The sequence below is a fragment of the Neofelis nebulosa genome, chromosome 9 (genome assembly GCF_028018385.1).
Source record: "Neofelis nebulosa isolate mNeoNeb1 chromosome 9, mNeoNeb1.pri, whole genome shotgun sequence".
Taxonomy (NCBI): domain Eukaryota; kingdom Metazoa; phylum Chordata; class Mammalia; order Carnivora; family Felidae; genus Neofelis; species Neofelis nebulosa.
The window spans coordinates 15,381,224-15,668,921 of record NC_080790.1 but is presented as its reverse complement, the minus strand read 5'-3'; the positions used below and the strand labels follow the sequence as shown (position 1 = coordinate 15,668,921).

General features: G+C 43.6%; 4 protein-coding genes, 5 long non-coding RNA genes and 1 pseudogene across 15 annotated transcripts; 7 read left to right on the top strand and 3 right to left on the bottom strand.

Moving 5' to 3' along the window:
* The first annotated feature begins 13,182 nt into the window (after positions 1-13,182).
* Positions 13,183-23,412, top strand: LOC131484426 (uncharacterized). 2 transcript variants are annotated; one of them, XR_009248241.1, is made up of 4 exons: positions 13,183-13,439; positions 16,323-16,484; positions 17,219-19,331; positions 22,955-23,412. It is a non-coding gene; the product is annotated as an uncharacterized LOC131484426 (long non-coding RNA). The 2 variants fall into 2 exon arrangements; XR_009248242.1 differs by lacking the exon at positions 22,955-23,412 and having other exon boundaries at positions 17,219-17,397; positions 19,028-20,243.
* Positions 13,525-15,008, top strand: LOC131484427 (uncharacterized). Its single transcript, XR_009248243.1, has 2 exons — positions 13,525-14,295; positions 14,622-15,008. It is a non-coding gene; the product is annotated as an uncharacterized LOC131484427 (long non-coding RNA).
* Positions 23,413-58,799: 35,387 nt separating the features above from the next.
* On the top strand, positions 58,800-76,915 carry LAPTM4A (lysosomal protein transmembrane 4 alpha). The gene is made up of 7 exons (XM_058682604.1): positions 58,800-59,082; positions 67,274-67,394; positions 71,295-71,371; positions 71,471-71,593; positions 74,576-74,671; positions 75,198-75,296; positions 76,283-76,915. Exons 1-7 carry the CDS (start codon positions 58,972-58,974, stop codon positions 76,355-76,357), a joined length of 702 nt encoding a protein of 233 aa, XP_058538587.1. The 5' UTR covers positions 58,800-58,971; the 3' UTR covers positions 76,358-76,915.
* Positions 76,916-79,482: 2,567 nt separating this feature from the next.
* Positions 79,483-80,400, bottom strand: LOC131484424 (uncharacterized). The gene is made up of 2 exons (XR_009248240.1): positions 80,337-80,400; positions 79,483-79,565 (listed from the first exon to the last, which is right to left on the bottom strand). It is a non-coding gene; the product is annotated as an uncharacterized LOC131484424 (long non-coding RNA).
* A 7,953-nt stretch (positions 80,401-88,353) lies between these two features.
* MATN3 (matrilin 3) lies at positions 88,354-109,562 on the top strand. Its single transcript, XM_058682602.1, has 8 exons — positions 88,354-88,646; positions 93,664-94,230; positions 97,261-97,386; positions 98,158-98,283; positions 98,947-99,072; positions 102,717-102,842; positions 106,431-106,541; positions 108,689-109,562. The coding sequence occupies exons 1-8, from the start codon at positions 88,430-88,432 to the stop codon at positions 108,742-108,744; spliced, it is 1,455 nt and encodes a 484-aa protein (XP_058538585.1). The 5' UTR covers positions 88,354-88,429; the 3' UTR covers positions 108,745-109,562.
* LOC131484421 (uncharacterized) lies at positions 95,743-111,638 on the bottom strand. 2 transcript variants are annotated; one of them, XR_009248238.1, is made up of 3 exons: positions 111,433-111,638; positions 110,262-110,384; positions 95,743-96,521 (listed from the first exon to the last, which is right to left on the bottom strand). It is a non-coding gene; the product is annotated as an uncharacterized LOC131484421 (long non-coding RNA). The 2 variants fall into 2 exon arrangements; XR_009248237.1 differs by lacking the exon at positions 95,743-96,521 and adding an exon at positions 101,423-105,191.
* A 38-nt stretch (positions 111,639-111,676) lies between these two features.
* Positions 111,677-172,964, top strand: WDR35 (WD repeat domain 35). Of its 5 annotated transcripts, XM_058682597.1 has the most exons (28): positions 111,677-111,830; positions 112,538-112,655; positions 114,119-114,190; positions 115,213-115,305; positions 117,031-117,159; positions 120,293-120,426; positions 122,052-122,217; positions 122,349-122,494; positions 127,324-127,449; positions 129,997-130,182; positions 134,307-134,339; positions 134,703-134,763; positions 141,961-142,105; positions 145,936-146,005; positions 147,549-147,602; positions 151,520-151,629; positions 152,360-152,570; positions 157,730-157,810; positions 160,288-160,424; positions 161,211-161,414; positions 162,757-162,903; positions 163,528-163,660; positions 166,171-166,281; positions 167,240-167,404; positions 168,509-168,649; positions 169,308-169,464; positions 171,522-171,762; positions 172,064-172,964. In XM_058682597.1, the coding sequence occupies exons 1-28, from the start codon at positions 111,807-111,809 to the stop codon at positions 172,212-172,214; spliced, it is 3,546 nt and encodes a 1,181-aa protein (XP_058538580.1). In that variant the 5' UTR covers positions 111,677-111,806; the 3' UTR covers positions 172,215-172,964. The 5 variants fall into 5 exon arrangements, with proteins under 5 accessions (XP_058538580.1, XP_058538581.1, XP_058538582.1 ...); XM_058682598.1 differs by lacking the exon at positions 134,307-134,339; XM_058682599.1 differs by lacking the exon at positions 157,730-157,810.
* Positions 130,200-134,314, top strand: LOC131484420 (ATP synthase subunit e, mitochondrial-like; annotated as a pseudogene).
* A 3,273-nt stretch (positions 172,965-176,237) lies between the features above and the next one.
* TTC32 (tetratricopeptide repeat domain 32) lies at positions 176,238-182,080 on the top strand. Its single transcript, XM_058682603.1, has 3 exons — positions 176,238-177,184; positions 180,604-180,770; positions 181,722-182,080. The coding sequence occupies exons 1-3, from the start codon at positions 177,033-177,035 to the stop codon at positions 181,859-181,861; spliced, it is 459 nt and encodes a 152-aa protein (XP_058538586.1). The 5' UTR covers positions 176,238-177,032; the 3' UTR covers positions 181,862-182,080.
* An 859-nt stretch (positions 182,081-182,939) lies between these two features.
* LOC131484422 (uncharacterized) lies at positions 182,940-184,648 on the bottom strand. The gene is made up of 2 exons (XR_009248239.1): positions 184,133-184,648; positions 182,940-183,333 (listed from the first exon to the last, which is right to left on the bottom strand). It is a non-coding gene; the product is annotated as an uncharacterized LOC131484422 (long non-coding RNA).
* Between the last annotated feature and the right edge of the window lie 103,050 nt (positions 184,649-287,698).

Below are 287,698 nucleotides of genomic sequence, written 5' to 3'. Positions count from 1 at the left end.
GGCAGTTTTAGTGGAGTGTTGATAATGGAAGCCCAACGTGGGGTGCGGGGGGCAGGGGGTATGGAGAGAATGAGGGTGAAGAAGTAAGAGCACTGGATAGGGAGATCTTCCTAAAGAAATTTTGCTGTGCTGGAGAGCAAGCAATTGGAGCAGTAGCTACTGGAGAGAAGGGGCATCAAGGAGAAAAAATTTTAAATTTATTTTTGTTTTGATTTTTGCTTTTAAAGAGATGGGAGCTCCTAGAGCATTTATGTGTGCTGATGGGAAAGATCCTGTGGAGAGGGAAAATTATGATGGAGAGGGGACGATCATAAGAAAATTTCATGAGCAAAGATCTTGAGAAAGAAAGATGGGATCTATAGCTCAAGACAGAGTTGGCTTTAGACCGGAATTGGGGTGGGTTCAGATGCAAGTAGGCTTATAGTTTTAATGATGGGAGAATGAAGAGATTCCTTCTAGCATTTTATACTTTCTCAGTGTAATACAGGACAGAGTGATCAGCTGAGGACTAAGTGGCATTTGAAGACAGAGGAGGTAGAGTGAAAATGGCAGAGAGGTACAGGGAGGATGCCATGTTGGGCACCCACTTGAGAATTCTGTTAGCTGAGTGTGATCAGTCACCATGGTGCATGTTTCTCTCAGCCACACTCAGCCCCACAGGTGCAGGCATAGAGGAAGCAGAAGTTAAAATGCATGGCTTTTGGACAACCCAGGGTTTGGGCCTGACCGAGCGGATGAAGTCTCTTCAATGTTCCCGCTAATCTTGGCCTCACTGACAAAGAAGCCTATGCCGTCACTGCCAGCCCCCACCATGTTCAGCACTCAAAAGAATGTCAGCCCTTCCAATGACTGGGGGAACTACCTGGGGGCGGGATAGAAGGGTGAGATCACTGTATGGAATGCTCATTCCTGCGCCCCCAACCTCCTCACCTCCCTGCTCCGACATGACATAGACGAATCACACCCATGTGGTGGACCCAGGAACACAAAGATAACACAGTGTGGGGCTGGGTCCTGGCCCCTGACAAACAGGCTGCCCTGGGACCCAGCCCAGCCACAAAGAACTTCTCAGAGGAGTTTTATTGGGGTGCATGTGTGTGTCTCTCTTCTTCACTGTCAGGCACCCACTTGCCTCTGGAGAAAGGGCTCCTTCATTCCTGGGGTTAGTCATCCACCCCTGCACAAACAACGGGCCCTTTCCACAGCTTTCTCACCCACCCTGGGCCAGGGCCTAGCACAGTCGCTGGCACAGAAAGGTGCTTCATAAATTCTTATTGGATACGTGAATGAACGGACACATCAAAGCAAGCATCCATCCAAGGCAGGAAAACCCTTGCCTTTCGCCTGGTCAGATTGAGCAGCCCCTCTGTCATCTCTTCCCGGCAGTGCTGCCTGGATGAACAAGACCAGCTCTGGCAGAGCAGGAAGGTCTCCAGGTTCAAAGGAAGCGCCCCCTGAGAGGGGAGGGCAGAGAGAGTTCTCAGGGGCTGAGGAAAGAAAGAAAGCCTGTCCCTTCCCTGAGTCTAGTACAAAAGGGCCTGGTGTCACTTCAGTTCTGGACACTATGGTGGGCATCAGCTTGACTGCCTTCTCCTGTGACCTTCTAGTCATAACCCCTTGGAGGCCAGAGCAGCCTCTGGTACACAGGCCCTGGCTCCACACCAGCCATAGGGAGGCTCTCGACCTCAGGCTGAGGGCCCTTTGAGCAGAATGACCGCCTCAGCGACTACAGGGCCAGGAGGTCAGCCAGTCAGGGATCGTACCAAGAAGGAATTGTCATTTCCAGCAGGGCTCCCAGGCCTCGATCCAGCTGAAAGAATTGCTGAAGATGACCTACCCCTGGGGGTCCGAGCCTGAGGGGAGACGGGCCGTCATGACCATTCTCCTGCTCCTCTATCCGTTCCCTCCTCTCCTTTGTTGCCAGGATTCTCCTGAACACCCTGGTCACCTACGTGAGAAATGGAAACCGCCAGTGGCTTTCTGGAGAAATTCCGAGCAGTCAACCTCAGGGAATACTCACCAAGGCCTCTGGGAGGGGTTCTCGACCTGGCTGGGAGCCAGGAGAAAGAGTGAAGCCAAGAGGACTGAGGGCCCAGAAGTGGTGCAGGTGAGGGGTGTCCTCACCTGGCTCTGGGCTCCTGCTGAGGTGCTGGGCAGGAGCAGGCCTCAGCTGCTAGGACCAGGCCCAGGGATGCTTGAGAGAGCTGGTGGCCTGGCTGTGGCTGGTGAGAAAGGAGCCACTGCAGACGTGAGGGCTGAGAGTAGAGCACACCCTGCCTAGCAGCACCCCTGCCAGGGAAATATCACTCATGAGAAGGCCTTCGAGGAGCTTCCAGGACAAGCAAGGAGGTCCTATGGGTGAGCCTGGCGATCCCTTCAGTAACCGTATTAGTATCCTGGGGGCAGCCGTAACAAGGCACCACAGATTCAGGCTTAAACAACAGAAATTCGTTCTCTCACACCTTTTAACCCCATAGGAAGATAAAGGTGTTGGCAACATAGGTTTCTCCTGAGGCCTCTCTCCTTGGTTTGCAGATGGTTGCCTTCTCACTGTGTCCTCACATGGCCTTTCCTGGTATGTCTCTCTCTTCTCACAAGCGCACCAGTCAGATTGGCTGAGGGCCCACCCTTATGACCTTACTTAACCTTCATCACCTCCTTAAAGGCCCTCTCTCCAAATATAGTCACGTTCTAAGGTACTGGGGGGTGAGAGCTTCAGCATATGAATTTGGGGGATACATAGTGACTATGGGAAGGCTATCCTGACTGTGACTGTGCATGTCATGGAACAATTGACTGCTGGGCCAGTTCCACATATACAGCAGGCCCACTTCCTTTGACTCACCTCATTTTTCCCAGAACCTTGGAGAAGAACAGCCATTATTGGCCCATTTGATGGATAGGCTGAAGCAGAGCAGTAAAGGGGCAGCCCTGGAGCCTCCGTGTCCTGGGTGCTCCTCGTCTACTGTCCCGTGCTTTCCAGCAAGGTCATGTCTGAAGATCTCACACCACCCAGCTGGAGGAGCCTCCAGCAACCTGCATGCTCTCTATCTGTATGATGTAGGAGGAAACTGAGGTGGCAGCCTGCTCTCTAGAGGTGAAGTGATTCATGAGGCCCGTAAGATTACTAGCTGATGCCATGTCTTATCTCCTTGACTCACTTCACTCAGGCTCTGACAAGCTCAGTGATTTGCTAAGGGTCAGACAGGTCCTGGCACCCAGAGGGCAGAGCTTATCCCCAGTCCCCCTAGAGGTTCTTTGCAGGCTTCTGGAAACTCTCCTGAGTAGGTCTCTCTGGGGTGGACCATCCTACCAAAGCTCCATCCTGACAGCCTCTGCCCCTGCTCTCCGGGGGTCTTTGTACCTCCCATGCCTGAGAACTCTGTATCCCTGGGCCTCACCCTCATCCCTCCACGTGGGTGTGAAGGGGCTCAGCTCACCGGGGGCAGGTGGCGGGGGGGCTCCTGTGGAGGGATGAGGGCTGTGGCAGGCAAGGTCAGGTGTGAAAGGCAGCCGGGAGGCCAGAATGCCCAGTCTCCAGGACACTAGCCAGTTTGTCAGGGAAGCCATAAGAAGTGCTTCTTTGAGTTGGCCCTGCCTGGTCCCACTTAGTAAGGAAGCTTGACCAGCTGCCCTCTGTTCACGGGCTAAGGCCTTGCTTTGGTTTCCTGTTGGAAAGCTTCATCTAGATACTTCCAAGGAGCTCAAGCTCTCTGGTGTCTTCCTCTGTGGCCATGGCAGATGAAAGGCCAGAAGGCAGATCTTTCCCTAACCTGGCCATGGCAGGTGAGGGGTCCCTGGGAGGAGCACCATGGCCTAGAGAGCTGCTGGGTTTTGACTGTCAGCTTCTTCCAGCCAAGCAAGCACTAGAAGGTCCCCATCCGCCACTTTGGGTTTAATGGTGGCTCCAGAGGTCTTCCTGCCCGACCGTAGCAGCCTGTGAGTCCATCCACAACCGCCAGGTGGCTTGGGCTACTTAGGATCTCTTCTAATCAGCACCAGCATTAAGGCCCATCCTCACTGAGGCCAGCACATAGTGACCAAGAACGGTCCCTTAAAGATCCTTTCATTGACTGTGGAAAATGGAGCCAGAGAACCCACTTGCTCATGTCACGGTGCCACTGGGTTTGTCTTAATCGCTGCTGCATCCCAAGCTGACCATAGAACCTGGAAGGTGGTGGAGTTGAATCAATAAACAGATTCCCCAGACAGTTCAAATCCCCTTCTCCTGGCCCCACCCACCAGGGGTCACTGTCAAGGACTTAAGATTCAGTCCATTCATTGGGGCAGGCACGTGGGGGACACCTCTCCATTATCACCAGGAGCCCACAGTGGGTTGCCTGCATGGGAAGAGACTGTAGGTCTGACCAGGGGCATTGCTGTGAGCGTCAGGCTTTTCAGGAAATAAAGAGGCATTGATTGTGTGAGACCTCTTGGCAGGTAATTGAAACTGCCTGATTCCCCTCAGACCAAACCCTGGGGTGCCCCGGGCTGTGAGCTGGCACGGTGGTTAAAGGCACTGACTGGGGCCTGGCTGGACTCCAGCAGGAGCAGCGTGGGAACGTGGCCTTCAGCCCCTGCTGGGCCCCATGTGGGGGAAGTTGGCCACCAGGTGGGGGAAGTCATCCAGGCCCGAATACCAGGGCCGCCTCTGATGGGCACTTCTGGGCAAACCAGGCTTCAGAGAGCCCCACAGCAGCCACTGTTCCTGTGCCACTTGTCCCTCCACGTGGCTTCCTAGGACTGCCTTTTGGTGGCCTTGGGGACTCACGGGAATTCCCTCACTCCCACACGGGGATGTGGCCATGGCAGCAGGGCTGAGCAGGGTGTACCCCTCACAGGGACGACACCTGGCCCACCTGGAGGAGGCGGGGTTAGAGCAGAGCGAGTCCTGTGATGGGTCGTCTGAGGACCCTGGCTGCACCAGCCCGTCCTGTGTTTCTCCACACCGTTGACCCACCAGTGACTATAAGGTGGGTACAGGGGGCCGGGGGGTGCTCACGTCTAGGGGTAATGAGTGGCTGGCCTGGCAGGCAGCGGTGGCCACAGATGGGCTTGTTCTGCCGCATATTCTTGGTCTAGCCTGGCTGCTCCAGAGCCTGAGGCCGAGGCCGCAGGAAACCTGCCTTTCCTGTCCAGCCCTCCTGGCCCCTGTCAGGCACCCTGGATGAAGGCAAGGCGCTCTCACCAGCTCTCACATGAACCTCTCTTGGGTTGGGTTCCCAACAAACAAGATCTTGCCCAACGGGGCCCACTCACTTTTTCCTTCTTCTCTGCCTGGTTCCAAGGAAAATGGTAGACAGTCTCGGGTTTGCATTCTGGCTCTGGCTCTCCCTAACTGAGGCTTGGGGCAAAGCCATTTATTTTCTCTGAGCCTGATTTTCTCATCTGTAAAACAGAGTGGTGGTTGTGAGAATAATTTGAGAAGATATAGACAAAAACACCTGGCACATTGGGGGCTGTTCGTGGTTGATAGTTCCCACCCCCCACCTTCCAGTCCCCAGAGTCCTGAGCCCTGAGTTTGCCTGTGCCCCCTGGCCTGATCCTGCTAGATGTCACCTTGCCCAAAACCAGGCCAGACTTCTGAAGCCCTTGCTCTTGGCCCTTTCCGTCCCCAGCGAGCTGCTCCTGTGCGCTCCTTGGGACTTACCGGGCTAAGTCTCACCTCCCAGCCTCATGCTGGCGTTGAACCTGCTTGAACGGGGCGGCCCTTCCCCTGGGCACATCTTTCTTGTTCCTGCAGGCGCCTCTCCTCCTGGCTGAACCAAACCTTATCAGGGCACCCTTCTGAGATGGCGGCTCCCTGCTACTGACTGGGGAGTGTCTGTCCTGTGCACCAGCCAGTCCCTGGGGCTTATGGGGGTGCCCCATCCACACCTGTGCTGGAAATCCTGCTGCTTCTCCACACCTGACCTGGCTTTGATCAACCCGACCGCAATGTCCTGCCCTCTGAGGGCTTCAGGACAATAATGCCAGCATGGTCATGCCTCCTATCAGCTGGGGTCTGAAGGGTTTCATGCCCAAGATTGCCAATAAACCCTCCCAACAACATCCAGATAAGTATTACTATTCTCACTCACAGAGGAGGAAACGGAGGCCCAGAGAGGTTAAGTGACTTTCCTGAGGTCACTCAGCTAGAAAGTGGTCAGTCAGGGATTTGACCCTAAAGTCCATGCACTTTCCACTGAAGGGAGTGCTTCCTGGCAGGGGGAAGGAAAGGGTGTGGAGCTATCTCAGGGGCAGTCATGGGCAGGGGCTCTTCCCCTGGGGTCTGGCTATGCTGTCAAAAATAGACGGCAGCACCTCCAGCCTTGGAGGTTCATCTTCAGAAGTCCCCTCATCTTTGGGGCTTTAGTGTCTGAGGGAGACTTCCCTCCACAACTTCCCATGGTGAGGAGCCCCTCCTCCCACCCGCCAAAGCCTATCAGCCTGCCTGCCTCTCTGCCTGATTCCCCTTGCCCCAGCCCCCTGTTCTGGTTCCACCCCATGCAAAGGGGACTAAAGGTGGGATGGGAGGCTCCCAAGTCAGGTTATTTTATGGGCTCAGGGGCTGCCTGCCAAGACCCAGGATGTGGCAGAAATACTTCATGGCTTCTATCTAGGACTTTGCAAACAGATAGATCTGGATTCATATAGTGGCTCCAACATTTCTTAGCACGACGCAGTGAGAAATTTATTTTGCCTCTCTGAGCCTCTGTTTTCTCATCTGCAAAATGGGTGAATGCAAGGATTAAATACTGAAAAGAAAAGAATAGGATTAAATACTGAGGAGAGAAGATGGCATTTGGTATTGTGCTCGGCATACAGTAAACGCTCAATAAATGGTGGTAGTTATTATTAACATTCCTCTGGATTTGGATATTCTGGGTGAAGTCATCTACTTGGCACTTCAAGAAACTTCTGGATTTCCTCTCTGTATGGAGATTTCACAGTTGGGGGAGCTGAGATCAAGGGCCATTCACTAGACAGGGGAAACTGCTGTGGGATCAGAAAAGCCCTCAGTGGGTTGAGCATCTGTAGGGACAAGAGAGACAGTGAAATCATAGTCAGTGGCAGTAGCCCATCTCCTCCAGGGGCCTGAGCCCTGCCCCTTCCTCCATCCGTCTGCTCACTTGCAGCCTTACCCCCTGGCTCCAGTGAGCAGGACGGTCTCAGCAGCATGAGCCTTGAGGATGTGATGAAGGCAGTCTCTGCTCTGCGGTGGTTGTGGAAGGCCTCCCTGCCTCTCATTGCTCAGACCAGAAGGGGCAGGGCCCAAGACACAGCAAGACCGGGAGGGAGGAGGGCCTTGGATGCTAGGGTTGGGAGGAGGCTGGGCTTTATGCAGTAGGGTTTGGGAGCTAAGGTGAGAGACCAGAAGGAAGCCAGCAGCTGGCTGGGTGAGGGAGCCATGGGGTAGGAGGTCTTTCCCCAGTCCTACAGCTTGTGCTCCATATCTTAGGAGCCACCATAACAGGGCTGCCAGACAGGATTGTGGCTGATTACCAAGCCCGCCTGGAGGTTGGACATAGGTCCCCTGGGAGCCAGGCCCCAGCACAATTGTGCTCTCCAGCAGGAAAGCTCTCAACTGGTTTGACTTGATTTCCAGAGCTCCCTGGCTTGTGGCTGGCACCTCAGAGAGAGGGGCTGGGGAAGACAGAGCTTTTGTCTGCATAAAAAAAGCTGGTAAGGGGAGGATTTAAGAGCTGTCTACTGGTGGACAAAGTCAAGGGCCTGCAAGATTTCCAGCAAATGGGCCCATCCCAGAGGTGGCCAGGCATTCCCACTCACATGCCCTGGCGGCTGTGCTGGTCACAGCATGGATACAAATTACATGTTATTAGAACAGTCCGGATGATGAAGTCACTGCAGCTCTAATCCTATTTATTTCAATGACAGCTTTGGCAGAGCAGTAAATCTTGCTGCCAACCCTGTCTCTTGTGGCCGGTTCCCCGAAGGAGCTACTGTCAGACGTGACTACAGGGAGGGGTCCTTGTTGGAGCCATAATTCATATTACCTTTTTCCTTCAAATGGAAAATTCTTCCAGGAAAGGCTGCCATGAGGTGTACTGTATTTTTAAAAGATGGCCCCTATGATATATGCCATCTTACATGCTCATTTTGACACTCCTCCTGACAAATAGAGGTATATGTCCCCTTTCCTTGAATTTGGTTGGGATTCGATGACTGCTTTGATGGGCAGAAGTCACTATGTGACTTCCAAAGCTAGGTCAGAAAAATGCCATACACTTCCACCCTATTTTCTTGGAGCTCTTGCTCTTGGAACCCAGAAGTCATGCTGTAGGCAGCCCAGGTCACCTGGAGAGGCCACATGTGGGTGTTCTGGCCAGCAGCTCCCACTAGGTCCTAGCTGACCACCAGCATCAGCCAGACCAGCCATGTGAGCGAAGAGATGGTCCAGATGACTGGCCCAGCCAACATCTGACTGCAATTTCATGAAGGACCCTAAGTGAGAACCACCAGGATGAGCCCAGCCAGCCCCCAGAATTGGGACACATGATAATAAAATGATTGTACAGTTCACTCTCAAATAAAGCTGGGATTAGAGGCGCTGACACCCTGTGCAGTTGAAAATATGTAGGGGCGCCTGGGTGGCTCAGTCGGTTGAGTGTCCAACTTTGGCTCAGGTCATGATCTCGTGGTCTGTGAGTTCAAGCCCCGCGTCGGGCTCTGTGCTGACAGTTCAGAGCCTGGAGCTTGCTTCAGATTCTGTGTCCACCTCTCTCTCTGCCCTTCCCCCACTCATGCCCTTTGTCTGTCTCTGTCAAAAATAAGACAAACATTAAAAAAAAAATTTTTTTTAAAGAAAGTATATAAAGGTTTGACTCCCCCCAAACTTAACTACTAATAGCTTACTGTTGACCAATACCATATAACCAATAACATAAAGGGTTGATTAACACATATTACGTGTTACCACTACCACTATCCCTTACCAATAACATAAAGGGTTGATTAACACATATTGCGTATGTTGTATGTATCATACAAGGAAGGAAGCTAGAGAAAAGGAAATGTTATTGAGAAAATCATAAGAAAGAGAAAATACATGAACAGTATTGTACTATATTTATTGGAAAAATCGGTATATAAGTGGACCCATGCTATTCAAGTCTGTGTTGTTCAAAGGTCAAGTGTTTTAAGCCACTAAGATTTGAGGGGATTGGTTACAGAGCAATAGGTCACCAGAACACTCACGGGTGATGATAAGGGACAACCTTTGCCTCTCAGGCTTCTCTGCTATGGGAAAACGCAAGTACACTCCTCCCTCCCAAACTTTCCTTCTTAGATTCTGGAACTTTGTCATATCTGGGTGATTCAATCTTTCAAAGCAGGACTTGAGAGCGGGAATTCCAGTTTTCAAAAGCAGGAAGACTACTCTCTTACTCACTTTCCCAAGGAAGTTATTCTCTCGGGCATTTCGACTAAGAGAGGCAGTTACGATGTCCTGGAAAGATCATGACTCAAATGTCAGGTAGACCCAGTCTTCGTCTGTTCAGGATGATAGAACAAAATACCAGAGGCTGGGTGCTATAAACAATAAACATGTATTTCTCACAGCTCTGAAGGCTGGAAGTCCCAGATCATGATGCAGGTAGATCTGGTATCTGATGAGAGCCCACCTTCTGGTTCATAGCCAGTGCCTTCTGGCTGTAACCTCACGTGGCAGCAGGGAGACTGGTTCTCTGGGGTCTCTTGCATAAGGGCACCAATCCCAATCGTGTGGGCTCTGCCCTCATGACCTAAGAATTTCCTCCAAGGTCCCACCTCCTAATATCCTACACTGGGGGGCACACAAACATTCAGACCATAGCACCCAGGTACAAATTCCAATTCTGCCACCTCCTGGCACTCTGTCCTCAAGTCAGTCACTTTACTTTGTGCTTCAGGATCCTCAGCTGCAAAATAGGAAGGCCGATACCTACCTTACTGGATCAGTATGTCAATTTGAGATTCTTTATAACCAGTCTTGCTCTGAAAAAGGATTTGAGACAGACGATGGAGATGATGTACGTAAACTGTCTTGCATTAGCAATAACTCATATTTGTCAAATGCTAAGTGCCGGGCACAGTTTTAAGCACTTTGCCCATATCGACTTATTTGATAGTTATAACAATCCAGTGAGTGAAATATTACTGTTATGTGCATTTTACAGATGGGGAGCCCCAGGCACAGAGAGACTAAGTAACTCTCCCAAGGATGCAGTTAGTAGGTAGTGGAGTTGGACTTTGTACCCAGGAAATTTGACCTTAGGGCCCACTATGCCATACTGTCTCTTGGTAAATGGTTAACTCTGGGTCAGAGGCCCTGCTGGCATGAATGTCTGGCACATCCCCTTCCTGAAAGACCCTTCTGAAGAGGTCCAGGGCTTGGACCAAAGTGATACCAGTGGTGGGATGCCTGATCCCAAGATGTGCTTGCGTGGGAGACACAGTAAGGGTGAAAATCACGTCGAGGGCCCCCCAACTGCTGTGGGGGAGAGTGACAACCAGAACACAAAGAAACAGCTAAGAGGACATTTTGCAACATCAGGACAGTAACATCCGTCTAGAGACCTCGGGGGCTGAGTCATCCGGGAGAGAGGCAGCCACGGGGAAGCCACTGAGACTTGCCCTTTTACTTCAGCCCTGGGACCCTCGAGTGAGTCACCTACCCTCGCCCCTCAAGTGGTGATACATTGTGCACTGTCCTAAATGAGAGTAGGTGCACAAAGTGCCCCATCACCAGAAATGGAAGCTGCCACTTTGCTTTCTAGCTAGCAGGGGATGGAATCCTTTAAGCTTCCTTACAAAAAATATAACTGTTTTGCAGGGAAACGAACTAAAAACGAATAAGGTGCTTCCTGAACTTCTTAAACAGTCATTTGAGCACCATTTAACTTTTATTCGTGATTCAGAGTTAATCATTACAAACATCATTTCTATACTGAGATGTAACGTGACACTGGGTCAGAGGGCACTGCTTTGCCTAGGTGTGCCTCTGTGCCTTGAGCCGGATGGCCCCAGGCTGCGGGGCTTGAGTATAGTTGATCAGTCTCATCCCTCACTAAGGCTGCCAGCTGTCACTTCTCAGTGCCATCAGGATGTCAGCCCAGAGCAGTTTAACGATACTTTGATTTGTTACTCCTAATCTGTTGTGCATTTACTAACCAGATGCCTGCATTAGTTAGAAATGTTCATAAAAGCAGGGATTCCTGAGTATGAATCATGGATTTCAACAGCTCCAGGTGGGGGAGGTGTTACTGTCGCTGGTGACCTGTCACTGACCCTCTTTTATTTAGTTATTTAAAATTCTTGTTTTTTCCATAGAACTGTTTCTCTTCCTTCTAGCAATGGGTGTTTATTGTCACTCACAGTAACTTCAGGGCCACTACTGCTTCTATAATACCCTGCCCCCATGCAACCTTGACTCGCCTCCTGAAAGCATTTTCTAAGTGCCCCTGGATGGTCAGTGCCTGGGCAGGCACTCCGCGGGGGCACCGCTAGGGCAGCCCAAGCCATGGCCCTACCTTCTGGGAGCTCACAGTCTGACTCAGGAGGCCAGGTCAACACACAGGAGCCGTTAGGGAACACACAGGAAGGCCAGAAGCAGGGTAGAGGCTGGCAGGCTGTGGCCCCATGTGGCCAGTATGTTAGTGCGATAGGTAGTCAGGAAGTCTGCCAGGAGTTTCAGGAAAGGCTATGGGGAGACCAGCGGTGACACATGCTGGATGGCTAATGCTAATTCTCAGGTTCCAAAGAATGCTGGCGGGTAGGAGGTGCAGGCCTCCCAGGATCCCCAAAGAGAAATGAGGCATGGCTAGTTTGGGAAGTGTGGTTGGAGCCCTTCAGGATTATTGGCCGATGGAAAAACTGTGGGCCTTCCTTCAAAAGATTTGGGGTTGGGGCTGGAGTGAGGAGAACATCAGGAAACAAAGAGCAAGAAGGGAGAGTGCAGACGGGAGGTCAGAGTCCAGGCTGGGAGAGCCCCAGTGTGAAGGTGGCATAGGGGCTAGGAGGGGGGCAGGCGGTATCTGCCCACTGGGGAAGGGTGCCTGAGCTCTCCAGCATCCCTGGGAGGCGGGCCAGGCAGAGCTCAGACAGAGCTAGTTCAAAGCCCAAGGAAGCCTGCCGACTGGTTCTCGGGGTTCTGGCTATGGTGCTGCGTCTCTCCAGCCTGTTGTAATAGGCGATTATCAAAGTGAAATGGAGACAGGAAGCCTCACATTTGACTCCCTTGAAGTTGGTTTCAGGCGATATTAACTGAGAACGCACAAAATTTCTCCCCCACACACTCCTTGCACACACAAAACAAAAGAAGGTTTTCAGATTTACTACGGGTCGGAGCTCACTTGCACATGCGCAGGAAGGGCCTGCAGGCCGTTTTTCCCCACTCCCCGCACCAGCAAAGCAGGCTGGTTTGAGGGCAGAGATGTCCCAGGAAATACGGTACGAAACGTCCCAAGAAAGGCCCTGGAAGGATTTCAGAGGTGCAGAGGTGCCTTGTGGGCCCCCTGACTTTGTTGGCAGTCAGATAATCATGCCCATCCCGAGGCTGGCCTTGCCCGGACATGCCCGGCTCCCAGCCCCGCAGAGCTCTGAGGGCCTACCAGACACATACCACACTTGCGGGCAGGGTCCCAGCAGGGGTTCGGCCCTTTGCTCCAGAGACCTTAGGAGTGGAAGCAGGGGCGGCTGTGCCGGCACTGCATCCCTCACGCCCTTCACCTTCTCCTAAATCCTCTGGGTAGACCGTCGCACTTCCACTTTGTTCGGATGAGGCCACCCAGGCCCCGAATGGTGCAGCCATTCCTCCAGGGTCACACGGCTGCTAAGTGGCTAAGCACCGACCCACTGCTGCTTTCAGGCCCACATGACACGGAGAGGCGGCCCGGGGTGGCATGGGGGGGGGGGGGGGGGACACGAATCTCACCAGTTTGGAAATACACAGAAACTCCTGTGTTCCACGAGGCGACAAGATATAAAGGCCTCTGGTCATCCCACGCGTCCCCAGCTGGGCGCCATACAGGGAAGGCCCCTTCCCCAGGGTCCCTGCCGGCCAAGCCGGCCCCTTCCCAGAGGGAGGCGCCCCGGTGGCGGAAGCGCCGAGAATTCCGCGGGCGCGGGTGCGCGGCCGGCCGGGGACCCCACCGCGCGGCCGGAACGGGAACTGCGGCGGCGCGTCGCTCGCCCGCCCGCCCGCCCCCTACCCGGTCCTGCGAGGCCTTTCCACCTCGGCACAGGCCTGGCCTTCGCGGAGCATCACCGGCTGCAGCGAATCCGGTTTCCTTCCCGCGGCAGCCCGCAGTCAAGTGTCAGAATGGGCAGCACAGTGACGGATGCCAAATAGGAGCAGTGACAGGAGAGGAATGTTTGGAGAATGACCAGAGATCCGGAAAGATCCATCCCTCTGGGACAGGAGCCTTACACAGAGAGAGAAGAGAAGAATTCGGGCAAAGGTTGGAGGAGTGAGGCCCCAGGATCCAAGGCAGGGACACCTGCGGGGGAGTTGGGCGGGGTTGGGGGGGGGTATGGAGGGGACTTCAGCACCCCACTGAGGAACTGGGACTTTTCTTGGAGATTGTTGTTTCTCAAGGGAAAGTGGGGTGGCACCCCTGCTTCCAGAGGCATTTGATGATGCACAAGGAAATCCAGAAGTCATGAAATAAACGTGACTTAGCTTTCTTGAGTTTGCAGGAGAGCACATAAATAATGGATATTTTACGGAACCTGTAATGCAAAATCCCCATACACTTAAAGCTGAAATAGATTTCCATTCTGTTTGACTGTGGCGGGCTACTTCAAGATGTGTTCTCAGGCCCGGGGACACCATTCTGCCCACTGTGCCCTGACAGCGTGTCTGTGCAAGTGCAGGCAAAGCCCTGGGAAGTCTTGGGGGGAGAGGGGGTTGGGAAGGCTTTCTCCGAGCGAGAGGAGGTCACGTGGCATTTCACAAAGCTCACTCCTGCTGCGCCAGTAGGGGGAATGGTTGGCCGCAGGGGCCTGGGGCCAGAGAGAAGGAGTCCTCAGGTCTGATTCCCTGGAGAGCATCTCAGTGCTTTGCAAAAATTATCTCTAAGTCCTACCACAACTGAAAAGGGGGATTCTATTCGTTTTACAGCTTTACGGAGGAAGAAACTAAAGTTGAGAAGGACAAAGAGACCTTCCCAAGATAATGCAGCTAGTAAGTGGCTGTCTCAGAACCACACCAGCCAGACTCCAGAAATCCCGTTGCCCAGGCCCAAAGTATCAGTACTGACCATCTCCTCCTCCCTGTAAATCTCAATCAACACTGTCATGGGGTCAACCTCAGAGGTGAGGAATGCTGTGAACACACCCCAAAATCTTGTGCCTAATGTGTCCCCTTTGGTAGTTCTTCTAGTTTTCTGAAGTCCCCATCACTAGAGATTTCTCTGAGAAGGAAGGTATGGCAGGCCACTGTCTACTATGTGGAAAGAGTGATCATTAAATCTGGGGAAGCTCAGGGTTTGAGGAGGTGGCCAGGAACTTCAGAGGGAGCAGAGAGCAGAGTGCCCGTGTCCGAGCCCTCTGAGCAATGCTTCTGGGTGGCAAGGGTTGGCTCAGGGACAGTTCTGTTTCTAGGAATAAGCAAGAAATCCTTCTCAACTTTCTTGTTTTAGAGAAAAGAGTGTCCCCTGCTTCTGCTCAGTGTCCAGGAGTATCCCGAACAGAAGGTAGGGCCCTCTGACAATGTCAGCCACCAGACCAGGCTCCAAGAAGTGGCCAAGCTCCAAGAGGATGGGTGAGAAACACTCTGAAAAGTGCTCAACCAACCGCTGATGACTCCCCGGAAGGCTTGCCTTCCTGCCTGGGTTGGGCCTTTGGGTCAGGATCTCACCAGGCACAGTGACCATTTGGGGACATTTCCTCTTGTCTCCTGTATACAGATCATCGTGGGAGCATGCACCCCACCCATCTCAGGGCTATGTGTTCTTTGGCTAGCAAAGAAAGGGGAACCCAAACATCAAAGCTGGCCATTAACAAAAATGTTATGTTGTAGACTTGTACCAAGGCCCTAGCTCAAGTGTTCATATTCTTTTTTTCCAATGTTTATCTATTTTGAGAGAGAGAGAGAGCACGTGTGCACATGACCATGCACCCACTCAAGGGAGGGGCAGAAGGAGAGGGAAAGAGAGAATTCCAAGCAGGGTCCCTGCCGCCAGGATGGAGCCTGACATGGGGCTGGATCCCACGAACCGTGAGATCATGACCTCAGCTGAAGTCAGGAATCTGACGCTTAACCGACTGAGCCACCCAGGCTCCCCTCATGTGTCCATATTCTTAATTCAGCAGTTCTCATAGCTCTCTGGGGCCCATTGGGAATCCCTAAGACCCTTTCAGGGGGTCCTGAGGTCAAACATATTTTCACAAAAACACTAAGATGTTATTTGTCTTTTTCAGTCTCATCCTTGCACAAGTGTGCAGGGGAGTTCTCCAGAGCCCGTATGACATGTGACATAGCAAACCAAACGCACAAGCAAATATAAGAACCTAGCTCTCTTCTATTGAGCCATTGTTTGCAAAAGTGCAAAACACCCTTTTTACGAACTTTTTTGTTTTAAAAAATCTAGTTTTCATTAAAATGTGTTAATATGGGTTTATTGTTGCTATTTAAAAAAAATTTTTTTTAATGTTTATTTATTTTTGAGAGAGGGAGACAGAGCATGAGCGGGGGAGGGGCAGAGAGAGAGGGAGACAGAATCCAAAGCAGGCTCCAGGCCCTGAGCTGTCAGCACAGAGTCTGTCACGGGGCTTGAACTCACAAGCTGTGAGATCATGACCTGAGCTGAAATTGGATGCTCAACTGACTGAGCCACCCAGGCGCCCCTATTGTCGCCATTTTAAGTGAAGTAATGCATAGTTTTAAAATTCTCAGCTTTACTTTCTAATACAGTATAGATCAAGAGATACAACCCACGCCAACACCCTGGATCCTTAATCATTTCTAAGAGCATAAAGTTGTATAGAGTGTAAAGGGACAAAACGTTCAGTCTGGCTGGAGACACTCTCACACAAGCCTGGCTGCTGCTGCCTCCACCCGCAGGGGCCAGCCACAGCCTGGCGTTTCTCCTCAGGGCACACAAGGTGGACCCACTGGCCAGAAACAAGGAGAAAACCCAGGCGGGAGACCGTTGCAGGGATGATGTTGCTGCCTCCAAGAGCCAGTTGACGTTACACTGTAGTAACACAGGGGGGCGCCCTTACCAATCAGCAGAGCTGGATGCCAAGATTACCAATAGGAGTTTTACTGACCAATTTAAACAAATTTAGTCTGTCAGCGATGATGTAATGTTTACCTCTCTTGTGTTTCCCTTGCTCAGTGTGTGCTCCAATAAATTTGCACGGCCTTCTTGTTTATCAGCTCTGCACTGGTAAATGGTGCTCTGGCCCCTCACGAGAGCCTCAGGAAGGAATGACGTCATGCATGGGACGATGAGCCTCCTGAAGCGGCCACTGAAACTCCAGCCTCCCGTGGAGTCCTGGTGAGGATAGAGGGATACTTTTACTATACAGAGCTCCCATAGAAGCCACAGTGCTATGGCAGCCACCACCAGTCAGGACTGACGTTGGACACAGCTGAGGTCATCCCAGTTACCACAGTCTGTGGATCAGTGCATGAGGTTGCCTCCTCACCAGGCCATGGGATCCTGAGATCCTGATCCTTGTCAAGCTCTCCTACAGGACCGGCACCACTGTGCCTCGCCCCCACTGGACTTGTTGAAACTCAGCTTTTGGCATCAGGGCCAATGTGGAATTGTCCCAAGAGATCCAGAAATCCAAACCCTGGCCTGAGGGTTAGGACTCAGTGAGGATAACTGAATATGACTTTCTCCTGCCCTCAGGACCAAGATGATCCTCCTTCCCCTGCCGGACAGGCCAACAAGCTTCCCCGAAGATGCTTCCCACTGACTGGCCAATCCCAACATCCCCCTCACAACTCTGTCCCTCTGCCTCTAGGTGCTTACCCTCATTACATGGCAAGATGAGTCAGATTTCTTAGGAAGAATTGAGGGGAAAATTCACTGAGATATTAACATGCATTCTCCCAGTGCTTTCTTCTCCCCCTTGAAGGTACCCAAGCCCTTGGTAGAGTCTTGCCTGAGGTAACTTTGCAAAGCAGGCCTGATGGGTCTTTAATAAAAGCTCAAACTCACAGATGTCCTGCAGGGGGCATCTTTGAGAGTAGCACTGAAGAGAGATTTTTTTTTCCCCCTAGGTTTGAGGGAGACCACCATGAGACATGTGAACAAAGGACAGGCTCCATGGTGCACCTGGACCTTCTGGACCCTCCACTCTGGGACTTCCAGCTGTGCCAGATATCGCTGCACCAGGAATGTTGCACAGAAAGCACAGAGCCACCTGATTCTAAGGGTCCACGCCAGGCTGCTTCAGTCAGTAGGTGTCCAAGTGGTAAAGAGGCGGGCCTAGTGACTACGTCAGAAGGAAGCTCCAGAAGTTTCCACACGGTTCTAGCAGGGGTGTGAGAGCACTTGGGGTAGATTAAAGTTGATTTGGAAGAATTAAAGGTCTATGAGTCAGTAGAGCCATTCAAACCAATGTATGTCTCAGGGCTTACTGGAGTTGAGTATACATGGGTTGGGCTCTGGGTGGAGAGGACCTTTGTTCCTCGAGTGGCCATGTCCAAGAGGATGGCCAGGCCAGACCAGATGCTGGGTGCCCAGAGGTGGAAAGGGAAAGAAATTACCATGAATGGTTTAAACTAATGAGATTCATCTCTTGAGGATGGGAAGGGGTCCTTGTGTTCATGACTGCCTGATATCTGATCAAGAAAGGTGGACAGAGAAGGCTGTTGGGTAGGAAGCTACTAGTGTCTGCTCATACCCGCTTCCATGTGTTCTACCTTGAGTATTTCTGAAGCCTGTTGTATATTGCCGTTTAATCTGAAAAGGAGAGAGAAAGCAAAGACCCACCTGATGTTTCTGAGTATCAAAGTTACCTCAGGAGGAGGGAGGTGCATGGCTATCCTTAAGCCAGGGGCTGATGTGTGTTGTGGCCTGCCTGCATCACTGGTGAGAAGGGCCCAGAAATCTTTCTGCCTGGGGGGCAGAGAAGGCTTCTGGAAAGCATTCAAACTTAAGCCAAAGTATGTCCTTGAGAAGAGATCACAGACACAAGTTTGAACCAGTTAGAATGCCCCAGCCCTCAGACGGGAGCAACAACAGGTCAGCAGAGTGCCATCACTCCGTTTTATCCCCTTCCCAGCACCCCCATGTCCTCAACAGTTAAATTAACCCCATCGTTAAAATAGAGTGAGATTATAAAATATGGCTTCACCTTAGTTCTGAGTGACTGAGGCTCCCGCTGGGAAACCATGGGGCAAAATGAGGCACTTTTCCTGGAATCTTGTGCTTTTGAGGATCCCAGAGAACACAGCGCACTGGGACCCCTCATGGAGAGCCCTGCTTACCATCGACGGTGTCCTGCAGCGATGGCCATCCATCCAGCAATGTCAGGGGCCCCTGGCAACTGTGGCTGAGCCCACTGGGGTCTGACAACATAGCCCGAGTGGGTAATGGTGGTCACTCCAAGTACCTTTGTCTAGACTCGCTCCCCAGGTAATTTCAGCCTGTTCTTGGCTCGCACATACAGCATCTTTGTGAGAATTAGAAATAGGAGCCCTGTCTGGATGGAAGAATTATGAAAAGGCAGCTCTCCCCTGGTGTGTAGCAAGACTTGACAAGTGGGTCTAAGGCTGCATTTCAGCCTTTCTCCAAAGCCAGGCATTTCTGGACATTTTAAACATTTTTAAAATCCAGAAAAGTATAAAGAGGAAAATAGAAATCACCCATAATCTCAATATTTCAACCCTCGGAAAACTTAATGTGGAGAGAAGTTGGATCCAGAGGGTCCTTTAAGGCCCTTCCTTTGGACGATGACGTTGAGTCTTGCTGGCCAAACCAGGGCCTGTGCTGGATGCCAGGTCTCGCTGCTCCCTCGCCAGCCTGGGGCCCTGGCCATGGTGATATACAGGCTGTGCTGAACAACACTCTTGTTTTCTCCACAGCCTTGACCCGGGAATTCGGTTTCTCTTCATAGGATTCCAGGTGTTGCGTTCCTGGGACTCACGGCCCTCTGGAAAACCATTCATTGACTCGTTCTCATTTGAGAATATTTCTGGAGCATCTTCTCTGCCTCATTCTTACCGTGGAGAAAAAAAAAAAGTCACAGTTGAGTCTCTCCCCCTCTGCCCCTGTGGGCCAGCTGCTCTGACTCTTGGCAGCTGTCAGCTGTCCCTGTGCTCAGAGCCTTGTCTCCCTTTGACCTCTCATCCCAAGATACTCAGCTGCATGCCAAAGATCTGCTCTCTGGTGAGTCCCTCTAGTAGCCATTCTCGGTACAGGGCCCCGAACATTCCTTCACTTGTGTCGACCTTTGGCAACATCCTTTATACTGTCTCAGGACCAGGCCCTGCCATGATCTGAAAGGTCCCAGCAGAGGTGCGTTTGGGTGGTTGAGTCAGCTGAGCTTCCAACTCTAGATTTCTGCTCAGGTCATGATTTCACGGTCGTGGGATCGAGCCCCAAGTCATACGCTGACAGTGTGGTGCCTACTTTGGATTCTCTCTCTCTTTGCCCCTCCCCCCACTCATTCTCTCTCTCCCTCCCTCTCTCTCTCTGTCTCAAAATAAAGGAATAAACATTAAAAAAAAAAGTCCCAGCGGATGGCAGAAAGATCACAGTGGAAAGAAGGGAAGTGTCAGACAAAACTCCAAGGAGGAGGTAGATTTGAAGGTCTGAGGTTCTCAAGAGGTAGAAACTGCAGGCAGATATTTTAGGTACAGGTGGCAGCTGAGCAGAGCAGATGGACCCTCAGGACATGCCAGGGTAGCTTGTCACCATGTTTCTACACATGTAAACTTCACGTGCATGCTAATGTCATACACCTGCATGCTCACATCTGTGTACAAGGGTTCTTCCTGAGGCTGAGCCCGAAGAGCTTTAACAGGCAAGTGGTTCTGACACCAGAGGTGAGAGCTTCAATTAGCCTTTAGGGCAGACCCTTTCTTCTCTCCTTCCTTCCTCCCTTCCTTCCTTTTTTCCTTCCTTCCTTCTCTCCCTCCCTTTTTCCCTTCACCATCAAAAAGGACCCTTGAGTCCCATGAATATAAGATGACATTATTCTTGGGGAAAACCATCAAGTTATTAACTCATAAGGGATTGTATATGGATGTGTCTGAACTTTGTCACCAAGGCTGCTGGCAGTGTGTGCGGGTGGGGCGGGGGGGGCACAGAAGGAATGGAGGGGACAACAGAAGTGCATAGGATTTGTGACAGCATTATCCCTCCACTGGTGTTCATTCCCGAGGAGATGGGTGATTGATGACATAGAAAATAGGAGGATGCTGCACCAGATGTTCTATGAGTTTTTAAAAAAGATTTTCCTTCAGGAATGTGAACATTATTTTTTTAATGTTTATTGATTTATTTAGAGAGAGAGAGAGAGTGCACAAGCAGGGGAGGGGCAGAGAGAGAGAGAGGGAGAGAGAGAATCCCAAGCAGGCTCTGCATTGTCAGTGCAGAGCCCGATGCGGGGGATCAATCCCATGAACCCTGAGATCATGACCTGAGCCAAAATCAAGAGTCGGATGCTTGGGGCACCTGGGTGGCTCAGTTGGTTAAGCATCTGACTTCGGCTCAGGTCACGATCTTGAGGTCCATGAGTTCGAGCCCCACATTGGGTTCTGTGCTGACAGCTGGGAGCCTGGAGCCTGCTTCAGATTGTGCCTCCGTGTCTCTGCCCCTCCTCTGCTCACTCTCTCTCTCTCTCTCTCTCTGTCTCTGTCTCTCTCTCTCTCTCTCTCTTCCTGAAAAATAAATAAATGTTAAAAAAAAATAAAAAATAAAAAGAGTCGGATGCTTAACCGACTGAGTCACTCAGGCGTCCCAGGAGTATGAAAATTCTGAATGCATTAACACTGCATACATGTTAACAGATCATTACATAGCATTGTGGGTCTTTTGCTTTAAAAAAATTTTTTTTTAGTTTGTTTATTTACTTTAAGAGAAAGTGAGCACAAGCAGGGGAGGAACAGAAAGAAGGAGAGACAGAATCCCAAGCAGGCTTCACGCCATCAGCACACAGCCTGATGCGGAGCTCAAACTAGCGAACTGTGAGATCATGACCTAAGCTGAAATCAGGAGTCACTTAATTGACTGAGCCTCCCAGGCGCCCCTATGTAGAGCTGTTGTGAAGCAAAAGGACTGTTTCTTAAAAATAAGAATATTATAATAGTGGCATCATCAGCAAGCCTAAATTAATAGTTGATGTGTTTAAATATATATTGTCAGTAAATGATCTACACTTCGTGCCTCCCCGGGCTGTTCCTCTGGCATGTGCGTGTGGTCACATCTGATAACCCCAAGTGGAGACGGGCTCTCAGGGTGCACACCATGAGCAGAGGGGGCTGCAGTGAACACCAAAACACAACGTTCCCTATACTACGTAAAAGACTTCACAGACTCCTTAAAACTCATCCAGGGACACCAAGTTCAGAACAGCAAAAACTAGAGGAAACTCTCTCCCATGGAAGACACGCCACAAATCATTTGAATCAAGTCCTTACAAGACAAACATGAAAAAGATGTTTGGCGATCTTGATTTTAATTTAAAAATTAAACTTTATATTAAAAAGGCAATCTTATTTGACTGCTATTGTGTGTGTCCTAGGGGAAGTGGTACACAGAGCAGGGGTTTAAACAGCCATCAGAAAAGTCCTGACTCTACCAGGATGGGACCCGTGTGACACTTTCAGCTTCCCTGACCCCATGTGACACTTCCAGTTGCAGTAAGAATTTCTGTCACCAGAGTCAATGCGGCAAAGATTTGCTGAAGGAAAAAATGTAAACAAACCCAGATCATCTGATTCCAAAGCCTGTGTTTTGGGTTGTTATTGTTGTGTGTGTGTGTGTGTGTGTGTGTGTGTGTGTGTGTATGTTTTCATTATACCACAAGTACCAAAGTAGGCAGATCTTTAGTTATTTAATAACTATAATTAAATTGTTGAATTATAATAAAAGGATGTAATTTTAAAAGAAAATCATTGTGTTTGCATTCCCAGCACTGTGCTGAAGGGAAAGCTTAGAAAAAGAACCCTGTACTCTGCTCGGGGAAACGAGAGACAGAGGCAAGACAGCAAGTGGGAACAAGGACAAGGCTGCCGGTCATGAGAAAGAACCCTCTCTGCACGTCCAAGTCCTGGCCAGGAGCCCTTGATGACTTCCTGGCACAGACCGTGGTTGGGCACCAAGTGTGTCCTTTCCCCTTACCAGGCCTGAGGGTTCTTGTTGTGCCCACCAGGGGATGAGAACAGATTCCCCAAGAGCACTTTCCAGGGCTAAATGTTGCAGGATTTTTTTTTTACCTCAACACCCGGATTCGTCCTCTTGCCGCTGGAAGAATGAGGAGGGGGACACACAGTGAGCAGCAGGCAAAGTTTATTAGAGTATAAGAAGGGAAGAATAGTAGGAAAACTCTCTTTACCTAGAGGGGACGTTTGAAGGTGAATACTGGGGACTATAGGCAAGGGTCCTTGTTTTATAAGGTTCTGGTGGACTCCCCTTCCCTTCCCCCTCTTTCCTTTTCAGGTCCTACGCTCATTGGCTGGATAACTCTAGATGCTGGGTTGTCTATTCCTGATTGGCCGGTTTCCATTGTATGAAGGGTGGTCTATGGCCATATCATTCCTTGTGGATTATACATTTTATGGTCTACTATTTACTTTTAGTCAGGTAGACAAATTCCTGAGGGGAACCTGAGGGGGAGTAGGTGGTGTCTCTTACATTCCTAAGAGGGGCCTTCCGCCCGAGGGGGTTTGCTGTCGTTAAAGGCTCCCAGCATTATTTCAAAATATGTTTTTTTCCCCCACCCAGAGACCTCAGGTCCTAATCTTTCCCTCTCTGCCTGTTTTATCCTATCTTTCCCTATCATATAGATTGCATGACTACCCAAGGGAATAGCATAAGCAAGAGCCCTGAGGCTGGATCGAGCCACAGTGAATTTCTTGTTCACCCAGGAGCCCTGCCTACTGGGAGGATCAGATGGCAAAGACTTCTTGGAAGGAGTTTGAACTTGGCCCTGTAGACAGTCGGAGTCGTTGTAGGTCCAATACGAAGCAGGTAGTAATACATTTAATCCAAACCATTGAAGTCTCAGTGAGGAGAGGGGAGCCTTCCTCCATCTTCCATCTTCTCAGCCTCTGCCCTGGCCCAGCACAGGGCAGGGCTCACAAATGTCCACGGAGTGTGAGTTCAGCTGCAAGAACATGTGACAAAGTTCACAGACCTGGCAATGCGAGGGCTTCTGTGCACTGAGTTTCTCAGAAGGGAGAGCTTGTTGAGGGGCCGGGTTTGGGCCTCTGATGGCCCCCAGGGGCTGAGTGTAAAATACAGCAGAGTTGGGGTGCCTGGGTGGCTCAGTCAGTTGAGCGTCCGACTTCGGCTCAGGTCACGATCTCGCGGTCCATGAGTTCGAGCCCCGCGTCGGGCTCTGGGCTGATGGCTCAGAGCCTGGAGCCTGCTTCCGATTCTGTGTCTCCCTCTCTCTCTGCCCCTCCCCCGTTCATGCTGTGTCTCTCTCTGTCTCAAAAATAAATAAACGTTAAAAAAAATTAAAAAAAAAAATACAGCAGAGTTAACGGGATCATTTGATGGTATTTCTCCGCTGTCGATACCCCTCCCATCCTCTGGTGCGTGTGTGGCGGGAGATCCAGCTTTGCTGATGCACTCAACACAAGCTTTATCTGTTCCTTATGGGACCCAGCACTGGGAGGTGGGGCAGGCCCAGGGGCTTCCCACCAGATGGCAGACAGGCCCACCCACAGCCCTGAGGCACCTTCTACTAGGGAGGGCTAGGATTTGTCCCCAGGGCCACAGTCTGGCAGACCAGTCTGATCTTGGCTGGTTTCTCCTGGGCCACAGCCCACTCACCAGCTCCAGGGTTTTGAGGCGGACTGTAGAAGGGGTGGGGGTGAAGGAGCCCTCTTAGGAAGCTCAGAAGTACAGCTCAGGCACCCTTATCCCTAGGTGGGAGTGGGGCTTCTGAGGACCCTGGGTCTGCTGCTGGGATCGGCCGACTTCTGGTTTGACGTCAGACTGGGTGTGGGCTCCAGTCACAGACCACCCAGCACAGGCCTCATCTGGGCTTTGCAAAATAAACACAGTTTGCAACACCTGGCCACACAGAGGCCGGACCCCCTCCCGGACTCAGGCCTCCAGGGGTCCCACGACTGAAATCCAGTGCTTGGAGCCAGGCCAGGCCAGGCCAGGCCAGAGGTAAACCAGACAAGGGAGGATCAGAGCCACCGCACAGATCTAACAGCCTGTTGCTCTGCCATGGGGACACAGGCCACAGACCCACCCCACCCACATCCCAGATGCCATTCTGCAGAGAGGCAGGAGGAGGGGAGAGGAAGCCTGGGTAACATCATCTGGAGGAATAATCGAAGCTACTGTACCAGAAGAAGTCTCTGGAATGGACTAAAGGCATTTTGCTTCTATTTCTGCTCAGTGGACAGTAAAGATTGGATCTACCCTTTACAAAGTTGAAACAGCTGTTTTCTTTGAAGGCTCGGTTGTGGTGTAGACCAACTCTGGACCCTAGGCCAAATGGAGAAAGTACTGCACTAAAGTGAAGACTTAAAGTGTCAAAGGGCCTGTTGAAGCAGCCAACGGTGCTTCGAGGACAGTCTTGAGGCTGACATCCAGCGCCGCCTGCTTCTCCATCTGTCATGAAGCAGACATGAACCGCGACGTGGAGACCTTCGGAGTTTCCCTGTTCCATTGTTTTAACGATAAGCTATCTCCCTATGGCCACAGGTCAGGGGCTGAGGACCTGGGCTCAGGACGTGCTTGGAGGTGGCGATAGCTCTGGGGACAAGGCAGTTGCGTGTCTCTATGGAGCTGCTGGAGAGCTGGAGAGGTTCCCACTGACCACGGCCGAAACCCTCCCACTCCCAAACCTCTCCCTGAGTGCATGATCCTGGACCCATTTAGGTGTCGGGCAGAATCTCTGAGAGGCGCATTTCGTCTCTTTTTCAAGGATGGAGGGCCCCTCACACAGCCACCTGGGCCTGTTTTAGGGAGGACCTTGGAGATCATGGGGTGTATCCCTCCTCCCATCAGCTGGTGAGCTCCCCCACTCAGCAGTGGCTTCTCCTCCAAACCTCCATTCGCTTGCACTTGCAGTGCTGGTTCTATTCCATTTGCCTCCCCTTCTTAGCCCTGACTGCCCTGAGGGGCTGACATATGGACTGCATCGCTCTTGTGATGCTTTCTGGCTTCCATTTGGGTTTGGCCAATGGGAGGCCCCAGAAAAGATGGGAGGGCAGGAAAGAGAGAGGGCTAGGTTTCCACCCCCATCTCTACACACACTCACAAACACACACGCACACACACACACACCCGCCACCCACAAACATCCTCCCCTGGTAACACAGTTCCCTCCCCTTGGTCCCTTCAACCTGGCACCTCACACTTCCTCTGATGCGGTTTCCAGGGTGCTGGGACGTCTCTCTGGCCCCCTTAACTCTGCTCACACCTCTGACCACAGTCCAGTCCTTTAATCTTTTCAGTGAAACCTTGTGAGCTCCTGCCAGGAAGACAGCCCCAGAGAGTTCCTCACTGCTCAGCCAACACACTAGATTCCCCAGGGCCTCTGATGGTTCTGGGAAAGTCCTGGGCTAAAAACTGGGTCTCAGCTCTTGGGCAATGATGATGCTTTCTGTTGCATTTCTCAGATACCACTCCTTCCCCCAGCCCCTCACCTCAGGTGGTTTGGAGTAGTCTGATTATCCGAGAAGAATTGGGGGTTGCTGCCTGGGCCTGTCTGGGCCTAGCGGTCACCTTTACTTTAGAACAAGACTCTGCTAGTCACTGGGTGCCTCGGCAATACCATGGCAACCTTTCTAGGAGACAGACCCACTGGACCTATCCTAGGACCCTGGAGAGACATGGCACCACCGTGACCACCATCAGCACCGCTACCTCGGGGATGTGACTAGAACAGCATGGGGTCAAATCTGGGTCACATGTTGCAGAGGCTGGGGTGAACTGGGCCCCAGAACAACCAAGGGAACCCTACACCCCAGGCTCCTGCAAACTGGAAGCTGAGAGTTTGCTCACTTTCCATCTGACAAGGTTATTCTAGACCCAGCTCACTTCTCAGACGTCTGTGAGGTCTTAGTCCCTTAGCAGAATGAATCATGGATCATGCTCCCTAGGGGTTAGGGGACATCACAGTGTGTGAACTAGTGAGCTGATTCTCGTCCTCCCACCCACTGCCATTTCCAACAAGAATGGGAGCTCTTCAAGGACAGACCTGGTCTCATTCACTGCTCCATGCCAGTCAAATGAAAGAATGAGGGAATGAATAGTTTCCTCTTACTAGACTAGAAGTTAAACCATGTATTTTACTAGCCTTGTAAGGTGACAGAAGGTAGTCATTCTAGTCGTGAGCACAGCACAACATACAGAGCTGTTGAATCGCTGTGCTGCACCCAAGACTAACATTGTGTACCAACTACACTTCATTTGGAAAAAAACCAACTAAATCATGAATAGGTCGGATCAGGCAAGTCAACATTTTATAGGTAGTCACTGAGTATGGATTACAAAACATGTCTCAGTGGCTCCATTGGTTAAGTGTCTGACCCTTGGTTTTGGCTCAGGTCATGATCTCACAGTCTGTGGGATAGAGCCCCACGTCTTGTTCCGTGTTGACAGCGTGGAGCCTGCTTGGGATTCTCTCTCTTCCTCTCTCCCTCTCTCTCTTTCTGCCCCTACCCTGCTTGCTCTCTCTCTCTCTCTCTCTCAAAATAAACAAACTTAAAAAAAAAAAAAAACATGTTTCAAATTTAATTTGCCTGGGGTGAGGGAACCAGAAACATCCTAGGATTTTCAGTGATTGGGAAATATGCTCACTTCACAGCATCTCCTTTGCTGAGTCTAATTAAATAGGCGGAGGAAGCCCTTAGCCTCAAGTCAGGAAGCCTCGGCTGTGAGCCAGGCTTCACGGCTTCAGCACTTGGCTCTCCCCATCTGCGGGAAATAAATGCAATCATGATGTACAGAACCCGTGAAGCTGGAGCGCCTGCCCCCATGGGGAACCTTGGCGAGGACAGCGGTCCAACTCTGTGAGTCCTAATGTCGCAAACCCCACAGGGGCTGCATGCTGGAAAGGAGTGGGGGGTCCCCCAGGAACGCCTTTGACGAAACAGCAGATGGACTGCTTGGACTTGCTTAGTGGAGTCATGAGCAGCTCTGAATTTGGAGAGGGAGGATTTGGGGAGGGTGCTGGAGCTATCTGGTTTGCGAAACAAAAAGAGGGGGTTCTGGAGTCAGAGAGGGAGAAGGAAAGAGGAGCTGTTCTAGGGACAAGAACTCAGGGCAAGAACAGATTTATCTTTTCTGAGAGAGTGCAGAATATCATCTCCTCTTCCCCAGGAGACCCTCAGCACATCTACCCTGCACACCAGTGCCTTGAAACCGGATATGTGACCCAAGGGACTCTGGGGATAAGCTGAGACTGGTCACTGGGCAGATGAAGAACATGGTTGTCCCCGAAGGCCTAGTCACACTGGACTGCCCAGGGCCGGGCTGATTTGGCAAGGAGTGGAGCAGACAGGTACAGCCCTCCCTCCACATATTCAAAGCTTGGCCCACTGGCCTCCTCCTCTCTGGAGTGTGGCTACAGGGTAGGGGGTCAGATCTTGAGTTTCCTTGTAGACACCTGGACTGGAGTTCTGCTCCAGGAACAGGAATGAGGTGCAGGATTGAGACCTAACACGTATTATTCCTCCCTGGGTGCATATAGGTGGTAGAAGTTGCTATAGAAACAGAAGCCAGGGGCGCCTGGGTGGCTCAGTCGGTTAAGCGTCCGACTTCAGCTCAGGTCACGATCTCGCGGTCCGCGAGTTGGAGCCCCGCGTCGGGCTCTGGGCTCACAGCTCAGAGCCTGGAGCCTGCTTCCGATTCTGTGTCTCACTCTCTCTCTCCCCCTCCCCCGTTCATGCTGTGTCTCTCTCTGTCTCAAAAATAAATAAACGTTAAAAAAAATTAAAAAAAAAAAAAGAAACAGAAGCCAGTTTCAGAAAAAAAAAATAGAGGTAATCCAAGGTTAAGTTTTGTGGCTCTAGGAGAAGGGAGGATGAAGAAATGGGCTCATAATGGTTTAGTAAGCCAGACTATTGCTGATCTGAGCTGTAAGAAAATGGTTAATAGTATAGACTTAACTTCCGTAGGACCTGAGGAAAGACTCCTGACACTTGAATATATATCTACAATATTTGCTCTCCTGGGAATGGTCTTACCTCAAATCAAACAATGAAGTCACACAGCGTGGGGCCAACACAGAAGGGGTTATTCTGTATCACTATCACTCTCTGTGCTCCCATTTTCTGCTAGGGATGGACAGAACCACCTCTCCGACTGTTTAACGTGCCTTTGTGATTTCTGTTCATCTGGATTATTCCTTCCCTGTGAGTGCTAAATGCTCAAGGAATTAAGAGGAGCCAGTGTGCCAGGGAAACGTGAGAACTGACATTTACTGAATGCCTTCTGTGTGGCAGGAACCTTGCTGGGTAATTTGCACACACTCCATGTATTGCTTGAGAAGATGGTGTCTTGTCTACTGTTGAGTGCAAGGTTCTATGTATCAAGAACTGTAAAAGTTCTGATGTTTTATCCTACTTACAGCATAGTGACTTAGCCTGGTACAGTTTCAGAGCTGCTGACAGAAGACATGAGCCTTTGGGATCAGAAGCAATGGACTTTATCACCATGCAGCATGTAGTATGAGCTCCCTGGCTCCTTGCCCCTCATGCCCCACAAGGGTGATATGGAGGGGCCCAGGTGGATGCTGGGCATGCAGTGGGTTTCTTTCACAGCCAAGGATCCCCAGACTTAGGAAGCCCCAGTGTTTTACAATGGGCTGCAAGTACCAAGTACCAAACCTGCTCAAATTTTGCTCTGAAGGGAAAAAGGTATCTATACTATACTGGACAACGAACAAATTTCTCTTCTATTCCAGAGGGAGACACAGTCTGGATATTCCAAGGCTGTTCACTACACAAGCATCCTCGAACAGATATCCAGAGCAAAAGCTGAACTCACAAGATCTGCAGAAGCAAGAGAGACCAATGGAGAATTGTCTCCTAATACTATGTGTATTAAATCACACTGGTTATTTTTTTCAAATCTTTCTAATTTTGTGTATGTGTGTGCTTGACATATCAACGCTACTTGATGGAGGTATGTCAAATTTGTTAATTTCTCCTTGTAAGTCTTTCATTTTTACTATATATATTTTGAAAATATATAATTTTTTTTCACTATTTAAATAAGTGCTCTACAGGTTAAGAATTGTTATAATTTCCTGGGAGAATTGACCCTTTTGCCTTTATTTTGTGATCCTCCTTCCTCTTAGTGACGTTTTTGTCTTAAAAATATAGCTTGTCTGTCATCGACTTTCTTTTGGTTACTATTCCCCTGATCTATCCATTTCCTATTCTCTGATTTTCAATGTTTTCATTCCCTTATTTCTAGGTGTAGCTCATGGAAAGAGCACATAGCCAAATTTTTTACCCAAGCTGATAATCACGATCTTTTAAATGAAAAATCAGGAGCAATTAAATCTATTGCACATTGGATACATTTGGACCTGTGTTTAACTCTCTTACTTTGTGCTATATGCCCCATTGTTCTGTTTTTCTCCCTGTCTCCTGTCTTACCTCTGATGGGATTTTTACATGTGCAGTACAGAGATTAGAAAGAAAATTCCGGGGTGCCTGGGTGGCTCAGTCAGTTATGCGTCTGACTTTAGCTCATGTCATGATCTTGTGAGATTCTCGTGGTTTCAAGCCCCACATCGGGCTCTGTGCTGACAGCTCAGAGCCTGGAGCCTGCTTCAGATTCTGTCTCTGTTTCTCTCACTCTGCCCCTCCCATGCTCTCACACTATCGCTCTCTCTTTCTCTTTCAAATATAAACTAACAGTTAAAAAAAAAAAAAAAGAAAAGAAAATGCCAAAGGATTGCAGTAGAGGGAACTAGGCTAGAATGTTTGTCAAGAAGAAGAAAACAATACTTATTTCAATGAAACCAACACTAAGCAGGCTAAATGACTGGCTTCCATTTGATCTATCAAAATGAGTGTTAGTCTCAAAAAATGTAATCTGTGTATTCACTGTTTTTCTTTGTAAACTAAGAAAAAGAAAAGGGAAAATTAAGGTTACAAAAACTTAGCCAGTCAGGCAACAGCTCTTTATTGAGCTTTCTGTAAAGCTCTGAGCCAAAATCTGGGAACTTCCATGTGAAAGGGGAGACAGGTGATAGACAAGGCCACCGACATGGTAATTTCTGCATGTGATAAATACAGCAGCAAATTAAAGAGAATGATATTAGAGAGAGGGACTGGGGTCAGAGTAGAGGAAGCTACTTCAAGGGGATGGTGCCAGATGGTTTTTCTGAGCTGGGATCTGGGGGAGGGTGGAGGCGGCCTTGGGAAGGCTCAGGAGACAGTGGTAAAGTCCAGGCGCAGGAACAAGAGGAAACAGGTTGAGACTTAGGAATAAAGCTGGCCTGTTGATGGCAGAATGGTGACAGGGTGGCTAATGGAAGGGATGAGGCCAAAAGTGGTCCCAGGGCAGAACGGGATGAAGAGGGAGGGAGGTGAGATCCAGGTTATGAGGGGCTTGGAGGCCTTGGTAAGGAATTTGGATTTGAATAAGGGATATAACATGATTTGACTTTTTTTTTTTTTATGTTTATTTATTTTGAGAGGGGGGTGGGGTAGGGGCAGAGAGAAGGAGAGAGATATTCCCAAGTAGACTCCATGCTGTCAGCACAGAGCCTGACAAGAGGCTCAGTCTTACAAACTGTAAGATCATGACCTGAGCCAAAATCAAGAGTCAGACACTTACCTGACTAAGCCACCCAGGCACTCCTGATTTTTTTTTTTTTAATTTACCATTTTGTAGAAGCAATTTTGAATAGGGTGAACAACTCATCCCAGATTGCCTTTCAGTACCCAAAGTCCCACATTCTGGGAGACCCCTCTGGCCTGAGCAAACTGGGACGACCCTAAGTGTATCATGGGTATGAATCTTGATCCACGTTCAGGTCTTCGGGAAACACTACTGTATTTCGAATAGCTCAGCCTAAATCTGCTGGAAGCCCCTTCCTTCCTGACAGGGTCATTATTGAGACTCCTTCCCCTTTCAGGAGCACAAGGGAATCACTGGGCACTCAGAAAACTGGCCAAGGACCTCTAGTTGACTTGGTTACAGCAGATACCCTAACTGTTCAAGACAAGGATGGTCCCCTCGATGACTCTGTGCCCCAGCCATGGGTAAAGATTCCCTTCATTGGCACCCCAGGCTGCTAAGCTGTCTGATCTAGTTCCTTCCTTCCCTAGAGTCTTGGCTGGGCTCCTCACTTCTCTCAGGAACCATACACCTCTCTCCCTTCCCGCTCTGGAAAAGTCTCATGTGTGTGGCTCTGCTCCTGGATCCAGACACACTCTCTCTCCCCACAGCCTCCAGGGCATCTAGCAAAAAGCCATCTCTGATCCAGGCTCCTGCAAATACAGACACTGGCTGCTTTACAGCCTTTCTGTACTTCCAGAATCATGGAATTATAAAGTCTGCCTGCCTGCTTGAAAAATGAAATGGCGGTTGGGGGTGGCGAGAGAGTGAAACAAAGAAAAGAAATTTATAGAGAGAACTTTTCAATCCATTTTCTGCCACAGGGGAAAGCAGAGAGACTAGTGAGGACGTTATTGCATATTCCAGCTGACAGAAGATGGCAGCTTGACCGGCGTGATAGCAGTGGAGGCGGAGAGAAGGGGACACTTGGAAAACCTATCTTGGAGGTGGGATCCAGAGCACGTGCTAGTGGAGGTGGGAGATGAGCAGACCAGGCGCGCAGGACCACGTGCTGAGTAGTCACTTGGGCTTGAGCGTTTGGTGTAAATAACTTCTGTCCAATTTGGAGACGAGGGGCACGTGCCCACACACCAGACAAGAATGTCTGGCAGGCACTGTGTTTCTGCCTCCAGTGGGGAAGCTCTGGCAGAAGGTATATTGGGCTGTCCATCCGAGGGACAGCTCTGTCACATGAGCTGCCACCGGCAGTTTCATATCTTGGATACTCTAAGAGGCCCTGGTTATATTTGTCCTTTAGAATGAGGCACCAGACACATATAATGCAAAACTGTGAAGATACAAGCTGTACGTTTCTCAAAAATGCACAAAAATGTGCTTAAACCTCTTGAAAGAGTTCAAGAAATAGACAGGATTTGGGGCACCTGGGTGGCTCAGTCTGTTGAGCGTTTGACTTCGGCTTAGGTCAGAATCTCACGGTCTGTGAGTTTGAGCCCCGTGTCGGGCTCTGTGCTGACAGCTCAGAGCCTGGAGCCTGCTTTGGATTCTGTGTCTCCCTCTCTCTCTGCCCCTCCCCTGCTCATGCTCTGTCTCTCTCTCTGTCAAAAATATATAAAAATTAAAAAAAAAAAAAAAGACCTTGAAGAAAAGCTGGGAAGCATCATTTAAAAAAAAAAAAAAGAAAGAAAAGAAATAGACAAATTTTGGTTATAATTTATATCGAAAAATACCCTTACATTTTTAAAAACCAGCTAGAGCACTGGGACAAGCTCCTTTTTTAACTTTTTTCCTTTGATTTTATTGGGACTTAGCAGCTGATTCTTCACCGGGGCCTGAGCCAGGAAATTCTGGTTTAAAAGAAACTGCAACAAAGCAAACAAAAAACTCCAAAGATGTGTTTGAAAACGTGCCCATGGGTTGACGAAGTGAGTGGCGTTTGGGGCTGAGACTCTGTTCACTGCTTGGAAAACCTCCCTCTAGGAGTTGGGGGGGGAGGTCAGGGCGAGGTGGAGAAGTGGGGAACCAAGTCAGCCTAGAGTTTGGGGGAAGATGAGAGGGCGTGGAGAAGGGGACTAGGGAGGGAGAAACATGGGAAAGAGGCAGGAGGCTGGAGGAATTTGGAATCACACAGCAAACAACAGCGTGCTATTAACTACTACCATATGTTGATCATGAATTTGCAACACATGCTGGCTTTTTTTTTCTTTTCCTTTGAAGCAAAGCCCTGTTATTATGGAGTCCAAATCTTTAAGAGCTGGAAAGGCAGAGGGTTTAGCAGTCCAGCCCGTGCAGGGATTTCCTCTGCAGGCCCCTTGTGAGGAGGGGGTATCTTTACACAGATTTGTAAGACTAAAACGGCAGGGCAGAGTCCATTCTGTAAGCAGAAAGAGATTTCCTCTGGGTGGGGTTAAAGGCTCCTGGGACCTATGTCATCTTGCCTGTCCTCAGACCAAGGAGTGAGCAGGTCAGACTTCACTGCAAAGCAAAAAGCACTGCTCGATGCTCCTTGGCCGACCAGCCTCATCCTGGCTCCACAAGCCTTTCCAAGCTCCAGCTACAACTTCCCAGTCCCTGGCCTGAGCCTCCACCCTGCACACTCGCACCCTGTCCATGCCACTCTGGAGCACACTCTGGCCTCCATCCCTGCCCCTCCCCCTTGTCATCACTTCTACCCTAACGTGGCTACCCCTGCATCTACGGCCCTCGAGGGGAAAGGCTGGGACATATCTCTAATCCATGCAGCTGGGATCTGAAGCTGAAGTCAAGGCTTCTTCTGCGTATACGGTAGAATTTCAAAAAACACAAAAGGCCATAGAGTGAAATGAAAACTAAGTTTCTTTCTCTTCCCTGTTCCCTGACCACACGGTGCCCTTCTTTAGAGGCCACTCCCTCCTTCCCAACACCAACGTCTTGCTTGTCCTTTAGGATATATACCAATAAATATATTGTGGGACATCCATACAATGGAATAGTACTCAGCAGCAAAAAGGAATGACCCACTGATTCAAGCAGCTACAAGGGTGAGCCATGTAAATATGCAGATAAAGCATGTGTAAATATTGTCTGATTCCATGTATATAAAATTCTAGAAAACACAAATTAATCTGTAGTGATGGAAAGCAAATTGGTGGTTGCCTGGGAACTGAGTTGGGGGAGCAAGGAAACATTTGGGGGTGATGAATATGTTCACTGTCTTGATTGTGATGACGGTTTCACAGATGTATACATGCATATGTCAAAACTCATCAAGTAGTACACTTTGAATATGTACAGTTACTGTATTTCTCTCTCTCTCTCTGTAGTGTTTCAATATAAAGCTATAAAATCTTATCTTGGATGTCAAAAGGTATATATTAATGCTTTCTTCTTTCTCGCATTTTTTCTAGAAAAATCTTAATCTTCTTCATGTAAATGAATGCTTCGGGGCGATTAGAGCACGTCACATATTCAGAAAAGCAACAGGGAAAAGCACATTAATATTCTTCCAAACCATCACCCCAAATTTATGTGGTGAAATATAACATGTAGTCCCCACACAGCTCTCCTGCTTCGTCTCCCATCTCCCAAAGGCCAGGTGAGCTACATCATACTCAACTGTCAGTTCCCCGGATACGCCAGCTGTGGTCCCTGGGACCTGCAGAGTGGGCAAAGCTGGGCCAGCTGCAGAGTCTCCAGGGCAGGACCTCACTGCCAGCCTTAAGGGCAGAGCCTGAGGATGTCCAAGGGTGATGCCCTTCCTTGCTCTGGGCTGAGCTCTCCTTGCCCGGTTCCACGCTATGCGGGGAGAAAGGTGAGTCAACGCCACAGAACAGCCTGCAAGAGACCAGGGCACTCCTCCCTGCTTGGCAGCTTGTGTCGATGCCCTTCTGCCAGGCCCAGAGAGGCCCTCGGCAGCTGCCCCAGGATAGGACTGGACACTGGGCGAGCAATCAGAAACTCCTTTTAGGAAGCAGCCGGTCCCTCTTATATGTCACCACAGGCCAGAAGCAAGAAGAATATAGCTGCCTGCTGAAGGTGAGATTTGAAGGATTCAGCACAAGCTAGCTGGTCTGGCTTCCCTTCGAGGCTGCACAGCAGAGGGCCAGGAGCCTTTTCAAAGTCTCATATTCACTGTGCTTCAGTGAGCCCTGAATACCCAAGGCCCGGGATGGTCTCAAGCAGAAGACTCCAGCAAACTTTGCTTGTCTTCTATGTAATTTTCACTGGCATCCATTGTTGCTGCAAGGGACCCCACCCCCACCCCCAACCCTGCCATTCCCCAGCCTGGCCCAGTCTTGTTTTCCCAACCCAATAGAAGGATCTTCTGGCCTCATTATGCTTCTCTTGGACTTCAGAGGGCAATATTCTCAATTTTATGAACCGTACAAAAAAGATCAACACATCCTGCCCGTCCCCTGCTCATCCAGGGACAATGTTAATGGAATCTGCATTGTTTATTACTTTTAAAAATTATAGTCCAGGTGTTTGGCAAGTTCATATTCACAGGATGAAGAGAGAGATGCCTAAAAGCTCAGATACTGAAAACAAAAAGGCAAAGGACTCTGGGTTCTTTGGTTTCACTTGCCTAAGACCCACAATTATGTAGACTCTCCTAATTTACAGGATTACTGTAGCTCACAGGCACAGGATCTTTGTATTCCCTGGAGACTCTCATGCTTGGTTATGCTCAGCTATTTGTCTTTATTTTGGATGTTTCAGAATAGCTCTAAAATTGAATGGTGAAGTTGGAGTATTCTATTCTCAGGAAGACGTATTTAGAAGATTCTGCCATTAATAACAACATTAGGTAAACAACATGTACAAAGAATCCCAAGATCAAGTACATATGAGGCATCAAAGGCATCATTTTATCTTGGCCAGAACGTACCTGCGAGTAGGGGCAAATGTATTCTGCACAGGTAGGAGCTGTTTGATATGCATTGTCAAAGTTATGAGGGCCTGTACGAGAGAAACAGAGGGACCAGATTCATATTTTTCAGAAATAATCTGGAGACTACAGACCAGACCAGAGGTGACATAGGACAGTATATTAAGTCAGGGCCCAGCCAGAAAAACAGAGTAAGAAGGAAGTATATATTAAGTGATTTATTTTAAGGCATTGGCTTATGTGATTGTAGGGCCTGGCTGGGCAAATCTGAAATCTGTAGGAAAGGCCACCAGGAAGAGCAGACTAGAACTCTGGGGATGAACGGGTGATGCCATCCATAGGTAGAATTTCTTCCTTAGGGAAGCTGTGGCTTGGCTTTTAACGCTCTCCAACTGATTAAATCAGGCCCACCAGATTATCTAGGATAATCTATTTTATGTAAGGTCAACTGATTATGGACTTTAATCACAGCTATTAAATACCTTCACTGCAACACCTAGAGTGGTGTTTGAATACGTAGAAACTGTTAATCAAGCTGACACAGAAAACAGCCACCACAACAGCTTCTGCCTGTTGGCCTCAGGCTAAGCCATGTCCATGGAATCCTGAGAAGTCTGGAGAACCAGTAGGCCAGTGGTGGCTGGAGCATTTGAGGGACAGTCCCCCTATGGTGGGTGAATGGAGGTGCCCCAGCCTGCATGGGACTTTATACCATGGGGTCCCAGGAAGACCAGAGCCTCAGGGCTGAGCGAGCTCTTAAACACCCTCATTCGAACACAGTCCTTTTGTCCATTGAGAAAACCGTGACTCAGTTCAGCAAAATAGCCCAAACCAGCTAGGAAAAGAATAGAGGTCTCCCATGTGCAAGGACAGGGAATGAATGAGAAAACAGAGAAGAGGCAGGAAGGAAGATGGCCTGACAGAGAAGGAAAGGCAAACAAGTCCTCACAGCTCAGAGCCGAGAGGGACCCTGGGGTTCCCTCATTGCACCTGTGGGGAAACTGAGGCCCAGCAGAAGGCCTAAGGTCACTCTGTGAGTTGAGGGTAGAACTGGAACTGAAGCCAGGCCTCCCCGGCCGATGCTCGTCCCCTGCCCCCCACCCCCCTACTGCCCTCCCAGGAAGCTGGGGGCGCTAACAGCAGCCCTAGTCACCTTCAGGCATTTGGGGTTTGCCGTTCCAGGAAGAGAAGAATCAGTTCATTAATCTGGACAATTAGTTTCAGAATCAGAGGGTGTCATGGGAACAACCCCAAACTCAGCCTCCACCCTGAAAAAACATAACCACCTCTGTTCTGTGTCCACAGGTGACTCCCAGCCTCAACTATCCAGGCTGAGGGCATCAGCGAAGGGCTGGTGGCTCCGTGCAGGCCTCCCCCATCCTGGATCTCCGGTTCTCACCCCCAAAGGGACACATGGCTCAGGACATGTGTCCCCTGGATGGCGGGGCAGGGCACCATCTTCTTGTTTCTCTCCTGCATCTTGGAGTGCAGAGAGATAACTGGCTCAAAGCCACCCAACAAACTACTGACTGAAATCTCCAGTCCTCCGGATCTCCATTCAGCATCCTGCTTGTGGGTTTCTCCCACTCTTTCTCATTCATTTCCGGCAGGCAGCCCAGCACATAGACAACGCCACAGAAGTGCCTGGAAGTGTTCTCACTGGGTGTTAGCGGGCAGATGAAAGTAGGCAGGCTTGAGAGGGCTCAGTAAGGTATAATTTAGTTTCTCAAACTCTTACATTAGGGGAGAGGTATTCAAGTATGGTTTTGAGGCCTCATGCTTCAAAAAAGTCACCCAAAGAAATGCTGTGGGCCTCTGGGAGAAATGTGAGCCTTGGCTGTGCTGTGACTGCATAAACAGTGGTTATGACCATGACTAATCCAAACCCCACTCTGGGATCTGCAGAGCGTGTCAGCTCTCCCTGTGGCTCGTGAAGTCCCTGCTCAAAATGGAACCCTTTTAGAAAGGAGGAAGCTGACGCTTGCAGCAGGGGCAGAAAGCCACTGTGGGTCACATCACACTGCTGCTCGGAGACGCCCTGTGTCACAAAAGGTCACATTTCTAAATGACTAATGTTAGCACCAGATGCCAAAGCCGGGCAGAATCAGGTTTGTGGAGTTCTAAAATAGAGGCTCTTGCCAGATTAAATAGTCCTTTTATCTGTGATTCAGGGTCGATGACCCCATTTCTGGATTGTCCATCCATCAGCAAATATTTACCAAGCTGGGTTTAGCGCTAGGTGGTTTGGTATATAAAAAGATTTATAAACATGTCCCGGCCCACGAGGAGTAGTCTAGCCGAGCTAGTAAGACAAATCACATACAGATACTGAACAGAGCCAGCCTGGGTGTGCATACAGAATGGTGCACATGAATGGTGCCCCGTGGAATTGTGTGTTGTGATGGCCCCAGCCACTGTGGTCCAGGCCGGAGATCTCAAAGGAGGGGCAGATTCCATTGGGCTGGGCTGGTCAGGGAAGATGGCTGTTCAATGACAATATCCCTCCTCTTCCTTTCTTCTGCTGGCAGTCTCTGGCTGGGGCTTTTGCCAATGAGGGCGGGAGGCCGGTGACAGTCTGGCGAAGCGATGGATAAAGGAGGGCATCGGCATGACAGGCAGAGGCCCCCTGGCAAGCCATATTCTGCATTCATGCAGATTGCCTTGGGCTCTTCCACAGCATCGAGGCCAGCCAGCTTTCAGTCTCCTCCCCTGCGGCCCCCGGCAATGCCCACCCACAGGTTTACCAGAGCCAGCTGTCCACCATGCTTATGGAGGCCACTCGCTATTTCCCTTCTCTAATCAAGCATGTGATATAAGGGGGCAAAAGTTAGGCATGAGCGTTCCTGAGCACCCCACCTCGTGCATTTTCAGACGGAAAGTTTCACCTAAAATTTTTATTGCAATTTTCCTATTACAGCTTGATTCTGATGGAGTTAAGTGGGACCCTTCCCCATCCCCATCCTCCTTTTTTGAAACACCAACAGGGAAGTGGAAAAGATTAAGCTGCTCTGGATCTCACTGGAAGGGGCCCTACTGAGAGACGATGACCCATTGCCTCCAAAAGAGAGAAAAAAGCAGGACGTGGCGAGACTTGAAATCCCATCCTTTGAGGACAAGCTAAGGGAAATGTGTTTTATTTTCAAACCATGTGAATATATTTCCTGGTAAAATAATTACATTTGAAATTGTTCTAAGAAAAAGGGTGGTGTTATCATCACAATGATGTTGTGATGACCGGAACCGTAAGACCGAATCAGGCACCTCACAGGGCTGGTGGACACAGGGCCATGGAGGTGCACAGCAGGACCAGCACATGACCACATCCTCTCATCAGGCTTCCAGGGACATTTACACGGGGAAGTAAGGACGATGAAGGGAAAGGCACCACTCTTTCAGAAAGCCACTCTGAACATTCATTTCCCCTTTTTTGGCCCTGCTTGGGTCTGATTGCACTCTGGTTCCCTCAGCGTTCTGTGCATCTCAGTCCATTCTGCCCCCGGGTGGACGCCACCCCTTCCTCATGGTGGCAGATGATGTGTGTGTGGGTAGACTCAGCTCCACTTCTCTAGCTGATTGGTCTCCCCAAGGTCACCTCTGACCTCATACGATGGCACTATCACAGCTCAGAGGAATCTGATTCCACTCCCATGATGCAAGTTTCACAACACTGAACTTTTATGACATTACATCCACTTCTTGGATGAACCTAGAAGCAGCCAGATCACGCCCAGTTGTGTGCTCTTATTCTACAGAAAGTCTAAGATCAAATGCTAACAAATACATTGATGAAATAAGCTTCCAGGCCTTTTGTTTTCACATTTTTGATTAGGTAATACATTCACATGATTCAACAATCAAAATAATGCTCAGTGCTCAGTTAAAAGTCTTCCTCCCACCCTTGACCCCTACGCTCCACCCCCTCCCAGGTTCCTACTTATTAGTTTTATATGTTTTTCCAGAATATATTTATAAAGATATACATAAACATGAATATATATTTTATCCCCCCTTAGTTAAAAAGAATGTTTTTAATGTTTATTTATTTTTTTTGAGAGAGAGAAACAGACAAAGTGTGAGTGGGGAAGGGGCAGAGAGACAGGGAGACACAGAATCTGAAGCAGGCTCCGGGCTCTGAGCTGTCAGCACAGAGCCCGACGCAGGGATCAAACCCGCGGATGGTGAGATCATGACCTGAGCTGGAGTCAGATGCTTAACAGACTCCGGATGGGGCACCCCATCCCCCACTTAGTTTTTTGTTTACAAAAATGATATATATACATTGTTCCATATCTTTTTTCTAATATCTTAGAGATCTTACTGTTTCTGTTTATGTAGAGAGCTTCTTCATCCTTTCCATTAAAAGGGCAAAGAGGGGCGCCTGGGTGGCTTGGTTGGTTGAGCGTCCGACTTGGGCTCAGGTCATGATCTCACGGTCTGTGAGTTTGAGCCCCGCGTCGGGCTATGTGCTGACAGCTCAAAGCCTGGGGCCTGTTTCAGATTCTGTGTCTCCCTCTCTCTCTGCCCCTCCCCTGTTCATGCTCTGTCTCCCTCTGTCTCAAAAATAAATAAACGTTAAAAAATTTAAAAAAAATAAAAATAAATAAAAGGGCGCAGATTGTTTCTTAAACCAGTTTATATTGCTGACAATCTAAACTAGTTTGGATGGCCTCTAAACTTCTCCTATCACAAATACCACCACCACAATGAATAACATTGTTCATGCATCATTTCACACAGGTGCAAATGCATTTGTACTATAAATTCCTGGAAGTTGGGTTGCTGGGCCAAAAGGTGTGAAGACATTTGAAATTTGATGTCAAATTGCCTTCCACGAGGGTTGTATTAGTTTATATTCCCACTAGCAACATATGAGAGGGACTAGCTTCCCATAACCTTGTCAAAAGTGTGTATTACCAGGGGCACCTGGGTGGCTCAGTAGGTAAGTGTGCAACTTTGGCTCAGGTCATGATCTCATGGCTCGTGGGTTTGAACCCCACATTGGGCTCTGTGCTGACAGCACAGAGCCTGCTTTGGATTCTCTCTCTCTTTGCCCCCCCCCCAAATAAACTAAAAAAAATAGTGTGTATTACCAAACTTTCAGATTTTTGTCAAACTATTAACTCAAAAATAGATTTTAGTTCAGTTTTTTGGGTAATTTTTAAAAAGATTTTACTTTTAAAAAATCTCTATACCCAATGTGGGGCTCAAACTCACAACCCTGGGATCAAGAGTCATGTGTTCTACTGACTGAACCAGTCAATAGCTCAGTTGGCTAAGTGTTGGGCTCTTGATCTTGGCTTAGGTCATGACCTCATGGTTCATGGGGTCAAGCCCCTAGTCTGGCTCTGCGCTGACAGCATAGAGCCTGTTTGGAATTCTCTCTCTTCTCTCTCTCTGCCTCTCCCCCCACTCTTGCTCCCTCCCCCCAAATAAATAAACTTTTTTTAAAAAAGGAAAAAAAATTGTAAGAATATACAAAGACTTCCTATATATTCTTGGTTTGGCTTTTTGGCTTTAATTTGCATTTCTTCTCCTCCTCCTTCTCTTCCTCCTCCTCCTCCTCCTCCTCCTCCTCCTTCTTCTTAGAGAGAGAGAGCAGGGGAGGAGCAGAGGGAGAGAGAGAATCCCAAGCAGGCTTTGCATGGAGCTCAATCTCAGTAACTGTGAGATCATGACCTGAGCAGAAATCAAGAGTCACACATTTAACCAACTGAGCCCCCAAGGTGCCCCAGTTTGCATTTCTTCTAATTAAGAGTGAAGTTGTAAGTAAAGCCAAAGAACTGACCAATGGCATCACCAACAAAACTAGGTGCAAGGTGTTCCTATGGATGTCAAAATACCAGCAGGTGGAACAAATCTGCAAGACCAGCTGTAAGACCTGCTGGTACCCATTTCCATGCAGGGGTGGGGGGGGGGAGCAGCGTGAAGATGAGATTCTGCTGGGGCCTCTGCAAGCTGGAGGAGCCGCACTCACCAACAGACACTCACAGAAGCTCAGCAGGCCACTCAGAGGGTAGCGCCCATACTGGGAGGGTGCTCTGCTGGCTCCAGTTTGTGGGGAAGGTTACCTATGTGTGGCTGGTAAGGTTGGATGGTGTGGCCCTATCAACCCTCAAAATTAACCAACCCAAGATCTCTCCCAAGACAAAGCCCCATGTTAAAGAGAACTGCTGGGGGACCCCTGGGGGGCTCAGTTGGTTAAGTGTCTGACTTCGGCTTAGGTCATGATCTCATGGTTTGTGAGTTCAAGCCCCACATCAGGCTCTGTGCTGACAGCTCAGAGCCTGGAGCCTGCTTCCGATTCTGTGTCTCCCTCTCACTCTGCCCCTCCTCCACTCACACTGTCTCTCTGTCTCTCTTTCTGTCTCTCTCAAAAATAAATAAATGTTAAAAAAATTTTTTTTAAAGAGAACTGCTGGGATACTATGCAACTTGAACAGAATGGGGACAATGGGACAGAGGAAGCAGGAGGTCTGTGGAGGGGGAAACAGAGCCAGCAGGAAAGTACGAGGCCATATTTTTCAACACTTGTGATAAAAGCAAGCCCAAAGACACTGGCAAAGCACAAAAAGGAGAATGCAACAATATTTACTGTAGCACTATTGGCAACAGCAAAAAACTGGAACTAAATCCAAGAGGATCAACCATGGCACACGCACACAATGGACTGCAGGGCAGTTATAAAATGGAATGGGCAATATGTGTTTGCCCCCAGGGTGTGGTGTCCAGAAGACATGATTAACTGAAAATTTGGAGGTTGGAGGAGAGTTGCCACTATTTCGCAAATAAGTGGGGGTGATGGAAACATGTACACGTGTGTGCTCAGATTAAGTTCTTTTTTAATTAAAATATCTATGGCAGACGGTAGAGAGTAGATGGGGACAGACATAAAAACTGGCTACCTATGAATATATTTTGTTTTGTAGATTTGACCTTGGAAACATGTCAGTTTTACTTAACTAAGAAAAAGTAAACCAAAATGAAAACACAGTCCTTAAAAGTTGGAAAAAAAAAAAAGTCGTATGTAGTTGTGTATCCTTTGATGAGATAGTCACACAGAGAGGAATTACTTCAAGTTACTATATTATTTTTTCGAGTTTATTTATTTTTGGAGAGAGAGGGAAGGGCAATTCCCAGCAGGCTCCATGCTGTCAGAGCAGAGCCCAATGCGGGTCTTGAACTCACGAACTGTGAGATCACGACCTGAGCCAAGATCAAGAGTTGGATACTTAACCTACTGAGCCACCCAGGTGTCCCAGGTGCCCCACTTTAGGTTACTTTAATGCACAGTCATTAGACTTGTGGGGAGAGGGTAACATCCTTCAGGTTTTACTACCTGAAGGCTCTCTCTTGTGTAGCAGAAACAGAGTGCTTCTTGGATATATGATGTTGTGGGGTGAAATGTGTACCCACCAAACTTATTTACTGAAGTCCTAGCTCCCACTCTCTTAGAATGACCTGGTTTGAAAATACAGTCATTGCAGATGTAACCAGCTAAGCTAAGATTCATTCGCTCATTAGGATGGGTCCTAATCCAAAGGACCCAGCGTCCTTACAAAAGGAAGTTTGGACACAGAGACACTCCTGTAGTGAGAACACCCTGTGAAGGTGAAGGCAGGGATCAGGGTGATGCTTCTCCAGGCCAAGAAATGCCAAAGCTTGCCAGCAGATCACTAGAAGCTAGGGGAGAGGATGGAGCAGCTTCTCCTTCGCAGCCCCAGAAGGAAGCAGCCCCCTGACATCTCCATCTCGGACTTCCAGCTTCCAGAACAGTGACGATAAACTCTGTTGGTTAAGCCGCCCTGTCTGTGTGCCTCGTTACAGCAGCCCTAGCAGAGTAACGCCTGTGGCTCCTCTGCTTACTTGTGTAGGCCACTTACTCGGCTAGTTTAAAATAAATCCTATCCCAAGAGAACGAGTAGCAGCAGCCCTGCTCCCCGAAATCCATCCACAAGGAGATGCGCACCTCCCCTCACAGATGAGTCCCTCACCGTAGGAAGGTCTATTTGCTCGCGCTTTCTGGACTCTCTTGCGCCCCACGTCTTTTCATTTCCGCCTCTGTGGCTTCTGTCTACGCTCAGCAGCTCACAGCAGCCCTGATTCATATTTTGAAGGCTATGGATGTCGGCTCTTAATTTTGCTGAACACCGAGTTCGTTGATTGGGTCATCTTTCCTGATGTTTTTTGTGATTTAATAGAGAAGAAACAGAAAGGCACTAAACCTATATTAGCATGTTCGTACCAGAAGTCCTTAAGGTTAAAATTTAATTCCACAAGCCCAAGTAGTGATTTTAGCCAAGTACATGGAAAGTAATTTTCCCATGGTGATAATTACATAGTGCTTTTCATCTTCAGGGTACATGGGCAACACTTACCAATTACTCCTTCCTATACTCTGGAGCAATTAAAAATAGAAACCGCATATTGAATTTGGCTAACGGAGATAATTGCCGATATTAGCATACAAGAAAGACCTTGAGGGCCTGGAGATGAATAATTAAATTACGGTAGAAATGTTTCAAGGAATGACTGCCTTCCGCTTTCATCAGAGTGAAGCAATTATGGCTTCCTTAGGAAGCAAATCTTATTTCCATTTTATAAATGAAGAAACATATTCAGACAAGAAGCTTCTTGCTCAGGCAAACACCAATTAGCCAATAATCTAAACTGATGTTAATGTGAGAACTGTATAAGTCCACAGTATTACAAGTTTTGAAAATCCTGAATCCATTTTCTCCTCTGTTTAAAGAAAAAAAAAATGCTGATGACAGTCCTTAGTATCCCAAAGTCTCCATTCTGAACATCAGTAGCCATTGTCCACTGTGGTGGTTAGAAGGCTTAGGTCAGTGGTTCTCAAACTTTTTTATCTCAAAACACTTTGTATTTTTTTTTAAGTTTATCCATTTATTTTGAGAGATAGAGACAGTGCAAGCACGGGAGGGGCAGACAAAGAGGTAGACAGAGGATCTAAAGCTGGCTCCACACCATCAGTGCAAAGCCAGATGTGGGGCTCAAACCCATGAACTGTGAGATCAATACCTGGGCTGAAATCAAGAGTCAGATGCTCAACCGACTGAGCCACCCAGGAACCCCAAAACCCTTTGTATTCTTAAAAATTACTGAGGGCACAAAGAGCTTTTGTTTATATGTATTATAGCTATTGACAGCTACTGTATTAGAAATTAAAGTTCAGAAAATTTCAAAATATTTATATATTCATTTTAAAATAACAATAAGTCGATTAATATGTTAACACAGACAACATTATTTTATGATAAGTATATTTTCCAAAATTTAAAAAAAGTCATGAGGAGAGTGGCATTGTTTTATATTGTGAAAGTCTCTTTAATATTTGGCTGGAATCTCACATCTGTTTCTGATTCAGTCTTTTGTGATATGTCCTTTTGGTTGAAATATATGAAGAAAATCTAGCTGCACACGGATATGTAGTTGGAAAAAGGGCTGTATTTTAATAGCCTTTTAAATAATTGTGGCTATTCTTTTATTCTACCCCCAAAATTAGAAAGTGGTTAATTCCTTAAAGGTCAGTTGCAATGTAGGGTAGGAAACCACATCAGTAAATTTTCAAACTGCTACATTAAAAATGATTAGTCTTCCTTGTATTTTGATTGGTTCTTTTACTGTGCATGACTTTGTAACATTGTGCATTGGTTATCTGGGAAATGCTGGGTCACTGAGTCATGCAGATATTCAAATATTGACAACATAAAGCAACATAAAAAAATCACATTTGTGTATTTCACCTCAAATCTCATCAGAAAACTCTTTAATTACTGTTAAGCTCACAGTGGTGGATACCAGTTTTCCAAAATTCTGATTTTAAGCCTGAAACCTCTAATTTTATCCTTGGCGACAAATACTCTAGTTAGGACAGGCTCACTTCATTCATTTCAGGAAAATGACTCTGAAATACCTACATCTGAATCTTAATATCTTCATGTCAGTCATTCTTTCAGGTAAAAATGGTCCTCCGTGGAAAAATGAGTTCTGTTCTGAAATCCAACAGCTGCAGAAGTGCTTATGTGTTCTTCCCATTTTGTTGCACAGAATTTAAAAACAAATTTTTTTTTTTTTTTACATTTATTCATTTTTGAGAGACAGAGACAGAGCACAAGTGGGGGAAGGGCAGAGAGAGAGAGGGACACACAGAATCTGAAGCAGGCTCCAGGCTCTGGGCTGTCAGCACAGAGCCCCACGCGGGGCTCGAACTCATAAACTGTGAGATCATGACCTGAGCTGAAGTCGGATGCTTAACTGACTGAGCCACCCAGGGGCCCCATTGTTACACAGAATATTTTTAAAATGTGGCCTGGAGGGTCAACGTGACCCAGTAACTTTTTGTTCATTGTGAACATTCTGAACCCAAGCCAGCAGTTTTAAACTGCCACGGTGCAGTAGTGAGGAGCACTTTGATGACCCAGCTCAGGTCAGTACTGGTGATGCTGTCTTGATTTGTGCTAAAGCTCCAGCGGGTTCCTCTACCATCGCTTGTGTACCATCAGTACAGATGTTGGCACAGCGAAAAAGGCAAATGATATTACTATGAAATTAGTTTTGAACTCAGGTCCTCTGAAAGGTTCTTGCAGGCCCCTAGGGGTCAGCGAACCACACTTTGAGAACCACTGGCTTGGAGAATTTCCCTGCGTGAACACTGAGCCCAGTCAGTATTTAAGAAATGGACATTTTGAAACAATTCCTGACATAATAATTAGGAGGACAAAGTGAGGGAGACAGAAGCAAAGGCAGATGACAGATGGACGGGTGGATGGTTGGACAGATTTCAGTCTGGTTTGGTGGTTTGACATGTTTGACATAAAACCAGTACTTCCCTATACCCAGTACCCTATCTTTCTCCCTCACTTTATGATCTTGCTTCTTGTAAATTACAGTTTATCTTTAGTGCTTCTCCTTCTCATTTTTCACTTCCGTCTATGTCCCATCACCACCGCTACATTGAACCTACTCTCATAGGTCTCAGTAAATCCCCCCAAGGTCGGGGGTTTCTAAATCCAACCTTTTTCTTACTTGATACTCTGAGGGATTTGACACTATTGACTACTCCCTCCCTTTTATGTAAATTAACTCTATCTTGGGGCGCCTGGGTGGCTCAGTCGGTTAAGCGTCTGACTTCAGCTCAGGTCACGATCTCGCGGTCCGTGAGATCGAGCCCCGCGTCGGGCTCTGGGCTGATGGCTCAGAGTCTGGAGCCTGCTTTCGATTCTGTGTCTCCCTCTCTCTCTGCCCCTCCCCCATTCATGCTCTGTCTGTCTCAAAAATAAATAAACGTTAAAAAAGTTTTTTTAATTAAAAAAAATAAATTAACTCTATCAACTTAATAATACATATAGTTATAAAAAATGAAATAGTAGACTTGTTACATCCATACACACAAATGTAATGCTGGCAAGAACGTGGTGTGACTGGTTATTAGAATATACTTCTAATGGTAAAGTGATACAAATTTTCTGAAAAATAACATATATATATATATATATATATATATACTAAATGTAAATAGATATTTTTCAAAAAGCATTAAAATGTTTATACTTTCTTATCTAAGAAACCCACTCCTGGGGCACCCGGGTGGCTCATCTGTTGCATTGGACTTCGGCTCAGGTCATGATCTCGCGGTTTGTGAGTTGGAGCCTTGCATCAGGCTCTGTGTTGACAGCTCGGAGCCTGGAGCCTGCTTCAGATTCTGTGTCTCCCTCTCTCTCTGCCCCCTTCCCTCCTCTCAAAAATAAACATTAAAAAATTAAAAAAAGAAGAGAAACCCATTCCTAAGACTCTATCCTAAGAATACAATAATTTTTTAAATGGCTTTAATGTAAAAAAAGGTGCTTGTTGAAAAGCTATTTGTAGTAGTAAAATACTAGAATGGTTAGTAAATTATGGCTTGTCTACCTGATAAAATATTATATAGCTATCATAATAGATTCCCATAAGGCTTATGTAAGCACAAAGAAAACCATTTTTGTTTTTAGTATAGTTAACACACAATGTTACTGTAGTTTCAGGTGTACAACATGGTGATTTGATAAGTTTACACATTATGCTGTATTCACCTCCTGTCACCATACAACCTTATTATGATATCACTGACTGTCTTCCTTGTGCTGTACCTCTTATTCCTGTGACTCGCTCATTCTGTAACTGGAAGCCTGTATCTCTCATTCTCCGTCACTCATTTTGCACATCCCCTCCCTCTGGCAATCATCAATTTGTTCTCTATTTATAGGTCTGATTCTGCTTTTAGTTTATTTATTAATTTATGTTTTTAGATTCCACATGAGGGAAATCATATGGTATTCGTCTTCCTCGGTCTGACTTATTTCACTTGGCATAATGCCTTCTAGGTCCATATATGTTGTCACAAATGGCACAATTTCATTTTGTGTGGCTGCATAATATTCCATTGTGTGTGTGTGTGTGTGTGTGTGTGTGTGTGAGAGAGAGAGAGAGAGAGAGTGTGTGTGTGTGTGCATGCTCGCACACGTGTATCACATCTTCCTTATCCATTCATTTATCAATGGATACTTGGGTTGTTTCCATATCTTGCCTATTGTAAATAATACTGAAGTAAGCATAGGGGTGCATATACCTTTTTGAACTAGTGTTTTTGAAAGAAAACAAGTTATAAACTTGTATATATGCTGTTACAAATGTTATTTAAAAGGTCTTTAGAGGCAATTGCAAAAATATATATACAAAACTAAAACTGACTTTGCCAAACAATACAATAAAATAGTCCTAAAGCGTTTATTATAAAGTACCTCCCAGGTCCCCTCAATCCCCTTACCCATGTCCCCTGTCCCATCCTCCCTTCCTCAGATCCTCTCTGTAGAGACAACTACTTTTGAAGCTTATGCCGTATATCCTTTCCATCCCTGTATTTACATCCTTCTGCAATGTGACCTTGCAGCTCTTAACCATCACGACATAGTTTTCCATCCCTTGAATCTGGGCTTAGCTATGTGATTTGTTTGGGCCAGTGGAACTTTAGCACATGTAAAAGAAGCCATGCAAAACTGCATGTGCCTTGGGTTTGCCCTTTCACAGTGCTCTTACAAACCCTGTAAGGACTATATGAAAGAGCCTGGGCCAGCTGCCTGGATGATGAGACACAGATGGCTAAATCATCACCATAACCCCAGCTGACCCGGAACCAACCACCAGATGGGTGAGAACATTCTGGGACATCCAGACTCAGCTAAGTTCAACAGCTGACCACAGGGTTCAGCTGAGCTGGCCCAAACCAGAAGAAATGCCCAGCTTATCTACAGAGTTATGACAAATAAAAAGATGTTTGTTTGAAACCACTAAGTTTTGTGGTGGTTTATTACATAGCAGAAGTTTACATGTACATGCTTTCGGCTTTTCTTTTTTCCTGGCACACACCTACTTCCATATTTGTAAATAATAGGTACCTATGCTGTATTTTCACAAATCAACTTTTGATACTATCTATTGGCTTCTATTTTGATAAAGATTTATTACTCTTGCCCTGTCATCTACCCTTCTCCCAAATATACATATTTCAATGCTTTGTGAAATCAATAGTCAGTGTTTACTTGGTTATGCCATGTAATCCTTATCCACATCTAAACATTGTGGTATACTCTGGCTAAATTTCTTTTTCAACTTTGTTTTTCCTGGACTTACAATAATTGCCTTGTTTATTCATGTGCTTGGTTTTCTTTGTGCTTATTGTCTGCTAGGTCTTGCCACACTTTCCCAGGGTCTTTCATAACAACTTAGGCGGTGCGTCAGTTCTGACTCTTTTCTTCCTGATTTACCTTCTGGAGACCTTTCTCTTCCATCTGCGCTGGCTGCTTCCCAGGCCTCCTAAGCAACTGTCATCCTGAGACTTCTCTTTGCTCTCAGCCTTTGAAATTCCTTTTGCTTTTCTCCTAGATTTGATTCCCTATTTCCTGGTTCTCATGTCTTCCTCTTTTTTGGTTTTCTCCTCTGTTTTGGTGGAGAACATCTTCAGGTAGCTTCCTCGGGATGAAAACTCAGCAGAACTGCAGAATGCAGACATGATGATAGCCCCCCATGTATTCTCTGGACTCGCAGTGCTCCGGTCAGGATGGGTTGACCTCTGCACCTGACACAGTTTTCACACTGAGCCCTTTATCACCTTCGGGAGTCTTCATCCACATCTCACCTGTGTCGGATCTCTTGTTTTCTGTATCTCACACCTTACTCTTTCATGGCTTCATTTCATTTTGATGTGCCACATCCTCTGGTGGCTTTCTGAAGTGGGAAGTAAAAATTTTGAGACTTGTCTAAAAATACAGTTATTCTACCCCCATACTTGACTGCTAGTTTGATCGTGCGTACAAATAAATTGGAAATCATTTTTTGCTCAGACTTCTGAAGGAAAACCAATATTGTGTTCTAGGTTCTAGCATTTTGTTGAGAATTTCAAGGCTATTTCATTCAGATTCTTTCCATGTGGTTTGTTTTTCTTCCCTCTCTCTGGAAGCTTCTAGAAACTTTTGTTTCCAGTGTCTTGACATTTCACTCTGATGTGCCTTTACCTGGATCTGTTTTACTCTAAAAGGATGGTCATTCAGTGAACCCTTTCAGTCTTGGAAACCCATTCCTGTAGTTTTGAGAAATGTTTTTATAGTAATGATTTCCTCACTTCTATTTCCTCTTTCTTCTGGGAATTTCTATGATTTCCATTTGGATATCTTTGACTAATCCTCTCATTTTCTTTTCTTTTTTTTCTTATTGTATATATCTTTGTCTTTTGCCCTGCTTTCTGAGAGATTTTCTCAACCTTCTTTTCCTACCTATTGAGTTTGTCATTTCTGTTCTCATGTTTTTAATTTCTAAGAACTTTTTTGTGCAGTGAATGTCCATGTTATGGCATCTTATTCTTGTTGTATGGATACTGTAGCTTCTCTTTTTTCTCTCAGGACATTTTCTCTCCTGTCATGGTTGCCATTTCCTCCTCCTCCCTATTTCTGATGGTTTGACCTCTGTCTTGCCTGCTAGAGGATTTCCTTAGAGCCTGGTATGCTTCTGTTCTGTGTTCTACAAAAAGAGTGGGAAATTACAAGGTTGATTTTAAAATCTGAACACATTGGTGGGATTTGTTAGCTTTGAGCTTCACTATTTGTTGATGTAGGTGGGCCATTAACTGGGAACCTACCTTTCCTCTTGGGCTAGTCATGGGGTGGATTTGGGTTTCTTGGGGTTATAAACTTCTGCAGGAGAGAACTTTTTAAGCAAAACAATTCAAAATCACAACGTCAAAATTAAGTATGAAAGTTAATACTTATTTAGAATTAGATAAAATCACAATGATGTACAAATGTTTAAAAGCAGGTAACTACATTGAGAAAAATTAAAAAACCCATAACTTTTAGATGAGTTACTTGACACACAGCTATATACTTTTTTCTTCTAAACTCTTCTATTGCCGCTGCATTTGACAATGATTTTGTAATATCCAAAAATAAAGGAGAAATCATTTGGCCTTTCATATAGCATCATTGATCAAAATTGTTTTTTTGGTTTTTTTTTTTTTGGTTTTTTTTTTTACGTTTATTTATTTATTTATTTATTATTTTTTTTTTTTTTTTTTAATTTCTTTTTGGGACAGAGAGAGAGACAGAGCATGAATGGGGGAGGGGCAGAGAGAGAGGGAGACACAGAACCGGAAACAGGCTCCAGGCTCCGAGCCGTCAGCCCAGAGCCTGACACGGGGCTCGAACTCACGGACCGCGAGATCGTGACCTGGCTGAAGTCGGCCACTTAACCGACTGCGCCACCCAGGCGCCCCTACGTTTATTTATTTTTGAGACAGAGAGAGACAGAGCATGAACGGGGGAGGGTCAGAGAGAGGGAGACACAGAATCTGAAACAGGCTCCGGGCTCTGAGCTGTCAGCACAGAGCCCGACGCGGGGCTTGAACTCACAGACTGTGAGATCATGACCTGAGCTGAAGTCGGATGCTCAACCGACTGAGCCACCCAGGCGCCCCAAAATGGTTGTTTTTTTATTGATGCTTTAGGAAGGGTTTTTTTTTTTTTTTAATCAACTGCATAACTCTATTGGTAACTGTCATGGAAGTTTGTAGGATTGTTGTCAAATTTGGGAAAACTGTCAAGTGAGTATATTAGTGGTTGCCTAGAGATGGGGGGATGGGGATTAGAGAATGATAGATAAAGGGAAAGGGTTTTTTTTGGGGGGGGGGAGATAAATATTCTAAAACAGATTTGGTGATGTTTGTACAACTCTGTGCATATACTAAGAAACCACTGGACTGTATACTTTAAATGGGTGAATTGTTTGGTATGTGATTGTATCTCAGTTAAACTCAATTTAAAAAAAAACAAAAAAAAACCTCCGTCCATACAGTTTCTATCAAAGCTGGAAGATTTGGAAATATTCTGCACAGACCAGTTTCTGGCTCTGAGCATTTCAAACCTTGCTTCTCCTCCATGACCCAGGTACTTCCAGAGCCAGTTGTTAAAGGACATGCTTATACGTAGTGAGATCCCTGCTTTGCCTTTCATGGCACAGCACCATGTAAGTCAGCACAGTGGGAATGAAAGCAATCCTGGAAGCCCTTCCTGTGCAGGGAAATGCAACTAAGGCACATGAATTTCCACTACACCCAAAATAATGAAACTTCAATTCAACTTCTCCTTACTTGAATGCCCTATATCCCCACAGCCACTAAAACACCACCTGATACAAGAGGAAATGTTGTAAAGGAAATGGGGAGGTGGAAACAGCCAATTGTCTTAACCAGTGGGGGGGGGGGGGGTCAAAATCTTTTTTTTTTTTTTTCAAATTAAATAAAAACATATGATCTTTTTTTAACACACAGAAAGAGGCTTTTCCAGGCCCAAACAAGAGAAGGGTCCTGAAGCTGAAGCTTGTTAGATCAAAGTCTTAAATAATTTGAGAATTAGTAGGCTTAAAGCATTTTGAAAGTCTTAATTTAGAATCAGAATTATAGATCTGGAACTAGACATCATTTACTTTAACTGCTAGTTTTGCACATGAAGAAAATAAACCCAGCTGAACTACTGAGGTTTTGCCCCGGAAAGTGGCAAAATGTAAAACCCTTGAAAGTAATAATAAGGAAATTTAAGCAATTAAGAGAGTTCTTCAGAATACTCAGATAGGGGCTGAGCCAGGACCACAACGTTCCCTACTTATCAAGCTCAGAGTCTGGACAAGGAAAACCTTACTCCCATTATAAAAACGATCATAGGCAACTAACATGCTGACCACAATCAAGCTTATCTATTTATCAATTATGTACCAGAAAGGAATAAAGTTAGATTTCTTTTAAAATATTCTAGAACTTGTTCTTTTCACTAATTTAGACCTTGGCTAATAATTTAGTGTGTTTTAAGGTTGCCTGATAATTTATTATAAAATGAAATTTTGGGGGGGCACCTGGGTGGCTCAGTTGGTTAAGTGTCCGACCCTTGATCTTGGCTCAGGTCATGATCTCATGGTTTGTGAATTTGAGTCCTGCATGGGGCTCTGCGCTGACAGCACGGCCTGCTTGGAATTCTCTCTCCCTCTCTCTCGGCCTCTACCCCGTACATTCTCTCTCTCCCTCTCTCTCTCTCAAAATAAACTTAAAAAAATATTTAAAAAATAATAATGAAATGAACTTTTTTAACAACTAAACACACACATACTCATTCACTGGAAATAGATAAAAGGAGTATCATAAACCCATAATTTCTACCAGTTTAACAACCACTGGTTTTCATTTTGATATATTTACTTCTGGTTTTGTGGGGAACAAGCTTAGGAATTCCCTGAGCCTGCATTGATAGTTTAACAAGGCTTAAAGAATTAGAAAGCCATAGGATGTACACACCCAAGTTTGGGTAAGCAAGATTAGGTAAATAAGAATAGGTAAAGTGGGGCAAAGGTCCCAGTATAGGACAAAGGTATAGGAATAGGGAATCTCAGGATGAAAACATCCAAGTTGAGGTAAACGAGATTAAGTATTCAGGGCAGAAGCCCCCCCCCCCCCCCCCCAACTTCCTACTATAGCAGAAAGCTGCTTTCATAGGAAGGAAGGGCCAAACTAGGTAAACAGGTAAACAGGGCTATAGACCGCTACAGGGTGAAGTTGCCCAGAGTGCAGCTAATTAGCAAAAGAAAGGTACCTTGTTGATCCTGAGGTAGCATGCTCGGTCTTTCTTGTTCCCTAGGCTAGTTTAGGTAAACAGAGGTGGGGCTTCAGGTCTGCTGTAAACAGCCTTCCAAGGCCAGGATTTTGTTTTGTATTAACCCAAACCCCTAACACCACATATCTTCAAAACCCCCTTTCCCTTATGCCCATGAGTTAATAATGTTCATGATTTCACTGTCTCTTTGTGCATGCCCATCACCACATTTGTAAGCCTTCTGATCCTAATAAAAACGGAGCAAGGACCCTTACTCAGGCTCTTGTCTTCTCCAGTACATTAGCCTCTCTTGCATTTAATCCTGCATCCCGATTTCTTGCTGGACAAGAAAGAACTCCAGACCCAGAGTCTAAGACACGGCCTATGTTTAGTATTACTGTAAACATAGTCTAAAGAATTTTGTATTCTCTTTTCACTTAACATTATTTCATAAATATTTTATCTTGTTTTACAATTTTAATGACATTAGAGTATCTCATCATAAGGTATACCATAATTTACTAAATTATTACTGGTCATTTAGGTTGTTTCTAATTTTTTTCTATTATAAATAATGCTGAGATAAAGGATATCTTTGTGCAGATCACTTTCTCAGTTTCTAGACTTTAAGAACAGATTTTTAGAAATGGCATTACTAGGTTAGAGAATGTGAATTTATTGTGGCTTTAATACATACTATCAAAGAGTTGTCCAAAATGGTTGTGCCAATTTACAATCCCACCAGTTATATACAAAAGTATTAATTTCATGATATCCTTTCCAAGTTATATTCATTTAATAAAGGGAGGGGAATAATCATTTATATTTAATTTCGATTCTTCAATTTATCATTTTCATGTGTGCTTCTTATTCTTAGGAAGCTTTGTCACTGGTTGTGAATTGTTTGTTCATATCCTTCATCCATTTATCTGTTTCTGATGTGATGTTTTACTTATAAATTTCTATATGTTTAGATAGCAAAGATATTCAATTTGCTATAGATTACTTTCACTGCTGCCCTTTGCATAGTCATTTCCTTTGGTACTATTCTTTATTCTGAAGCTCGGTTTTGGGGTAGGAAAGAAATCAGTTGATTTATAATACAGTTTAAATATTCTATTGACTTCTACTAATACACTACTACTCTATGAAGCAGAATACAAAATTCCAGATTTCTTTTCCCTGTTAGGCTTTTTTTCAGGAATATAAGAAATTCATTGAGGCATGCCTGGCTTGCTCAGTCAGTAGAGCATGCAACTCTTGATTTCATGGTTGTAAATTCAAGCCCCACATTGGGTGTAGAGATTACTTAAAAATAAAATCTTAAAAAAAAAAATCATTGAGTACTATATTAACTTATAGGAAAATAACAACTCTATGAAACCACAGACTTTGGGCAGGCTGCTAAATTGTTTCTATAAAGGTACTTGTGTTGTTTTGGAGTTACCATCCTGTGTGATTAAAAGGCAAACGTTTCAACACAACCATGAAATGTGCCAAGTCAGACTTTTTAAAAATTGACAGGACACCAAGAATTCAAAGGAAGGAACCACTTGAGAAGATGGCTAAGGGTGTCTTTTGAACAAGTGAAATGAAGTTCTTTTTGAAATATTTCAATAGAACATTAAAGGAAAGCAACTGGGTTCTATTTTGTCAAGGAGCATTTTTCAATCAAAACAATTTTTGCTTCATGAAGAGGTATGGGGGAAAGATTAACTTGAATATTCCATCCATATTTTCCAGGTGCCTCACAACTGATGAAACAATCTAATGAGGAGTAATGGGGATTTAAATTGATTTTTAACTAATCCTCTTATTTCTTGGAAGTAATGAATAGATTTTTTATAGGTGAATTCATCTATAAATGCTTTATTATTATTATTTTTAATTTTTTAACGTTTTATTTATTTTTGAGAAACAGAGAGAGACAGACTGTGGGCAGGAGAGGGGCAGAGAGAGAGAGAGACACACACACAGAATCCGAAGCAGGCTTCAGGCTCTGAGCTGTCAGCACAGAGCCTGATGCAGGGCTTGAACCCACGAACTGTGAGATCATGACCTGAGCCGAAGTCAGAGGCTCAACCGACTGAGCCACCCAGGCACCCCTGCTATAAATGCTTTTATTGGCAGTTAGCTTTTCCTTGGTGGAAGCCTTTAAAAATTGTCTTCCCCAAGAGTGCTATGATGAAAGTTGATAGGGAAGAATAATATAGAAGAGGACTTTTTAACCATAAATTATGGCATGAAAGGTCAAATTAAAATAACATGTTATCAGTTGGGGTGGGAATTTCACAGCTGAGGAATTGGAATCTGCTCTTATATTTTGATTGATCTTCCATGTCATCACTGCTCATACTTTACCTCTTTGTCTCTGTGCCAAGTTCTGGATCGGTTCATCAGTGCAATCTTCTAATTCACTAATTTTCTCTCAAAATGACTCAATCAAGAGTTTATCCAATCTATTGAGATTTTCATTGTCTGTTTCATACTTTTCCATTTCAATGGGGTTCCTCTTCCTCTTAAGGCTGACCCTTCCATTTGGGCTCAGCAACCAGTCCCTTCTCTCATCCCCCTCCTTTAGTAGTTTATTGAGATATAATTCACATTCACACACATTTCACCTAATGTGTACAGTTTAATGGGTTTTTGTATATTCATAGTTGTGCCACCATCACTACAACCTGTTGTAGAACATTTTCATCATTAAAAAAAGAACGTTTTCATCACTGAAACTACATTAAAAAGAAAAGAGAAGAAACTCCTCCCCCACTGACTCCAGCCACTGGCAACCACTAATGTACTTTCTGTGTCTATATTTTGACTATTCTGGACATTTCATAAAAATGGTCTATACAACAAAACATTGTGGTCTGTGATTGCCTTCTTTCACTTAGCATGTTTTTGAGGTGGATTATGTATTCATTTTTATTGCTAAGTTATATCCCATTAGTATGGATACGTTACATTTTACTTTTCCATTCATTGGCTAATGGACATTTGGATTGTTTCCATTTTTCTTTCCATATAAGTAATGCCACTATGAACATTTGTTACAAGGTTTTGTGTGAACTTGATTCTCTTTATATACGTAGGAGTGGAATTGCTGGATCTTACGGCAACTCCGTGTTTAACTTCTCGAGAAACTGTCAAACTTTTTCACAACATGTGCACCATTTTACATTCTCACCAGCAATTTATGAAGGTTCCAATTTCTCCACATACTGGCTTTGTAACCTTGGATGTGAAATTTAACTTTTCTGTGGAGTTAAATAATATAAAATCACCTTCCCTGTAGTTATTGTTGAAAGGATGAATGATTCAAAATAGTGATTGAACCCCTGCACAGAACACAGTAAGGGCTATGTAATTTCGAAGGGGAGAGGGGAGTGTTGGTATGGACTAAAGTGGAGATATGTCAATTCATTATGAGTCAAATTGCTTCCACCCCACTCCATCCTTCAGTGTAGCCTGACCTAACTATGGCCTCCCATATTGCAAGTATTATCCAAACCAGGATAATTGTCCATGGACAATTTCTTCCATGTTGCAGAAGTAAACAAAGTCTCCGCTCTTCTAGAATTTACATTTTAGTGGGGAGAGATAATCAAGAAATCAATGTATAACTTCAAGCGGTGTTCACTGAATAACCTTTACTCTGAATTCACTGTGGTCTCCAGCTAAGAATACACTTGGCAGGGCTGGGGGAGGCCTTTCTCTTCCCTAAAAGGGAGTGTACTTTCCCAAAAGTTGAACCATGTATTTTTTTTTTTTTTAAGTAAAAGCCTTAAGTCTCACACAAATACAAAATAAACAAGTGGCAAAGATTTTATTTATTCAGTGAGGAAACCAGTTAACATGATAGTACCAGTTTAAAGGAGAATTTAAAGTACTCACTTATATTGTTGAATTGTGAATGGGAGATGAATTTACAAATAGATGCAAAATGGCTTTCTCCCAGGAGCATTAGGATTCATTGTCAAGTTCAATGGACAGGAGTATTTCCTTTTGCTATTAGCTATCTACAACAGAGAGTTGTACAGAGTTCCTCAAAGAAAGATGGAAAGCCCACATAGAGTCAGGGTACCCAGAAAGGTGTGTCAGACTATGGCTGGTTTTTCACTTTAGGAACCCAGTAATCTCTTGGTCCATTTCAACGTGTTTCACAATTTTTCCCAATAAAAATCACTTATCTGTAAAGACCCAGCAACTAAACAGTTCTTCTACTTTATCTTGTTTTTATTTTTCTCAATCCTCTTGCTTCTTAGTTGCTTAAGAGTTAGGTGGTCTTTTCTTTGCTCCCAAAAAGAAGTCTTCAAAGTGAGGGAGCGTGGAAACCTACAACTGTACTCTTCCAAGAAGTCCCCAATTCCCACCTCTGCATCGAGGAAGGCTCCAGAACGGGGATTAGCCCCACCCCTTTCCCAGTGGCACCGCCCCCGGCCAGCCAAATAATCAAGCTGCGCGCAAAGGTCACGTGAGCAGCCTCGGTCTCGTGACGCCTCCGAAGCCGTTCGTGGCGGAGACACAGGAAAGTCCTTCGTGCCCGCTTTCTCCCACCAACCCATCTTGTCTCTGCTTCTCCCCATGAAATGCTTCTTTTATTGTCGCTCTCGTCTCGGGTATGGTAAACCACCAACCACTCCCAAGCTATTCTAGGCCTACGAGCCAGTCCCGGCCCTCTAGTAAGAGGCGGGGATTCATTAGCTCTAAGGCGAGTTGCACTTCTGATTGGGCGTGACGTCTTGTCAATCTCCATGTTTGTCCAATCAGGGGCCGAGTCCACCCAGCTTTCCGCTCTTCCATTGGCCTGTGTGCGGGGAAGGTGGAGGAAGAGGGGTAAACCGAGGTCGCGCGAGAGCGGCGCTCGGCACTTAGTGCGCAGGTGCGAAGGAGCTGGCTGGGGCCCGGGCCAGGGGCGGGCTTGAAGACGCGTCGTTTGGATTTGGAGACTGTGGCAAAGCTATCTGGGTTCGACCTCTGGGCGAAAAGCGTTTGTCAGGGGCCCATCCTAGAACGAAGATTCCCGATGGTGTCCATGACTTTCAAGCGGAGCCGCAGTGACCGGTTCTACAGCACCCGTTGCTGCGGCTGTTGCCATGTCCGCACCGGGACGATCATCCTGGGGACCTGGTATATGGTAAGGGCGGGCGGGTTGGGAGGATTGGGGCCCTGCGGGAATGCGCATGAGCGGGAAGTGGGGGAGCCGGGTCTGAAATGTAGGGAGTGTTCACTGGGAGGGGGTGGGACTGAAAGGGGGGGGTGTTGGGTGGGGCGAGAAGGCATAGGGGAGACTCTTCTTAGGGTGTTGTAACTTTGAGAGAGGAGACTGTGGCCTTGAATCAGAGTGGGGTGGGTAGGAATGGGGAGATTGTTCCTTGGCACGAATTACAGGAGAAAGTCGGGGTGGGGAGAAGCGGAGGCGTTGTGGGCTGGGGGTGGGGAGGATGGAGAGTAGGGATGGTGGGTGGGAGGGATAATGATACTAGGATTTGGTAAGGAGTTCTGGAAAGTACCCGGTTTAGGCCCTTTTTGTACTTCCGTGATCAGAAAGAACCCTCTTCCACGTACACTCCCTGGAATTTTGTTCCCTACAAAACAATTAAGAGTGGATCCTGAGAAACGTAGCCCAGTTTCGACATTGTCTTACCGGAAAGGAAAACGAAAGATCCAGCTATAACTCAGTTGCCTGTGGTTCTTGGACCTTATTTTGTTATAATATGTGTGTGTGTGATGTAGGCAGAAAGGCCTCTGTTGTGAATCTGGAGGTTCTCTTAGAGGCAATACCTTTTGCCAGGATTTACACTCGATCTGATTTTTCCTGATTCAACTACCCCTTGCCCATTAGACACTTTTTATTTCAAACCCATTCCGGTTTTTGAGACCTTTATTGAGAGCCTCCTTTATTCTGGCCACATATGGTAGCATTTCGTGGATCCCAAGATCTATGTAAGTCTGTATCATAACCAAGTTGACAGTGTTATTGATTGGTGGTTCACCAGTAATACTTTTGTGATTTCTTAACCACCATCTCCAGTATTCCTACACTTTGAAGGTAATTATGACCCTTTTGGGATAGCTTTAGGCTATAATGACTTCACTGAAGCTTTGACAAACTTTTCATATTGTTGACTTGATTGGCGGTTCTCACTAATGACTGTGATTTGTTGTTGTTTGAGGGTTTTTTTGTTGGTTTGGTTTGGTACGGAGGATTGTGGTATTAGTGATACTGTATTGTTTCAGTTAACTTCTGTGAACTGTAAGAAAAAAAAAAAAACCTCACACATTCTTTTTTGCCTTTCTGTGTGTTATCATTACTTCCCTACCCAGTGCCTTGAAACCATTAGTATTTGGAGAAACACCAGATGACAATAATCTTAGGTAGATACTGTTTCATAGCCCACCTCCAGGGGACTACTGGACCCTCGTATTATTCCTGACTGCCCTGTTTTTTGTTTGTTTTTTTACAGTTTTGCTTTATTGATGTACATTTAAAAAAACAAAACTTCAATGTGTAGGCTTATTTGCTAGTTTCTAGGTTTGTTTTAATGTTTCCTATACTTCCATATTCAGAAATCTCATCTTTCTGGCGTAAAATTATATCAAATTTCCCCTCAGAAACTCTGTTTTATATTTTAACTGATTTGTAATATTGGACATTAATCACCTAATGGACGGTAATAGCACTGTATTCCTAACTTCCTTTTATTTATTCTCCATTTTGCCAGGGGTCTGGGTCTTCCATTTCTTTTGTTCTTAGCTCTGCCTTCCATTCCCCTAAATGAATCATACAAGGGTCCTCAAGCCTCTTACTCTACCCTGTCTCCCTTGTCCCTAGAAGATAACCCTTCCTCCTACTAAACTGAGGTGTGTCCACCAGCTGGGACTCTTCCTGAAAACCTAATCGTCCTGTTTCTTCTCAGATCCTTCCCTCCATTCACAGAACAAAGGATTTCTAACTCCTCCTCAAGAAGGAAATAACCACCATCCCAATTTCAACCATCTGAATGTAATTGGCGGTATTTCTTTCCAGTCTTTTCTAGGCAGATTTTTTTTTAATGCTATGGGATCAGCTCATAAAAGTGAAAGGAATTGCAGGGGAAATTATGAGTTACAAACAGCAAACCAAAAATGCAGGGAGTAAAACATTAGTAAGGGTAGTTGCTCTCCCAAAATAGGGAGTGAGGAGTTTAAATTTACTCCCCACTGTGGAGGCACTTGATGTGAAAACAGTTTACATCTCCTTATTTTCCATGCTTTAGTTTTCACAATTTTAGAAGGATGCCGTAGCTGTTTTTCATTGCATGGGCTTTTAGGTTAATAGAACATTATAAGCTTCTAAAATCAATTAATCTGTCTTAAAATAAGGGATTTATTGGTCATCTGCAATGTAGAAGGCTTTGGTAGACACAGAAAAAGAATAAATCACAGGGACCATATGCCATTGTCTATTCTGTTTCTATTATCTGCCACACAGAGGCACTCAAATGTTCTGTCTTGAAAATTGTATCTGCACTTATTTTATGGTATTACAGAGATTTTTGGAGCACATATACAAAAATGAGACTTAACAGTACAGTGACAAAGGAGAGGGGAAGATGATCGGTAACATCAAATTTTAATTGGATAAAGGACTGGACAAAGGACATTGGTTTTGTTGGTGACTTTCAAAAGTGTAGCTTCCGTACCATGGCAGTATTAAAAAACACAATTTCTGTCTAGTTGGGAAGGTGTGTAACCTTTTAGAAAACAAGACCACCCAGGTAAAGTGTAGGGTAATATCTCTAAACAAAAAGGACTTATCCAAACAGTGCATTTTGTTGCTAGAAGCTTCTTTACTAAAATAGAAGTAATATGGGATTGAGTGAGGTAGAATGTCCCTTCCTCCTCCAGTACCTTGTCAGGATACTCCCTTCCTAAGTTTCAGGTAGGAGAATATCTATGATGATGGCCTCTGTGCTGTTTGGAATTTGGGGGTGGGGGGTGCAGTTCTCTCCCTCCTGCTGGGCCTAGAGGCTGTATCAGTGAATGTATCGGATACTGTGTCATTGCTTTCCGGCAACTGGTCTGGTGTTCAGGCCATTCCAACACGGTGTACTAAAGTATTAATTCTGTGGTATTAAATAGGACATAGAGAAGTCAGAGCCAGTTCTGTGTACCAGAGGTACCAGCCCTGAAGTGTTAGCTTTTGGCATTTTAGATTTGAAAGAAGCATGGGTGGCTTAATCCCTGGTCAAGTAATACAAAGTTTCAGAATGAGCTCTAGTTTAAATTCTGGCATTCCTAAAATTGTTTTCTCTGTTATTTATTGAAGAATCTGAAGCCAGATGATTTCAAACCAATTTGTTACATGGAAGTTCAAATGTTCATTGAATAATTGAAAATAGTCTTAATGAGTAGGTGTCCTCCTTCATGGTTGATGGTGTGTTACAAGAATACGTTTTGAGTGGTCACCTGGGTGGCTCAGTTGGTTAAGCGGCCGACTTCTGCTCAGGTCATGATCTCGCAGTTTGTGAGTTTGAGCCGCCCTGCGTCAGGCTCTGTGCTGACGGCTCAGACCCTGGAGACTGCTTCGGATTCTGTGTCTCCCCCTCTCTCTGCCCCTCCCCTGCTCATGCTCTGTGTCTGTCTGTCTCTCAATAATAAATAAACGTTAAATAAAAAGAATACATTTTGAGCATTTGTAATAATTTTGTTTTGGAAAGATTTAATATATTGCTAATTTTTCATGAATGTCTCAGCCATAAATAATCTAAAGCTAGGTGACTGGGAGAGAGGTGAAGACAGGTGTCCTCAAACTGTATTCTTTTCCAACCCTCACCCCTGACTCCTTTAAATAAGAGTATAACCTATTTATATTTTGAAGTTAATATCTTTCCTCAAACACACTTTTTTTGTGCCTCAGTACTTTAACATGTGCTTTTTTTTTTTCTCCCCCCAAGTCACATTTTAAAAACAACATATTAAGGAAAATTTCAAATCTAAAGAATAATGAGATAGTATTAACATCTCCCATTTACTCATCACCCAGCTTCCACTGTTAATACCATTTTGCCAGTTCCATTTCATTTTTTAATGGTTAGCCCAGATGTTTTCTTGGTGGAGCTTTTCTTATTTCTCAGCTAGAGTTTCCTGGTTTCCTCACTGTGTATCTGGAAAAGTTTCTTTATACTATTTGTATGTACTTATTAAATACTACTTATTACATGATTACTAATGATTATCTTTTCATTTTTCTCCCCCACAAGATGTTCTTGAGGGAGAAAGATGATAGTCTTTCTCTATAAAAGGTGTATAGTAGCTAGCTTGTTAATTAGAACATTTGAAGTATTCATTAGACATTTGTTAAATTAATTGCCTCCTCTTAAATATAGTAGGAATAACTCATTTGTACTGCACATTTGTAACTACCAGTAAACAACAGGAGGCTTATATATATGTGAAACATGTAACAGAATTTTTGGAGGTTGGCCATTTTGATCTTTATCTGCTGGCAGTGCTTTGCTGACTGGCTCCCAGTGGAGACTCTCTCTGCCTGTGAGACCCTTATCAGGATGCCCTGAAGCACACACTTTGTTTTACAGTCTCAGCAGATACTGGGTCGTGGCAGAATGTGCTTTGCAGACCTAAAGAATAATGATTTAAAACAAAAACCAGCCCCCAAAGAATCATCTGGGATGGGTGTGGCAGCAAGAGGAGAAAGCAAAGAGGAATTCCTCTTCTGAGGCCCAGTGCTTCCATGGGCCTGGGCCTGGTAGCCTGGTAACCGTATCTCTGTAACAAGTAAAATCCAACACATCTGGCTTTTGTTATTCTTTGTTTACTTATACAAGGTGTGCAGAAGGCTTGCAAAAACCATGTAAACCACATAATTTAACCCAATAAATGTACAGGACTGCTTCTACATTGAATGGTATGTTTGTAGCTCGTGCTGTTAACATGTTTGCTGTTTAGAAATTAATCATTATTTAAATTACATTTTTGGTTTTTTTCCTGAATATAGTAAAAGGAAAAAATTGGGAATAAATATTAAGAAATTGTACATACTTGCTGTTATTCAGAGAAATTTTATATCAAATTTTATATATTTTTTTAAAAAATGCTACATGGAATTTAGAAGTATCAAGGAACTATAGTTAAAAGTAAATAGCACAGGGCCTAAATATGAGCACAGGGTGGGTGCTCAGTGGTAAGTCTTTTAAGATCACAAGGATGGATTTTCCAGGTTAATATTTAAAATGAAAGTTGAGATTTTAATGAAATATACTGACATAATGGAATATAATTTTTTTTTTAATTTTTTTAATGTTTATTTTATTTTTGAGAGAGAGAGCATGAGCAAGCAAGGGAGGGGCAGGGAGAGAGGGAGACACAGAATCTGAAGCAGGCTCCGAGCTCTGAGCTGTCAGCACAGAGCCTGATGCGGGGCTCGAACCCACGAACCGCGAGATCATGACCTGAGCCAAAGTCAGATGCCCAACTGACTGAGCCACCCAGGAGCCCCTAGAATATATTAACTCCGTGAAGATTTGAAGAACTGAGCTTTTAAAGAAGTAGCACTACAATTTATTTTATTTATCCTTTCTTGGTCCTTTTGATTAGATCTTTGACTTTTGTTTAATACTCAGAGCTGTGACAGTGAAATGAGATTTGAAGTGTCACTACGAGTCTGTGGCTGATCTATGAGAAAAATCGATTTTTAAAAAGTTGTTTTGTAAGTTTTTCTGTTAGCACGAGAGGGGGAGGGCCATACAGAGGGGAAGAGCGAATCCCAAGCATGCTCCGCAGCTGCCAGCACAGAGCCCAACACAGTGCTGCATCCCACAACCATGAAATCATGACCTGAGCTGAAACCGAGAGTTGGACACACAACTGACTGAACCACTCAGGTGCTCCAGAAAAATACATTTTTATAAGTCCTACGTGCAGTAAAACTATTTAAGAAGGGAAAATTAAACTCCTAAATATTTTGGTTGTGTCATTTCCTTCATCTAGTAATTGAGTTTGCATAGTTTTCTTGACATGAGACTGTTTTTCTGTACTATGCAGAGCTACTCTTTTTTTTAAGTTTATTTATTTTGAAAGAGAGAGCTCACAGGGGAGGGGCAGAGACAGAAGTATAGAGAGAATCCCAAGCAGGCACCTTGCTGTCTGCATGGAGCTGGATATGGGACTCAAACTCATGCATGAACTGTGAGATCTTGACCTGAGCCAAAAGCAAGAGTCAGATGCTTAACTGACTGAGCCACCCAGGTGTCCCTGTGCAGAGCTATTTAACTATGACTGTATAGTGTTTAGCAAAGAATAATTTGCTGGATTGATTTCAAACTGATTTCTATAAGACTTCAGTAGATACATCTGATTGTTCAATAATTAATTCACCTAGTTGTATTAGCTCCTACTCCTATACCACACACTAGCCAAAACCCAATTGCAGTAAAAATGCACCCCCCCCCCCCCCCGCAAAGAAAATCAGCCTTCAACTGGGGAGCCACCTTGCAAATATGATTGTCCTATGTAAGACCTTTCAAGAGTTGAAGGATTAAAGTACCTTGCTTTTGAGCAATGCAAGGGAAAAGGTATGTTACTGAACATATTTATTTGGACAGTAAAGTATAAACATAGCCTTAGATAATAGCGTCTTCTGGAAAGGCCTCAAAACAGGAGTTGCTTAGGAATTGGTATAAGTAATCCTGTGGTGCTAAGAAGCTGGTTGTCTTAAATGGAACCAGGTTTGTGTCCTAGCTCTAACCTTTGTCTTCTGTAACACAAGTTATTTCGCATGCTGAAACTTAGTTTCCTCATCTGCAAGTTGACTTTAGTAATATTTACTTCAGCAGGTGGTTGGGAGGAATAAGTGAAATAATATACTGTATGTGAATATGCCTAGTATACAGTATATTCTCAATAAATGTCAGTTGATTCTGAATTTGGTATTGTTTAGATCCCCTAACCTTTTTGAATGGTTAAAATTGGTTTGCATGTCATAGAGAATGTGCAGTGCCTCCAGCTGATAAAATCATTTATCATTCATGGTGGATAGGAGAGAGCTATGTAATAGAGTTTGTTTAAAGTACAGATCAAGGCTCTAACATACCTTAAAAGCATCAAATGTTCAGATTTTTACAAAGGGAGGAGGATAGGTTTCTGCGCACTTTAGATAGGGAAGCCTAACTCCAAGCCTAGGTGGTTTTCTCTATTGAATCATTAACAGGACTGTTTTTGACCACTGCAAGAAGCGGTGCCTCCTGGCATACTGCAGGGATTCTTTAACCACTGGAGGCATAAATAATCACCGCTTCAAATGGAGTTACAGCCCTGGTAAACTAGAAAAACTCACCAGATACTATGATGGAATTGCAGCAGGAAATTTGACAAAGTCTCAAGATGTTTCTCTGAACGAGATAAAGAATTTTGTTCAAAGATTGCTGATTAATGGGAAGAGGACGCCTCCTGTGCTTGGCCCGGTTCTCTTTTCTAGTGACTGAGGTGGAGATACTGATTACATGCTGATCATATTTTTAAATGCTGGAAGCTAAAAAACAAGATAGTAAACCTGTGGGGTGTCCGCCAGAAAATCTTGACAGGCAAGAATATAAGATGAAATTCCATTGCAAATGTATCAAGCCCTTATACTAACTGTACACATTAGAATCCAACTAACTGTACAGGTTCAGGTGGTAGCTTAACAGGATCAAGTGTGAAAAAGAATGAAGGGTTTTAGGGAGTTGCTCTCATGTAACATTCCAAAAATTTATGAAGCCAGTGTGAATTGGGCTGCATTAATTGAAATTTGTTAGCTTAGGCTCTAGCGGCTGAGATCCTGCTGTGCTCTGACCAAGCTGATCTTAACCTCATTTTAATGGTATGTCCAACAAACTGGAGCATGTGTATAGAGGAGAGCAGAGAGGAGGTAGTGAGGTAAGCCTGCTGGATCACGATGTTCTTAACTGATGGGACTACATAAGTAATGTTGGATGAACTGTGGCTTCTTCAAACTCAGAAATTCTGAGATCAGTGTATGAATAAACATGTGATTCTGAACAGGAACAATTTGTAATGATTCCTTTTAATCATTTTGCCATTTTGTTGATATTAACGCAAGTTCAGGCAATACATCTTTTCTCTGAAACAATTAAGTTTATACTTTAGGAAATAATTATTTTTCAACTGTTCTTCTATGGTATTGCATACTGTTTTATCTACAGGTTAATCTGTTATTTTCTGTCTTTGCAAGTAAAACAGTTTAAATATGGAAAGACATCCAAAGATTGTGAAGACTGTTTCCTGATTAATAATATAACAGATACCAAACATCTTATCTTTCACAGGTGGTAAACCTATTGATGGCAATTTTGCTGACTGTGGAAGTAACTCATCCAAACTCAATGCCAGCTGTCAACATTCAGTATGAAGTCATTGGCAATTACTATTCATCTGAGAGAATGGCTGGTATGTTTTTAGGTGAAAATATATCTCCTTTAATCACACACACAGACACACACATACACACACACTATTCAGAGAATTGATTAAATTATATTTAAGTTATTTTACTTGCTGAGGCATAAAAGTGTTTTTGTGGGTTTTTCAAATTATTCAGTGAGAATTATAATTGAGCACTTTTGCCCAGAAAATGCTATGGACTACTAGATTTTTGAGAAATACACATTGTATACCTTTGATTCCTATCTGGTGCTGTGGAGATGATAAGAAATTACAAAAAGACTTGTGAGTCTCTGAAGGTCCGCTAGCAAGTGTAGTAGAGGATGGGAGCAAATAGGCTTACGGGAACATGTGAAATATGAATTATTGGAATATTTGGTGATATCTTTTGCTCAGGGTCACAGTTCTAAATATATATCTATCATTTAGATGAAGAAAGACACTGTTGGAGTTAGAAATAGAAGACATTCATGTAAATTACCTTTTTAAACCTGTTTACTCTCCAGTAACATTTTCATTATTTATCTTTCTCTAAAACACAGGAGCAGAGGTGCCTGGGTGGCTTAGTTGGTTAAGTGTCAGACTTCGGCTCTGGTCATGATCTTGCAGTTTGTGGGTTCGAGCCCCGTGTGGGACTCTGTGCTGACAGCTCACAGCCTGGAGCCTGCTTCAGATTCTGTGTCTCCCTCGCTCTCTCTCTCTCTGCCCTTCCCTGCTCTCACTCTGTCTCTCTCTCCTCTCAAAAATAAATAAACATTAATGGGGCACTTGGGTGTCTCAGTTGGTTAAGCGGCCGACTTGGGCTCAGGTCATGATCTCATGGTTCAGGAGTTTGAGCCCCGCGTTGGGTTCTGTGCTGACAGCTCAGAACCTTGAGCCTGCTTCAGATTCTATGTCTCCCTCTCTCTCTTCCCCTCTCGTGCTCTGTCTCTCAAAACTGAATAAATGTTAAAAAAAATTTTTTTTAATAAATAAGCATTAAAATTTAAAATACAGGTTCAGAAATATTTTAGTTAAGATTGTATATTATGAATAGAAATTTAATGTTTGAACAGAAAATTATGCCTCAAACTTTGCAGTATGAACAGCTTTTTTGCATGTTGATTTTTTTAAATTTCACTTCAGAAAAATGTTCTGAGTTCTCATGTGTAAGTTGTATTTATAATACTATAGGATTTAAGTTACCATATATTTAGTTTTATTAGCATTTATTGTAAGTTCTTGAGCTTCATTAAATTTATGGTCTTCCCATAAGCTTATGAAGTTGTTTTTTAAAAAAATTTGGTTGTCGGGGCACCTAGTTGGCTCAGTTGTTAGAGCACGTGACTCTTGATCTCAGGGTTGTCGTTCAAGCTCCATGTTGGGTGTGGAGCCTACTTAAAAATAAATAAATAAAAATTGGTTGTTAATTTAAATAATTCACTGTCTACAGGGCCAGCTGCCTTTTCTAGGATTCAAGTAGAGTTTTGTGGGCATCTGTTGACATTACAGTATGAAATCACTAACAGTTTTTTACACTGTGCTTTAAAAAAATTTTTTTTAAGTTTATTTATTTTGAGGGAGAGTGTGAGTGTAGGGAGGGGGGTGGCCAGAAAGAGCAGGGGAGAGAGAGTCCTAAGCAGGCTCCACACTGCCAGCACAGAGCCTGACACGGGGCTCAAACTCACGAAACTGCAAGATCATGACCTGAGCCGAGACAAAAAGTTGGATGCTTAACCGACTGAGCTACCCAGGCTCCCCTTTAACTGCTTTGTAAAAATGTGTCTACTAAAAAAAATAAATAAATAAATAAAAATGTGTCTACTGAGTGTCCATTCAGATCTTAATAATCCTTTAATTATGTTGTCAAGTGTGGTAAAAGAAATACCAAGAGCATATTAGAAACCTCCCTTCTGGAGTTTGTTTTTTCTTAAGTAGTCTGTTTCTCTATTTAAAATAAAAACCAAAATACAACGATGAATAAAACTTTAGTTTTTAATGCCTGTTTCTGGTATTTTAGGCTGTAAAATTATATAAAACCTGCTAATGTTGGGATTTTTCAGCATGCAGTGTCAGCTTGTGTTTCTCTTTAAATCAAGGTGTAGAAAAAGATTTATGGCTGTTGACATTCTTATGCTGTGGCTGGAGCTGCAGGGATGAAGCCACAGGTTTTACTGCATGCTGCATGGCTGCCGTGGCCACCGTAGTGGGGATCAGATACAGAGTTAGCATACTTTTGTTGATTCTAGTTCTGCCAAAACCTTTATTGAGAGAACATAAAAATGTGTAGTTCTTGGTCATACAGTAGTTTGTGTCTCTAACGGAAGTGGAACGTTGACCCTCCCACAGGCGCAGTGTTAAAATGGCAAGTTAATTTCTGATCATTGGCCTGCGGCTGATTGTAAATAATGAGGTTTGCAGTTAGTCAGCTAAACAGAATATGACCCTCAATATATATGAAATGCTTCTGCAACATTTACAAGCTGCTTTTCAAATAGGAATTTAACCTTAATTTTATTCACTTTGGTAATGGGTGAACACTTGGGGCCCCCTGGAGGAGGTTCTTGAATGTGGTGGTGGATGGAAACCTGAGGTTCATATCTGCGTTTAGCCCTCCTATTTTGTTTGCTTTATTGAGTCACAAATATTGGAGTGTCTCGTTCTAGGTATTGTGTATGTATTTTTCACCTATTATTCCATTTCTCCCCTTTTTTGCTACAGGGTATCTAAAGGATATCCTATATCCTCTAGAAAAATCTAAAGACGCCCCTTAGCACCAAATACTGATGATGTTTATACTTACTTCCAAGTGACAAGATGATACATGATATCATGTGTGATATCCAGCAGTTATTCTAATCATCCATCATCATTAGTGCCTTTCTGGTTCTTAATATCTATCCAGAGTTAAAGAATTAACTTTAGATCTGCTAAAAAAAAAACTCTCAAGTGTGGCTTAGTATTGTTGAGATTACTCAGGTGTTTTGTGAGGTAATTAATGAATTTGGATAGCCTTGAGGAAGGAGACAACCTGATACAGGTGAAGAACAAAGAAGAAAATGGGCTTGTTAAAGCAGTGGAGAAATGAATGGCAAGGAGTGGGGAGCAGGGAGTTCCCATGTTGGTGTAAGAGAGAAGGAGGTTAATGGGGAACCTTGAATCTCTATACTTTCTCTTGAGGCCAGAGAGGGCAGCTGTAGTGCTCTGAGTTTATGTGTCTTTTAAGCAGATACCAGCCTTTCCCTCCTGTTGAACCCTGCTCATTTCACAAGACCCAACATGTGTCATTTCTTCCATATTTTTTCCCTGATTCCCCAAGGACAGCTAATCCAATGTAGCACTTGCCACGTTGGATTATCATTATCTGCATGCCTTCAGACTCTTAGGCTCTGGGCAGAGACCTGTCTCCCTAGCAGAGTGACTGGTTGATGATAAGAGTCAATGAGTTGTAGCAATTTAATAAACAAAAACAAAGGGTGAATTCCTCAAAACTTCATTACTTAATGCTGAGATGGACTTTTTTTTTTTTTTAAACTCTCTTGGCTTTAGGTTTTTTTCGGAGGCATTCTGGAAAATACTCATTTTTTTTAAGCTAGCTTTAACACGTAATTTTGTTGGGGTGCCTGAGTGGTTCAGTTGGTTGAGCCTCTGACTCTTGACTTTGGCTCAGGTCATGATCTCATGGTTTCGTGAGTTCCAGCCCCACATCAGACTCTGTGCTGATAGTGAGAAGCCTGCTTGGGAATCTGTCTCCCTCTCTCTCTCTGCCCCTCTCCCCCTTGCTCTCTATGTCTCTTCTCTCTCTCAAAATAAATAAAAATAAACTTTAAAAGAAACCCCCAAAAAACATTTTGTCATGAAGAGTTTTGGGGTTTTTTTGTTGCATAAGTAGCTTAATTAGATTTTTTTGTTTGTTTGTTTTCTTAGATAATGCCTGTGTTCTTTTTGCTGTCTCTGTTCTTATGTTTATCATCAGTTCAATGCTGGTCTATGGAGCAATTTCTGTAAGTACCCTATATTTTTGACTTTGAGTTTGACCTTTACTGAGTGCACTTAACATTTCATATTTGTGTTGTGATGTTGTGGTTATTTTTTTTCTTCAGTATCAAGTGGGTTGGCTGATTCCCTTCTTCTGCTACCGGCTTTTTGACTTCGTTCTCAGTTGCCTGGTTGCTATCAGTTCTCTCACTTACTTGCCAAGAATCAAAGAATATCTGGATCAATTAGTAAGTGTGTATACTAATTAAACTTTTTCTCTTCATTTTAAGTACAGTATTTAAATCAAAACTTTGAGTCAGCTTTTGGTGCTATTTTTATTTTAATCTACGCTGTTTATTTTTAAAAGTGTTTCAAAATAATTATTGCTCCTCTTAACTACCTTGTTAAAGCCAGTAATATATATAGGATATTTTCTTATATACCTAGGATATTTTCTTACCGTACCATTTGGATATTCTAGTATTAAAAATCTCTAAATATGGGGCACCTGGGTGGCTCATTCAGTTGAGCTTCTGACTCTTGATTTTGGCTCAGGTTGTGGTCTCATGGTTCATGAGATCAAGCCTTACGTTGGGCTTGATATCTGTGCTGATAGTGGGGCCTGCTTGGGATTGTCTCTCTGCCCCTCCACCCCTCCCCCAAAATAAATAAATATTTTTTTGAAAAGCCTCTAAAGGTGGGTATCATAGAACTTAAGGAGTAGTTCAACTTTTGTTTTGAGTATACCGGTACTATAATCACTTGGCTATACAGGTTTCCCCTTCTATCCAAAAGCGCATTCCTTTAAAATCTTCTGTAAGCTGAAATGTTGTAAATGTTTGTTCCCAGACCCCAAAAATAATCTTAGTCTTTTCTGACACCCAAGGGCACATCTTGCTAACAGATGCCCAAAATAAATAGAGGTAAAGCACAAAGGCTCACACACCCAGTTCAGAGCTGTGCAGGCTGGATGCTGAGCTGCTGAATGTAGTTCCCAGGGGAGGAGCTTGGTAAGGCCCCTCCCGCTGCTTGGGGTGTGCTCTGCCTCTACAACAGCTTGCTGCAATGCAAACACTGGATGCCATTTTTGCTTCTCCCCTTTTTAATTTGCCGGCATCAATAGCAAATATTTGAGTGCTTACTGTATCCTTCCCTCTATTCAAGGCAAATTATTGGTGAATGGTGTAGATACAAACATAAACATAACTTCCTCTCTCTCTCGAGGAGCAGACGTGAATTGGGGGAGTTAAGACATGAAGATGTTATCTGTGTTAATGAACTATAACTGTTACACAGCATTCAGTGAGGAGCTTAGATTAGTGCCCTGTGATGGAGGGGTAGGGAATCCTCTGGGTTGGAGTAAGGTCTGCAAGGAAGTGTGAAGTCCAGATAAATGGAAGTTCATTTCAAAAATGCTGTCATTAGGAATTTTCTCCCGACTTGGCAGATATCCTGCCTATTGTATCTCGTGTACCACCAAATTTATTCATTCAGAAAACATTTGGTGGTTGCTGCTTCTGTGCAAGGCATTCTGCTAGGTTCTTGGGATACATCAGTAGAACTCATTTGCTAGTAAAGGGATTGGAAAATTAATTGACAATTACTGCAGTAAAACTGTGAAGGAAAAGTATTGGCTGCGTGAGTGGATATCATACCGATGTCAGACCTGGGCTGGGAAGCGAGACTTGAATTGCGCTCAGGAGTCTAGTAGGAATTAAGATAGGGAAAGTACAGGAGCAAATGTCCCAGGTCAGAGACCCCTTGAGGCAGGAAGGAACATGGTATAGTCAGAGGACTAAAAGGGGACCATGGTGGCTGCCACAGAGAGAAAGGGAGGGAAGCAGCACGTGATGAGCTAGAGAGAAGGGGTTGGGGGCAGGGCCTGGTGTCCTGGTTGGCCGTGGTCAGAAACTTCCTCATTCTAGATCTCTTGTCATGTCCTGTCTGGCTGAAAGATTTCAAGCTTTCTGAAAAAAATCTGTAGCGTTCCCCATGAGCTAGTCTCATTCAATTTTTGTCCTTTTATTTATAATAAAGGTTTAAAGAACAGTTTTGTCCCAAGGAGACAGCTGTGTTTGGAGTTGTTGTGTGTGGATGCTTTTTTCTTTTTCAGTCCTTTGGGATTTTTACATGCTGCTTATTTTTGAAAATTATTTGGGCCTTTGTATTTACATTTCTGTTAAAAACAGATATGTTTTTAAAAATTAAATGAGTTTTATAGGAAAACTTCAGGGTGAATTTTTTTTTTACTATTCCTTTTATAGACCCCAGTGGTTTCTCCATTCTGTCGTTATATTCACTTGGTCTCTCAGAGTGGCAATACTTTTTTTTTGGCCAGCTTATAAATCCTAAATTATTCCTTTGTAGTACCCTTTTCCTGGAACCTAGCTTAATGAGTAAATAAAGTTGAACCCTTCACAATGGAACATAGTAAGTCTGCAGTAAGCCACAGAATCTTACCTGCCTTTATAACCAGGGGCATGCCTTCTTTTTGCCCCTTTCTGATGAGCATTGAGACTGACAGTTGGCTCTTAGAAAAATTAATTTCCCCACGTAGGACTAAATGACTCCTGAAACTTAGGTAAGCCTTAGCACTTCGTAACTTAGCAACTCAGGGACAAGTCTGCAGTCGCATACAGGAGATCATCTTTTTCCAAAGGCCAGAAAAATGTAAAACAGGGAAGAGGAAAGATGAGCTCAGCTCATACAGCAGAATTCAAATGCATTTTAGGTGTTCAGTAGCATGCATTCATGATGATGAGGCTTAAAGGTACAGTGAGTTCAATTCTGTTTACTAGTTTTTATTAGAATATCAGTTCTGACTTTGGTGCCTTTCTGTTTGTATTTTTAAGATGCTCTCTAGACTGTCACAACGTGCAGCTGCCATAGCTGAATTATGAGTGAATGTGTATGTGTTTGGTTAATAAACTTAATGGTTTTGAGCAGTTTTAGGTTAACAGCAAAATCGAATAGAAAGCGCGCCCTTCCCTCCCTCACTGTCCACATCCCAGACCGTAGTGGTGCATTTGTTACAATTGATGGACCTACACTGACACATCATTATCACCGAGAGTTCCTAGTTTACACTGGGTTCACTTCTTACATTCTGCAGATTTGGAAAAGTGTGTAATGATGTGTATTCATCACTGTGCTATCCTAGAGGGTAGTGTCCCTGCCCTAAATATCTTCTTTCCTCTGCCTGTTCACCTCTCCACCCCCTTTTTTTATAGCCTGATTTTCCCTACAAAGATGACCTCTTGGCATTGGACTCCAGCTGCCTCCTCTTCATTGTTCTTGTGTTCTTTGCCTTATTCATCATTTTTAAGGTGAGTTGCTGACTAAATATTTGGGCTTTGACACTGTTCATCTAAACCTTTTTGTTGTCTTTTCTCCTCATAGTTCCAACAGTTAAGTGATAGTGTTTATTCGGACATAGTAGTAAAGATAACACCTAGGTGATGTCCTTCTCATTTCCAGAGAGTGATTGGAAATACCAGGATCCTTCCTAAGTGTAAAGAACATCATTATGTTTTTAGAAGTAGCTCATGATTTAATTGAAAATCTGTTCACATTCCAAAGGTTCAGAGACAGAATTTCCTTGGCAGCACAATGGTTATCAGACCTGAATTGAAACCCCAGTTCTGGTTTCTCTGTAAAATGATATTAATAAAACTTGGGATATTTAAGTGGGGGCAAGTAGGCAGAGGGCCTGGCTTGTGCTAGGTCCAAATGGATATCCATTCCCTTTTCCAGGGAGAAAGTACACGGAAAAGCATTAGCAGTCACCTTAATTTTAGAGCAGGTAGTCTGCTGAGTTTCTGGCATGTGTAAATTTTGTTTGTGTTCTTTTAGGCATATCTAATCAACTGTGTTTGGAACTGCTATAAATACATCAACAACAGGAACATGCCGGAGATTGCTGTGTACCCTGCCTTCGAAGCACCTCCACAGGTGAATGATCTTTTAATACATTAAATCTTCAGTAGTTGTTATTGATCATTCTTAATGAGCCTAGGTCTTGACTGCCTCTTCAATGCCATGTATGTGGTTTAGGACACAAATAGCTTAAATCCACAAGATGTAACATTTCCCAGTTGGAAACCTGGCTACATGGGTGAGAGACAACCTGCACTGCTCATTCAATTTGACTGTTAGGTTGGACTCGTAGGTAGTCTTGAAAAGGGTTGCATTTTGCAGAGGAGATCAGACAGGAAACAGCCGTGTGAGCCATGCCAGGCTTGTGGCTTCTGGAACCTCTAAGGATGGGGTACTGTCATTTACAGCTTGTGTTGCTTTTAAAAAACACCCACACGATCAAAAGGGGGAGCTGAATTTTCTGTGGGGAGATGAATGCAATGGGTTCCAGGAATCTGTGGGGAGGCCTCCTTCCTGGGACCCTTTAGTTGCTGCTGTATTATCTTTCCAGGTTTTCAACATGTGGAATACATGTGGCCCGTGTAGGGCCCGCCTCTCAACACTTGAGTCACTTAGGTTGGAATGCCACTCTTACATAGATGTGCCCTTTACCCTAGAAGAAATGATATAAAAGTACCTGGCCCTTGAATTACAGATTCTGATGAAATTCAGGATCCAGCATCTTAATGGAGGCTTCCTTTAGCATGGGTCAGTGGTGCCCTTAACTTGGATTTGCAGCCCCTGAGGCACTGGTTCTGTCAGTCACACTGTAGGGAAGAGGGGAGAACGGTGCGACCTACTTCCTGTCAAGATGCCCTGGTGGCCTCCGGTCAGTTCAGAAGCAAAACTCCATCTTCCCTTCCTTTGCCCCTCCCTCTTTAGCAGTCTTGGATCACCTCAGTTACGCTCAGGAACTTTTTAGCTAATAGTTTCTTCAGCTAAACTCGGAAAGCATTTGAATTATTCCAGACAGGAATTTTTCAAGGTGATTTAAGTCTGATACAATTTTTTTCTCTCTTCAGTATGTTTTGCCAACCTATGAAATGGCAGTGAAGATGCCTGAGAAAGAGCCACCGCCTCCTTACATACCTGCCTGAAGAAGTTCTGCCTTTGTCAATAAACCCTATACCAGCTTTTCGTCTTGTTTATTTTACAGAATGCTGCAATACAGGGCTCTTCAAACTTGTTTGATATAAAATACACTTTCCTTTGTTTCAGCATTTATTTTCAAACACTAAAAAGCTTTTTTGACATCTATTCAAAGTCGGTTTTATTTTGTTTTTTTTTTTATCGTTATGTCTATTACATTTTAATAGTGTTTTTGAAGACAATCTAGGTTAAGCAAGAGCAAAGTGCCATTGTTTGCCTTGAATGGGGGGAGGGATGGGGCTGTTCTCTACACATTTTCTTTTGTAACTTTGCACTTTCTTTATATAATAGTTTGCATTTTGGTTATTTGCTGCCCTGGATACTTTCAGGAAGAATGACTAAAATATTCAGGGTAAGTTGGGTATAAGATCTGAAGTTTTCGGTTATGAAAACAGGAAAAATCTATACCATTTTAACTTGACTGTGGAAGATGACGGTTGCACGTTTCTAATTTGTATGTGTTTCCATCTTTGTGATAAGATGCTTTAATAAATCTCTTAAATATTTACTGTTGTCATTTAAAAAAAAAAGATTTGTTACCCTGTTTTGGTAGCTAGAACCTCACATTTTCCTTTACAATAAAGTCAAGACTATTGGGATCTTTTGGTACTTTGAGAACACAATGCTAGATTTCACTTGAAAGCATTTCTTTAGTTCAGTAACACAAATATTATTTAAAGTTAATATATTACTGGACTCACTGGCCAGGAATTAATATTATGGTTTGTTAGAAAAGTTATATGATGAGGGTAGCAAGCTGTGGGGTTTTTTTTAATGTTAAGAATTTTTTTCATTTTGGTGTATTTTTGAGAGAAAGCGTGAGTGGGGGAAGGGCAGAGAGGGAGACACAGAATCCAAAGCAGGTTCCTGACTCTTGAGTTGTCAGCACAGAGTCAGACGCATAGGCCTTGAACCCACCAACTGCGAGATCATGACCTGAGCCAAAGTCGGACGCTTAACCGACTGAGCCACCCAGGTGCCCTGCAAGCTCTGTTTTTTTTTTGTTTGTTTGTTTGTTTTTAATTTTTTTTCTTTTTAACGTTTATTTTTGAGACAGAGACAGAGCATGAACGGGGGAGGGGCAGAGAGAGAGGGAGACACAGAATCGGAAGCAGGCTCCAGGCTCTGAGCCATCAGCCCAGAGCCCGATGCGGGGCTCGAACTCATGGATGGCAAGATCGTGACCTGAGCTGAAGTCGAACGCTTAACCGACTGCGCCACCCAGGCGCCCCCCTGCAAGCTCTGTTTTTATGTAAAGATCATTTAGTAGTTCAGTAATGAGTTCATCAAGAATAATTCATAGGGGAGGGGGAGAAAAAGAATAATTCAAGGTAAGATGTGTCTGTTGACCTTCGGAGGGGAACCAAAGAGAAAGCACATAAACCACATGACTAAAAATTTTCTCCTGAAAATACACCACTCTGCATCTTGCTGAGAATGTAGCAGTAGTGACCATGTACACATACATCATATAGACCTAACGACCAAAAAACATACTTTACACGTTTTTTAAAGGGAGAACAATTGTTTGGTTGCAATCTCACTTATAAACACCCACCACCAAAATAAAGCGTAAACTAGGAAAGTACAGTTGTGTTTGGGGTATGCCCAGTTTGGGGTAGTAGAGGGTATTTTACTGATATCTTTATCGTTTTAGAAGACTTCCAAATCAAGGATAACTTCTCTGAGCTAGGCCTCACTTTGTTTCTGTATAAAAACTGAAATAGAGGGCCACCTGGGTGGCTCAGTTAAGCATCCGACTTCAACTCAGGTCGTGATCTTGCGTTTGTGAGTTCTAGCCCTGCGCCAGGCTCCGTGCTGACAGCTCAGAGCTGGAGCCTACTTCAGTTTCTGCGACTCCCTCTCTCTGCCTCTGCCCTGCTCACACTCTGTCTCTCTCTCTGTCTCTCAAAAAATAAATGTTAAAAAATAAATAAATAGAGGGGTGCCTGGGTGGCCCAGTTGGTTAAGCATCCAACTCCTGATTTTGGCTCAGGTCATGATCTCATGGTTCCTGGGATCAAGCTTCGTGTCAGGCTCTGTGACAGCATGGAGGCTGCTGGGGATTCTCTTTGCCTCTCCCCTAGCTTGTGTGCGCACTTGCCTGCGCTCTCTCTCTCTCTCTCTCTCAAACTTAAAAAAAAAATTGAACTTTTGCAAGAGAGCCGTTGTTTCCTTAGTTGGTTTAATTCTGTTCTCTGTTGAAGGTCATGCTAAGGTGTATTTAGATATTAACCAAACTTAATAGCTATTTTTCAGTAGTGAGATTACATCAAAATGTGAACACATTAGGTCCCTGACTTGGTGGGGCCCATTTTAGGGGTGGGGGTGGTGTTTGCCTGCAATCCACAGCCAAGCTTTGTGGGCCCAACTGGGCATTGTTCCTCCTGGAGTGGAAATGGGCCATCATGACCTTTAATCACAACTTCATTTGAAGCAGCTTTATCTTGTGGAAAAGGACACTGGCCTTGGAGTTTATAGAGAATAGTAACAATGTGTTAATCCCAATCATTTCCCCTAAGGAAGGGGAAAAAACTTAAGATTGTTAAGGGGTCATGTTTCCAGTAAAGGGAAATCTGTTGTCACAGAACAGTTAAATATCCTAGTGAATATATGCCAAAATTGTTTGCCTTAAAAGGTAATTTTTTTTTTTTCTTCTGTCTGCTAGTTCTGGAGAAAAACAGTAGTAGTTTAGTATATTTGATTCTAAAATTCAGGTAGAGATAACATTGAAGACAAACGTTTAAACATTTGGCCTTGTTTTTTTTTTTTTCTAAATAGGAAGCAACTTTGCCTTAATTAAGTAGCTCATAAATGTCAGCATTCTGACTTCTAAGTTTGGCACTCCCTCTGAAATTCCCACAAAAAAGTCTCTTGAGATCCCGATGCTGGCCTAAGTCCCAAAGTCCTGTTATGCTTTTTAACTTCAGTTTTGGTTTTTATCATCCAACATTGTTGCCTACCCAACCTCTTGGCTTTCACAACTTTTTGTGGGGGTTCACCTGTCTTCATCATCTGCAATTTGCTTCTGTCGCTTTTCCACTTCCATCTGCTTCTGTCCACTCTGCTCTGGTTTTGGCCTTCTACACATTCTCAGCACTTACTGCTATGAATGTGGCTGTAGAAGCTCCATAAAGTTCCAAGTGTTTCTGAGGCCTATCAAACAAAATTCGGGTCCTGTGAGGCCCTTGTTCCCAAAACCGAGCTCACTGGAACATGTGTTTTCCTGGCATCATTAGCACGTTTTATGCAATGGAAAGAGCATGGTCTTAGGGATCATCTGCTGAGTTCAGTACCCAGTTCACACTCTGTGGCCTTGAGCAAATGTTTAATTCAACCGATAAATTTTGAGTGTATATTTTGTCCCAGGTACAAGAGACCTAGAGATGGGCATAGTAGTAAAAATTCCCTGGTCTCCTTTGAGTGGGGAAAAGCAATTTAAAACTACATAGTAAATTAGTGATAGAACTATAGAAAAAAAGAATGGGGTGGGTACAATTTTTGTGGATGTCATGAAAGGCCACACTTAGAATAATGTGATATGTGAATGAAACCTGAAGGAGGAACAACATCTTAGAGGGACCTGCAGGAGAACCCTTGGAGTGTTCAAGGAATAGCCAGCTTGAGTGAAGAGAGTAGAAAGGGAGCAGCACGGAGAGCAGTGGGCCGTGAGCTCAGGGAGGTTTTGGGTTGGCCGCTGTATGTAGTTCATCATGAAGACTTAGTAGGAGGGGAGCCTACTGGAGGGTTCCAAACAGATGAGAGTCCTAAAATGACTTGTGGTATAGCTTCTCTGAATCTTCTCTAGGAAAAGTCTCTGATGGCTCAGATTTGTAAATAATAAGTGATACAATTCATGTGCAGAATCTAGAGTGCCTGGCACATAAAAAAATCAGTAGTTCTTATAAAACAGGTTGGGTTACATACAGGAGTTGTTGAGAAATCAGATACTGGATTCAGACAGGCTTGGTTTTCAATTTCAGTTCTGCCACTGATACACCGTGAGTCTGGCCAAGTCACTTAGCCTCTGTGAGCTTGAGTAGCACCATATGACTTCATAAGAGAAGGCAGTGTGTACAGTGCTTAGCACAACAGCAGACTTACAGCAAGTCCTCAATACATCCATATATGTTGAAAATTTTTTAAATATTAGACGGTTTTAGTAAATTAGGTAGATTTTGTAAATTGGCCATTCTCTCTTCCAATCATTTGGCAAATGGGCTACCAATGAATTAGCTTTGAAAAATGATTTGTTGCGGAGCCCCACAGTGGGAGGTTCGTTCAATCCCACAACCCTGGGATCATAACCTGAGCTGAAATGAGGAGTCAGACCCTCAACTGACTGAGCCACCCTGGAGCCCCATAAAGAAGAAGATAATTTTTAAAATTACAAGTATACCCATTCAGTTACCATTTCTGGTACTTTTCATTCTTTTTGTAGATCTACATTTCCATCTGGTATCATTTTTTCACACTGAGTGGAGCCTGCTTAAGATTCTCTCTCTCTAGGGAAAATGGGTGATGGGCATTGAGAAGGGCACTTGTTGCGATGAGCCCTGGGTGTTGTATGTAAGTAATGAATCACGGGAATCTACCCCCAAGACCAAGAGCACACTGTACTTACTGTATGTTAGTCAACTTGACAATAAATTATATATATATTTAAAAAAAAAAAAAAAAAGGATTCTCTCTCTCCTGCTCCATGCTCTGCGTAGAGACTTCTTGAGATTCTCTCTCTAAAACAACATTGAAAAACATTATCTTTTTTAAAAGATAATTAACTGTTAACCAAAAATAAGTGTCACAGAGAGTCGACACAAGGAATCTAGTCAGCCACTTACGTGCAAGTGAGTTACTTAACCGTCATTCAGCTGGCAGGAGGGCCAGGGAATATAAATCAGGTTTCCTGATGCCTTGTCCAGATTTTGCGCTACCTAACTGAATGACAACAGACACAAAACTCCGTTCAAACAGACCGGAAACTCTTACTCTTTCTGGTTTCCAGGTCAGAAACTCTTCTTCCTTTTCAGTCCTTCCTCTCCCCGTTCCTTGCTCACACACCCCCTCGTGACAATATTTACACAGCGCTCTATAGCTGCCAACTCTTCCGTGTCTGTTACCTCACTTGATCCTAAGAACAACTCCAAGAAATGCCTAGGTCAGGGGTTTGCATCTTCTTGATTTTATGGATGCAGAAACTGAATCTCGGACCGGAGTTAAATTCCCCGGGATGAGGGATTCATAGCTTGGTGAAGGCAGGGCTGAAATTTCAATCTTCTGACTCTAGCATGTGTGCTCATTCCATCAGCCCTAAGTTGCATCTCTCGTGTGCCTGAATCCCATGTTGCTTGGGCATTCATTTACTTCTCAATTATTTTCTCACACAGGTCGATTTTGTCCCTCAATATAGAATTCTAGATTGTCAGGTTTTTGTTTTTCATTCAGTACCTTGAAGATGTTGCTGCACTGTCTTTTTGTACACATTGTCTCTACTGAGAAATTTTCTGTCACCCTTAACTTTGTTTTTTTTTTTTTTTTTTTTTTTTTTTGAGGGGTGGGGAGGGTCAGAGGAAGAGAGTGAATCTTAAGTAGGCTCCACACCCAGCATGGAGCCCAACATCAACACGGGGCTCAAATTCACAAACCATGAGATCATGACCTGAGCCGAAATCAAGAGTTGGATGCTTAACCGACTGAGCCGGTTCATTTTTTTAAAAAGATACCCCTTGTTCATTTTTTTTCTTTTTTAAACTTTTGGTGATTAAAAGTTTTGCTCTGTCACTGGTTTCAAGCAATTTTTAAATAATGTTCCTTGATTTTTTAAAAATGTACAATGTACATTAAAAAATGTAAGGTTTTACGTGTGTGTGTTTCTTGTGCTTGAAGCTCATTGGGCTTATAGGTCTCATCAAGTTTCAATTTTTTTTCGGTCATTATTTCTTCACATATTACTTCTGTCTTCTCCTTCTCCTTCAGGGATTATGTACAGCTGGAAAGATAAGGATAAGCTTCCTATAATGAAGTGATTTGAGATAGGCTTTGAGAATTGGCCAGGATTTGAACTGGTGGAGATGTGGGTAGAACACTTGATAACTTATTATTTTGAGAGACAGCAGAGCAAGCACGAAGTGGGGAGAGGAAGAGATTCCCAAGCAGGCTCTGCACTGCCCCATGTGGAGCTTGAACCCAGGAACCATAAGATTGTGACCTGAGCTGAAGTCAAGAGTCAGACACTTAACCGACTGAGCCAGCCAGGTGCCCCTTGATAACGCATTTAATACAAGGGGATCAAGAGAGGAAAGAGGACACCAATCTCAGCCCGTGTGGCTGGGAGAATACTGTTTCCACAGGCAGAAATGAGGACTAACGGAGTTTATTAAAGAGGAAGATGTTGAGGGGCGCCTGGCTGGCTCGGTCGGTAGAGCATGTGACTCTTAATCTCAGGGTTATCAGTTCAACCCCCATGTTGGGTGTAGAGATTACTTAAAAATAATTATTTTTTAAAAAGGAGGAAGTTGAGTTCATTCTATGGTTGAGCCTGAGGTGCTTTTGTGACCTGTGACTAGAGAGTACAGCAGGCAGAGTTATTAATGTAAGTCTATTGCTCAGGAACAGGATTGGGATAAGAGACCCGGATTTGGGAATTACCAGTAGAGACGTGGCAGCTGAAACCACAATGGGTGGAATTCTTAACATGATGGCCAAAGAAGAGGCCAAAGAAGGCCTGGTCATTGAGACATTCTACTTCTAGCAATTTATTATAGGAAAAGATTAATAGTTCACAACAATTCATAAAAGGAGATTCATTGAAGCACTCCTTATAATCAAAAACAAACTAGAAATGACATGTCCCACAACGGAGAATTGCTTAAATAAGTGGAATATACGATAGGATACAATATACCCATTAAAAATGATGCATTAGAAGAATATAACAAAAAAAGTTCACTTTACAAACAAAAAGCAAGTAAGAAGATCACAATATACAGTGTGATGCCATTTTTAATAAAAAATATATGGCTATACAAGCAGAGAAAAAGAGATAATACCACATAGCTTATCTTTGGATGGTAGTGTTACCTATGGTCTTTATTTTCTTTTTGCTTATCTACATTTGCTAAACTCTCCACAGTAAGTAGCATGACTTCTACAGCTAGGAAAAAAATCTATGACAATTTCTTAAAAACTGACCTAGAAGAACTCTTGTGGATTTCGAGACTGTGTGGAGGATGGCCAGCAGGAAAGGGAGCGGGAAAGGAAGCAGACAATTCATGGAGAATCAGGATTACATACCAGCTTGGCCAGAGGGGCTGACGCTGGATCACTTACCAAAGTAGAGCTGTCTGAACTCCTGGAAGAGGCTTTGGATTTGGTGCTCTGAGTTTTTGTGACTGCTCTTAAGAAGTGTGATGGAGAGAGTGGTCACTCCCTGGCCCAAGAGGTCTTATGATCATACAGTCAGTCCCTCAGAGGCCTGTCTTGCATGGGGATCCGGCCTCACCGTGCACCTTCTGGGCTGGGTGACCACTTCCTTGCACTTGGCCTTGCATCGGATCCCTGTCCAGGCCTGTTGTCGAGAACCAGGATGTTGCAAAGCCCCTCAGGTAGCAGTTTCCTACAGAGCTTGTTAGATGCATATTCCTAGGCCCAGTCCCAAACCATCTGAATAAGAGTATCTGGCCAGCTGCCTTGTGAATCCTGAGTATTAGGAATCTGCCTTTTAATAAGCCTCCTTAGGGATTCAAGTTGCAGAACCTCTGCATTCAGGCCTGTGCAATAAACTTCCTTCCCTTAGGTTTCTGGCACACAGAGTCAGAGAGAACTGAATCTGGATGTTTCTGTAAATTAGCACAACTAAGTCTTTTGGTCACGCATCAGAAATTCCAGGATATGAGAAAATATCTTTCTGAATTCAACAGACACCATGGCCTTGCATATGTCCTAGGAGCCTTTTGGAGCTGGGCCTCAGTACACAACCGGAAGGGAAGAATGGGTGTGGCTCTCCCTGGTGACAACTTGTCAGGAGAGGCTTTCAGAGACTTTTCCCAATCGGTCTGAGCTGAGAGCTAGTGCAGCTCCGTTCTCAAAGGCCCAAGCAACCAGAACGCAGAAATCAATCCACTGAGGCACTCCACCTGTGAAGCTGGAAAGCTGTTAGATAGTGGTCAGGAGTAGGGGTGCCTGGCTGTCCCAGTCGGTGGAGCGTGTGCCTCTTGATCTTGGGGTTGAGTGTAGAGATTACCTAAAAATAAAATCTTAAAAAAAAAAAAAAAAAAGGTCAGAGTTAGATGGGCCAAAGGGAGGGGCCTCTGACGAAAAGCGGATCAGGATTCAGAGGCCAAAGATTATTCCCGAATCTAGACAGGAGACCTCAGGGGGCACCCATCCATCCCATTATAAAAGGTATATGCTAGATTGTATTACAGTTTCCAAGGATTTGATGTAAAATCCTATTCCTCACACGCTGACACTGGCTTGCCCACATGACTTGCTTTGGCCAAGCACATGTGAGCGGGATTGATGTAAGCCACTTACTTGCAGCAACATTAAGATCTGTCATCTGGTTCTGCCATCTCTCATTTCCTTCCTTTGCCGCAAGACCAGCATGTTTCAGATCGGGTCTGCCTCTTGTCTGGGTGCCAGAATGAAGAAGAAATGGAGAGGGTGCCTGGGTGGCTCAGTCAGTTAAACCAGCCAACTCTTGATTTTGGCTCAGGTCATGATCCCAGGGTGGTGGGATCATGCCCCAGGTAGGGCTCTGTGCTGAGCGTGGAGCCGGCTTAAGATTCTCTCTCTCTATCTCTCTCTCTCTCTCTCTCTCTCTCTCTCTTTCTCTCTCTCTCTCTCTCTCTCCCTCTTTCTCTCTCTCTCTCTCTCCCACTTGCATGTGATCTCTCTCTAAAAAAAAAAGAAAGAAAGAAAAGAAAAGAGGTGGAGAAGAATTGCAGTCAACCTCTGAAGGACACATAACAGAGCAAGAAATGAACCCCTGAGATTTTGGGGTCATTATTACCATAGCCCAACCTAGTCAGAGTTGACCAGTAAAGAAATAGTTTTTTTAGGATTGTGAAAACAAAACAGTAGTATTCCAATGAATTTTTAAGGAAAACTACCCATATTTATTCCTTAGCCTAACCAAATAGTTTTAATGTTTACATATGCCTACATGGAAATGTGCTGAAACAGACCATTGCACTTATGTTGCTTGTACACTTGGATTTCTTCAGAGAAGGAGCCTGGTGGTGGAGGAGGATCAACTCCCCACTAGAGGAGGCCAGAGGAAAGGGCTGTCCGTGGAGCCAGTGACCAGCACAGAGCCATCTGTTGTGAGGCAGGGAAGTGAAACTGAGCAAATCTATTTCCTTGGCATCGTTAGACCGCTGGAGAAAGTAATGCCAAGTTCTTTCTTTTCTTACAGTCTGTCGTGCCTGTTTACTGTCCTGCCAAGGCAGGGGTGGATTTCAGCCCTGTTCTCTGATCTTCCATTTCCTAAAGCCTCAGTCCCACCACAGGCTGGGACCCTGCAGGCCGTAAGGTGGAGTTTACAGAATTCAGCACCGAACAATGCGGGCATCAGCTCTGCCCTCCTGGGGCCTACAGTCTGATGGCGTAGAGAAATAAACTTTTTTTTTAAAGTTTATTTATTTATTTTGAGAGAGACAGAGACAGCCTGAGGGGAGGGGCAGAGATAGAGGGAGACAGAAAGTCCCCAGCAGGCTCCGCACTGCCAGCACAGACCCTGACAAGGGGCTTGAACTCACGAAACCGTGAGATCATGACCTGAGCTGAAACCGAGAGTCGGATGCTTAATCGACTGAGCCACCCAGATACCCCTAGAAATAAATAAATTTATTATGTATCGAATAATTACAAATTGGGTAAGTCCTCCAAATGAGACACACAGGATGCTGTGATGGATTGGAAAAGCAGTGATGGTAAGCAAGAATCTATTTAAAACAGAATTTTAAAACTGCCAACTGGGGAACATTAGTCAATCACAAACTCTATTTAGATGTTCATGATCACATCTTTAAAAAAAATGAGACAGAACTGAATGTGGAGGTGAATAAAATAGCATCACATGTGGTAAGTGTAAATATTGTTTCATGCAACTGTCATTTTTATTGTGTGTATGTTATCTATGTAGTTCTTGGCTCATAATCTAAAATGTAGTTGTTACAATGGATGGTGGTAAAAATAAATTTGAAAAACTAATTAAGATATGGCCTCAGGGAAGGCTGCTTTGAGGAAGACATCGTGCTGATAAGCAGGGTGGGAACATGCTTGGCGTCCTCCAGGACAGGGGGAAGGCTGGCTTGTTTGAAGCATGGAGAACAGGAATACAGTTCTGGATATGGTCAGTGCTGCAGAGGAGGAGGGACTGAATCCCTCTTTTTGCCATGAAAAAGAATTTGGATTTTTCTTTTCATAAGTTCATTTATTTGAGAGGTGAGGGAGGGGCAGAGAGAGAGAGAGGGAGAGAGAGAATCCTAAGTGCTATCATTGCAGAGCCCTACTGCGTGCGTGCGTGTGTGTGTGTGTGTGTGTGTGTGTGAGTGTGCACTCCATCTCACCAACCCAAACCATGAGATCTGACCTGAGCTAAAACCAAGGGTCCAGCACTTAAGGGACTAAGTCACCAAGGCACCAGCCACCCCCACCCCACCCCACTCCCAATTTGGATTTTTCTAGAAGCAAAGTTGCAAGGTTTAAGAAAAGAAGTGATTTAGGGGCACCTGGATGGCTCCCACTTTGGCTCAGGTCATGACCTCACAGTTAGTGAGTTCGTGCCCCACATCAGGCTCTGTGCTGACAGCTTAGAGCCTGGGACCTGCTTGGGATTCTGTGTCTCCCTCTCCTCCCCCCTACTCCCTCCCTCTCTCTTTCAAAAATAAATAAATAATAAAAATTACAAAAAGAAAAGAAGTGATTTTAAGGTTACTGCGCAGAGTGTGGATTTTAGAGGGCTAATAGTTTGGAAGCAGGAAGACCAGATAGGATCTGCTGGAATTCATGTTCATTGTTTCATTTTAGCTTCCAGCTCAAATCTCACCTGTTTTTAGAAGCCTGTCTGGTTCCTTCAGGGATATTCAGTCTCTTTTTCCTAAATTCACCATGTTCCTTTAGACAGGTAGACCATTTATGCCTTTTTTCTTCCAGGAGACTGAGTTCCTGGAGGGTCCCCTGGGTGGCCTCCAGCCCTGCACCGCCACCATCTCCCTTCCGGAGAGGAAATGCGATATAGGAGCGCCTTCGAAGCTTCTGTAGGTAGAGGCGGTCCTTCCAAACGCGCAGGGGGCTCCCTGGGGAATGTATGTTTGACTTTCTATTCCTGGTAATATAAGTTCAAATGTTTATGGATGTTTGAAGCTGGGATGAAAGCATTTCTATTCATGCTGCTAGAATCTGAGGCTTTTTTTTTTTTTCTTTTTACCGGGAGTCCATAGCAAAACCTTGGGTTACTTGGCTGGGGAAAGGAATGCAGTGTGAGGAGCGAGATGAAACCTCGCCGCAGGCACCCCTGGCCGGAGCGGGAAGGCAGAGCCCTGGGCCTCCTGGGCTGGGGCCGAGGGTCAGGCCTTGCAGGGGCGGGAGGAGGGCGCAGGGCAGCGGGGCTGCGGCCGGGAGGGGGTTCGCAGGCCAGGACCCAGGTTTCGGGAGAGGCGGGGCGCGGGCAGGAGGCGCCCGGATGAGCCCACCCAGACGAGGCCCGGCGGGGGCCTCCGCGGGCCGGGCTCCGGGCACCGCGCCGCCGCCGGCTCGCCCAGACATTCCGTTTCTGCCGCCGGAATGCGCGCACAGGCTCCCGCGGCGCCCGGCCGCTCCTCCCGGGCGCGGCGCCCGGCCGCTCCTCCCGCGCTGTGGCGGCCCGGCAGGCGGAGTGGGCGGGGCCGCGGGGTGGGCGGGGCGCGGGGCGGCGGGACCTTTAAATTGGCCTCCTTGGCGCGGGGCTCAGGCCCGCAGCTGCAGGAACGAGCGAGCCCTCGACGACAGACCCCTGCAGGAGTACAGAGCCCGTCATGCTGCGCCACCTCCCGGGACTGCTCCTGCTGCTCTGGCCGCTGCTGCTGCTGCCGCCGCCGACCCCCGCCGCCCCCGGCCCCCTGGCCCGCCCGGGCTCGCGGAGGCTGGGGATGCGCGGCCCAGAGGGCAGCCCCGGGCGCCGCCCTGCCCCCGCTGCCCCCACCGGCGCGCCCTATTCCGGGACCGGCCAGCCCGGCGGGGCCCGCGGCGCAGGTACGGGGGCGGCAGTGGGACCCCGGCTCGGGAGGGACGCGAGTGGCCACCAGGGAGGGACAGCCGGCAGAAGGGAGGTAGGGAAGGAGGGAGGCCCAGGCGGGAAGGATGAGTGGTAAGGGAAGCGGAGCATCGACGTGGAGAAGCCCCGTGCAGCCGCCAAGTGTTCCGTCCATCCCAGCCTGAGTCAGACTGCGATGCGAGACAGAGAATCCCGTTTCCCGATGAAGCCTGTGGGGAAACCGGTCCAGAAAGGGGAAGGGCGATGCCCAAAGTCACTCCTAGTGGGGACTAGAATTTGGGTCACCTGAAGCTCAAAGTCCAGGCACTTCCGTCTGCAATTTGGGCCTGGAGGATGGGGCAGCGCGGGAACGCCTCTCAGCGTTCTGGTGCCAGCCCCTACCTCTGAACAAACCTTTTCTTCCTGAGATTCTGCCTTTAGTTCTCTGGAAATCACTTCATCGATAGCCCCACTTCTGTGTGTGTGACCCTTCCTCCCCTGGCCACAGCCTTCAGGCTGTCTTGGTCCAGTCTAGGATCTGGACCAGAATTCAAACTGGACTTCACAAGGGGTGGAGGCAGGGGAGGGGGGGATATCGGGGGTGGGGGTGGGGTGGGGGTGTGAGTCTAAGAAAGAAACCTGAGAGGCCCCCTGGATGGCCCCAGACCTGTCTTGTAACCATCCTGGTCTCCATGTCTTCTGCCAAGACCAGGTGTTATGCTCCAACTGACTGGGTTGGATCCCAACCTTTACTCACTTAGATCCTCAAACACCAGGACACTGGGTCTTTGGCAAACAATTTCGTTTCCCTGATTGGTCAGTAGTTGGTTCCTCTGGCAGAGGTTCCTAGTACAGCAGAGCTGGAAGAGCATCTGACACAACCTCTAAAAGCACATAAACAGAGGTTTATCAAATGGCTGAGCAAATCAGTGTCAGAGCCCAGAATAAAACTCCTGAGGGCTCTAAAATCCTACACAAGGGTCTTTCCACTGCTACAGCCTACCAAGCTCTTAAAATGGTTTACATACAACTTTATCTTCATTACCAAAATGTCCAGTTTCAGTCTTGCTGAAGATGGGCTGCATCAAACCATTTTCTGGGTCTCCAGTCTCATTCACCCAGTGACGCTTTATGCCTCAGGTTGATTTGTTTTGTCTCTCCCCTTCTGCACCTTTCTGGATAATGTTGAGAAGGAGCCAAAGGACTCATTCCTGCATCAGCCCCAGTGGGCTGGATTTGAAATAGTGACAGCATTGGAACCAGGGAGTACCAGGATTCACAAAGGTTAATTTCAGTGGTAACCTACTGGTTGCTCCAGGATGGGAGGAAGGGTGGGGTTGGGAGTGTAGGGAAGCCTTTCTTCTAAAAGGTAACCTTACCTCTTGGTCCTGACCCACCTCCCTTGGGGATGGGACTGGGAGAGGGAGGAGGGATTCTGCATGGGGTGTTCATGTTCCTCCAAAGCAGCACTGGTCCTGCATTACTTGAAATCCAAACTGATCTTGAATGCTAAGCCTTTAATAAACATTACATGTCACCCTTTTTCAAATTGCCTTCTTTCTGCACCCAGAAATTGCTACGCTTTGCTATAGGCTTTTATTTCTAGCAGGACTATCAGAAATCAGCAAAATTGGAAGTATGGAAATCTTTTAGGAAATTTGGATTCTCACTTTCTTGGTTTCTGAGAATCAAAGCGCTGCCATCTATCTAGTAAAGGGGAGTGAGATTCAAAACCAGTGATATTGCAGAGGGCGTCTAATCAGGAAGTAACCAGATGTTCACAGAATGTCTTGCCATCGACGTTGAGTCTCCCTGTATTAGTTTTCTATTGATACTGTTATGAATTAGCACAAACTTAGTGACTTAAAAACAGCACATATGTATTAAGTAAGTGTTCTGTAGATCAGAAGTCTCACACTAGTCTCAAAGGGCTAAAATTGTGTCAGCAGGGCTGTTTCCCTTGGGGGAAGGTCTAGGGGAGACTGTTTCCTTGCCCGGTTCAGCATGTAGAGGCTGCCTTCACTCTTTGGCTCATGGCCTTTTCCCTATTTTCAAAGCCACCAAAGGCAGGCTGAGTCTCCTCTCCTGCCTCTCTTCCACTTTTAGGGGCCTCTGTAATTACATCAGACCCATCCCAATAGTCCAGGATGAACTCCCTTCTTAAGGTCATTAACTTAATCACATCTGCAAAGTCTTTCTCCCAGATAAAGTAACATACTTATAGGTTCCGGGGATTAGGGCATAGACATCTTTGGGGGGAGGGAGCATGATTCTGTCCACCATATCCCTCTGACACAGGATTCCATGTGAGAAGGAAGGAATCATGCATATTTACTAAAAGAACACAACCTTGGCGTTAGTAAGGACACCATCTGGGTGTTCGTGAAATCATTGTCAAATATGGGCTCACCATGTATTTATCCTTTTACTCCAGTTATGCAGAAATACCTATATCTATGTCCATGGAGGATTTTCAGTATGATTCTTCTTCCTTGTTCCTGATGCATGGTAATCAAGGGATGAAATGAAATTCTGGGTTTTTTTTTTTTTTTTTAAAAGACTTAATTCCTTTTGACTTAACTAAATATATGACATACAGCATATTTCAGGGTGGTGACTCAGAGACAACAAGCAGGATGTTTACTAGGTACATGAGATAATGTTGATTTTTTTGTGGTGGAAAATACTACCTCAGAAAGAGAAAGCCATGCAGTGAAAAGCCCCTTTAGGCTGGGAGTCAGGAAACTTGGAATCTAGTCCATGATCTGCTGTTTTCTGACTCCTACACCTCCCTGAACCTCAGTCGTCTCACCTGTAAAATGGGTATAAAAACAACTTCTGCGCCTCTGAAGGTTGTTCACAGAGTTACTGTGTTGGTACAATAACTGTGATCTCTAAGATGTTATTGAAAATAAGGTATGGTTTATTTTTTTAATTGAATACCTCCAGGAAGCTGGATAAAACCAAGAGGATAATTTTCAGTTTTTATTTATTTATTTAAAAAAATTTTTTTTAACGTTTATTTATTTTTGAGATAGAGAGACAGAGCATGAATGGGGGAGGGTCAGAGAGAGGGAGACACAGAATCTGAAACAGGCTCCAGGCTCTGAGCTGTCAGCACAGAGCCCAACGCGGGGCTCGAACTCACAGACCGCGAGACCATGACCTGAGCCGAAGTCGGCCCCCCAACCGACTGAGCCACCCAAGAGCCCCGATAATTTTCAGTTTTTAAAGAAAACTATATAAAGGCATCAATCCTGTTCCAGATTGGGCTTTTTCTGTTACAACCCGTCTTGCCTAGGAGTTTGTTTTGAATCCATCTTTTCCCCTGGATCACTGTGTAAATTGCCTTCTTTTTTTTTTTTTTTTTAAATTTTTTTTTTTTAACGTTTATTTATTTTTGAGACAGAGAGAGACAGAGCATGAACAGGGGAGGGGCAGAGAGAGAGGGAGACAGAGAATCCGAAACAGGCTCCAGGCTCTGAGCTGTCAGCACAGAGCCCGACACGGGGCTCGAACTCACAGACCGCGAGATCATGACCTGAGCCGAAGTCGGACACTTAACCGACCGAGCCACCCAGGCGCCCCTAAATTGCCTTCTTACAGTAGCATCACCTTCCAGCCCCCTGCTAAGAAAGGCAAGAACCCTGGTTGATGCTTCATGCTCAAGCATCAGTTACATTTCCATCTAGGACTTGGTGTGTATGATGAGTGGTGTGTGTGTGTGTGTGTGTGTGTGTGTGTGTGTGTGTGTAGAGGAGGAGGAGGAGGAATGAATTGAAAAAGATGTTTAATACCTGGCTTTTCTCTCAGCCAGTCCTGACTTTATGACTTGATTTTGGTGGCTGGGAGAAGGAGGAGTGTAGAATGAGATTGGGGGAGAAAGAGAAGAAGGCAGAGACGGAAACAAAGCTTTGCGGTGTTACTGCAACTTGCTTGGTACTTTTAAGTAGGAAAGATACAAGCTCCTTTGCTTCTGTAGCCCCAGGGCTTAATATGTGGGAGGCCCTCAAGAAAGTATCTGGTGGATGAAAAAAGTGAAAAGGGGGTGACCATGAAAGGTTGGTGGGGGCAGAGGGTGGGCACCAGTGGACGTCTCTGCTTCTGAAAACCAGACACACGCACAGAGTTGGAAGCACAGCGGACATGGGTCAGATTTAAAAAAAATTTTTTTATGTTTATTTATTTTTGAGAGAGAGAGAGAGAGAGACCGAGCGAGCAGGGGAAGGGCAGAGAGGGAGGGAGACAGAATCCCAAGTAGGCTCTGTACCATCAGCACAGAGCCCAATGCAGGGCTTGAACCCATGAACTGTGAGATCATGACCCGAGCTGAAACCAAGAGTTGGACACTTACCTGACTGAGCCACCCAGGCATCCCACATGGGTCAGATTAAGTTGTTGTCATTCTTCTTCCCACTCTCAGGCTTGTGGGGCCCCAGAGTTCACTAAACCTGATGAATGATGAGAAGGAGGGGGCATTTAGGGCTTCCCTTGGGTCAGTTTTTCCTTAGCACTGGAGTAGGAGAAGGAAATCTCCAGAAAAGCAGTAGTGTGCTCGCCTTGAACTGCAACATTGCCTGAGGTGTCTGTGAGGCCTGGACAGTGTGCAGGTAGGCTGTCCTGAGCTCACCTTTCACACCATTTGGGGACACTGTCCCATTGGCTCATGGCCAAGGTGCCTGAGAAACATCTGGAATCCTTTCATTCCTGGGAGTCAAGAGGAATCTTGGGAACAAAACTTGAAGCAGAGGGATGAGGTTCTAGGTGAAATTTTGGGGTTCAGCCAGCCTGTAGGTGAGATATTTGGAGAAACTTCACCCCCCGATGTGAATTCTTAGTAAGGAATTTGGACGGCCTTGGAGTTTTCAACATCTAAAGGGAGGATGGTCTTGGGGGAAGATAACAGACAGTGGGGTCTCCAACACCAGGGCTCTCTGGGTGTGAGGATGACTCCATTGCTGATTGGGATCAGATTATTGGTTAGTCATGCCTGTTTTCCCACACCCTCCTTTGCAGGTGTTTGCAAGAGCAAGCCCTTGGACTTGGTGTTTATCATTGATAGCTCTCGCAGTGTGCGGCCCCTGGAGTTCACCAAGGTGAAAACCTTTGTCTCCCAGATAATCGACACTCTGGACATTGGGGCAGCAGACACACGGGTGGCGGTGGTGAACTATGCTAGCACTGTGAAGATTGAGTTCCATCTCCAGACCCACTCGGATAAGCAGTCGCTGAAGCGGGCTGTGGCCAGGATCTCACCCTTGTCTACAGGCACCATGTCGGGTCTGGCTATCCAGACAGCGATGGATGAGGCCTTCACGGTGGAGGCAGGAGCGCGGGGGCCCACATCCAACATCCCTAAGGTGGCCATCATTGTGACAGACGGAAGACCTCAGGACCAGGTGAATGAGGTGGCCGCTCGGGCCCGGGCATCTGGTATTGAGCTCTATGCCGTGGGCGTGGACCGGGCAGACATGGAGTCCCTCAAGATGATCGCCAGTGAGCCCCTAGATGAGCATGTTTTCTATGTGGAGACCTATGGGGTCATCGAGAAACTTTCCTCTAGATTCCAGGAGACCTTTTGTGGTAAGTCTTTGCTCCCAAATAGAAAAGATGTTGTATTCAGACACTGTGTATCCAAAGAAAAAGAAATAAAAGATTTATTCTTTTTTTTTTGGGGGGGGGGTGGAAACTCTATGGAAAACCAAAATATAAGCAGTGCTTTTCTTGTTTTTTTTTTTTTTTTACCAACATAAACACACTTTGTTGGTTTAGGAATATAGAGTTGCTTTATATGTAACTTGGTTCGCTCATAAAATCTTCATGTTTGCATTAGAAAAGTGAAGGTCTAGAAATATCCAGGATAAATGATCCTGCTGTTCCCTGACTGGGTCAGAGAAAAATAAAAATAAAAAACTCAAGACACCTCTTTTCTCCCCTCTGCCCACAACTCCATTTTCCCCAGATATTTTCTTTAGCTTTACCATCTCTGAATGTCACAGAATTCTACCTGTTTTCCTGCAGAAAACAAGGAGCAGCAGCTGTCTGTCTGTCCATGGAAGGATCAGCTGGCCTGTTTTCCAGTGTAACTGGCAGTCAGGGTTCTGCTTATTCCCTAGATACACTAGTTTTCAGATTTTGTCCTTCATGGAGGGATGGGATTAGGAATTAGGGAGGTTGGGATTTCAGCTCACTTGTGAGGTAGCAAGAAGCAGATTAAAAAAAATCATTGTTACTGTCCTTCTGTCTTTTTCCCTTTAGGATGGAGTTTGAATATGAGTATGTTAATTAAAAAAAATTTTTTTTAATGTTTATTTATTTATTTTTGAGAGAGAGACACAGAGACAGAGCATGAGCAGGGGAGGGGCAGTGAGAGACGAAGACACAGAATCTGAAGCAGGCTACAGGCTCCGAGCTGTCAGCACAGAGCCTGCCTGACCCAGGGCTCAAACTCACGAACCGGGAGATCATGACCTGAGCCAAAGTTGGATGCTCAACAGACTGAGCCACCCAGGCACCCCTGAGCATGCTAATTTAACTGGAACTTTTAGCAGTCAAATCCATGAATATGAATTTACTTAAGGCTGGGCTTTATTTTTAGTCACTGATCAGAGTTATGGATGTGTGAGACTCATACTTTTTTAAGTTTCTTTTTTCTACTATCTATCCATCTGTCTGTCTGTCTATCTTTCTCTATCTATATTCATGCTTTAGTTTTTAAAATCATTTAGAGGTATAGTCTTTCAAAGCCCTCCATGGAGTTATCCAAACAGGTATGGGCAAATTTTTAGTTCAGGTGAATTTTATTATTTTTATTTTTTATTTTTAGTTTTTTAATTTATTTTGAGAGAGCGAGTGCATGCATGTATGTGTGTGCGTGCGTGCACATGAACAGAGGGGGTGGTGGAGAGAGAGGGAGAGAGAGAATCCCAAGCAGACTCCGTGCTGTCAGAACAGAGCCCCACATGGGACTCGATCTCACAAACCATGAGATCATGACCTGAGCCGAAATCAAGAGTTGAATGTTTAACCAACTGAGCCACCCAGGTGCCCCTGGTTCAGGTGAATTTTAAAATGTAGATACCGTTTGCTATGTAATCTATTCCCCATCTCTTTATTTGATGTATATTAATTAATCACTGATGATATGAAGATAAAGATATTCCTTCCCTACTATCAAGCAATAAAAATAGTTTGGGGGTGGTGATGAGACAAACAAGTGAATCAATAATTACAATTGCAAATTTCAAGGAGTCTTTATATCAGAATTAATGTGGAACTCAGCAATCACCAGTTTGTCAGGAAATGGGAGATGAAGTCTTGGTCTGGAGCTAAGTTTGGCCTCATCTCAACCAGACCTGGCTGGTGGCCCCTTGTCTTTCCTGTCCCAAGACACTGGGCCTTCACAAGCTATCCTTGGCTTTGGTGGCATCTACTTAGTATTCATTGGTTTCTCAAAAGAACATGGCTTTCTTTCTCCCAGGAAAACCCCTTATGCTTGTGGGTGAGAGCTTTTCCATAAAGATGCTGGTCTGTGGCAGAGTTGGGTCTCACAGCTAGCACCTGGGTTTGGGCTTGAAGGCCATAAAGTAGCAAGTGGTGAGTGGCAATCTTTTCCTTCTGGTACAAAAGGCCTGCTTGTTCTGGGGGAAAAAATCCCCTCTCTATGGAAAAAAGACTGAGGGCCAGCTTGTTGTAGTCAACGGGTTGGAAATATCATCCCATGAAAAGGCCCTTCTTGGGCAAATATTAGCCTTGACCTGTTGCCAAAGCAGTCGAGGCTGGGTTACCTGCCCAGGGATGCCAGCCTCCTCCAACAGTCCTCCTTGGTTTCTCAGAAATGACTAAATTCATTGATTCTTCTTCAAGGCGTGTCACTAGGGGAAAAAAAAAATCCAATGAGATATTAACAACTCCAGGAGCGAAACGATGGGTATGCAGTTTAGCTAACATAATCTCATTTATTCTGGTCTTCCTTTTCTTTTCACCTGCTTGCATCAAGCATGTGAGTTTATTCTCCTTGCAGATATTAGAGGCCCTGAAGTTTCATACATAAACATTTGGGCTCAAGCGCCATGCTGCACATTCAGGCATTGCCCTCCACCATTTGCGTGTTCAAATATGTATTGCCGCCCAAGAGTGAGAGAGTTCCAGGCCCAGAGGGATGCCTGCCTGTGACTTCTGTTTTGACACAAATGATAGAGCCCTTGGAAACCAGATCTCTGGCTGCAATAGGCCAGCTAGCTCGTAGACCTTCAAGAAGTACATTGTAGTTCTCCCCATGTCTTGCAGTTGGGAAGTAAAAAATCTTTTTTCCTGAACAGGTGGATAAATTGAAGACCTGACCCATGTAAGTGCTTGGCTTTGGCTCCCAATTCAAAATTTCCTTTCTCTTTGAGAGAGTTGACAATAAAATCTGTAATTTTAAATTCATAACATTATTAGTTGAAGAGTGGTATTTCTAATAAGCCAGAGGCCAAAAACAAATACCCAGTGTTTATAGTGAACTATAATTGGAGAGGAACCCAGAGAGTGATGTCTCTCTGACATGGAAGAGAGTTATCTGGAATGTGTCTTACGTGTCGATACTGACTATTGTAAACTTCCTGTGCACAGCCCTGGACCCGTGTGCACTTGGCACACACCAGTGCCAGCACGTGTGCATCAGTGATGGGGAAGGCAGATACCACTGTGAGTGTAGCCAAGGATATTCCCTGAACGCCGATATGAAGACATGCTCAGGTGAGGCTTGCTCAGGGATGGTGTCTGACTGCTACTTACCTGGGGACCTACTCTCTAGGGTTTGGACTGGCCGTATGCTTTTCTCCTGACTGCCTTTTGGTTGGCTTACTCTTGCTTATCCACGTTTTTCCTCCAAAATTGTTGCAGAAAAGTGAGAGGACAAAAGTGAGGTAATATCTAAATCAGCTTATTTATAGTACTTATTATTAGTTTTAGAGAAAAGGGTTAGTAAGGAAATGGGTTAGGAAGGAAGGGGGCCAACACTTTTGGTCCTTTTGAGGATTTGGAACTTTTCCTGGATTTTACTTAATTAAATACAAGCTTCCCCTTTGTCCCTGTGACCAAAGCTGCTTATTGAATTTAGACACAGAAGAAAGTTTAGGGAGCTTCTCACTCATCTAGTATATGAATACTCACATATAATCAATAAAGATGGGAATTAGGTGTATTTTTTTTTAATCCTAGAAAAAAGTTTTGAGAGGAAGGAAACTTAGAGATTATTTAATTCAACATACTCATTTTATAGATGATGAAATGGAGACACAACAGAGGAAGAAGACTTACCCATGTCATAGGGTCTGTTAGTGAAAGAGCTAACACAGGACTTTAGTTCCCAACCTCCTGTCCTGTAGTCTTCCTGTTGTGCTGAGCTGCCTTGTTTCAGTAGCAGTGTGTGTGTGTGTGTGTGTGTGTGTGTGTGTGTGTGTAGTGGCTCAATTAATTTACCACGTTTTCTGTGTGTTTACATTTGTCCCGATCATCTTTTGATAGCTATCAATAAGTGTGCTCTTAACACTCATGGATGTGAACACATCTGTGTGAACGATAGAACTGGCTCTTATCACTGTGAGTGCTATGAAGGTTACACCTTGAATGAAGACAAGAAAACATGTTCAGGTAAGTGGGAGAGGAGGGTTTACTTTTGCTACCTCCCTATCTATATGCCTCCCTAGCTGGTGTTGGAGGCGTAGGTCATGCTGACAAGGCACTTGGTTGGTTTTTCTCTCTTGGGGTTTTCCCATTTCTGACTTGTCTAGTAAGTCAGACCAGTCTTATTAGACAAGTCAGAAATGGCAGGATGTATGTATCATGGGCCACACGCAGACGCTTAACTGACTGAGCCACCCAGGCGCCCCTCAGCTTCCTCACTTATAACAGGAGAGGGCTGAATTACAGTTTCTTCAGATTCAAATTTGATGTCTTTCTAAATCTAGTGTAATTAGCCACATATTTGCTGGTATCCCTCTGATTCAGCGTAAATACAATAAGTCCTGAAGGAATGCTTTAGAAAGTATTTATGAGATACTTAGATTATAAAAACTCCTTCTTGGTGATTTTGAAGATCAGTTGGGGAAAGATGAAGAATAAGCACTGTGTGTGCAGGATTTTGTTTAACTCAGCCAACGTCCAGTATGGGCCAATAGTACGGATGGCTGTGGAAAGTTTGTAATAGGTTTGCCTCTTATATATTTCTAGCTGCAAGTAAGAAGATTGTTATATACGGGTAATACAAAAATCTTCTACTTTTCATTTCTCTTCTCCTGGACTTCTGTTTGGCAGCTCAAGATCAATGTGCTTTTGGTACACATGGCTGTCAGCACATTTGTGTGAATGACAGAGGTGGGTCTCATCACTGTGAATGCTACGAAGGCTACACTCTGAACACAGATAATAAAACGTGTTCCGGTAAGGTCCACTGAACAAATTCTTTCGTTGTTGGCTCTTTGTATGGCAGGGAAACCAAGTTCCAATTCACGTAGTGAGCGATTCTTAAAGGCAGTTTAAAGAGTCGGACTTTAGACCGTCCACGGTACTTATAGACAAAGACACACATAGCTCAGACAGCAGTGAGCTCGCTTCATTTTGCAAATACAGCTCACTTCAGAAATGGGTAGTGAGTGGGGGAGATGAGAAGAGCTAATTGAATGTAGGGTCTTGATCCAGGAAAATTTTATAGCTCTGTGTACTGGGGACTTGTAAAGCAAATGGGAACTTTAAAGGAAGTCAGTTGGACAGTAACTATTTGGTGTGATAGGCTGAACTGATCTTTTTCCAATTAAAACTTGGCCAGGAACTTTTCTGTAGCGTTAATCTTAAAGCTGGATCCTTTTAGTAAAGGAGACTTTGTCAATGACTAAATTAGACCCACACAGATCTTCCAGTAAGTTTGAAGTAAGTTGTTCCCTGACAGTTTCTAGATGATCAATCTTCAGTGAATCTGAGCCTTATGACTTGGCCAATCCTCATTAATTTGATTTAAACTCACTGGCAGAACAGGGTGGCATTTATAATGTAAAAACACTTTCTAAGAGAAATTTGTGCCTCTCAAGGCGGTGTTTAATTTTGGCATATTCAAACTTTTAAATAAGATTTTTATGTATATGTTCCTATCCCTTGAGGAGAGATATTATGTGACCTTTTGAAGAGAGAATAAGGAAAATGGCAAATCACCAATTCCCTTTAAAAAAAAAAAAAAAGAGGGGCGCCTGGGTGGCTGAGTTGGTTAAGCATTCGACTTCAGCTCAGGTCATAATCTCCCTGCTCGTGAGTTCGAGCTCCGCATCGGGCTCTTTGCTGTCAGCCTGGAGCCTGCTTCGGATCTTCTGTCCCCCTCTCTCTGCCCCTCTCTGGTTCTCTCTCTTTCTCTCTCTCAAAATAAATAAATAAACTTAAAAAAAATAAGAAAAATAGGGGTGCCTGGGTGGCTCAGTCAGTTAAGCGTCTGATTCTTGATCTCCGCTCAGGTCTTGAGATCAGGGTCCTGAGTTCAAGCCCCATGTTGGTCTCCACACTGGGCATCCAGCCTACTTAAAAAAAAAAAAAGAAAAGAAAAAGAAAACAAAACAAATCAATTAAAGAATACTGAGTACTTATTTTTTTTCCAGGACTGTGCAAAATGCTGTGGGGATGTAAAGAAATGCATTTTGTGTCTCTGAGCAACTTCTAGACTGGGTGCAAAGAGAACCAACACCTTGAGAAAGCAGAGACTAGCCAGGAAGAGGGGTAGACAATAACCGAGGCTGTGGATGCTGGGGAGGTGGGCTGCCTGGAGAAGGGTATGGAGTGGGTAGGGCAGGAGGTGAGCCGTGAGGATGGTGAGGTTTAGACAGAGGACTGGAGAGCCAGATGGCCAAGGGGAGTGGCTTGTGTTGGTTTGCTCAGTGATAGGACTAAGTCCATTGGGGTGGAGAAGCCTCATGGCTGTACTTCTCAAACTGGTTACAAATATCCCACTTGGTACCTTAAGCCACCAGGAACACTGAAGACCTCGAAAAAGGAAACTAAAACAAATGTACACTTAAATTAACAGATATTATGGAATAAAGTAGAACATTTTATTTTGAAAAAATCAAAGAAAGTGTTCAGTTAGGGCAGACTACCCCAGGCAATACTCCCAGGTCACAATATCCAACATTCTTCAGTGCCTGCTGTATGCTGTGCATGGTTCTAGGCATTTGCCATGAGCAACTTTATGAGGAAACAAGGCACAGACAGGTTGAATAACTTGGCCCTGGTCACTCAGCTAGTGAGTAGCAGAGTGAGGATTTGAACCCAGGCCCTTACTCTGGTGGTTACACATGCTCTCAAACACCAAGCCATACTGTTTCATGGTTGCAAAGGTAGCTAGAAGAGCAAGGCCAGGTTGTGGAAAGTTAGTGTTTATATATTTTAAAGTAATGATGGATACTATTCTAAAGCTGGGGTACGTAACCTGGGTCACATCCCCTCCAATGGCCTGCTTTCCCCTGCTGGCCGGTAGCAAGGCTTGTAGATTAAATGTGGAGCCCCAGATTGGGGGGGTTGGGGGTGGAGGCATGGCCCGTTGTTGTCGGTAGAGCCGCTGGTAGCCTGGGATGAGGGGAAAAACGAAACATTCTGCTATTTGGCATTTTGCTAGAAAAATCTGAAGTAATAAAGGGGAATATCAATGTTAAAGCTGGAAAGATGATCTATGAATAAATTATGTAGAGACTTGCATTTCACTCAAAGCTCTTTTATTAAAAAAATTGTTTTTAATGTTCATTTATTTTTGAGAGAGAGAGAGAGACAGAGACAGAGTGTGAGTGGGGGAGGAGCAGAGAGAAAGGGAGGAAGACACAGAATCCGAAGCAGGCTCCAGGCTCTGAGCTGTCAGCACAGAGCCGGATGCAGGGCTTGAACTCATGAACGGTGAGATCATGATCTGAGCTGAAGTCGGACGCTTAACCAACTGAGCCACCCAGGTGCCCCAAAGCTCTTTTATAGGCAATAGTGAGCCGTGGAAGTTTCCTGAGTGTGGAGGAACACTTACGAGTTAGAGGGGGACAAACCAGTTAGGTTGGTCTCCTGTGATGTTGGATGAAGAACCTGTGTTTCCATGAAAGACTTTCTGGGTTTATTAAGGGAGACCTGCTGTTTTCATTTGTCCTGGGCCAGTGTGGACATGGGACCAGACAAGCACAGCACTTTTGTCTGCTCTCCACTCAAATCTGGGCAAACCATCTACCTCCTTGTAATATATTTACTGTGACAGATAATAAACGCCTCACTATCCAAACGTACACATCTCCTCACCATCATCACTGTTATTGCTATCTTTTTGTGTATGTATGCATATGTGCTCAGGCTCGTGTTTTCTCTCCCACTTTGTACACTTTTTTTTTTTAATGTTTATTTTTTGAAAGAGAGAGTGCAAGCCAGGGAGAGGCAGAGAGAGGGAGAGAGAGAGGGAGAGAGAAATCGCAGGCAGATTCCATACTGTCCATGCAGAGCCTGTCGCGGGGCTCGAACACACAAACTATGAGATCATGACCTGAGCCGAAACCCAGAATTGGACGCTTAACTGACTGAGCCACCCAGGCACCCTTTTCCCACTTTGTACACTCTTAAGGCCAGGCCATTGGTCAACACAGCATCAAATTTAGCTCCATGCGCAAGTGGGTCTCTAATACATTATTTTTGGTGATGGTGATGATGATCCACGTGTGGCTGGAGATGTTGGAGGCATTCGTGGTCATCATGAAAAGCCAAAGGTAAGGTCTGATCCATATAATCAAAGTCAGAACTGGCCAGGAGCAAGGCAGGAAAGAAAGAGAAGGCACCCCCTAGATATCTGCAAGAAATGAAAGGGAAAAGGGGGGGGCCAGGAAAAGGCGAGGCTAGAGGCATGTGAGATGTAGAACAAGAAAACAGGCTTTCTCCTGAAAAGTGGGAGATTTGTTGCTGACAACTGAAGAGTTCATCCTCAGCATCTGTTGCCTCCATACCGAAGCTTTTCTCACCCAGAAATCTGCATTTGGTTTCCTGCTGTAACTTGGGAATATTTTCTTTCCTGCCGCGCTCCCGGCCAGTTCTCAGCAAGTGTGCTCTGGGCTCTCACGGCTGCCAGCACATCTGTGTGGACGACGGGGCAGCGGCCTATCACTGCGAGTGTTATGCCGGCTACACCTTGAATGAAGACAGGAAGACGTGCTCAGGTAAAGACTGGACTTCAAGCCTATGTCATTTGGAAGGACAATCTTCCAGGAGGAAGCCTTCCTCTCCAAGTCTGAAGCACAGTCCTGATTGTTCCTCCCAGTCCGAATCCTCCAGTGGCTCTCAGTTGTCTTCAGAATGAAACCATTCTGCCCATGGCCATTCATCCCTCGTGGGTCCTTCCTCTGTCTTTGTTTCTCTTTCTAATCAAAGTCCCGTCCTAAGTTAGAGTTTCTGTTGTGGTGGTGGTAAGACACATAACGTACAACTTCACATTTTAAACATTTTTAAGATGTTTTAAAAGTATAGTTAAGTGGAGTGCATCCCTATTGTGCAACCATCCCACACTCCATCCATAGCATTTGATCATTGCAAACTGAAGCTCTGTACCTGTCCCCTCTCTCCCTGCCCCTGGTGACCTCTCTTCTTCACCCGGTCACTCCCTTTATCCCCAGAATCGTTCCTTTCCACGTCCTGTGCTCCACCACGTGGATGTTCCGGAAACATGCCCTGCCCGTTTCCACCCTCTGCTGGGATCCCCTTCCCTTGCCACTTGTGCTCGTCAAAATCCAAGAACTGCATCCTTGCCAACATTTGGTTTTGTTGCATTAATTTTTTGCCAGTCTCATCGATGCAAAAAAGTATCTCCCCGTGGTCTTTATTTCTTTCATTTCCTGGTTGCTAGAGAGGTTAAGCACCTCTTCCTGTATTTTTTGGTCATTTCAGTTTCTTATTGGGAAATGCTATTTATGCCCTTATTTTTCTATCTGGTTATTTGTATTTTTCTTACTGACTCAAAGGAACTTTTCACATCTCTGGATATAAATTTTTGTGTGTGTGTGTGTTGGAAATATCTTCTAGACTGTGTTTATATTTTTACTAAAGGATGTGTCTACAGCAGTATTCATAATATTTTCATTAGTGCAGTAACTTTATTAGTGTTTATTTTCAATATGCTTCATTACCTGCATAAGTGTTCTCTAAATTACCTTGTGTGAATCGAATACTGCAAAAGAGTTTGTTTGTTTCTTTAATTTCCAGGCCTAGTTTTAATTTTATCCCCTCTACCAGGGTTCCCCTTCTACTTCTGTTGAGCTCCGCCCTCTTTCAACGCAGGATGCCTTGTGTTGTGGTTACTTGTGTGTTCCTTCAACCATTCCTTCATCCATTCGGCAAATAGAGCGCCTACTATGTGCTAGGCACTAGGTATATAATTGTGAACAAAATAAGTATGGTCTTCGATAATAGTCTAAGGGGAAAAGACAAGGAAGTGACAATTTATAAATGAAATAAGAGCCAGGGGTAAAGAACAGGGTCCTCAGACAGTGTGGGTTGGGGGAGTGCCTGGATGAGGAAGTGACATCTGAGACCCGAGCATCAGCCATAGTTAGGTTGGGATTGGGGGGCTGGCAGATGGAGGGAGAGCAATGCCACAGTCTGTGCTTGTGCGGTGATGGCTTTGGTGGGAGAGGAGGGGAGAAAAGCCAGTGTGAGGGAAGCATGACCAGCCAGAAGAAGCGTGGTATTAGATAGCTGGGAGAGTGAGGCAGGGGCCAAGTCCTGCTGATCTACTGGGGTGAGGGCAAGGAGTTTATATTTTATTCTATGGGAAATGGGAAGTCACTGGAGAGTTTTAAGCAGCAGAGGCATTCTGTTTATATTTTCACAAGTCACCCTACCTGCTGTGTGGATTGCAGGGGATGAAAAGCAGAAGACGGGACCAGTCGGAGGCTGTTGCAGTGGTCCCAGTTTGGGCAAGGAGGGTGGCAGTGGTGACAGAAGCAAGATGATTTCAGATACTTTTCAGAGGCAGAATGAACAGGAACCAGGGAATAGGGCAGGAGAGGAATAAGGATGATTTTCCTATTTCAGCCTTGAGCAGCTGGGAGGAGGATGAGGTTATCTCTGTTGAGGTGAGGAAGACTGAGGCTGAAGCAGGTTTCGGGAGTAAAGTCAGAGTTTGGGACTTGTATGTTTATGCTCCTATAGACTGTGAATTCCAATCCCTGAAGGTAGTAGATGTCTGTATTCCTAGCCTCCTCCACGGCCCCTGACAGTTACTTGGTAATTACTTCTTCATTTGAAGTACGGATGGATCAGCTTCTTGAGGAGGGTGAGGGTAATAGGGAGCAGCTTGCTTCTAGAATTTGAATATGTCAGGGTACTGTCACCCTATCTAGGTGTTTAATCCTCAGAAACATCAGTCTTGGGCATTTTTTCTTCTCCTGGAAAATGGGGATTCCAGTATAATTTATGACAGGTTAGGTAACGACCTCACTTGTCTAGCCATTCACTTATTTTCTCAGCAAGTGTTCGTGGAGCTACTCATATATCTAGTACCCTGTCAGGTCCTGAGGAAGGAATGGGAGACAAATCAATGTTTTTGTAGTTTGCAGTGTATAAGTCTTGTACTTCTTTTGTTAATTTTTTCCTAAAGATTTTATTCTTTTTGATGATATTGTGAATGGATCTATCTCTCAACTTTCAATTGTGCTATATCCTAGTTTTAAATTTTCTGTGGAGTGTTTTAATTAGAATACCCCGCTAAGCCCTTGCTCTCATAGAGCTTATAGTCTATCAGGCGAGATAACACTGGAAAAGTATTCTAAGTGCCAACTATATGCTCTGTACAGGGATGATGGGCATGTACTTAATTTCAGTAGCTACTTTCTGGCTTACTGACTGACTGGTTTGGACTGGCTATCCCTAAAAGTCAGCAGGATTTGGACAGGTAGGTAGATTATATTTAATCAAGTGAATTTATGGTCCCCTCAATAGCCTATGTTTGTAGAATGTAGGAGAAAATGTGGGAGCAAAGGACCACTCCCTGTCCTCAGACGGTGGTACCACCCGACTGCAAGATTGTATACCAGTCTTCAGACCTGGGAAGTTACTCTTACTTCTGTTAGGCAACTTTGGGGGCTGTGATACTGAGTAGGAATAGCTGCCTCACTGTATTTCAGAAAGAACTAGAAGTTAGCATTATCATTCTCCCAGGTTCTTTGCTTAAATGTTGATACCAACCTGAATTTTTTAGTTCCAAAGTATTTATGGGTAAGAACTAGAACTCTCAATTCAGACCATCCAATAGAATAAGAGTCTGTATAGGACATCAGGAATTATCCTTGAATGTAATCCCTTTATTTCATTTTATTCATTTAATCCTTGAATATTTTGGCCAAAGAGAGAACGGTTTTCCTCATTTTCATGTCTTAATAAGGACACAGTATCATAATAAGATTAATTATCTTAGCTCTGTATGTTTGGCTTGCGCCTACATCAACTTTTTAAAATTTTCCTTCATATCACAGAAAGTTTCCAATGATCACAAAAGTATAGAGAATATAGTGAACTCTCATATAACCAACACCCAGCTTTGGCAACTGTAAGCACTTCCCAACATCTAATTCAATTTCTTCTGTGACATTAGCATTCCAAAATATTTTCTCCTCTTTCTGTGTGCTTATAACCTTTTACCTCCTGGAAAATGCATTTAGGTAAGTCTTAAAAATGGAAGTATTGAATTATAGATTTCTTGACTTGTTATGATTTCTAATTAGCTGTAACATTTTGTATACTGTCATCATCAGCCATTCAAGAAGCACGAAGACTCATCTCCACAGAAGATGCTTGTGGATGTGAAGCCACTCTGGCATTCCAGGATAAGGTCAACTCCTATCTGCAGAGACTGAACGCCAAACATATCCTTTCTGGAAGGTTTTCTGCTTCTGCTTTAAGCCACCCTCGGTAGTACAACTGAGCCAAACATTTTAGGACATTCCATGGGATAAGGGCCCTATTCATTACATTTTAAGATGAGCAATAGTAATACAGTGTTTATTTTTTTAGAGTTCTTTTAAAATATTTTAATAGACTGTTTTCCCCAGTTAGTATTTACATGTTAAAAGCTGCCTATTTGTTTCTCTAGTGCTTTTCCAGTAGTATATGCTAATTGAGTTCTTATTAACAGATGGAGCTATTATGCTAGGATCCCTTAATATGGCTCAGTTCAGAATCTGTGCATGTACAGAATGAGTTAGCTGACTAGTGAGGCAATAGCTCAGATAGCACATATACTGGCTAGCCAAGTGGTCAAAAGCAGATTTCAAAATGTAACATGTAAGAAATGTGTAAGATTTCAAAATGTACCATCTAAGAAACTGTAAAAATCAGTTATTTTTAATTTTTTTAAATATTTATTTATTTTTGACAGAGACAGAGACAGAGAGAGAGACAGAGCATGAGTGGGGGAGGAGCAAGAGAGAGAGGGAGACACAGAATCCAAAGCAGGCCCCAGGCTCTGAGCTGTCAGCACAGAGCCCAACACGGGGCTTGAACTCACAAACCTTGAGATCATGACCTGAGCCGAAGTCGGACGCTCAACCGACTGAGCCACCCAGGTACCCCTAAAAAATCAGTTCTTTAACCAAAGGAGTAATTCAGGAAAAGTACTTTTTCTTAGACAGCTCAAGTTAACAACACTGTCCCTAGGGATCTTAGAGGAATGGTATTCAAATGGTGATAGGGACATGGGGGTGGTGCACAGAAAGTTGTACCAAATTCATTTGCAAATCCTTAAGTTGACCTGCCTAAAATGCTACAGGGACTCAGTTGGCATTCTCTGTTCCCATTTCTCACTTCGCATCGCTGTTCTCCTGACTTTACACCAGGAAGGCATATCTCTTACCCAGCCTCAATCTTCTAAGGTGAACTTCTTGGAAAAGTAAAATCTCCAGAGAGCCAAACAAAGGGATGGATGGTTCAACAGTTTTTAAATCAAGGCCTCATAAACACCACTCCCCCAATTTATTCCATTAAGAGATACTTTTCCAATTAAAGTTTGCCTTTCATCTTTCATTTTTAGTAATTTTATGCCAAAATTTGTAATTTATTTGTTGTTTGATCAATTACATGCTTATATTAGTTGTAATGATAACTCAATCCAGATGATTAAAAATACTGGAGGCCTTATGGTCAAAGAAAATTAATTTAAAGGTAATTTCAATATCAATGTTTATGTGCTTGTTGTTTGTGTTAAGTTTATTTCAAAGAAGTGTTAATAGAGATCAAGAAAAGATTTCCAAGATTCAAAGTAGAATAAAATTCTGTGGAGAAAGTAGAAAGTAAATATAAAGTCAAGGAAATACAAATTCCTTTATTTTAAATATTTTATTTTGGAAGAATGATAGTAGGTATTGATTCAGTATGGTATTAATATTACATAGGACATTTGGAAAACTAATTTAGATTTTATTTTAAAAAATCAGTATTTTTAATATGGCAGAAATTACATATTTTGTAACTAAAATTTATGATGAAAATTTTCATCTAATTTAAATATGCACAAGGCAGCATTTATTTGTCAAAATTATTTTAGGGGATCGGAGCAAAAAGTTTGAAGACAAGGGCTCTGTATCATCTCTGAAGACCACTGCTTTGTAACAGGACCCTAAAGAACAGAACTTAGGAGTTTTAGGTTAAATTAGATTTTGCTGAGAAAATAATTTCACTCTTTTTCTTCTTTATTTACAATAGAATGTAATTATTCTCATTTATCTTGTATTTAAGTGTATGAAACTGTGTTTCTGTTTTCTGATGTTTAAAAATGAGGGTACCTTGGCTCAGTTGGTTGAATGTCAGACTTCAGCTCAGGTCACGATCTCATGGTTTGTGGGTTCAAGCCCCGTGTTGGGCTCTGTGCTGACAGCTCAGAGCCCAGAGCCTGCTTCGGATCCTGTGTCTCCCTCTCTCTGTGTCCCTCCCCTGCTCATGCTCTGTCTCTCTCTCTCTCAAAAATAAATAAAAAACATTAAAAAAAAAAAAGACATTGGCCTTAACAACTAGTCACTTGATGACATTTTAGGGAAGCTGCAAGAAAATGAATCTGGACAAATACATCATTAAATTACTCAAAATTTTCACCTGGAAATATGGAGAGCTTGGTGTGTTTGATACTTTTGCATACTTCCATGTTCCTGCTAATATCTGCCCTTGCAATTGCCTGAATATTACTGGATAAACAGTATGAGGATCTTCTAGAGAATCGGTGTCATTTTTTAAAGGAAATAAACATTCACATCCTTAAGAGCAAACTTTAGTGTCTCTAAGCTATGACTGTGAAACTATTGGTAGGAAATAGAATGAAAAGTTTAATATTTCTTTATTTACCAATTGAGCCATTTAATTTTTAAATGTTTATATTAGTAAGATAACCATACTTACAATGGGAACTTTTGACCTATTTTCTCTTGATAGTATTTATAGTATAAACCAGACTTACTACTCAGAGTGTAAATTGTATGGAGTATTTACACATAAAAAAGTTCATAAAGCTAAATTGAGGTGAATATAATTTAGCACTGTTTAACACTTTATTTTTTGCTCTTTTTTGCTAGAGTATTACTGAAGCTGTGATCAGGGGATTGTAATACACATCTCTAAAAATAGATCAAGTGAACATTACATGAAACATTATAAGAAACATGTAACTAAAGATTTTAGTTTTGAATTAAGAGTGTTATAACTTTATACCAAGGAAAAACTATCCTACTTTATCTTTACTGTTTTACCTTAGGATCCAATCAATAAAATTATATTTTTATAAATATCACTCTAACAAGTAACAAAAGTAATGTTGTCTTTTTAAATTTTAGTGATAAGCGTAACCATTCTTCACTTATACATTTGATATATGTATTTTATTTTTCAGCTTGAAAGCTTATAGTTTTTAGAGAAACTCCTTTAAATTGTGTATTACTGAATTTTTTTTTTTTTGGTTTGTATTGTCTTTAGTATAATAAAACGTTAATATCTTTACATATTATTGTCATGACTTTTTCTGGCGACCCATATCAATTTTGTCTATTAACATATTTCCTTAAACTGAATTAACAATTATTTTGAATATATAACAGTTTCTTATCAAAGGACACAATGTGGTAACTCTTCCTATAATCTCATAACTTTTAAGGTTAAAAACGTAAATTCAGGTTAAATAAGCTTTAATTGAGAATATTTTGGGAGAGGGAATAGAACAAAATTACCTAAATTTGGATAAAATAATGAAGGTATATTGACATAAGCACCTGAAAAATAAATATCACCTACAGATGTAAGCCCAAAATCAGTCAAAAATCTAAAACAGAAACTTTAAAAGGAAGAAATGAAAAATAAATACATCAAGGCAGTATACAGTATATGAAACATACATGGTTGTTTCTCAACATTTTTGAAAGGAGATGACTTAGAGCAGTATTATTTTCCAAACTTATTTCAACACAGAATCCATAATATCTATTAATATATCATAGAGAAAAGGTGCTATAGAAGGAATAAATGAGAAGTCACGTGCAAGCACTAGGGGAAAGTATTTAAAGAGATGATTTTTCGAGTGTGACCACCAACAACCAGTTTCAACTTACCATCTCTTAAACTTGACCAGTTGATTGGAATCCCCTGACTTAGATAGTTCTGGTTTGTTTCATGAGTTCAGTATAGGGAGCTTGTGCATAGGTGCCAACATATCTTCAGAAGTCAGCTTGATGCTGAAAAAACAGATACACACATTTGAAAGTAAATATATTGTCTGAATGGGATGGGGGTTACGTTTGGAAAGAATTTCTCAGGGAGACCTGATTTGTACATTCGGCTAGGCACAATTGGCAGAGAGGACAGGAACATCAGGGGATATGTAAGATGGCCTTGGAGGCAGAAAGCATATGGACTTGCTTAGAAAGGGGGCACGATAGTAGACATTTCGGTATCCAAGGAAAATCTAATTTTAGCTGGGATTTAGATTTGATAGGAAAGGCACTGTGACCATTGTCAATTCTTGAATGTGCTGGGTGAGGCAACAGACTCCCTTCAAAGGATCTGAACATTATTTGCCTGAAATTGGGAAAGACTAGGTGGGGAAATTAGCTGCTGCTGCTACTGCTGCTGCTGCATAAAGTACATTCTAGATTATACAACTCAACAGCAGTGGCCGCAGAATATGGTAAAAGGGAAAAAAGGAAAAAAGATATAAATTAGAAAATGGGTTAGACTAAGTAATTTCGTGGGATTTTCTACCCCGTGCCCAAATTGCTGTGCTTTGTAACTCTCCAAGCATTCAAAAAGGACAAGGGAGATTGAAGAATTAAGGTAGAAAAAGAAGAGAATACACAATAGTCGTTCTCAGGCCAGGGATCAAACACCAACTTTAATTACTCAAAAACGGAAGGCTATGCCCAAATGGCAATTACATGCTGCAATGGCCCAAAGCTCATATATATACTCCTTGACGTACCATTGGGCTGCAGTAACACCTGAAATAAGCTGTTAAAAAGTTCTAAAACAAACAGAATAAACGCAATCTCCTAAAAACTGCTCCAGAGGGTTCTACAATCCTCAAAGGAATAAGGGAAGGTTTACAGACTTCAAAAATGTACGTTGGCGCTTCCTTGTGGCCCACGGCGCCAGCCGGCCAAACACAGTAAATGACTTTCCACAATGCTGGATCTCTGGGGCTTACAAAATACCCAATCACCGTGACCTCAGGCGCCTTTGCTTGAGTTGATTTTAACACCCCAGGCAAGTTCCACCGCGACCTACTGAGGTTTAGCCTGCTCTTCGAGCCGCTCGAAAAGCAGACAGCTGAGGTGAAGGCAAGGCGCTGAGGGACACCGAGCTGGCCCCCCAAGCGTAGGGCAAAGAGGCCCGGAAACAAAGCAACCAGCCCCAACCACAAGTGCCGTCTGCTGTCTGCTGCTACTCCAACACCCCGATCTCCGCGCAGGCGCACGATACCCGGCGGTGCGACGCCGCCGCCGGAAGTGTCTCTCAGCGCCCCGGATGCGCCTGGGCGGCGGTGGTTGCCAGGGCGACAGGCGCTTCCAAGAGCTTCTGGTACTCGCGACTGGAGACTTAGAAAAAGGTTTCCTTTGGCGGGCCTGGACGGCTGGGGTCGTCTTCTCGGGGTTCCCAGGATGTTCTTTTACCTGAGCAAGAAAGTGAGTTTTCCCGCTGACGCCCTAGCTCCTCCTCTGTTCTCGCGTCCTGCAGGCGAATCCCGCATCCTGTCCCGCATCCTTCGCCTTCCCACCTCGCACCTTCCTGCCTCGTCCAGCCTCGGACCTCCTCCTTCGGGTCCCGAGCCCCAGATAATTCTCGGCGGAGCCAACAGCCCTTTCGCACGACTCTCTCCCATTCCTGCCCCCTGCCTGAGTCTTTTTGGGGACCTCAGCAGGACAGATCACTGCGTGCTTCCCTACCGCTCCTTCTCCACCTGTTGATCCAGGTGACTTCAATTCACTGGATCGTCATGGGCTGGCGGGCGAGAGAAAAGTAATAACAAAAGGGTATCCTAAGTGTTATGTGTGGAAAGGGAATATGGATCAATGGTATGGATTTATACTTCTTTTCCCCGTTTCCTTCCTTTAAAATTTCTCAGGTGACTCTCTTATTGGGTTCCTCTGCAGTCAGTGCCCTTCTTGTGTGCCCCCCTCCCCCCCCCCCCCCCCCCCCCCCGCCGTCCTTTCGAAAATGGTAGGGCGCGGGGCAGTTCAGGGGATCGTGCCATGCCCATTTTCCTAACAGTACACTCTCTGCAAGGCTGACCATTTTTTATTTCTTGGGGGGATTTCTTCAGCCTGCATCTGTAACTCACTTTCCAACTCCTCCATGAAAAGCTGCGAGAGTGGCTGTGGTGGTTTTTCAGGTCGCCATTCCCGATAACGTAAAGCTGAAATGTGTATCTTGGAACAAGGACCAAGGATTCATAGCATGTGGTGGTGAAGACGGATTACTGAAAGTTTTGAAATTAGAGACACAGACAGGTAAATGAAAGCAAGCCCAAGTGTTTGAACTGGATGGAAAATAGCCTAGTATCGTTTGTTCGGTGAGATTTGCTCTTGGTATTTGTCACTATGCAGTTCTAATTCTTTTAAAATGAAAAACAAACAAGACTCCAAACATTCAGTGCTGTTTTTATAGAGTATTTTTGCAGTAAAGTTCAGAGAACATCGAATGTAAATATCAAATGGCTTTTACTCAAGTTATTGATGGAAAATGAAAAAGAATGAAGAATGCAAACTAAGTCACTACATTGCCGTGTGCTATGTCTATTTATTCTGCTCTATTATTTAGAGTTTAAGAAAAATGACAATTTGAGTTTTAATAAGGTCACAAAATCTCACATTTTGTCACATTTGGAGGCTGGTGTCATCTTTTCTGCTTATCAGATATGTTAATAATTATTCACCTAGTTCCGGAGAACAGAAAATGAGATGTTTAAAAACATTTTTGTTTATAAGTTCCTTGTGTTTACAGCTTGATTTGTCTTTTTTTAGTTCTCTGGAATCATAGCAGCTTCACATTTCTTTAGCATCCCTAGTGTTGCTGTAGAATGGAGAGCTAGACAGTCCCCCAATCTAAGTTGGAGATGTAGGTAAGGTGATTGGAGTTGGAACCTCAGCCCTATCTTTGGGCTTTAGTTCACTCTTCTGTAAGATAAAGGGCTGAAGCAAATTACATTTTGGATTCAGAGCCTCTACACTTGACCCGTGGGGTCTTTGCACTTGGTATTTCTGAGTCTGGACTCCTCCTCCTCCTTTCTCCAGAAAGCCTTCCCTGGCTCTTCCTTCCTCCAATCTAAATCAGTCTCCCTCTGTTACTGTCTCTTCTTATGGCTTTATTTTCTCAATTTATGATTTTACATATATGCATATATATTTATGTGGGTGGGTGAGTGTGTGTTTAATATCTGTCCCTTCAGTAGACTACAAACTCTCTTAGGGGAGAAGCCTTAACTATTTTATCATTTTATATTCGGAAGCTTCCACAGTGCGTAACACAATGTAGACATTTATTGAATGAATAAATGAATGAATGAATGAATATAAGATTCTGCAAAATGTAGTAAAAACCAGTTTCCAAAGTCTTTACTTTCTGAGCCCTCTTATGCTTTAGAGTTTTCATTCTATATATCGTAAATATTTCTGTTTGTGATCTTCTGGGAAGGAATAGCAGTAATAATAATTACCAGTATATTTCATATACTGGGTAAACAATGTTTTTAAAATACATTTTGCTTTATTTTGTCAGAATAATATCTCTGCAAGGGGGTATATATTACTGTCCATGTTTCCACTATGAGAAAAATAGATCAGAATGAGGCATTCTTAAAAAATTTTTTCTAAAATCATCCAGGAATAGTAACCCCTTTCAAAATAAGCAAGAAATGTCAAAGTCATATAATCTATTACTTTAATGTATTTGCCATGATGTCTTTTTTTCCTAGATGATGCAAAATTGAGAGGTCTTGCAGTCCCTAGTAACCTTTCTATGAATCAGAATCTAGAAGGTCATAGTGGTGAGTCATGTAATTTTTAAAATCCTGTCTGAATGGTCTTATTTTTAGACATTGAGAAACCATCTACTTATTGCAGAAATGATATCATTTTTTATAATGATAATATTAAAAGTAACCATTTCTGTTGAGCCATAGTTAATTGAGCTTAGAGTCCTTCAACAACTTTTACATGATCAAACAACATCTTCGATAAATCTAAAACTGAGTAGTTCTTTTATATATTAAAAAATACTGCTGTCTATGGGTAGGACATAATCCTTTTTAGAATCTATCCCATGTTTCCAGATTAAAGTAGACTAAAGAGACACGACAACTGAATGCACTCTATGATCCTAGATCTTGGAATGAGAAAAACAAGTATCTATAAAGGACAATATTTGGACAGTTGATAAAATTTGAATGTAGACCGGGGTTAGATAATATTATATCAGTGTTAAATTTCCTAATTTGTAATATGGTTATGAAAGAGAATGTCTTCTTATGAAATATATACTAAAGCATTTAGAGATTAAAAAAACTAAAAGAATCAGTTGTTCATATAACCCAGAGGCTTAAGATATGTTCAAGAGTGTGTTACTAATAGAATGGAAAACAAGAGGGGGAAAGAAGAGAAATTAGGGCATATATCAACCACAGACAACCTCTACACCCCTGGAAAGAAACCCCAAGTTCGTAGTATATTGTCCTTTGGGAATTATAATCCTTGGGAATCAGGCCAGTTGGGTAAATCTTACTTATATTTGTTTCTGTCATCAGATATATGGCAGCTTTTGCATTTGACCATAATAGGTGCCTTTGCTGGCCTGAAATAGGAACAAACATGAAAATTAGTATCACACATTGTTGTAGAAAATGAGTGATAATAGTGACTGCATCCTGTGAATATTTTGGAATGATATTAAATCCTGTTTAGTTGCACAGGAGCCACATTGATTTTAACATGCTGTTGGTGTTTATTATAAAAATACAAATTTGAAATTGTAGCCTTTTTTTAGTTTCTGAATTGTTTTATGGTTTTTTAGGTTCGGTTCAAGTTGTAACATGGAATGAACAATATCAGAAGTTGACTACCAGTGATCAAAATGGGCTTATCATTGTTTGGATGTTATATAAAGGTACACTAGGAGAGTTTATGTAATCTTTCACAGATTAGAGTCCGGATTATAGTATTTGAATGGGGAAACAATATATTTGAAATAGACTCCTTTTAACCAGCAGCAGGAATTCATCCTGACCTCACAGGGGTAATATTTCTGGATTTATTGCTGCCTACTTTTCCTTTTAACTTTGTTTTTTTTTTTTTTGTTTTTTTTTGTTTTTTTTTTTTTTTTTAGCTGTGACCTTGCATGAAGAAAGTAAATTAGATGACTGTTGGTTATCTCCACAATGAATTTACGCCCTTAGCTGGATAGTTTCTACTTGAGATCTTTTTTTGCCAGGTTTCCGATAAGAATTGTTTTCTGTGTGATCAGTGGCTAGAGTTGGTCCAGTACATAAAAACATTAAGAAGTCAGAGGCAATAATTCATTCCCCTTATTGAGCCATTTAGCATCCTTTCTTTCATGGATACAGATTTTATCTCTGCTCTACTGGCTCATGATTTGTGCCTTTTGCCTACAAGACAGAGCGAGAGAAGGATTAATTTAGGCACATCACCATTATCAGAAAAATAACTCACAATACATGATCTCTTGGGGTCTCATATTTAAATGAGAAGAGTACCTTAGTTCATGTGTGGTGTTTTGAAAACATTCAGGGTATACCATTTAAAAATTCTTAATTGAAAAATTTGGTACCTGAGTTTTATTTATGTTTCTCAAGGTTTATGTGTGTTTATGTGTGTGTAGGGATGGAAGGTGAGAGTATAGGAGATGAGGATAAGCTGTATTTTTACTCTGTGGGTCTTCTCAGGTCCTGAGTTCAGACTCTGATAATGCCTGCTCGACTAGTTCTTCCAAATTACGTGGTTATTTGCTTGGCTGCAGGCCAGAGTTCCTGATACCAAAATGGCCTTGTGTTTTGCCTCACATTTGGTTGTACCTTGAGACCTGTCACCCCAGCCCTGTGTACATGAATGTTTTGTCTTTCAGCATTAATGATGTGAAATCACTAAAGTGATTTGAACTGTTGAAAATTTTTGTCAAGCAGGCTTAGAGTTTTTACCTAATATGCTGATATTCAATATACTTGTAATTAATCACTGGAGAGTTTATGCATACATATAAAATTATTGTGGTTATTTTGGTTTTTTCTTTGGTTATCATCTGAAGTTTTTCAAGTGGGAAAAGTTAGGCTTTGAGAAAAGTCAGTTGTTTTGGCCCTTCAAAAGCAAATAAAGTTTAATTTATTTAAAAAAAATTTTTTTTAATGTTTATTTATTTTTGAGAGAGAGACAGAGCATGAGCAGAGGAGGGGAAGAGAGAGAGGGAGACACAGAATCTGAAGCAGGCTCCAGGCTCTGAGCTGCCAGCACAGAGCCCCATCCGGGTCTCGAACCTGCGAACCGTGAGATCATGACCCAGCCGAAGTTGGACGGTCAGCTGACTGAGCCACCCAGGCGTCCTGAGTTTTATTTTTTAATGGACAGAAAGGAAGAAAGAGAGAAAAGATGGGCATTTATTGTGTTTTCTGTGATAATCTTTGAAGCAATTGTTGGTCAAGGCCTCAGCTAATTTTTTTGTTTGTTTGTTTATGTTGGATTTGAAGGTTTTATTGTTTAACGTCTCATGTTGTAGAAAATTTTGCACTCATTTATCCCACAGTGTATTTTGTGGAATGTTTTCAACTCAAATGTGAAAGTTTTGACTTGTAATTTTTTTTGTGTGTGTATGTGCAAATAGGCTCTTGGTACGAGGAGATGATCAACAACAGAAATAAATCAGTGGTTCGAAGTATGAGCTGGAATGCTGACGGACAGAAGATCTGCATTGTGTATGAAGACGGGGCTGTGATAGTTGGTTCAGTGGATGGTAATACTTTGTTGCACGCAGAACTGAGATCAGGATTTGGCTGGCATTTTTATCTTTAGAGGTTTAATTAATTATCATATGTTAGTCTTCTGACAGAAAAACACAGAGAAAATGGTTGATATACAATTTAATAACATTCAAGAAACATTTACTTTTAAGTATACTCAAGTAAAAAAAACCCTGTTTTTTATTTTATTTTTATTATTTGTTTAATGTTTTATTTGTTTATTTTGAGAGAGAGAATGCGTGCACGCCGGGAGTGGGGCAGAAAGAGATGGAGGAAGAGAATCCTAAGTAGGCTCGTGCTGTCTGCACAGGGCCTGATGCAGGGGTGGGGGTTGCCGCTTGATCTCATGCACTGTGAGATCATGACCTGAGTCGAAATTAAGAGTTGGATGCTGGGGTACCTGTGTGACTCAGTCCGTTAATAATGGTTCGGCTTTGGTTCAGGTCATGATCTCATGGTTTGTGGGTTTGAGCCCTGCATCAGGCTGTTTGCTGACAGCTCAGAGACTGGAGCCTGCTTCAGATTCTGTGTCTCCCTCTTTTTCTGCCCCTCCCTTGCTCGCACTGTGTCTATCTCTCTCAAAAATAAATAAACATTAAAAACAATTAAAAAAAAAAGTTGGATGTTTAGCTGACTGAGCCACCCAGGTGTTCCAAGTAAAAATTCTATTTTTAAAAAATTTCCTACAGTGACACAGGAAAAAGGTAAATTAATTTTTCAGGATTATTTTAAATATGTCTGCCTAATTATGTAACTTATTTTGTATGTATTAGACTGTATTATAAATACATAGATTTACTTTCAAGTATATAGAGATATAACAATCTATGGTTATTTTGAAAAAATTGAACTGTTAAGTATAATTGACATATAACAGTTTTAGGTGTACAGCATAATTATTTGATATTTTTATATGTTGCGAAATGATCATCTGGTCATTTTTTAATAGAATTGAATCTGTTATTGCTACATGTGTTTTGTAGCTTTAAAACTTAGGTCTTTCAAATTTTAATTCATAGCTAACACTGGGGCTTCCGAGGGTCTGTACCTTTGTTTTAATGTGAAATTTTCTCTATAGAGAAATAATTTATTTCAAAATGATTTTCATTTTTCCATTTTTTTTTTTTCAGTTGTAACTTCATTTATTCCCCAAATGTTTCTGAGAATTCATAAAGTGACAGCTGTAGTTCTAGGCACTAGGTATGATAAAAAGTATTTCAGATCTAGAGCAGGAGAGGTGGATTAGTAACCAAGCAGTTACAGTGCCTTGTGATAAGTGCTGAGATGGGAAAATACAGCAAACATGTAGTAGAAGTATCTAAGCCAGACTTGGAGGGATCAGGGAAGGCATCCTGGAGGAAGTGATGTCTGCTGAGGCATTAGCCACCAGGAATGTGGGTTTGTAGAATGTCCTAGGCCTAAGGAATAGCACTTGAGGAGGTCCACAGGGGTTGAACTTAGCCATGTTTAGGGTATTGAAAAAAATTTGAGAGTCAGTGTACTATAATACTAAAAGGAAAAGAGTTGTATGTGATGAAATTAGAGACATTAATAAAGACAGATCATGTAGATTGTAAGTTATCTAAGAAGTTTGAACTTAACTTTAAGGGCGTAATGAAAGGTTTTAAGAATGGGAGCAGGGTGATCAGGTTTGTTCTTTGGAAGCATCTCTATGATTGCAGAGGAAGGAAAGAAAGATGGGGCAGGTGTACCACTTAGGAAATTGATATGGTAATTCAGGTGAGAGGTGATGGTGGATGGTAGCTGAACCAGGGAAATGACAAAGAGGATGGAAGTAAGTGGACATATGCTAGAGATATTTAGGAGGTAAAATAGATGGGGTCTCATTATTGATGAGTTTGGGGCTGAGGGGATGGAAGTGTCCAGAGGAATAGCCAGGTTTTTAACTTTGACAGCTGGGTGGATGGTGATGCCATTGAAATAAGGGATGTGGGAGAAAGACTGGTTTTGAAGGAAGATTTCAGTTATGGACATGTTGACTTTGTTATGCTGTAGGACAGCCAAGTAGTTAGATATATACATTTGTGGCTCAGAAACATCTGGACTGGAGTCATAATTTTGGGAATCACCAGCATGTAGATGGTAATTTAAACCATTGGAATAGCTGGAAAACTGGGCCATCTTGGAATAAGAACCTGCAACATTTAATGGGTTGGCAGAAGAGAATTCTGTAAAGGATACTGAATTACAAGCATTGGAGATAAAAGAGTAAACAGATTCACAGAAACCAAGAAGGAAGGAAGGGGTGGTTGAAAAGAAAAGAAAAGAAAAGAAAAGAAAGAAAAGAAAAGCAACAGGTCATTAACAACCTCATGAAGGCCATTTCAGTGCAGGTGTGGGGCAGAAGCCAGATCAGGTTGGACTGAGGGTTGAATGGGAGGGGAGGAAGTGATGATTGCCTGCATAAGCTCTTTTAAGAAGTGAGGCTGGTAGAGGAATGGTGGAAATAGGATGGTGACTAGAGGGGAACTTGGGGTAGAGGGAGGTGTTCTTTATTTTGTTTGTTTTTTATTTGAGGTGCTGGTTTTCAAGGATGGATCTGAGTATGTTTAAATACTTGTAAGAAAGGGCTTAGAAGAGTTTAAAGAGAAAGAGAAAATGTGCATAATCAGTAGAGGGAGATCTTTGCAAAGCTGGGAAGGGCTTAGACCAAAAAATAGGTGGAGGGATTAGCCCTAGATTGGTGCCTGGTTGGGGACAAAACTCTTCCTTTGTAATGGGGGGGCTAAGCAGAAAGGGTCGGTGTGGATTCACTTAATATTCTGAATGTTTGAAAGTGGGAATGAGGGATTTCTTCTTTGAAAGCGTTTATTTAATTTTACAAAGTTGAAGATGAATTTATCTGCTAATTGGGAGTGAGGTCTTGGGTCAGAGTTTTGAAGAGAAGGGAGAAAGTTGGAAACAGCTGCTATTGCAAATATTTAGTAGGGTGTTTGACACATAGTAAGTGCTTAGCAGATATTTATTGACTGAATAAATTGAACAAACACATGGTTCTGTGAAGAATGTGAGAACTCTTTAGAGAAACACAGTTTTAGAGCAGTTGTTGGAGAATCGTGACCTTGAACTTTTAATGAAATAATTTTGTTTTATGTTTTACTTTAGGGAATCGCATTTGGGGAAAAGACTTGAAGGGTGTACAGTTATGCCATGTAGCATGGTCTGCAGATAGTAAAATCCTACTTTTTGGAATGACAAGTGGAGAAATACACATTTATGATAATCAAGGGAATTTTATAGTAAGTATATATGTATTCGTAGTTTTAGTTACCCAACTTTATATGGTTATGTTATATATTATATGTGTATATGTACATTTATTTATTATGATGGTTTGTGTAATCAAGAAAGTTTCAATTCATGTTTTTTCCCAATTATTTAGATTTTTTTTAATTAAAAAAAATACTGGGTCTCTTCAAGGTAAATTAATGCTTTTAGTTCTGAATTCCTGGTAACTGGGAAGGACAAGATTTCAGTGTATTGAAGCTGAGGGATAATGAGTCAGATGATATGCAATTTAATCTTTGTGTTGTCGTTGTTGTCTTCTTCTTCTTCTTCTTCTTCTTCTTTTTAAAGTTTATTTATTTATTTTGAGAGAGAACACAAGCAGGGGAGGGGCAGAGAGAGAGGGAGACAGGGAATCCCAAGCAGGCTCTGTGCTGTCAATGCAGAGCCAGACGCAGGGTTCCAACCCATGAACCGTGAGATCATGGCCTAAGCCAAAATCCAGAATCGAATGCTGAACTGACAGAGCCACGCAGGCACCCCAAATCTTTGTGTCTTCTGATAGCAGAAGCCAAAGTTTATATGAGATACCAATGCTATATTTTTTTTTCCAATGATATTTTTATAGCAAGTTACTCAAGATTGTAAAAGGAATGGAAGACTTAAACAGTAGGGGATAAGAGTCAGGTCCTGGAAAGAAGGCAAAATAGAATAGGCTCAGATAGCATGATCTCAAGGAAAACTCTAGCTTTGTGAGACTGAGCTATGTCAGATCTCTGATCTTACTTATGGGGCAGTTTTGTTTGTAGTGAGGTTGAGGGCATTATACAAGTGCACTTAACCGGTGTAAGTAGCTGACTTCTCCTTGACACCGCTGTTCTTGAGGTTCTTTCATTTACCTCTTGTCATTTGAGTCTCATAAATTCTCTGTGAGTTTTTTTTTTTTTTTTTTTTAATCCCTATTTTGCAAATAAAGAAAACTGAAACTCTGCTTGAAGTGGTTTGTCCAGGGCTGGTAAACCAGTAAGTGATGGAACTTGCATCTGAAACCAGATTTTTTTTTTTTTTTTTTTTTTTTTTTTATTTTTATTTTTGGGACAGAGAGAGACAGAGCATGAACGGGGGAGGGACAGAGAGAGAGGGAGACACAGAATCGGAAACAGGCTCCAGGCTCTGAGCCATCAGCCCAGAGCCTGACGCGGGGCTCGAACTCACGGACCGCGAGATCGTGACCTGGCTGAAGTCGGACGCTTAACCGACTGCGCCACCCAGGCGCCCCTGAAACCAGATTTTTATTCAACGTTTTTTTTTTTTTTTTTTTTTTTTTTTTTTTTTTTTTTTTAATTTTTATTTTTGGGACAGAGAGAGACAGAGCATGAACGGGGGAGGGGGAGAGAGAGAGGGAGACACAATCGGAAACAGGCTCCAGGCTCCGAGCCATCAGCCCAGAGCCTGACGCGGGGCTCGAACTCACGGACCGCGAGATCGTGACCTGGCTGAAGTCGGACGCTTAACCGACTGCGCCACCCAGGCGCCCCTGAAACCAGATTTTTAAATCTCATTTTCAGTGTTCTTTCTATAACAGTCTATACGGATCTGTTTTAAAATATGAAGTATTAACTTAACTGATTTTGTTTAGATGAAAATGAAACTGAACTGTTTGGTGAACGTCACCGGAGCAATCAGTATTGCTGGAATTCACTGGTACCATGGCACAGAAGGCTATGTGGAGCCAGACTGCCCCTGCCTTGCTATTTGTTTTGACAATGGGAGGTGCCAAATCATGAGACATGAGAACGACCGGAGTATGTCATTTTTCTTTCTCTCTTTCTTTTTTAATGTGGAGAATTAAAAAAAAATATTTTAAAATTGTTCTTTATAAAGTTCTTAAGGCTAAGTATTTTACCACGGTTACTTCATTTTTCTTTTTGAGTAGATCCCGTTTTAATTGATACTGGCATGTTTGTAGTAAGTATCCAGTGGAACCACACTGGCAGCGTGTTGGCTGTGGCAGGCTCCCAGAAGGTTGTCACTCAGGATAAAGATGTAAACACTGTGCAGTTTTACACTCCATTTGGTGAGGTAAATGTCTTTTTTTCTTTCCATTTAAATATGTAGTGAGTGTGGTAGGGGAAAAAAGAATGGGGGAAAATGTATAAACTTCTCACATTGTTGAAAAGGGACATTTTGAGTAAAAATGATGAAAAATATCAGGCATCTTGCTTTAAATAACATTCTCACTTATAAGTCTTAATAGTTGTATTTTATCATGGAATTTAGTTTATACTCTGAACATTTAGAAAATCAGCTGTTGGGGCGCCTGGGTGGCGCAGTCGGTTAAGCGTCCGACTTCAGCCAGGTCACGATCTCACGGCCAGTGAGTTCGAGCCCCGCGTCAGGCTCTGGGCTGATGGCTCAGAGCCTGGAGCCTGTTTCCGATTCTGTGTCTCCCTCTCTCTCTGTCCCTCCCCCGTTCATGCTCTGTCTCTCTCTGTCCCAAAAATAAATAAATGTTGAAAAAAAAAATTTAGGGGCGCCTGGGTGGCGCAGTCGGTTAAGCGTCCGACTTCAGCCAGGTCACGATCTCGCGGTCCGTGAGTTCGAGCCCCGCGTCAGGCTCTGGGCTGACAGCTCAGAGCCTGGAGCCTGTTTCCGATTCTGTGTCTCCCTCTCTCTCTGCCCCTCCCCCGTTCATGCTCTGTCTCTCTCTGTCCCAAAAATAAATAAAAAACGTTGAAAAAAAAATTTAAAAAAAAAAAAAAAAGAAAAAAAAAATTAAAAAAAAAAAAAAAAAAAAGAAAATCAGCTGTTTCACATAAGAAATCACTATGCAGTACCTATTTAGGGTATTTTTTCTGTGATCTGAATGCGTATCTTTTCCCAGCTGTTTTCTTGAGTTGTTTTTAATGTGACTTAGTTGTTTCAGATTAATATTTTGGATTTTTAATGTGACCTATTAAACATACATAGATATCAAACACCCATAACTGTCTCTCCTTACCACGAACTTCTAACAGTTTTAATTTGTGCAGTAATCAACTATTTTAAGAAAATCTATCTTGGGGCACCTGGGTGGCTCAGTCGGTTGAGCGTCCAACTTCAGCTTGGGTCATGATCTCACGGCTGGTGAGTTCGAGCCCCACATCAGGCGCTGTGCTGACAGCTCAGAGCCTAGAGCCTGCTTCGGATTCTGTGTCTCCCTCTCTCTCTGCCCCTAACCCACTTGCATTCTGTCTCTGTCTCTCTCAAAAATAAATAAACACTAAAAAAAAATTTAAGAAAATCTATTTTAATAACTAATCTTAGGTGATGCTACATTAAAATACAAGCATTGGGGCGCCTGGGTGGCGCAGTCGGTTAAGCGTCCGACTTCAGCCAGGTCACGATCTCGCGGTCCGTGAGTTCGAGCCCCGCGTCAGGCTCTGGGCTGATGGCTCGGAGCCTGGAGCCTGTTTCCGATTCTGTGTCTCCCTCTCTCTCTGCCCCTCCCCCGTTCATGCTCTGTCTCTCTCTCTGTCCCAAAAATAAATAAAAAAAAAAAAAAAAAAAAAACGTTGAAAAAAATAAAATACAAGCATTGTTTTCATAAATGCATGAGTTATCCTTCTCAATAGTGTTATTAATAAATTTTAATTTTTAAGGAGAATTTTGTTGAAGTCATAATGGAAAATATCAAAAGGAGAATTAGTATATTGTGAATTTTTTTTTAATGTTTTATTTATTTTTGAGACAGAGACAGAGAATGAGCAGGAGAGGGGCAGAGAGAGAGGGAGACACAGAATCCGAAGCAGGCTCCAGGCTCTGAGCTGTCAGCACAGAGCCCGACGCGGGGCTTGAACTCACCAACCGTGAGATCATGACCTGAGCCAAAGTCAGACGCCTAACTGACTGAGCCACCCAGGCTCCCCAATATATTGTGAATTTTAAAGAATTTAGGAAATGAAAACTTAATATTAACTAAGCTTAATAACTTTATACTTGTTTTATTTTCTAACTCTAGGTTCCATTTAGTCCCTGTTGGATTTTATAAATTCACCATAGATTTCAATAATATGTGTTTTTGTTGTACAAAAGCCTTCCCCAGTTGTTTTAATATTTTTATGTAATATTTAAAAATATATTTTAATAATTTCTGTGAAAGAAAAAAATGGTGTCAGCTCATGCTTTTGTATCAGTATCTCAAAATACGCAGTAGAGTGTGATGTAGAGAGTAGGTACTCTCCGTACATTGCTACCTGATAATATTTCTGGTAGATGTTAAAAGCTAAGGAAAACAGAAGTATAGTTCTCAAGGTTCCTAACTATTAAAAATCTGAATTCCAGTTATTTCAATGGTTGCAGCCTCCTTTTTAATTGATGTTCTTTATTGGTTGTTTTTGTCTCATTGGCTTATTGTTATATTGTTTCATCTGCTTATTTTTGTTAGCTCGGCCTTCTCTAAGTCGAAAAACATGGATCCTAAGGCCTGTTTGTTTTACCTTGCAAAACAGTGTGCTATGTGTTCATGTGAAAAGTGTAAGTTGGTTTGGTATGGTTGTAATTAAAAGTATCTAGCATAGTTCCTCGAGGTATATTAGTCACTTAGTATTTTTTTTGAATGAGTGAATATATGGGGGACTTATTGTGGATTTATGTTATGAAGATAACTTGGAAGGAGGTTATCTAAAGATTTAAACTTAAGGAAACTTCAAGAAGCAATTTGCTTTTGATCCTGAAGGCCACAGTCTTCTGGTTTTTATACTGTGGTCTCAGCCGTGGAAAGGGCTAATAGAGCATGCGATTTGTAGTCAGGTTGGCCTGGCTTTGGCTTTGAATTCCATTTCCGCAGTGTAGTTTTACTTAGCGAACTTATTTAACCTCTGAGACTCAATTTACTTATGTTCTGAAATAAAGGTAATACTTCATGGCACTGTTGCAAAAATTAAAGGAGGTAACAACGAGAAAATGCCTAGCACTGTGCTTACTACAAGTCAGCTTATCTCTCCTTGCTGCTGCCATCACCTGGCTGGTTTGCAGAGTGGGGAGATAGCCTTATTCTTCCAGTGCAGGCTGTCAGTACAAAGAGTGCTGTCATGAGAGCCTGCTTGCTCCCTTTGGTTTCCTACAGGCAGCAGGACAGATAGAGTGGATCTTTCTAGGTTAAAGCATCTTTACCCTTATCCGTTTTCCTGACAAAATGGAGTTTAATACATTAAATTTGACTTTCGAGCATATCTGCTTAAGAACAAAGGATACCGTTGGGGCACCCTGGGTGACTCAGTTGGTTAAGTGTCCGGCTTCAGCTTGGGTCATAATCTCACAGTTCGTGAGTTTGAGCCCTGCATCGGGCTCTGTGCTGACAGCTCAGAGCCTGGAGCCTGCCTCACATTCTGTGTCTCCTTCTTTCTCTGCCCCTCCCCTGCTCATGCTCTGTCTCTCTCTCAAAAATAAATAAACATTAAGAAAAATTTTTTTTAAAAAAAGAACAGAAGATACTGGTACAACTTATTAAAATTCTTAGGTCAAAAAAGCATAGATTTAAAATATTTTCTTTTTTTATGACCACCTGAAAATGTCTTTGTATTCATTTATTCACTGTTAACTTAGCCATAAAATGTGCTATGTTAAATTGAAAACTGTAAGTTTGGTATAGTTGTAATTAAAAGTATCAACCATGTTGTCATATTTGAAGACATTAATTTGGATGCATGATACATTTATATACTTAACAGATATTTATTGAGTACCTGTTTACCAACCAGTCCATTAAGGGGTAGGGACATAGATATAAGCATGATGAAGTTAGGGCTCTCAGGTCGCTCACTATCTGAATTCTCTGGGCCCACAGAAGGAGGGAGAAGGCAGGAAGCAGTATTAAAGTTGTGTCTTGGAGGATGGAGAGCGGTGCTCCAGTAGGGCAAGGGAGAGTAAGGATGGGGGAGGAAAGGGAGATTTCAGGCAGAAGAGATATTATCTGGGCCAAAGGTCTGGAGGCATGGTGGTCCTCTCATGAGTGAGAACACAAGCATTATGACCAGATAGTGGGGTACTGAACCCAAGAGTATGGTTGGGCCAGATGGGAAGAGGCATTGCATACTCTGCTAAAGAATGTGATGGTGGGGAGCTATTGATTTTTAAAAATTATTAAACATTTTTTAAAGCAGGGTAGGACATGATTGGATATGTGTCCCAGAAAGGTAATTATGACAGTAAAATGAAGAATTGAATTTGGGGGATGGAGGCTGGGAATGAGGAAAGAGGTGAGAGGTAAAAATTGCAGTTCGACCGTTACCATCATTCACTCAGGAAAAGAGGCCGTGGCAGTGGAGGATGGATGTGAGCGGAAGCGATGGGACTGCTGACCCACTGGCTGTGGGGGGTAAAAGAGAGCCCAGCCTTAAGCATTGTGTTTACTGCCACAATTCATTGATTCCAAGAAGCACAGTTTTTTAAAAAATATTTTATTTTTAAGTATCTCTACACCCAATGTGGGGCTCGAAGCACGACCCTGAGATCGAGTCGCGTGTTCCACTGACTGAGCCAGCCAGGCACCCCCAGGAGGCGCAGTTTTTTTTTTAACAACTTCAAAATTGGGGTGCTTCGTATAGTCAGAGTTTCTATTTTAATTAACAATGTATTTTTTTCTTTCCTGAGTTGTACATAAAAGTAAAGATGCATATTTAAATCTCTGGATTTCAAATCTTAGATTTGATGAAATTTGATACTGAATTCTTTGGTTATTGTTCATAAATTTCTCCTATCGTATGTATGTTTTTCATTATAAAAATTCAAGGAAAATGATTATGAAGTGAGTGGTAACCTTTCACAAAATAATTTTTATGCCACTCTTGATGTCTGTGAAGTGGTGTGGGTGGTAATTTATATTTTATTTAATTGCAATACTTTAGGTTAAATATAATCATTTTTTTCAGCATTTGGGTACTTTGAAGGTTCCTGGAAAGCAGATGTCTGCACTATCTTGGGAAGGAGGAGGACTGAAAATTGCACTAGCTGTTGATTCTTTTATATATTTTGCAAACATTCGACCTGATTATAAGGTGAGTATTATGAGCAGTTGTAAAAAAAAAAAAAAAAAAAAGGCTGTTTTTACTAGATAGTTTTGTTGTAGCTTGAAGTATAATATGTTTCTTGCATGTATTCACAGCCACTTTATTTTAGAAACCAGATGAAAGGAGGTGTTTTTAGTGTGGAGACTTTAGAACCAGAAAGCTTTTCTAGAATACTATATATAATTAATAAAATACTCCCAACAGTCAGGGTCTCAGCAGGAAACGCATGGCACACACAAAAGAATAATTGAAAACAGATTGATGAAGGGTTTATTACAGAGGTGTGGGTAAGGTTAAGGGGTTCAGTAAGGGTTGACAAGGCAAGCATCCAGGTATTAGCAATGGTGGGCAAGATAGGGAAGTATTATAGTTTCTGGAACCCACTGGGGCTGTGGTTATACAAGACAGACTGTCCTGTGGGAGCGCAGCTTCTGCTGACTGGCTGGACAGAGACAGCTTTGGGAAGGGAGTACTTCAGCCATCTCTCCACCTGCTGGTGCCTTCTATTGGCCAGACCCAGCTGGAAACTAGAAGGCAAGGTAGCCCACATGATGGAGTTCATAGAAGTTAGTTTCCAGGGCATAGTGTAGGGTAAAGAAGGGGAGAGGATGGATCGGAAGAGGAAAATGAAAATAAGCAGCATGATACTAACCAGTACTTTATCTTAAATTTAACATTTGACCCAAAACAAATTCAGAAGTATGAGATTAATTGAGCTGCAAAATGCTAAGAATATTTGTTATGTGTGAAAAACTTAATTCATTTTTTAGAAGACAAAGCGCCTTGGAGAGCTGTCTGATTCTAGGACTAGGGTGGGAAAAATGCAAGATGAACCTGGAGCCTCTGATAGTGGCAGAAAGTAAGGGAGTCTCAAACAAAAGGATGGGGGCATGCCAAAGAGACAAAGGAGCCAACCTGAAAGAGCTCCCAATGGCCAAAACTGGAACAATTTGAGCAACAAAATAAATGATGTAACATTGGGTTGTAACCCAAATTATAAAAATAAGTGTCCACAAGCAAAACCTGATCTAAAATAGATTATTTAAATACATAAATGGGGGAGAAGAAACAAAGCTTCCTTACAGAAGTATTTGAATTACTTAGACACTACCCCGGCTGGTCCCCCGCCCCCCTAACTTGAATGTGAGTTGCATTTAGTGACTCACTTCCAAAGAGTAGAGTATGGAAAGGGTGAAAAGCAAAGTCACTTTACAGTGGAGGAACCTGGCAGACACCACATTGTCTAGGTGATCAAGGCTAGCATCATCACCGGTGTCACATAGATATCACGTACCCCTAATGTGGCACATGAGAAGAGGTCATCACTTCTCTGATGGTCTTTCTGAAAATCCCAGTCTGAGCAGGAGAAAAACATCACACAAACCCACATTGAAGGACATTCTGCAAAATACCTGACCAGTACTCCTCAAAACTGTCTAGGTCATTAAAATGGGGAAAGACTGAGAAATCATCACAGACCAGAGGAAACAAGATGACTAAACATAATGTATTCCAAGTAGGATTCTGAGATAGAAAAAGAACATTGGAGAAAAACTCATGAAATCTAAATAAGGTGTGGAGTTTAGTTAATAGTACTGGATCCGTGCTGGCTTCTTAGTTGCGATGAATGTACCACAGCAATGTAAGGTACTCACAGCAGGGGGAAATGGAGAGGACTATAGGGAACTCTGTATTATCCTTGTGACTTCTATATAAATCTAAAATTATTTTAAAGTAAAAAGCTTATTTTAAAAACTAACCATCCTATAAAAAGTAAATATGCCTTAATTTTGAATAGTAAACATAGTCGTAATATTAACTTTGAATATTGCTTTATTCAAAATTACATTATGAATATATTGGGAGAGTTAGCCCAAGAGAAAGACATTCCATAAGCCATAATCAATACATACGTGATATGGAGGTAGATAACAAGAGTCAAAGCTCAGAGTTACAAATGGCTACCACTGGGAGGAAATTAGTGGGGTCTGCATTCTATTTTTGTTTTAAATTAGCTATGTAGAATTATTTGACTCTACACTATGTGCATATGTTACTCTGGTAAAAACAAATGTAGAAAATGTAGATAGGGGAGAAAAAGCAAAGCATCTGTTTTTGAAATTTGGCTTGGGGACCCAGAAGTTAAGCTTTTGACAGGGGTCACTCCTCCTGTTGTCCCTCATGCAGCTGTTACGGACTACTGAAAAATCCGAGATTTTCACCACTGAAGCGTGAATCTTACAAATGGAAATAAGGAAAGTTAAACTAAACTTATTTTTGCAGTACATTCTTTGTTTGATAACTGTGTTTCTCTTAGATTTTTTGTTATTTTAGTGAGAAAAGGTATTGTGCTGAATGTCCAGTCTTTCTGTCTTTTATTCCTGAAGAATATATTTTGTCAGCACCAAAAAACCACGTATCTGCAGTACATAATAAGATTTTTTGTTCCCAGTGTTAAATGTTCTTTTCCTCTTTCTCTCTCTCCCTCTCTTCTTCCCTCCTGTTCTGGCCCTTTGCTCCTTCCTTTCTTCCTAGTGGGGTTATTGCTCCAATACTGTAGTATATGCTTATACCAGACCTGATCGTCCAGAGTATTGTGTTATCTTTTGGGATACAAAAAACAACGAGAAATATGTTAAATATGTGAAGAGTCTCATTTCTATTACTACCTGTGGAGATTTCTGCATTTTGGCTACGAAAGCTGATGAAAATCATCCTCAGGTAAGTGTTCCTTCATATGTTAAAGCTAAGATGGGTATGGGTTAACCTCTCCTTCTCAGGTATAGCCTCTCTGCTGGCAGTACAGCAAAGTGTTGGGTCTATTGGCCATGTCTGTCTGGACCTCTGTTTTGGAAAATTACGTGATTCCATTGTGACTCTATTTTTTTTTTCCAATTAGCTAATCCATTAGCATTTCATACTCACCAGTTCAGTATGGAAGCTTTTTGTCTCTGAAACATATTTAAAATACTACCGTCTTTTTCCAAGTTAAAATTCCACAAGGAAAAATGAATATCCAGATGTCTAGTATAAATGCTCAAGAAGTTATGTAACTATGATCATTATAACACTTTGGGTAGTTTTGACATTGAGAAGTATACTTTTATTTGGAGTTACATTGCTTTAAAAATAACCGTCTCATAGTGTAAAATAAATAATATAAATAATGCCTTAAAAAGTATGAAACAATTTAAATATTTGCAGAAGCATATACATTTTTCAAAAAAGGATTATCATTATCTTTGGCTGTGTTATAAATTATTTTATTCCATTAAAAAGCATAAAGTTTTTGGTTTAAGGTGGCCATTTGAACAGCCACCTTTGGCTCTGTTCTCTCTTGAAACTTACTAAAATAACAGTAAAGGTATTTTTTAAAAAGTCATAAGCCCATAGGGACCAGAAAGAGAAAGGAAATGGTAACATAGTTTTGGGGGTTAAAGAGTGGGTGGATTAGTGGTAATTACCTTAGCAGACCTAAGAAAGCTGAATCCTAAGTCATCAATGGAGAAAGCAAAGAAGTAACCAGTTTTCATCCCAGAATCCTGAAGAGACACAGGACTTAATGGTACCTGGTAGGAGAAAGAAACAAATGGAAAAACAATTTGGAAGTACCAGAGATTATGCAGGAAGGAGAAAATTTAAAAAGGCATATAAAGAGTCCTGTCTGGAGAATCTGACCAGTTCAAGAGAAAAGACCTCTAAAAGTTCTCCTATGGGGAGTTCCCAAGGAAATATCCCTGCCTCGTCACCTTACTGTGAAGACCAGTCATGAGGCTCACCCATAAACCAATAGATTACAAGCAGCTTTCAGTGTCATACTCTGAAATAGAAGCAGATAGACAAGGATTGTCAGACGTTTGAGGAAAGCATCTCATTTAACAGACACACACAAAAATAAACACAAGGAGAAAAGAATGGGGAGGAAGCAGAGATTCGGCAGGGAGAAGAACAATTCAGAAGAGTCATTTCAAATTATTAGAGTTAAGGGATACTACATCCATAAAACAAGGAAGGGATACTATAGAAAAAGTTTTTGGAAATTACAAATATGATAATAGCAATGAAAAATTTGGTAGAAGAGTTAGAAGATAAAATCAAGGAAAACTCCTATAAAGTGGAGCAGAAAGACAAGGAAATGGAAAACAGGAGTGAATAAGAAAATCAGAGGACCAGCCCTGGAAGTTCAGTGAATAGGTAGGCAAAGAGGAGGGAAGTAATCCAAAGAGAGAAGAGACTATTCAAGAAAATTTCCCTTCGGTTTTGAGATTGAAAGTGTCTACCTCAGTGAATAAAAATATTTCCAAATCAAAACACATCATTGTGAAGTTTCAGAACACGGGATAAAAAGAAGATCCTATAAGCTTTCAGAAAGACTTCATTCGGTCAGGCATCATAACGGCATTCATCTTGTCAACAGCAATACTTTGGAGAATTGCTTTCAGAATTTTGAGGGAAAATGATTTCCCGTCTTGAATTCCATATCTGAAGCAGACTAATTAAAATGAAGGAAGGAGACTGATTGCACAGTGCTTCCAGCGTGAAGGTTATGGACGAGATTGTGCTGCTGGTGCAGGTCTGACTGCTCCTCGAGCTCGGCTGCTCCTCGGCCCTGCTCCTTGGTGTGGCCTACAGAACCAAGTGCTATAGGTACCTGAAACCTTGGGCAGAAGGGGAAAGGAGGATAGCAGCCGAGGAGAAAAAGAAGCAGGTTGAGCGGAAATGGATGGAGAGAGAACCGGCAGGAAACCAAGACAACAGCATACTAAACAGCATACCTGCCTTTCTCTGGACTAGTGTGGATGAATAGAGCTTTCTGTGTTGTGTGGAAAAAAGATAAAATGAAGGTAGGACAAAGACATTTTTAGATGTACAAGGTCACCAAAAACTTACCTCCCAAGCTTTCTTAGTTACTTCAGAATATGGCCTACCAAAACGAGGAAAAGACCAAGAGGAAGAAACTGGATAACCTGACAGCAGTGGTGCATAGTGGTACCAGTTGACAGTGTGCGGCATGCCTAGGGAGTCATCAGATGACAGCAGATCATGTGGCTCCAGAGGAAACTCAAGATGAAATTAATAGAACGCTTAATGTGGTTGAACTCTTGAGAGAAGATGTACATAACTGGGAGGTAATTGGGGACTATACCCAATTGGGTAATTGGGTATAGAGAAACCAAGCAAAGAGAAAAAAGAAAGGCAGTTACCAACTACAGGGAAAGCAAAATGCGCTTGAGAATAAATCGTGACGTACTTACAGCTCAGCCGTGGATAGCGTTTACATAATCAAAATGATGCTTTTTAAATTAATTTTGTAATTAAATGGATATTGTAATTAAAAAACTTTTAATTAAAGTATAATCATATTAACCCCTAAAATCCCGATCTAATAAAATTGTAAGTGGAAAGCCGGAATGGTGGAAGTGTACCCCTGTGTGATGGGAGGCTGGAAAGGGGACTGAAAGATAGTGGGAAGTGATAGTGACAAGTCAGTAGATACTGCTCCAGATCGAAACAGAACAAAATAAGAAGTAGCATTATCAACGTGTTACTTAGGTTTGTGGAGGTAAATATCAAAAGGATGAATTAAAGGAGCTGAAAGTCATTACTCCAGGGAGCAGAAAATGGGAAGTTTTAGGAGAGGACTTCTTCTTACTCTTCAGTAAGAAGAGTTCTTAGGAACTCTTCCAATTCTTTAAGCTATGAGCATGTAGATGATATGTGGATTAACAAATACAAGTTACTTGTGGTATTTTGTGGCAGTAAATCAGCTTATTTTAAGTAGTGGAAAAGTAAATTATATTTTAGTATGATTTTTGTCATTTAGTTTCTTTTTTTAAAAATTAAATTTTTTCTTTTTTAAATTAAATTTTTATTTTAATTCCAGCATTATTAACATACAGTGTTATGTTAGTTTCAGGTGTACAATATAGTGATTCAACACTTCCATACATTTCTCAGTGCTCATTCTGATGTGTATTCTTGATGTGTAATTCCTGTCACCTGTTTCCCCCATCCCCACTCCTTTTCCCTCTGGTAACCATCAATTTGTTTTCTATAGTTAAGAGCCTGTTTCTTGGTTTGTATCTCTCTCTCTCTGCCTTTTTTTTCTTTGCTCATTTGTTTTGTTTCTTAAATTCCACATATGAGTGAAATCATGGTATTTGTCTTTGTCTGACTTATTTCACTTAGCATCATACTCTCTAGCTCCATCCATGTTGTTGCAAATGGCAAGATTTAATTTTTTTATGACTGAATAGTGTGTGTGTGTGTGTGTGTGTGTGTGTGTGTATAACACATCTTCTTTATCCATTCATCTATTGATGGACACTTGGGCTGCTTCCATAGCTTGGCTATTGTAAATGATGCTGCAGTAAATATAGGAGTGCATGTATCCCTTTGAATTAGTGTTTTTGTGTTTTTTGGGTACTCAGTAATGTGATTCCTGCATCATAGTGTGGTTCTATTTTTAACTTTTTGAGAAACCTCCATACTGTTTTCCACAATGGCAGCATCAGTTTACATTCCCACCAACAGTGCACAAGGGTTCATTTAATTTACATTTATGAAATTAAAGAAGTTTTTCTTGAGAAGCTGAAAAAAGAAAGAGAAAGTCTGCATGTAAGTAGTATGTAGAGAATTGGTTTATTTGAAGTTGTTATTCCAATCGGGAGAATATCTAAGTAAAATAGTATTCTTAGCACAAGATATAGAAAAGGTGATTAACAATAGAAGAATGAAATTATCACTTTAGTATGGTGTAAAGTGTGCATTATGCTTGATTATTTTACTGAATATTAATTATTGATAATTAATTGTGTACATGTCATTTTTATATTGCTTCAAAGGAGGAGAACGAGATGGAAACATTTGGTGCAATGGTAACAAATTAGTTCTTATATAGCTGATTATAAGATAAAAATGAATTTTGAGGTTAGAGTGATCAGGAATTTTAGAAGTGTAAATAATGAAACGTAGCCAGTGTACTTGTGTTTCTTAGGTGAACTCTTAAAAATGACAGTGTTCCATTATATTGAGAAATCAGCCTTGGTTTAATTTTAATTCGTATATCTTTATGTTTAATGCTGTAGATTATATTTGTCTGCTATTCTTTGCACTTAACAATTTTGTCAGTTATTTCCCAGTTGTGATACTTTACAGAGATAAGCATGATATGTTAAGCATTATTTCTTTTATTGTACAGAACCAGGAATTCTGATACTCTTTGTTTTATTTGTTCACAGTTTGTGCTAGTTCTTTGTAATTCTATTGGCACACCTTTGGATCCCAAATATATTGATATTGGTAAGGAAATGTTAATGTCTATTCCCTCTTTAATCAAGTTTTATTTGTACAACTAATTTAAAAACCTAGCTATGGCATTATTAATTAAAATGGTCTTCTAAACAAGAATGACCATTTTTCCGGGTTTGCCAAGTCCAGCACCAGTTTATGCCAATTATCGTAGTCAAATTATCAATAATGCTCCACTTCACTGTATAAATATCCTGTTTAATACAATAAATTATAAGTTTACTTTAAAAGCCACAGTAATCTCATGACTGTTATACTGCCATTATTTGCTTTCAATGGGAAATATACTTGTGTAGGAATTGGTATGCAATGTAATGATTAGCATGTAATAAATGGGATTATAGAAACAATTTTGCTGTTAAACCACTTTTATTATTAATAAGCTTCTTGCAAATACCTCTCTTCTATAAAAACACTTTAGCTGCTTGTAAAAGTGCATTTTCTCTTTCCAGATTTTTCTAATGAAATCAATCTATTAATAGAGACAGCTTTCAAAAATTCCTGATTTTTTTTTTGTTTGTTTGTTTTCAGGAGACATTTGTTACTTTAGAGTTACCATTCCCTCTATCCAATTATGAAAGTAACCATTAAAAAATTTCTTATCTAACTCTTAAGTTTTTTTGTTAAAAATCATTACCAAATATTTTGCGGCGATTTCACTATAACCTCCAAAAGTAATGTGTTTTAAGTGTGGTAGTTTATTGGATATGGTATTAGAAAAATTATTAGACTTCAGAAATTGAAAACCCACTGAATTTTCTGAATCTGAGAGCTAGTCATTTTTTTTTTTTTTTCAGATTTCATATTTAACCTTCATCAAATGTTAGTGTCTCCCTTCTAAATATATTTTGCTAAACTGTTTGGGTGATACAAGCAAATGTGAGAAATACTTAATGGGCTTTCAAGGTTTTATGCTGTCTGTTTAGAGTTTTGGTAACTCAGTTTTATATATTGACACTTTTCAACTTCATATCTTACGTTCATTGTTATAGAGGTATGTTTATATTTGTACCTGCATATATATGTATATATGTTAGTGTTCCTTGTTAAAAGGCTTAGCTCAAAATTATTACAGACTCTTATCACAGGAATATCTTGTATTGGAAACATAACAGTCTTTAAGGGATGAATTATGTCAGTCTTTAGATTATATGTTTTTTCTTTTGATATCAAAAGTTTTAACAGAATAGTGATGGTAGGGTTAGCCTCAAAGTAATTTTAATCATAGGTAGTCTTTTTTTTTTTTTTTTTTCATAAAGCCAGATGTAAATCCTTCACCTTCATAAAATGGCAAATACTTGAGGGCATGATTATTTGTATTTTTGAGTCTTGAAACTTTTTTTTTTTTTTTTTGCAGTCTCACTGGCTGAAATTTTAACAAACAGTTCTTTCATTGGTTTGCAGTAAACCAAGCCAAGGACTCAACATTTTTGTTTCATACATATCCTGTAAAATTCCTTTTTTAAGTTTGTATGCCAAATTTTTGTGAGGACTGGAGGGTAAAATGAAAAAAGTGTGTAACTGATGTTGCTCTGGAAAGTGTAATTTTTGTGCTGCTCTTCCTCCTGCCAATCTCTGTAGAAACTTTTTAAAAGAACTTTATGCATTATTATACAAGTTTAGTCTGTGGGGCTTTTGTACTATGCATGGAGGAGTTATGTGCCCTTTTCCGGTGCTCTTCCTTTGAGCTCTTAAAATACCTTTAAGAGGTATTTTAAAGGTGCACTTCTGTTCAGAGTACTACTTTTTACTCTGCGCTACAATTACTGATTTTCTCGTTTGCCTTCCCCACAAGATTTTGGACTCCTTAGAGATCTATGTCTTATTAATTTCTGTATTCCTCTAACACTGTGCCTGACCTATAACAAATGCTTATTGAGCATATGGAAAGTACTTATTTCTATCATGAAAATGGAAAATGACACATTTATTTAACAAACCTTCAGTGAGTTTCTGGTACTGTACTGGGTATCTGGAGTTATAAAAAATTGACTATGAAACTTCCTGTAGGATATCTAAACAAATAATGAAATGTAGTTAATCCGTTCGACACTGGTGTACTGTTCGCCCGCTGTGTGCTAGGTTGGTATCGTGCTAGGTGTTGGATAAGTGGATATTAGTGAGTAAGGACATCAGACGTATCTTTGCTACTTAGAGATGGTTTCATTTGAGCTGAATTTTGAAGGATAAGTGTTTATTCAGGTGACATTTTAAGGAGAGAAAGAAAGCAGCATTTGCAGAGAAACAAAGGCATGGAAAGTGCCTGGAAAGTACCAGGTGCCTGTGCTTTAGCCATTTTGGTGGGAGCTGGTGGGTGGCTTTCCAATGATGGTCTCTACCACATGCCTGGAATCATGCATAGATTCTAGAGAAAGGCAGTTTGATGAAAACACGTCAGTGCAATTTCATTTTACCAGATTTTTTAAGAGGCTGAGAAATTAGTAAGTAGGAAAGTAAGGGAACATTACAGATGTAGACATTTATTTCAGGCCTCAGCATTAAAATATTACAAGCAAGTTTTACTTATATATGAATTCCTAGGTTGTTTTAGGTTATTTTACATCCTTTGCCTGCCTAGTGACTTCTACCTATAAGTGTTAACAAAGTTCAGCTAATGGAAGCGTAATTATTTCCTTAAAAATTTTTGTTTCCAATAATCATTCTAAATATTTGAAATTTTTCTTTCCAAATAATGAGTAGTTGAGAGGAACATGGAATGCTTTTATCCTGGTTGTGTTCTTTTTCTAAAACGTTCTGTCTGTTAAAATTTGGATTCCTAACTTATTCCTGGGGGCTTAGTTCGAGGAAACTAAGAACTAATCCACCAGGATGGGATGGATCTTTTAATGAAAATCTAGCATAGTTTTTGTAGATAGGATTATCTACCCATATGAATTTGCTGAATTTACTCCCATACTGATCCAAAGAATGTATGTTTTAGATCTATTTGTATTTGTATTTTTTTTTTTTTGTATTGACTGATGGGTTTATATGTGACTTTATTATAAAAACCTATATAGGGGCGCCGGGGTGGCTCAGTCAGTTAAGCGGCCGACTTCGGCTCAGGTCATGATCTCGCGGTCCGTGAGTTCGAGCCCCGCGTCGGGCTCTGTGCTGACAGCTCAGAGCCTGGAGCCTGTTTCAGATTCTGTGTCTCCCTCTCTCTGACCCTCCCCTGTTCATGCTCTGTCTCTCCCTGTCTCAAAAATAAATAAAATGTTAAAAAAAATAAAAAAAATAATAAAAACCTATATAGGTAATAAAAATAAAAACAATACTAGTATCCACATCTAATACTATTATTAACCCTTAATTAGAAGCAATATGCCATCGTGGTTAAGAGCACAGATTATGGAGCCAGATTAACTGGGCTTTTGTTTCACCTCCGGCTTTCTAGCCATGCACATCAGCAAGTTATTTAACCCCCCGCTCTTTCAGTTTCTTCATCTGCCCAGTGGGGTAATAATGCTTATCTCATAGAATAGTTGTGAGTGTGAGTGAGAATATATACTATGTGATATTTTCATTATATATTAACACAATTATATATTATATAGAACAAAATAATTATAGTTAATGTATTTATAGTATATGGTATATGTACCTGATGTATATATTTATTAACTTAAATATATAAATAATATATATAATCTATGTATATAATATATTATATATAAGTTAATAAATATTGGCTTTGAAATTATTATTAAGTGTTTATTCTATTCCAGAGATTTTGCCATGCTTTGTTATCTCTTTTAATTTTTAAAGCAGCTGTATAAGATATTATCATTTCCAACTGCAGTAAGTAAACTGAGGTTCAGAGAGAATAAGTGATTTATCTAAGGCCACAGAGTTAAGCAAGTACCTGTAGTTTGAATCCAAAAGTCTGACTCTTTCCATGAACCATTAACATTTTAATTTAACCAGGCTAATGATAAGGTATTGTGATTATTTAGGATGTATCAGAGAGGAACATGAGTATAATTTATAGTTGTATGTAAATGTTGGTTAGAGGAATGCTTTCATATATGCTTAGAAAAAATTGTATTTTATTAGAAAATATTTTTTTTAATGTTTATTTTTGAGAGAGAGAGATTGAGAGAGAGAGCGGGAGAGAGGCAGACAGGTAGAGAGACAGGGAGACAGAGGATCCTAGGCGGGCTCCGTGCTGACAGCAGAGAGAGCCCAATGCGGGGCTGGAGCTCATGGAACCACTAGATCATGACCTAAGCCAAAGTCAGACACTAAACCCACTGAGCCACACAGGTGCCCCATATTAGAAAATAGTTTAAAGTTGTGAACTTATTTCAAATCCCACTAAAGGCATTATACTCATCAGCATTAGAGTGTCTGTGGTAGAATTTACTAAACGTTTAGCAAATGTCTTATGATTTAGTGAGAGTGGGGTCAGAGAAAGCTGAGTAAAGCCTGGGCCTGGCATGCTCATTCTTCTCACTCAGCGCTCCCCAGGCCCTTGCTACTTTTCTAGGATCGCCTTTTGGCCACTTGTTCCCTACAGGAAAGGCTTCTGGCTCCCTCTAGAGTTCAACAATAGTACGTGTTTCAAATAGAAAAACCTTGACAATTGTAATGAAAAAATGTTTTTAGCATGATTCAACTATACTGAATTACTTTGTATATAAAAATTCTTGAATTTGAATCACAAAGTTGGTAATCTACTCAATTATTATTTTATCATTAGCCTGGTTTCTGATTCTTTGTCCATTTTCTCAGTCTTTTAATGCCTTAAATGTTTACTTGAACCATGGCAAGAACTCCATAAATGGTAGCTGCTGTTAACACCATTCCTTTATTCTGGCCATATGAATAATTATTTAGCTTAATATTTAATAAGACACAAGTTTTATACTATTCTAATTATTCATGAGTTTAGAAAATAGGTACTAAAATGATCTTTTATGATGAAGTTTTGTTTTGCTTTTACATAGTTTGTGTGAATGTGTTTGCTTAGTTTTATGGTATTTAGTTTGTGTTTTGTGACCTTGGACAAGTTATTTTACTTCTTTCTCTATTTTTTAATCTTTAAGCTAGATTTTATAAGGCTATGTCATCAAAGGGTACACAGGTCCTACAAAGGGTAGGAGCTTAAATGTTCTCTAAGAAAAGGAATAGATGAACAAAGTTATATGGTTAGGAGAATATTTTCCTAAATTAGGAACGAACTTTGGAGAATTTTCTTTTCTTTTTTTTTAAACAGACAAAAATTAATTTTAATGATACAGCTGACTCTTGAACAACACAGGTTTGAACTGCATGGGTCCACTTGTACACAGATTTTACCATACAGTACTCTAAATCTAGCTTCTCTTCCTCATGATTTTATTTTTTTTTTAATCTCTAATAGTTCTTTTTTTTTAATCAAATTTATTTATTTAAATTCAAGTTAGTTAACATACAGGGTAGTATTGGTTTCAGGTGTAGAACCCAGTGATTCGTCACTTACATGTAACGCTCCATACGCATCCCAACAAGTGCCCTCCTTAATGCCCATCATCCATTTAGCCCATCCCTCCACCCACCTCCCCTCCAGCAACCCTCAGTTTGATCTCTGTGTTTAAGAGTCTCTTATGGTTTGCCTCCCTCTCTGTTTTTAATCTTATTTTTCCTTCCCTTCCTCTATGTTCGTCTGTTTTGTTTCTTAAATTCTATATATGAGTGAAATCATAGGATATTTGTCTTTTTCTGACTAACGTATTTCACGTAGCATAATACACTCCAGTTCCATTCATTTTGTTGCAAATGGCAAGATTTCATTCTTTTTGATCGCTGGGTAGTATTCCACTGTGTATATAATTTGGCTATTGTGATAGTGTTGCTATAAACACTGGGGTGCGTGTACCCCTTCAAATCAGCCTTTTTGTATACTTTGGATAAATACCTAGTAGTGTAATTCTATTTTTAATTTTTTAAGGAGCCTCCACATTGTTTTCCAGAGTGGCTGAACCAGTTTGCATTCCCACCAGCAGTGTATCTGTTGTTTCCTGAGTTGTTAATTTTAGCCATTCTGACAGGTGTGAGGTGGTATCTCACTGTGGTTTTGATTTGTATTTTCCTGATGATGAGTGATGTTGAGCATTTTTTCCTGTGTTTGTTAGCCATCTAGAATTTTCTTTTATAACTTAATGAGGAATTATAAGATGTGAGGTCAGAGGGAAGGATAAAGGCCCAAACCAAGCAGTAATAATAATGGGGATGGGAGGAGGTAGTGGGATTTGATTTATCTCTTCATCAGTTAATTGGACATTTGGGCTGTTTCAACTCTTTGGCTATTATGAACAATGCTGTTCTGAACATTGGTGTGTGAGCTTCTGTGTGGACATTTGTTTTCATTTCTCTTGGGTATATACCTAGGAGTGGAGTTGGTGGGGCCTGTGGTAACTCTATATTTAGCAAATGGAGAAACTGCCAAACTATTTTTCAAAGTGGATGCACCACTATTTCCCTACCATTTCTTACATCCTTGGCAATACTTGTTATTGGCTGACTTTTTGATTGTAGCCATTATAGTGGGTTTGAAGTGGTATGTCACTGTGGTTTTGATTTGCATTTGCTTGATGGCTAATGATATTGGACATCTTTTTCCTTTGCTTAGTGACTGTATATCTTCATTGGAAAAATGTTTATTCAGATCCTTTGACCATTTTTTAATTGGGTTTTTTGTCTTTTTATTATTGAGTTGTAAGAGATCTTTATATATTCTAGAAATAATTCCTTATCACATATATGATTTACAAACATTTTCTTCCATTCTGTGGGTTGTCTTTTCACTTTTTTGATGGTGTCCTTTGAAGCACAAATGTTTTAAATTTGATGAAGTCCAGTTTATCTACTTTTTCTTTTGTTGCTTGTGCTTTTGGTGTCATATCTAAGAAACTCTTGCCTAATCCAAGGTCACAAATATTTATTTCTAAGGTTCCCCCCACCGCCCCCCTAAGATTTCTACAGTAATTTTAGTTCTTACATTTAGGTCTTTGATCCATTTTCATGTAATATTTTTGTATGGTCCTACAAGCTTTTGATTATGTTTTTTGCTTTTAGAGACTGCATGTTGGGTATATTGTCTGAAATGAGGAGTTGAATACAGTGGTCACTGAATTCCTTTGCAGCACAAACATTCTGTGATTCTGTGTAACTGTAACCTAATTGTTTTAATGCTCTTTTAAATAGTACCATTATTTGTTGCAATGACCAAAACCCATGTGATAGCAGCTTCAAAAGAAGCATTTTATACCTGGCAATATCGTGTGGCAAAGAAGCTCACAGCATTGGAAATTAATCAGATCACGCGGTCTCGGAAAGAAGGGAGAGAAAGGTATATCTTTTGATACATGGTTTTTAGTAGCTCAGCCGTATCACATTTAAACCAGACATAGTTAATTCTAAATTGTCATGCTTGAGAACTGTAAATTGTTTTGATTACTAGAAATAATACTTTCCCATTCAAAATCTTTCAAATTATTTGTTTAAATTGATCAAAATAAATAAGAAGGTGTGTGGTATAATAAAAGAAAGCCCTTAGAGATTAAAACTGGACGTCTGTGGTTTTTTTTTTTATAATTTTTTTTTTTAACGTTTTATTTATTTTTGAGACAGAGAGAGACAGAGTATGAATGGGGAAGAGTCAGAGAGAGAGGGAGACACAGAATCTGAAACAGGCTCCAGGCTCTGAGCTGTCAGCACAGAGCCCGACGCGGGGCTCGAACTCACGGACCGCGAGATCATGACCTGAGCCGAAGTCGGCCGCCCAACTGACTGAGCCACCCAGCCGCCCCAGAAGTCTGTGTTTTTATAAGGAAATAGCTATTCTCCCGCACCTACTCTCACCATGTTAGGGTTATTATGCTATACTTGAAATATGATTATTCAACTGAATGTCTGACCAAAGCTTCATTCTTATGGGTTAGTGGCACAGGTTGTTCTGGGAGAGTGGGGGTGATCCTAGTATCAGCCACCATAGGATAGGCAGGTTCTTAGACACAGATAAGGAGGAGGTCTTCAGGTAGGGTGAACTGGTTACTTGGGCTTCTTTTTCTTGCCCTGGATTCCAGGGAGTTGGGTTAAGTGATAGAGAGGGCTCTACTACATAGAGAAGTTAGGACTAGGATGGGGGGATTCCTGTGATAAGTTTCAAGGTGTAGATGTGTTTACTGAGTTTTTGTAAGTTATATTATCTCTGTTGGTGATATTCTGTATTTTACCCACTTGTTGTTACCCTAAGCCTGCCTGTATGTATGTATGTATGTATGTATGTATGTATGTATGTATTTTAAAGTTTATTTATTTTGAGAGAGAGAGAGTACGAGCAGGGGAGAGGCAGAGAGGGAGAGGGAGAGAGAGAGAATCCCAAGCAGGCTATGCACTGCCAACACAGAGCCCTACACAAGCTGGAACCATGACCCTTGAGATCACAACCTGAGCCAAAGTCAGAGGCTTAACTGACTGAGCCACCCAGATGCCCCACCCTAAACCTTTAAATAAAGCATTTTGTTGAGTGCTTTAACCTAATAATTCTTAATCAGGGCTTAGACCTCTGTTGGGAGTGGGCACTGGGGGTTACGTCAGAAACCCTGGGTTGCTTTTTCAGATCATCTTCCCTCACACATGCTTGTTGTCTTAATGCAATCTTCCCTTTCCTTTAAGATTCACTCAGGTACTAAGATAGGAGAAATGTCCCTAGTAAAAATATTCTGGATGCATGAATTCATGTGGAAGCAAAACAAATAAAAAAAAATTGAAAAATACTATATCTTCTCAGGAGTTCTGAAAGTCTAGATAGGAAGAATCTTTGGTCTTTTTCAGGACAGCATGTGGCAGTGGTAGCAATAATAAGAGAACTGCCATCTGCAGGGAGAAGGTAGATCTAAGGACAAAGTTGGGACAGAAAAGTCTAGCCTCTCCATAGAGTGAGTGTCCTGGGAGCCAGCTGAAGATATTCTGGCTTTAAGATGGCAGCATTTCCTTGTATTTCTATGTGGGATATGACTGGGCAGGTTCTCTCTGGACCTCACTTTCCTCATCTGTAAAATATCTTTGATGATAGTGATAACAGCCAACACTGAATACTTCTTACCTGCCAGATACTCCAGTAAGCCTAGTGAGTACTCTCATTAATCCTGTTTCACAGAGAAGAGACTAAGACTCGTGAGCTTAAATTATTTGCCAAAGGTCACTAGCTGATAAGTAGAGATGGGACATAAAGCCAGGTTGATCTGGCTCTGAAGCACTTCACTCAGATTGGCCTTTCTTGTAGTACCCTACTTGTTTTAAGAGGGGGAAGGGGGTCACGTGATCTCTTGAGAGCCCTCCTATTCTAACCGTTGACTTTTATTTTGTGATAACTAGTAGAAATAGTGGCTGGATATACTTAATAGAAATGTAGTAAAATACAGAAGCACAGCACCTCTAAATTATTTCTTTTTAAAATATATTTTCTTTCTGTCTTTAATACATTTCTGTTAAATTTAACATTTAATCTCCTTATTGATCAAAGTACAATTATGATTTCAGTTTAACAATGATAAAATCTCATGATATTTTCGAGATAGAAAATGGCTTGATTTTCTTATGATTATATTACATTTATGATTTCTTGATGATCAGGCTTTGTGCATATGTACTTTACAAACATCATTTTATTTATGCCTCTTAAAAAAACCCTGCAAAAGGTTGCCCTTATTTCCACATGGAGAAATTGAGGATCAGAGAAGTTAAGTGACTTGCCCAGGGCCTCATAGCTACTCTATGTTGTATCTTCCCTATTCACCTCCACTTGTTTTAATATTTTTCCAGCAGACATAGAGCACCTGGCAGTATATGGCACTGTGCTAGGCACTAGAGATACAGCCTTTGCTTCCGGGAAACCCACCAACTAGAGAGAGAGGTAAACTAGTGGAGATACTATGGTGTGAATAGTATTATAATGAAGGTATCAGAGAGATGGGCAGAGTCTAAAAGTAGTCATCATCATCACACAGGGAACATAGGGAACAATTCTTTGGTTCAGAACAAAAATTCCATTAATTAGAGCTTCCCAAATACATTTAGGCTTTACCTTTATGTATTTTTAAAAAATTTTATTAATTTTTTTAATGTTTTATTTTATTTTTTGAGAGATGGAGAGAGAGAGCACGAGCAGGGGGGGGCAGACAGAGAGGGAGACCTATAATCCGAAGCAGACTCCAAGCTCTGAGCTGTTAGCACAGAGCCCGATGGGGGCTTGAACCCACGAATGCGAGATCATGACCTGAGCCTAAGTTGGACACTCAGCCAGCTAAGCCACCCAGGCAGCCCTAATTTTTTTTTAACATTTATTTATTTTTGAGAGACAGAGACAGAGCAAGCAGGGGAAGGGCAGAGAGACAGAGACAGAATCCGAAGCAGGCTCCAGGCTCTGTGCTGATAGCTCAGAGCCTGATGCAGAGCTTGAACCCATGGCATTGTGAGGTCATGACCTGAGCCGAAGTCAGACACTTAACTGACTGAACCACCCAGACGCCCCTAGGCTTCACCTTTATTGAGCACATTAGACAGGAAATTACGGAGAAACAACAGAGAAACTTACTTAGTGTATCAGAAGTTATTCCTGACATTCATTTGGAGAATAAGGTAAAATAGCTGTTGGGTCTTAATGAAATTCATTGAAAATATGTGATTCAATGTTCAAAGATATTTTCGACCTAGCTTTCAGGAACATATTACTTGCATAACTAGGAAACACCTGGTAGGTAGTTTCTACCTTTATATGATTGAGTTGTGTCAAGAACTCTTTTTAAAAAAAAAATTTTTTTTTAATGTTTTTATTTATTTTTGAAGGAGAGAGAGACAGGATGAGACGGGGAGGAGCAGAGAGAGAGGGAGACATAGAATTTGAAGACTGGAGCAGGCTCTAAGCTGTCAGCACAGAGCCCTATGCGGGGCTCGAACTCACGAACTGTGAGATCATGACCTGAGCCGAAGTCAGACGCTTAACTGACTGAGTCACCCAGGCGCCCCAAATTGTGTCAAGAACTCTTTAAAATAATCAGAACATTTATGTTACATAACAGTATTCATTGGTGACATTCAACCTAATTATTCTAGAGATTATGAAATGGTATAACCTGTACTTAGACTATCCTTGAAATTCTGACTTTTTTTTTCCAGAATTTATCATGTGGATGATACTCCTTCTGGATCAGTGGATGGGGTGCTTGACTATAGTAAAGCCATTCAAGTAAGTGATCTTATTGCCAGCAAATGTTAATATCTGTAGATTTGGAAGTACTGTAATTTTAGTTTAAGATCTGAAAAATAATTTGTTTTTAGTGAATAGCATCATATTCTGGTAATTCTTAAAAAAAATTTCTGTTCTGAAAACCTTTTTCTAGGTGTGCTGTGATTTTTCCTTCTTTTGATTTTTAAAAACATTTTTGTTTTTTTTCTTACTCTTTTTTAAAATTTTAGAGAGAGAGAGCATGAGAGGGGCAGAGGGGCAGAGGGAGAGAGACAGAGAATCTTAAGCAGGCTCCACGCTGAGTGTGGAGCTCCAATCCATGATGCTGGGCTCAATCCCATAACCATGAGATCATGACCTGAGCTAAAATCAAGAGTCGGACACTCAACTGACTTGAGCCACCAGAGGCCCCTAAAAACATTTTTGAAATAATTATAGGCTCATGGGAGGTTGTACAGATAGCTTAGAACATTTTTATCCCACTTCCCAATGGTGACATCTTCTATAATTGTAGTATAATATCAAAAACAGGAAATTGACATTGATAATGACACCATTAACTGGACTCCCACCGGATTCCTTACTCAATTTTCACTAGTTTATACATGTACATGTGTGCGTGTGGTTTTATGGAATCTTACCATCATGAAAGAACTTGCCTCATGCTATTTCTTCATTTTCACACTTGTTCTCCACCCCATCCCTGCTCCACTGGCAACCACTCATCTGTTTCCATTTCTGGTTTTGTCACTCTGAGAATTCTTTAAATGAATGGAATCATGTGGCATGATTTTGAGATTGGCTTTTTCTTTTGAGATTGGCTTTTTCTTTTTGAGATTGGCTTTTTCTCACTAAGCATAGGCTCTTGAGACTCGTCCAGCTTGTTGCTGTGCCATGCTGTTTCCTCTTCCTCATTCTGGCACGGTCTGGCCCTTCTGTCATCTGTTCATCTTTTATGACTGAGCTCAGGTTTCCATCTCCCTGCGTACCTCTGTGTAAATGAGATGTTGCTTCCTCTGTTGCTCTCCTAGATCCTGAGCGTACCGCTACTTTTATTAATTAGGTGTTCAGCTCGCTTTCTTCCCCAGTAGGCTTTTGAGTAATCCCTGAGGGGAAAGATTTTATTCGAGTGTCTTCGGTGCTTAGTTCAGCATCTTGCACGTACTAGGTGCTCAGTAAGTGAATATTTAAGTTAATAAATATATTGAAGTATTCTTCTTAGTGAATTGCATACTACCTTATACCAGGTTAGTCACTCAATAAATATTTGTTAAAGAATAATAATTGAGGGGCGCCTGGGTGGCGCAGTCAGTTGGGCGTCCGACTTCAGCCAGGTCACGATCTCGCAGTCCGTGAGTTCGAGCCCCGCGTCAGGCTCTGGGCTGATGGCTCAGAGCCTGGAGCCTGTTTCCGATTCTGTGTCTCCCTCTCTCTCTGCCCCTCCCCCTTTCATGCTCTGTCTCTCTCTGTCCCAAAAATAAATAAATGTTGAAAAAAAAAAAAAAATTAAAAAAAAAAAAGAATAATAATTGATTTATTTTAGGGCACCCGGGATCCAATTTGTGCCATAACTGCATCTGATAAGACACTGATCGTGGTAAGTTCTTAAAAAACTGATTTTATTAATAATAATTGTTTAAATTACAAAAATAGAGTAAAGTAATATGTTTTGGATTTGAATATCATCTTGTGGGCACCAAGTTTTCTAAGCCCAAAGTAGTAAATAAATTTTTAAAGACTGCCTCACAAATTGTTAATTATTTGCAAAAATAACTATTAATAAATGCAGTAGAATAGTGGCCAACTGGGGAGAGTTTGACACCGGCTTGCATGAGCCACACAAGGGTTGGCAGGTGTCGAGTGGATTGGATAGCAATAGTAGGTCTTAGAAAGCTTCCTTCTGTATGTGGCCCACTATTTGGTGTTGGAGAAAGTGCTTTGGCTCATCTATTTTCATAAGACTTAAAATGAAGAGGTGGTGTGTTTGCTAACCAGTAAAAAAAAAAAAAAAAGTCTAGGGCAAATTTTTGCTGAATTTTTCAAATAAAATGAATGTAATGGTGGCTTTTCTTGAGCTCTGGCATTTGAAAATACTAATTTTAGAACTAAATGTTTACTTTAATATAATGGTGGTGGAGTCATTGAATTTCAGTTGTGTAAACATAGCCTTAGTGGTGTATATTTACAGTTCTAGTTATGTTCTTTAGCCATTAGATAATTTTTTGGGGGACAAAATCTTAAGAATGTATTATTGTTTTTCCTCATCAAGTGAATTTGGTGTATTTTTGAAGCAGTTTGTCTTATGGAGCCTCTTTTTTCTTTTTAGAGTCTTTGCTCAGTGGCAGGGGTTTTTGGTTATGCTAGTGGTGTTTCTGACATTAGCAAAAATAAAATAACATGCAACTCATATCAATCACGAAAATTGTCATAATTCCCAAATGACAGTCTACCTATAACATACACACTTGAATGGTTTTAATACCAGCCAGAAAGTTTAATGGAGAAAATATCTTCTGCATTTAAAATTTCACTGTTGAAATGTAAAAGGTTTTAGAATCATTACTTTTTCAAACCTTTAAAGCCAAAGGACCCCTTTTTCAAAAACAAAATCTTATTTCTTACCCCAATATGGTAAATCTTCCAAAACCCATACCTCCCTTTTATACACTAAACAATATTCTCCCCCTCCTCCTTCCACCCTTTCTGATAGGCCCCTCTTGAGAATCCACTAAGTGGTGGTGCTCCACTGATTAAAAAAGGGAGAGGGAAAGATGGCCTGAGACGAGCCTTCCGCTTTGTCCCATTGCCATGGCCAGAGGAACAGAAGGGTTTGGAAACCAGAGTTCACTCTTGTCTGTTATACCAACTATTGATCTGTCAGCATTAAGGTTTGCACAGAGTTACACTGAAACTTCTATTCTTTTATTTTTTATTTTTATTGTTTTTGAGTATTTTTTTAAATTTTTATTTTTTATTTTTTAAAAATTTACATCCAAATTAGTTAGCATATAGTGCAACAATGATTTCAGGAGTAGATTCTTTAGTGCCCCTTACCCATTTAGCCCATATCCCCTCCCCCAACCCCTCCAGTGACCCTTAGTTTGTTCTCCATATTTATGAGTCTCTTCTGTTTTGTCCCCCTCCCTGTTTTTATATTATTTTTGTTTCCCTTCCCTTAGGTTCATCTGTTTTGTCTCTTAAAGTCCTCATATGAGTGAAGTCATATGATTTTTGTCTTTCTCTGACTAAGTTCACTTAGCATAATACCCTCCAGTTCCATCCACATAGTTGCAAATGGCAAGATTTCATTCTTTTTGATTGCCAAGCAATACTCCGGTGTATATATACACCACATCTTCTTTATCCATTCATCCATCGATGGACATTTGGGCTCTTTCCATAATTTGGCTATTGTTGATAGTGCTGCTGTAAACATGGGGGTGCATGTGTCCCTTTGAAACAGCACACCTGTATCCCGTGGATAAATGGCTAGTAGTGCAATTGCTGGGTCATAGGGTAGTTCTATTTTTAGTTTTTTTGAGGAACCTCCATACTGTTTTCCAGAGTGGCTGCACCAGCTTGCATTCCCGACTGTTTTATTTTTAAACGTATTTTTTGGAATCTTTAATCAGCTTTTAATGTAATATTTTATGTCTTGAGACTTCCTTACGTATTCTAGAGAGATGCCCACTTTGTTAGGTACATGATTTGCAAATATTCTTCCAATTTGTACTTTGTCTTTTTTCTTCTCCTAACAAGGTCATTTACAGAGAAAAAATTTTGATTTTTGTGAATTCCGGTGTATCAGTTTTCTCTTTTAAGGATCATGCTTTTGGTGTGTCAGTTCTAATCTTCTGCCTAGCCTCATTTATATTCTTTTTTAAAAAATTTTTATTTAGGGGAACCTGGGTGGCTTAGTCTGTTGAGTGTCTGACTTCGGCTCAGGTCATGATCTCACTGTTCATGGGTTCGAGCTTCGCGTTGGGCTCTGTGCTGACAGCTCGGAACCTGGAGCCTGCTTCAGATTCTGTGTCTCCTTGTCCCTCTGCCCTCCCCCACTCATACTCTGTCTCTCTTTCTCTCTTTCTCTCTTTCAAAAATAAATATCAAAAAAATTTTTTTTTAATTTTAATTAAATCCAGGTCAGTTAACATAATTGTAATAGTGGTTTTGGGAGTAGAACCCAGTGATTCATCACTTACATATAACACCCAGTGCTCATTCCAACAAGTGTCCTCTTTAATGGCCATCACCCACTTAGCCTACCTCCCACCAACCTCCTCCATCAACCCTGTTTGTTCTTTGTATTTAAGAGTCTCTTATGGTTTTTCTCCCTCTCTGTTTTTATCTTATTTTCCTTCCCTACCCTTATGTATATCTGTTGTGTTTCTTGAATTCCACATATGAATCAAATCATGCAATGTCTTTCTCTCACTGACTTATTTCGCTTAGCTTTATACATTCTAGTTACCTCCACATTGTTGCAAATGGCAAGATTTTAGTCTTTCTGATCACCAGGTAATATTCCGTTGTATATATATACACCACATCTTTTTTTTTTTTTTTTTTCCTCCACTATTCATAGAACAGTTTATTGACCTACCTCATCTGGCAGGCCGTGGGCCCCTTCTGACCAGAAGTGTCAGTCTTATAACACATCTACTTTACCCATTCATCAGTAGATGGACATTTGGGCTCTTTCCATAATTGGCTATTGTTGATAGCGCTGCTATAAACATTGGGGTGCGTGTGCCCCTTAAAATCAGTCTTTTTGTATCCTTTGGATAAATACCTAGTAGTGCAATTGGTGGGTTGTAAGGTAGCTCTATTTTTAATCTTTAAAACATTTTTGAGGAACCTCCATACTGTTTTCCAGAGTGGCTGCACCAGTTTGCATTCCCACCAGCAGCACAAAAGAGTTCCCCTTTCTCTGCAGCCTCACCACATCTGGTTTTTCCTGAGTTAATTTTAGCCATTCTAACACATTTAAACTAATACTCATTGTATCACTGCTTCTGATCATCTCCATTTGCCACTAACTAGTATCAGGTAGATGGCTATAGGATAAAAATGTGGACTTTCAGAAACCACTGTTTCATATGGTGATCTTATATTGATTTTTCATTCATGGTGAAATTTAATGCAATAAGTGCTTTATATTTTAGCTTTTAATGTACCTTAAATATTAACCTAGACAACAACTGTAAGTCACCCTTGTTATTTCTTCCTTGGGATATAAGGAGTTATGTATTACTGAACAGCTAAGTTTCTGACTTCTTTCTTGAATGCTGCATGAAAAAAAATTACATCACCTTCAACCACTTTTAAAGGGGTTTAATTAAATTAGGAGATAAATATGTACTCGGTAACGTGATTTAGTATCAGAATTGGGAATTAGTTATGACACATTCACTTTGGTTTGGAAACAAATGTATGAACATATAGAGAGACCTGTAGTTGTAATTTAATGTTATTTTGTAAATATGCTTTAGTAATCAAAAGTAATTTCCACAGGGTCGTGAATCTGGCACCATTCAGAGATACAGTCTTCCTAATGTTGGTTTGATTCAAAAGTATTCCCTTAACTGTCGAGCCTACCAGTTATCCTTGAATTGCAATTCTAGGTAAGTCTGAAAATTCTCTTCATATAGATGGTGGGCTTAGAAGTTATCAATTCGGATTGTTGGATTTATGTAATAAATACAAAGATGTGTATTTGTTTTAAACTTGTCTTATGGTTCAGTGTGGTTTTACTGTACTATATTTATATTTAAATGTTTATTTATTATACGGTATTTAGATGTTTTTCTCTAATTGGCAAAATATAGAAATTCAAATGTAATACTTTAAATTGTTTGCATGCCAGTTGCTTTAATTCCTTTGGATACTTTTTCCTCACAAGGAAGCAAAATGGAGAGTAGTCTATGTCTTCTATCAAATTTAAGAAATTTTTAAAACCAGTTATTTTTTTAAAGCCATTTCTTTTTTCTTTTTATTTTTTTATTAATTTTTAAAAAATGTTTACTTATTTTTGAGAGAGAGAGACAGACAGACAGAGAATGAGCAGGGGAGGGTCAGAGAGAGAGGGAGACACAGAATTTGAAGCAGGCTCCAGGCTCTGAGCTGTCAGCACAGAGCCCGATGTGGGACTCACGAACCATGAGATCATGACGTGAGCCGAAGTCGGACGCTTAACCGACTGAGCCACCCAGGTGCCCCTTAAAGTCATTTCTGCCTTCTTCCCAGATTTGGATGAACTGATTTTGCACAAGAAGGGTAATAGGTAATTATATTCGTGATTGCTGATTGTCATTTTACCATCTTGTTTCCTTTCTCCAATTTCAATATTTGTAGTCGTCTTGCTATCATAGATATCTCAGGAGTTCTAACTTTCTTCGACTTGGACGCTCGGGTAACAGACAGCACAGGACAGCAGGTCATTGGCGAGTTGTTAACATTGGAGCGTAAAGATGTCTGGGATATGAAGTGGGCCAAGGATAATCCAGATTTGTTTGCGATGATGGAGAAGACAAGAATGTATGTTTTCAGAAACTTGGATCCTGAGGTAAACACAAGAAATGAGCATTAGCAGTACATAAATAATGAGCCAGATGTGAAAACCTGGCTATTTCCCTTTTGTTTCCTTAACAGGTTTGTTGGTGTTGGAGGCGTAAATTTCTGAAAATAAATAGAAACATATCTGTGGATTTGTAAAATATTTGGTCATAAGTGGGAATAATACTCATCCTTTAAAAAGTCTCTGCTTTCTCTGAAAGGCACTTCCTAAGCATTTATCTGTACTTTTTAAAAGACGGAACCATGGTCTCTAATACATAGTCTTTATTTTTTCCTTGTCAAAGTTAAGAAAAAAAGAAAATCAGTAGTAATATTTACCAAAATTGCTTAAAACAACCTAACCAAAAAAGTGTAGGCTTTTATTCTCCTTTGCCTCCCTGTCCACCTTAATCTGTGCTTCCTTATTTATGTTCACATGACCTCTATCAGCCACTAATCCTGGTCTTTCTCACTCTGATGATTTTATGAATATGTAAGTGTGGACTGATTAATCTGCCCTCTCTGGAGTATCAGGAAGCCACTTGCTCACTAATTTTAAAGTTATATTTTGATTTTCTACTTGTAGCTCACATCAGCTAATTGTTTTTTTTTTTTAAGTTTATTTATTTTGACAGAGAGAGCAGGGGAGGGGCAGAGAGAGAATCCCAAGCAGGCTCCACACTGCCAGTGCAGATCCCGATACAGGGCTCGAACCTACAAACTGTGAGATCATGACTTGAGCTGAAGTCAAGAGTCGGACACTCAGCCGACTGAGCCACTGGGGTGCCCCACATCAGCTAATTTTTAAGTTTGGAACTTCCCTGTCAGTCTGCTCTGGACCAACTGTTAGCATTTGTGTTTAGGAAATTCAATGTAATTTTAGTGGTAGCCTAATCAAAGCATCATTGAGATAAATTTTTATGTAATTTTTGAATAATTAATGGTTTCCAGTTGGGAATTTTCTGTATGGTTGTTGCACCCAACAAATGTAAATAATAATAAATAAGTTGATAGATATCATTAATTGATGTATGGGTTTGCGGTTTCCTTTTTGGAAAGAAATTGAATGCTTGGACCACTGAGCTGCCAAAAATCTTCTAGAGTGATTTATTTAGTGGTGAACTATTAAACTGTCCCTTTAATATCTTAAATTATTTTCACATTTCCCCATTTTAGTGCTACTCAGGATCTTTGGGCTGGGAAATGACCTCATGTGAATTGTTCTCAAAGGCTTTGTCAGGAATTTTAAGGATCTTTGTAATTTTTAGCCCTTGAGTAGGGTTTAAAGGAAAGGCATTCAGGGCTGCTGCATTTAACTTGTAAGCAGGGGCTTCTTTCAAGGCTCCAAGGGAAATTTGACACTTGCCACAAAGTAAGTGTAAAAATTTGACAGGTAACCACAGGCTAACCTTGAGGATGGGAGAATACTTTTTGAATGTTAGGGCCCTTTTTCCATCCGTGTCCCCATGCGTACTAAGTCAGAAATCATATGCCTGGGCGAGTGTTGTTCCTGGCTGTTTGTAATGTGTGTGTAGCACACATGCTCAGTCTAGCACCAGGGGACGTCTTGGCCTGGTGCAAAGTGCTTCTTAAGTAGTTTTAACAGAATAGCCTTCCCCTCTCCTCCTTTTTTAGAGTCATTTTCAGGCTTGGCAAGTAGTTCAATTTCTATTGGATTTAAAAAGCTAGATGGATTTCTTTCAACCTCACCACTGACTGGATTTCTTTATAAGTCATGCTGTGCTGTTCTGTTCATTCATGAGGACACTGGCTGGCTGTTGTCCCTGCTTGGTTAGTTATTGGTTAGTTACTCTGCTGTTCATTTCTTTGGCTGCTCATTGACTGATTATGTAAGGACGTACTCTTTAAAACAGGATTTACTGGAGCTCCTTTAGGGCATAGTATTCTTTTACTATTCAGGAGATAAGCTGTTATTTGACAGTTAATACTGAATCCATTTTTGTCCATTTGAGTGTTAGGAATTCTAGATTCATACCTTCCTTTAAGTTGTAAACCTTTCTTCAGATTATAGATGAAAAACGGGTGCCATTTGTGTGTGAAGTTGTAGTTCACTGATAAAGCACACTTTCTGAGAATTTGGAAATGAGTATTTAATGTTGATATTCCCTGCTTGGTCATTTTTATTTCCAGTGACCCTCCAAAGGTACCAATTCAGCTTTTCTAGTCTTTTTCTTGGATCTTCCCTTTCATTGGTACTACTTCATATTCATATTCCTTTCATATCTCATATTTTTATCACTCAGCTCATTTTTATACACTTCTTTACCAAACAAGAAGTTTCCAAATTTTTGAATCCATATCTTCATCTATGCATAATTATTCATTTAGAAATGATATATGTGACTTACCATTATTAATACAAGTACTTTATGAATCATGTCCCTAAAATAGAAATTCTGAAAGAATGAGGAAAAAAATACATTTAACAGGCTGAAGTGAACTTTATTTTGAAATGTCAGGGTGCTGTAGTTCTCACTGCCATTAGCTAGTGTCTGAGCATCGTGCACACTTGAATTATTAACTTCGTAAAGTCTTGTGTTTCAAATAGTCTTCTTGATAATTTTCAATTGTTTAGCTGACTTTCTGTCAGATCTGATTCGAATGTGATTGTTTTCACTTTCTAATGTGGCTAACCCCAGAGTTTGTGCCAGGAGTAAAGGGGGTGACTGTTCTGCCTCGTCTTGTTTGCTTGTGCTTGCATTCCAATATTCCACTTCATTCACGTATTCTTTCCAGGGAGATTTTTAAACCACTTGTCCAATTTATGAGAGTTAGCTCAAAATTAGAGACTGTAATCCCCGAATCCGCTTAACTAGGTATATACAAACTTTGGTATGTCACAATATGCTGCAATTAAATGGATAAGCACTCAAGATACCTGTTATACTGTACATGTTCTGAGACCTTCTGATGTATGTACTGGGTAAGAGTACTTAATACAGTATAGATTAGTGAAGTTTAAAATAGTTTCTTAATAAAAATAAATTTCTTATGTACTGAGTAAGAGAGTGTATCCTGCTTTTGTTGACTACTGGTCTAAAACTTCATATTCAATGGAAATATGGATGGATATCTAGTGAGTTTTGGAAAATAATGAGAATTAGATGAGATAATTCAAGTAGAAGTTGACTTTTTAAAATCCGAATAATATAAATATATTTGCATATTTACTTGTGTGCCAATAATCATAGATTATTTTGGAAACTCTTAGTTTTTAACCTTCCTTCCAATCTTTATTTTCTCCCTTTCTCTTTATTTTTGGTATAACTTTTTATCCACACATCATCTTTTATGACTTTATTTTTTGGCTACCTTGCTTTGTTTTTTGTCTAGTCAAAAATAAAGCAATTTTCTAATGATAAACATTTTTATACAGGTATATTTGGATACATATTGTATCCAAATAATTAAAATATATGAAAGGCCTCTATAATTTATAAGAAGTATGTTATTATATACTTAATTCTTGAATTAAATTTTATCCTTGATTCTTTCTGTGTGATCATTGCTCATACTTGCCTTTACATAATACAACTTTTTTTGAGGAAATAAAGAAATTTGGTAAAATTTTCTCGTATAATCAACAATTTTTACTTAAAAAAATTTATTTTATGTTTACTTATCTTTGAGAGACAGAGACAGAGCGTGAACAGGGGAGGCAGCAGAGAGAGAGGGAGACACAGAATCTGAAGCAGGGTCCACGCTGAGCTGTCAGCACAGAGCTGGACGTAGTGCTTGTACTCATGAATGGTGAGATCATGACCTGAGCTAAAGTTGGATGCTTAACCGACTGAACCACCCAGGTGCCCCAACAATTTTTACTTTTTAAGAGAAAATGTCACTTTAAGACTCAAATGCATATAATGTGCACACAGAGCCCCATTCTTAAACTTTGACATACTAAAACTAAATATGATTCAATTTTTAAAAATCTGATTCAATTTTTACCTCTAATTTCCATGTTTTTAAGTATCTTCCTGTAGTTTCTATCACATGAAGAACTAAGTATCAGAGTTATAAATTTGATACATTATTTCCTTTGAATTTTGCTTACTTTCTATTTCATGATACACACACACACACACACACACACACACACACATATTAAAAACACATTCCAGGGGTGCCTGGGTGGCTCAGTCAGTTGAACGTTCGACTTTGGCTTATGTCATGATCTTGCGGTTCATGGGCTCGAGTCCCGTGTCGGGCTCTCTGCTGACAGCTCAGAGCCTGGAGCCTGTTTCGGATTCTGTGTCTCCCTCTCTCTCTGCCCCTTCCTGACTCAGCTTGGTCTTTCTCTCTCTCAAAAAACAAATAAACATTAAAAATTACATTCTGGTATTATTTCCATTACCAGACATTATCTTATCCTTTTCATAGTGCTCTTGGAGGTAGTAAGTATAGTGAGAGTTTATTTCTTGTTATTTATATAATATTTATATCTCCTTTTTCTACTAGAGATTTAGGGCAGCTACTTTACATTATAATATGCATTTGCTACACTTTATTTCTATAAGCTTGCGTAATACTAAGAAAAGAGACAGACCTGTAACAGACTTGTGTATTTACATCTTGGCAAATTAAATCTTATGTAGAAAATCTATCAGGAATGCTCTCTGGCTAATTTTATAGAGGATGGACTTTGCAGTATGGGGTAAGATTTCTTTGATATATGTACTTACATACGACTATAGTGTTTGTTGGTTTTATTAAGAATTAAATTTAATGTTGCATTGCATGAGTAAGAATTATCAAGTGGTATAAGGCATTTTTGGATTGAGAAAAATTGGACTGATATTAGATGCTATTAGGGAATTAATATTAATTATATGAGGTGTAATAATAGTAATGAGGCCATTTAAAGAACATCCTTATCTTTTAGAGATATGTACTGAAATATTTAGGGGTGAAATGTCATGATGTCTATACATTTTACTTGATTTACTTTAAAAGACTTCATCCAAAAAATCGACTGAAGCATATTTAGCAAAATGTTAATAATATTTAGGTGATGGACATATGGATGTTAATGACATTCTGTCTAATTTTCTGTTGGTTTGAAAATGTTGAAAATAAAATACAAAGTCATATGTTAAAGGAAGGAAAATTTTGTACAATTAAGCATAACATTTGTCTTTATCTTTAAAGGAGCCCATTCAGACTTCTGGATATATTTGTATCTTTGAGGATTTAGAAATTAAATCTGTTCTTTTGGATGAGATATTGAAGGTAATTCTTAAAAAACAATTGTATTTTTGTTGCTGGCTTGACTGGGATTTGTTTTATTTTATGCCCAGGCAGTGTGGTGTTCCTGTTAGGAATGTGGATTGACCCTCCTTGGTCACTTGTACCGCTTTTAGACAGGTTCCTTCATCTTTTTTGAACTTCATTTTCCTTTCTTGTTTATAAGCCTCAATTATTTTTTTCAATTTTTTCCTCTATAAAATGTGGATAATAATGGCTCCTATCTCACAGGATTGTTATTGTATAAAGTAATCTGTGAAAAGCACTTACCACAGTGTTTGGATCAAGAGCTCAAAAAATGGTGGCTAGTTGTGGTTGTCATTGTTTTTATGTTAATAACAAAGAGAAGAAATATTTGACAATTTACTTTGTTCTTTTGAGCTCTAAGACAGGTAACTTTTTGTTTGCAGGGCCACTATCCTATTTTTTTTTCAGGCTTTATAAAATAATCCAGTTCTGATTCCAGCTATCTTTTTGAACCCCTACTTTGGCCTTCATTGACTATCTTTTGAGAATTTCTTTCTCTAAGAATATATTAAAAACATTTTTACTTTCATTTTATACAAAGCATTTACTTTTTTCTGTATACTTCATATATTTTTTGGAATTGGGTTAATAGAGTTTTACATTTCTGAAGTTAGTTGCAATTTGTAGCATGGTTTCATGTTTTGGTTTGATATGTAAATTGTAGCCCTTTAAAGCCCTTTGTTTGTGAGCCTGTTTTTTTTTCCCCCATGAGAAATTTATTGGAGCACTAGAGCTGAAGGAATACGAAAGGAAAAGGAAGGGAATTTACTAAATTTACATTCACTAAAGTGCCTTCATAGGAGGTGTTCAATTGTCATTTGTCATTGCATGTCACTCTTCATTTGTCATTACAACTGTGCCCGGTAGATAATACACAGACCTCATTTTTAGTGGAGAAAGCTCTTCGTGAGTAAAATGATTTACCAAAAGTCTGTCTGTTCACTGACTCAGCAGATGTTTATTGGCAGTCAGTAAGGCAAGTTCCTGGCCTCAAGTAGAGGGGTTGGGGAGATAGACAAGAAATTCAGCAACCAGCAAAGGGGCGGGGCTGGCGCAGTTCAGTGGGCAGGTGTGTCTGTCAGAGGTCTGTGGGGAGAGAGCGCTGGTACAGTTCTGAGACTGTGAACCACGTGAGTAGTACAAGGCTGGCATTGTGCTAAACGTTTGATACGTGTTATCTCATTTAATCCTCACAATTCTAGGAAGTCAGTCTGATTATTATCTTCATTTGTTCAGATGAAGAATCTGAGGCTTGGAGAGAGAAACTCATTTGCCAGTGACACCCAGTTGGCAGTAGGCAGAGACGTGAATGATTTCACTCCAAGCCGTCTGGCTTCAAAGCTGGTGTATGTAATTGGTAGCACTGGCGGAACTGAAGGGGAACAGTCGTGGGGGAGGTTGGCCCCAGTCATACGAGGCCTTGTGTGCCTTCTGTGGAGTTTGGACTGCCTCCTGGAGTCACTGGGGGAGTAAAGCAGGAGAGTGATGTGATTGGGTTTATATTTGGGGAAGATGGCCTTGGCTTCCTGGGTGGGCACAGGACGGGGGTACAGCAGTTTTTAGAAAGAGTTGTTACATAGCCAGTAGGCTGAGGAATTAGGATCTAAGCTTAGATCTGTTTGAATACAAACCTCATGCATTTTCCATACTACTTTCTACTTTGAGCCAGGGATTTCTGGGAGAACTTTTCAGTTTCTAAGTATAGTGGTTTAGTTGCAGGTGGGGAGGGCCAGATGCAGCTTAGTTCTGGGAGCCATTGCTGTTTTCTGTATGTGGGGGCGGGGGGCTCTAATTTTCTCCTGGGCTTCACTTTTTCTTTACTTGGAATATGTAGGATATTGGTGAGTTCATTATAACTGTTTTCTTTTCTTGGCCATTAGCTAGCTATTTCCTGCAAGACTGGCCTTCAGAAAAAAAAATTTTGGAGGGGTCATCTAGCTAAATTAACAAAAGGAAAGAGATAATGAAAACTAGCTCTTTCTTTTATTTGCTTGCCTGCTGCCCAACAGCACAGGGGACAACTGTCTCATTCCCCCCCCCCCCCCCCCCCCGGCAAGGAGAGAGTAGATTAAGGAGTGAGCTGGTAGAGGCCCCTGCACATGTCTTTTCTCAGCACTTTGGGCGAGAAGAGAATAGTAGCTCCTGGGAACATGAGAGTTAAGCTGAGGGAAACAAGGCTGTATGATTGTAAGACAACCCTTCTTCCACTGTCCTCTTTTCCCTGTGGGCAGCCTAGTAACCTCAGGAGGAACTTCACCTGTGGATTGTGGCTGTTTTCCAGATAACTCAAAGACCCACACATTGGAATATCTTTTCTTCCCATTTTGGTTTACAACATGATACAGTTGTTTGTGTGTGTGCATGTGTTTTACTGTAAAAAAGAAACACATACTCTAACGGCAGGTATTTGCATTTCTTTTCATCTTTACTTTTAGAATCCAGAACACCCAAACAAGGATTATATAATTAACTTTGAGATCCGGTCCTTGCGAGATAGTCGAGCATTGATTGAGAAGGTTGGAATTGAAGATGCATCTCAATTCATCGAGGACAATCCACACCCCCGACTTTGGTATTTAAAAATAAAAAATCCAGGGGCGCCTGGGTGGCGCAGTCGGTTAAGCGTCCGACTTCAACCAGGTCACGATCTCGCGGTCCGTGAGTTCGAGCCCCGCGTCAGGCTCTGGGTTGATGGCTCGGAGCCTGGAGCCTGTTTCCGATTCTGTGTCTCCCTCTCTCTCTGCCCCTTCCCCGTTCATGCTCTGTCTCTCTCTGTCCCAAAAATAAATAAAGAACGTTGAAAAAAAAAAAAATTTAAAAATAAAAAATCCTCCCAAAATGTCTGGTGTATGCATTTAAAGTCTCAGCTCTATTGTCTCCCACTCTCATGGTAGCCTTCATGGGGGTAGACTTGCATTCTTGTTCTTTTTATTTAAAAAAAAATTTTATTGTTTTTTATTTATTTTTTGAGAGAGAGACAGAGAGTGAGTGGGGAAGAGGCAGAAAGAGAGGGAGACACAGAATCCGAAGCATGCCCCAGGCTCTGAGCTGTGAGCACAGAGCCAAACGCAGGGATGGAATCCATGAACCGTGAGATCATGACCTGAGGCGAAGTGATGCTTAAGTGACTGAGCCACCCAGGCGCCCCTTTGCTCTTCTTTTTAAAATACAGAAATTAAATTCAGATTTGGAAGTACTCAAAATAAGCATAATATTAAGTAAAAAATACATAAATATGTTAAAGTAATCCCTTCCCACCATGTTTAACTAGAAACAACAGGTATAATAATTAAATTCGGGTTCAAGACTTGTTTATCAGTAATGGCAATAAGCTTTTCTGTTTCTTGTTTTAATAAAGGCGCCTACTGGCTGAAGCAGCTCTTCAGAAACTCGATCTGCACACGGCAGAGCAAGCGTTTGTGCGCTGCAGAGATTACCAAGGCATTAAGTTCGTGAAGCGCCTGGGCAATCTACAGAGTGAGTCCATGAAGCAGGCTGAAGTTGCTGCCTACTTCAGCAGGTTTGAAGAGGCAGAAAGAATGTATCTTGATATGGACAGAAGGTGAGTAATGAAGGTACAGGCATTCTGGAGTACTTCTGGCATTCATGCTTTTCTTCTGTACAAATGAGGAATGTACAGTAGACTAAATGTGTCATACCACTTCTTTCAGAAAATAATCTCAGTTTAGTTACAACCTGGATATTCCACGTGGCCCTTACATTAATTTATGTATTGAAGTTTGGAGGCAGTTTCCTTTTTCTTTTTTTTTTTTTTTTTGCATATATTAATGGCTGGCCATGGGAGGTTTTCTATTTGGTAGAAAAAAAAACATAAGACTGCAGAGACTGGGGGCTTTTATCATTTATTATGCAGCTCAACGTTTGGGTTTTCTTTTTTGATTTAGACCTTTATTTAAATTTTTTTTTTTTTTCAACGTTTTTTATTTATTTTTGGGACAGAGAGAGACAGAGCATGAACGGGGGAGGGGCAGAGAGAGAGGGAGACACAGAATCGGAAACAGGCTCCAGGCTCCGAGCCGTCAGCCCAGAGCCTGACGCGGGGCTCGAACTCACGGACCGCGAGATCGTGACCTGGCTGAAGTCGGACGCTCAACCGACTGCGCCACCCAGGCGCCCCTAGACCTTTATTTAATTTTTTGTCGTCAAGGACCATGAAATAAAAATGAACAGTATATAGGGATTGAGTTTTATTCTTTATGTTCATTTTAGATTTGCATAAAATAATGTATGTATTTCAGCTATAAACATTATGTCTAAATTTTGTTAATATTATTTGTACTTCAAGGAGATCCCTAATACTGCTTAAGTCCTGAAAAGAAAGATAAAACCAAATATGTGTTTATATGAATGGGTTTTTTTTTTTTTTTAAATGTTTATTTATTTTTCAGACAGAGAGAAACAGAGCATGAACGGGGGGAGGGCCAGAGAGAGGGAGACACAGAATCTGAAACAGGCTCCAGACTCTGAGCGGTCAGCACAGAGCCTGACACGGGGCTCGAACTCGCGACCACAAGATCGTGACCTGAGCTGAAGTCGGGCGCCTAACCGACTGAGCCACCCAGGTGCCCCAGTATATGTATGATTTTTAAATAAGCCTGATCATGTCTCAATAATTGATGAAAAGAAGTTATTATTATTTAAATCATTATTTTGCTAGGAAAATTGGAAGGCTAGGAAAATAAAAGGCAGGAAGTTATTTCCTTTTCCTGATTTCAAGTTCTCCCCATTGCCTCTTTCCTGGTCAAATTTCTAAAATGTTTGGGGAGGTAACTTGTCCGTCTGTTCACTGCTGGGTATTCTCAGTACCCCGGAATTGACCCTAGCATGGGGTAGGCACTTCACAAGTATTTGTCAGGTGAATGAATGTATGCTGCTGTTTACAGAGATCTTGCTATTGGCCTCCGGCTGAAATTGGGAGATTGGTTTAGAGTACTCCAGCTCTTGAAAACTGGATCTGGTGATGCAGATGACAGTCTCCTTGAACAAGCCCACAATGCCATCGGAGACTACTTCGCTGATCGGCAAAAGTGGTAGGCGACCTATGTGAACCTCTTCATCTGTTCATGTAGCACTTGATATGCTGCCTGAGTACTTCCCATTGGGACAAAGCTGGGGACATTGAAGGCCGTCCCCCTGGATTCTTAAATTCAAGCAGATTTAAATTCACAATGGGGAGCAAGAGAACCTTGATAAGTGTTATAAAACTTCAGAGTTTCCAAACTCACAAATGTGTGCTTAGTTTCAGGCAGGTTTCTACTGTTTAAGACCACAGTGTGCATTTCAAAGACATATGATTTATTTCTGAAAAAAGGAAAAGTATTTTATGTTTTCTTGTAGATTATTTTCAGAAGTCATTGGCTTTTATTCTTAGGTTTTCATTTGATCAATACACTTATTTATGTCCGTGTTTGGAAGCACAACTGTATATCCAATTACAACAATTTTTCTTAATAGCCAAAGAATGTTGCAACTAAAATGTGCTTCAGAGTCTTTAGATTTTATCCCCCCGGTTTATACACTTCAAAGACATGCTGTAACTGAAGATGGTAACTAGAGTAATACTAGTAATTCTAATGAGCATTTTTAATGAGAGTGTTTATTTATCAGGAGATTCACATTAGTTTTAGAAATTGTTCTTTTTTTTTCCCCCATAGGTTGAATGCTGTACAATATTATGTACAAGGCCGGAACCAGGAACGCTTAGCTGAATGCTATTATATGTTGGAAGATTATGAGGGATTGGAGAATCTTGCCAGTTCACTTCCAGAAAACCACAAGTTGCTTCCAGTGGGTATTAAAAATTTTAGTTTTTAGATTTGTTAGGTTATTTTTATTAGGTTTTGTGTTATAGTCAGGAAATATCTTCTGTCAGAAAGAAAATTTAAAATCTATAATCTCATAGTTTCTTAAATGTGGAATGATACTTTTAATTGTTAAAACAATATATCAATATTACAGACTGCTTGAAAATAGAGGGAAAATTAGTCATATTCCCACTACTTTAACATGTTCACAATCTCCTATAGTATTGTCAGTTTTATAAAATTGCTTTTAAAAGTTAGCTGACACATGAAATATTTACAGTTAAAATCTCTTGTCAGAGGTTTGCTTCAAAATTATCTGAGCTGGGTCTGGGGATTAGTGTGTGTGTATGTATGTTTGAAATTTGCTGTAATAAAGGTTTAAAAAGATAGCTTGACTTTTATTAGGTTATGTTAACAAAGTATTTAGTGTTAAAAAAGAAAAAACAGTTCTCTGGAAATTTGTTTTGAATGTCCTTTTTAAGCCTCTTAATTCTTGAATGACGTTAATGAGTTTATATTTTATTTGTTTTATGTAAAATGTAAGTCATTGAGCTGTATAGTACCTGTAGAGTTAGCATCTCTCAACTGCAGGGTCGGGACATGTTATCGGTTGTGAGTTCTACCACAAAATTTTTGTTTGTTAATTAGTAGATGATAGAATTCTGATAATTCAGTTTTGTCTCTTGTGAATTAGAGCCATTATCCCTGTTATAATGGCATTTTCATGTACTTTATTCTCAGTCCTGTGTTTTCTTGAGTAGGAAAGAAACTGAAATTAGTTACAACCTTGGATATCGGGACAGTGTGTCCTGCATTAATGTCATCTGTTCGGTGTGTCTGATGATGCAGAAAAGAGTATTGCTGTAGGATATCCAGAATAGTATTATTACTGAGTAAATATTAAGTTATTATAGCTATAGTAATAATTAAATAATTAAAATGCTTAAAGATTTTTAGTAGTGCAAATGTTTTTTTTAGTATTGCAAATTTTAAATCAAGTTTTTGAAGGAGTTTTTAATAATACGGTAAAATTTACATAATGTTTAATTGAAAAATACAGAGAACGGAACTATATATAGTATGAACACAATACATACACCAACTCACACATACATATAGATTCCTAAGACACAGATGTTAGGAAATGACATCAGACTATTGAGAGAGATTTCCTATGGGTAGTAAGATTGTAAGTAACTTTACATTTTTTGTGCTTTCTAATTTTTATTTACCATTACAGTCTATTACTTTGTAACCAGAAAAATATAAACATTACTTTAATTAATTAAATGCTTAGTTTTATTTTAGAGAGAGAGAGAGAGAGAATGTGAATGGGGAGGGGCAGAGAGGAGGGGGGTACAGAGGATCCAAAGCAGGCTCTGTGCTGAGAGCAGAGAGCCTGATATTGGGCTCAAACCCATGAACTATGAGATCATAACCTGAGCCAAAGTTAGACACTCACTGAGCCATCTAGGTGCCCCTAAACATTACTTTTAAAAAGATGGTTGGATCTAAAACATACTTTTATGATTTTCCCAAAATATTTTATTATTTTTTTTTAATGTTTATTTATTTGAGAGAGAGAGAGAGAGAGAGAGAGAGAGACAGCACAAACAGAGGAGGGGCAGAAACAGAGGGGGAGACACAGAATCAGAAGCAGGCTTCAGGCTCTGAGCTGTCAGCACAGAGCCCGACATGGGGTTTGAACCCACAAACTGTGAGATTATGACCTGATCACAGGCTCTGTGCTGATAGCTCAGAGCCTGGAGCCTGCTTCCGATTCTATGTCTCCCTCTCTCTCTACCCCTCCCCTGCTTGTGCTCTGTCTTTCTCTCTCTCTAAAAAAATAAATAAATGTTTAAAAAATTTAAAAAAAAAAAAAGTAAGGGTAGGGAGAGGAAAACTCTTGCCAATTAGATATCCAGAAGGAAAAAAAAAATTGATTTTCTGAAAATGGAGAGTGAGCCAGATGGGTATGGTGGGTGTGTGTTGTGGTTCTCCTTCCTTCCCACCACCCTTGGAGGGAGCTCTGTTTGGGATCTGGCTTCCTGAATTAATGAATGGCCTATCTGGGGCATTTCTTCAGAGAGGTATTAGAGAGCTCTGTGAGTGTGAGATTTTCCTTAAGCCTCTAACATTACCATTGTTATACCATCAGTTGCCTTAAATGTTTTTTTCACACACTAGTATGGGGTTTGTTTCCCAGCTTGACGTTTCTGTGCCCTAGCTACTAGAGGAGCAGAGTGCAGGACGTTCCGGACCTGGTTAAAAAGTAGATCTGCAGCCGGAGCCAGTGAAGCCCCGGTTTCGTAGACGGTGATGCCTTAGCCTCCTTTCTGGTTTGTAGCCTGTGCCCCTGTGTATGTTGCAACGAAAAATTACTGTAACCACCAGTAAATTTAATATTCGTATGTCCCTATGGAGTTTTGTAAATTAAACTATAAGTGATTTCCTTGGTCTGTGAGATCTGATAATATTGTTCTGTCCTTACAGGAAATAGCACAAATGTTTGTGAGGGTTGGAATGTGTGAACAAGCAGTGACCGCATTTTTGAAATGTAATCAGCCAAAGGCAGCAGTAGATACCTGTGTACATCTCAACCAAGTAAGGAACTGAAAATTAAGGTCCCTAGTCATCCTTTTAGACTGTTGCCACTGTAGGGTTGAGGTGGATTTTGTGAAAGGAGCTAGATGCTTTCTTACTTTGTTGAGGACCTAGAAAATACTGGGGTTTGCATTTACCTCTTGAAGTGCTACCGTTAAGGGTGACCCACTCGTAACTAAGTCAATATGGGGACAAACCCTGTGCTTTTTAGTCAGGCAACTTGTTGTCTGGAAGTAATTTCATGATTTTCTGCATTTTATTAGGGTTTTGTTTCCAAAGAAGGACTAGTTAATGGTCATTGCAAGAGGAAGGAATTGAGTTACCTTATCAATATTTATTTTGGCAATCTATTTTCCTGTCTCTTTAGAGAAAACATATATTTGATATTCTTGGGAGCTGGAATTTAACTAAAATTAAAGTGCAGAATTGTGGAAATTGTTCAATATCAGTATATTCCTTTAAGTGTTTTCTTGAAGTATTTTATAAAGCTCCATTTGCTTTTTAAAAATAACTTTTAAATGTTAAATCTGATAGGACATTTTCTTAACCGAAATGGCATATTTTGTTCTACTATAAGCAAGTATAGCTTTTCCTCACTTCTAGCTGGTGCAAAATTGAATTATAATATTGTAATTATAAACTTTGAAGCTTTCCTTTTCTGATGTCCTTCTTAAGCAAATCACAGTCTTGGGCCATTTAATCATTTTGACATGTTTGACTTATAGAACTTATAATTGCTCTGATTTTAATTAAAGTTACTGTAAACTGCCTGGCAGGCTCAGTCGGTAGAGCATGAGACTCTTAATTAAAGTTACTGTATTAAAAAATATATATACTGGTTTTTAATTTTAATATAGTGTTATTTATTACTATAAACTTAAATATTTATTGTGTGAATTTTATGACATGTATGACTATAAATGCTTCAGTAGCTGAATGGCATATTTTTCCCCCTCAGTGGAACAAAGCTGTTGAGTTGGCTAAAAATCACAGTATGAAAGAAATTGGATCCCTGTTAGCGAGGTATGCATCTCATTTATTGGAAAAGAATAAAACTCTTGATGCCATAGAACTCTATCGGAAAGCCAATTACTTTTATGATGCTGCTAAACTGATGTTTAAGGTAATACAATAATCTTGGTGAGTATTTGCTATGTTCTAGTTACCAATGTTTTCTTATGTACTGAAGAACACATTTTCCATTTTCTTTGAGAACAAGTACTTGCTATAGCAAAAGCCCTCTTGTTTTATTACTGCTATAACTATGCATTATCTTAGTATTATTACCTTTTACTAAAAAAGCTATTCATTAGTGTTAGCACCTTACTGATCCCTAAACAATTGAATATTTACTTAATACTGAAGTTAACAAAGAGTTATAGAATTTTCAGGGACCATAAAATACAAATTCCCTTAATCATGGGAATTAAATCCTGTTGATAATAGAATTTTGTCCTTTTAAATGTATACATTTTAAGGGGCATCTGGGTGGCTTAGTTAAGTGTCTGACTCTTGGTTTTGGTTCAGGTCATGATCTTGTGTTTCATGAGTTCAGGCCCCACGTGGAGCTCTTGCGCTGACAGAGCAAAGCCTGCTTAGGATTCTGTCTCCCTAGCTCTCTCTCTCTGCCCCTCCTTCACATATGCATGTGTGCACGCGAGTTCTCTCTCCTTCTCTCTCAAAATGAATAAAAAAACTTAAAAAAAATAAATGTACACATTTTAAATACATTACTGTTTCATAATATGCATTTGGAAGGGAAAGGACTAATACAGTATTAATGTATATACATTTTATATTCTATTTTTTTCCCGTTGATTTAATAAAAAAGGGAATATTCCCCTCAATCATTTAGATAAATCCTTCTTTCTGAAGTCTGTACCATGTTAAAGTCCTCTTATCTCAGTATACTTGGAACACTGTTTTTTAAAATCTCCTTATGGAAAATGCTACCTCTTCCACGAAAACTTTCTTCATTTTGACTTACTTATTTAAGAGCATTTGTTATGAGTTGCAACTCCAAGGGCTGATGCCAAGGAAAGAACTGAGTACTTATAAGCTAAGGAAAAGGAAATGGGCTTAAAAATATTTATCATAAATGGGTGGTATTTATGTTCCATCCTACTGGTTTTTTTCTTTTTATTAAAGAATCAAATTTTAGAGATGATTGTATGTGTACAAATAGAGATTAAGAAATATCTTCGCCAAGTTCTTTAAATGTTTAAAGATTGCAGATGAAGAGGCAAAGAAAAGAACCAAACCTTTACGTGTCAAGAAGCTGTACGTACTGTCCGCTTTGCTTATTGAGCAGTACCATGAGCAAGTGAGAAACGCCCAAAGAGGAAAAGTGAAAGGAAAGAGCTCAGAGGTAAGGTAGAACATTACAGAACATGAAGTCATCTCAGGTGTTTAAGGAAAAAAGACTATCAAACTTCTCTTTAGGGACAGGCCATTTAATTTGCTTGTCTGCATTTATTTTCTTAAATGATATGAGGAAAAGGAGTCACTGACTTGGAATTAGTACTCAAATTTAGAAATTTCTGCTGAAGAATATTGGAAACTTTTCCTGCAAGACTAATTTGTAGACTTTGCTTTAATTTTTTTTACTTGGTAAACCCTTTCTAACCAGTGAGTTTTAAAAACCTTGCTAGAATATGTATATTACTTTATGTGTAAATGAATCTCTTACTAACTTAAAGTTTATAATGAGTTCTATTAAAAAATTTGACCACACCATGGGGAGAATTGTTTCACAGCGTGTATGTTTGTCAGATCACATCAAGGTGCACTTGAAATAATTTACAGTTTTATTGGTCAATTATAGTTTAATAAAGCGGAAAGAAATTTTTGATTACAGCAGCTTAACAAAATACGAATTCTAATGGAGAAATGAAGTCCGTAATGACAGTTTTGTAATGATCAAATCTCCTTTCCTTAGTTTAATGTATAAACCGTCTCAGAAGTTGTCTTCGTTAGGGTGACTCATGGTTGCACTGACAGAAAACGTGGCTCTGCTTGACTCATAGGCCACATCTGCTTTGGCTGGTTTGCTGGAAGAGGAAGTTCTGTCTACAACTAGTCGTTTCACAGATAATGCTTGGAGAGGGGCTGAGGCTTACCACTTCTTCACACTTGCCCAGAGGCAGCTCTATGAGGGATATGTTGACACTGCATTGAAGACAGGTGGGCCTTTGACCCAACGGGTACAAGTGTGTTTAAATTGAATGTGAAGAGCCAGCTCCTTCAGATTGCCCATATATTAATTTCAGTAACACTTTTATCCATGGGTTTATTTTCATGTTTGAGATTTGCTGTCTATAGTCTATTTTGCACATTCTCCTTTGTTTTGAAGTTCTTTTGATTTTTTTAAGTACATACGGTTCACATTAAAGTCAGAGGTTTGAGATAAGCAAAAAGAATGTCTATAGCATTCACTATTCTTTTCATTAAAAGTTAAAGTTTTGAATATGTATAAAAGTTTGTGTTTTTTATAATATCAGGAGTATAATATATGTCCTTTTTAAAAAACATAATATGTTGTAAAATATTTCCATATTAATAGATTTCTATAGTATTTAACTTGTTTTTTTGTTAAAATGACACTGTAAAAAATAAAATGTCACTTCTGTAATGATTACAGTCAAAACAAAAAAGTAAAATAATCTAATAACTTGTAAAATAATCTTATAACTCAGAAGTAATGATTACTAACATTTGGGCGAACTTCATTTTAGACATTTCTCCATGCCTATAAAATTGTGGACAGTTTTCCTTAAGGTGGTATCATACAATATATGTTGTTCAGGGGCTTGCTTGCTTTATGCCCTCCGTTGTATATTGCAGTCATGTTTCCATGTTGGTAAACATAGATCCATGTTATCCCTTGTATTAGCAAGGGGACTGTAACAGTTTTTTTTCTAATTGGTTATTATACATAAGAATTATTTTTATTTTTACATGTTTACAACTGACCTTTATTTAATTTTAATTGATTAATATGTGGTATAAATTATGCAGTTAGGTTTAAGATAGTTCTATTTCATATAACTTATACACAGTTTCTAAACTTGAAAGATAAATTAGAATTTTAACTTGAGAATTTTCATCTACTGGGTGAAGAAATCCAATATACAATCTATTAATTCTACAGTACATTTTAAAGAAAGATTATAGGGGCGCCTGGGTGGCTCAGTCGGTTAAGCGTCCGACTTCAGCTCAGGTCACGATCTCACAGTCTGTGAGTTTGAGCCCCGCGTCGGGCTCTGGGCTGATGGCTCAGAGCCCAGAGCCTGTTTCCGATTCTGTGTCTCCCTCTCTCTCTGCCCCTCCCCCGTTCATGCTCTGTCTCTCTCTGTCTCAAAAATAAAATAAACGTTAAAAAAAAAATTAAAAAATAAAGAAAGATTATATCTCTAGTATAGAAAAAGTAAAAATAAGATATGGCAGCTATCAAACTAAATGTCTGAACTGACAACTTAAGAGGCACATTGTCACTTCTCTTTTCTCAAAGTTCTGTTTCATTCAGTAAGACAAAAAAATCTCTTCAAAGAGATGCAAAGAAAAAACACGATTTCGTACTGCTTTGCTTTTTTATCAAAAAGAAACCTGATGTTATTTTGAGTATTATGACTAACAGTATAATATTAATTTACTTTTTTCTGGAATGCCACAGAAATTTTTAATATATTAACATGAAACAAAAGATGTGGGTTTTGATACCAGTTTTTATTTTTATTTTGTCTTTGTCTTTTTTTTTTTTTAATTTTTTTTCAACGTTTTTTATTTATTTTTGGGACAGAGAGAGACAGAGCATGAACGGGGGAGGGGCAGAGAGAGAGGGAGACACAGAATCAGAAACAGGCTCCAGGCTCCGAGCCATCAGTCCAGAGCCCGACGCGGGGCTCGAACTCACAGACCGCAAGATCGTGACCTGGCTGAAGTCGGACGCTTAACCGACTGCGCCACCCAGGCGCCCCAACTTTGTGTGTGTTTCTGAATGGAAGAGCGTGCACATCATTCGATGGTGGTTGTTTTGTAGGACCTGAGCTGTTAGCTAGCGTTACAGAACTGGGAACTCATGTAACCTGCTTCCTTCTACCAGTGCTTCTATCTCCCACCGTTATTTTAAGTTTGTAAGAGTTCATGTAGGTTAAACTAAAGCAGCTTAACATAGACTCTTTTCCATGCACGATCATACTAATGATTTCTTTTCAAAATCTAAGTTGTCCTCTTTTCTCTAGCTCTTCACCTGAGAGACTATGAAGACATCATCCCTGCCGTCGAGATCTACTCTCTGCTAGCACTCTGTGCGTGTGCCGGTAGAGCTTTTGGTACTTGTTCAAAAGCTTTTATTAAACTTGAATCTTTAGAGACCCTCAGTTCAGAGCAGAAACAGCAATATGAAGATCTCGCTTTGGAAATCTTCACCAAACATACTCCAAAAGATAATAGAAAATCTGAATTGGACAGCCTTCTTGAAGGGTAGGCTAATTGTCATTAGTATATGTTATACACCCTATTAGAAGCTGAGATTTCTGTAAGTGTAGTAGTGTGATATAATAATTTAAGCACTAAATTTTGAAGTAATTTACCTTAATATTACAACCTATTTTATTTAGTCTTGTGAGTATATTAATGCTTTATTTTCTTATTGTAAGAAAAGTTTTTAATCGAAAGTTGCCTTGAGATGTTTTTCATTCCTTAATTTTTTAATTGTGATAAGTAGTTTAAGTAATTAGAAGTTTTAAAGTATAATTCATTGTTTTTCCTCTTGTTTTTACAGAGGGGAAGGGAAATTGCCAACATGTGTTGCCACGGGAAGCCCAATCACAGAATATCAGTTCTGGGTGTGCAGTGTGTGCAAGCACTGTGTTCTGGCTCAGGAAATCAGTAACTACAACTTCTGTCCCTTATGCCATAGTTCAGTGGGATGAAGAAATGACAGATTGTATCTAACTGTAACATACATGTAGCATGTATACATAGCTGTAACTGGATATACAATAAAGTTGACTTTCATACATTTTATGTAAAAATCAGCACCATTATTTCATAGTTGTATATTTACACAAAGTTACAAATTATGTGTATATAACATCTATATTATATATACATATATGTATTATGTATACATACAATTTTGTGTAAAAAGACAACTATGAAATAATGATGCTGATTTTCATATAAAATGTATGGAAATCAGCCTTATTTCCTACCTGCCTATATCTATCTCTCTGTCTATAAATTATGGTTACATAATACTATGAAAAAATTCCAAATAAGAAATTTTTCTCACAGTTTCAAGGTTACTAATTCATTAAGAAACCTTGGCAGGGGGCAGGTGGGGGAAGCATGGGAGTGGGGCAAAGTTGAATTTAGGGAGTTGACATAACTTGTATTAGAAGAATGTTAAACAATTGTGATACTAAAATTAGCTCTATTGCTAGCTGTATTTAATTAAATAAGTATTGAATGTCTTCTGTATTTTATTTTCAGAAATGAGAAGACACTTAAAGATATTTTTTATAATTTGAATTGTTTCTAATAGCCTTATTTTTTATATAGCTTTTCCTTTTTTGTCTACCCTTTTAGCCTCATCTGAAAGATGGCATTTGGCATTACTCTTTATATTGTGGAGAAAAATTGGCTGTATTTATAATGATATAAATTTATACAAAAACATCCATTTTATAGTTATAGTTTTATTTGAAACATTGTCTCCAAGCAGGGCCCTTCATTTAAACAGCTCTGGGGCTGTGGGGAATGATCCTTTCTTAATAATGTGTCTGTTTTATCATTAATTTAAAAAGAAAAAATTGCAAGCATTACAATGGGTAATTGCTTACCTGTTTTATATAGCTAGAAGTGTTCTCCACTTCTTTCTCATGAATTTATGTTCTTTCATTTTGTGGCTGCAGGCCAGACTCTAGCACTGTTTCATCACAGTTATCTGCTCAAGTTTGGCTGATGTTTAGTAGAGGCAATAAATAAAGAGAAATATGCCACGCTACTATTGCAGCTATAATACTTAGGTTAGTTACCACAATGTCTGAAAACAACCATTATACCTTGTAGACCTAGTTATCACATATGTCTACATGTGTAAACATACATATATAGAGAGAGAGAGACATATCTTTTCTACTATTGTAAAATCTTATGCCTGTTTGGGATTTATATCTCAGAAAGTTTTAGTGATCTTCCATAATGTCTTAAGGACCTTTGTTTTGCATAAAATAGTACTAGAGACTAAAGACCCACAGTATGAATTGACTTAATTTGGTTTATTCAGCATGAAGGAAATTTCAGAATAACACCAAAAAACTCTCCCCTGATGAAAGGAGCAAAGAGAAGCAAAATTGTCTATATGTAACAAGTACTTGGAGAGAAGTTGGACAGAATGAAGCATATAATGAAAACAGTATAATGAAGCAGTTATGTTTCTCTACCTGTAATAAGCATGTGCTGACTCCACTTAATTAATGCTGAGTTGTTCTTTATCATAAAACTTGGCCTGAATTATGTGAGGTTTCAAAGTATAATTGTATTACATTTCAAAGTTTGAAAATACTTTGGTAGGCCAAAGTATTGAGATGATGGGACCAACTGATAAAATTTATGGTGATAAGCAATGTGCTTAACAAGCAACAAAGATTGTTGACCTGCTATCATGCCACAAATGCTAATTTTATTACACACGTTGTTTTTTGTTTTTGTTTTTGTTTTGCTAAATACACTTTGAAATGATCTTTTGTATTCCAAGAGCTGAGATTTTAGGTTTTACATGGCATTAAAAAAAAAAAAAAAGGAAAGACTAAATATTGACTTGTATTTATTCCTAGTTTCCTCTATGTATAACTTAAGGGTAACGTGGTATTTGTTTTGTTTTGATTTAAATTTTTCAGTGGGGGTTGTTTAGGAGGGTGTTGGGCTCCAGAGTGGATAAGAGGAGAAAGGGACAGGAGGTACAATAGATGTAGAATATCATTTTTACTACCAAACAGAAAAAACAACTTTGACAGGTACTAGGCGAATGTCCGATGATTGGAGGTTGCAGTGAATTACTCTAGAGGTCATATAGAGTTCTCATTTAGAAATGGGGGAAATTTTTACCAGATTTTTAAGAGAAAATCAGAAGTACTTATTTGATAATTTATAGCTCTAAGATAGTGCTACTGAGTTTCTAAAATGAAAATGACATTATGTTGCCCCCTACTGTCTATTCTTAGGATTAATTCATTTTTAAAAATAATGCTTTTTTTTTTAAATAAACATATTTTTAGAAAAGTAACATATATCCCTGGTAGAAAACTACAAAAATACATAAAGGGTATTTATGAGAGATGGGAAATGAAAATGGTCTTAATAACCTTTTTAAAATTAGAGACATTAATTTATATTTTAGTTGAATTTAGAAGAAAAAACGGGTGAAACTGAAGAAATCACTATTGTAAGTTCTCTTCATAAGAACTACTTGTTCTTAAGAAATTTCTCTAAAATTAAGAGAAAAAGTAGACATTAAGAGGCTTGGAGTTAATATTTTATTTAACTACTAATTATTTGGCATAGCTTATATTTCTAGTAAGTAAAATTTAGAGAAAAAATGAGATACCACTCACAGATACCATAATAGCCAAAATTAAAACTGCCAAGTATTGGTCAGGATATGGAACAACTGAAACCCCTATATATTGCTGGTGCAAATGCAAAATAGTACACTCATTTGGGAAGAGTTGAGTTTCCTAAGTTCTCTATATATTTTGGGGGGGAAATATGTATGTGTATGTGTGTATGCATGTATACATATGTATTTGTGTGTATGTATATATATTTTTAACTGCTCCAGTCAATGAAAGTGAAGCTTTACTGAGGCCCCAGGATCATAGGGTCAGGCAAGAGGCTGCCCTGTAGGGGAAGGAGGAGCCCATTGAGGGACCTTATTTGACTTTTCTTCTCAGGGCTTGGGTTGTTGGTGTGGCCATACTTTTTTCAACAGTTGACAGTATGAAGTTGCAGGGGAACATAACACATTCAGCAGATTATCGTGTTGCAGTTGTATTTTTGGGTGAGGAGGCTCGTTGATGCCACCCCACAGGCAAAGCACCGCATGCAGGTGGACTCTGTGGAAGACGGACTTGACAGCAACTGAGCCTAGTGCCAGCAATGAAATTACAGGGCAGGCCCTCCAGTGTCATGTAGACCAGAGCTTCTCAAGTGTGACAGAGACACCAACTCAGAATCTTGTGTGTCCTTCAGTAGATGGACACATCAGCCCAGCATCTCTCACAGAACATGATTTGCAGATATTTTCTCCCATTCTCTGGGTTGTCTTTTTATTCTGTATAGTCTTTTAATGCACAAAAGTTTTAAATTTTCATGAAGTCCAATTTATGTTTTGTCTTTGGGGTCACATCCAAGAAGTTGCCAAATCCAATGTCACAAAGCTTTTGCTTTATATTTTCTTCTAAACATTTTATATTTTAGCTCTTACGTTTAGGTTTTTAATCCATTTGGAGTTAATTTTTTTATATGGTGTTTCAGTCCAACTTCATTCTTTTGCATGTGGATATCCAGTTTTTTCAGCAACATTTATTGAAAAGGCTGTCTTTATGCTAATACCACAGTGTTTTGATTACTATAACTTTGTAGTTGAGTTTTGAAAACAGGAAGTGAGTACTCCGACTTTGTTATTTTCAAGATTGTTTTTGGCTATTTGGGATCCCTTGAAATCCCGTTATTAATCTTAGGATGGATTTTTTCTATTTCTACAAAAGTATCATCGGCATTTTGAAATGAATTCCATTGTATCTGTAGGTCCTTTTAACTTGAACATGGGATGTCCTTCCATTTATTTATGTGAAATTTCTTTCAGCAGTGTTTTATAGTTTACATTGGACAAGTCTTTAACTTCTTGGTTAATTCCTAAATATTTTATCCATTTTTGATGCCATTATAAATGGAACTGTTTTCTTAGTCTCCTCTCTGGAGTGTTCACTTTACATAATTCTTACTTGAACTAAACATCTACTGTACTTAATCAATTAAAATCTGGGTTTCCCTTTGGCATTAACAGCCAAAGAATGTAAACTAACATAACAGACCAAATTTTTAGCACAACATATTACTTAATGAATTCTTACACTATTCCACAGATATGAGAAGTTTGCAATCTAGGATCTTGGAGCTAATAAATGGTACTTTGAATTCGGACACCTTCTCGACAGTGTCTCCGAATGGCCGCAGCCTATTCAGATCATCCTCTACCGGGTGTTTGGCTAAGAGTGGTCGCTGGAACCCCAAAGGCGTGCTACAATAAATCTGCTGGCCAGTTAGCCATTCGTAAAGCAAACCAAGGTTTCTTCTGCTTCCGGCACAGTGAGGCTCTCTCCCCCCATAACTCGCTGTAACAAAGGACAAGCTCCTCGCAACATAAGTCCACGGATTTGGAAACCAGTTTGGAACCATCTGTCTACTGCTTTCTAGAAAAAAAGGCAGGCAGGACCAGCAGTAACAGCAGAACCGCACTTCACCGTAGTCGGTCCAAACTTTACCGGTACGACTGAGCTCCCCGCCAGCACCGGGTCATCGATCTCGCGAGATGATGGGTCCTCGAAAGGCACAAACTTCCCCCTTTGCGAGCACCGAGGTTTTGCTGTCAAATTCCGGGAGTGCGGAAGTGGCCCCGTGGTGTTGCCTCTAATCGTTCAGAAGTCAACTCCTTTTCTACACGAAAAGCTAGGCCTCAGACCGCTATGGATGGGCAGCAAGGGCAACCAAGCCAAGCATCGCTGGCACTCGCCCAAGCTCACTTCAACAAGGGCGAATACGCGGAAGCCGAGACGCTATACTCCGCTTACATTCGCCAGTGCGCCTGTGCAGGCTCCGAGGGAGCTGCGCCCGGGAGGTAACTATCGCGAGAGGTGGGGTAGCTGCACCTCGGGGAGGTGCGAAGCAGGGGTCGTCAAAGCCCGGCGCTCAGCCGCCTGAGTTTGGGGTACCGAGGATGCTGGGGGCGGATGCTTGCCTTTTCAGAAGGGCAGCAAGGGGCGCGTTCTTCTGGGACACCCGGGGCACCCGCTGCCTTCTCCCCCCGCCCCTGGGAGTTCTGTGTTACTCACTCTGACCCAGAGCGGCAGCTACGCTTTTCCGCCTGTCATTTTAACAGGCGGATATCGGAGACCTTGTGATGGCGATTGGACACGACTGGGTAGTGCCACGCGAGTACGTGGGACTGCGACTCCAACCGCCACATCCCAGCGAGGGTGTTTCCTTTTTCACGTGTGTGTGTGTGTTGCGTGGGGGGGGGGGGGGGTTGGAGATCACTCGGCCTAAATATTATTTCATCCACACATCATTCATCCATCGATATTTCAAAATGCATTTCTAAATATTAAGGATTCTTAAACAACCATAATATCATTATTGTCACAAAATTCCTTAATGTGAAATACACAATTAGTGTTGTGTCCTGATTAATAACGTCTGTTGTTGTTTGTTTGTTTGTTTGATTTCTTGGTTTGTTTTTTATAGCATTTGGTTCAAGTCAGGATGCACCAGGTCTCAATCTATAAGGCTCCCCTTCTTTTTTTCCCTCAAAGTCTGTCGAGGAAGCCATTGTGTGTTTTGAGTGTTTACTGAATTCATCTCCCTGATGTCTCCCGCACTGTTTGTGAGTTGGCATTTAAATCCCGAGGCTCGATCCAATTCAGATCCTGTATTATGGCAAGACTATGTCACAGGTGGTGGTGTGGACTTCTGTCAGAAAGCATATAATGTTTTTCTTTTTGTGATGTTAGCATCCTCACCTGCTAATACCTGCTTGCCTGAAGTACTTTGGGTTTATACCTGGATGTGTAGCTTTTGTTGTTATTCCAAATTTTGTCTGTGTTCTTATTGATGGAGTGGGGTGGACGAGGATGAGAAAAGAAAGAACAGAGACGGGTGGAATGAACAGCTTTTTGCCAGTTTTGTGTCTTCTGCACCATCACTCTTCTCTCCCTTCAGGGATTTGGTTTTTCTTGACAGGATGCCAGTTTGTTTTTTGAATGAGCCTTATGATTCTTCTCCAGGTTGTTAAACTCATATGGAATGAAACCAGAAAAAATAAATTTGCTTTCTTGTTAACACACCAAGGTAATAGTTAATAGAAATTTCTGAACAGGCAGGAAGACAGTAGCACCATTCCCTGAGCTCCCCCGGCCCCGCCAGCCAAGGAGAAAAAAAAAAAAAAAATTAGTAAACATAGAAAATGTAGTTTTCTATCATTGTTTCAAGCTCGAAGAATAGACTTACCTAGTAGGTTTCAAAAAGTATTCATCAGCAACATAAATATTGGGCCATCTAGTCTCCTTTGCACATCCAGCCTGAAAGCACTGACTATGTTTGTAGCAAATGTAGTATCTGCGTCTTAACGAAGGCAGGACAGAACATCTGCCAACATTTGGTAGAAGGTGGTCAGCGTGCCTGAATGAACCTTACTTCCTTACAGTTCTGAAAATCTTCTAGGATCTCATGAATTTACAATGAATTCTGTCATTTCAGATTTTTTCCATCAAATATATCTTTTAGCTTCAATTTATTTTTTAAAATAATAGGTCACTGAACCATTTTGAAAAAGTATTTGCAATTTTTGCATTCCTATCACTGAATGGTTTACAACATTTTGTTTTCATATCCCAAAGTGCAGTGTTAGCCATAAACCTAACTTCCAAATGTATTATTATTATTTTTTTATTTTTTGCTAAAGTGTGCAAATGCAAAAAATCCACATTTGTGTTAGGTAATTAAATTCTAGTATGATAAATACTATCATTACTAAAATCTCAATATTATGAAAATAAATTTCGGCTTCAACTGTTAGCCCGTGTGTTTAAAATATGAAGCGATTTCCACATGAAAAGTACATTTTTAGAATTTGTTGTAATGAGATCTAATTCTGAACCAAACATTTTACGGACCTCTCAATATAAGAAATTTGTAACAAAGTTTTAAAGCTTAAAAATGGAATGACTAAAACCTTCCTGGAGTCCTGAGGCTGCATTTTTAAAAAGAAACCCTTTACTGGACGGCAGTTCACTGAGTATCGTAACAGAGATAGTTGGAGGGAGCGTGCCCTCCTGTTCCCCAGGTTTCAGCGATGGTGCTGGTGGCATCCAGAGTATTCTCGCACTCAGTCTCTGTCATAGTTCAAGGAAACAGAAGTTTTCTCATGTTGCAGTGTTTCTGTCCATAGTTAGTGAACTTAGACTTTGAAGGAGACCCCCGTGAGGACCTCTGGTGGAAGCCGTGGTTGCAGTGCTTGTCAGATCTCAAGGATCTCGATATTAAGAGAATGTCACTTTTAATATCACTGACTGCAGTCACAGTGTTTTCTGAGGACTGTACTTTGCACCGTGGGGCATCACAAAGAAATGAGAGCTGAGTGTAGCCTGTGCCTTTTCTATTTGGCTCAAATTTGAGAATTCCCTTGGAAAAAAAGAAAGGAAAACAGAATTGTCTCGGACACGGAGCAGTGTCCATTAATGTTCTCTGTGCAAGTGACTCCTCTGGCAGGGGTGGGGTGACCCGCTGAGTTGGTGGCTGGTCTGGCTGCCTCGGCTAAGCCCTTAAAGAAAGTCTGCTCACTCAGAGCCCCTTGGGCAGCCTCTGGAGGCTTCAGAAGCAGAGCCGATTCTGCACACAGGACCCCCAGAGCCCTGGGGGCTGATGCCCTCCTAGCAGAAGGCCCGTGTGGCCTTGGGGGCGATCCCACCTAAGATGGGAGGGAAGGCAGTTTTGTCCTGAGAAGCCCTCCCTGGGGGACAGCATACTGAATTTCCAGTCAGGGTCAACTTGTATTTCTTATTGGTGAAAAATGATTAGAAATCTCATTTTTGGGGGGATCACTTAAAAATTTGAGAGTAACACTGATGATTCAATCTGCCGTATGTCTGTTGCAGACTGGAACTTTAGGCTGGCTTTTCCTCCTTGCTCAGCATGTCGTCTTTGCCCTGCTGGTATGTGCTGAGAAAATGAACAACAATTTTAATATTACATTCTGCAAAACAAGTAGTCAGTGAACAGGGTCTCTGAACATACTATGAAATTAACGTGTTTTTTCAGACTGACCAGGTAGCGCTACCTCCCTACAACGTAGATAACGGGATTAAACAAAAACTGATTCCACTGCTTTATTTCTTCGCATTTCCTTTCTTCAGCGTGGTGTTCCAGTGTAGATACTGCATGTTATAGGCGATGAAGTTTGACAATACCCAAAAGAGAGTGAAAGTGGAAGCGGGAGGCATTTGCTAACACACGTTTTTAATGTGAACTTTTTGTTTAAAGCAAATGCAGCCCCGAGGATTTGGCTACTGCTTATAACAACAGGGGGCAAATCAAGTACTTGAGGGTTGATTTTTATGAAGCCATGGATGACTACACATCTGCCATACGAGTCCAGCCCACGTTCGAAGTTCCGTATTACAACAGAGGGTTGATACTGTATAGGCTGGGTAAGAATTTTTTCCCCCTTTTGTCTTTGACTATATTCTGTGAATTCAGAGCTCTCAGATGCTGTGAAACTAATGTAGTAATCACCAAGTCTCCAATTTATGTTAAAATTGAGGCTTAGAGCCTGGAACAAAGAAAGCATTTATTCTGGGCTTTTGGTGGGCTTTACAGACCGCAGTGGAGCCCTGTGGTGGGGATTGGACCTAGCGCCGGGTGAGGGTGAGCCTGTCACTGGGCGCCTGTGCCTTCCCAACTGCTACTTGAGGGCAGTGCTGACGGCCACCTGGGAAACTTGTCTGAGTTAAAATCTATTTTTTTTTTAATGTTTATTTATTTTTGAGAGAGAGAGAGAGTGCAAGTGGCGCAGGGGCAGAGAGGAGGGGACAGAGGATCCAAAGCAGGCTGTGCACCACGGACAGCAGAGCCCGATGTGGGGCTCAAACTGGTGAACTTCGAGATCATGACCTGAGGTGACACTCAATCGACTGAGCCTCTGAGTTAAAGTCTTTAAAGGCACCTGAGACAATATAAAGTGAAAGGGTTTTAGATCCTTGCATTAATGGGACTGTAGGTACTGTTTCTCTTTTAAAGTGTTAAAAAGAATACGAATTTCCTGTTTTTAATTTTACTGTCATTGTGTAAAATCGGTGTTAGGATTTTGTTGAGATTTTATGATGATTTATGCTATAAATAAATAAACCCAGAGCTAATTTTAAGTGTTAATTTAAATTGAATTTAAAATTTTAATTTTAATGATGGCATAAGCACATGCAAAATTACTTTGATATACACATGTGTATGTCATTACTAAGAGAAAAACAATCCTTTACTAGGAGTGGTTGAAAGCTCGTAGATATAAAAGCCAAAGTGTGTGTTATCTGAACTCTGCTATGAATAATGTATAGAAATACTCAGTTTTATTACTCTTTTTCATTTTTTGCGTTCTGGTACAGGATACTTTGATGATGCTTTGGAAGATTTCAAGAAGGTATTAGACTTAAATCCTGGATTCCAAGATGCTACTTTGAGCTTAAAACAGACTATTCTAGACAAAGAAGAAAAACAAAGAAGAATTAATGAAAAAAATTATTGAAAGTTTTAGCATAATTGAAATATTAACTCATGATCCTTATACCTGGCATCTCGTTGCTTGTAATGTCAAGTTAGGTGTTGAGCTATTTCGATTTATATTTAAGGTAGAGATTCATTATTAGCACTGAAAGTTAAGTGATGCATTTAAAGTAGTTAATTTCAGATTGAGTAACTGTTGAATAAGTTGCTTTTTATAAAGTGTAAATAAATAATACCAAGGTATAGTGTGTTATTACAGTAAAATATTTAAAGAAGAGTGTGGCATTTTCTTCAGTAAAACTATATTTTTTGTTGTTTTCTATTCCCAACTTTGTATTTAAAAAAATTTGGCATCTACAGAAAAGTTGAAGTACAATACAATGAACATCTATAAACTCTTCACTTGGATTCGCTAGTTGTTACCATCGGACCACATTTGCTTTCTCTCTGCATTTAAATATATAAATTTTGCTGGACCATTTGAAAAGAAGTTGCAGATATCCCAATACTTTACCCCTAAATGTTTCAGTCTGCAGCTTCTAAGAATCGAGATATCCTCCACTGCAGCTGCAATACCATTATAGTACCTCATAAAATTAATCATTCTATAATATCGTCCATACCCAGCCCATGTTCGAATTTCCCTGATTGCTTCCACCGTGTCTCACGTAGCTTTTTATTTCTGGACCTGGAATGAATAAAGTTACGTTGCCTTTTGTTGTTGTATCTCTTTGAGTTCTTCTAATCTAGAATAGTTCCCTGCCATTTTCTCCCCGTGGCATTCACCTGGCGAGCAAAGCTTTTTATACAGCTAAGCTAAAGAGATGCCACATTGGATCTTAAAAACAAACACATGTTCTACATGCGAACGATTTGAAACCAGTCTAGATTTTCTCCAGAAATCATTGATAAGATAGGTTGATATTTAAATACGTAAATCTTCTGTCTCTGGATAATGACAGGAGTTATCGTCATCAACATTTATTGACTACTCACTACAAGCCAAGTACTCTTCAGACTCTGTGTAATGAATTAGGAATTGGAAGGGGGTGGATAGAGAGGTGAGGAACTGAGAAAAGCACTTCATAAACATAAGGCTTAAAAAAAATCTGATTTATTTGGGTGCTGTCAATAAACAGGCTGATAAAGCTGTCTAGAATGGGCAAGAAGGGGGAGACAAGACAATGCCGTATCTCCTCTACGTTTTTTGTTTGCTTTTATTGTTGAGGTTTGACTTTCAAAGATACATATCCTCCATCTTGGGATCGCCCACACCATTTTACTGTTGCCATGGGAAAAACTGTTTTGGGGTGGCAGTGACCCTCGGGAGGAGAAAGGCCAGGGCATTTGCCCGGTGGCTTTCGAGGAAGATGTGCTGTTAGTTCTCTGGCCGGCCCAGAGGCAAGCACCGGATCGGCCTTAAAGGGTTGTTTCGAGTTCAAGAGGTCTCGTGAAGCAGAAGTAATTGCCCAGCTTGTAGTTCATAAACAATATCTGGCAAAATACATGGAGAATTTGGGCTGCAGGTGAATGAGTATTTTTGCAAAGAAGTTTGAAAGGAAACTGAAAGTATCCGTATCTCTGGAATTCTTCACATTTTCCAGCGTGGCTTCTCTTTCCATTTGTTGGAAATGTCTTTAAAACAATTTGTAAAGTTGCATTAAAATGTGAAAAAAAAAAAAATCTCTCTTAAAACTTTTATTTAAAAAGCAAAGTCCGTAGGCCTTGGGAGAACTTCAAGCCCTTCTATCCAGAATATCAAATATTTATATAACACTCCAGTAACTTTGTTTTCTCTTGGCTTCTATTCTCTTTTCCCTACTGTTGACTGGGGTCAGAAGTAATATGAAAAACAAAAACCAATCCCCCCCCACCCCGCCCAACTCCATAAAAGAATTTATTTGGTTTTTTAGATTCAACATTTCTTCATCCTTTATCGGAAGAAAAGAAAATCACTGAAGGTCTGAATCAGCACTTGCTAATTAGAACCCAGGCACAGCTTTTTCTCTTGTTACTGGAAATAACTGAAGAATAATGTATTTTTATCACTTCAAAACTTCAGGCATTATGCATCCAGATTGTAAATTTCTGATTGACAAAATAATACCTTTGCTATGTGCCTTAAAGATATTCTTTTTTGTGTGCTATTACTCAGATTTCTCGTATTTTAGTATTTCTACTAGAAAAGTACCCAAACGATGTCATTTTCCAGTTTTTCTCTCTGCAAAAACAAGGCAGAAAATTGTGATTTGTTACAAAGTACGGTAAGATAGACTAAATGGATGTAAGTTACTTTTGAGCTTAGAAAATAACTCTTCCACCAGTTGAAAGCCGGGACTATTTATTTTTGCTGAAATCTAGAACTGAATGAAGCCTGAGGACTTAACTTTCCGACAACAAACTACAGTCTGCTCGTGGAACAGCAAACTAAATTTCCAGGTCAGCTTTTAATCATTATCTCTTTGCCCTCTCTTGGCTCTTCTCTGGTGTTTCCTTCTTTCACTGGCCTCTCTACCCTTCCCCCACTCTCAACATAAATCTTGGCCCCCTGTCACCGTCCAGGTCTTAAGTCTCTTCTCAGTGGATGTGATAGATGTCAACCTGCCTTCAGGGCAAACCAATTTGGCATTTACACTGATCTTCATCTCAGTACCAAGTCTAATCCCCCTTAAAATTTTAACTCAGTTTCAAGTAATTAATTAAGCCTCTTTCTTGCTTAACAGCGTTTATTTGTCCCTGAAAATGTTTCTAGTTGAAAAGCTATTATTAAAAAAAAAAATCCATTCCATTAAGTTTAACTGGAAAAATTATGAATTCCATTTTAGCCCAAGATACCCAAATAGTTTTCACAGGTAGAAAAATATATTAATTGAGCAATGAAGACAAGTTTATATAAGTAATAGGAATTTGAAATCACATAATTACATTTACAACAATTACATCAAGTGTTATGTCATGAATGTTGACTTATACTCATTTTTTTCTTCCTGTACTATTAAAAAAAAGCTTTATTGAGACATAACTCACATAGCATACAATTCACCCCCTTAAAGTGTACAATTCAATGGTTTTTGTTTTTGTTTTTTTTTTTTTTTGAATATATTCAGTTTCTGTCCCGCTTCTAAAAGCAAGTTCTCAGCATTTTTGGGTTTCATGGTCCTCTTGTAAACTACACTTACTGAAGTTATAACAGAAAAACACTTTTGGGCAAATGAAAGGCTAAACAGTACCTAAGAGCTTACACACAAAACAGATGGGGAGTCCTGAAGGATCGTCTCATCCCCTAAGTAGCACAATGCCAACTGAGTACACGGGAGGCTGTGGCTCTGCCCGAAGCTGACATCGGAATTTCACTTCTGCAGCACATTTACCGTGTTTGAGTGAACAGGTTGTTATTTTTAAAAAGTGCTGACAAACACATGGTATAACTTTTCAAGACTCTAGTGAAAAGCCAACAGTCGCTACATGAGCTAAGTGTGTTATTATAACAGCTTCTAGATGAATTCATGTTTTGGTGTTTTCCATACTTCTCAAAAATGTGACAATAAATTACGGGAAAGGGATTCCAGTTAAAATGGCATTTGGTCAGAGACAGAGAGATTTGTTGAATTTCACATCTGATGTCAGAGGGCTTAAAAACAAACGCCATTACATTCTTTACAAAAAGGAAAGAAGATGAGAAATACAATTGTGTTTTTTTGAGAAGCAAAGCAATTGGTAAGATTTAAAAACAGTTTGTATCTTTTAAAATCACAAGCAGATGAAAGGACACATCCAAAAGGCAAATGATAAAAGATGTAGCAAAAGACAAATGATAAAAGAAACCCAAAAGGGAAGCCCACAAAGAAATTCTGACCTGAGAATACGCATGAACAGAGTGAACTCAGAGCACAGCAGTGTCCTCCCAGGTTTGTGTGTCTGTCAGCATATAATCTCACGTGCAACAACACAATGAAGGAGGTCTTGTTTTTCATAAAGGGTGAAGCTGGGGCTGAGAAATTCAGTAACTTGCTCAAAATGATGTTCCAAAATCCATGTAAACGTTGGAAACTGCAGTTAGTTATCAATTGATTTTTGTTGCTAGCATCAACTCAAAGCAGACATGAGAATTTTTTTTCTTTGGTTTTTTTTTTTGTTTTTTTTTTGTTTTTTTGCCTGCTACAAAATTTAAATCGCTGGTAAATTGTTTTCGTGTCCATCAAGGTGAGTACCAAACCAATATTAAAATTGGTTTTTACAATGGAACATTACTGCAATTCTAAAGTTCCTTGTTGGTAATTTTCCTTCTTGATTGAAAACAGACACAAAAGATGGTGAAAAGCAGATTAATATTATGAGCAAACTGCATTTGGAAAATGGAAAGCCACAGCTGCCAATATGTAAATTTGTATCTTATGTTAAGAAAAAGTATCCAACATCTATAAATAAGGCAAAAGGAAGATTGCATGTCCTTTCAATAGCACACTGAGCACAGCCTAACAGACCCACCCAGGGACTATTTAATTCTCTGGGATTACATGTAATTTACAGATCTCTGTCCAGAGGAGAAGTAAATGATTTCTGTCTGGTAGAAATGATAACCCTAAAGATCATGGTTTTATCGCCCTGGCGGACATTAACCAGTTTTGATTCCAACCTAGTAACTTTATTCCCCAATTCTTTCTTCATTGACTGTAAATACTCAGTTCCTCAAATGCTCTTTTACTATCTTGGTGTTTCTCTCATTCATGAGTTAAAAAGACATTTGTCACGTGTTCATTCTGTTTTCTTAGAAGACTCATGCATAGTTATAAAAAAATTTTTTTTAAAACGTTTATTTATTTTTGAGAGAGACAGAGCACGAAGAATAGAAGAAGACACAGAATCGGAAGCAGGCTCCAGGCTCTTGAGCTGTCAGCACAGAGACCGACGCCGGGTTTGAACTCACAAATTATGAGATCATGACCTGAGCCCAAGTTGGTCACTCAACCGACTGAGCCACCTGGTCACCCCAAGTTGTGCGTAGATTTAAACAATTTATATTTTTGCACTTCTATTGAAAAAACAATACCAACTTTAATACAGTTTGCCATTATATAGTCTCTTAAGTTATTTCTCGCAGGACTACGAGAAAGGAGGGACTGGAAATTTCTACTGCCTGCTTATTTGAAATTTCAATAATTCTTGTTTGGATTATGTTGAGGTTTAATTGAGCTCCGAATGAAGTGGAATATAGGGAAGACCCTAACCTTAACTCACATACATGTAAGTACTCCCTTTAAAAGTAGGCAAAAGCTGCAGAGAATGTGTTGTAAAAAAAAGGAAAGCGCCCCCCCCACATCCCAACCCCCAGGCCCTTTCCTGCTCTCACCCTGCAGAAGGAGCCACTGTTACATTGTATCTATCCTTCCAGACCTTTCTGGTCGTACAAATAAATACACAGACACACGTATCCATATGCATGTACAGAATTACGGCTTACGTATCATTATAAGGTAATTTAAATTATTGATTGTCTTGGACATTCTTCTTTGTAAGAACAGAGATCTGCCTCATTCTGCTTGGACCCATGATTTTAAAAAATCACATTAAGAATGCTTGCCAATTTTTTGTTATAAAATTAATAATGCATATGGTAATAAAAATTAAAAGTGCACCGGAGGGATAAATGGAGAGTAAGACCCTCTCCTCCGCATTCCCCTCCAGAGGTGACCGCCTTAACCAGAACAACGGGAAAGTGTGGAACAGCTCACTTTCCTGTTCCTGCCGCTCACATCTTTAAAACATTTGTTTTAGTTCTTTTCACCACCTTTATGGATCTGTGCCCTCGAGGCGGTTTTGGCCAGTTTGTTACCAAGAATACCTCTGAGTATATATCCTTTTGACACCACATCTGCCGGAACCTATTTCCACTTCTTCAGAGCGCTCTTTTTAAGGTTACAGTTGCCACAGCGCAACCTGAGGTTGTGCGAGTCTGAGCTCCTGGGCCTCCCCACTCCGCTCCCCGCTGCTGCTGGAGCCAGACCCCAGCCCCAGACTCCCCCGCCCTTATCCCCCGCTCCAGACCCCTGCCCCAGACCTCCTCCGACCCCAGAACGCCCCCACCCCCCCCCTCACCCCAGACTCCCCTGCTCCGGACCCCTGCCCCAGACCTCCACCGACCCCAGAACGCCCCCACCCCCCACCCCCTCACCCCAGACTCCCCTGCTCCAGACCCCTGCCCCAGACCTCGACCCCAGAACGCCCCCACCCCCCGCCCTCACCCCAGACTCCCCTGCTCCGGACCCCTGCCCCAGACCTCCACCGACCCCAGAATGCCCCCACCCCGCCCACCCCCTCACCTCACCCCCTCACACCCTCACCCCCTCATTCCACCCCCTCACCTCCTCACCCCCTCACCCCAACCCCTCACCCCCTCACCCCAGACTCCCCTGCTCCGGACCCCTGCCCCAGACCCCTCCTGCCCCAGGACGCCCCAGCCCCAGACCCCGCCCCACAACGCCCCTGCCCTAAAACCCGTGCCCGGAACCGTCCCCCCCCCCCCAGACTCCCCCGCCCCAGACCCCGCCCCACACCCCAGATCCCTCACCCCAGAACCCCCGCTCCAGCAGCAGCACAGACCCTGAGCCACGTGATTCCCGCCTCCTCCTCTGCTACCACCCCAGGCCCCCTTACTGCCCCCTCTTTCTGTGCAGGTCTCCCAACTGGTCTGCCTTGGCTCTCACCCCATAGTGGCTTGTCTGTAGAAAAGCAGGTTTCTCCCAAAGGCACTTTGTGCTTGCGGCTCCCTCCCGCCCCTCCTCCTGAGGCCCTCCCCTCCTAAAGGCCTTTGATCACTTCACCTCAAGGTGGCCCGCATCTGCCCTGCAAGTCCAACTGACCCCCTCATCTCACTTTCTCTGCCGGCACCGGCACCGTGTGTGGACTCCTTGTGTCTCCCAGTCTTCTCCCACTGGAAGGTAAGTCTCCTCCAGGGTAGGGGTGTTTGTCTGCCCTGCCCACTGCTCCATCACCAGCACCTACAACAGAGCCTGGCACACGGAAGGATCTCCAATGTGTTGAATGGATGAATGTGTTACTTATCAAATCTGCTAATTCACTTGCTGTTTAGCTCTCGCAGATTCGTTGGTGGCTACTAGGTGTGGCGTGAGCAAGTGTTTGATCCCTTGTTTCTCGATCTTGGAAAGGGCCTGATTTATAGTTGTTTCTATTTTATTTAAAACAGCTCACTGTTCTAGTTTAGAGGAAGAAGTCCTCTAGAAGGCAAGGTTAATTCAGCAGGGACTTTATGTTTTAATATGGCTTTATAACAGGTACCTGTTATGGGTTGAATTGTGTCCCCCAAGAAGATATGCAGAAGTCTTAACCGTCAGTACCTTAGAATGTGAGGCTATTTGGGAAGTGGGCTATTGCACATGTAACTAGTTAAGGTGAGGTCATATTGGAGCTGGGTGGGCCCTTAATCCAATATGATTGATGTTCATAGAAGAAGGAATTTGGACACAGACACAGGGGAGAAGGCTGTGTGAATATGGGAGCAGAGACCACAAGCCGAGGACCGCCTGGGGCCACCATAAGCTGGGGGAGGGCAAGAAAAGATCCTCTCCTAGGGTGTCCAGAGGGAGCATGGCCCTGGTGAACCTTGATTTCAGACGTTGAATCTCCAGAACTGGGAGAGAATACATTTCCGTTGTTATCAGCCACCCAGTTTGTGGTGCTTTGTTACCTAAACCCTGGGAAACTAAGCCAGCACCTAATGACTGTTAGTTCAGTTTCCAATGATCTGTGTTTTGCACATATGCCTTTGTGTTCTACTCTGTAGAAGGAGCAGCAAACATTTTGTTGGAATGAACCTGTAAAGTAAAGATTTCCAAGGGAGGGGAGGGAAGAAAGGGACCTTCCTTCCCTTTCTTTAGGCTGAATCAGGACAGGGGCTCGTGACTAAGCACGCTCCAAAACATTCTGGGTTTTCCTGGCTGTCTGCTGAGAAGTCCATAACCACCCCGTGTGCCTTCAAGACACTCAACTCTTGGAGGACAGAGGCTCCTCTGGATTGAGGCTGAACAGAAAAGTGGGAGTCCTTTCAGGCTGCCAAGCAACAAGCCATTACAACAAGCCAGGTGAGACGCCATCCAAGTTGGCTGAGCCGGCAGGATTGGGAGCGGTCAGTGGGGCTCGCAGAATGATAATCATTTCCATTATGAAGACCAGCTGCCAGTAGACTTCTTGGAATTGGAGCAGCCTCTTGAATGAGGAGGAGAGGCGGAGGGAGAATGGAGTGAGGCGTCTGCATGCGGAGCCCAAGCCTGTATCTGTCGCGGATGCCAGTATGTGGCAATGGTCCGTGTCTACTTCTCTCCCCTTGTTATTCCCACTCCCACCTGTCTGTCTCTGCTCACAGTGTTTTCTCTCAGTGCTGCTTCCCTCATTTATTCAAATCCTGCCCATTCTTTAAGCTTGAAGAACTACCATTAGCCCTTCCCTGCCAAGATCAGCCCAGACTCCTCTCCTTATTCTCCAATGTTTCATTATGGTCTAGACGGAGCATCGTTGCCACTGAATGTGGCCCACACAGCCGTGGTGTTGGCATCAACTGGGTCTATCTCAGGGTTCCCAGAGTGTGCTTGCCGGACCAGCAGCACCAAGGAACCTGTCAGAGAGCAAACATCTGGACCCCACCCCAGGCCCACTGAACCCGACTCTCTTGGTCAGGGGGTAGGCAGCCTTCTGCGTTTCACTGGCACCCCCAGAAGAGGCTGATGCCCATTCAAGGTGAGAGCCACTTGCCTATCCTTCAGCTCAGCATTTAATTTTGCTCTTTCGTGTTCTGGGTGTTTCTCTCCCCCTTCAAGCAGAGGACCCTGAGGACGGGAACTGTATTTGTGTGTGTGTCTCTGGCACTTGGCCCAGGTGTGAGCATGGACGCCTGATGTCCAGAGGTGACTGATCAGTGTCGCCTCCCCCATCTGTTCTATTCAAGCATGTGGAGAAGGGGAGAGGAGGAGAGTACAGAGGAGGGAGACTTCCCTTTGTTCTGCTGAGTCTCTCAAGGATTTCAGGTTTTTGGAGAGGGTGGGGTGTTGTTTCCTCTCTCCAACTGGAGACCAAATCGGTACCACAGAATTTTGCACAATGGGTAATATTGAGTTATCACGTCGGGGCCTGCCTTGATCCAAAATTTTGTCTCCAATAGTTTTATGTGGGATTTCCTCTCTGGAAAAAAGGTCATTGCTATTGACCAAATAAAGCAATGCTGGCTAACTGTTCCTTTTACTGGATCAATAAGTCCTTCCTCTGGGCAAGTACCAGTGGCTAGTTCTGCTGGCTTCTAGCATCAGAGAGAAGGATTTTCAGACATGACTAATGTATAGCCTCCTCAGGCTCCCTACTCACGGGCTCTCATAAAACACTGCTGTGTTCCATCATCATCAATTAAGGCCACAGCCAGCAGTCCCGGGCTTGGGGGGGGTGGGGACGGGCCTTGCCTCGAGTGTTCTTCCTCCTCCGTCTGCTAGCTTTCACATTTCTAGACATCATTCCTTTTGAGTTGCTTAATGGGCATATAATTTTAATCGGAATCATATGACACTTGAGCTGGAAGGAACTTGAGAAATCATCTACTCCTTTATTTTTATTTACGTATCATTTGCTTATTTAAAAGACTTTATTTTGTAGAGTTTTAGCTTTGCAACAAAATTAAGAGGAAACTACAGAGATGATGCATAGACCTTCTACCCCGACACATGCACAGCATCCCTCGTGACTGACATCACTCACCAGGATGGTGCCTTTTTAAATTTTAAATTAAATTTTTTTTTTTTTTAACAAGCATGAACCTAGCTCATGCTCTGCTCTGCTAAAAAAACGTTAAAAATTTTTTAACGTTTATTTATTTTTGAAGGAAAGAGAGACAGAGCATGAGTGGGGGAGGGGCAGAGAGAGAGACACACACAGAATCCGAAGCAGGTTCCGGGCTCCGAGCTGTCAGCACAGAGCCCGACGCAGGGCTCGAACTCATGAACCGCGAGATCATGACCTGAGCCCAAGTGGGTGGCTTAACCAACTAAGCCACCCAGGCGCCCACGTTAAAATTTTTTTTTTTTAATTTTTTTTTAGCGTTTATTTATTTTTGAGACAGAGGCAGAGCATGAATGGGGGAGGGTCAGAGAGAGGGAGACACAGAATCTGAAGCAGGCTCCAGGCTCTGAGCTGTCAGCACAGAGCCCGACGCGGGGCTTGAACTCACTGACCATGAGATCATGACCTGAGCCGAAGTCGGCCGCTTAACTGAGCCACCCAGGCGCCCACGTTAAAATTTTTTTTAAAAGAGTAACAGTGACTTGCAGTTAGTGAAGCACCTCCGTTTATACTTGCTTTCATTGATCCCAATGCCAACTGTAGACTGCTTCAAGATGCAATTCTTTGCCCGGGGCCCTCCCCAGAGTGGGAGCCCGTAGGCCCAGCCCTGTGATGAGTTGTGCAAGAGTTCAGAAACGTGATGCAAAGAAGCATTATGTACACAGGGACCCAGCTCACACCCTTGAGTAGAAAGGATGCCCCGAGGCCCGGGTAAGTTGTGGGGCCCTAGCTGGGGACTGCGGGAAAGGAAGCTGCTATAAAGAACTTCGGGAGGGTAGAAGAGAAAGGGTAATAGAGACTTAATGGTGTTTCCACCCATGTAAATGTGGGTTATAATTTTACCTGTGAACATGGGAAGGAGAATGGAAATTCACATAAAACCGGAGGTGCAAGAGGAGGAATGCTACTGGGATTAGGGTCAAGGACTAGTTAGAGAAACTTCTAGTAAACAAATGCCTGTCATCTTCCATTGGTTCTCACTTAAGCCTCATGATATCCCTTCCAAACTGACGGTATTTCTATTTTACCAAAAAGGGAAGAGTCCTGACTTAACTTAGGTTTCAATTAGCCTTTAATTAGGCAGGGGTCAACGTTTTAGAAAGTCCCAGATTCTTCCTCTCCTTGCACCTGAGCTGCCTCTGGGGCGACCAGCTTGTGCTGCTTTGCCCAGGACTTTCTTGATTTTGAGACGGGAAGTCCAGCATCCTTGGAACCCCCTCAACCTGAGCAAAACTACTCCTCCTCTTTTTGCTCCTCCTCCTCCCAAGGTACAGGCACCACTTGACAGGAACCACTCTGGCTGCCACAAGGCCTGAGTCAGGCCTGCTTTGCTTAGCTGACTGTGTTGGCCCCAGGGCAGGTGGCTGGCTCCCTGATTCTTTGGTGACATGGGATGGAGTCCACAGCCCCAGGCTGCCTGCTCATGGCCAGCTCCCATCACACTGCCTTCATCCATCCATCTATCTATCTATCTATTTATTTATAATACAATTTATTGTCAAGTTAGCTAAGATACAGAGTATACAGTGTACTCTTGGTTTCAGGAGTAGATTCCCACGATTCATTACTTCTGTTCAACACCCAGTGCTCATCCCAACAAGTGCCCTCCTCAATGCCCATCACCCATTTTCTCCTCTCCCCGGCACCCCCATCAATGCTCAATTTGTTCTCTGAATTTTTTTTTAATGTTTATTTATTATTGAGAGACAGAGTGCAAACAGGGGAGGGGCAAAGAGAGAGGGAGACACAAAATTGGAAGCAGGCTCCAGGCTCTGAGCTGTCAGCACAGTGCCTGATGCGGGGCTTGAACTCACAAACCGCAGGATCATGACCTGAGCTGAAGTCAGACGCTCAACCGACTGAGCCACCCAGGCGCCCTGTTCTCTGAATTTAAGAGTCTCTTATGGTTTGATTCCCTCTCAGTTTGTAACTTTTTTTTTTCCTTCCCTCCCTCCACGGTCTTCCGTTAAGTTTCTCAAATTCCACATATGAATGGGAACATATGATATCTTTCACTGACTGACTTATTTCACTTAGCATAATACCCTCCAGTTCCATCCATGTTGCTGCAAATGGCAAGATTTCATCCTTTCTCATTGCCGAGTAGTATTCCGTTGTATATATAAACCACATGTTCTTTACCCATTCATCAGTAGATGGACATTTGGGCTCTTTCCATAATTTGGCAATTGTTGACAGTGCTGCCTTAAACATTGGGGTACATGTGCCCTTATGAGTCAGCACTCCTGTAGCCTTTGGATAAATTCCTAGCAGTGCTATTGCTGGGTTGTAGGATAATTCTATTTTGAATTTTTTGAGGAAACTCCACACTGTTTTCCAGAGCAGCTGCACAAGTTTGCATTCACACCAGTAGTGCAAGAGGGTCCCCATTTCTCTACATCCTCACCAACATCTGTTGTTGCCTAAGTCCTTAATTTTAGACACTCTGATCAGTGTAAGGTGGTATCTCAATGTGGTTTTGATTTGTATTTCCCTGATGATGAGCAATGTTGAGCATCTTTTCATGTGTTGGCCATCTGGATGTCTTCTTTGGAAAAGTGTCTATTTGTGTCTTCTGCCCATTTCTTCACTGGATTATTTGTTTTTCAGGTGTTGATTTTGGTAAGTTCTTTATAGATTTTGGATACTAATCCTTTATCCAATATGTCATTTGCAAATATCTTCTCCCATTCCACTGGTTGCCTTTTGGTTTTGTTGATTGTTTCCGTTGCAGTGCAGAAGCTTTTTATCTTGATGAGGTCCCAGTAGTTCATTTATGCTTTTATTTCTCTTGCCTTCAGAGACGTGTCAAGTAATAAGTTGCTGTGGCTGAGGTCAAAGGGATTGTTGCCTGTTTTCTTCTCTAGGATTTTGATGGTTTCCTGTCACACATTTAGGTCTTTCATCCATTTTGAGTTTGTCTCTGTGCATGGTGTAAGAAAGTGGTCCAGTTTCATTCTTCTGCATATTGCTGTCCAGTTCTCCCAGCACCATTTGCTAAAGAGACTGCCTTTTTTTCCATTGGATACTCTTTCCTGCTATAGAAAACTTATGAAAGAAATTGAAGAAGACACAAAGAGTTGGAAAAACATTCCATGCTCACGGATTGGAAAAACAAATATTGTTAAAATGTCGTTACTACCCAAAGCAATCTACACATTCAATGCAATCCCAATCAAAATAGCACCAGCATTCTTCTCAGAGCTAGAACAAACAATCCTAAAATTTGTATGGAACCACAAAAGACCCTGAATAGCCAAAGTAATGTTGAAAAAGAAAACCAAAGCTGGAAGCATCAGAATCCTGGACTTCAGCCTGTACTGCAAAGCTGTAATCATCAAGACAGTATGGTATTGGCACAAAAACAGACACATAGACCAATAGAATTGAATAGAGAACCTAGAATTGGACCCACAAATGTATGGGCAACTAATCTTTGCCATCACCCTGCATTTTAATGCAGAACACTGGTCTCCAAGAGTAGAGTGCTGTCTGGTTGTGCTTTAGCCCAGACTAAGAGGTTGACAAACAAGAAGACAAGTAACTCAGCCATTGGGGAAGACAACCCCTGCTGTTTCCACCTTGGGACAAATTTAGGTGCAAGGATCAAAACTTATTCAGATTCAGCTTAAGTCAAAAGGGACTTTATTTTAAGGATACAAGTTTCACGGGGTCCAAGAACAAGCTGCCTGAGTGGGCCTGGGGAAGGGGAGGTGTGGGAGTAGCCTGCCTGCCTTCCAGTTCTCTCAGCCCAGCATCCCTGGTGTCACGAAGGGCCCAGTAAATAGCACTGGGGTTCGAATCAGACAGACAGGCACATTCAGAGGGGATGCTGGGCTTCTTTGGAAGAGGGACTAGGTTGGAGGATTTAGTTTAGAGAGAGTGGAATGCTTTTCCGACAACGGAGCCTTGGAGCTAGGATGCCTCACCTGCCCACACTGCACTGCCAGGCTGTGGTAGGGAGGTTGCTATGGTCCCAGGTGAGACTCACAGTGAGGAGGGGACGAGAGAAGCACAGGCTGAACGTGGGCTTCTCCCGAGAGAGTGAGGGAAGGGAAGACATGGCTGGGCTCTAGACGCCACTGCTCAGGGAGGTGGCTGAGGGGTGGGGGCACTGCACGAGATTAGGGGGGATAGGGATGTGAGGAGGGCACTGCTAGGCGGGCCCCACCCACCTGGGAGGAGGGCTCAGGAGCCAGGGAGTAAGCCTCTTCTGTCCCTCCCAGCAGTCTGGCTGCAACAGCCTTGGGTCATGGCCACCGTCCACACACCAGGAACAGGGTGTGCTTCACCTGGCCCTCCTCAGGCTTAGAGCCCCCTTCCCTCCTCCCCCCCCCCCCCGCCCCCCGCCGAGAAGGCTCTGGATTACTACTTCTTTGCTGAAGCCTTTCTCGTGCTCCTCAGAGCTCTTCTCCCTTCTCTGAGTTCTTATACCCGTCAGTTTATCCCCGCTACTTAGGGCCTTTTGCTTTTCAAAGCACTTCAAGTGTTAGTGATCACATGCAAATCCTGTCTTCTTAGGGCCCCTGTAAGAATCTCCTTTATATAAACTAATATTTGTACTTAAACTGTCTTCTTCCTCTTCTTCAATGCTTTTGGTGTTTCTAAAACTTTGATCATGACCTGGGGGCCTGAGGTCCTCACCGGGGAGAAGCCAGCCTCTTAAAGCCCTTATGGCCCAGCAGGGGTTGCAGCCCCAATAGGGACTTCTGAGGCCAGGGCTCTTAGTCGCCAAGGCTAAGAGCTGCCCCCCAGCCATCCCACCTTGGCCCTTATAGCTAACCAACACATGATGCTCAGCTGGGTTAACAAAATGGACCACCCATTTTTACAGTGAGAAACATTGCCCTCCTGAGAAAGTTACGTGGGCCAGGAAGCAGAGTGGGGGCCGAGTTGAGGGCTCAGTCCATTACAGCATCATCTGGAAGTGGGACAAGCTCTGGAATGGGCCCCAGAGAGACGTTCTTACCACTCTCTTCTGAGACTGCTCCAGGACCTGGCCAGCAAGGGCCCCAGAAACAATAGGCCCACATTTCAGGCACCAGATCACATGTTCAGGAAGCAAGATCCATGCCAAAGGTAATCTCCAGAGCGAGACTGTGTGCTGTGAACTCCCAGAGTTGAGTTAAATATTGACCCTAGGGGTTGAGGATGGTCGTGTGGGCACCCCTGGCAAACACTCATGTGGAACAGTGGGATAGTTGGACTTATAAGTAGTCTCTATAGGACATGACTGTCGCTCACAGGTGGGCAGAGTCGTGAGAAAGTGGGGTCAGGCTGACCAAGCTGCTGAAAACTCTCATCGGAAGCTATGTTTCCTGGGCAGTTCTCTCCCCTGCTGATGGCCTCTAGGCCATGAGCCCCACTTGGAGGGCCTCTGCTATGAAGCACGGAGAGCTCTCCTTTGTTAAGGAAGGAGGCAAGATCCCTATGGTGTAGCGGGGCCACTGTGTGCTTGGATAAATATGTTTATCATACTTAAAATCAGTTGTCATCCATGGAATGACTTACAGGCCATCTTGGATAGGTTCAGCACAGTGGCCACCACTGTGTTGGGGAAGCAGATAGCCAGCCAGGACCACGGCCAGGACTTTTGGGTGCTGCTCTGTGAAGAGGCCAAAGACAGGGTCTCAGGGTTGGCAGGGGTCTCAGGTGACATGCTTTCTAAAGTCTCCCCCTCAGATCTTGACCATCTGGCTAGCAGGCACATTGCCCCCACAGTCACTGAACCCAGGATGGATAGTCAAGTACATTTTCCTGGCCTGAGTTCAAGGTGGATGTGGGGTGGGGCTGTCACTGAGGCAGGAAGACTGAGATTTTGGACTCATGTGGACTTTCTTGCAGGACTTCCTTCTCCTAGATGGATAACCAGACTTGTTAAACGTCTCATAAAATGCCTGAAAATTAGCATAGCCAGACACTACACAAGCTTGATGGGTGCAAGCCAAGTGGTTTTGGCCAAAGAGTCTTTAGAACTCACCCGGATCAGCATGCAAGCCCCCTTCAAGCAGGAGTTCCTTGGGCTGATAGAACAAAATGGGCCTGCCCAGATGCAGCATTGATGCAGAGTGCTATTCAGAGAGCTCTGAAGAAAGGTTAGTTCAGAGTTCAGTCAGGGCTCGAGGCAGCTCTCAGAAGGTTGGGCTCATCTGGGAGGATGGAAGGGAGAGGGGGAGATGTTTGTGGGAGGACTGTGGACAGAACTTCTCAGTGTCACCACTGTACAACATGAGAGGGCTTTGCTCTCACCTCTTCTTCTCCCCTGAGGAGAGCACTGGCCCGGAAAATGCCCCATAGGGTTCAGGTATAGGCAGACTGGGGCCAGGCAGTGTAGACATATGCGAGAACAAGAGTGAAGAACAGTGGAGACTCCCTAACAGAAAGTCAATGTATTGAATGCTTTACCAACACTTCTAAAGTCTTCAGTAACCTTAATGAGGTTCAAGTTACTATTTTGCAGAAGGAGGTGGTAAGGTTCAAAGTGGAGAAATGACTGTTCCAGGTCACACAGGTAGTAGCTGGGTGAGCAGATCTCCTAGAAGTCCAACTTATGGCAGACTGCCTCCCACCGTGCTTAATCCTAGTTACTAGTTACCTACCATCTGTTGGACCTGACCTCTGGACATTGATGCCAAATCACAAGCAGTATGTGTGAACCAGATCTCTTACAGAAAACCTAGAAAGTACATGGGACCTGGGGCTCCACAGGGACTTTCCTCAGTGTTACCAAACTGTCCATATAACTGGGAGTCTAGATTCTTGGTTGGCCCTTTGTGGTTTTCCCAGAATTCCCCTTTCTGGGTCCAGATGCCACATGCTTTACCACCAGCCTCCTGACCAAGGAGGGGTGTAGGACTCTCACTCTGGGAAAGAGGGTAAAAGTCTACCTCCAACAGGTCACTCTCTGCAGCTGCCAGGAAGAATTTGGAGACAAGGTGTGGGGCACTCTGGAGAAATCTTGCATCCATCAGCATTTGCCTTCAGTCTATCCTGGCCCCTTCTTTTCACTCAAGGAAGCCTGCACAGGGCTAGAGGGAACTACTTGGAAGTCAGGGGAAGATCTTGATTGAGAAATTGCTCAGAAGGAATGGATAGGTCTTTTGGTAGGCTCAGGTGGCACTGAGATTCACTGGAAGATTGGGGGTCTCGCTCTGACACATGACATGTCCTTACGGAATCTTGGGCTATCATATCCATTAGGATTGGCTTTCTGGTTCTGCTCCCCTCAGCTTTTAGGTGAGTGTGTTGCCCATTTACAATGATGCTCCACTTGGGGCTCCTGTCAAATTCTGGTGACACTGACAGCACTTGTCCAGGAGTAATTCTGCCATGGCATCCACAAAGTTCATTAGTTCCACCTCAAAGAATACCAACTCCAATGACTGACTCATGGTGTCATTTCCCCACTGTAGAACTTGGTAAAGGGAAGCATTTGGTATATTCATGGAGAACTTTCTTTTTCTGCCATCTTGCCTCCAGGATACCCTTACCTTTGGCTACTCTTGTGTGGATCTCCAGTGTCTGTTGGCCCCTCCTGGGCCCTGCTGAATGAGTGTCAAACCAAGGGCAACTGGGTGGAAATGCTCAAGGGAAGTTCTACCTCAGTCCTCCAGCCATCCACTGACCTCTGATCTGGGACTGCAACCCCACTGAGCCATCTCCTGGTGGCAGAACAGTTTTCATCCCTGGCCTGTCCTCATGCCTGCCCACTTGGGTTAGTGTTTCTTTAACTGAGTAGTAGCAGAATAGCATTAATCTAGGATGAGAGTGAAACCAAGAGCAAGTTCTTTGGTTTATGGAATTGCAGAACAAAAGAGGACTCAAGGTAACTTGCTGCATGGTCAGGGGGACCTGAGGACCATACAGGGTTAGAGATGTCACCAAGGTCTCAGCTTATAAATGACAAAGATGACAGAGTTGGGGTTTGAGCCCAGTACAGACAGCTTACTGCAGAGATTTATTCTACTGGTCTTTTCCATTGGGTGATTGGCTATATTCTTGATGGATCATGATCTAGTCATGTGATAATTTGTTTTTAGCAACATCACTTAATCTTCTAAAGGAGAGGGTCACTCAGTATTTTTCCAATTTACATTATACCTCCAACATGAATAAGTATCTGATGAGGAAATAAGATAAAATAATAGCTCAAAAATAAAAAGAAAATCAACCATGGAATCTAAAGCATTCTGACATTTTGAGTTCCTTCCACAAACTCTTCTTCAGTGTTCCCTTCCATAATCAGGTGGATTCACTTTAGATGGAGGTGGGGATAACAGTGGGGCTAAGCTTAGGGATACAACTGACCTTCATGCAGAGAGTGGCCATCTTACCTGTAGTCCGGGTCTCTGGTATTGTGGGCCATCCCTTTACATTAAGAGCTTTCTTCTCATAGACGACTTCATTTTCATATAAAACATAGTCACCTTCACGGTAAATAATACAAGGTGTTAGGGTATACTGAGAACATGGGACTGAGAAGGAATACCATCTAAGCTGTTCCAAGAACTGGAAAGAATAGGTGACCCTTGCCTTACCTCCACAGAGATACTGTAACAGTGATATGAACTGGAAGAAGGCTTGGTTTCTGCTAGACTCTCTTGGTTTGCAGGTGTGGTCCTTCATGTGCCCTTGCTCATGTCAGTGGAAGAGTCAGAGGCCATCATAGTGGAGATGGCCACATTCCCGTTGGGGAAACACACTAGTTCCCGTGGCCATTTCTGCTCCCCAACCATGCTCTGACCAAGGCCTTTCCCACTTTATCCGGGACTGTGTGGACAAGATCTGGACTGAACCTCTTTGCTGCTGTCATATAGGATTGGCTCCCTACCTGAAGTCTTATCACAACTGACCTCAGGCATACTGATTTAGGTTGTATCCTTAGGCCCTTGAGTTTGGTGAACAAACAAGGCACTTGACTCATTTCCACACACATTTTAGGAGTGGAATGCCAAGGCTAAATGTTATCAGAGGCAGAGATCATGGCCCTACCTTCAAAGAAATCCATATGAAAGGGAGAATAATGATAAACAATTAAGGACAAATAATCAACCAAGGTAGAATACGGCTGTGACTCTGTGATTACAAGAGTTTAAAGGGAAAAGAGTTGGGAGTGAGGGAAGGAAGAGGAAAAATTTGTGGAAGAGGCAGAATATGAGAATTCACCTAGGAAGAGAGGGGGGTAATTTTCACAAAGAAGGTATGGAAATGATGTAAAGTGAGTTTGAGATGTGACGGTCTAGTTCATCTTCATCAGTGGGGCAGAGAGACCAGTGAGTCTGCAAATAGATTCCACCAAGGCAGATGCTCAAAACGTCCTTCATCCAGCATGGAAGCTGATGCCGTGGCTTATGAAGGTGAGCAAGCAACGGTTCTGAAGACAGTGTTGGAAGATGGAACAGGCAGTGTGAAGATCATGGATCTAACAGGACACAATGATGTTGGAGGCCGAGGAGTCCTCTTGAAACACCAAGCAGGAGGCCACATGAGTGGAGAGCCAGAGGCCTATCTACTTAAGAATGAGGTCTGAAGAGGGATAGACATACTCCATAGGGAAGGCTTCTAGGGTCTCTAGTGTATCTGCTTTCTTCAGAGCCACCTCAAATTGGGCCTGCATCCTCTGGAGGAAAAGACCCTGGGACCCTCCCCACAGCTGGGTCCAGCTTCTTCATCAGAGGGAGACCCAGAAGTCCTCACCACAAGGGCAGATTATGCCCATTGGGCCCAGGGCTTCCAAGAGTTGCCTGCTTGTCTGAGGGGTCCAGGATCTAGAAGCCACTTCTAGTTCTAGGGGTTAGAATGGCACACCATGCACCCAAACACAGGCCATTCCTCATGATCCTGACCCTGGCTTATCTTAGAGACACAGGACGCTCTCTCCATGAGAGCACCCAGACAGAGATGGCTCAAGCCTGCACCTTGCTGCTTGGACACATGCTTCAGATTCTGGCGACTGCCTTGTGGCCTGCCAACACATCCCTTTACGATTGATGGCCCCAGACCCTGCCGGCACACCTTCTCCTTGCCCTCTTTGGCCCACCAGCTCAACCGCTCTCAGGACTCACCGATAGCACCTCTGGGGAAAAGAGTTGTACTGTCAATAGCAGACACGGGGAATTATTCCTCAGGAGGCCTGAGGTCCCAGCCCAGGACTCAGGTCCAGGTAGAGTTCCCCATAGCAGACCAAGCCAGTCACTGGGACGGTCACACACAGGTTCTCAAGACTACAGTGCTAGTAGCCCAGGTAGCTCTGTGGAATGTGCAGAATGGGTACAGCAGACTCAGATTAGGGTCATTCTCCTTGTTTATTATCTAGTCCTGGCCCTCTGAGGCTAAGGTGTTAAGTATTCCTTTGTCACCATGCTCTTTGGTCTTCCTTCTCCCACTAACGCTAGTGAGAGGGCCCTCAAGTGATAGGGTTTGGTCTTAACAAAGAGGATTTATCTTGTGGGAAATCTGTAGGAGAGCCGGAGGGGGGGACATGGCAATCTGTGAGAAATCCATGCTCAGCCCGGGGTTCTGAAACGCCAGTGGGGAATCAGGGGGCAGGGGCTCTGGTGCCAGCTGCACCCCACAGCAGCTACGTGATGAAGCCCCTCTTAGTCCATTGCCACCACAGCTTCTGCTTGTCTTGCAGAACCGTGGGGGCAGAGGAAGGAGAATCAATTTCAAGGGTGCATCTTGGTGCTCAACATGCATTTGCTTTCTCCTAAAGCCCCTCAGGGGGACCTGGTAGTAGAGAATTGGGGTTGGGAGAAGTGAGGTTCCTGAGTTCTATGCACTCAGAGCTCTCAAAAGCCAACTACAAAGTCTTTTCCAGAACTACCCCCTCCCTTGCTCCGCGAGGGTCAGAGGAAGCTCACCCAGGTTACTCCAGACTCATTCCTGGAGTCGGGCATTTCAGGAAGGCTTGAGTGTCCTTGGAGCTGTAGCCCAGTTTGGCTGCACTGCTCACCAGTGCCATCTTCCTCCCAGCAGGGGCTCACACCCCATCTGCCATAGCTTGTAACAGCTTCCAGAGCCTGGCAGACAGAAGTGGTGTTGACCGTGTCATTGGATTTAAGAGCTAAAAGCTGAATGCAAGGCAGGAAATGGGCACTGGTTACTCACGTCAAGTGAGTATGAGCCCGTATGTGTTCTTCCTAAAGAGGTGGTGATGCCCACTTCTCCCACTTCTTTCAAACTCAAGGCGACTACTAGATGTTTTACTAAGTCAATGAGGCAGAGCGCTATATAGCCTAAAACTTGTGACTGTAATCCCCCCTAGGGAATACTGGGCACAGGGCCACACTTGGAGTCCTATATCCTATATGAGCTGCACAGCTACACTCTGCAGCTCTTGCTACCCTAGCTTGAGCAGAGCTCAGAGGAGAGGTCTGGTGAAAGCGGCCTGCATGTGGAACTTTCTGGCCCAAATGGCAGTTTCCTAATTGGAGGGAAGACTGGTAAAGGTGAGGACCTCCCAGGTGGGCAAGGTGAAATAGGTGTGGCTCCCTTCTCCAGGATTTCAGAAGACCACAGGAGAAGTGATGTGGTTTACATCTGGGTTTTGAACGTGCCCTCTGGAGTGGGGCCATCTATATCTTGTATTGGAAAGAGGTAAGTAGATTAAACCAAGCTGGACGAGGATTGCCCAGCCAGTCCTTGGTCCTCCCTCTGAGAGTGCAGCCGGCCAGTGCTCTGACATCCACTGCTCTGGGTCCTGAGCTTCAGAGGCCATGGACACATAGCTCTTCATAGACACCTGACACCCAGTAGAGTTCTTTATATGGTAGATACACACAAGTATGTTCTTCCATCTCTGCCCAAACAGCATCCACCCTTCAAGGCTCAGAGAGCCTATCTCTGTACCTCATGAGCCTCCCTTGCCCACAGTCATGTGCATTTGGCCTCTCCTTTGGGTCACCTCCTCTGCAGGTCCTCTGCAGTTCACTCACATTCCCTGGACCTTGCCCAGAAAATGCCTACAATGATCCTGTTACATCTTCCAGAGTAGGAAATCTGCCCAATGTGACAGTTCATTCATGTGAATGGCCTTTTCTGTTGGGACCTAGATTCTCCCAAGACATCCTAAGGGAGGAGGGCCTGGTTGGGGCACCATCTTTGACACTACTTTTGTGCCCAAGGGAACAGTAGGAAGCCACCTGGTGGGTAGAGATTGCATACAGCCCTAGTAGGCCTGTGACCCTTCACCTTAAATACTCTCTTTTCTTCTAACACAATCAGCTGTTGCTTCCAGGAAAAGATCTAGTTCATGGCTGATCAGGCCTAAATACTTAGGGACTCTGTTCCATGGAAATATCATATTCATTCCATGGAATGAATGAAGTAATTTCAGTCCCTGGAGACACGGCATTCTGGCTGGCACTCCTTGAGCTTACTGTACCCCACTCTGCTCTGATCACCTCCACGTAGTTCTCTTCTCAGAGAATCTCCCTTGGGGTCCATGTAAAATAGGAACCAGACACGGTGTAGCTAATAGATGGTCGCGTCACCAGGTTCTACAAACCCACACTTTTATGTTCAGTGAGTGAGAATCATTTATCAACGTTCAAGAAGAGCAAGAAAGCACTTAAGTCCCTGGGTCAGGGAAGACTTGGTGAGAGTTGAGTAGAGAGGTCTGACCAAGTCCTACATGTGTTCGTGGGACTGGGGTCCTAGTGTCTTGTTAGTAGATAGACAGGCGGAAGTGTGCAGGGAAGGAACATACGATAGAACAGAGCAGGTAGAGAAGCACAGAACAGGCTCAGGATTTAAAGATCTAATTTCTGGGGGCACCTGGATGGCTCAGTCGTTAAGCGTCTGACTTCATCTCAGGTCATGATCTCATGGTTTGTGAGTTTGAGCCCTGTGTTGGGCTCTGTGTTGGTGGTGCGGAGCCTGCTTTGGATTCTTGCTCTCTCCCTCCCTCTCTCCTCTCTCTCTGTTCCTCCCCCACTTGTGCTTTCTCTCGCTCTCAAATAAATGAGCTGACAAGAAATAAAGATCCAATTTCTGGCTGACTGGCTGGCTCAGTAGAGCTGGTGACCCTTGATCTCGGGGTCGTGAGTTTGAGCCCCACATTGGGCATAGAGATTACTTTAAAAAAAAGATCTAATTTCTAATCTCACCTGCTCTGTTTAAGAACTGCCAGCAGCTCCCTGTGTCCTCAAATCCCCAGACCCCACATCCAGGCCATGCTGGGGCTCCGGTCGGGCTTCCCACCCCCCCTTACGTTGCAGCCAGGCCAACGGCTTCGCCATCCCACCTCGATCGCTGTCACCGAGAAGATCAGCACCCCTAAGCCTCACCTGAGTGCCAGCCTCCTGTGGGCTGCCTCACCTGAACTCCTGTAGCGGTCTTGGGGCTGTGTAAGTCACAGCCACTAGAGGTGGGACCCAGCTTTTCTTGGTGCATCCTACAGAGCTGCTGGGCTCGTTAAGTCAGCCCCGTCAGGGCGAAGATGGAGCCATGCATGCTCTCTGCTCTTAAAACACAAGAGGACTCTGCAGCTGGGAAATCAGCCTGTGTGGAGCTGAGGCAGAACGTGCCCAGGAGGGAATGCCGGATTCTCCAGACGTCCTCAGCAACAAGGGCAGGGCCTGGGTGCTCTTCCACGTTGTTATGTGGGACTCGCCTTGGCTATTGTTTGAGTTTGGGACTTGGGCTCCTGTTTCTTGGGGCAGTTGAGCGAGAGCCCCTCGGAAGTCCCCTCAGCTGGTCGATCACGTGAGAGCCCAGCACAGAGGCCAGGAACACAGGGTTTCCCTGGGTGTGTTCACACAGCACACAGCCACAGCGGGAGGACAGCTGGGCCTCTGGGGGGAGAGCAGCCCCCAGAGGGTCTGAAATGGGAGAAGTAGGGTCACCTTCCAGCATGGGGGAATGTGGCAGCCCTCAACACCCCTGGTACCAGGATCACTTAGGGCAACACTCCAGGCTGATCCTGGGGAGCAGATTCCCTGCAGGTGGCCCAGCCTCTCTCCTGAATGGGGGGTGGGCAGATGGATGGAAGGACAGGTGCTGCCCAGCTGGAAGGTGGGTTGTAGTGGGGGCCCTTTATTCACCATCCCACCTCCCCCTTGCCACGCCAGTCTGGCCCAGTTGGTTGGGGGCAGAGAACTCTGCTGAAGCGGGGGACAAGAGGCTGCCTTGGGTACAGCTGGCTCTAAGAACCCACAAGAGCTCTTCCCTTCTCATCCACAAGCTCTAGGTGGAAGGTTTTGCTTTTCAGAAAGCTTGGGGGTAGATGTATACAGAAGATCCTGGCCACTCAGCTGCTCTCCAGGAAGCCTGGGAAGATCCTGTGAGAGCGTCCCCTCGTGGCTACCCGTGTGGAAACTTCGCAAGGGCACTTCCATCCCATCGTTGATGGACCTGGGGGCAGTGAAAGGCTGGCTTGGGTGCCCCCCTGCCGGAGCCCTGGTGAGAATAGGAGCAGCAATAGTGAGACTGGGGCAGAGGGGCAGGGGGGTGGTGGGGCGGGCACTTGCCCTGAGAGCAATGGTGACTTGGGCGGGGCCATCCAGGCCATCCAGGTGAGAGGGTGGGCCACCTGCAGGGGGTCGGCTCCAGGTGCGCTGGTGGGCTGCAGACCATTTTTACTTATAAGGACCTAAGACCTAGGGACTTTCTTCCATTCATCCTCATCAGGACCGTGTTGTGTCAAGGGCCACAGACTTCATGGAAATTCGGGGAAGAAATAGCTACAATGAATCATGTAGCGGTTCTGGGGGCCCTTCAAGGCTCTGCCCCAGATGGGGTTCGTGCTTCTGGGGCAGTTGGTGTGTCCTAACAGTTCTTGAATCTACCTTTTAAAAAGAAAAAAAATAATCTCTCTCTCGCCATCCATACATCTATTGTAAAACATGACATAAGTGTAAAAATGCATGCAATAAATGCACAGTTTAAGACAATTGTAAAGCAAACACATCATGCTCTGGATTACCCACGATAAAACACTGCTTACTTTCCAGAAGCCTCCCCTTCCTCCTCCACAGTGATCCTGATTTATTTACTTCATCTTATCTGTTTTCCTGGTTTTATTATTGCTTTCGTGGCTACAGGGTGTTTGTGCAAAACTGTGCCTCTTCTTGAGTTTGCAGTGTTTAGATGTTATATATAAATAAGGTGGAGAGAAACATTTGCTCGTAAGGATGCTTTCCTTAAGATGAATTCACAACAGTGACGTTTTTAGCCAATTATTTATTTTCAAGGTTCTTGGAATACGTTGCCACAATTCCCCACTCCCCCAAAGAGTTTTGCAAATTTACACATCCATGAGCAATTCCATTTAATAAGTGCCCACAGTGATCCAGTCCCTGGGAAGAAAGGGGAGTCTATGTATTAATTGCCAGGTTCATTGCACCCTTGCCAGCACAGGGTTTAAGTTTTCTTAGACCATCAGATCGAAGGTTCATCTTAGTTTGCAGTTTTTCTGACACTGGAAAGCAGAACATCCCTGTGTGTCTGTTTACTAATTAGAGCATCTTCCAATTGTATGTAAAAATCGTCCATTTAGCTCTTGGGATGTTGATATTCTTACCTACCTGGATGCATTCTTTATGTAATAGAAATAGCTGCCGTTTGGCATTCTGTGTCAGAGACTATTAGAGCTGAGGTCTGGAGTTCATTTGGTCCAGGCAGCTCCCCTAAAGATATGTCTATGACCTAACCCGCAGAGCCCATGAATGTGACCTTAGTTGGAAGGAGAATCTTTACAGATGTAAGTAAGGCAAGGATTTTGAGATGAGGAGATTATCCTGGATTATTTGGGTGGACCCCAAATCCAACGACAAGTTGGATTTTTTTTTTAATGTTTATTTATTTTTGAGACAGAGAGAGACAAAGCATGAACAGGGGAGGGTCAGAGAGAGGGAGACACAGAATCTGAAACAGGCTCCAGGCTCTGAGCTGTCAGCACAGAGCCCGATGCGGGGCTCGAACTCACGGACCGCGAGATCACGACCTGAGCCGAAGTCAGCCGCTTAACGGACTGAGCCACCCAGGCGCCCCAAGTTGGATTTTTTAAAATCCAGAGACAGAGAAGAGAAGGCCACATGCAGTCAGGGGCAGAGAATGGAGTGATACGGCCACAGCTAAGGTGTGCCAGGAGCCAGCAGAAGCTGGAGGAGGCCAGGAGGATTATCCCCAAGAGCCTCCAGAGGGAATGTGGCCCTCCCAACACCTTGATTTCAGATTTCTGACCTCCAGAACTGTGACAGAATAAGTTTCTGTTGTCTTAGGCCACCAAGTTTGTGGTACTTCGTTACAGCAGCCCGAGGAAATTAACACATCCTTCATTTTACAGATGAGAATAGTATGGGTGGCAGGACTTGCTGAGGGTCAGGTCCAGGGAGAGACTGGCTGGGACATTTGCCCTTGGGTGCCCTGTGGCATAGGACCTGGCCTTCCTAGGAAAAGCTCACGCTGTAGGAAATGGAGTTGGTGATGTTATCTCACATGTTAGGTCAGAACATACAAGAAGCTAGGCTCCAGTCCCGCTCAGAATCATCTGTGGTCTGGACAAGTGTTACTCTTCCAGATGGGCCTCTGTTCCCTCACAGCTGTCTGAATACCACAGTGGCAGCTGGATGGGTCCCTTGAGTCTGTGAGATGAGCAGACAGGCTTTACCTTAATTCTTTACAAGTACGGACTCTTTGGGATAGCGGCTTCTTGCTCAGAATTTGCACTATGTTTTCTTTCCTGTTCTCTGAATACTTTTCTTTATGCTTGATTCTTGATTGCTGCTCATACTTGTGGGTCATAAAAAGGGACCTGGGACACACTATAGCCAGCCCTATATGTAAGAAGCCCAAACACACCGAGTTCTTGGACAGGGCAAGAACAAAAGACGTGGGTTTTTAAGTTCTTTGTCTCTGAGTGTGATCTTATTTAAGAAGTACTCAAAGGATCTAGAGCTAAAGTGGATAAATTGGTAGACACTAGAACATGTGACTTTTAACACTTGAAATGTCTTCTACTGCTGCTGAAGAATTAAATTTTAAATTTTGTTTGAATTAAGTAAAAAAAATAATCGGCTTAATTCCTGGAAAAATTTAAAGGATTTTTGGAGCAACAAATGCAGTCTGTGAATCTAATAAATCTAATAATCTAGTAATAAAATATGTGAATCTAATCAGGTATGAAAATGAATTGGAGATGTAAAAATGTAAAACATAAAATGTAAAAAATAAAATTGTAAAATAAGTAAAAAAATAAAGTATGTGAATCTACTTTTCCAGCTGCAAAGTTTATGAAATCTAAATACAGATCCAGTATTTTCGATGAGAATTTAATGTCCACATTGAGATACACTGTGTTATGTTTATATATACATCAGATATTGAAGAGTTAGTACCAATGAGAGAACATAAAATAATCTCATTAATAATTTTTGTACTATGTGTCAAAATTATAGCATATTTGGATATGTTGGGTCAAATTAAATAATATTAAATTTAGTTGCACCTGCTTCTGTTACTTCTGAAGCTCTTGAGGGTAAGTTGCTCATAGTGACTCAGAGAGCATGTGAGCTGCCAATGTTCTTGGAAGTGGTTTACTATAACTCCATCATCTCCCCCTCTTCAGGGATAAGGTGCATCAGGTGAGGCGAGGGTGGGGGGGGGGCGGTTTATACACATCCGGGTGCAGAGCCTGGGCTAGAACCCAGGTGGTTACTGAGTTCCCGCCACCACCTGATGCTGGGCCTGCTGGAGACACCAGGAGTCCGGCTGTGGGTTTCCCCTCAGGGGAAGAACCCTGTGAAAGATCAGCCCCACTGTCCACACTCAGCGTGACAGGTCTGAACCTCAGGGCTCAGCTGCCCCACTTTTATACATGGTTTGTTTCTTTTAAATAGCTGTGCAGGCCATTAGCTGGTTCTGTGAAAGTAGAGGAGTGCTTGTTGTCTCTCCTAGGATCTGGAGTCCCAACTTGGAGCCCAGAGGATGTGGGACTCAAATCTGACGCTGCCACTTCTATTTATGCATGGCCCGAGGCCATGAGACCTCTGTTTTCCTGCCCAGCACCGCCCCACCCCCGCTCCAGGGGCCTGAGCATGTCATTTCCCATAGGGCCACTAGGTGTCGCCATCGCCCCACAAGTGGGCCTTCCTTTCCGCAGTCTAAGGCTCCTTGAGGGCGTACTGGGTGCTGACCTGAGGTAGGAGCTGGGAAGGTGGGTCCCTCCTCCGGGTGTGAGCTCAAGGCGGTGGGCCTGACTTTGATCTCCGGTTATCACACTTTAATAGCGATGTTGCTCCCTGAAAGCACAAGCTGTTTGTAGGCAACATCAGGAGTTTATCGGTCTCGTTCAATAGAATGCTTGCTCTCTGTGGAGGTCTCAACCACGTGGTGTCAGAGGCTTGCCCATGGGTGGTGTACCCTGCAGTGTCCCAGCTCCCTGTCCCTGGAGCTTGGGAGCGTTGGTGACTTGGCTCATGTCATTATTTGAGCAGGGATGGAAGGTCCTGCAGGATCTACTCAGGGGAGGTCCTGCTGAGACACTGCCCAGGTGCCTGCAGAATGCAGGCCTGTCCTCGTGGACACTCTGTGCATGCAGGGGTCAGGTGGAAAGGGACCGTCACCCACTTTCCCTGGGCCACAGATGAGTAAATGACAGTCAGACTGAAGGATGTCTTGCTCAAGGTCACTTAGCTAGTCAGGGTTGAGCTGTCTTCTGTCCCAGCTCTATCCCAGAAAAGCTGCCTGTTATGGGTTGAATCTGTCCCCTGCACCAATTCATGTGTCCATGCCCTAACTCCCAGTACCTCAGAAGTGACCTTACTTGGAAATACGGCTACTGCGGATGTACCCAGTTAAGACGAGGTCATACTGGACTGGTCTGGGTCCCAATCCAATATGAAGGTGTCCTTGTAAAAGGGGGACATTTGCACATAGACAAGCACACAGAGAGAACACCATGTCAAGGTGAAGGCAGAGGTCGGGGTGATACTTCACCATTGCCATGTTGCCAACGGTCCCTAAAGTTGCCAACACACCAGCAGAAGCTAGGGCAGGTGCCTGGAACAGATTGTACCCCATAGTCCCCAGAAAGAAGTGGCCTCGCTGACACCTTGATCTCAGACTTCTGGCCTCGAGATCTGTGAGACAATAAACGTTTGCTGTTTCAGCTGCTGGTCTGTGGTACTTTGTTATGGTGGCTCTAGCACACTAAAGCAGTGCCCAAGTCTGAGAGGCCCTTTTGGATCCTCAATTCTTCCCCGCAGGGCCTCTGATGTGATCACAGTCTCCTCTCCTTTTTCTCCTTGTTTGGCCTTCTGAACAAGTCCTCTTTCTCTCCCCCATTCTTCCAGCTTCATAATATGCCCCTTGCTCCAAAATGACCCACTCTGTGTCAGTCCCCGACGGAATCTGTTCTTTTCGGAAGTTGAATTCTACCAGAAGGTACAGGAAAGCAATCTGATTAAGCTGATTCATACTAACAGGTGAGTGACTAACACCTAAGTGATGTGATTGATTCTAGGGAAAGGTCTCACTTAGTTTTCCCAAGGGCAATTATGTGTTCGAGAGGAGTTTGCTAATTATTGAAGAAGACACTTTGTCGAATGAAGAATACTTTTGTTATGTGAGTGACCCTAAGTAATCCATTAAACATGTCATACGTTTTCCTTATGATGAGGGCAGAACCCTGGAGCCTGTGTATGTGCTGCTATCCTGTAAGTCCAGGACTGTTCTGGCTTCTTCACAGTGGAGGCTCTCTATGCGGATCCACCCCTAAGCCCAGCCCAAGAGGCGAGAGCCAGTCTTCCTACCTCCCTCTGCAGTGGAAAGGACCAAGACCTGAGCTCTGCTCAGGCTTACATACCTCTTATCCCTACATCCCACAGCTCTGCTCTGCCCCTGTAAAAGTGGTTTGCTCACAGGGCTAGGGCTGTTTCAGTTGCTCTGACCAGAGAGGTTGCTCCTGGGGATGGATGGTGCTGGCAGCCAGGCCCAGTTGGTCTCCTGGGAGTGGAGCTGACTGGGTATGATGATGCCAGCCGCAGGCCACCCTGCCTGGCTTCAATGAGTGGTGGCCTATGGTCTTTATCTGAGAAGGGCTGGCATGGAGTGGGAGCCAAGGGCTTCTGGGAGGAGGCAAGAGGTGGGGCTGCCTTCTGAACTGGGTGCAGGAACCCCTTTCTCCAGGAGCCTTGAAGAAGGACCTAGAAGCTCTGGTCCCTAGGCCAAAGGCTGGGAACATGAGCAGAGTCCCTGGTGGGTAGAGAACTGGGTAGGTAGGTGCTGGGGTGGCTGAACGGTCCCCTCCCATGCCGTTCTCCCTCAGGATTGGCAGTCTCTTCTGCAGTCCTGGTGTGCCCTGGGGTAAGCCACACTTACACCATAGTGGAAGAAGTGGTCCTTCTTCCAGTAGAATGCGGTCCACTGTGGTGATGCTGTGAACCCATGAGATGTTTGCCCCACCTTGTCATGGCCCTCAAAAGGTGGCTGGGCTGGGCAGAACAGTAGTAATTAGAGTGAAGGGAATTCAGGGAAAGCTTCCTGGAGGAGATGGAGTTTGAGAAGGGCCTTGAAAGATAAATGGATTTGTCCTTGAGAAAGGAGCAGAGAGGCCATGCTGACGAGGAAACCCTTGAGTGTGGATCCTGTGGGCAGCAGGCTGCCCCTCCAGGACCTTCTGGAGCCCTTCTGGCACAGGCAACATCACCGTGGATTTACTTATCCTAACTGCTGCACCCACTTCTGGATTCCCTTCTCATCTCCAAAGTGCTCATCACATTGAACCCCTGCTCTTCCCTCCGCACACTCCCACCCCTGCCCGCTTAGCTTTGCCATAGATTCCCTCCACCTTCATGCTTTCCTGCCCTTGCTGAAATCCTGCTGTCGTGTCCAGGCTCCACCCCCAGCTTATTGGTGAAACTTTCCCCGTTTCTTTCAGCCCATCCTCCACATCGGAAAGCACGCCTTTGCCCCCATAACTTCCCACAGTCACCATTCAGCAAACATCGGCTGGGCCTCTAGCTTGCTGGGCTTTGGGGCTCTGTGCCTCCAGCCCGCAGAAGGTCACAGTCAGGGGACAGGCAGACACACAAATCAGTCCCCATGCAGCATGGCCAGGCCTGGATCATTGTAGACCTGGCCATCTGAAAGACTGGGTCCTTGCTGAAGCCTTGGCCACCTCTCCCGGCATCTCTTGGGAAGCCACCGTGGTGGGCGGGGGGGGGCATCCTAATTAGCAAGTCCCTGTTGCTTGGGTATGTTCCCTGAGGTATTAGGTCACTCAGGTTTTAGCAGGGACCTTATTTGGAAAGCCTGGCTTCCTGGTATGAAATGGGAAGCCAAGGAGCGTCAAGCCTGCTGCTCTCAAGGGCAACACCATCAGGAACGAGATCACGTTTCTGTTTCCCCACAAGCCTTGGGAATTGAAGTATGTGCAGAAATACAATTCATAAATCGATGGACTTTATTTTCACTGTTCCCAGGCTTTAATTTCCAGACACAAAATGTGAGTGTTATGGCTGAAATTCTCCTAGTTTTAGGAACCCCACCATAACCTAGATTGTTTATGCATAGTTCACATATTATATGACAGGACTGGTTTGAGGAGTAACGAAGGGTCACGGGATTGCGGTCACACTGGAACAAGACGATCTGAGTGTGGTGACCTGTTATTTATACTATTTAGACCGCAAACCCTGCCCTTACACTCCTCCCCCCACACTCTGGGGAACACGCAGGGAGCCAGGGAGCCGGGCCTCTCCCGGAAGTCGAGGTTGCAGGTGACTGACCGCCAGGGCACGTCAGGGTCTGTCACTCACGGAGAGCCGCGCATGCGCGCGTGCGTACGCGCATGCGTGCGAGCACGTGTGCTAAGTGGGAGAAAGGAGATGGCTGAGTGCGGGAGAGGGCTTCTTAGCGGCGCCAGCCCTCACCTCAGTCTCCCCGTCTGGAATATGGGTGCGTCACAGGGAATCCCCTAGGGATTTTGATATCTGTGTGTAAAGAGGGCAGGAGAAGGGCTCCCAGGTCTGCCTGCGGATTCCCAAAGTGCTTCCTGGGAGCCGACGGGTGTTAGGCGCTGAGCCTTTCAAATGACACTATGACCCGGGGGTTACTCAGGCACTAGGGCCTCTTTACCTCCCTTTGTTCCATCACCCCGATTTTCAGGAGGCTGCTCCGTGTGCACACCCGCCAGGCAGGTGGGGTGAGTGCTGCAGTCACTTCTGCTCCTGGCATGAGACCCGTTGCCCAGGGCACCTTCTCTAGCTCCGCTTTTTAGCGTTTATTTGTTTTTGAGAGAGACAGAAACAGAGCGTTGGCAGGGGAGGGGCAGAGAGAGAGGGAGACACAGAATCCGAAGCAGGTTCCAGGCCCTGAGTTGTCAGCACAGGGCCCGACAAGGGGCTGGAACTGGTGAACCCTGAGATATTGACCTTGCGGTGGTTTAACCGACTGGGCCCCCCAGGCGCCCCCTAGCTTCGCTTTTGAGCAGCGCCTCAGTTTTCTCCCATCCTTTAACACCTGCCCCCAAATGAACACTGCGCATCAGCTCAGTTCATTTTAGTAGAGTGCTCAGCCTTGCTGCATGCCTTTTGTGAGGAGGGGCCACTGCTTCTCAGGAAATCCGGGCCTCTGTAGTGCGAGGCAGGTGCCAGCTTCTCTCCTGAGACTATGGCAGGGATCTCGTGTGCTCTGCCTGAAGGTGTGCTCTGGACAGGTGGTGGTGGGGGCTGGGGACCTCTGGCCAGGACCCCTCCTCTGCCAGGATCCTCAGCTCCCCACTCCAGCCTTTCTTCAGACCCCAGAAGAGGGTTTTCAAATGGCAGAAACTGGCTGAAGCACTCAAGATCGTAATATGGGTTGTTTTGACTTAGTTTTTGCTTTCCCTTAACAGAACTCCCAGTATGCTGCCCTCAGTGGAACTTCACCTATGTCTCCGAGGTGTGCAGGGCACCTTTCCGGGAGGATGGAGCCTGTTGTTCTGGAGGATGGCTTTCTGTTGATGCTTGCAGCTGTCCCCACTCACCATTGCATCCCTGTGAGGTGCAGGGACAGCACAGGGGACTCCACTCTTCAGAACTGAAGAGGGCACCTTCTAATGATAAGAATCCGCCTTGGCCTCTGGCAGATGTGCTCTGAATGTGATTAATTGATACACTGGTGTCCTTCCAGGACAGTGTCCCATCTTGACCAGATACATGCCCATCCTTTGGAACCGAGGGCCAGACCGGCCTGGCTGGCTGAGATAGATAAGGAAAGGACTCAAGGTCTGTCTGAGCCCCCTCTCCCTGCTAATCACAAGCTGTCTGGGATCACAGTTGGAAAATCAGGCAAATAAGAAGGGGTCGAACATCATCTGCAGCAGACTGGATCAGGAAGGAGGAAGAAGGAGAAACTTGGAAGTCACCAGGCTGCTTCTCACCAGCCCTGTTGTCCTCACCCTTGACGACTCAGGTGTCATTGCTTTGACAAATGGACTGTGAGCTCAGTCCTTGTATGTGAGCGGGTGTGGAAAGCCTCTCCCTTCCAGATGCGGCAGCTCAGTACTTGCCTTGTGCACAGGCACGGCTTTCTTCTTGGAGAAGGAAAAAAGGCCATCCTCACAGTGAAACTTGCTTCATTTGTCTCAGGAGTAATGGTGAGCCTCTCTCTGAAAGCCACTTAATTATGTGGCGAGGGTCCTGCTGTGGTGAGCACTGCAGAGGCCGTCCAGCCAGGCACGCTCCCCTTGTAAGTGGTAAAATATACAGTACGATTAAGTAGCATGAGAAACCCGAGTGTTGTTTCTGAAGACATCAGTCCGTGTTTGGACTGTTTTGATTTACTGTTAATTTGGGGAGGCTGGCTTCTCCTTGAAAAGCATGGAATGTGTACTTTTAAAATAATTGCAATCAAATCTCGCCCTGATAGGGGCTTTCTGGTTCCCTGGACACTGGGCACTAGTACTCTGGGGGCGGGATATATTCATTCTGCAAAACATTTTCCCGAGTGTTCTTTCAGCCGATTCCCCCACACTCTTGTCAGGAGCAGGGTTGCATTGCTTCCCACCCCCAGATTCCTTCTTCATCTTTAAAGACTTTCCTGGGGTCTGAAGAAGGGAGCTGGGGGCCTGACGGTGCCTAATCTAGGCACCTAATCTAGGTTGTGGAGCCTGCCCTCCTAGTGCTGTTCTTGTAGGATTTCCTTTAGTTGGAGTGAACAGGGAGGTGGGAACACATCTGTGTTCTGTGAAAACTGACCCAGCACTCCTCATGCAGCAGGGTCTGCCTTAACTTCCCTCTTGCAGTTGGAATTGATAAAATGGGTTATTGAGTCATCCTCTTGATGGGGCCCACAGCATCGGAACCTGTCCAGGGGCCAAGAGGTGAACTGAGGCAGGATGCATGCTTTACTCCATCTGATTATGTAAACCAGGCACTAGGCAAATCCAGGAGATGTCAGTATGCGGGGCGGCAGGTTTTCGGCTGAATCGTTTAGGGGAGTAAAGTGAGAACCCATATTTTAAAAAGTTAATGCTAGGAGAGGAGACAGAGGAAGCAAAGAATTTTTACTTTTTCATTTTGCCTTACAAGGTAATTTGAAAATAAAAATTACCCTTTGAAATGTTGCCAGCAGTGACTGAGTGAAAACCAGTGAGGGTTCAGAAGTTAGAGTCCTACTCTGGTTTCAAATAAGGTACTTAATGGGCCTTTCCCATCACTGAGCACAAATACATATCCCCAACATTTCTCCAAAATTTGATTTTGTTCTCCATTTCAAGAAAAAAGTGTTGTGAACGGGCTGAGCCTCGTTTCCCTGGCCATGACAAATTCTCATGAAACCAGCATACAGGAACTGGATTTTCACAGCCGTCTTCGGGTGGGGGAGGGTCCCCCAGGTGGTGGGGAGCTGCCCCTGATGTGGGTTTCTGGGAGTGGGAGTTGGGGGTGGGGGAAGCTCCATACAAATTGGATGCGAATATAATTGATATTTAAGTCTCTCTCTGGAAACTTAAACTTTGATAGTTTACATCTCCGCTTAATAGCATATTAAATCATTTTATAACCCTTAACAACTGTTTAATCTTTTCATTGTTGAAAAATGAGGTAATTGATCTAAGCCATGTCAGAATATGCCAGGAAAAACTTATTTAAATGTACCACCCTTCGCCATGGCATTCAAGGGATTCAAGGGACCTGTATGTGTTTTAGGGGAGCCCTCCTCTCCCACAGTGGGTCTCACCCTGAATGGGGTCAGAGACAAAGAATCCTTAGTGGGCAGAGGCTGGGGGAGGCCAGTAGGGGGGAAAGGCAGAGCCTGAGATTTGGCCCTCAGGTTATGGTATTGTGGCCATCCAGGATTTTGGCTTCTAATTGGGCATTGTTTAAAACATGCTTTTCTGGCCGACAGTATGTTCTATGATCTCTCACTGCATTCGGCAAGGTTGTTTGTGGGCCATCACAATTAGAGTGCTCGTGGCCCAAGCGAGGGAGAGTGAGAACAAGAACAAGAACAAGAGAGGAGAGAGTAAGTGCTCTGTTATTCCAAAAACAAGTATGCCTTCTCCTTGGGAATGACACCAAAGAATACCTTCTAAATGAAGTATGTTTCCCTTCAGAGATTACAGCATCAGTGGATCAAAGTCCCCTGGAAATAGCTTTTGGCAGCTCTGAGGTTCTCTGTAACTCTTCTTTGACTTGAGCAGGGCAGCCCTGTGCTGGGAGCAGCGGCTGTCCTGCCTTTGGAGGCCGCGGAGCCAGGGTTGGGGACAGATAGGTGTCCTGTGGATCTGCTGACCACTCTGCAAACCCTGTGGCCTCATGTTGGTTTGGAGTTGGTTTGGTTGGACGTGGTTTTGTTTCTCTGGAAAATTGATTGTGGCGCACGGGCTGGCTCTCTCTGTCCAAGTAATGCAATACAGGCATCTTCTAAACTTAAACAAGGCTTTGGCAATGCTGGTGAAATGTATTGTCGTCAGCTCCGTGTCCTGACGTCCTCCATAGACTTGAGGAATGTTTGGACCTTGGCCCCTGAGCCCTTTCTGGTTTAAGTTTAATGAGAGTCCGGGCAATCCAAATGTCTACCTGGCAGCAGGGAAGAGACCCTTCACGTTAATTATTGCTAAGCTCAACTGTCTCCTTCCAAGCCCCATATACAGCCCTACACATTTGTATACATTTTATATGGTCTATTTCCATTATAAATTGCCCATAAATTAAATACAGATTTTCTTGGGAACATCTTAAAAAAAAGGGAAAAGATCCGTGTGATACATGTTTCTGGTATTGGAGGTGATGTGGGTTACAGAGGGGGAGCGTGGGCCCGTGTGCTGACTCCCCAACACGGAGGTCATGCGTCTGGGTTAAGGCAACCTGAGTGGTGTGTGAACGGATATGCAGCGTGCCTTTTCTCCATCTTTCCTGTTGTGAGCTGCACATCGTGATTTTGAAGAGAATGGAGACTGATTGATTGACCTAGACAGGCTGGAGCAGGTCCAGAGGAGGACAGGAGGACAGTGAGGGATGGGAGAGCTCCCCTCTCTCCTCTAAGAGAAGGCTGGGCTTATTGCATTTGTCTGGAGGGGAGTGCTCTCAGCACCGTGCAGCGATGCTTTGGGGAGTCATCTTCATTGCGAGGTGTGTTGCCAGCGTAATCTGTTGCTAATAATGAAGTACTAATGTACGTTAAATAAGAAATTAGAGCAGATTCAAGGTTCATCTCTAAAATGTCCTTCTTGTTCCCTTCCATTCCCAAAAGCTGTGCCCCAGCCTTTGCTGCCTCAGGGACTTTGCACATACTGCTTCTTCTGCATAGCTCGCTTGCTCTCTCCCCTCTTTTTGGTTTGTACTTAATAATTAAGTCTTCCTTGGCTACTCTATTTACAAATGTACCCTGAGTACTCTCTCCTCTTTCTTTATTTCTCTTTATTTTATTTATTTTTTTTAACGTTTATTTTATTTTTGAGACAGAGACAGAGCATGAATGGGGGAGGGTCAGAGAGAGAGGGAGACACAGAATCTGAAACAGGCTCCAGGCTCTGAGCGGTCAGCACAGAGCCCGACGCGAGGCTTGAACTCACGGACCGCGAGATCATGACCTGAGCCGAAGTCGGACGCTTAACCGGCTGAGCCACCCAGGCGCCCCTTCCTTTATTTCTCTTTAACTATCCCTGTTTGACATTCTGTGCATTTTATTTATTTTTTATTATTATAAGCAATAGTAAATATAGGGTCTATGAGGTAGACCTTTTTTTTTTTTTTCAACGTTTTTAATTTATTTTTGGGACAGAGAGAGACAAAGCATGAACGGGGGAGGGGCAGAGAGAGAGGGAGACACAGAATCGGAAACAGGCTCCAGGCTCCGAGCCATCAGCCCAGAGCCTGACGCGGGGCTCGAACTCACGGACCGCGAGATCGTGACCTGGCTGAAGTCGGACGCTTAACCGACTGCGCCACCCAGGCGCCCCTAGACCTTTTTTTTTTTATCTCTTTTTTTCTTTCTGTCTCTTTCATGCTCTATTCTATTCTGGTGCCCAGCACCTGGTAGGTGCTCAGTAAAATGTGTTAAATGTATATATCAATGCCCACGGATATGTGGATATGTGTTTGGAGGTCATTAGTTACATGTTATGAGGAACAGATATTGCAAACATTGCTTTAGGAGACTAGACTTGAACCAGTTACTGGAAATTACAAAAAGGTAGGTTCTAGTCTAAATTTGTTTTTTTAATGTTTATTTATTTTTGAGAGAGACAGACAGAGGGCAAGCAGGGGAGGGTGGAGAGAGAGGGAGACACAAAATCTGAAGCAGGCTCTAGGCTCTGAGGTGTCAGCACAGAGCCTGACACGGGGCTCGAACTCATGAACCATGAGATCGTGACCTGAGCGGAAGTCGGACACCTAACTGACTGAGCCATCCAGGTGCCCCTAAAAAAATAATTTTTTTTAAAAGAAATACAAGTTTCCACCAAGGACTGAGCTGACCTCTAGGGGTGGGAATGCCTGTGGAGGAAGTATCTAAGACAAGTGAGGATGGCTGCTCATCAAGGGGGCTGTTGAGAGGACACCTGTCCTAAGGTAGGGTTATGGGATCACAGGTATCCTGACTCTCCTTCTCTGTGATTTTGTTCAAGGCCTTAAAATGCTCTATCCTGAGCTCTCCTAAAAATCAGTATGCTTTCGGGCATTTGTGCTGGATCACACAACTCTGGCTGGGCTGAGCCCAGATGGCACAGGTTTCTTGCTTAGAATGTGAGCCCCCAGGGTGCTGTCATCCTGCTGTGGCTGGGGTGGCCTCTGTACCTCCAGCAGGTGGTCTGGCCCTGGTGGTCTCCAGGCTGCCTTTCTCATGGTCTGCTGGACCTTTTCCCAGGGCCCAGTGGTGCTGCAAGTTAATTTGTCCCCAAATGAGATATTCGTGTCTTTATTCTCCATTCAAGTAACTATTAAGTGTTATGTTCCCCCTGTGAATCTGCTCTGGTCATTAGGGCCCCATCCCCCAGGCACTGGACTTGACACTAACTCCCTCTTCCTCCTTGTGTCCCGCCAGCCCCAGCTCAGACTCCCACAGAGTGGGGAGAATGGCCGTGTAGAGACTTAGTGGTCAGCATACCAGTCAGGATGCCTAGACCTGGGCTGTACAGCTTCAGAGCTTAGAGGTGGAGGAGAGAGTTTCTAGTAGGGCTTCACTGAGGGAGCTCTGGAGGGGGGCTCAGCTGGAGTCTTGCACTGGAGCAGGATGAAGCCAGCCCCAGCAGGAGCCCCAGCAGGAGCCAGGGCTGCAGAGCTGGGAGCGGAAGAGACTGTTGGTGGGTCAAGTCCAGGGCCCTGGGCCCCACGTGTGTGCAGGAGGACTAGAAACCATCCCCCTTTCCCATCTTTCTTCAAGGCAGGCCCTGCATCAGTGTGAGGCTCAGGAAAAGACAGAAGGCATGTTGCACAGCCCAGCACCAGAATGCAAAGTGTAGAAAATGCCATCTAGAGGCACCACTCACTTGAGTGGTCAGAGCACCTGGGCTCCATTACACATGAGCTGAGTGATCTTGGATAAGCCATCTGACCCCTCTTACTGCGGTGTCTGCATCTGTATAGTGGGGACTAGACTCTAATCATGAGATGGTTCTCTTGATGTTAGGTGGGGGTGTGTGGCTTTTTCTTTTCATTATATGACTTTGTGTGCTATTTGATTTTTCTAAACTCTACATACGCATACGTTTGATTTTTTTTTTAATTTTTTTTCAACGTTTTTTATTTATTTTTGGGACAGAGAGAGACAGAGCATGAATGGGGGAGGGGCAGAGAGAGAGGGAGACACAGAATCGGAAACAGGCTCCAGGCTCCGAGCCATCAGCCCAGAGCCCGACGCGGGACTTGAACTCACGGACCGCGAGATCGTGACCTGGCTGAAGTCGGACGCTTAACCGACTGCGCCACCCAGGTGCCCCTCTCTTTTTTTTTTTTTTTTTTTTAAATTTTTTTTTTGGCATACGTTTGATTTTAATAATAAAATAGATATTCGGAAACTTCATGAAATGCTATGTGAGTATGTCAGTCTCTGCTTTCTATCCTGGGGGCAGAGACAGTAGTAACTGGCTTCTGGAGCCCTGAGCTTCTGCCTAAGTATTCTGAAGCTGTGACACCCAGACCTTCCCAGGAAAGCCTTTGTAGGACTAAAACATCTCTTCTGTGTTGGAGCCTAGAAGAAAATGCTTTGAGGGGGCTCCTCTGTTCTAGCCTGGGGCCTGTGGGGCTGTTGGGGAACAATCATGCGACCCTGTGCTTTATGGCCCTGCGTGGTGCATGAAATCTTCCCCACTTGGGCTTCATAAATTATTCTGTGGGGTCCATTAGAGCTGGGTGGGGAGCAAGAGAGTGATTTTATGGGTGATTTACACATGGCCTTTGTCTGAGATCCCACATGTTGCCAGCTGGACAGCGGCTTCTGGCTGCTTCCATGGCAAAGCCTGGCCCTGAGGGGCCCCCACAGTGTGAAATCATACCACATGACCTGTGGCTGGGCAGAGGGGCTCTAAGACCCCACAAAGAGGTCCGCCTCCAGAAAATCTAGGAAGGAGGTAAAGTCATGTAGCCTTGTCTCTTCATCTGTTTTTAGGAGGACTTGGAGTTCAGTCCCTTATGGTAGACATGGCTTGTCCCCCTGGAGTAAGAGTCCTCCCAGGAAGAAATCATGATTTTGGAGCTTGCTGTGCCTTTGAGATCATAAAACCCAGCTTTGGATTTTACCATGGAAGAAACAGGCTTGAGACCTTACAGAGGGTCATGTAGTTGGTCAATAGCAGGGCTGAGACCAGCTCTCTTTCTCCTACCTCATGTTGCCTCTTTGGACCAAGGGAAGCTGAGGATGGGGGAGATTGGTGCCTCTCCATGCCTAGATGGCAGTCTTCTAGAGACCCTGAGCTTATGGGAATGTGGTCCTTCTGCCTGGGTAGGGAGTCTGAGGCATCAGTTGCCTTCCTAGCCTGGGACCACATATCCCCCTGCCTCCAGCACTGGGCCTGGTGCTGCTGGGATGTCCTGGTGCCTTCTCTGAGGCTGCCTGGTATTGCCCAAGGTTGCCAGAGCACTCACACCATGACTTCCTTCCTGGGCATGGCCGTGGAAGAATGACTCATCCCTCACATGTTCTGTTGATGGTGGCAGCAGTTCGGTGTGGGGTGTTCATGGCTTCAGCTCCATCGGTGTCCCATCTGACATGGGGGAGTGGGGAGGCCTGGCCTGGGGAGTGCACTTGTGCTACTACTCACTACCTGTGTGGCCTTGAGGGAGTCCCTTTCATTGAGCTTTTCCAGGAGCTATTGCTTCTCCTGGGAGCATTTTAGGAACATTGGTGTGACTCAGCCTTGGTGGCATGGAGACCTGTGTGATACCTCACTCCTGCGAGTGCCTCTGTCTTACTGCTTCCCCACTTTGCGGGCTCATACCTGAGCATCCATGGAAGATGGACATCCATCTTGAAGCTCTTTATAAGTTTTGAACAAGAGGACCCACATTTTCAGTCTACCCCAGGCTCCTGGAATTATGTAGCTGGTCCTGTCCCCATGCCCAGCTGGTCTCTGATACCCTTCATGCAGTTCAGATGGATGACTGGGGAGGGATAGGGTAGGGGCAGAGCAGAGGGCACTTCCAGATGGTGAAGGATACTTGCTGGCTGGGATGAAAGGGTAGGATCTATTTCCAGAGACTATGAACTTGGCAAAGCTCTTCTTGGAAACTCACAGGCCCTGCTTTCTGTGGCTTTTCTCCCTGTGTTCTCCATTTAGGCTTTCTACATTCTGCTAATTTCTTACCTCCAACCCCAAAGGTCTTGTTTTTAGGGCAGGTTTTATGGGGTTTGCCATTGTAGTAGTTAGAGTAGGCTAGATCAGGTAGTAAATTAACCTGGAAATCCCGGTGGTTTAATACAATGTTTTATTTCTTGCCCGTGCTTTCTGTCTATCACAGATTGGGGATGGAGATTCTGTTCTACGCAGTGACTCAATGTCCTTAGCTCATGGAATCTCTGCCACTTGTATCCATACCATACAGAGTACACAGTTTCTCTTGATTGCTCTGGCAGGAGAATGGGATGAAGGAGGGTCCCCCAACTGTTCTTTTATGCTTCAGCTTGAAAGTGACCTGTATCACCTCTGCTCATAGCCCATATGCCCAGAATTAGTTCTGGGGGCTCCATCTAACTGCAAGGGGACTAGAACATGGGGCCTTCTACTTTCAGGAGGAAGAAAAGAAATAGATACTGATGAACACCAGATGTGTCTGGTCAAATGGCCCCAGAAACTTTTGTCAAATAGGTGAATAAATGGAAGGAAAGAGAAATGCTATGCTCACATCTCTTCATCTGAAAAGAATTGTGTTTAATCTTTACGTGAGAGTATTTTCAGTGTTCACTTATGGATTCTTAAATGTAAAGCCCTCAGCCAGGCTCTAAATATCCCTTGTGGCAGAAAGACATTGCCCATTGCCTGTTGTGGGGTCTGGAATGTCAGTGAGCCAGGCCTTCCTTGGGTGTATAGGGTATCTTCTGGGGTTGAGCAAAGTGGGAGAGAAGCTGATATAAAGTGGTGCTTAGTATCTGTGGGTGTGGACTGCTGGCAGACTTTAATTCTGATAAACTTAAAAACAGGTGTAACCAATACGAATTTGATCCCATTTGATGCCATTTGGGTGTAAGAAATGTCACATTTATGTTTTTAAACCATGAAGCAAATCCTGTAGCTACAGCTAAGGTGGACTCTGTCTCCTTTTCCCCACGCCTCTCCATCCCAGAACGTTGGTCTGAAGCCCCTGGTCTGTTGAATGTGCTAGTTCCCAGCCCCATGGCCACTTGATTGGGGTTCTGCCTGCCTGCCTGCCTGCCTGTCTCCATCATTTCCACCGACACTCAGAGGCATTAGCCACCAGCCACAGTGTAGCCAGAAGATTTAATTATGAGTTACCTCATTTCATTCACATTTACGTGGCCAAAGCCCATTGCAGACAAAACACCAATAAAAGCCCAGGCCCAGAGAAACACAGGGCTGTAGAGCAGAGGAAGCAGGGTTGTTCTCATGGCCCAAAACTTGTGTCTTTCCCCCCGCCTCCTTTTTTGGCAAAAGAGAAAATGAAATAAGTTTAAGAACGACGTACAGTCCACATTTGATGGCTGTAGAATGTGTATGGCCTTCAGCTGCTTCCAGCAAATTATTCATGATCTATTTGAGCATTAGCTAGACGCTGACACCATGTCTCCCTACACTGACTCAGCCCCCGCTGGGGCCCTACTTGGGGCCTTCTGACTGGGGCCTTGATGGAGTCTATACCTGAGCCAGGTAACTCCCCTTAGGAGCAACTCTATGCTCATGTCCACTGATGGGCCCTGGAAAGTGAAGCATTTGCAGGACCTCGAAGTAGGCCCTGACACCTGGCTTGGGACATGGGGGCCGTCAGTCTGTCCTGGGAACAATATAGCACAGGCACCCGCCCAGGCCCCAGGCACCCTGGCCAAGCCTGGATTGTGTGTGGTTTCCATCTAAGGAAAAGAGCCCATTTATTTGTATTTCTTATGGTTCCCAATAAGGGAGTAATTGCCCCTCACCTCACTTTTAGTATCGCTGTGCAGCACTTTTGCCCTAAAGTGGTCCTAAAGCTTGGGTAAATTGGAACTCTGGCTGGACAATCAGGAGATCCCCACAACCCATTTTGTGACCTCTGCCAATTCCCTTCTTTCTCCGGGCCCTGGTTTTATTTTGTCTTTTAAAAAGCAGGAGATATCCAAAAAAAAAAAAAAAATCTTTTTTTAAAGATCCATGAGAGCCGTTCTTCAAACAAAAAGCTCCATATATAGAATAGATAACCTCTGAATTGCTCTTTTGAGACTGTGGGGCAGGGACAATGCTGCTCATGTCCCTGATTCTAAATTTTTTTTTTTTTTACATTTTTATTTATCTTTGAGAGAGCACAAGCAAGGAAGGGGCAGAGAGAGAGAGAGGAAGACATAGAATCCAAAGCAGCCTCCAGGCTCTGAGCTGTCAGCACAGGGTCTGATGTGGGGCTCGAACTCATGAACCATGAGATCATGACCTGAGCTGAAGTCAGATGCTTAACCGACTGAGCCAACCAGGTGCCCCTCATGTCCCTGATTCTACCTTACACCTATGGTCCACTCCCCTGGCATCCTGTAAAGGACTCTGTACCCTGAAGGACTCCATCTGGCCTAGTTTGAAAACCAGCAGGTTAGGTCATCTGTGAGGACATGGTGATTTTTACCAGCATTCTGATTTTTACCTCATCCCTCCTTTGACAAAACAAAATAAAGCCAAAAGGGCTACAGAACTCCCATAAGACCCAAGAATTAAGGCAGAGAAGATGGGGACAGTGTCTTCATGAGTTTCCTCTTTCTCCTCTGTGGTTTGAAGCACTATGTGTTGACCACTGGACTGCCTCCATTCCCTGGGCCTCCCTTGTCAGCCAAACAGGTCTGTTTGGGCCCTCTTCTGGTCACCCTTCTACTGACCTGGTCCCCAGGCCTTGAGACTCTCAGGATGGAACACTTGGGGGTGTTCTGTGTCCTCTGGAGAGGCCTCTAACTGCCCTCCCCCACCCCCATGTCAGGAGTAGATGAAGAGGTGAGGTGAAGAGGGGAGTACTGGCAGCTGGGGATTCAGGAGAGCGTAATTGTTCTCTTCAAATTCTAGTTGGGTAAGGACCGTCTGCTTCGTTCATAGTAGACGATTAATAAGTATTTGTGGAGTAAATCTAAGTGTGGTGGGGGAAAACAGGAAAGCAGATTTCAACACATGGAAGAAAATGTTGAGATTGTGATCATTCACAAGTCTTGGTCACTGGTGGTATTGAGTCAGTGGTCGATGGCCCTGTGGCAGAAGCTCGAGGCTCAGAACACTGGATGGATTTGTACTCGAACACCTCCAAGTGTGCTCTCACCTCACCATGGAGGTCTTAGAGTCTAGAGAAGAAAGATGGCCCACTTTTTCTGTGGCAATTTCCTGGACAAAGTGACTTTCTTTGTCCCAGGAAAGTTGCCTTACTCTTGCCCAATTAGCCTGGTGAGGACTAGCTGAGGGAAATCTCCACTTGTTAATGGTGTGGAGACTGAGCAGACAGAGATGTGTGTGTCCTGGGAGGCTCAGCCTGGAATGCTTCACTGCAGGCGCCAATCACAGGGTGCCCCCCCCACCCCCAACATCGGGTGGCCTACTTCCCTCACTGGGTCAGTGCAGTAGATCTTGCTTTGCTAGGCTCATGTTGCAAGTGAGTTTTCAATTTCTGGATTGAGGAGGGAGGCTTGGCATTTTAGCTCTGCAGCTAAGTCTAGGACATACCTGGCCTAGGAGGTTTCCTTTTCTAAATGTCATCAAAACAAAGAGCTTCTTCCTCTGTGATGTTTGGAGCTGTCCTTCAGTGCCCTGAAACTTGATGGAGCTGGGCAATAATCCCATAATGGCCTTGAAAACACCTGGGTCTGGAAAGGCCCTCAGAGGCATCTTCTTCCTCCCTTGCCTGCTAGAGAAACTCCTGGTGCAATCTTTGGCAGGTGGTCCTCCAGTACCAGGATCCATCTTGGAATCACCACCTTTTGAGATGGCCCGTTACACTCTGCACTGAGCAGATAGATATGGACGCATCTTATGACCCCAAAAGTGGCACAGATGTAGTAGTATCACACTCCTGTAACTTCCCAATAACTTGTAGCTGTCCCTGGGTCCTGGCTCTGCCTTCTGGGGCCCTGAAGCCTGTGTTGTGCTCCCTCTGATCCAGGAAAGCCCTTCAGGATCTGCAGGCAGCAAGATCCCTGCCCAGCCCCTCAGCCAATCTAGGACTGCATGATGCTGTGAATCAGGGTACTCTCCTCCTCCTCCCCCTCTGAGGGAGGGTTACCAAGGCCACCAAATGAGGAGGGGTCTCCTGTCCTGGTACTGCTGTTGGACAGGATTGGAGCCCCAGGGGAGAGGTGCAGCAGGCTTAGGGCTCTAACCGGCGGGAGTGGCTTATCCAGCAGTCCTGAGAATCTTGGAGTCTACCTGGTTGTGGCATTGGAAGGGGCTGACATGCTCTCATCCACTGGGGTAACCTTTTTGGTTTGGGCCATATCTTCAAAAGCATTATCTAGTCAGATGTTGGGAAGCGGCTAAGGCTTTGCTGCTTGGCAGAAGAAGGTAGGAGCAGAAAGAGGTAGAGCTCTGTATTTATTAAGTTCCTATGGTGTGCTGGATTCTTCTGTGTAGTGTCGCATTTAGCTCTCACCTAACTCCATGGGCTAGTGGTGTTTTTATTTCACTAGAGAAGTCGGTGTTGGCCCTTGGCCACAGTGGAGTTTAGATTGAACTTAGGACCACCTGCCCCAAAGCCTGTGTTCTTGGTTGCTGTCCCAGCCTGGCTTCATGGTCTAGCTCTGCACCACTCTGGACAGACCTGCCTTCTCTCTGGGCCTTAGTTTCCCATTTAGAAAACGAGGAATTGGACTGTATTTCCTTCCAGAGCATCATCTGTGAATCTTACCCTGGAGTTTTCCTGAAGGTGAGTGTAGCCAGCAGGTGTTTTGGGAAGGAGCAGGCCTTTTCTGAGTGGACAGCAGCATGTTCTAGAACTTTCTGGTCTGGATAACAGCCAGTTTCTGGGTTTACCTCTTTCCTCTGTCACCATTGGTGTGTTTCCCAATCATAAAAGGATCTTCATCATCCCTGTTGCCACGGTGCCCCTCTCCCTAAGCTGGAGAATACCTGAGCTGGCTCATCCTCTGTGCCCACAGTGGGTCTCCTGTGCTGGCAGTGTTGACTATACACTGAGCCCCGGGAGTCTTTCAGCTAGAGGAGCCCCAGGGCAGAGCTGATGAGCGGATTTGCAGCTTGTAGGTGGAAGTGTGTGAAGGCTGGGCATCTGGGGTACAGGCACTTCTGTCTGGGAAGGAAGATATACTCAGGCAGGGCTCAGCTCAGAAGCCAGGAAGCATGGCCCGTGATCAACTCCCAATAAAGAACATTCTTGTTAGGATCCTCTGGTGGGAAGATGCGACTCGGTACTACACTCTGGCTGGGTTTATGCCTTTGCTGGCTTTAGGATATGGTTAGAAAAAAGCCACCATTTGAGAGAGGAGCCCATAGGAGCCTTTTGGCCCCACCCCCTCCTTTTACTTCCTGGGAGTTTCTCCCCTGACCTCTAGTAGCTACTTCTAGAGGGAGCTTGCTGGAGCTCACAGAGGCATTTATTCCTCTGTGTGTCTAAGGGCTTTGGTGTTTAATGGGCACATGTTTGTGGTTGCAGACATGTACCTGGGGAATAGTTGCCAACTGCAAAACTCCATCATAGCATCCGGGCTCAGTGAACACAGATCCTTCCTCTCCTGTAGGCAGCTGTCATTGTGGGGAACACATGACTTGCTTTAACTCTGCGCCTGGATTTGTGAGTGGGAAGAGGGCCATTAACTCCTGGAATATCTAAAATGACTTTTCATGACAATGGACGGAGTGTATGTGTGTAGCAAGATTCCATGAGCTGGTTCAATATCCCATTCTCAGATAGCTGGGAAACCAGAGGTGTCCCAGCTGCAGGCAGAGGCTGAGCTCACAGGGACATGCCCATCCATGTATGTGTGTGTGAGGTGACATCCATGGGGGCTGGTTGTATGTGGTGTTGTCCATGTTGTTATCCATACCCACTGACATGCATGTGTCCATCATACTTAGCCTACTCCTAAGGCTTCCATTCGGACTTTGACTCCATGTGACATTTGTCACCACATCTCTGTCATGTGTGATCCTCTGTAGAAATTTCTGGCTCCGTGGGGGAAGGTCACTCAGCGGGAGCAGCTTCCTGGGAGGCTGCACAGAACTCCTTCAGACCTCTCTTCTGGCCACTGGCCAGCCTCAGTTGGAAGGGAAGGGGCTTTGAAAAGACTTTTGCCTGTTGGCCATCCAATACGACTGAAAGGATACCAGCCTGATGAGTGAAGTTGCAATAAATCAAGACCATGTGGTCGGCTCCCCCTTGAGATGCTCCCTGTTAAAGAAATTGGTGGGTGGGAAACATTTTTGGCAATCAGCCCTGAAGCTTCTCTTATATCCCCTTTCTCTTTGCTCTTCCACCCTCAGATCTGCAAGAGTCATATGGTTTATTTTTAAAACAGAAACAACCCTAAACTCTCATGTCTCTGGGGCCAAGAACATCGCTTCCCATCATTCAGGTCTAGACTGGGAGCAGATTGCATCCCTGGTGTAAGTGCTGGAGAATTCAATGTCATGAGGTTTGGAGTAATTGGGGGTGGGGTGGGAAGAGAGGGCATCTTTTGTGCTTATAGTGGGTCAGATGATGTAGGAAATTCTGGAATTTGGGTGCTATGGCATTGGGAAGGGAACTAAAACCCCAAAGAGGAGGAACTGGCCAACACTGTCCAGGGAAGCAGACCCAGGATTGGCTCCTACCCTCAGGTTTCCTGCTTTGAATTTAGGCTTCTTTCCATTGAAGAGCCTGAGATTTGAAGGTTGTGTTGGAGTTTGGTTTGAAAAAGAAAAACCATAGCAAAAGATGGGAGAGGAAAGCCCTTAGGTCATAGAAATGGGAGAAGGAATTCAGGGATGATGGGAGAGAGGCGGTCTAAATGGCCAAGGGAATTTGCTCAAGATGTGAGGGCATTGCAGGATCTTAGTGTCACAAGGATGGCTGAGCTGAGGGTGAGTCAGGAAGTATTTGTATCAAGCCTGGAAGAAGATTACATGTACCTCATAAAATGGCTGTTTCCAAGGGGAGGTAGGCTGGGGTGGTCCAGGACCCTGTTCTATGACAGTTTACATCATGGGGAGCCCAGGAGCCTGGTGCTCATGTTTGGTGGGTCATTGGGTTGTTAAATACATCATGCCTTTGTCCCACTGTTCAGGAATGTGTTCTGACTTACAGTGGATTAGAAAGAACTGGCATGGGAGTTTGTGAACATTCCTGGCTCTTTCTAAATTGTTCCCAGCCCTGCAACAAAGGAAATGGGTGAGCAGGGGAAGTATCCTGAACCCTGGGGCTGGGGTTTAAGCTGTGCACCTTCCTCCCCCAGTGACTGGGCACATCTCTTACCTTCCCTAGGTCTTCCTTTCCTCATTAGTTGGTGGTAATGACCCTCCTTGCCCATGATGGGGACCTTTGTTGTGCCTGCGTGGCTCTTAGTTCCCTGTTCTTCCAATAATGGTTCTGTCTTCCTATGGCATGGACTCTCTTCCATGTTAATTGAGCGGTCTTACTGGAGACCACCAATATACTTTCTCTCCTCCCCCTTATGCTGATGATCATAAGAGGATCAATGGATTTATCCCACCCTTCTGGCCACGGTCATTTAACAAGAGTGTGTTTTAAAAGAACATGACCAGAACTGTTGTTGCTAAACACATATAAGATGCCCATGTGGGAAGTCCCACCAAGTAGTAACTGAGGAAGGAGCACCTGAGTAGCTCAGTTGGTTAAGTGTCTGACTCTTGGTTTCTGCTCAGGTCATGATCTCACGGTTTGAGCCCTGCATCAGGCTTTGTGCTGCTTGGGATTCTCTCTCTCCCTCTCTCTCTGCCCCTCCTGTGCACTCTCTCTCTCTCAAAATAAATAAACTTAAAAAAAAAAAGGACATAACTGAGGTAGCCTGGGAGTGGTGGTGCTGAATCCCTGTAGGTAGAGGTAGAGGTGGAAGCTAAGAGCCACTATTCTGTTACTGACGTGACCAGATGTCTCTCATTGACTGGTGAGGCCTGAGATGAGACTGAACATAATAGGGTTATATCCACTTGGGCTCTTGCTTTTCAGGGACAGAAATTCAACCCCACACTACCCTAAGCAAAAAGAGAACTTACCATTTCACTTCTCTGAAAAGGGCAGAGGTTGGGCTGGTTTCAGGCTTGGATTCAGGCAGGACCTTACTCAGTCAACATCACCAGGACTCAGCATCCTTCTCTCTCTCGTCCTCTCTCTCTCTCCCCCGCCCCCCCCCCCCATCTCTCTCAACTGTTTCCTTCGGGCTGATTCTATCTGGAAGCGTAATCCCTCCCTCAGGGTACTAAATGACTGCCTTAACTCCCAAACTTACATTTCCTCAGATTCAAGGCCAGCAGGAAATAGTAGCAGTCTCTTTCCTAGAAACCTCAGTCAACCTTTTATTGCCCCTCACTGGTTCAGACTGGGTCTTGTATCTATCTCCATATTACTGTGATGTGATGATCTAGTTGGCTTCAGCTTAGATTATAGGCTTCAGTCCTGATTGTGGAGTGAAGCCCACCAAAACTCAGCATCTAAGATTTGGTGAAAGGATAGTTGTCAGCAGAAGTGTAAGTAGACGCCAGGTGGCAAAGCCCACAGATGTCTCTACGGTAGAGCTTTAGCACCCAACAGGCAGCTCGGATCATCTCAGGGCAGCACATGTCCTCTGTTCCTCATTGTGGACACTGTAAGTGTTAGTTAGGTATAAGGTGTAAGACACTAATTACGAAGTGGTTACAATTTGGTTTCTATGTGAAAAATAATGACTACTAAAGAATGCCAAAAGCCATTGCTGGTGGTAGACATGAACTGAAGTGGGCTAAGAAAATGAGTGTCCTTGGAAGTTTTGGACAAATTAGAAGATGGACTGTTGAATTCAGCAGAGGCTTGCACCAGTGGTTTAAATGAACTTGCCATGTGTTTTATGCAAGACAGGAACAGGCACTTCCTAAAACCATTCCAACAGCTTCTGTAACTGGTCCAAAACGGTTCACCAACTGGGAGAAAATGAATGATAGCTGGGAAAGCAGTCACCTGTGATTCAGGAGAAAGCCGGGATCTAGTACACACATTGTTGTATATCTTTGACTCTAGGAGGTTCACAGCATCTAAAAATGCATTTCTCAGGAGAGTCAAGGGCCCATCCTTCCTTCTGCTGTGCCCATGGCAGAACCAGTCCTGCAATCACACTGGAAGGTCATCTGTAGTAGACTCTGCTGCCTTTGCCTCCCAGCATTCATTTCCCCTAAGGGAGTCTCCCCTAAGCCCACAGGTTGCTGGCCTGCTCATCTGGAAGATGTTGAGGTCACTTAGGGACTTTGGTTGGATGTAATCATTTGCCTGACACTGAAGATTTTGATGAATGAATATGATAGGGAGTAGTAGTGAATAGCTTGCCTGAAGGTATGAGCCTCCAAAGAGCTGAGATTTACACAAAACAGAGTGAAGAAGTATTGCACTGGAAGAGCCTGAGATCAATGAAGATGTGACTCCACCTCTTGAACTTGAAGATAAGCAGCTTCCTGTGGAGGATGCACCAGGGGAAGTACTATTCTTGGGGTTGGGGAGCCATGTGCCCCGTGACTATTCCCAGATGACCACAGCCTTGGGACTAGACACACTTATTGGACAGCAAGTCTAGCCAAGTGTGGTCAGTCCTTTGAACATCTGCCATGGATACACTGTTCCCAGCACCTGCCTGACATCTCCTCTGTGCTCTTGCCAATGACCAGGCCCCCCAGAAGTCCCTGCACAATGTTCCTTCATGTTTGATGTCCCTGAAAGAAGAGGGAACACATAATCATGATTTAAAAATAAACAGCAGAAGACAAAGTATTTTGGTTCTTGGCTTTACCCTAGGCTGGTGAAGTCATCTCTGAGCAGACTCTTGCCACAGCGTACTTGGAGGCCTTTGGGGTTTGGCAGTGATTGGGCTTTGTTGGCAGAAGGCTAGGCCTGTTCACAGATGACAGCGTCCATTTCAACCACAGTCATGATGAAGCTGGGGCAAGACCTCCAGCTGGCAGAGCCCTGCCATGGGCTTTCCCCTTGCCGATCCACCTGCCCCTCTGTCTTCCTGTCTTCTTTATCTTTTGAGGATGGGACAGAGCATCCCCTCTATTGACCAGAGAGACACTTCAATGGGCTTGCCAAACACAGGCCAAACCTGTGCCAGGTGCTTGGTGGTGCTTCAGGATTACTCAAACAAAGGCACGAGGGCAGAGGGCTAAGTTCCAGTGCTAAAACTAAGCTTTGGAATGTAAACAGGAGCCTTGGAAGGGGATGATCATGTAGATGGCTTCCATTATGCCTCAAGGAGGGCTTTGCAAGTCAAGGAGAGGAAACTGGGAAGGGGAAAAGTATGGAGGCCGGAGGCACAATGTCCCCAGAGACATTTAATCGATGTGTTATTCTCCCCAGAGCTTAGACCATTGCTCCTAGAGGGAAGGTTGCCGTATCTGTGGGTTATTTATAAGCATATGGGTCTGATTTAATTTAAATATGTAATCATTTAATCAGAAGAACTCTCTACAGGTTCCTAATATGTCAGTTTTACTTAACAAAATTGAAAAGCGTCTGCCCTGTGAAAACCAGATTAAGATCTAAAGCTGGATGACAAACTGGGAAGGGTATTTGCAACGTTAATGGTAGGGCTACTAAGCCCAATAGATACAAGCCCTTTACAAAACAAAAGGAGAAAGAAAAACAACTCACATAGACAAATGGAACAGGCAGTTTACAAAAAGGAGAAATAAAGTGGTCAGAACATGTAATAAGATGTTCAATCTTGCTAATGATGAAAAAGTATGAGCTAAAAACTGAGATACCATACTGTGTCTATTGGTGAAGGCAAACAGATTGGGTTACAAAAAGTGACAATAATCATCAAGGTGTTGAGAAATGCTTAGTTCAGAAGAATATGAATTGGTACAGCCTATTTTTAAGGCACTTTGACAACAAGTATCAACACATAAGATACCACATCCTTTGACCCAGAAATTCTGCTTTAAAAAATTTACCCTAAGAAGGAAATTGTTTGAGTGGGGAAAGTTATATGAGAATGCACTAGAATATTCATTAATTTCTGATTAATGGAAAAGTGGGAAAACTCCTAAATGGCCATTAATAAGGGAGCAATTAACTGAAGTATGGCTCAAAGGAAAAAATACCTTTTTTCCTTTTCAAAGGCAAAGTATCCTTTGCATACTACAAAGGAAAATAGGCAGTCATTAAAAAATGATAATGTATCTTCAAATCAATTAGAAAAGATATTAATGACATGTTTTTGAGTGAACAAAACAAAACCAAACCCCCAAATCACCTCAATATGTAACCACTCTTCTAGGTGGATCTTGCCCCAGTGTGGGATCATCCATTGGCTCATAAGCCATCCTGGGATGCCATGGTCCAAGTGAACAGCCAGTTAGTGGCATTTTTAGGAAGAGTCATGTCTCTAAATTATGTTCTCAGAGACACAGGGACAGGGGGGATGCTGGGTGGTGTCGGACTTTGGTGTACCACAGAAGATGAGGTTCTGAGAGGGAGGTGAGTGAGGGGGAAAACTCTGGCCCTTGACCTAGTTCATCCATGTGGGAGCAGGTACCCAGTGTGTATCTTGTATTCTACCCCTGTGATTTTTTTTGGAAATGCAACTGTTTTAGAGGACCTATGGTCAATTGCTGAAAAGTCTCCTCCTGTGTGTGTGTATCCCCATCTTAGAGGTATAGGGCTAAGGGCACAGCCTCTGGAAGCAACCTACCCAGGATGAGATGCAGTCACAGGGCCTTTCAGTAGGTGATTTCACCTTCCTGTGCCTCAACTTCTCCACCTGTAACACAGTGCCTGGCTCATTTTAAGTGCTATGTTTTCTATCATTATTATTATTTTTCTTGCTGTTTTCTAAGTATCTTTTTCTTAACCAATCATAAAACACAATCCATTTTGGACACTGTATTTTTTTTTTTTAATTTGAGAGAGAGAGAGAGAGAGCGAGAGAGCGAGAGAGAGCAAGCGCAAGTAGGGGAGAGGGGCAGAGGGAGAGAGAGAGAATCTTAAGCAAGTTCCATGCTCAGTGCAGAGCCTGATGTGGGGTCAATCCCACCACCCTAGTATCGTGACCTGAGCTGAACTCAACAGTTGGATGCTCAACTGACTGAGCCATCCAGGCACCCCTGGACACTGTATTTTTAAAGGAGGAACTGAATTACTTCTCTTTAAAGTGAAAACTGATGATGTGGAATCTCTAACATTTTTCTCTTTTTAAGCCCTGACCATGAGCAAGACTGAAATTTATATGGTTTTTGAGCACCTTCTTTTCTGGGAGTGAGAAGTTTATCTTCCATTCTCGTTCAGTTTTCACTCCCCGTCTTACTGAGCAGCTTACTGCCTCTTGTACAAAAAGCCTCTCTTCATTTGCTGCCTGGGTACAAGCTCAGCCTTCCTGCCCATGGCTTGCAGTGCCTTTGCTGGTTCCTCATCTTTTGACTTCCAGACACTGGAGTGCTCTTCTCTATCCACTCATTGCCTTGGGGATCTCACCTGATCTCACAGCTGTAACATTTTCCATGGACAGGATGGCCATCTGTCCAGGTTTGCCCAGCATAGTGCAGGTTTTTGCTTCGTCAGTTGGCATAATTAGCACTTTCAGTCTCAAGTAAATCCCAGTTTGAAAGCCAGATTATACATTTACCCTATCTACAGACTGATGACCCCTCAGGTTTCTATCTCGAGTCCTGACCTCTGCCCCTGCACTTCAGACTTGTATATGCAGCTGCTTACGCAGTATCGCCACTTGAATAGCTAAGTGGCATCATAAAAGAGACAATTCCAAAATCTACCTTTTGATTTCTATTCCAAGCACATCCTTACTACATTGTTATAACTGATGACTTCGTTCTTCTGGTTTCTTGGCCCAAATCCTTGCCTTCTGTATTTCTCCCAAACCCCATGTCCCATCCACCGGCAGCTCCAGTGGGCCACATCTCTGGTGAGTGTTCAGAACCCACATAATACTCTTCTCTATCACCTGGGTGACCACTCTAGTTCAACCACTGGCCTCTCTCACTAGAGTATTTAGAAGCCTCTTGACTCCCCATTTCCTCTTGCCATCTATACATATTCTCCCCATAACATGCCAGGTCTTGGCAGTCTCCTGCTCATGGCTTTGCATGGTGTACTCAATAAAATCTCCAATCCCTGCATGATTCAGACCCCTGAGACCTAACTTTCCTGCCATCTTTTGCTCTTTTTGCTCACTCCTCCGCACTTCATCTACATTATCCATTCTGCTGTTTCTCAAGCTGGTACACTCATGCCTCAGGACCTTTGCACCTGCTGTTTTTTTTTTTTTTTTTTTGCCTGGGATTTTTGTCTCTGCTTTACCTAATGGCTCACTCTCTCATTGTTCTCAGGTCTCTGTTCAAATCTTTTCTTATCAAAAGGGTCTTCACTAACTATCCTGTAAGACAAACTTCCCTCATTACTTTCTCTCCTCAGGCATTGTTATTTATAGAATTTATCAGCACCTGATGTTACAGGATAACTTTTCTTTGTAATTGTCTGCTTCCCCTGACTAGGATGTAACTTCATGAAGTCAAGGCTTCAACTGCTTTATCTGCAGTGCCTAGAACAGTGCCTGGAATGTAATAGGCACTCATTAAGATTTGTTGAATAGATTCAGAAGGTACATATCAAGCACATAATGTGGGTGGGTTTTTTTTGACATTTATTTAGGCATTTAAAAGTTTTTCTCAGCAGTGCAGTATTTTAACATTCTCACTGAGAAGTTTTGGCATACCATTGTTTAATTTGTTCCTAAGTGTTTTACATTTTTTTAACATAATAATAAATGAAAAATTTTCAACTTCATTTTCCAATTGTTTGATGCTAGTACATAGAAATGCAATTGGTTATATGTATCAACCTTATGTCCTCTGGTGTTGCTAAACTTATTTATTATATTACCTCTAGTAGTTTTTTTATACTTAAATTTTGATAATTAAACAATCATGTCATCTGTGAGAACTTTATTTCTCCCTTTCCAGTTTTTATGATCTTTCTTTCTTTCTTTCTTTCTAGGATGTTTAGTATTGAATAGAAGTGTTGAAAATGGTAGTCCTTATTACTGATGTTGGGGACAGCTGTTTGATGATGAAGTGTTTGATGCCAATCTTAGGGAGAAGTGTTTCATCATGAGGTATGATGTTAGCTGAAGGGTGGGTTTTATTTGTTTGTTTTGTAACAGCCCATTATGAGATTGAAAAAGTTTCCTTCTGTTCCCCATTTGCTTATAATTTTTATTTTAATCCTGAGTGGGGTTTAAATTTTGACATATGCTTTTCCTCCATCTTTTGAGATAAATTACTTAGGTTTTCTCTTTTATTGTATTGATAGGGTGAATTTCTTTGATTTTTGAATGCCAGATCGATCTTGGATTCCTAGTATAAGCTCACTTGTTCATGATGAATTATCTTTATTTTTTCTCTTTTTAATAATTTATTTATATTTAAATTTACATCCAAGTTAATTAGCATATAGTGCAACAATGATTTCAGGAGTAGATTCCTTAATGCCCCTTACCCATTTAGCCCATCCCCCATCCCCCAACCCCTCCAGTAACCCTCTGTTTGTTCTCCATATTTAAGAGTCTCTTATGTTTTGTCCCCCTCCCTGTTTTTATATTTGAATTATCTTTTTTATACATTCCTAGAATCTGCTTTCTAATATTTTGTTAAAGGATTTTTACATCTGTGTTCATGGAGAAATTTTCTTGTAATTTTTTTTCAGGCTTTGGTATATCAGAGTATGCTGAACTCATTAGGTGAGCTGCGAAGTGTTCTTTTTTCTATCTTCTGTAAGAGTTTATGTATGGTTAATATTATTTCTTGTTTAACTATTTGATAGAATTCAGCACTGAAATCATCTGAACTGGGGAGTGTTTCATTCTGAAAATGTTTTTGATAACAAACTCAGTCTCTTTGACAGATACAGAGCTATTCAAAATTTCTATTTCACCTTGTGTGAGTTTTGACAAGTTGTGTTTTTCAAGGAATTTGTCCATCTTATCTAAGTTGTCAGATTTATTAACATACCATGCACGGTGCATAATATTCTACTATTGTCATTTTGATGTCTATGTGACCTGTAGCAATATTCCTCTTTCATTTTTTTTTAAATGTTTATTTTTGAGACAGAGAGAGACAGAGCATGAACGAGGGAGGGGCAGAGAGAGAGGGAGACACAGAATCGGAAGCAGGCTCCAGGCTCTGAGCCATCAGCCCAGAGCCCGACACGGGGCTCGAACTCACGGACCGCGAGATCGTGACCTGAGCTGAAGTCGGAGGCTTAACCGACTGAGCCACCCAGGCGCCCCTCCTCTTTCATTTTTGAGATTGGTAGTTTGTAGTTCCTCTTTTTTCTCCCTATCCTTCCTATGAGGGTCTTTTCAATTCCATCAGTCTTCTCAAAGATAAAATTTTTGGCATTGTTTTTCTATTTTCTATTTGATTTCGATTCTTACCTCTATTATTGCTTCTATCCTTCTATTATTTTGGGTTCCATTTACTCTTCTTTCTTTTAGCTTAAGTTGAAATGTTATATCACCAATTCTTTACCTGTTTTCCTTTCTAATATAAGCCTGTAAAGCTATAAAAATGTCCTCTACGTAGTCTTGAACTTCCTCTCACAAATTTTGAGCCATTGCGTATTCATTTCTAAATTTTTTTTTAACGTTTATTTATTTTTGAGACAGAGAGAGACAGAGCATGAACGGGGGAGGGTCAGAGAGAGGGAGACACAGAATCTGAAACAGGCTCCAGGTTCTGAGCTGTCAGCACAGAGCCCGACACGGGGCTCGAACCCATGGACCGCGAGATCATGACCTGAGCCGAAGTCGGCTGCTTAACTGACTGAGCCACCCAGGCGCCCCTGCGTATTCATTTCAATTCAGTTAAAAATGTTTTCTAATTTCCCTTGTGAGTTCTCTGAGGCTTACTTAAAAGGGTATTATTTAATTGCCAAATACTTGGGGGATCTTCTAGCTCCCATATTATTATTGTTTTCTAGTTTAATTTTGTTGTGGTCAAAGAACTTACTCCATAATATTTTAATATTTTGAATCTGTTTCAACCTGTTATGGCCCAACGTACTGTGAATCGTCAGTGTGCATGTGACAAGAATGTGCCCTCTGCAGCTGCTGGGCACCGTGTCCCGTGTCAGTTTGGTCCGGTGTCTCGTGGTGTCTGTCACATCTTCTGTACCTGTCTGGCTGTCTGTTTAATCATTCCATCAGTCGCTGAAAGAGGGGTAATAAAATCTCCAGCTCCGATTATCGATTTGTCTATTTCTCCCTTTACTTTTTTCAAATTTGGTTTATAGTTTTTGGAGTTATCAACTGCACACACATTTAAGCTTGTATGAAACTGAAACTTTTAGCATTGTAAAATGTCCCTCCTTATCTCTGCTAATACTCATTGTTTGGAAGTCTGTTTTGTCTGTTGTGACTGTAGCCAGTTCAGCTTCTTAATGATAAGTGTGCGTGGTTTGTTTTTTCCTTCCCTTTTACTTTCAACCTATTTGTAACTCTACATTTTAAGCATATGTCTTATACATAGTATAATGAAGACTTACTTTTTTAGATTCACTCTAACTAACGTGACCTTTTAATTTTGTTTACTACACTGGTATTTAGTGTAATTATTGAAGTAGTTGGATTCCGGGATGCCACTTTGCCATTTGTTTTGTATTTGTCATATCTGTTTTAAGTTCCACTTTTCTTCCTTTCTTTCCTTCTTTGGGTTAATTGAATAGTTTTTGGTATTTCATTTGGACTTCCCAACTGTATTTTAGCTGTCTAGTTTGCATTATTATTTTAGTAGTTACTCTAGGAAGCACAATATGTGTCTTGACTTTATTACTTTATAGATAGAATCAGTAATATACTACTTTATATAAAAGATTGGCCCCTTGCTCTAGTACACTTCTATTTACCCAGTTCCCTTTTCAGGCAGAACATAAGTAACACCTACCTTTAAAGGCAGCATGCAGGGTGCTCTTGCTTCTTGATATAACAGTGATTGGACTCCTGGTCTTGGGTGGCAATTAGGGAAATTCATCTGGTAGTCCAACCAGCTGTAGTATGGCAAGTGCCTCAGCTTATGAAATACACAAAGTCTGCCAGGCCACAAATCAGTGGGGTCACTGGAAAATGAGGGAAATTATATGTTGGGTATATGTGAAACATCTGTAGGAAATAGAGGCTGAGAAGTTCTGCTGTACAGCAAAAAAGAAGTCTGGATGGATACTCTTTCAAGAATGGTTTTAGCATATATTTTTGGTATCAGTTATTAACTATTAATTGTTCAGTAATGCTTAAAAATTTTTTTTGGTAATATACTCTTTGTAACAGTGAGTTGCAAATCCAAAATGCATGCTTAATACAAAATTAAGTACTGATTTTTTTTTTTTTTTTTTTTGGTGTTTCAAGAAAGTTCATGATTAACGATTGCTGGGAAGTGTTTGCTGATACCATGGGTGACCAGCCGATGCAACAGCATCTCAAACATCTTGTAGTGAAGCTTGTGCCCAAAGATAATTAGGATTAATAGCCATAAAAGGTGTGTTTATATATCATCTTATGACTCATTTAGACCACATGTCTGTTCCACTAAGTTAATTTCCCTCATTTTTAATTCCAAAATTTCCTGGCCACAGATGGAGAGTGAAGTGATAGCCGTGGTGTGTTGGCTCCATTAGCAGAAGGAGAACTTCTCAGTCGCGCGAAGCCAGCGTTATATCAGTGTCACAAGACACTTCACATAGAATATCCATTCAATTAATTTTGACACTGGTTCGATTTTTCACCCAATTTATGCAATAAAAGTAAACTTTTGGAAATTCATTCTGTCAAAGATGGAACAGCTGAAACCAATGCAATTATAAATTGTTAAGAAGTTGAACACTGAAGATTTTTTTTTTTTTTCTGCAGTGATAATAAAAGTACAAATTTTGGTGGAACACACGGTTGTAGAACAAATACTATTCTTACTAAATTAGGACTCTTATAGACTAGGAATGTACTTGGAGTTGGTTGGGTGCACACATAATTAAAGAACCGAGTTATTCTATTAATTGAATTAGAAGCTAGAGCTGTAAACAATGAAATAATTTTATATACCCTAAGAAAAACTGAACTATGAACATTTTATGTCAAAACTGATTTTGAGTACAGAAGGATGCTTTAGCATGTCAGAATACAGTTTCTCCTTTTGCTGTTTATCATTAATCAGATTTTATAAATCTTTGAACTTTTTTTAATTAAAAATTTTTTTTAAAATTTATTTTTGAGAGAGAAAGAGTGCAATCTGGGGAGGGGCAGAGAGAGAGAAAGAGAGAGAGAGGGAGAGAGAGAGAGAGAATCCGAAACAGGCTCCAGGCTGAGCTCTCAGCACAGAGCCCGATGTGGGGCTCAAACCGACAAACAGCGAGGTCATGACCTGAGCCAAAGTTGGACACTTAACTGACTGAGCCACCCAAGCGCCCCACAAATCTTTGAACTCTTAAAGAATGACTTTGTCAATCAACTTAAAGTTCCTGAATTATTGTTGATATTTTGTATAGACAAATTCTCCTAAGTTTTGGTTCATTTGTTCAAGACCAGCTGGAAATATTTAATCAAAATTAAATGAATGGCTCACCTTACCGCATCAGCTTTTGAATGTTTAAGTGAATCACAGTGATTGAAAGCAAAGCTTTCAAGTTTTATCTCTGTCAAAGGAAGTGGGGGGGCGGAAAAATGAAATAATGAAAGCTTATGTGGTGTGAGATATTTAACATTCAAATTCTTTGGGAGTGTCTGGGATATCTTGGTTTATGGGAAGAGCCCGTGATGGTGTTCATATGGTAATGAAGTAAATTTGTATTCTGCCCTGAAAGGCAGTGAAAGGCAGAAGGCCTGTGCTTTTGCAGCGTCTAAAACTGGTGAACCATTCAAAAGGATCATAAATAGAGACAACTTATTTGACAGGTTTTGTCAAGGAAAACTACTCTGAGGCAAAAAGAATACCTCTGTGAAAATATTTGAAATGAAATATTTACTCATTTCAATGTAAAAAATAATTGAAATTGACAATAGTCTCCATTTAGCCCAATTTTCTCCAAGCTTACCAGATATCTCAGGACCAGGAGGCAGAATGATTTCTAAATTAAAAAATTGCAGTCTACAAAGAAGGGTCAATTGAGAGTCAGCAATTTCAAATTTATTAATCATAACTTGCAACTAACTCTGAAGAAAACTATAGTCAATTTTATGGAAAAATCTAAAATGATAAGGTCATATTGAAAAAATTACATTCTTCTGAAAAATTCAGTGATACAATATTAAAGAGTGATATGTCTAAGACACTGATTAAAATACATGATTATGCACCAACAATAAACTATTTTGCTTCCACTATTTTTTTTTAATGTTCAGATTATCAACATAAAGGAGATTTTTTTTGACTGGTGTATGTAGATATGTATATATTACAGTTTTAGAAAGAATTTTATTTTTGAAATTAGGTTTTGAGAAGAACACTTTTATGGCCCATCAATAAAATAAAATCAAGATGTTAGTCAATATATAAATATTTTTAAAAATTATATAGTGTTTAGTACTTTTAGTTCTTCCTCTTACTCTTGAAAGTGTCCCAATTTAGATGGTACCTTTTATGGTCACTCTTGCTATTGTGTTTGTTGTTAGCAAAGTTCACAAATATTTTGGTTTCCTACCTTTCAGATTATTGGTAGTTTGGTACTTTCCTGCCCTTTCTGTAATTAGTCATGATTGTGTGGCTTACTTTGGCCAATGAAATGAGCAGAAGTGATGTGTGGTGTTTTAAGGGCCAACACATGACTTAACCTCTTTATCCTGCTGCAGTGATCATGGAAGCATGTATCAAACAGGAACTTCTATCCACGTACCAACCTTGAATGCTGATGATCTGGAGCATAGCTCCCAGCAAGGCTATGTGAGAAACACACACACACACACACACACACACACACACACACACACACACGGATCTTTGGGGTATTAAACCACTGAGATATTGGGATTATTTGTTTTCGTAACAAAACTGAACCTACCCTAATTGATAAGGCTATAATGAGTAAATCAGTAACTTGATTGATTAATTAGTTAATTAAAAGACCCCAGTTTGTTCCAAAAGAACTTGGGGACAGTTTATAACAGCAGGATAAAATAAAAAGACAGGTGATTGGGTCCAAGGAAAAATATAGGTATGAAAAGAAAATAAATTCAGAGGTAAGGTTAGTCTTCAAATGCATTCCTATGTATTTCCTAGTGGTGGGCTGACAATCTATAATATAATCTTAGCTGCCAAGGTAAATAGAGAAATCTGACCAGTAGCGGGATTTACAAGATAACAACAAACTATCAAATATTATATATACATGATACTTTGTGTGTATATATATATATTATGAAACTATATAATATATACGCTACTATATATGATACTATATAATATATATGATACTATATGGTGTGTATATATATATATGTTTGTGTATATATATATATGTTTGTGTATATATATATATATATATATATATATATATATATATATACCAGCACCTAGAAGGTACTTAGAGAAAATTATAGATAAAAACAGGACACTGAAATGGTGGACAGATGTCCTCCCATAAATAAATCAGAGTGTTTCACACAGCTCTCTCTTATCTCAGCTCTGAATGCAAGCAGATGACATAATGGCCCAGTTTATATCAGGAAAACCTAACGGATGTTGATGTGAAAGGTGATGGTCAAACAGAACAGCCTGGATAAATAGCTCTTGACCACCCGGCCTAATTCAACATGAGCTGTATAGAATCTACAGCCTGAGTGTATATCCTTCTGTCAATTCTTTAAGAAATATTTTTCTTCTTGTCTTGAAGCCTCTCTTAATAAAAATTGCATAGGAGAGATGTTGGTTATAATTCCTGGCAAGTTCCTAGTGTGGAATCAGACCTGGCTCCCACTTCACTACAATGACAGACAGGGCAAGATGTATAAATAAACATCCACAGAATAGAATGAGTTAAATATGGAATGACCTGTACAAATAGTGTGCCCTTGGAGCCCCCAGAGATGGTGGCGGCTCTCCTCAGTGATGACTGAGTCATGCCTCATTACATGATTGGTGTGAGTGGTCTGCACCTTGGCCACTGTTTAAGGTGTCTGGCTGGTTGGCATCAGTGTCTCTGAATAGCTTCGTATTCAAGGACCATTGGGAATGGCCTAAAGGAGCAATATTCTGTGTTGAATCAGGCCACAATGTCAACTAGTTGGCTGTGCCCCGTTAGCCATGGTGTTCTGAGTGAGCTCAGAGGTAGGGACCCTAGCCAGGGCTGGACGAAGCCTATGAACCAATGACCCAAAAACTGGAATGTTTACAAGAGTCTATTTTTGTTTCAGATAAAACTGGAAATGTAGGGATTTGGGGGAGCCAACCTCCTGGAGATTAATGGTGAAGGAGTGAGCTGAAGCTCATCAGGGAAGTATGTGGGGCTCTGAGAATACTGATAGATTTCCCTGCAAAGCAAAGGCTGGGTGATGGAGAATAGCAAAGAAGAATAGCAATGAATTCAGTCCAGCACAAGGAGGATGTGCAGAGGCCAGGCCTCCTTCCACAAAGACAATCAGTGTCTCCATCAATCCACCTGTCTGCCCATCCAACCTGGGCTTCACCAAGCACCCAGCTGGTGTCTGGTCCTGTTCTCAGATACAGGGCTGCCACATGAGAAAGCACATAGACCTTGTTTTCAGGTGCAGAGAAAATGCACAGCAGAACAGGACTGAAGGAAGATACCTGGCTCATTTCAGAAGTGAATAGAGTTCAGAGTCCTGGGATTTCCTCTCTTGTTAACCCACCAGCAATGAAAAGGCATGTTTTCCCATGTAAAGCGTTTTTCTACCTGGTCAGTCTAAGAGCTGTTGATGGAGAAACTGTGTGTCTGGCCTCAGTTTGTGCTGTTGGGGTATGTGGGGGGTAGAAAGTGAGAGGGAGCACCTCACCAGCCAAAGATTCCAGCTCTCTGAGGAGAATTAGAGCCCTAAGCCCAGAGGCAGAAATCCAGGCACCATTTAATTGACAGAGGACTGCCTGTCTTCCACCGTGACATGGACCAGGATGTCCAAGGATGTCCAAGAGCCAACTAGCTGGTAAGAGGCAGATGTGACTGCAGACCTGTGTTCCTTCCCCCACATCAATGACAGGCAAAGCTTGCTCCTTCCATCCTCTGAGTCCAGGAATCCGGATGTGGGGGTGATGTCCCTTCCCTCTCAGGCTATTCTGTAACCAGCTCTCTTTTCTTTTCTCCTTCCTGCCCATGTGATTCCTTGGTCCCACACCGCACACCTGTTAAGTTGCCCTCAAGCCTGGAGTTTTCTAGGGCTCCCAACAAAGAGGTCTGGACTTTGCTGGGGAAATCTGGCCTCCCCCTACTGTGAATACCAGGCCTGTCCTCACCCTGAAACTGAGCGGGCTGGGCTCTAGATGTCCCTGGCTGATGGCCATGTCACTGCGTATTTCAGCTCAGGCTGCTCTCCTGGAGTCTGTCTGAGAATCGGGACGTGGGGAGAGTCAGCTCACAGTGGGCACTCCTGGCATGATTCAGTGTCTGGAGAAGCCGGTCAGTGACTTCGCAGTGCCGGGAGTCATGGGAGCCCCTCGGTGAATGCTTCACTGCGCAGGCCAGGTCTGACTGCAGGCGTGTGGTCGGGAGGCAGATGTGTATAGCTGGCAGGGTTTTTGGGTCTGACATGCAGGAAGAAGTCAGCTTTTATCCTCCAAACCCGTACCAGAGTGAGGAACAAGAGGACTCCCAATGCAGTGTTCAGACCCTGACTTAGAGGGGCTTTGAGCCAGGACACTTAAGGGAAGGAAATGCCTTCCGTTGTCGGTGACTCACTGAGAGATAATCAGCAGACCGACCCACAGAAGTTTTTTCAAGGTTCTACCCATAGTACCAACGTGGTGTTACGTGAGATTGGTGCCTATAATCTTTAACTGGTTTTATACATGTCTCATCTCCTTGTGAAGAAAACACACCAGACCTGCCTTAAAACTCTGCTTTGTATGTTCAAAGTCCTGTTGAAAAGATGTCTTGAGACAAGCAAGACCCAGTCGAGAGAGGAGTTCAGGTTGATCACTAGGCCCTTGCAACGGTCATTCACTCTTTTGTTCCATTAACACTTACTGAGTGACCTTTGCTCGCTCTGGACTGGGCAGTAGGCTACAAAGATGAATCAGAAGTGAAGTGATTCTGCCTTTGAGGTGCTCAGAGGCTATTAGGGGATGTGTGACATGTTTATAAAATGTCTACAAAGATATGGAAAGATTGTCACACCCACTAAAAACAAGAGTAAATGCAAATTATACTGAGATACTATATTTTTCAGCAGCATTTGGCAATGATCAAAATGTATTACAAACTGTGTTTTTGAGACTTGCCCAGATCTCCTAACTGGTGAGTGGTGGAGCTGGGGCTTGAACCTGAGGCCTGTGACTTCAAATCCCCTTTTCATTCAGTGGCATGGCCCTCATGAGAGGTGCCTTGCATAGTTGCTTGGGTGTGTGGCATGTAGCCTGATCAAACTCCCACACCTTGTTCTGGATCTTTCTGGAGGAGGCCAAGAGGAGTGATAGCTTTACATGGAAGAGAGGATGAATCCCTCTGTGGCCTGCAGCCAGTACTGGTCATTTTTTGGTTTTCCAGAGGGGTCATAGCCATCTGGTAGTCATTTCCAGACCCTTGACTTGTGGCCAGAGGCCTGATGGATCAGAATCTTCCAGGAGGATGAGGTGGTGCTGCTTTCAGCTTGGAGAATTCATGGGCTTGGAGAGCATGATAATAAGTACTTCAGGCTCCAGTGCCCTCCCTCTGATTCTTGAGCCCTGATCCTGAGGAAGAGCAAGGCCAGGCGTGGAAGAGAGAGGGAGGCAGAGAAAATCTAAAGGAGTAGGTACCTTGGTTCTTGGTCTGCTGGTATGACCCAGGTTCAGCATGGGCACCTGAGGACAAGTGAAAAATAATGGGGGTAGGGTGAGAGAGAGGTGTTTAGGGAGAGAGGGAGAGGAAGGGAGAGAGGTGGAGAGAGAAAGGAGAAGGAGGAGGAGGAGGGGAGGGAGAGGAAAAGAGATTTACATAAAGCAATTCACCTTTGAGACTGCTCTTCTGGGTTAGAGCACAGATGGAGCAAACGTTCTTCTTCCTTCCTCTAGTACAGAATGGGGCATAAAATCATTTCATCGTGTGTACAGGATTTCTAGTTACATAATGACTAAAAGCAGATAAAGATCCAGCCAAGAGAACAGCAAACCACGGACATGATGCTCATAAAAGTCCTTAGCCAGTCTCAGGGCTTGGCTGCCAACCTGCTTTGGGGCGATAGGGGTGGATAGAGCCAGGCATGGAGCCCTCCAAGAGCCCTGAGGAGGTGGTGGTGGTGGTGGGGGGAACAGCAAGGAAGGCCAGCCCTTGACTGCCAAGAACAGCAGGTTGCAATGCTTAATGTCCACACTCATGCCAGTGTGCTTAGGAACTGTTGTTATTTTTATGAGAAAAATGCAGAAAGGCTAATCTGTCTATTTATGTCTGTCTGGAACCATGTAATTACTGAAGGGATGTTCTAGTGCCAGGATCCAGTTGTGGCTCTTCCTCTCCCATGATGTCTTTGGGAGGCTGGGCCTGATGCCCCAGCTCAGCTCTACAGAGGAGCCTGCCAAAGGTTTTGGGCACCAATGGGATGGACAGACAGACAGTGGGAAGGGGACCTGGGAAAACCAAGATAATTGGGTCAAATACTTTTATCCATTTTAGAGTTTAAGCGAGTGGTTATTTTAGGATATGTTTATGGAGTCTATGACTGCTATATAATGGAGGTCTTTTCTGTGGATATTTATTGTTCAAGACAGAGTCTGTCATACATTCATCTCTCTGTCCAGCCATCTATCTATCTGTCTCTCCATCCATCCATCCATCCATCCCTCCCTTCCTCTCTCCCTTCCTCCATCTTTTGAACAAGCATGCCATGTCAGACATTTTGCTGGCCTGGGGAAGAGAGAAATACCAACCATTAAGCACAGTGAATATCACAGGTACTATAGTAGACTCTGTGTGGGTCCTGTGGGTCAAGGAAGGACCTATGCAGTTGGAAGAGCTTCAGAGAGTAGGTGACCCTTGAGCTGGGGTGTAGAAGCTGAGGGTATGTTTGCTATGTAGGCCTAGAAAGCATGTGCAACTTCACCAGGACTCCAGAGTGAAGTCCTGGGATAGCTTGTACCTCCTCTGAGTATATCTTGAATTCTAACAAAAACCTGTGCTTTGAAAAGGCTGGGGTGGGTGACTCTCAGCCTGGTATTAGGTACTTTTGGTGACCTGACCTCAAGCTACTATTTTAATTTCTCTCCTGTTGCTCCCCTATACCCTGTTACACTGGGCCATGTCATGTTGTTCCCTGAGTGTGTCCTGCCTCCTTACCTATGACCAGGTTGGCCTGCCTGCTTTGTCTGCCCTCCTTTACCTCATTGGGTTTTGCTTGAGACCTAGGATGTTGCTTTCTTGGGGAGTTCAGTGATTGGTGAATTTATGAATGCATGAGCAGGGGACTGAGTAGTAAGGAGACCCCTCTGAATGCAGCACTGTGTGTATTGAGCTGTGTGCAGCAAAGTGGGGGACTTTTGGGGGTTAGGTGTAGGCTGAGAAGGGGGTGGTGTTTTGTAATGGTATTAAGCAGGCCAAGGGCCTATTGATGAGAAGAAAAAGGTGGTAGACATGTCACCCACCTCCTTATACCCTTGTCCCGAGGTCCCTCTACCCAGCCAAGAGAATCATCACTATAGGAAGGTAGGTCTGAAAAGGTCATAGGAGTTTCTGTATTCTGTATTCTAAGGCTTTCTAAATCTGTAGTTCTGATATTTCCCCAAGTTTTGGAGGGATTGCTTTTTCACAGTGCCATTCCCTGAGCTATTGGAAGTGGGTACTACTGGATTTTGAGGGGCCTCCTGAAAGGACTGAGCTAATTCCTCGGTAGCATGGGAACATGCCCTAGGAGGGGGCAGGCATTGGTTATGGAGGGCAGTTTGCTCTCCAGCTGGGGCCAGCTGGGCTGTGACAGTCAGCCCTAGGCTTGGCTTCTTCCAGCTCAGCGCAGGCTAATCTTCAAGCTGGCCGGGATTGAGATGCATGCCGACTGAAGCTGCTGTGGATGTCCTTGGTGCTGCACTGGCGTCGGGCAGAAGTGCAGGGTAGAGCCACAGCGGCAGGAGATACAAGGGGAAGTTTTCTGTCAGTACCTGGAGTCAACTGGGTGAGGCCCTCACCACCGGGGGCCTCTGTTCTCTCCTACCTGTGAAGTGATGAGGTCGGACTAAGCATATTTCCATCTCTGCTATTCCTTGGCTATAGGCCTGTATGAAGTGGATGGTCCACAGAGCAGTACTGGGGCCAACTGTCCTTAGGGAGGACAGTCAGGAATAGAGAAGTTGGAAAGGCTGGACTGTCACCTACTCTTGTCCAGTCTCCTGGAAGCCCCGCGTCTAGTAGCTGGTCAGCGCATAGGCTCAGGGCCTGAGGAAATGACGGAGAACAACATATGGACACTGTACTTCTTTGGGGCACCATATGCCTCCCTTTAGCAGGTGTTTGTTTGCTTATGTTTCCTGTGTGTCCAGTTGTGTGCCAGCTGTGCCAAGGGGGACCAGTTTTCTGTACTGAGAAGGGGCAGACCAGTCACTGTCCCCAGGTGGCCTAGGGCTGAGGCAAGTTGGGCTGTGAGCATTGATGGGGTTCAGCACCAGGAGGAGCTCCCATGGATTAAACAGGCTGAGAAAGCCTTTCTGGAGGATATGGGACCAGAGCAGGGCCTAGGATTTGGCCAGGTAAATGGCAGAGAGGGCTGGGGAGGCAGAGGCACAGTGATCTTTCTCCAGTTGGCCTAGGAAGGGAAGGGCTGGGAATTGCTTTGCACACTTGTTCCTTTGTGCTTCTGGGGTTCGGAAATCCGTCTGGAAGTTTGCTCTGATAGGCTTTCCTGGAGACTTGACAGGGGAGACTACAGGTAGTGTACCAGCCAGCTCAGCACCGGTGTCAGGGGCCTGAGGACTCAGGCCTCCCTCCCCAGGGCCTAGCTGGGCATCTCAGCTCCTCCTAGAGGGAGGGAGACTGGTATTGAGGGTTGTGGGTGATCAGAGGTCATGCTGCATCCAAGGCAGAGCGGAGGCTGGAATTTAAAGTCTGGATATGCTTCTTGGAGCCCCTCAGCATGAAGGGCCTGTCCTGAATCAACCCTCTCTGCTATTGAGCCTTATCTCTGATCTTTCGCCCACTTCCTCTGCAAACTGTGCCAGCCTCCATGGCCCGTGCTTTCCCTCCTCTCAGCCCTGTGCCCACTTCTGCCTCTTGGAATGCCCTTACCTTCCTTCTCTGCCAGGGGACTTCCTTTACTCTCTTCTCTGGCATTTGCCATCCTCCGAGCTGCACCACCTCTGTGCTCTGACTTCATACCCACACCTCTGCAGCAGGGATATCCTTACCACAGGTGCGAGGAAGTGGTCACTAGCCTGCAAATTCCCTGTGGGTAGGCCTTGGGTCTTACTCATATTGCTGTCCCCTCAAGTGTGAGGCAAAGGAAGAACGTTTCATGCCAGTGCTTAGAGAAAGCGCTAGAAAAACAAGTAAATGCAATTGTCATGGCCACATGCTCTGCGTCCCTGCTTTCACCTTCCTCTGGCTATGCCCCTCCCTGGAGGACAAGGGTTCAAAGTGACATTCCCAACCAGATCCTGGTTCCAGGCTCCCCCACCATGTCACTGGTACCAGGGACCCTAGAATCCTCTGCCCAGATGGTCTTGAGATCTGCTCAGGGGCCTTGTTGAGGTCCATCCTGAGTCCCAGTGTGGGCACGTCTTGCCTGAGGCCCTCAAGAGGTCCCTCGTGGTGTGGGGTGGAGATGGAGCTGGGGACAGGAGGAGGGGGGGTTGGGGCACAGCTTTCTGCTGTACACCTGCCACAGGCCCCACGTGAGTTAGAGGTGGCTTAGATGGATGACTTCATCCTGAGTGGAGCTGTGTGTGTTGGGACCTGTGGAGTACTGAAGCCAAGAGGTGGGTGCAAAGGGAGGAAAGCTGGTGGGTCTGAGGCCAGCCAGCCTTTATCTGTGGGCTACTGAGTCTTTGGATTTAACTTGTATTAAATAGGTAATGTTTTCGTATTAATAGGCAATGTTTGCTGAGCTCCAGCTGTGGGCTACACCCATGCTAAGGGGTTTGTAGCATTTGTATGTTGCAGTCTTCACAATGATCCTTTTGGTGGGGACTAATACTGTTCCCAGTTTACGGGGGAAGGAACTGAGGCTCAGAGTTACACAGCAAGGGCTTAGACCTCCGTCTATCTGACTGTGTTTCCTTCTGAGCTTTCAACCACTCTGCACATCACCTCTCAGAGGGAGGCCTGTGGTGAGTATACTCAGTGTCTCCGTGCTTCCAAGCCCAGTGCTGCCTACCCAGTGTCTGCCCTTGGGCAGGAAAGCTGCAGCCTCAGTGGGGCCTGGCTTTGGGGTGGGGGGGGGGCGGCTCTGCTTGGCTCCCAGGCAGCGGGTGGATGTCTGAGCAGCTTGACAGTTGGAGGGTTGGAGGAGCTCAGAGGCAGGGGCAGGAGGTTGGGCCTGGTATGGATCTGTGACCTGGGCCTGTGGGGGCTGAGAACTTTTCATTTGCCACCTGGAAAGCCAGCATTTGCATGAAAGGTTCTTCCTTCCCCTCATACTTGAGTTGAGGCCTCAGTATCAAATTTTAGATTCTCTTCCCATTGGGATATCCAGAAGCTCAGCATTTCTGTTGTACCAAGGAAGACTGCATGGTAATAATACTGTAATATTATATTATGCTGACTGTTATTTTTACAAAGGCCCCTAGGCCTGAATTAGCCTCACTTCCAGGTTTTTGCACCCAGGCTGTACAGATGCTATTCTGGTGTGCTGCCTGGATATGCAAGTCATTTTCACACCCTATGTCCTTTGAGGTGTCACTCCTGTTAGGGGCCAGGTATGGTCAGTAGGGATGGAAGGCAGTCAGGGAAATGGCAGGAGTGTGGCCTTTAGACTGGGACTTTGATGGGTTCATGTGGCACTCACGACCTCACCACCGATGCTGCTCAACGCTCAGTCTCTCAGAGCCTCAGTTTTCTCATCTTTCTGGAGGTGTCGTTGCAGGCTTCAGTGGTGGCACATGGTTGATGTTTAGTGGTAACTTACTGTGACTGTCATTCTTACTTTCTGGAACAGTTTCTTGGGCTGTCAAGGGAAATTATTCTTAGAAGCCAAGCCACCTGCTCCCATGTGGGATCTGGGTTTTCTTTCTCAGTGGCAGGTGCATGTGGGGAACAGAACAGGATGATTTCTGCCCTTTAGCCTGTGTCTCATGAAGGCGATGGGCCCTCACAAGGCACTGGCTGAAGGCACTGCTGGAAAGCCTACATTTTGTCCACGAGAAAGACGGTGGGAAGTAGCACAAACTTCCCTAATGACTCTTCTGATCTTGGGGATTGTTATTCGTTATGGATCTTTTTTTCCTTCAGAGAGGGAAAGAACACTGGGTGTGCCAGAGCACTGTCACGGGCAGGCAGAGATTTATTGTCTGCTTTGTTTTTTGGGTTTCCTCCTGTCCTCATCCAGCCTCTGAGAGGAGCATGGGGCTGCTGAGTGGCCCGCAGTGGGTGGGTTTGGAAAGGAGAGAGGCAACCCTTTCGACTTCAGGGCAGGCGTAGCCTGAGTGTTTTGGACTGTCTTCCCTGAGCTCTGCTTGAATATCCACGAGCTCAGCTGGCCTGGCACTTGGAACCAGCCATTGTGTCCGTGGTGACTCACTCACACCAAACTCCCCTGGAAATTCTGGATGAAGTGGGTTCCAGGGACATTTTCAACTTTATTTCCAGTGGTAAAACATTTGGTGTTTGTCTCATGGTTCCCTCAAATCCCTGGTTCCCCTGGGGGCAGCTGCCTTGTGCTGGCGGGCCATGGGGAGAGCAGCACTCCCCACTCCCTCCCCAGGCTCCCGGGCACCCACAGGCCAGGAGTCCCCCCGAGGGTTGGCGGGGTCCCAGCACCCAGGAGGTGCTCAGCAGACTAATGGAACTTTAACAGAGAAAAGGCCAGGCCCAGCCAAGTGCGCACCAGGGGCTGTTCCCGTTCTCAGTTGGATCTTGCAGGAAGGACAAAGCAGACATGGCCTCAGGCAAAAGTGGGGCAAACAGGGCAGAGTCGGGGAGTCGGGTTTATGGCGGGAGGGGTGCTGTGGGGTGGGAGGCCCAGGAGGGACCAGTGCTTGTTGCCTGTCCCTGGAGTGCTTGCAGTGTTCTCATGTTCTCAGCACAGGCTCACAACCTGGGAGGGGGGAGGGCTGGGGCCAGCATGGTGGGGGGGGAGGGGGTTTCCAGACGCCTCCTGCTGGCCGCCTACTCCTGTTGGCCCCTCTCCTCTCTCACCCTTGGGACCACAGCAGCCCAAGGGCCACTCAAGGCGTCTGGCCTGTGTAGCCCTTGCCCTCTGAGCCAGTCTTGGCTGCCTTTGCCTCATCTTCCCCATCAGCTGGAGCACCCTTGAGCTGTAGGGCCCAGTCTGGCTCAAGTACTCCCTCTCCCAAGATTCTTCTCTTTTTCAGACCTCTTTTTCCTATATGAGGTCTGGGGAGGGAGAAGGGTATGAGTGTGAGGACAAAGTTGGGTGAACCAACTCCTCAGTGAGGTGATGGGTAGGCAGGCAGGGGAGGGTTTTCCTTCTACTGGGTGCATGTCTGACCCCAGGAAGCATCTACTAGTGGCTTGGGCTCTATTCTCTGAGGCTCTGAATGAGCACTGTCTATCACTTTGCCCAAGTAGTGGTCAGCTGGACTCCAGTTCCTAGGGGAGGGCCTAGGCTCATTGCTTCTTTGCTGGGGGTCTGAGAGGGGCACAGCTTCTGCTTCTTGGCTTCTTAAAAGATGGGAACTGCTTTTGTGGGCCCCTGGAAGCAGCCTGGGCCTGCTGGCTGGGCCCAGCAAGGGCTCTCTTCCCACTACTCACAGGACCTCCCCTGGTTCGGGGTTTGAGGGTGGAGGGGTCTGGCCCCCAGACATGGGCTTCCACTGCATTCCATTGATTCTCTCGCTTCTGCTTCATCTCTGCCACAGCCTCGCGATTTGAGGTTTAGAACAGGGATTGTTCCATCTAAGATCACAAAGACTGTAAGATCAGACGTCTACTACCTGGACTCCCAGCCTTGGACAGTTTCTTCCCTCCTTCCACAATGATCTTGCCTACCCCATTGGCCCAGTTGCTTGTTCCTGTGGGGCCAGTGAGAGTGGAGGCCCCAGAAGATGACCCCTTGTTGCCAGGCCCAGGGTGGGATGGGGGTGAGGGGGACTTTCCTGACTACATGTCTGTCTGAAGGCAGACCTTGTCTGGATTCCTCCTTGGCTTCTCTTTCCACTGAACTTGCTTTCCCATCCTTGTCTCTTAGACTTTGGTTTCAGGTTTTCCCCTCCTGTGTTACTTCATCAGGTTCTCAGGTCTGGAAGGATAAACCCATTTAATGGGTTGTTTCTTTCAAAGTGCTGTAGGACATGTGTGGCTGAAGCCAAATGCCTTCCTCCCAGCTCAGACTCCCCCTCACCCCCCAGCCCGTGTTAACTGCTGTAAACCAGTGTGGCTTTGGGGCAGCATCTTCTGTGACCTTTTGGTTTTTGCAAGAGCCTCGGGGAGGGCACACCGCAGGGGCTGCTGGCTGAGAGCTCATGCCCTCCCTGGTGTCCTCTGTTTTAGGTCAGCCTGTCCTCTCTAAGCCCCTTCTTCTCAGGAAGCTCCTGTTAATATGTTCCATTTCTTGTATCAAGCAACTGTCTTGCTAACAGTGTTGTTGGTAATTCATAGGAATGGCTGTTATTTTTGGAGGCTGGAGCCTATAATGACCAGCCTAACACCGGCGGCTTTTATTTTTTATTTTTTTCAGTTTTCCTCATACTATTGTAGAAATTACAGAAAAATATTTGGCTCGTCGTATTCAACAATATATATCGCTGATTCCTTGTCATTGTGTTAATCCTAGAAAAATAAACCTTTTGGCATCTTGTAGATTTTCCCGGGGTTCCCATGCATATTGAAAACTGTTAAATGTCTTTCTGTGTAGCATTGCGCCTAGGAAGATACAGGCATGATTAATTGGACTGGGTTGGTGTTAAACGTTGTCATGTCTCGGCTGTGGCTGAGTGTGGGGTGTATTGAAGCTGCACACAGTCTCCAGGGACTGGGGTGCTGGGACAGCTGACAGCCTGAAGGCCAGAGTCCGAGCTGGCACGGGGGATGCTGGACTTCCATGCAGTTGGACTCATTTGAACAGGAGGAGAGAGGTCTGGCTTGCTATACCAGGAGAGAGGCAAGGAGTGTCAGTGACAACAAGGTCCCCTGGAGGTAGTTTTCCTAGTCCAGAACATGCTGTAAAGTGATTTTTGCTGAAACCTGAAGGCAGGCTCACATTTTTTCATGGGAGTCTGTGAAATAAGTAGAGCAGGTATCACTCTGTCCATTTTCTGGATGGGCAAATGGAGATTCAGCCAGGCAGAATGACTTGCCTAAAGCCACATGGGAACTTAGGTGAAGCAGACACTTAACTGTAAGCCTTATGATTCGAGGACAGCCTTACTTCTTCCTCACACGGCCGCACTTTCCCCTTGTCCACTGCCACATCTCTGTATCGCTGACTGCTCCTTGGCGTTTCCCTCATTTTCTCTGCTTTTGGAGGTGCCAGCAGACAGCTGTTTCCTGGTTCAGCTGACTTTCCTAGCAGGTGCTGCTCTCCTTTCAACATCTACTCTGCTCCCTACCGAACTGTTGTCTTCCTTAGGTGACAGGTGCATACCATCCCCAAGGCCTGGGCTTATCCCCAGCCACGCCTGCACTCAGTGGGAGCTTGGCCCCTTGAAGCCTGCAGTCCAGCTTTTCCTTAGAGCAGCCGGAAACATAACTCTTATTTCCTGGCCCCAGGGTCTGTCCCTTTGAAGGCAAAATTACCGTTTTCCTCCTTGAGAATCATCTGAACCAAAGCTGTATTTCGGTTTATTGACTTGGCTTGAACATAAAACCACAGGTGGGGAAAATATAACCTTCCCAGCTCAGGGCCCATTCCTTTGGGAAAATGGGGAAGGAAAAACTGGTCTTTTCATGGCCACTGTCCTTCTGCCACGAAGGAAGGTATTGCCAGGTCTGAAAGCTGAACCAGACTTTCCTTGGAGCCGTTTGTGGCTCACAAAATTGCAAGAGTTTCCTTAAATTGTTTGTAATGTTCCTTGGAATTTACAGTCTGGGATGTTCCCTAGGGCACAGTTCTCTAGCAGGATCCCCACATGTGATCCCCACATTGTCCAGGGGAGTGGTGCCAATAAGAGGCAAGGATGGGCACATTGGTCCTTTCCCCAGTGTAGAAGTCAGCACTGTGTGTTCTCAGGGCTCTGGGGGTTTTGAACTCGGCTTCCAATTCAGTTGGCTGTTCGCTGTGTGTGTGTGTGTGCGCATGCGTGTGAGTGACTGTAGGCAGAACTCATTCACTGAGTTAGAAAGAAGCCTGATGGTGGGGGAATAATGAATACTTTGGGAACATCTATTTGTTTTTAATTCATCTCTGTCATTTGTCTAGCTCCCCTCCCCTTTCCTCCCACTCTTTCTATCTTCCTTCCTTCTTTCCTTCCTTCCATATCTACATTTTTAAAGGCTATTTTTGACCAGCTGGCACAGATATACACCAGTTCATAGACCGTGTATACTCAATAATGTTATTTAAACAACTTCAAAAAATGTTATCTGCATTTTCTTTTCAGGCCTCATTTTTTGGAGCATAAATTTGAACCTAGAAATCAGTTGATCATGTAGTCCTTTGTGGTTAAGAAGGCCATTTTGTCTTTGAGCAGAGCCTTACACATGGGCGTTTGCTGTCACACTCATTTATAATTTCATTTATGGGTGCTTTTGTACTTTCTTTTGAACTATAAGCATGGTTGCAAGGCCCTGGCCTCACTCTCTAGTGTGATGGCTATCAGTTCCCCATACACATTCCAAGCTTAAGTCATAATGCCTTGGTTATGGTTCCCAGAACACAGTACACTCTTCCATGCTTGCCTACCTTTGCACATGTTGTTCCTGCTGCCTGAAATGCCCTCATTTATCTTATCACTTGATGAGCTCCTTTCCACCCTTCAAAAGTCATCCTGGATACTTCTTCCTCTGTGAAGCTGTCCCTGGTACCTGTAAGCAGTGCTAGATTCACCCTTTGTGTTCTTACAGTTCCTAACACACTGCACTCTGTTTCCTGTGGGCTCCTTGAGGCCAGGAAGTAGATTTCAGTCATCTTGATTTCTTCCACCAAGAATAAACTTGTACAGACTAAAAGCAAGTCAGTTCTATTGGAGAAGCTAATGAATTTTAACAAAAATGTTACACTTAAATCCCAAACCATGCTATGTGCACTATGTTGCCTCGGGTCATGGTGTTACCGGGCACATGTACTGAGTGTGAATGTGTACACCTGTGGATCCTGGGAAGCCTCTGAGGTCAAGGTCTCTCTGCCTCATTCTCAAAGAATTTACTGCCACAGGCCTGAGGCTGTGGCTAACAGGAATGTGGGTCCTTCTAGATTGCATGTGATAATGTAAATCAACAGCAAGTGCACAAAAAGCAGCATGCGAATGTCAGACTCTGATGTTGATCTGCCACAGAAGTAGCCCTCACTTAACCCATATATCCTTCTACTCAAGTTGGCACTTCTGCTCTAAATGACTCTGAATGGGTTGGGGTCCTGCAGCAAATAGATGGAGCTAATTGAGAAGAGTTTAATAAGGGACTATACACAGTCTGAGAAGGACAAGGGCCCTGAAAGGGATGATGAGCACCCTGAGGTGGCAACAGTGGGGAGCAAGAAGAGGGAGGAAGAGCTCTAGCTGTAGTTGTAGCTCACCACAGGAGCTGGGGACTCTGGCAGAAGAGGCCAAAGCTTGGTGGCATAGTGGTGGGCGTAGTAATAAGTATCTTGATCTTCCTCACCACCACCCTCTGCTCTAGGGCTAGCACCTCCCACTGGCCAAACCCACCTGGAAGCCAGAGGACAAGGGAGCCCGTTTATGCAGCCCCACGGCAGCTTTCAGGGCACAGGGCAAGGTGGCAGGCAGGTCTGCTGCCCCCTGGGCAGTCAGTGCCCACCTGGCCAGCTGCATGTTGCTATGCCCATCTGTAAATGAGCAGGCACACTCCTAAGGACCATCTGTGTCCCTGCAGTGACCTTCATGTACAAGAGTGTGCTTTTATTCCAAAGTGGGTTCATGTAGGGATCTGAGGAATGGAGTCTTGTACAGGCTGGTAGGGGTCAGTGATTTCCCAGGAGGACATGATGGTCGATGAGCTGGGCAGCGCTTCTTTCATCTTCTGTCTTTCCCCAGTGAATGCAGTCAGGAGGCTTTGGCCTCAGTGGTTGGGAGGAGCAGGAATGGTGGGAGCAGACAGCCTCGCCAAGGAGGTAGAAGAGGCCAAGGATGCTGCTTACGAAGACACCGTGGCATGCTTGGTGACCTATAGGTATGTGTCAGAGAATGGGCAGCTCTCTACCCAGACATGCTGGGGCTGAAAGTAGAGATGCCATGTGGTTTAGTCAAGGGGTGGAAGCTTTGGGATCTGAGCATGAATCCTCGTTCCAAGGCTTAACTTTGGGCATGTTGCTTAACCTCTTTGAGCCTGTTTTCACAACTGTAAAATGGGAAAATAAATCTGCCTTTGCAAGCTTCTTGTAAAGGTTAGAAAGATACACACACATATCCTACATATGGTAGAGAATGGCAGCTGTTGTCTGTTAAGTACTCATTTAAGCAGATCTGGACACTTGACCTTGTGCTTACTTTGGTCCATGGACTCTCTGACACATTTTCACTTTGGATCTTCCCCAGGTAAATGACCTTGGGAGAAACTAAAGCAGCTCAAGAGTTATGAAAATGTTCAGGGCCTAAAATGGACTTGTTTTTCACTTTCCCACAAGGCATACTTACTAGGAAAAGTCGCGGAAAATTCGATGCTCAGTTTACAGTCCCAAGAACATGAAAAAGCTCCCCTGCCAGCTAAAAAAAAAAAGTAAGAAAGAAAAAAAAAGATGGATGTTATTTCTGGGAGAAGGAATTTCATACAGTGGCTCAGGCAGGAGACGGTGAGTCAGATGTGCTAAGAGCCGGGCCAGGCTGGCCCCGCAGGTCCCCCTCGTGAGTCAGTGCTGCCTGTGAGGCTGAGTCTGGGCGGGCAGCAGGCCCGGCAGGCCATAGAGCCAGGTGTGGTCTGCTTGCGAAGCTGTGGCTCTGCTGTCCCATCACCCCCTCAGGGACATTGAGAATACCTTCCTCTATCAGTGTCACCAGCCATGGCAACTTGGGCAGTTGCTGATATGATCGTACCCCCTCACCCCCAGACTGGCCTTTTTCTGTGAAGATTATCTGCTTTTAGAGGAAACCCTCAACCTCCCTCCCCAATGCGACCACAGACTCCCGCAGCCAACCCAGAGTTTCTTCTCCTCCTGTTTACCTCTGGGGACCTGTTGGGGGTGGTGCACGGTCTGGCAGAGCCTGGGGTAGAAGAGAATGTTCTACTTTGGGGGCTTTGAAGGGTGAACAGTAAATGTACCTCGAGCTGGAGTCCTTCCAGCTGTCCCAGGGCACCATGCTGCAGAAAATCAGGACGCAGGAAACCAGGCATTTGAGTCATGAGAGGAAGAAAGCCTCCATGGGTGAAAAGAGGTCAGCCTTGACAAAAAGTGTGCCAGGGAAGTGGGCAGAGCCAGAAGTGTGGGGCTTATGTGGGAGATCTGATTTCAGTTCAGACCCAGACCCTTACTCAAATAAATGTTGATCTTTCTGTTATTCCTTATCTGCAAAATATGGAGACGGTTCCTATCTCACAGGGGGATGTGAGGATTAAATTAAGATAGTTTATGTAAAAGCACACCGTGATCTACAAATTAAAAACAAATCAATGTAGAATATTACTACTAATGGATAGGGAAAGAAAGGGTCAGAGAGGTTAACTGACTTGCCAGAGGTCACACGGTTAAGTATAGAACCAGGACCTAAACACTAATCTCTTCTGTCCTCTGTTTTCTGTTGTTTTGGTTTCTTCCATTTTTAGGGGAAGACATGGAATGTTGTAATTATTTGATCATTTTGAGCTCAGAGTTCCTTGTGGGTTAGCAGACCCTTGTGGGGTCTTGGCCTCTGGCTTGCAGCCTCTGGACAGTGGATAGGTGTCACAGGCAGAGGGTGCTGTGGCTGTTGAAGGAGCTCTGCCCCCAGGGGTGGATTTCAGCCCTGCGTGCCCACTTCAACCTTATTGCTTCTCTCCTGACTCCTCTGCGGCAGAGTTTGCCTGTCTTCTTCCCCTGCCCAGAACCTACTTTTCCCTTCTGTCACGGCGTCTGCCATGATGTATTGAGCTCCTTGGTTTTTGTCTGCTTTCCTCGTCAGCCTGGGAGCTTCAAGGGGGCTGGGACAGACCTTCCTCCTCTTGTCCTCCCACCTCTGTGGGTGGACTCCTGAGCCAGGATCTGGTTTGCAGGAAGTACAGGAGCCACTGGCCAAGCTGTGTGGAGGGTCTGTCAGCCGTTGAAAGGGCCATTGTCCACCCTAGGATCTGGTCAGGAGAGGAGGATAGCTTATGGATGGATGTCCCCGGTTGGAGGTGGCAGCCTTTTTAGGTACAGAAAACATCTACCATTCTGCATATTTGATGCATTTTCAGGTAGGATGTAAGTGTGGGAGTGACTTCATCCATACCAGTTAGGGTTAGCTGTGTGGGTCAGGAGAGGCCCAGTCAGCTTCTTCCTGTTCTACTGTGAAAATGCGTCCTTCACGGAGCTGAGCTTCTGACCAGCCCCTGTGTCATTTATGATCATGGCACTCAGGCAGGCAGAGTAGGGCTACCTCAGAATCTAGCTGGTCCTTTCCCTCAGGACCTTCAGAGGAAGAGAGGGGGGTGGGTGGGTGGTCTCCACTCCACTCCACCCTCATTTCAAACAACACCTCTGGTTTGCAATGGGAGTAGAGGCTTCATGTGACTGTTTGAAGACAGAGATCCATGAAACCACAGGTCAGAAAGACACGGGACCAGTGTAAGACCACTTATGGTGAATTCTTTTAGGCCCAGGGCTAGAATTCTGGTTCCTGTTTGTCCAGCGCAAGTAGTATTGCCTCTCAATTTCTCCTGCCCTTTCACCCTTGAGGTTCCCTTCCCGCTAAACGTGGGTTGGATGGATCGATGTCCAGGGCAGCAGATGCTTGAAGGGGTTTCCAGGCGACATGGACGGGGAGCCAAGCAGGCCTGAGTGTGTAGAGACAGAGTGATTCCCTGGAGCCACAAGTGTTGACCCCATTTTCTACCCTCATGCCGTTTTAGTTCAGTTCCGTGCACGATGTGGGGGCTTGGAGCTGGGGAAGTAAAGTGGTTGGATTTGTTTTAGAAACATCATCCCACATGGAATAGGTGGTTGGGACAGTGAGGAGGAAGGGGCTCTTGTGGGAACATGGATGAGGAGGATGCTGTCAGTTTGCTCTGCACATTGTCTGGGTGCAGCTGGGCAGCCCCCAGGTAGCTGGCCATCAGGGAAAGACTTCCTTGGCCTGGTTTCCGGAGGTGGAGGCACAGCTAAGACCAACGTGCTATTGCCGTTTTGTCTAAAGTCCCTTGTAGCTTTTAATTCCTTTTATTTTTAAATTTAAATTTTAGTTATTTACCTTGTAGCTTTTAAAATGCTTCCTTTTTTTCTTCTTCCTGTATCCAAGGTCCTTTGAAACCCAGTCCTTGCCATCTTTCCAAGATGTCTTCCTTTGCTTTGCTACATACACACTATTCCTGCACAGCATCTGTGACTGCCCCTCCAGGTTTTGCACATCCCTGGAGCGAAACACATGGACAGGAGGAAGAGCAGGGATAAAAGGGACACATGTCCCTGCATCGTGCCTTGGCTGGATGGTTGGCTCCTGTAGGATGGCTGGGCCTGTGCTTCTCTCTCAGTTTTCCAGCCTTCAGGTAGGCTGGAAATCCATCTGGGGTTCCATAGATGATTGTCATGCAGGGGTTCAAGATGCCACTTCTGTCAGTGGTATTCTGACCATTTCTGTAGTTCCTGTCCTGACCCGAGGCTGAGAACATAGTATGGAGTCAGTTGGTGAGTGTTGGGTGAATGAGTTATGGGTAATTTAACCTGTGCACAATTGCTGCCTTCAGCAGGGTTACTATACTGGAATAGACAAGTTCTTCCTTCTGCTGGCTTTCTGTATAGTGCGTTCCCTGTATTTGGTAGGTCTCATATTTCCTAGCAGAGCTAGGAAATTTCCTAGCAGATCTTAGGGCCCCCTAAGATGGTACTCTTCTTCATTAATAAAGTTTAGTTAGTCCTCCAGTTCATCCAACAGATACATATTGACATGGCCACCATGTGCCTATCTTTCTTTTTAAGTGTAGTGGATACAGTGGTGAACAAACCCACATCCCTGCCCTCATGGAGCTTATATTCCAGCAGAGGTAAGACCCATTTAGATGCTCCATGGATCAATAAATGTCTGCTGGCTGATTTATCCTTCTATAGTATATCAGTTTAGAAAATATTTAAAGCTGTATTGTACTCATAACCTTTCAACTATCAGGTTACGGCTCCATTTTAGGAAGAACATTTACCCAACTACTAGATCATCAAAACTCTGCAGGAAGAGTTTTCTTATTCAGAAATATCCCCCTGACATCTGTGATTCATACTGCTTGTTTCCTGTAAAGCAGGGATTCCTGCTGCAGACGGCAGGCTGGTTAGATTTGGCACAACGGATGTACATGTTCGGGATGAAGCCTCACTACCGCAAGGTCACAGCAGGGAAAAGTCATTAGCATATTCATGATTCCCATGTCTGCTGTTTATAGGTCTGTTGCAAAGCTAATGATTTTTCGGCTTTTGTGAAACCTTCTAACTTCTCAAGGGTTCCTGTTATAAAGTAAGAATGTAGGAAATCCAAAGCTATCCTCAGATTGTTAGATACTAACATCTTCAGAAAAGATAGGCATTCTTAAAATTGGCAAAAGATTGCTGGAGCACCAGAAATCCAAATTCATGAATTTTCTCATTGTTCTTCCCTACTTTTCACAACTGTTTGTGTTTTGGTCCTTAACCGTAGAGTACAGAGGTGTAGCTATGAAATCAAGATTCTGCTTTTCATGTGTGGCTTGGGTAAACTTCCTTCTGATGTAAAGCCATTATATTTTTAATTTAATTGTTCCCCCAGGCAGCTAAGCGGGGGGATGGCATCCAAGTTTCACCTCGGTTTAGTTGGCTTTGCCTGCTGGAGGTGTGAACTATTTTGGACAATGGTAGCAGTGAAGGGTCCAAATATCTCGATGCTTTCCACTTCTTGATTTGAGCTGTGAGATATTTCATGAGGCTTTATATGTAACATTGGGGTCCTTTTTAAAAAGAACAAAAACATCCCCTCTTCTGCTCTCATTTTACTGGTTTGGTTTTGCCTGTGAATTACACATGCCCACCCAGGCACTGGGTGGCTTGCTCAGAGTGGGGTCTCTGCTCCCACCCTCTGGCTGTTGGCTTGAAGCATCTCTGGCCTTTTTGCTCTTTTGTTGACTGGGGCTCCAACATTTTGCAGCTGATGTGTTTGGAGTAAAAATGTTTACAGGCCCAGAGGAACATTAGCAACATTGCAAATGCTTTTTATTAAGACCAAAAATGAAGCTGAATTATAACTGTGTGAATAGAAGAAGGCAAAAGGCCTTTATCCCTGTGGTCTTGAGGGCTCAGATCTTTCTGTTTTGCCTTCTATATGGCTGAAAGCAGGAGCTTAGTTCCTAATTAGGGAACTTGCTGATGTTAATACAATCTGATGTTTACTGAGGATCAGAGGAATAAGGTAGATACAGAAGAAATTCTTTGAGAGTTTTAAGGAGAAGATGATGATCACTGGTCAGGAGATGAAAGAGATGTCCTGGAGGAAGCTTTGATGGCTCTGGAGGATGAGCAAGAGCCCTGCAATTAGCAAGGGGGGGTTGGGTGTGGCTTGATGAGGAAGAAAATTCCTGGCAGAGGACAAGGAAGGAAAGCCTGGTGTGGCTGTAGCACTGAGTAAGTGATGGTGAGCAAGTAGGACATGGGCTGAAAAAGTAGGTTGGGCTGAGATTGTAGAAAGATCTACAAATGAATGTATGTATTTGTAGTGGTCTTCAGAATTTTGTATGAGAGTCTACATTTTGAAAGGATAATTTGTTGGCTGTCTCTAGATGCTGTTGCCACACAACTTAGCTGTGTGTTGAGACCTGGAGTACAAATACACAGGGGGCCTGCTAGACTCAGCATCAGGGGGTCCCTGCTGGGACACCAAGGTTGGGCCTGTCTGGCCAGTTGAGAGATTTGCATTGAGAATTTCATACCATAACAACATCTGAATGGCATTCTTCAGTGTGTGATGTTGAGCACAGGTACAGTGTGTAACACACAGGTGGCTGCAAGCCTTCCCAGCTGGGGGTGTCTGAAGGCCTTTGCTTGCATGTCTTTTTATCCAGATTTGCCACATCTCGGAGTGGAAGACTGCCCACACAACTGACTGCAGCCATTTGTAGACTCCACCTACATTTGTCTGGGTCTCCCGTAGAGTCCTGCTCTTCCATCATATTTGGGCAAATGTAGGAAGGAGCAGAAAGGCTCATGGGACAGACAGGTGCGCTGGCCATCCGGAGACTCACTGAGAACCTCTCAGCTTCAGCTGCCAGGAGAACTCCTAAAGCATGTGCAGGGGTCCTGGAGAGATGCCACCTCTCTGCTGACAATGAGTCCAACACCTCAGTAGGCTGCTTGCTGTTGAACCAAATCAGTGGGCTGCTGGCCCCCTCGTTCTCAGGCCATAAAAACCCTGCAGCCATGTCATTTGCATTTCCATGTGGTCAGCAGTCTTATTAAGAGCACTCATCCCAAAGTGTAAGGTTTATCTTGTGGATTGCAGGTTATGTGCAGGGTAGGTGGAGCTGTGGATGGCCTGGGTGTATGTTCAAACTGGTGCTGATTTCGACCCGTGTTTTATTTAGTTTGGTTAAATTTCCAGATGCATTGTGATTAAATCAGAAACAGATCACGGCACTATTTGTACAGGAAAAGTGCCTGTGTGGGATTTTTATGTTCTAACCTACTTGTAAATAGCAGTGTGGGGAAAGGTAGCCATTCTCTCCATGATCTAATTAATCATGACGTAGTGGAAAGGTCATTAGAGGAGGGGTCCAAAGTCCTGGATTCTTGTCCCAAAGTCACTCATTTGCTAAGTGACCTTGAATGGTTTTCTTTTCATCTACATGTTTCAGTGCTCTGTAGAACAAAGAGGTGGGACGAGGGAGGCTCTGAGGTCCCCTCCCACAACACTTGGCATTTGCTCCTGAGATGACTTTGGAAACAGCAGCAGCACATCTTTAGGGCACCTTTCCCTCCCAGAGGCTCTGATTGCAGGTGGTGGTCAGATGAGCCTGGTGTCAAGTATTCCAGCCAGACCACATGTTAGGAAATGTTGCCCCACTGCTGGTTCTAGAAAGCACAGTCTGACAATCACGTGTAAAGCAACCCAAGCTGTATTTCTTTTTTTTGGAGGGGGAGGTGAGACTACTCCACCTTTCTGTTTTGTAAATGAAGAAGAGTGTAGAGAACTATTTAACAAGTACAACCAGTAATTACAAATTAACCCTGGGTCTCTACTAGACATTTAAAGGAGGATGACAGGGAACAGGAAGAAAAAGGGAAGGGAGTTAAGAAGAGAGAAGCATAGCAAGAGAGGAAGAGGGAAACAGCCCCAGTTCAATCAACAGATGTTTGCTGAGAATAGAGAAGATACATTTTCACAAGAGCAATATTACAGCTGTGAATGTGATCCCATTTTGGGCAACTACAGGCCTTTTTTGAGGACATCAGTCCAAGAAGTATAGTTTTCTCTTGGGCCAGGGGCCACCCTCTGTTGGCACACAATTCCTGGAGGAGTGGGTCCATCTTAGTTCTGCCTGAGGCCCGTCAGACCTCCAGCCAGGCCGTGGGGGAACTCTGACAAATGCTCATCACCACCATCTGGCTCAGGGAGCTGGGTGAACACAGAAGCTGCCTTTGGGGCTTGCTCTGTAAAGGTCTGGAAAGGGTGACGTTAAAAATTACTGCTCAGTTCTGGGGTGCCTGGGTGGCTCAGTCAGTTAAACGTCCAACTTCAGCTCAGGTCATGATCTCACGGTTCATGGGTTTGAGCCCCGCATCAGGCCCTGGGCTGACAACTCAGACCCTGGAGCCTGCTTTGGGTTCTGTGTCCCTGTCTCTGTCTACCCCCCACCCCCCCATCAAAAACAATTTAAAAAAACATTAAAAAAAATTCCTGCTCTAATTTACAATGGAGAAACTGGCAAGCGCTCCTTTGCTAGGTGGTCAAGTTAACATCACCAGGGATAAGCCATGTTGACAGAATGTACCCTCATGTCACATGATGAGGAGGACATTTCACCTCATGGTATTTTATTTTTCTCCAGAACCCACAACCCCAGTCTAATCAGGAGTTAAACATCAGACAAACCCAAATTTAAAGGCACTCTGCAGAATACCTGACCAGGCTTCCTGAAAACAAACAGTCAAGGTCATGAAACACAAGGAAAGTCTGAGGAACTGTCACCAGAACAGCCTAAGTTAGGAGACATGAGGCCCAAGGGCAATGCAGCACCCTGGACTAAATCCTGGAATGGAAACAAAGACAGCGGAAAAACTAGTGAGATCAGAAGAAAAGTTGGAGTTTAGTTAATAGTAACCAACCAATATTGGTTTCTTAGTTTTGACAAAGGTATTGTAGAAACACAAGAAGTTAGTAATCTGGGGAGGTGGTGACTCTCTGTAACACCTTTGCAGCTTCTCTGCAAATTTAAGATTATTTCAAAATAAAAAGGTTTATTAAAAAATACAGAACACCTAGTTGGGGCTCTGTGGCATCTGTGTCTCTGCTCCTGTGGCTTCCCACCCTTTCCATCTCTTCTTATGGGACCATGAGGAGTCTCCTTTCTTTAGTTGCCCCTTAGCTGGATTCCATGATTTAGAGTGCAGGGCCAGTCTGCTTTTAGAAACATTCTGCTTCTTATTTTCTTAGAAAACTGATGTGAAATGTCTCCTTAGAAAGATCTCCTGTGTAAATCTCATGATTAAATATTTTACCAAACTGGTTTCGGGTGGGCTGATTGTCCATGAAATCAGGAACAGAAATCAAAATTTGTCCTTGGAATTCTTGGTTGTCGGAATCAAGTGCCCACACGAATCCATTTAGCCTTTCCGAAGATGAGAAGAGCAAAGATCAGAGAGAGAGAGACACTTTCCAGAATAATTGACACTTTTTTTTTTTTTTTTTTGAGAGAGAGCAGCAAGACTGAGTGAGCAGGAGAGGGGCAGAGAGAGAGGGAGAGCCTCTTAAGCAGGCTTCATGCCCACTGTGGAGCCCAACATGAGGCTCAATCTCACAAACAGTGAGATCATGACCTGAGCCGAAATCAAGAGTCTGACGCTTAACCGACTGAGCCAGCCAGGTGCCCTGACAACTGACAGTTCCTCATGGAGCACACACTGCCCGCCCAGCCCTCTGGCAGGTGGCTGAAGAGGACCTAACTCACGAGGTGGAGACAAGTCATTGCAGCCCATGACAAGGTCACTAAGGGTGGTCTCTGGGGTGTCTAGAGTCACCAGGTCACCAGGTCACCAGGCCCTGTCCCTGTGGTGCTGCTGTGGGCTGAAGGGGGCATGTGGTAGGTCTGTCTTTTTGTACGGCTCTGACCCCACTTGCAGATAACTGAGCCCAGTGATGAACCTGGGTCCTGGCTGGGTTTAAGTGTGAAGAAACAACCCTTGGAGCTGGTTGTGAGGCTCACAGGGGCGGGTGAGAGCTTTCAGAGGCCCAGATCCTTTTACACAGGAAAGCAGCCTTGAGTGAGCTAGCCAGGGATGAATGCACATGGCTAGCCAGGCCTGCTCTCAGGGGTTCAAGCAGAGAGCACATGCGGCCGAGAGGGGAGTGTAGAGAACCCTGCATCAGCACAGCGGGGCTCGGTGGGGAGAGATTCAGTTGTAATGTCCTAGTTATTCATGCTGGCTCTTACTGGGTTGGACATTAGGTTTACTCCTGTGTGAGTGGCTCAGCCCAAGCCACTCAGGTTTTTACAACAAAGTGGCATCATGTTCTCCAGGTACCAATGTCATGCAGCTGGGGAGAGGTAGGGTACCGTTGTGAGAGTGGGGTCCGTTTGCACACTGAACTGGTGCTGTGGCTCCCTGGTGTGGAGATGACACCTCTATTGCCATCACCTTTGGGTGAACAGGAAAAGCCGGCCACATGGGTAATCCCTGACTTTCCTGGGGAAGCCCATCACTGCTCCCTGCAGAGGAGAGAAGTGAAGGGGTTTGCATCTGTAATGAGGACAGAGCAGCCAGGCCCTCCAATCACATATGACAGCCCCTCATTGCCCAGCTGGGGAGCCAGATGCCCAGACAGCAGAAATGACCACTTTGGGGTCCTCTAGTGAATCAGATAGAAACATCCAGGAGAATGAGGAGTACTTGTCCCTGAACGAATGGTCTCTACCTGTCTGCTCTCATGCCTCCTCCCTTGGACCTGTGGCTGCCCCAATTAGCAGAAGCAGCTGGTGGCACTTGTAGCCCTGTCTTGCTCAAGTACGCGGTGGGGTCACCATTTCCGGGGGTTCTGCTGCAGGATTTGCTCAAGTCTGCCTTTGTGTTCTGCCTGCTGGGTGCTCCCCACACCGAATCACAGGGAGCTGAAGGGACCTGTTTGCCTGGGGGCACCGGCATCATGGGGGAACTGGTCAGAAGTAACACAGTGCGTTTCTAGAGGCCGGATTCTGCCCCCTGTATCTCCCGTTATGCTTCCTGAGGTTTTCTTGCTCTGGAAGCTTGTTCGCCTAGTTGTAACCCACACCCCTCCCTGACTTCCAGGTCCCATGTTGGACCCAAACCTCACTCTGCATATGGCCTGTTATAACTCACTTCTTCCTTGTGCTCCTCTGACTCTTGTCCTACCTTTCCTGTCCTTCCTGCTTGCGGACCAGCCACTTCCCTGGACCCTGAGGTTCAGGCTGAAGCTCCACCTTAGCTGTTCAGGCACTGCCTCATTCACTCACACACAAATTGCTCACTCAAGCACTCACACATGCACACACCCACACACTCTTACACCCACACACTCATGCACCCACCACACATCCACTTACGCAGCCACTAACTCACACATACCCACTCTCACACATGTGAGCACTCCTACTCACACACACAAATGCATGCACACTCCCACACACACACGCACTACACACACTCACACACACTCTCTCACACATACACATGCACCTACGCCCTCACACTGATGCAAACACTACTCACATACTCACTCACACACACTCACACACATAAGCATTCCTACTCACACATACACATGCACGCATGCCCTCACACTCACGCATGCACTTCTCACCTATGTGCCCACTCACTCATACACTCTTACACACTCACATACTCCCTCACACTCACACATACCCATTCAGTCTTCAGAGCTGGGCCCTGAACAGGTCTAGGGGAAAGGAGAAACAAAAATCAACCTGCCACAGTCCTTGCTCTCCAGGGCCTTCCAGTCAGGGCTGATTCTGTCCACACCTAAGCTTCAGTTCTAGCAGGATCTGGTGTTACGTGTGAGCTCTGGTCTGGTCAGGAAGCAGGTGAGGCGGCCTCTGCACTTTGGGCACAGAACTTTGAGGAGGATCCAGACACTCTCATTCACTGGGGGCAGGGCCAGGTCATAGTAGGAGTCAAGGGCAAGCCAGATGTGCCCCATAGGGCAGGAACGATCTTTCCTTCTTCTTGGAGACCAGGGACAAGGGAAGAAGGCATTAACACTGAAGACCTGATTATTTTGCTGGTTGACAAGGATGACCGTGACTCAGCCCATAGGAGGCACTCACAGCTCAGGGAGTGCCAACTCATCCAACCACGCGAGGAAGTGCCTCTCTGGGACTGTCGTTTCTCTCTTCCCTACCTGCCAAACTCTTATCCATGCTTCAAGGCCCTGTCAAATATACCCTTCCCTGTGAAACTTCTTCTCACACCATAGGTAGAATTAATCTCTTCCTTTTCTGTGCTTTCATGGCACTCTTGAAAATAATATCTTTGTTGTAATTCTTTGTCTCGTATAACAGCTGGGCTTGCTTGCTGATATGTCCTCTCACCATGTTCCTTGAGGCCAAAGCTGTCTTTTTCACCTATGTGCCCACTCAGTGTCCCTAGGGCCTAGCTCAAGCCTGGCACAGAGGGGGTGCCCAGTGAAGGATGTGGCCTGTAACAAAATCTGTTACTGCCAGGAATGTGTTAGATTTCCTTTCACCTATGATCCCCGGGGCTGCGTTGTAGCTGGTAGCTATCCTGGCCACCTCCGTTCTCACTGCCCAGTGCCTCCTACTTGCTCTCTCCACAGCGCACACCTCTGAGTTGCTAATGGCCCCTGCTCCCCTGCAGGGCCATTACTGCATGCCTTTGGGGGTGGAGGGCCATGTGTCCAGCTCTGGCGGCCTAGCGATATCATTACTGAGCAGCGATGTGTTCACCCAGCCTCTGTAACCCACATGCGCCGTTCCCAGTTGCCCTCTGTGTGAACCTGGCACAGTATTTTAGTGTGTCCTATAGAATAATATTGAGAGAACGAACAAATCAGTGGCAGAACCTTCTGAGATTTGCCTAATTGCAACTCAAATTGTTCCCATATTGGAAATTACATGGCTAAGATGCCTTTTGGGGAACTGAATATTAGGAGCCCAGGAAGGTCAGCCAACAAGAGTTGCTGTTTTTTTTTTTTTTTTTTTTTCCCTCCATGAACTCTTACCGAGACATTTTCCTGCAATGAGACATGTATAGGTTGACTCAAAACAGATTTCACAATCGCTTTATCCAATTTTAGACGACTTAATTCGGCAATTCACGTAACCCTCTTTAATCAGCCTCATGTCCAGGGGCGGTCGTGGTCTCAGCTCTTTGATGCAGACGTCACTGAGGGCAGCACACCTATGTGCAGAGGCCATGGTCATCCCTGCTGTGGCTCTGAGAACTCAGATCATGTTTGGGCCGCTTAGAGACCAGGGTCACTGCTAGGGCCCCAGCAAAGCAGAAGACCTATAGTCTTGTTTCTTGACATGCAAAAAATAAAAATTAAGAAAACCCCATAACAACCCTACACAGGGTTATGTCGAGGGACAGTGGAAGTACGCATGATCTGTGTGTTAAGATGGTTCCAGTTTTGACACTGTGTGGAGAGTGTGGAGGTCTTACGAGTTTTGACTCTGACATTACATAAAAATATATTGGCTATGTGCCTGGCTCAGAATCCTTAGGGGTAAAGTAATTTCCTTTCCTTCCCTCTCTTTATGGCACTGTGGAAACATATCCATGGAATTAGCTGCAGAAGTACGTCCAGTTGGTGGCATCCGTATTGTCACCCCACAGGACTTGAGGAAGAAGCAAGGTCTCCGGCAGGGAGATGTCTACGTGTCTAGCACTTTTCGCTTTGCAGACCCTTCATTGTTGATCCACACCTGTCCTGTGCAGGAAAGATTGCCTGTGTCTTACAGACGGGGCAGCTGAGGCCCGCTGCACTCAAGTGATGTGTCCAAGGTTGTTTAGGGAGTTGATGGCAGAGCCAGGGTAAAATAACCAGTCTCTCACTCCTGATCCCGGACTCGTTTTGTTTCAGTTTTTGTTAGGGATTGAATCTGCCTCTCATTGCTTTGGTAAAATATTGTTGAGCATTTGAGGCCATGCTTGCTCTGAAGTGTGAAGCGTGAGTGCAGGGTGAGTGGCATCATCCGTGCATTGTCTGCAAGCCACCACTGAGCTCAGACAGCTTGTTCCTAGGTGTTTCTGCAGGTACCTGGAATGTGCCTGTTTATTTGTTCTCTGCCCAAAGCCACGCAGGCCCTCACTTCTCTGGCTCTGGGCAACCCTGGTTATAGACCAGGGGTGCGCAGGACCTTGGTGGGGAGAAAGAAGAGCCCCTTTGTACCAGGAACTACACCAGGTGCTTTGCACATGTCGTTTTATTTAGAGGGCAGCAGAGTCAGTGCTGAGAATCTTCAGAGAAAAGGAAAATCAGTGCTGCCTGGGTTGAGGGAGTATGTGTGTGTGGTATGTGTTTGTGTCTACTGTGTGCCCTGGTGATTGTTTATGTGTAGTATTGTGTGCAGAGTGTGGAGTTTGTGGTGTGTGTGTAATATGTGTATGGTGTGTGTATTATGTGTGTGAGGTATGCATGGGCCATGTGTGTGTGTGTAATGTGCTTGTGTATTTGTTGTATGTGTGCTCATATATGGTGTGTGTGTAGTGTGTATGGTATATGTATCTGTAGTGTGTGCATACATGTGTCTGGAAGGTAGTGGTCAGGAAAGGCTGGTGGACACAGCTGTATTGTGTCCTGAAGGTGGCTGCTTTAGACGGGGAGGGGAGCATGCCTGCAGGGTGGTTGGTGGGAAGGAAGGAAAGCGTGAGGGGAGAGGGTGGGCAGAGAAGGCAGGTGACAGAGCCACAGTTAGGTTGGGACTAATGGGGCTCACTGGGAGACCAGGGCAGAGAGGGAGCTGCTGCTGTGCAGATGCAGCCTTCTCCAGGCCCTTGGCTCCCTCTTTTAGCACTTGGAGGTGGCCTTCAAGCTGGGGATTCATGGGATGAGAGAACAGTGATGGCACTGTGCCTCCTTACCTCCAAGGGTGCTGTGAGGCTCAGGTGCTGTGAGCTGGGCAGGTGCTCTCAAAGTTTTGCCAGGCCTCCTGCCCCTGCCCCAGTGCCCAACCAAGTGCTGGAAACTCCCAAATTCATATGTTTTCTGAAGTCAAAACCAACACAGTTCCCTCCTTAGCATCTGCTCTTAGAAGTCCCATGGCAGAGAACTGATATTCTCTCTCACACCTGTCCCACTTCATTAGTCTCCATAAATGATCCCTCCAACTGCCCCGTTCACTGCAGCTGGAAACCAAGGTACTATCCTAACCACTCACCACCAGTTATGCTGGTTATGTCTTCAAATCTTATTCAGACATTCCCATCTCTGTACAATGGCCTCTACCCTGGCCCAGCTGCCATCAGCTCTGTCTTGGACTTCTCTGCAATTTCCCATCTCTTCGATGTCATTCCACAGACTTATCCAACCAACAGTCTCCAAGCAACCAGACTGATCTTGATCAGAACAAAGCAGATTGAGGGGCTTGGCTGTGTGCCTGCATATAGCTACTGGTTGGCTTCCCTTTGTGTCAGGACACAACGCATGATCCTTTCTGCAGCCTCCAAAGCCTCTTGTACTCCTGCCTGCTTCCTCTTCACCCTCCTCCCTACTCTCTCCCCTTAACTCTATGCTTCCCTCTGGAGCTCGGTGCTCTGCTGGCTTCCAGGCCTTTGTCTAGACCACTCTTTATCCCACACCAACCCTACTTCTCCTTCCACATCAGGGTAAGAAGCATTTCTGCAGGGAGTGTTTCTATAACCCACAGACTTCTCTCATGGAAGCCTGTTCTTTTCCTTGGAGATCCTCCTCACTCTTGCTTTATAATTCTTAGTTTGACAGCTGTCCACCCCACTAGTCTGTAAACTTCACGAGGGCAGGGACTGTGTCTGTCTTATTTACCAGCATGTGCTCAGTGCCTGACCCATGAGGGTATTTGCTGCATGCTGGATGATTGGATGAGTGAACAGTGCTCTGTTATGTCTTGGGATCATGTTCTCCTGCTCTCGTCTCCTAGGATTTGGTGGGTGGGGCAATGAAGAGCCAAAATGTGAGGTTGGTGGCTCAGCAGAAAGTGCTCACAAGTGGCTTGCCCCTGATCTGCAGTGGGGGCTGGGGCTGTAGCCCACACAGGCCCTCGGAGGCCCCTATGGTGCCCTGTGATGGAGCCAGCAACCAGGGACCGACACCCAAATTCTTTCTTCTTGGCAGCCCACCCATTGAATTCCCTGAATGACTCCCAGAGTCTCCCAGGGAGAGGCTGAGAGTTCACTCCCAGTAGCTTGTGGAGAAGTGGCTCAGCCTGAGCTCACTGGTTTTCAAACAGCAATTCCCATCTTTGGGTCAGGAAAATATGGCCACGGGAGGCTGATCAGGGACTTCAAAGGGAACAGCGCATCACCTATGCTTTTTCTTTACCTTATAACTGGAGATTCTGCCGGTTTCCCAACCTGTGCATACAAACAAGTCACATTAAGAACAATAATATGAATTTACTTCCCTCTTCCTCTATCATTTTATAGGGTCTTGACTCCCTTGCAGAGTTTCTACCAAATATTTGTATATTCCCCAGTGTGTCTGAGTGTGCTCATAAGCGTGTCTGGCTGCTAGCCTGTGCCTCCCTGCTGCCCCCCTTTCTGAGTGTCCCTCTCATTATGGGTCCTGGCATCTGCCTGAGTATGGCTTCTGACTGCTACCATGCTCTGGGTCACTACAGCCTACCTATGGTCACTTCTGCCCTGCCCTCTCCCATCAGGAACTGTGGTCTCATCAGCCACAGCATTGCTGTGCAGGGGCCATCACAGTGCGAAAAGTGAGTGCTTGTCTGAGCCCCTTTGGGATACCAGCTCATATTAAATAACTTAAAAACTGTAGACATGAATCCATAGGACTAGACAGGGGAGGGACAGAACCATTCAGAAACCTTTGCTAAGGTATGAAAATCTTATATTCAGGTCTACATTATAGTCTTGACTTAGGATGAATTCTTTCCATGAAGACAGTTTGGTTCTTTATGCAGTTAGATTTCTGGGAATTTTGCCCTCCTAAGCAGGCTTGAGCTGTTCACCACTATATACAGCTTGAGCTACTCACCCTGCTATTCACCACTGTGGTATGGGAGGAACTGAGCTCAGGATGCCTGGGGCACTGAAGGTAGTATCCACGCTACAGGCTGAGAAATTGGCCCCTGCCTGCCTGCTGTCTGGGGGAAGACACCATGTAGATGAGGCAAACATTGGTTTCTTTGTAAATCTCCTTGTGCTTGGCTTATGCTCCTGGAACTGACCTGACCAGTAGGATTCTATGATCCTTGTTTTTTTTCCCTTTGCAAATATACGTTTTGCATTTTTGCCTGTTCTGTCATCTTCTTACTTACTTCTAGGATTTCTCACCTGGACACAACATGCAAGAAAATAAAACATTCCGAAATCCAGGTTGGAATGTCCCCTGGGAAGCTGCAAGGTTTCAAGGAGACGTCATGGATTTTTGTCTTAAGTAGATTACAACCTGAGAGCCCTCCAAGTTGTCTCTGGAACTTGAGCTATAAACATCTCTGAACAAGACATTCAGCTCAGCATCTGTAGGGGAGCCCAAGATTGGAGTAATGATTGGCAGAAATCTTTGGGGCTGGTAAGAGTTTGGGGATCTGGCCCCCCCCTCCCACGTAGTCAAACAGGGGGCCTGGATGCTATAGTTGATTCAAGGGCAGCTGGTTTGGCACTGACAAGGCTCATGGTCATGCCTGAGGATGAATCACCTGCTGCAGCTGGCACAGTGTCCCCAAGTCCCTTCCACTGGCTGGAGGCACCTTTGGTTGGCGTGCTTTCATTGGCAAAGCTGATGCACATGGAATGTTTTCTTCAGAGTTAAAGGCTGTTATCTTGCTAGGAGAGAGCCAAGAGTTTCCTTTGGGTTTTCAACCATGAGGGAGAGTTCTTCAAGGCATTACTCCCATACTGTTGAAATCATACTGGGCTGTGGCTAATAATTTGATTCAACGTACATGGGACTTCCTCCTCTGTGCCAGATACTAAGTAAGATGATGGGGAAACAGAGATTGGTTCAGATATGATTCCTGCCCTCAAAGTTGTCTTAGTCAGAAGGCTACACAGAATAGTGGTGCAGAAAAGTCATTCTGGCAGCATAGTAGACAGTGTCTCTCCACTTTTTTTGGACATAAACCTTTGAGATTCCAATGGAAGTAGTGAATCCACTTGTAAAAATAGACAAATACACGCCTCCCCTACTGTGTTTTATGTGCCAGCATAGGGTATCCCTTAAGTTAGAACCTTAGTTTAAGAAATTCATCCAAAGGAATAGGTTGAGGGGGTAGCTAGAGGGACACCTGTCTGTAGGCCTTTGTATTATTCCAGGCGAGGGAGAGACTGATCCGTGAAGATAACGACACTGGGATGGAGAGAATAAAAGTAGAATTCATGGGATCTGAGGATGCCGATGGTGAAGAAGAGGTGAAGAAGAAAGACTCTGAGGGTTATTATCTGGATGGGAAGTGGTGCCATCAATGTGGAAGACACGTTCCCTCCCCATTGAGTGACTGGGAGAGGGGCTCTAGTAACAGACAGTCCAGTTGGATGGGGCAGGGATAAGAGCAGGGGACCTTGGGAACCATGGAAGGCGGGGAGACAGGTGAAGGATACCTTTGTCTCCAGCCTAGTTGCACTGGCCTGCACAGGGGTGGCCACAGCCCCATTGGGGCATGGCTTTATCTCTGATGTGTAGGCTATCCTTGGGCAGAGCCAAGCACACCACCTAGTTTGGTGTCCGGAAAGAGACTTGTCAACAGCATCATGCTGTGGTCACATTTTCACCTGGAGTTGAGTGTTAAGTTCTGTACAGGGAACTATAGGTTGTTGGGGTGTGTAGAATCAGCTGGTGAACTTTTCTAACTTACCATGCTTAGGCCACCTAAGATCTGATGATTGATATTATCTGGAAATAGAGTTGGGTATGTACATATTTATAAAATGTTCATGATTTGATTCTGATGTATGCTCTGAGAACCACCAATTTAGACCACCTTCTCTTTTTATATATGAAGAAATGGGAGTTTAGGAAGGGCAAGGTTTTGGTCCAGATCCTTAGCAGGTGGCAGGGCTTGGCCCAGCATTTCTAAATCCTGAACCAATAGTGTCCTCATCCCTAAGTGCTTCTTCAGGTCTTAGGCCATGGTTTCAGGCTCTGTCAACCAGACTTAAACACCATACATTTTTGAAGACAGAGTTTTCAAACCCACTTTTAAGTCTTCCCTGGAAGGCTTATATGCCTTCCATCTCAAGTGGTTGTGAAGGGAACCAGTATATAGAAGTTCTCCATGAGGTCCACACCAGGAAGTAGAGGCTGAGTTGGCTCTTTTTTTGGCCTCTAGTGGACACTTGGGTCCCATCATGGGTCTTGGCCATAAATTCCTCTTTGACAACATCACTGGAGCCTGTCTGTTCTGTTTTGGACCCACGTAGCTTGGGTTCCCAGAAGAATCAACCTCCAGAGTGACCTTTTCTTTCCACTTTTGGGTTAGCTTGGCCACAAAATTGGGACTGTCAGTGCCCAGGTAGGCTCCTCTGGGGCTTAGAGGAGAGGGCTGCTGGAGATAAGAGTGTTGGCTCTTGGGTGAGGTTGTTTGGTACAGGTGATGCTCAGAGGGCCTGTGAGTATAGTCTCATGACTTGGTGAGTCCTCTCACGGGATTTTCTAAGTCCATCCAGTATATCATGTCTCGGGCCACCCACCTGGCCCTCAAGGGCAGTCTGATGCACACTCTCTTTGTTATCAGGAGTCTGAAATGCTCAGTGTGGGATAATCAGTGACATTTTCAGATGGTGTTTACCCATTCCTTAACTTTCCACTCCTGTAAGGGATGGAATAAGTTAATTATGTAACTGTATAAATAGCATGATTATATAGAAACACCCTGATGAGGCATCTTTTCGTAGGAAAAGGGGTGTCTCCATATGGGAGGAGCAAAACTACTCTTGGAGGAATAGGATTCTCGATAGTAGAAGAGGGTGTTTCAGGCAATGTGAACCCCAGAAGCTTTTCTTGTAGGGGTATGAGTGAATTTGCACTAGAGCAGAGTCACGCTTGTAGAATTCCTTGTTCTGTGTGGGTTTGGACAGCAATGATTAGTATCTGGTTACAGATTGCTGGACTAGTTGAAAGGCAGGCTGGGCAGGTAAGGCAGAAAGGGTTGTGTTTTCAAAACTGAACTCAGCGAAATGACAGATGGACTGAGCATTTAGTCCAATAATGATATCAGTCCTGATAGAGTGAAGGGACCAAACTGTTTTAGTACAGCCAGACAGATGGATCGGCATGAGGCAGAGTAGGCTGAACATGGGCCTGCATGGGTGCTGAAGGGATACGGTGACCAGAGATGGCAGGGAAACAGCAGAATGAAAGCAGAGGGTCAGGCTGGGGAAGACACAGAGATGGTGCCTCTGCCCTGCCTCGTCTTGGCTTTTACTTGTGCCCTGGGTGTGTGTGTGTGGGGGGGGGGGGTGTGGAATTGATGATTCATGTCAGAGCCACCTGGGCGTTGCAGCATGTTCTTGCTGACTTAACACTTAAAGTTTTAGTTAGAGATCCAAGACATGTAGTCACTTATAATATTTTTCAGATAAGAGTTTGAACTGGACCCAGTGCAAGGCTTGAGTGGACCATGAGCCACATGAGCCATGTAGTCAGATACAGAGTTGAGCTGGCTGCCCAAATCCACACCTTCATGTGGTGTGCGCTCTGTTCTCAAAGCACTGTGACTCTGAGGAGAGGTATGAAAATTGTGTGTGTGTGTGTGTGTGTGTGTGTGTGTGTGTGTGTGTGAGAGAGAGAGAGAGAGAGAGAGAGAGAGAGAGAGAGAGATCTTTTACATAGCATTCTAACTGAATGGTCCTTGCTAGAATTGTTCAGTGCAAAACCCGCACAGCTGAACATATCCGTTCTGACTTAGCAAAAAAATAAAATTTTGAGAAAACTTGAAGAGTAAACTATTAAGCTTAGTACTGACTCAGATCTGTGATGTGGAAGAGTCTATCATAATACTTTATCTGGGCAAATGGAAAAAATATTGGAGAGGCTCTTGCAAATAATTCTCCAACTAGTGTGCAAACCTGTCTCTCAACAAGTGAGAGATAAAACTCCAGTGAAAAGTCAAAAAGGCTGTTAACCAGGGTATGAAGAGAGGGCAAGAAAATACGAACTGTCCTTAGAAATAGAACAGGAGAAATCCAGGAGCTTGATCAAACATGTATGCATTTGTGTATTTGTGGATTGATAAAAATTTTGGGGAATGTATTTTAATGTTACAAAGTCCTACTGTCTATGATATGCACAGGCATGTGTGCATATGAACAAATTCACTTGGTCTCAGATTGCATATGCTGGATTCTTATGTGAATTTAAGTTACATGCTGACTTTAGAAATTAATTCCAATTTTAAGCTTTAGGTCTTCTTTAATTTCTTTTAGCAGTGGTTTGTAGTTTTCTGTGTATAAGTCTTTACCTTCACCCCCTTAATTAAATTTATTACCAGGGATTTCATTCTTTTGGATGCTATCATAAATGCTATCATATTGTTTTCTTAATTTTCTTTTGGATTGTTCATTGCTAGTATACTGAAACACAACTGGTTTTTGAGTGTTGATCTTGTACCCTGCAACTATACCAAATTTATCAGCTCAGGACTTGTGTGTGTGTGTGAAATCTTTGGGATTTTCTATATCTAAGATCATGTAATTTGTGATTAAAGATAGTTTAAAGATAGTTTTACTTTTTCCATTCCATTTCAAATGCTTCTTGTTTTTCTTGCCTAATTGCTCTAGATAGAACTTCCAGTAGAATAAAAACACAAAATATCAAGTCCCATAGGATACAGTAAAGGCAGTACCTAAAGGGAAATTTATAGCAGCCTACATTAAAAAAAAGATCTCGGATGAACAATCTAACTTTATACCTCAGGGAACTAGAAAAAGCTGACCAAACTAAACCCAAAACTATTAGAAGGAAGGAAATAATGATTAGAGCAGACATAAAATAAAGTCAATGAAAGCAAAAGTTGGTTCTTTGAAAATACCAACAAAATTGACAGACCTTTAGCTAGATTGATGAAAAAAAGAGAGAAGATGCACATAAAACCAGAAATGGAAGTCAGGACATTACTGTCAACCTTAGCAAAAGAAAAAGGGTTATAAGAGAATACAGTGAACCATTCTATGTCAACAAATTAGAAGAAATGGACAAGTTTCTAGAAACACACAAATTAAAAGTTTCTAGAAACTGGCTTTTAAAAAGAAAATTTGAACAGACCTGTAAGTAGAGATTGAATCAATATCAGAAACATCCAGCAAAGAAAATTCCAGAACCAAATGGCTTCACTGATGATTTCCACCAGACATTTAAAGTGTAATTAACACTAATCCTTCTCAAACTTTTCCAAAAATAGAAGAGGAGGGAACATTTCTTAACTCATTCTATCAGACTGTGATTACCTTCATACCAATGCTAGCTAAGAACATTACAAGGAATCTACTCCTGAAATCATTGTTGCACTATATGCTAACTAATTTGGCTGTAAATTAAAAAAAATAAATAAATAAAGTAAAAAAATTTAAAAAAATAAAAAAGAAAAGACAATTGCAGACTAATATCCATTATAAATATAGATGCAAAAATTCTTAACAAAATACCATGAACAGAACACAATAGCATATTAAAAGGATTATACACTATGACCAAGTAGGGTATTTCCCAAGAATGCAAGAGTCGTTCAACTTAAGAAGACCAATTAGTGTGATACACCACATTAAGGGAACAAAGAAACAAACACAGACATTTCAACTGACACAGAAAAAGCATTTTGATAAAGGGTTTTTCAATGATGAAAAAACACTCAGAAAACTAAAGGAGAAAGGAACTTCTTCAACATGATAAAGGGCATTTATGAAGAACACACTGCTAATAACATCATACTCAATGGCAAAAGACTGAAGTGTTTCCTTCGTAGATCAGTAATAAGACAAGGATTTTTGTCTACTTTTACCACATCTAGTCAACATCTTAGCATAACCTGTTGGCCATTTGCTTGTTTCTTCAGAAAAATGTCTATTCCAATCCGTTGCCCATTCTGTAACTGGTTTAGTTTTTCTGCTATTGAGTTGTGAGAGTTCCTTATGTATTTTGGATATTGACCCCCCAATTAGATAAATGGTTTGCAAACATTGTTTCATTCCATAGGTTGCCTTTACATTTTTTTTATTGTTTGCTGTGCAGAAATTTTCTAGTTTGATGTGGCCCCACTTATTTATTTTTGCTTTTGTTGCCTGTGCTTTTGGTGTTAGAGCCAAAAAACATCACTGCCAAGACGTGTCAAGGAGATCATCTCCTGTGTTTTCTTCTGGTTTATGGCTGCAGGTCTTAAGTCTTTAATCCATTTTGAGTTGATTTTTGTGTATGGTGTAAGGTAAGGATTTTTAAATACCATTTTAAAGTTGCCTTTTCTTGATCCAGTGTTTGATTGATTGCTATAAAGCTTTGATTATTTTCCAGAGTTCTGACAAAATTGGTTCTAACAGTTTTTCAATGTTGCTTATCATTTGGAGCCAGTTACTGTCACTTTTCTGATATCACTCACCACTTTCTTTATGAGGCTGTTCTGAACCCAACCAGAGAAAATTTCAACCTTCTGGTCCCCTAGTGGTTTCTCCTTATATTTTTCTAAGGGCTCCCAATTTGCCTTATAAATAGGTTGGATTCTTATTATCCATAGTAAAATGTTAATGACTTTACATATAGATCTTATTTTTTTTAGACCCTTCCATTGAATCCTGTTCATTGAAGATATCTGAGAATGTTGGCCAGTTAAATTGACTGTTATCCTTATTCCTGGACCTTGGTCTTCCCTGGACACCTGGCGGTGTCTGGCTTTGTCCCAGTACTTTCCTGGACACCATTTTCTTGCAGTGATATAGGGCTTGGGGAAGGAATTCTTTGGTCTTGCATCACAGGTGGAGGCAGGATGAAGGCTGCAGGGGAACCTTGTGATGCTTTCCTGTCCCTCTCACTGTCATCTTCTGTTTCTCTCTGTAGAGTCTTCTTTGCAGAGAATGTTCCACTCAGAGGATGGGGGTGGACCCGAGGCCCTCTACTTCCACAGCGATTCCAGCAGCACTTACGCTGGCTTGGTGTCTGTGCCAGTAAGTTTGTTTAATGAACAAAAAACATAATGACTTTAATTAGGTTTCAGTGTAAATAATGAACACAATTACACAGCGGCCCTTTTGTCACCCTCGTGGAATTTATGATTGTTTGAAAAGTTGACAGCCACTTCTAGCCACTCCCGTCCTTACTTCTTGGTCAACCCAGCATCCCCATTAATCAATGGCACTGGCTTCTGATGCCAAAATGGAAAGTATGAGCTGGTTTTTCCCAACTCTTCTTCACCTCCATGTCCATCTGGGGCTCTAGCCTCAGCCTGGATGCCCACCCCTGAGGGACTGTGTTTCGAGAAAACACTGGGCAGGGGTGACTAGAGGGCCAGTGAGTTTGGAAGTAGTGGCTCATGTCATAGAAGGAAGGATCGAGAGTTATGGCCCCTCATCTAGAGTTCAGTTCCACCATGTATCAAGCATCTATTATAGTCCAGGCATTGTGCTAAGCACAGATGCCCCAAAGCCTAAGGGAGTTCATAGCAAGCCAGGCCAGAACCACCCCAGCAAGACCAAGGGCAAGCCAGAAGCCAACACTTGAGTAAGGTCTGGCATGGGCCAGTAGCCTAGGACCTTCCACAGTTCTCAACAGAATCCACAGCCATTTGGCAGTGCGTGCAAAGTGGGCCTTATGGGGTGAGCCACTTCAACTCCAGAGTGCTAGGGGAGGAGCTGAAGTAAGTTGCCCTTTGGGTTACCAAGTCTTATCCATACTCTAGAGGCTGAGAAGGCAGTTTCCATGGTTTGTAAAGTTCTCTTACCTACTAATGTGGCTCTCATTTGCCTCTTGTCAGCCTCTGATTTGCCAGCCTAGCATCTTTGACTTCAAAGCAGTCCATTCTCCCTCTATCTTCCCATGGACTGGCTCCCACACACCTTAGAGACACTGAGAATGGGCTCAGCGCCCCCTCCTTTGACCAAGCACTGTGTAGATTTTCCTTTCAAGTTGTGATGGAGGCTTCCTGAGGGCAGGGACCTCTGTTTTTGCCTGGGCCTCTCAGGCATTGAGCAGTAATGGCCAAGTTCCCTCCTCCTTGAGCATGGTCCTCACTGTCCCCACAAGAGGGTCACCCACTTCCCTGAGCCCCTAGTGGCAGTGCCCAAAGCAACCAGAGACACCCAGCTTTTCTGGCCCCAGCCTCCGCCAGGAGGGTGATGAGGGCCTCTTTCTGCCTATGCAGTTGAGGGCCTGGTTTCCTGCTCCTAACATGTACTCTTTTCTTGGGAGGAAGGACATGCTCTGATTAGCTCCTTGTCCCCTCTTTCTAGCTGTCTCAAGACCAGCCATGTGTATGGGGCTAGCTGGGCTCGGACTCCCTGGCATGGCCATTCTCAGCAGAGCTGGGCTTTGGAGGGGCTGGTGTGCACCCGATGGAGGGCCAGGCAGCCCCTCACTGTGCTTAGAGGGTGACAGGAGCATAGGTTGCCCTGGGCCCCAGCGTGGTGCCGTGGCCTGGCGGTCATCATGATCTCCCAGTTATTTATTGTCATAACATTAATCACGCTGAACTCACTTGGCATTAATGAGGACGTAATGTGTACTTGGACGGGAATTTTTATTGTAGTGCAGCATTAACTAACTGGCCTATTATTTAAAGTGTTACCAGACCTGGTATGTACAAATGGTTTACTTTGCAGTCTCCAAGTGTTGAAACTCTGTATGGTTTGTGTCAAGAAAATATGAATATGGAGCGCAGAGGAGGCAGGGGCCTGAAATAATGTGGGGCTGACCCCTGGCAGGCAGGGAGACAGCACACCGTCAAGAAAGGGTGCCCTCTGGACAGCCTGGGCAGCCCACCTCCACCAGGGCCTGTGCTGATCTCATTCCTGCATCTGGGCCAGATGCTGGACGTGAAAAACTGAGGGTGGATTTTAGGGGCTTTCTGAGTCACCACCTTGGAGATGAAGAGAAATAGAATGGTAAGATTTAGAAGTGGTAAAAAATCTGAAGACCATGTGTCCCCAGGCTTGTTTCTTCATTACTGGTCATTGGCAGCTGCGGCCCTGGTCCTTCTGCATCTGCCCATCCACAGGTATTCACCCTTCTGTGTCAGCATCTCACCTGAACCACACTGCCACCCACACCGAGCTTTATCCCTTGAGGTGCTCTGTGCTCCCTGCACTTTGCACATGCTGTTCCCTAGTTTGGTTAATGCCCATTCATCTTTTGAGACTCAATTCAGGTAACACATTCTTCCTAAAGTTTCCTCTTCTTTAAAGGTATATTTAGATGCTCTTTCTCTGTGAAGCCCTGTGATGGGCCATACATTCCAGCTTACAGGGGAAATCACTAAGGTGAATATGACATAATCCTTGCCAATTTAGTGTGGAAGTCAAACCAGCCAGCCACACACACACACACACACACACACACACACACACACACCCTTCCTTGATTAGCCAACAGGATTTGATTGCTAGAACTGGCTTAGAAATACAGCTGTGCAGTACCTACAGCTAGAGAGAAGTAATCAAATAATCAAATGGACCATTAGGGTAATATTGCTCAGAAGAGGAAGAATTCAGTCTGTGCTGGGCTTTGAAGAAGAGATGGGACATAGAAGCACCTGTGAGGATGTGGGCAACGGACACACCAGGATTGAGAAGAAGTGTAATATGACCCCTACCCTGTCCCAGCATATCTACTTGATAGTTTACAAAGTACATCTGCTTTATCCCCTATGATTGCCAAAGCAATGTTACTAAATATGAAGTGAATACACTCTTGCTTCCATTTTACAAATGAAAACACAACACAAAAAAGGGAGGCTCAGATAGGTTAGTTGATTGGCCACGGGCCCCCACAAGCAAGTGGTGGAACTGCAGCTTGAACTAGAACTGAGACCACCTGCCACAAACAGGGATCACCAGTGGCTGTCCTGAGTTAAAATTAATTTTCAAATGCAAGTGTTATATATGCTGGCAAATTTTTGCTCTGCATTGACCCTGGTTAGTGTCCTGAATGAAAGGAATATTGCATTTGGCTTCAGTGGTTCTCTCAGAAGGTGAGAGATAAAAAGGAGTCTGATGACATTAACCTAAGCTCTTGCCTTTGCCCTGGATGCAGACGGTGAAACCCAGGTAGGAGCTGAGGAGCACACTCTCTATGATGTTCAGTGAATCAACAAGTGTGCTTTAGAAGGACATGAGTTCCAACTGACGTGTCCTTTGCATAGTGGGATACGTAGCAGCCATTCCAACATGTGTTGGCATCCAGGGGGCAGGGAGAAGTCACAGGAATAGAGGGTCCAGTTATCAAGTGTATATAAAGTGTGTGCTATAAGAGACAACGAGGATTTTAAAGAATATACATGTAATAAAGTTTCCCATTTGCTTCATTTTCCAAGTCAAGTTAGTCCATAGAGTAACCATGTATGAATAACTAAGGCTAATTAGAAATAATGGCTGTGAGATCGAAGAACAGTTGTGTTGGGGAGAGAAGGAAAGGAAGTGAGTATATAGAGCTACAATGGCAAGCATACAGGTGGCTCAGTTACCCACACCCATTGGCAAGTTGTTCCTATGCCACAGTGTTGATCCATGTATATGTGTGTGTGTGTGTGTGTGTGTGTGTGTGTGTGTGTAATGAATGTGTCCATGGCTTTGCTTCTGCATTATAACCTATGCTTCCACATTCTAACACTATAACACATGTCCTTTGCATTTTTCCTTTTGATGTTAACTGACAGTGGTTCTACTGTTCTTTTCATTATTTCCTGTTTCCCTTCTTGAGTGAATCACGGATTGTTCCAACTCCTTGCCTCAGCTGCAAGGCATTCCCAGGAGCCCGCTGAGACCCTATTGTGTGGAATTGGGTGGGATGTGGATGTGGCCCTCTATCCTTGAGGAGATGGCTCTTGGATTGGCAGGAGATAGGATGTAGTGCCAGTAAGGTCTGCCCTAATGGTAAAAGGACTGTTGATAGTGGCCTGGAGTAGAGTGAAAGGGTCAGACCTCATAGTGATGCTTTCAGGAGCTAGAAAGAAGGTCAAAGTTTCATCAGAATTGGGGGTCCAACATCTGTTGTTTCCTATGTTGTTAATTTGCATCATGGGTTTGGTTTGCATTTCCCTAATGATGAGTGATGTTGAGCATCTTTTAATGTGTCTGTGAGCCATTTGATGCTTACTAGAAAAGCATCTTCTTCTTTGGAAAAACGTTTATGTCTTTTGCCCATTTCTTTACTGGATTATTTGTTTTTTTGGGGTGTTGAGCTTGATAAGTTCTTTATAGATTTTGGATAGTAATCCTTTATCAGATGTTTATGTCATTTGCAAATATCTTCTCCCATTCTGTAGGCTGCCCTTTAGTTTTGCTGATTGTCTCCTTTGCTGTGCAGAAGCTTTTTATCTTGATGAAGTCCCAATAGGTCATCTTTGTTTTTGTTTCCCTTGGCTCTGGCAATGTGTCTAGTAAGAAGTTGCTCCTATCAAGGTCAAAGAGGTTACTGCCTGTGCACCTGTGTTCTCCTCTAGGATTTTGATGTTTCCCATCTCACGTTTAGGTCTTTCATCCATTTTGAATTTTTTTTTGTATGGTGTAAGAAAATGGTCCAGTTTCATTCTTCTGTATGTTGTGGAGAAAGGAGAACCCTCTTACACTGCTGGTGGGAATGCAAACTAGTGCAGCTACTCTGGAAGACAGTATGGAGCTTCCTCAAGAAGTTAAAAATAGAACTACTCTATAGTCAGGAATTGCAGTACTAGCTATTTATCCAAAGGATACAAAAATGCAGATTCGAAGGGGCATATGTACCTTGATGTTTTAGCAGCATTATCAACAATAGCCAAACTGTGGAAAGAGTCCAAGTGTCCATTGACTGATGAATGGATAAAGACGATGTGCTATGCATATATATACATATGTATATATATGATTGCATGCAGTGGAATATTACTCAGCCATCGAAAAGAATGAAATTTTGCCATTTGCAATGACATAGGTGGAGCTAGATTATATTATGCTAAGCAAAATAAGTCAGAGAAATACAGATGCCATATACTTTCATGCATATGTGGAATTTAGGAAACAAAACAGATGAACATATGGGAAGGGGGAAAAAAGAGAGAGGAAAGCAAACTGTAAGAGACTGTTAATGATAGAGAACAAACAGGGTTGCTGGAGGGGAGATGGGCAGGGGTGGGCTAAATGGCTGATATGCATTAAGTAGAGCACTTGTTATGATAAGCACTGGGTGTTATAGGTAAAAGATGAATCGCTAAATTCTACTAATGAAACCAATATTACGCTATATGTTAACTAAATAGAATTTAAATAAAAATTTGGAAGAAAAAAAAATCGGGGGTCCAAACCAGACTCCAGTCCTTGTGGAGTCTTCTGAGAGAACTAAGCTTAAGGTCTTAGGCTTGTCAGTTAGGTAAATCGTGCTAATGCTTGTAACACATCCCCAAATCTCCATGGTTTAATGTAATGGAAGACTTATTTCTCAGTACACAAAGTCCAACATGATGTTCCTAGGGTCTCTCCAAGTGGCATCAGATAAGTTCATTTCAGGATATTAGCTCCTCCACCCTGTGGTTTTGCCTTCCCCTAGGGCTGTGGATTGTTCTGCCGGATCTTCCATGTCTGGCTGGCAGATGGGGAGAAAGAGGGAGGATTGCACATGGCAGGTTTTAAACGCGCCAGGCCTAGAAGTAGAACAGAGCACCTCTGCCCATATTCAGCAGGCCCGACTTCAACATATTGCCACACCTAACTGCAAGGGAGGCTGGGG

Coding starts and splice junctions, on each gene's coding strand:
- LAPTM4A (XM_058682604.1), top strand. CDS start 58,972: ATGGTGTCCATGACTTTCAAGCGGAGCCGCAGTGACCGGTTCTACAGC. Junction 59,083..67,273: donor TCCTGGGGACCTGGTATATG/GTAAGGGCGGGC, acceptor TATCTTTCACAG/GTGGTAAACCTATTGATGGC. Junction 71,372..71,470: donor TGGTCTATGGAGCAATTTCT/GTAAGTACCCTA, acceptor TTTTTTCTTCAG/TATCAAGTGGGTTGGCTGAT.
- TTC32 (XM_058682603.1), top strand. CDS start 177,033: ATGGATGGGCAGCAAGGGCAACCAAGCCAAGCATCGCTGGCACTCGCC. Junction 177,185..180,603: donor GAGGGAGCTGCGCCCGGGAG/GTAACTATCGCG, acceptor TTTTGTTTAAAG/CAAATGCAGCCCCGAGGATT. Junction 180,771..181,721: donor GTTGATACTGTATAGGCTGG/GTAAGAATTTTT, acceptor GTTCTGGTACAG/GATACTTTGATGATGCTTTG.
- WDR35 (XM_058682597.1), top strand. CDS start 111,807: ATGTTCTTTTACCTGAGCAAGAAA. Junction 115,306..117,030: donor TGTTTGGATGTTATATAAAG/GTACACTAGGAG, acceptor ATGTGCAAATAG/GCTCTTGGTACGAGGAGATG. Junction 163,661..166,170: donor AAAACCACAAGTTGCTTCCA/GTGGGTATTAAA, acceptor CTGTCCTTACAG/GAAATAGCACAAATGTTTGT.
- MATN3 (XM_058682602.1), top strand. CDS start 88,430: ATGCTGCGCCACCTCCCGGGACTGCTCCTGCTGCTCTGGCCGCTGCTG. Junction 88,647..93,663: donor CGGCGGGGCCCGCGGCGCAG/GTACGGGGGCGG, acceptor CCTCCTTTGCAG/GTGTTTGCAAGAGCAAGCCC. Junction 94,231..97,260: donor ATTCCAGGAGACCTTTTGTG/GTAAGTCTTTGC, acceptor TCCTGTGCACAG/CCCTGGACCCGTGTGCACTT.